The 288,358-nt window shown below is 39.3% G+C and overlaps 2 protein-coding genes across 9 annotated transcripts; one reads left to right on the forward strand and one right to left on the reverse strand.

The window, feature by feature from the left end:
* Positions 1 to 69,335: 69,335 nt before the first annotated feature.
* On the reverse strand, positions 69,336 to 237,208 carry LOC129762457 (runt-related transcription factor 1). 7 transcript variants are annotated; one of them, XM_055760715.1, is made up of 6 exons: positions 236,523 to 237,207; positions 227,428 to 227,827; positions 205,500 to 205,716; positions 128,188 to 128,388; positions 86,747 to 87,142; positions 69,336 to 70,429 (listed from the first exon to the last, which is right to left on the reverse strand). In XM_055760715.1, the coding sequence occupies exons 2-6, from the start codon at positions 227,665 to 227,667 to the stop codon at positions 69,570 to 69,572; spliced, it is 1,914 nt and encodes a 637-aa protein (XP_055616690.1). In that variant the 5' UTR covers positions 227,668 to 227,827; positions 236,523 to 237,207; the 3' UTR covers positions 69,336 to 69,569. The 7 variants fall into 7 exon arrangements, with proteins under 7 accessions (XP_055616690.1, XP_055616689.1, XP_055616688.1 ...); XM_055760714.1 differs by having other exon boundaries at positions 236,457 to 237,207; XM_055760713.1 differs by having other exon boundaries at positions 236,417 to 237,207.
* Positions 237,209 to 273,303: 36,095 nt separating this feature from the next.
* LOC129763422 (DNA polymerase zeta catalytic subunit-like) lies at positions 273,304 to 274,892 on the forward strand. 2 transcript variants are annotated; one of them, XR_008740919.1, is made up of 3 exons: positions 273,304 to 273,389; positions 273,457 to 273,739; positions 274,417 to 274,682. XR_008740919.1 is itself a non-coding variant. In XM_055762481.1 (3 exons), exons 2-3 carry the CDS (start codon positions 273,513 to 273,515, stop codon positions 274,859 to 274,861), a joined length of 246 nt encoding a protein of 81 aa, XP_055618456.1. In that variant the 5' UTR covers positions 273,304 to 273,389; positions 273,457 to 273,512; the 3' UTR covers positions 274,862 to 274,892. The 2 variants fall into 2 exon arrangements, 1 of the variants encoding a protein (XP_055618456.1); XM_055762481.1 differs by lacking the exon at positions 274,417 to 274,682 and adding an exon at positions 274,843 to 274,892.
* Positions 274,893 to 288,358: the final 13,466 nt, after the last annotated feature.

Here is a 288,358-nt window from a genome sequence, read left to right on the forward strand (position 1 = left end):
ATCAGCTCCATTGAAGTTAGCTGGCGTATCGCTGTTTTCCAATTTATGAACGAGACCAAGCTGTTATAAACTAAGCCATGTTGAAAATCACATGCACGTATTTTCTAACAAGGAGACAGCAATAAATATTGATTTTCTATATTTCATTTTTTCTACTTTACGACAAACTTATATTACTTTTTTCAGTTGACGTTTAACTTTTAAGAGATCAAACATGTCAGTTACGTTAATGAAATACACCAAGAAACATCATATAACCTTTCGTTCAAATCATTTAATTTGTTTTTTTATCTGTCACATTCGATTTATTTTAAAGATCGAACTATCGGTTAAGTAATTTCCGAATCCACAAGAATCAGAAAGACAGACAGAAATCCATTTTGATATATACGCTCTGCCCAACTTCTATAAGACCAGGTCTTGCTGCTTTGTGCCATTGTAAACAAACAATGCTTCAACTTATATCTTATCTTTTTCAAGTGTCAAGTTTCTATAAAACTAGTTACATTTTTCCGTTGTTTTAGTTGTTCTAATCAATAAACCTGGAAAATGCCGAAGGGAAAAGTGCTCACAGAGAGATAAGAAAGACAAATGGATGCATTTCACCAAGAAAATGTTGGTATCAGAGAAATTTCTCGTCGGATTGGACGATCCCATCAAATAGTGCTCAATTATTTGACGAATTCTCAAGGATACGGTAAGAAGGAGAGAGCTCCACGTAAATTGAAACTCTCTGACAGGGATAAGCGGGAAATAGCTAGAACAGCTTCGAACACCTCAAAATCTCTTATGCAAATAAAGGGTGTGTTACATCAAATTGCATCACGGAAAAAACGGTGTAGAAATTTAATTTTTAGGAATTATATCTTCAGCTTTCGCTTATAATCAGATAAGAGTGTATAGATCACGTTGGCCATGCTTCACTGTCAATTTTTCGTAAAATTGGAAAAATGTCGTCGAACGAAAAAGAGCGTCGTGAATTAATCCTGTGCATTCATTTCGAGAATCCGGAGTTGTCACATCGGGACATCGGTAAGATGCTGGGAATCGTCAAATCCACGGTCAGCAGAGTACTAAAACGATACTTCGAGAACCTAACCATCGACCGGAAGGTGAAGAACGGCAAAAATGGATGCTCCGTCAGTGAAAAAGATCACAAGCGCGTAGTTAAGCAGTTTAGACGTGATCCGAGAAGTTCGGTCCGGGATGTCGCCAATAAGCTGAATTTGTCAAGTTCATTCGTCCAGCGGACCAAGCAGCGGGAGGGCCTGCGTACATACAAGGTTCAGAAGGCTCCTAACCGCGACGAAAGGCAAAACATGGTGGGGAAGACGCGAGCCCGGAAGCTGTACACCGAAATGCTGACGAAGCCGCATTGCCTGGTAATGGACGACGAAACCTACGTCAAAGCGGACTTTCGTCAGCTGCCGGGCCAGTTGTTCTTCTCCGCAGAGGACAAATTCAGCGTTCCGGAGGAGATTCGCAAGCAGAAACTATCCAAGTTTGCCAAAAAGTACATGGTGTGGCAAGCGATCTGCTCTTGCGGAAAGCGGAGCGCCCCCTTCGTGATGACCGACACGGTAAACGGGCAGGTTTACCTTAAGGAGTGCCTACAGAAGCGCTTACTACCACTATTGAAGCAGCACGAGGGCCCGACCATCTTCTGGCCGGATCTCACTTCGTGCCACTATTCAAAGGACGTGTTGGAGTGGTACGAAGCCAACGGAGTCACCTTCGTGCTAAAGGAAATGAACCCGCCCAACGGAGCTTCGCCCAATAGTGAAATATTGGGCGATTATGAAGCAGGCCCTCCGGAAGAACCCAAAAGTTGTCACATCGGAGGCGGACTTCAAGAGAAAATGGATTTCTGTTCAAAAAGAACTACAACCTGACGTTGTACAGAACCTTATGGACGGGGTAAAGAGGAAGGTGCGAGCATACGGGCTTGGGCTCGAAGTATGAATAAAAAGAAAATGCCAAAAGTTGTTTAATAGTTTTTATTTTACTGTCTAAAATTTTCAAAAGGATCGGTCTACTGGGCGAATTTCTACAGCGTTTTTTCCGTGATGCAATTTGATGTGACACACCCTTTAAAGCAATATTTCAATTTAAATGTTACTTTGGTGACAATTCGCCAAGTTTTGGTAAAAAATCCTCACATAAAGAGGGTTTAAAAGGTGAAAGCTCATCATTTTACACATCGGAAGACGTCTAAGTTTTGCCAAAGCTCACATGGACCGACAGTGGGACATGATATGTTGTGACAAAGAATGTTTCCAAATGAATACAATTTGCTATATATCATAACGCTATATAACGAAAAGTTCTTCAATGAATAGGTTATCGTCACTGACGAAAAAAAAGTCACAGGAAGGTTGTGTCCGAGACACGACCGCATAGTTGACGTAGGATTCCGTTAGGCTATCTGTTGATTTTAGATATGTTTGAAGAATCACATCGTTAAACTCTTTGATAATGATTTGGTTTTAATGTCTCTGTTAGGGAACATATTGCGGTAGGAACAAATGTTCCCCCTACTAGTGATCCCCGATAATTGTTCGATTAATCGATTAATCGAATACTTCCTACAGAAATCGATTGTTAATCGAACGAATACTGCGCAACCAATGATCGAAGCGAAAACTTAATCATTGAAACCGAATAAAAAAAAACTTAAACGACGTAATTTACGTCGATTAATCGATCCAAACCCAGAGAAAAAAAAGGACGGCCGCTGCAGTTTTATCCTGAGCTTCAGTCATTATCTTTGACGCTCCCCTGAGCTCGTCAAGGAAACTCAATGCCTTCAACGCGAATTGAGCTTCGTTTACGAGTTAAGGGGAGCGTAAAAGATAATAATTGATTTTCAGGCGGAATGAACACATTTTTGATTCTAGATGGCTTTCTAGCAAATGAGAAATATTAGTCTAACTAATTATTCCTTTCAGTGTGACGATTAATTGATTAATCGATTATTTGGGGCGATTAATCGTATCGAATAACAAACTGTCGTTTAGCTGATGAACGATTAATTTCAAAAATCGGGGATCACTACCCCCTATTTTCATGTATTTGCAATGTCGATTTCCCCCAGGCTGCTTGGTTTTAATTTCTCTGATAAGGAACACATTTTGGTGGTAACAAAAGCTCCCTCCCCTTACTTTCATGTATTTGCAATGCCGATTTCCCTCAGGTAGCTTGGCTTTGATGTCTCTGTTAGGGACCCGCCGCATGTGTCAATTTCGACCAATCAGAAGTGTGTATTTCCGTTAGGATAGGGGTTGAGATTATTCAATTATTCGATAGTTAGTTCGGTGACAACTATTATTTTATTCAATACAAATAATTGTTATGGAGTGCCGAAATCGATTGACGCAAAAATTTCATCAATCCATCATGAAATGATTGAGCAATAAGTGTTTGTAACTGGACAATTTTTACGATGTGCTCGATTTTCGATTTTCAATTTGTACCCCATGACGTTCCCGAAAGACGTAATCCTACGTCAAAAAGTTCAATTTGAATGGTCCTGATGGTATCAATGGGTACTGGTATGATTTACGAAAGAAGGAACAGTATTTTTCAACCAGGAATTTTGGTGGAGGCTCGTGCATGATTTGAGTGGAATTCTGTGCAAACGGGAAACTTAAGATAGCTTTCGCATCATTCAAGAATTACATACATGTTCTGGAATCCTCTCTCCTATCGACGAATTTCATGCCAACTCGTCTTAGGAGGTGGCAGCACCATCTCAGATAGAAGTGAAACGTTGTTGGTGTAAAGCAGTGGGTCATTTGAGCGGCCCTCAAAATTTCCATCAAGTCATCCATACATCGGAAGATGGGCACTTTTACAGGGAAAAAGTTTTTCGAACAACAACTTTTTCATGTTTTCTTTGAGTAAAAACACAACTTATCCTAATTTTGTTTAAAGTTAAGATAGCGATATAGTGTATTCAACAAAGTTTAAAATCATGTTAAAAAAATAAACTTTTGTCGAAGACATCAACTTTCTATCTTTTAGCAGAGTTAGCAGAGCATTACATTGCGATAATCTATATATATATATATATATATATATATATATATATATATATATATATATATATATATATATATATATATATATATATATATATATATATATATATATATATATATATATATATATATATATATATATATATATATATATATATATATATTATATATATATATATATATATATATATATATATATATATATATATATATATATATATATATATATATATATATATATATATATATATATATATATATATATATATATATATATATATATATTTATATATATATATATATATATATATATATATATATATTTATATATATAACATAACATATATAACATTTTTTCCTAATTTTTTTTTATGTCTCAAATTGTCATATATTAGGGTAAGTGTCCCAATTATGGTATGAATTTGAATTTTTGATTCATTCCCTTAAAGTGAAAAAACACCTTTCTCATATAAAAAAAAAAAATTTTCCAGAATCTTTCAGGAGGTGATAGACGGTTATATTTCACGACAAAAATCCTTCTACGCATATGTTAGAATTTCAACGATGACAGACTTATAGAACTTTTTCTTTGTTTTAGATTCTGTTGGCTCAAACTGACTCTACATTGAAAAGTATGCTACGTAATCCGATTTTGTTGCTTTCATTTGAAAGATGAGAAAATTTAGTACAGGATATAGTAGTGGAACATCTAAATTAGTGGATTAAACATTTTTGAAGTGGAAAATTTAAAAGTTTTTTTTTTATTTGTAATTATTAATTTTATCCTAAAAATTCATACTAAACTTGATTGTTTCTATCAATTAAATTAAAGCTCTCTAACCTCTCTACAATTTGTTCTTTGACGCCCAACTTCTATCTCTCTTAATTTCGCTGCAATATCGATATAAACAATTCCTGATGAAGATTCAATCAAAATCTTCAAAAATCGCGATTTTTAACCCACTGTACTTATTAAAGCCACTTAAATTTCACCTTAATGCCGAAAGGTTAATTTTTTTTCTTGAAATTATTCATATTTGAATTATAAAAAAAAACTTTTTTTTTCAAACTGTATACAATCGAGTCCTAAATTTTACATAATCGAATCATATATAATCGACTTGCATGAGGCACTAGGTTAACAAAGAAAATATTGATTAAGTATGTTACTCAAACTGAATTGTAACGATCACGCAGGAACTGTTCAATCACAAAGAAATGTTCGAATAGTTTCACAGGAACATTTTCAGTTGATTTCAATATTCCGGACTATTCTTCAGGTTTGATTTAACGTTCGAATTAACATCTCAATAGAACTACTATCTTCAGCGTTTTTCTCAGGTTTTTCAACACTTTCCAGTATATCGGGATCTGGCATCAGATCACAGCAAATCACGTTTTGGTCCTTTTTGCACTTATTATTAAAGGACATCAGCAAGCTCACGCCGCATTAATTATGCCAGCGAAATATCACTCCCGTCCATGTTGGTTGTGCTTTGAAGTTAGGAATTCCCAGTTTCTGGACAAATTCTCAAGCCATATCCCGAAGAATAGAAGAGGGGTAAATTATTCTGTCTAGCTTGACAAGACAAAAATTCATTGACCGCTCCAGCTTCTCGATTCTGACCAACCTTATATGCTTTTGGTCTAGATACAATTTTCCATTCCGATTCCATTTTTACTTTAGTTTGAGTAGTGTTGATACCGCACTTTGTGCAATACTGAAATTATTTGCAGCTTCAGACCCCTTCCGTCCATATTTTTCGACCTGCTCGATGATGCTCAAACCTTGCGCAATGGTTAGCGTTTTGATTGTTCGCTTGAAAGGTTTCTCGTGGTTTTCCATACTTGAAAAGAAATTGTTTGATGACACGAACACTCCGTCTTCACTTTCTAGGGCAATTGAAATGTGAGGTAATAACGCACAAAAACATGTACGCGAAAATCAATCGAGTTAGGGAGGTGAAAATCCATGGAAAAATGAATCAAAACACATCGAGTAAGAGAGGCATCGAGTTAGGGAGTGTTGAATATATATATATATATATATATATATATATATATATATATATATATATATATATATATATATATATATATATAAATGGATTTCTGTCTGTATGTCTGTCTGTCTGATTTTTATGGACCCAGAAACTACTAAACCGATCGACATGAAAATTGGTATGTAGGGGTTTTTGGGGCCGGGGAAGGTTTCATGATAGTTTGAGACACCTCCCCCTTTTCTAAGGGGGGGGCTGCCATACAAATGAAACACAAATTTCTGCATAACTCGAGAACTAATCAAGCAAACGGAGCCACATTTGGCATGTGAGGGTTTTTGAGTACAAGAAATGTTTCTATGATGGTATGACACCCCTTCCTCTTCTCAAAAGGAGAGGGGTTCCCTTCAAAATAATGCACATATTCCAACCAAACATGACAATTGAAAATTTTCGGAAAACTCTTCCTTCAGAGTTGGGAAAATCCGAAAAATTCAATTCGCATGTGTTCTACAATCACATATCGGCAAGAGTTGTTAGTCCATTTGATGTTTACGGTAACGTAATTGATCTTCGTTCGAAAGTGGAAATGGATTTTAATGTGATAAAACACATTCCTATATCGTCTTCTATACATATAAATAAAAATGGATCGCCGAATGTGTTGATAAGAGCAAAACTCGAGGAATGAATTGTCCGATTTAGGGCTGTCTTCATTCTGTCATATTTTCTGTATCAAACATTTCTTCCATGTAACGGAGAAACATGATGTTTGCAAGTGGTTGAATAATCTTGAACGAGAATTGTGTCTGAAAATAATTTGTAATTATCATGACGAGTTTGGAAAAATAAATTTAGGGCGGGGTTTTACGGCGCAATAAATGTTTCTATGTTGGATAGATACTCCTCCCACCTCTACAAATGAAACACAAATTTCTGCATAACTCGAAAGCTAATCAAGCAAATGGATTCAAATTTGGCATGATGAGGTTTAAGAGGGCACGAAATGTTTCTATGGTGGTTCACACTCCTCTCCCCTCTCTAAGGGGAAGGCGGCTGCCATACAAATGAAACTCAAACTTCTGCATAACTCGAGAACTAATCAAGCAAAAAGAGCCAAATTTGAGATGTGAGGGTTTTTGGGTACGAGAAATGTTTCTATGATGGTATTACACCCCTCCCTTCTCTGGAATGGAGAGGGGGTCCCGTAAAAATTTTACACATATTTCCACCAAACATGACAATTGAAAATTTTTCGGAAAACTCTGAAGGGAAATGTGAAAATTCGGAAAATTCAGTTTGCATATGTTCTATAATTACATAGTGACAAGCGTTGTTAGTCGATTTGATGTTTGCGCCAACGAAATTGATTTCTTTTTTCGAAAGTCGGAATGGATTTTAATGTGATAAAACGCACTCCTATATCTTCTTCTATCTATATAAATAAAAATGGATCGCCGAATGTGTTTGTAAGAGCAAAACTCGAAGAAGCAATCATGCGATTTAGGACTATCTTCATTCTGTCATACTTTCTGTATCAAACATTTATTCAATGCAACGAAGAAACATGTTATTTGCATATGGATGAAAAATCTTGCACGAGAATTGTGTCTGAAAATAATCTGATGTTATAATGACGAGTTTTGATAGAAGTCCTAGGAAATTTATTTTTTTTTTTCCAAAATATATATTTCTATCAAGGCTCATATGGCGTTAGCCTCACGGGGCCGGGAGTTCAATACTTTGACAATTTTTCTTATTATCTATGTTAGTAATATGTAACCGATTACTCGCGGTTGGCTCGAGGTTAGTATTACAAGTGTTCTCATAATTGGTATGTTGCAGTCTTCGATGCTCTGTACGTGTGCCCGACATGGGATACCTCCTATTGGGATGCAGCTGACCATTAATCAGCAACGCCCCCCTAGTCTGTACCCCATATCTAGCGTGGTGCGTCTTTCTCGACTCGAGGAATCCAGGATAGAATGGTCACTAGCCGGCGCAATCATCAGCTCGTGTGGAGTTGTCATGAGCGGTACAACCTTTGGCTCTTGTTGAATGATCAGTGGACTGCACAACCTTTGGCCCGTGTATCTGTAAAGAGTGTGTGTATGTATTGTCGCGACTACGTAAAAGTTTATCGATCGGATAGGAGGGATAAAAAACGGGGACACAACGAAGGAAACATCATCAAACGTTGACATCGGCGTTTCTGAGGAACAGGTATAGATGAAGCAAAAGATCAGGATCCCGGCTACCTAAGATATCCCGGACGGGGATATCCGATTGTCTGCCTTGTGCTCTTAGTGCTCTAGAGAGCTGAGAGCGAGCAGCATGGAACCGGATACACGACCAGACAACATGCTCGATGTCGTGGTAGCCATCGCCACAATCACAAAGATTGTTTGCTGCGAGCCCAATGCGATAGAGATGCGCGTTTAGGTTGTAGTGATTGGACATAAGCCGAGATATCACGCGAATGAAATCACGACCTACATTCAATCCCTTGAACCATGCACTCGTCGAGACCTTAGGGATAATCGTTTGTAACCAACGACCGAACTCATCCCCACTCCACATGCGCTGCCAGCTTACGAGCGTGTACTGACGAGGAATGTGGAAAAATTAATTATAAGCAATTTGCCTTTCAAAAAGTGTGCCTTTCTTAAGCGCCCACCTTAGCTAGCGAGTCCGCTTTCTCATTCCCCGGAATCGAACAATGAGAGGGAACCCATGCTAAGGTAATCTTGAATAATTTTTCGACCAAAACACTAAATAGTTGTCTTATTCTAGTTAGGAAATAAGATGAGCGTTAATCAACCTTCATTGAGCGGCCTCTATTGAGCTGAGACTGTCTGAAAAAATAAAATAGTGGTCGATGGGCAATGTTTCAATGATCCCCAGTGCGTAGTATATCGCACCCAGTTCAGCAACATACACGGAACAAGGATCTTTGAGTTTGAAAGAGGCACTGGAATTTTCATTGAAGATGCCAAAGCCAGTGGACCCGTTTATGAATGAACCGTCAGTAAATAACATTTTATCAGATCTAACTTTCCCATATTCTGCCGAAAATATCGGCGGAATAGAATCGGAGCGTAGGTGATCTGGGATTCCATGGATTTTTTGTCGCATGGACAGATCAAAAATGACAGAGGAATTGCAAAAGTATGGGAAGCAAACTTGGTTGGAGATGCCTGGTGAAGGGTGCACGTCGTGGGTAAGGTACTCATGGTATAAAGACATAAAACTTGACTGAGGAATCAGTTGTAGTAGATTTTCGAAGTTATCAATCACCAATGGATTCATGATTTTGCAACGGATGAGAAATCTGTAGGATAATTCTGTGAACCGAAGAGTAAGCGGGGGTACTCCTGCCAAAACTTCGAGACTCATCGTATGTGTCGAATGCAAACACCCCATGGCTATACGCATGCAACGATATTGTATTCTCTCCAGCTTGAGAATATGAATCCTGGCAGCTGATCGGAAGCAAAAACTGCCATATTCTAACACTGATAATATCGTTGTTTTGTATAACTGAATGAGGTCTCCTGGATGGGCACCCCACCATGTTTCGGTTATTGTTTGGAGAAAATTGATTCTTTGCTGGCATTTCTGTTTCAAATACGCAATGTGTATTCCCCAGGTACATTTAGAGTCAAAATATACTCCAAGGTATTTGAAAAACATCGAGTGTTGGATCGTTTTGCCGGATAGGTGAAGCTGGAATTGGGCGGGTTCGTGCTTCCTAGAAAAAACGACCGAAATGGTTTTCTCCGTAGAGAATTCGATACCCAGCTTGAGGGCCCACGTGAACAGGTTGTTCAGAGTATCTTGCAAGGATTTTTGCAGAATGGCGGGATTAGTACCCGTGATGGAAATAACTCCATCGTCTGCAAGTTGTCTCAGTGTGCAGTCTCTAGTTAGACAATCATCCATATCATTGACGTAAGAACTGTACAAGAGGGGGCTTAGGCAGGAGCCTTGTGGTAGGCCCATAAAACTGTATCGAGAAGATTTCAAGCTGCCATGATTGAAAAACATGTGCTTTTCTGACAGTAAATTGTACAGGAAATTGTTAAGAATTGGTGAAAGTCCACGATTATGAAGCTTCTCTGAGAGAATTTCCATGGAAACTGAATCAAATGCCCCTTTGATATCGAGAAAAACGGAAGCCATTTGTTCTTTACGAGCAAATGCGATTTGGATTTCAGAAGATAGCAGCGCGAGACAATCGTTCGTCCCTTTACCTCGGCGGAAGCCAAACTGCGTATTTGACAGCAAATTGTTCGCTTCAACCCACTTGTCCAAACGAAGTAGAATCATTTTCTCTAACAATTTGCGAATACAGGATAACATTGCAATCGACCTATACGAGTTGTGATCGCAAGCCGGCTTGTTGGGTTTTCGTATGGCTATCACTCTCACTTGTCTCCAGTCATGCGGGACAATATTCAGCTCCAGAAACTTGTTGAACAAGTTCAGCAAACGCTGTTTCGCCAAGTCGGGAAGATTCTTCAACAAGTTGAATTTAATCTTGTCCGACCCCGGAGCTGAATTGTTACATGAGAGGAGGGCAATTGAGAATTCCACCATCGAAAAATTCTCATAGTCGCATTGGAGCGGAATGTCGCGTACGACGCTTTGTGCAGGAACGGAATCGGGACAAACCTTTCTTGCATATTTGAAAATCCAACGGTCAGAGTATTCCTCACTTTCATTTGTATGGTTCCAGCCACGCATTCTCCTAGCCGTATTCCAAAGAGTGCTCATAGCGGTCTCCCTTGACAAACCATTGACGAACTTTCGCCAATATCCACGCTTTTTTGCTTTAATCAGACCTTTTAGTTTGGCTTCTAGAGCTTGGTACTTTAGAAACCATTCCACTAATCCAGTTTTCCGGATTTTTTTGAAAGCGGATGATTTTTCAAGGTAGACCTATGAACACTCCTTGTCCCTCCAAAGTGATGGAGGACGACGTCGGAAAGTGGTAGCAGGAACACGTTTCTTTTGAGCTTGAAGTGCGCTTTCGTATATCAAACTCGATATAAAAATATACTCTTCGAGTGGAGGAAGTTCATGCATTGAAACAATTGCTTCAGATATTATTTCCGCAAATGTTCTCCAGTCAATATTCTTCGTGAGGTCATACGAAATATTGACTGACTCACGAGAACCTGATTCATTGGCGATCGATAAAATTATTGGCAGGTGGTCACTACCGTGGGGATCTTGGATTACCTTCCACGTGCAATCCAGGGATAACGAAGAAGAGCAAAGTGATATGTCTAGCATACTTGCCCGTGCAGGAGGATTGGCTATTCTAGTTGCTTCCCCAGTATTCAAAACTGTCAATTTGAAGTTGTCGCACAGATCATAAATCAAAGTGGCACGGTTGTCATCGTAGAGTGAACCCCATGCTGTTCCATGGGAGTTGAGGTCACCTAAGATTAGCCGCGGCTCCGGCAGTGCCTCGATGATATCAAAAAACTGATGGCGGCCAACCATAGTTCTTGGAGGAATATATATCGAGGCAATGCAGAGGTCTTTGCCATTGATTTGTGTCTGGCAAGCGACAACTTCAATGCCTGTCATCGATGGGAGAGTGACTCTATAGAAGGAGTGACATTTTTTGATCCCCAATAGTACGCCACCAAACGAGTCATTTCGATCGAGGCGAATAATGTTGAAATCGTGGAAATTCAGTTCGTCGGCTGAAGAAAGCCATGTTTCACAGAGGGAAAATACATCACAGTTAGAACTATGAATTAAAAATTTAAATTGATCTAGTTTAGGGATGATGCTTCTGTAATTCCACTGTATTACAGTGGTCAAATCCTTGACCTCTTGCACTGAATCAGGCATCGAGGGAAATGAACGCTGCTAAAAAACCACATTTTTCTTTCAAAAATGTTCTCACAATCGGGAGCAAACATAATACTATGCTTTTAAGAGGGTCATTTATATTTAAAGCATTTAAAATTTTGTCCACCAGGTCAGAAAGCGCAAGCAAGCCAGATTGTGGCTGTTGCGTCGACCGCGAAAAAGAAACAGACGTGTTGGGCTCTGCTCCGGGAAGTGCTGAGGACCCCTGGTGCGTAGAAGAACCGCTTAAACCAGGAGGTACTTGCTTCGGTCTATTCTCAGCACGTTCGATTCGAGTTTTCATTCCAACTTGGGAAGTTTCGGTTTTCTTTCTGGGGAGTGATGGAAAAGAAGTAATTTTTCTTTTCCTAATGGCACCCTGCGATGTACCGGAACTTCCTTCATTGGGAGCGTCAGCAACAGGTTCGTCGTTCTGCAGAATGGAGTAGGGATTGTCCTGAGTCGTTGAAGCGGAACTCTTAAGCATTTCTGCATAAGTACGCTTGGAACGTTCCTTTAAGGAACGCTTGAGTTTTTCCCCTCGTTGTATGTACACCGGGCATTGAGAAAGATCATGTGGAGCCTCGTCGCAATGAAGACACTTGCGCTCTTTTGCACAAGAAGTCCCATCATGACTCTCTCCACAATCTGCGCAACGTTGTTTATTGCAACAATAGGCGGCCGTGTGACCGAGTTGCATACATTTGTTGCATTGCATTACCCGGGGTACAAACAACCGAACAGGTAAACGAAGTGCACCTATTGCAACGTAGTTTGGAAGAGCGGAACCCTCAAATGTCACACGAAAAGAGTTTGTCCGATTGAGAACTCTTTTGTCATTTTTAAGTGACACAGATTTCAGTCGATCGCATGCAAGAATCTTCACACTTTTATGTGAAGAGTTCTTGAAGCGACCGCCACCATCGAGTATCTCTTTTCGAGTCAAACCCTTTTCGTTTATTACACCGTCTATTTCAACGTTGCAACAGGGTACGTATTCGCGATACTCAATCGCAAAGAGATCACAGCGCGTTATTGCATTCGCCTGGGTCCTGCAAGAGACGACAACTCGTAATTTGTCTGGCCCCATCCGAGTAATTTCAGTAACTTTGGAAAATTTCTGCGTTAGTTCTTTTGAGATGCGAATGACATTAAGAGGTTTTGATTTTCGTCTAAAGTATATAATGAATGGACCTTTGAATCCCTCCGGGTATTCCTTTAGACGAAAATCATGTTTTTCATCAATTTCCTCATCTTCAGAACTTTCTACTTCATACAGGACATTTATATTAAAAGTAAATTGTAAAAGGTCAATTAGAAGATGAATCAATGAACAGTTCTACGATTGGACCCATGACCGTAAGTAAGAAAACGTGAATGTTTGGAGATATTGATCACAGAAAATAAATTTTGTCAGCTAGTAACTTATAAAGCCAAATACACTTGAAATTGTTAATACATGTTGTAAATTTAAGAGAAGACTACGTTGTATAAATATCGACGAGTGAAGCTTTTCACTCGGAGCTGTGCACTAAATCCTAACTCTAAGCTTCACGTTGTCCAAATTAAGCAGCACACGTTATTTAGCTCTCCTAGGTGCGCATAATTTCCACCGCATTGCCGCTACTTCCTGATTAATCTGTTCCCATCAGCATCAGTTTCCCTCCACTCCCCCACCATTACGGTTGGTGGTCTCCCCATCGGTTCCTTGGCCTCCCCCGGAGTCAAGTAAACTAAACCAAATTTCCCATTTTTCTTCCGATCCGCAAACAAGAGCAAACCATGGGAGCGCATACCGAGGAAGGAACAGCAGACAGAAGAAGAAAAAAAAAGCCGGCCAGAAGGAAGAAAATTAATGAACTTTTGATGAGCAGCCAGCGCGAAAAGAAAACAAACGAAGCTAACGAAGAAAATTTTGCATCAAAGTTCCCGTCCTCTCACCCCCATCCAGTTCGCCGCTCAGGGCGAACACAAAAATAACTAAGTGGCGGAAAATGTGCTTCTTTTGGCGAAAAATAAGAAAATGAGCAATCTTCTGCCTGCCATCGCCACCGAAACCACCGCCACCGAAGAAGGGTGGCGGGGTCTGCTGCGGACAAGGCGATCTCCTTCGCAGTTTGTGCGAGTGGTGCGGGTGGCAGTGAATGCGTTCCCCTGGCCGGATCGAACGATAGCGGATAGCGATAGCATCGTCGTGGATCCGGGATGGTGGGGGAGGGGGCGAAAAATAGAGACCATTAAAATAAATTGGAAATAGGATTATAATAAGATGGGGTGGTGAGATGAAAATGGTGGTTTCTTACGGTTTTTTTTTCTCTGTCTCTTTTCTGTGGAGCGCCCCGTTTACCTGTTCAGTTTGTGAGTTTGCGTTTATGTTTGAGATTGTTTGGAGATGAGTAGCTTTAAAGGGCCTTCGAGAGAAAAATTTGAAAAAAATACTGTAAGTCCATCTTACTATGGTGTATCGAGAAATATTATTTTTTTTAAAATCATCAAAAAAAACTAAAAAAAATATTGAAATTTTGATTTTTTTTTTTTGGGATTTATAGTTTCAGTAGGGTAGATCGGGGCTAGTTGGTCATAGGTCAGTGACGATATCTTGGAATCTGAGCGTTCAAAAAATTAGCGATCTATGGATGAAAATTAGCGAATTACTGATACAAAAGAATAAGCAAATTGAAAAAACCTTTTTATTGAGTAGGTTAAAAAATACGAACATAGTTCCGATTTTGCCAAAAATCATTCACGGTTTGCGCATTATAAAATGTGTTCTGAAACTGGTTAATAACCATGAAAAAAATCGGCTCAAACGTAAAAAAAAGGTTTAAGGTGCGTATTAGCTTTAAGTGTTAATGGAAATCGCTTTTAAAATTATTTTTATTGAATTTTCATGAATATTCTTTTCCATCTATAGAGGGGCTGCTCGTTTGAGAGCAATGCATATAAAATTTTCAGGTATGCCGTATTTCATTAAGCAGCCTATAAACCTAAAGCCTAAATATAGGAAGCATATGTTTTACTGCTAAACCCAGTGTATTTGAATCGAGAGAACCACCACACAAACCACTTGCAATATAATTGTCATATTTATATTTTTGCTGTAAAATTCTCATTAAATATAATAAACGCTACCATTGTATATCAGAACTAGCAATAATGCATTGAGTAATGTAGCATACCTGGAGGCTACTTTGGGGTGAACGGTACAAATGTCATCAAAACAAATGCAAGGTAAGCTTCATTATGGTACATAACCTTCTAACGCAAAACTTCATACCACAAAGTTATAACCAAATTTATTCAAAAATAATCAACTAGCCACGCCCTACCCTACTGCTCTAATTCATATTTAAATATGTTCTCACGGCTTTTATGTGTGTGATTTTTTATAGATTTTTTTCACTGTTGGGCGGTACAAAAAATATATTTTTTTTATATTTCCAAAGAGTCTGACTGGGTAAGGGAGTAAAAAGCCCTCCAAACCAAATCGCCAGCTGTATGGAAAATATTGTATAGGGTACTAAATAAAACATTTTGGCAGTACAGGTAAACTTCGATATAACGTACATTTCACTTTCAAAATTGTACGTTGTATCGAATTGTACGTTCTATCGAAGCATAATAAAGTACTCACAAACGTAGTCTGTAATACATTATTGTGTTGCTGTTTTAGTCAAGTTAATGAATAACTTCAATTAGAAGACGAAGCCAGCCTTTCTCATGATGTTTCCCTTCGATTAAAGCTTGATTCATTTAGAAACCGGAATCACAAAACCAGATGTATTTCGAGATTGATTGTAGGTACAAAACTTATTTTAGCATCACAATACAGATAATTCATTGTTCTATCAGAAAAAAAATATTGAAAAAAAATTTCCTTTACACTTTGGAAATGTGTACGTTATATCGAGGTAAAATGTACGTTATATCGAGTGACGTTATATCGAGGGTACGTTATAACGAGGGTACGTTATATCGAAGTTTCCCTGTAGTACCATATATATGAGTCCTTATTTGGTACACCATGGGATCTATGGTGAAAAATGCACCTTTTCGTTTTATTCACGCCAGTCTCAATAGCTTTGAGACAAAAATATTTTTAAAAAAATACTGAAAGTTCATCTTACTAAGATGTATCCGTCAACATTATCAAACAATATTTTCATCAAGAAATCAAATACTAAAAAAAATTAAATTAATTTTTATTTTAATTTTAAATTGAATTCTATTTTTTTTATTTCAAGATTCAGTACTCCTCTAGTTTATTAAAAATATTCAAATTTCTTCCTACGTATACTTTAGGTATATGTGGTTTTTTTTTCAGAATTTTTAGAATGTTTTTCGCGGTTCAAAAAAAATATTTTCAGGCATTTCGAAATTTTGAAAAAAAATATTACTTTGAGACTCAATTTTACTCTAATTCATATTTAAATGCGTTCGAATGTTGTTTTTCTTCTACATGGAGCGTAATTTTTTCTTGATTTTTTAAGAGGAATGCGCGAAAAATATTTTTTTTGGCTTTGGGCATTTTTAATTTATTTTGAATTTAGATATAAGAGATTATCTTTACATTAGATTTAGATGGTTTATCGAATTCATAGGAGTCAGCAGTACAATAGAGCTCTGTGAGAAAAAATAAAGTCCTTGTGGAAAGATCATTCGGAACACTTAAAAAAATCCGATTTTTTTAATTTTTTATTCTAATCTTACAAAAAAACCACGAATAAAACAATCGATTTCAAGAAAACAACTGTTCAGTCAGCTCGCGCAGTCCGAAGCCGCCGGACGCAAAGTTGTTCGTGTCCGTTATTGTGTTGGAACAATACCGTTATCGGTTTCGCTGAAGTGATTGTGTCGCTCTAACGGTGTTTTCTTTATTGCGAGAGTGAAGTGATAAGTAATCACAACCAGCGGGAGGGAGAAGTCCTCCACTGCGGGCGCTGTGAGCGTGTGCCGTTCCTCGTCATCGTATTGTGGTGCGATACACCATTGCTGTTGTCCAAGCGATCATCACGTGGTTCGATTGGAGCACCGTTACAAATCATCCGCACCGTGCGCTTCAAGTATTTTAGTTTATATATATATTAGGTTAAGGATTTAAAAAAAGAAAAAAAGAAAAAGTATAATTGTATATCTGCCATAATGGCAGAGTGCGATCCTCTTGATATGGACATTGAATCTGATGTTTCCTCCTCACTAACTACTGGGAAGTCGCTTAAACGCGTTCCCCCCTCAGACGATGTCTTTTCAGAGGAAGAGTTAATCAACCTCAACAAGCCCCCTTCAAGAAAATTGGCAAACTTTTCCACTTCGCCCCCTCAATCTCCCGCTCCCGCTTCCGATTATCTCCCGAACTTGCCTCCCAGCCCAACTGTTCCCGCTCCCGCTCAACAATCGACCTCGTCCTCCCCCTCAGTTGTCCCCTCTCCGCGTGTCAAGGTCTATCCAGAAGATGCATCTGGATCTGGCCCATGGGTTGTTTTCTTCCGGCCAAAACCCAACGGGAAATCGCTCAACGTCATTCAGATCATGAAAGATCTGACAAAAAATTATTCCTCCGTGGTCGAAATTAGAAAGGTTCGACCGAACAAACTGCGTGTTGTCGTGGCTGATCGGAAGCAAGCTAACGAGATTGTTGTCGACAATAGGTTCGTACTAGAATATCGCGTCTATGTGCCCTGCCATAACGTAGAAATTTCGGGGGTGATCACAGAAACGGGTCTGACGAGCGCATTAATAAAAGAGGGAGATGGCAGATTTAAAAAGCTCCCTTTGACGAAAGTTAAAATTTTGGACTGCCATCAATTAGGAAAAGTGTCCCAGGAAGAGGGAAAAACAAAATTCACGCCGTCCGACTCGTTTCGAGTAACTTTTGCTGGTTCCGCCCTCCCTGACTACGTTATGGTGGACAAATTGAGGCTTCCGCTGCGTCTCTTCGTGCCAAAGCCCATGACTTGCAACAAATGCAAGTCAGTTGGTCACACAGCAGACTACTGCGCCAACAAGGAGCGCTGTGCCACTTGCGGAGAGCAACATGTGGGCAAATCCTGCAGTGCGACTGAGCATAAGTGTCCATATTGCGGGGGGACCCCACATGAGCTCTCAGCTTGTGAAAATTACAAGAGTCGCTGGGAGAAACAGAAGCGCTCTTTAAAGGAACGCTCGAAACGCACTTTTGCGGAAATTTTAAAGGGCGCTTCTCCACAGGCCCAACAACAACAACATCCAATCTCCTCACACAATATCTTTTCCACGTTGCCAGTTGACGAAATGGAAGCGGACACAGCTCACGGGGGTACACCGTTTATTTCCCAAGGGAATCCCCGGCGCAAAAATGTGACCACTCCCAAAATTCAATCACAAGTCCCTCCGGTGATATCCCCTGTTAGCTTGCCTAAAAAAACGAGTGCAGCGGACAAGCAAAATCAGGTTCCTCCTGGCTTCCGTGGGAATAGTTCACCTTCGAACGACCCAGCACTCGAGGGGACATCAAAAACCCCAACTGTCCCTATTTTTCCGTCCAGCTCAACTTCCCAATCGGGATTTATAAAGTTGTCTGACCTTTTGGATCAAATCTTCAAGTGTTTTAACGTTTCCGACTCCATCAGAACCATTGTCATTTCAATGCTTCCAGTATTAAAGACAATTTTGCAACAATTGATGCAAACATGGCCCCTCCTTGCAATGATTATCTCTCTTGATGTCTAATTCAAATAGAGAGGTCGGAGATATCACTGTTTTACAGTGGAATTGTCGTAGTCTTATCCCTAAATTGGATACATTCAAATTTTTAATTCATAAGTTCAATTGTGATGTTTTTGCTCTGTCCGAAACTTGGCTTTCTTCGCGAGATGATCTCTCTTTCCACAATTTTAATATCATACGCTTGGACCGTGATGACAGATACGGAGGGGTGCTATTGGGTATCAATAAGTGCCACTCATTTTTTCGAATTGACCTTCCACCTATTGGAGGGATTGAAGCTGTTGCTTGTCATGCAAACATCAGAGGCAAAGACCTCTGTATTGTCAGCTTGTATTGGCCTCCGAGAGCTGCGGTTAGCCGCAAGCAACTTGTTGACATGTGCTCACTCCTTCCTGAGCCACGATTGATCTTGGGAGACTTCAACTCTCACGGAACTGCCTGGGGGGAACAGTACGACGACAATCGTTCATTGTTGATATATGACCTTTGTAACAGCTTCAATATGACCGTTTTGAACACTGGGGAAACAACACGTGTACCTAAACCTCCTGCTAACCCAAGTGCTCTTGACCTCTCGCTTTGCTCGAATTCACTATCGTTAGATTGCAAGTGGGATGTAATCCAGGACCCCAACGGTAGTGATCACTTGCCAATCAAAATTTCCATCACCATTGGGTCGAATTCTTCTGAATCTATAAACATGGCATATGACCTCACAAGACACATTGACTGGAAAAAATATGCGGACGCGATTACTCTAGCCATCAATTCCAGAGATGGTTTACCTCCATTGGAGGAGTATAACTTCCTTTCTCGTTTGATCTATGACAGCGCAGTTCGCGCTCAAACGAAACCCAATCCAGGTTCCACCATTTTCCGAAGGCCTCCCAATCTATGGTGGGATAGCCAATGTTCCAAGATTTATGTAGAAAAATCGAATGCATTTAAAGCTTTTCGGAAACGTGGTACTCCTGAAAATTTTCAAACGTATTTAGCCCTTGAGAATCAGTTCAAAAATTTGATCAAAGGGAAAAAACGTGCTTATTGGCGAAATTTCGTGGGAGGTTTGTCACGAGAAACGTCAATGAAAAAATTATGGAAAGTGGCTCGAAACATGAGAAATCGCTCTTCATCCAATGAAAGCGAGGAATATTCACATCGATGGATCTTTAATTTTGCACGAAAGGTTTGTCCTGATTCAGCTCCTGTGCAAAAATTTGTTCGAGATATACCACAAGATAGGTGCGATCTTGATTCCGAGTTTTCGATGGTAGAATTCTCTCTTGCTCTCCTTTCATGTAACAATTCTGCTCCGGGATCGGATAGAATTAAGTTCAACTTGCTGAAAAATCTCCCTGATGTGGCGAAACATCGCTTGTTGAACTTATTCAATCGGTTTCTGGAGCATAATATTGTTCCAGATGATTGGAGACAAGTACGAGTTATAGCTATTCAAAAACCCGGAAAACCCGCGTCCGACTTCAATTCGTACCGCCCAATAGCAATGCTGTCTTGTATACGGAAATTGTTGGAGAAAATGATCTTGTTTCGCCTTGATCGATGGGTTGAAACGAATGGCCTACTCTCAGATACACAATATGGGTTCCGCAGGGGCAAGGGGACGAATGATTGTCTTGCGTTGCTTTCTTCAGAAATTCAATTGGCTTACGCCGAAAAAAAACAAATGGCTTCAGTATTCTTGGACATAAAGGGGGCCTTTGATTCTGTTTCAATAGAGGTCCTGTCAGACAAATTACACTCTCGGGGTCTGCCGCCTCTGTTGAATAATATGTTATATAACTTGCTTTGTGAGAAACATTTGAATTTTTCTCACGGGGATTCGACAGTAAGTCGGGTCTCCTACATGGGACTCCCCCAGGGCTCATGTTTAAGCCCCCTTTTGTACAACTTCTATGTAAGCGACATCGACAATTGCCTTACACAAAATTGCAACCTAAGACAACTTGCAGATGATGGAGTGGTGTCTGTCGTAGGATCAAACGAATCCGAACTGCAAGGACCCTTACAAGATACTTTGAACAATTTTTCAACCTGGGCCATTGGGCTAGGGATCGAATTCTCCACGGAGAAAACAGAGATGGTGGTTTTTTCTAGGAAGCATAGACCAGCAAAACCAAAGCTTCAACTTTTGGGTAAACCGATCACTCATGCTATGTCATTCAAGTATCTTGGGGTCTGGTTCGACTCCAAATGTACTTGGGGGGCCCATATTAGGTATCTGAGTAAAAAATGCCAACAAAGAATAAACTTTCTCCGTACAATTACCGGCACCTGGTGGGGAGCCCATCCCGAAGATCTTCTAATGTTGTATCGAACAACTATTCTCTCAGTGATGGAGTATGGCAGTTTCTGTTTTCAATCAGCTGCCAAAACACACCTCATTAAACTCGAGCGAATTCAGTATCTTTGTCTCCGTATTGCGTTGGGATGTATGCCCTCAACGCATACCATGAGTCTCGAGGTTTTGGCAGGCGTACTCCCACTAAAAGATCGCTTCAATTTATTATCTCTTCGGTTCTTCATTCGGTGTAAGGTTATGAACCCATTGGTGATCGGAAATTTTGAGCAGCTGATCGAGCTAAATTTTCATTCTGGATTCATGAGCTCATATCATGAATTCGTCTCCATGCAGGTTGATCCTTCTTCGTATATTCCCAACCGTGTTTGTTTTCCTGACTACATCAATTCCTCTGTGCATTTTGATCTGTCCATGATGCAGGATATCCATGGAATTCCAGATTATCATCGATCGGGGATCGTTCCTACGATTTTCGAAGCAAAGTATGGGCGTGTCAATTGTGATAATATGTACTTTACTGATGGGTCCTCTATGAATGAGTCCACAGGATTTGGAGTGTTCAACAAATTTTTTAGCACCTCACACAGTCTTCAGTATCCTTGCTCAGTGTATATTGCTGAATTGGCAGCAATACACTGGGCGCTGGACAGCGTCGCCTCACGACCTGTTGAACACTATCACATTGTAACGGATAGTCTTAGCTCTGTCGAAGCTATCCGTTCAGTGAGGCCGGAAAAGCACTCGCCGTACTTCCTTGAGAGAATACGAGAAATTTTGAGTGCTTTATCCAGACGCTGTTATGTCATTACCTTTGTCTGGGTCCCTTCACATTGCTCAATTCCGGGTAATGAGAGGGCTGACTCATTAGCAAAGGTAGGTGCAATTGAAGGCGAAATTTATCAGCGTCAAATCGCCTTCAATGAATTTTATTCTTTAGTTCGTAAAAATACCATCGTTAACTGGCAACGCAAATGGAACGAAGATGAATTGGGCCGGTGGCTCCACTCAATTATCCCTAAGGTTAGCCTCAATCCGTGGTTCAAAAGTCTGGAATTGAGTCGGGACTTTATTCGCACCTTCTCCCGACTCATGTCCAATCACTGTTCGTTAGACGCGCTGCTTTTTCGTTTTAATCTTGCCGACAGCAATCTCTGCGGTTGTGGCCATGGTTACCACGATATCGAACACGTTGTTTGGTCGTGCGAGTTGTATCTTGTCGCCAGATCGAATTTAGAAAACTCCCTTCGGGCTGGAGGAAAGCAGTCCAATGTGCCGGTGAGAGATGTGTTGGCTCGGTTAGACCTTGATTACATGTCCCAAATATATGTTTTCCTTAAAGCTATCGATCTTCGAGTGTGATTGTTTATACATCCTTTTCCCCTCCTTTTCGTCCTTCGCGAGCTATCGGTTCCCTTCCTACTAACATTAGAATAAGTTAAATTGTAAATACATATTAGATGTAAGGATAGTTTTAAGAATTGAGTGTGAAGTGTCAGTGTGAATGAGAATGTGAATGTGAATGTGAGTGCGAGTGTAAACACACATCTCCTTACATCCCATCCTTTTCCTAATGAAAATGTGTAAATGTGTCACCCTTCTAAACTCGAGTCGACCGCGAGTAATCGGTTTCCTATTTCATTAACCATAGAATTAAGGAAACAACATGTTGATATATGCTAGTTGAAATATAGTTAAGAGTTTGGCTCCATTAAACTTATGTAACTGAGCCTGTAAAAATAAACGGATTAATAAAAAAAAAAAAAAAAAAAAGAAAACAAAAATAATACTGCAGACGATGAAGAAAACTATTTTTGTGTCCCACAATGATCTTAAAAATTCAGGAAAAATTCCGCCACATGTAGAAAAAAAGACACATACGAACGCACTTAAATAAAAATCGAGCAGAAGTGGGTCTCAAAAATATATTTTTTTTTTATTCAAAATTTCGAAATGCTAGAAAATGTATAAAAATTTTTTACTGTGTCTTTAAATATTTTTTTTATTATTAGATTTTTTTATAACAAAATTGTTTGAAAATATTCATCGATACACCTAGATATTTTTTTTGTACCGCGCAACACTGAAAAAAATCTGAAAAAAATCACACATATCTAGAAAAGCCGCAGTAACACAATAAAATATGAATTAAATTAGTACTGAATCTCTAAATCCAAAAAAAATGTTTCTAAATTTCAATATTTTTTTTAGTACTTAAAATTTTGATGAAATTTTTTTTCGAGAATTTTCTTGAGACACCGTAAGATGCACATTCAGTATTTTTTTCAAATTTTTATCTCGAAGCTTTCGAGGATGGCGTGAAATAAACGAAAAAGTACGTTTTTCACTATAGATCTTATGTTAAACCACATAGGGTTTCAAATAAACCGTCAACATTTCTTATTTAATATCCTATCAATATTTGCCATATAGCTGGTGATTTGGTTTGGGGGCACTTTTTACTCCCTTACCCGGCCAGGCCCTTTATATTATCGTATTCAAAATGTTTCCCTTCTGAATCAATGTACTTTTTCCAACGCAAAATCCATGTTTTATAGCTGTATTAAAGAATTGCCTTAAAATAGTACATTCAATACTCGATATACTTGTTCTTGTTCTTGTTCTTGTTCTTGTTCTTGTTCTTGTTCTTGTTCTTGTTCTTGTTCTTGTTCTTGTTCTTGTTCTTGTTCTTGTTCTTGTTCTTGTTCTTGTTCTTGTTCTTGTTCTTGTTCTTGTTCTTGTTCTTGTTCTTGTTCTTGTTCTTGTTCTTGTTCTTGTTCTTGTTCTTGTTCTTGTTCTTGTTCTTGTTCTTGTTCTTGTTCTTGTTCTTGTTCTTGTTCTTGTTCTTGTTCTTGTTCTTGTTCTTGTTCTTGTTCTTGTTCTTGTTCTTGTTCTTGTTCTTGTTCTTGTTCTTGTTCTTGTTCTTGTTCTTGTTCTTGTTCTTGTTCTTGTTCTTGTTCTTGTTCTTGTTCTTGTTCTTGTTCTTGTTCTTGTTCTTGTTCTTGTTCTTGTTCTTGTTCTTGTTCTTGTTCTTGTTCTTGTTCTTGTTCTTGTTCTTGTTCTTGTTCTTGTTCTTGTTCTTGTTCTTGTTCTTGTTCTTGTTCTTGTTCTTGTTCTTGTTCTTGTTCTTGTTCTTGTTCTTGTTCTTGTTCTTGTTCTTGTTCTTGTTCTTGTTCTTGTTCTTGTTCTTGTTCTTGTTCTTGTTCTTGTTCTTGTTCTTGTTCTTGTTCTTGTTCTTGTTCTTGTTCTTGTTCTTGTTCTTGTTCTTGTTCTTGTTCTTGTTCTTGTTCTTGTTCTTGTTCTTGTTCTTGTTCTTGTTCTTGTTCTTGTTCTTGTTCTTGTTCTTGTTCTTGTTCTTGTTCTTGTTCTTGTTCTTGTTCTTGTTCTTGTTCTTGTTCTTGTTCTTGTTCTTGTTCTTGTTCTTGTTCTTGTTCTTGTTCTTGTTCTTGTTCTTGTTCTTGTTCTTGTTCTTGTTCTTGTTCTTGTTCTTGTTCTTGTTCTTGTTCTTGTTCTTGTTCTTGTTCTTGTTCTTGTTCTTGTTCTTGTTCTTGTTCTTGTTCTTGTTCTTGTTCTTGTTCTTGTTCTTGTTCTTGTTCTTGTTCTTGTTCTTGTTCTTGTTCTTGTTCTTGTTCTTGTTCTTGTTCTTGTTCTTGTTCTTGTTCTTGTTCTTGTTCTTGTTCTTGTTCTTGTTCTTGTTCTTGTTCTTGTTCTTGTTCTTGTTCTTGTTCTTGTTCTTGTTCTTGTTCTTGTTCTTGTTCTTGTTCTTGTTCTTGTTCTTGTTCTTGTTCTTGTTCTTGTTCTTGTTCTTGTTCTTGTTCTTGTTCTTGTTCTTGTTCTTGTTCTTGTTCTTGTTCTTGTTCTTGTTCTTGTTCTTGTTCTTGTTCTTGTTCTTGTTCTTGTTCTTGTTCTTGTTCTTGTTCTTGTTCTTGTTCTTGTTCTTGTTCTTGTTCTTGTTCTTGTTCTTGTTCTTGTTCTTGTTCTTGTTCTTGTTCTTGTTCTTGTTCTTGTGCTTGTTTGTAATTACGTACTAAACTTTACTTAAATTTAGAATACAGTATAATTTTAAAAATTTACTATTACGCGAATTGTGTATTTTAGGTTGTTGTCTGCAAAAACGAAAGTTTTAACTGCTAGCAGCTCTGAATTAAAGCATTCCAAAGGTGAACAAAGAACTATACTCGCAAATTCAATTAGCGAAATCGTTCCACCGGAACGGTTCCCGTCCATCATACCGAAAATATGCTGCGGCTTTTTTAGCTCAGAATTCCACTCATCAAACAAATACTTTTCAGCCGGCGCTGTCCATTCCTCACGCGCGGCGTTAGTTTTGTACTGCCGAATGTGAGCGTGGGTGTGAGTGTGTGTGTGTGTGTGTGTGTGTGTGGGTGTGTGTGTGTATGTTCATGTGAGTGATAAATGCTCATCAAAATCATCGCGGCGCAGTCAAATTTCCATTCCATTCCACGGCACACACGGCCTGGGAAACACACATTTCGCGCAAAAGAAAAGCATTTCAGTGTTGTGGTTTTCCCACCGGGACCGCAATAATTCAGCGATTCGTTCAACCTCGCGCTGTTTGTTGGTTTCTTTCCTGCTGCTGCCCAAAAAGCCACCGCCCCCTCCCCTTCCTCTATTCCTGCGCACTGACCCGGTGTTCGTGTACCGACACATGTTCCAAATTTCCCATTTTCGTGGCGTAAAACCACATTCCTGCAGATACACGTGCGAGAAATTTCTTCGTCCGCTTCCGGGGCGGTGAGAATACACAAAAAATACACACCCCACCGGGAGGGCGCCCCATGTCCAGCGAAAAGGACTGCCGGCAGGCGGAAAATTATCCGGCCCCGAACGTGTTAATATATTGATTTAACCAATAATTTACAGTTTTGCGAAAGTTCATCGTTGCACATCGCAGCATCGGTAATGTTTCCGTTCCGGGACGGCACGTTCGCCTCGTTCCGCAGGCTACATTCGGATGAGGCGATTGCAGATGCTATTTAGTACATCTGCACAACTTGGGAGGAGCATTTCGTGCAGATGATGCATTATCATCACATGGATTTACGGCTCCTCATTATCCGCGATAAAGTCGGGACAATCACCTCGGTGCTGGAATATAGCAACTAATGTGAAACCTTTGGAATCGCCGAAGGCCGTAATATTGATGAAGTATTCAACTGCTGAACGCTCGCTATTTGGCACATTACAAATTCCAAACTGCGTATAAATTCATCACTTCCCAGCCGGCATTACAACGCGTTGCTGGCAAACTGGAAAGCCGGAAGCACCGATAGCTCATAACGGCTACAAAATGAAACACTTCCCGGCAGAAGAGATAACGATCGGATGCATCATAAATCATAACTACATGTGGCTTTCAGTGTTCGGGAGATATTCATCTACAGGGTAACTTCGATATAACGTACATTTTGCTTTCAAAATTGTACGTTGTATCGAAGAACTCAGAAACGTAGATTATATTACTTTATTGTGTTGCTGTTAGAGTAAGGTTAATGAATGAATTCAACTAGAAGACGAAACCAACCTTTCTCATGATGTTTCGCTTCGTACTGTTGATTAAAATTTGATTCATTTAGAATCCGGAATCACGAAACAGTTGTATTTCGGAATTGGCTAAAAGTACAATTCAAGTTTTTGTATCAAAATACCGATAATATATTGTTCTTCCGAAAAAACAATATTCAAAAAATTATTCTTCTGGACTTTGAAAATGTGTACGTTATATCGAGGGTACGTTATATTGAAGTTTCCCTGTACTTCGAAATTGATGAAGCGACAAGTGTAGATATACCTTTTGCGACAGCGTTTGTGATGTGCACGCCAATTTCTGTGGGGAATTCGTTATATGTTCTCACTGCAAGGTCAATTGATGCAGAACGTGAACCTTTGCCGAGCTACAAATGTTTTTTTTACGTGTACTAATGAGATATTACTTTGAGATTGCCAATACTCTGTTGGAGAAGATGCAGTCTCGTCGATACTTTGTCTGAAGTTTAATAACGCAGTCCTGGTGATCCATAGCATTATTACCCTCCAGCAAAACAGAATCGTCATAGAATTATGAAGCATGTAGTCAAAACCATACACAAATATTGCCTGAACTGCCGACACGACCTCACAGCAGAGTGCTCATTTCCGGAATGCTTCTCTGATTCTCGCGGACGAAGCGCTCAAATGGTGAGGGTAAAACGCGATTTCTTTTTCTCCTTTTACTGTAAACGATTTTCTCTCTTTAACTGTAAACGATGTAAACACGAGTTGGATATTCTTTCCTTCAGTAACTTACTGTCTGTTTTAAATTTACATTTACATTTACATTTATTCACAAAACGTCAACAGGTTTTACACGAGTGTCCTTATGATAGAACCTTACTACTAATCTACAAATACTTAAAACTTAAAACTAACTTTTTTGTAAACTAAATCTATGTGAGGACTACACAGTACAGGGCTTTAAGGGACGAACGAGAACGATGACAATCGAAACACACGACACATACTAGAAACGGATTCATTACAACCGTGATTAGTGCGTGATGATGGGAGGAATAATAAATTATTACTACGCAAATAACGTCGGCTAATGTTAAAATTTATCCACCGAAGAAGTTCAGGACAATCAAGGTTTGATGAAATGAAATCTGACGTAAATAGGGCCTTGGCAACATCTCTTCGAGAACGTAATAAGTCCAGCCCAATCAGACCACAACGGTCCTCATAGCTGGGAAGATTTAGAGGATCATTCCACGCAATGCACATCTTTAAACTGCTTTGAAACGCGGAAAATGAAGCCAATCGATTTGGATGCTTTAGGCGTGATGTAGGAAATGTGGGCACGAAATATTAGCCTCGAGTCCAACATGACGCCAAGGTTTTTGAGGGCGTAACACGTTCCAATATTACACCATGCAGCTTATAATCGAATATTATTGAAGAGCGCTTGCGGAAAAACGATATCACAGAACTAGAGATGCCAACCTTCCTGATTTTTCAGGATTTCCCAGACTTTTTAGCATGCTCCCTGATATCCTGACGAACACTGAATTTATCCTGATTTTTCCTAATTTTTGTACTCTACATTTTTCGTAATAAATATACTGGTTTCCATGCCAAAGTTTTCGGTCATGATAGTTCTTCGGTTCGCACTTGTACAGGGTGGCAAAGGTTGCATGTCAGTGTTTTTTATCACAACGTTCCTATTGTGCAGTTTTATTTACCGATATTTGCATGTTTTTAATTGAACGTGTAATCATCCAGTATTTGACGGATGCGATTTGTTTTGGAAGATTGTTTGTTTTGTTTACGCTATAATCATGGACGCAAGCTGGTGGTAAATTTACATTTGAATAAATCTAGACCGTGTGAGATACGAGGAGATACGAGGAGACGGGTACGTATAAAGTCAACCAAAGGCATGGACCTCATCTAAAATGATGGTAAAACGCGTAAAGGAACGAATTCGCCGGAATCCCATACAATCCGGGCGAACGATGGCCAAGGATCAGAATTTTTCCCACACGTCAATCCAGAACATCATCACAGATGATTTAAAACTCAAAGCATATGAAAAACAGCGAGTTCACGGATTAACGGAGAAGCAGAAGGCTTGAGTGATTCGAAGCAAGGAGTTGCTGTAGCGGCACGCTGGTTGTGATATTCTATTTTCTGATGAAAAAAATTAGTGGGTTATATCTATGATATAACCGCAAGGTTCACGTGGAACTACCTTAGCTTAGCAATCATTCGTTTGTATTGATTAAATTCTTGATTGAATGAAACAGTTTCCAAATTCAATTGAGTTCAATATATTTGCTCTGTGAGTGAAAAAAATGAACAAATGCCGTGTAAAGTCAATTCATTTATTGTGATTGATTGTTCTTCGTTACAAGTAAATTTAATGACGGACCTTTTACGTTTGGTATGATGACTAGAACAAAATATATGTACGGAAGAATTATCAAACGTTTGATGAACCAGCCTAAGGCTGAAAATCTTTCCAATAAAGACAAAAAAAAAATATCAAACGAATATGTTATTTTACATTTCCCTCTGAAGTTTACATCCCAAAAGTGTACATACTTCTCGAATCTCGAATTTGCTTGAAACTGGGAAGTTCATTCGCTTCTAGTGGCTGCACGATTTTCCCAGGTTCCTAAGTTTAGAAGATCATGTTAGGACAGACATATTCCACTCTGCACAAAGGCAAGCGAGGACAAAAGTACTCGCAGTTTGCATTTATTTGCAGAGCCGATTTCCCCAGAAACCTCGGTTTTGAAGTCTGTGTTAGGGAAACACATTTCAATCGGAACAAAAATACCCCCGATTTGTATGAATTCGCAATGCCGATTTCCCCACGCTTCATGGATTTGAAGTCTGTGTTAGGGAAACACATTCCAGTCGGAACAAAAATACCCCCGACTTGCATGAATTTGAAATACCGATTTCTCCAGGCACCTTGGTTTAGAAATCTCTATTAGGGAACACATTTCGGTGGGAACAAAAGCTCCCCCTACTTTCGTGTGTTCTTTTTCTTCTTTTTGGCTTTAAGAGGGTTTAAACTTTTCAGTTCACTCGCCTCTAGGCTCTTTCGTGTGCTTGCAATGCCGATTTCGCTGCTTGGTTTTAAAGTCTGTGTTAGGGAACATTTTTCGATGAGAACAAAAGTGGAAACCGTAAATCGGGCCAATCAAAACGATGCAGTTAGGGCGTTTAGATAACGCCCAATATTTTACAGTTATTCAATTGTTTATCTAATGAAAAACAACATTTTGTTAGTTGCGATAGATGCGTAGAAATATTCCCTATCAAGTGATGCAAACATCTCTCCTATCCAGTACGAAATGTTCGAGCTATAAGCATTCGAAATCTTTCATTTTTTCCTGCATGTTCTGTGTTTAGGTTTTCATTTTACCCTCCATATATTCCGGTTAGACGTAGTCCCGCGTCAAAATGTTCCTATTAAATACTCACAATCAACAGAATGATAGATTATATGCAGTGAATCTTGCTGATGTTCCCAAGAATAAATTGGCAGTGCAGCGGTTCCAAAATGTGTCAAGAGTGATGGTATGAGGTGGAATTTCACAAAATATCAAGCTTTCACTACTTTTTATCGAGTCAGGAGTAAAAATCAATACGGATTACTTCATCGATCATGTTATGAAGAACCTTTGTTACGCCATGCTTCGACATTGATTCCAGATGGAAATTACTGTTTTCAACAGGATTCTGCCCCTTCTCATCAATCGAAAACAACACAAGAGCGGTGTCGCCAGAATTTGCCCCATTTCATATCATCACAAAAATGGCCTACGTCATCACCGGATCTTAATCATTTGGATTACTTTGCATGGGGATACATGCTCAGTAAAATAGGAAGCACAAAAGGCTACTCTATTGAATCTTTCAAGAAACTCTTGATCAATATTTGGGACAATATGCCTCAAGAAATGGTGCGTGCCAGTGGCGAAGCGTTCAAGAAACGTCTACGGCTGGTTATTGAAAAAAAAGACGAGTGGGTAATGTCGGGAACATAACCGGAGTGACGTAGGACTATACAAAGAGGACAGCTTTTGCTAAATATATATTTTAAAAATATTGTTCTATTTTCTTCTCCTACGTGAATGCCTACCTATCTAACTGAAAAATGGATTAGTTTACTGTTTACTCTTTATGAACATGTTGGAGGTTCTGAAAAGAACATTTGATGTTGTGTTTTTTTCGTTTTTTTACAAACTTTCTCAATTTTTTCTCACTATCTTATAGTTGCTTCTTGATATTTTTCTGAAGGCTTTGTACTTATTAAGTGTTCAACTCCGGTCATCTTTTGGCGTATGCACATATCGTACAATCAAAATGATGGCTATGATAGGGAATGCACAGTGGTCCTCAGCTCGTTCACTATCATATATTTCACTATTGAGCACATTACCGTACCTTAAACTGTGGTTTCGGAAACGAATGAATTGTAAGATTTGTAGTCTTCGCAAACAATGTAAATAAAAATGAAAAAGAACTGAGGTTTTGGCGACGAACTCTACGATCTGTCGAGAAAAAGACGAGCTATAAGCGTTCTGAAAAACCAACAGTGAATACAGGGACGGATGACCTTCGGATTAAAGTCCTTTAAAATAAGAACAGAACAGCAGGAAATACATACTAGAGGCGAATGAACTGAAAAGTTTAAACCCTCTTAAAGCCAAAAAGAAGAAGAAGAAGAAAGAAATACATAGCTCATCATGTTGCTCCTTAGTTATACAATGCAGATGTAATGTCAGTCAATTTTCAACATCAGTTATCAACCAAAGAAAGCAGTTCTTGCTACCGAGAAAGTTCGAGAATGCCATCCTGCATACAATGTGTTGTAATTTGAAGTCACTTTCAATTCGGGAACCATGCATGGGTTTGTGAAAACTGAATGATCAATTTAAAAGACCCCAACCACCAATAAGTTCAAAAACAAGCATAAACAAAATAAATCAGTTCATATTATATGCCATATTATGTCACTTTAGAATGCATTGGTATTGTGAATAACTTTTAATTTAAAATATTTTTTTTAATAATTTCTTCTTTAAAAGGTTTAATGGCCCTGAAAAGCGCCGTGTTGTACGGTGGCTGGCTTTTTCCTTCTTCTACCTGCTGCCGTTTTGCGATTGTGTTTGCCACTCGCTGAAACTAGTTGTTGCTACCGAACCGAATGTGTTCTGTTCTGTAGGCGGGTTTTCTTATTGTCGTGAGCAGCTTTGCAAGCCAACTCGAGCACTCCGGCGGCCGAAACTCTATAACCGCTGTAGGTATACTGGTGCTCCGGCACCAATCCGTTCGGCCTAGTTACCCTTGCGGAGCAATCAGTGAATGCGACCAACAGGGAACTGCAGAGCAGCACGGTTCGAGTGGGACTTTGCCTTTCCCTTAACTTGCCCTCCTTTGTCACGTCCACACGTCCACGTTGCTGCTTGTGTTGCTTTGTTGATGTGATGCGATGCGATGTGAAACGATGCCAAACAACCACATTGATTTACGGTTTGAAAGAGAATGATGTATTTTTCAGCGGGTCCACGCATTTTGTACTTTAGCGGTACACGCTCACAAGACAGAGACAAATCGACAGACTCAGCCAAAGGGGCGAGTCCAACGGGACGAACGAATGAGCGTTAATAGGCAGCGATGGCAAAAAAAAAATACATTTCCACTCCTCTAATCCCACCCAAATCTTTTCCACTCCTTTTCTTCCTATCCTCCTGAGAAGGGCCGTTTTTTTTTTGGATTTCGGAACACACCATTCGCTTGAAATCTAGGTCACTTGTGCTTCGTTACCGCTTTGGTCCTCGGATCAGTGAATATTTACTTTCCTTTACAACATATATTAAATGAGGGGCTTAGAATGAAAGGGGTGTAAGTGATTTGATCGATTTCTCTACATCGACTCTCTCTTTTGGTCATAACTTCGCAGCAAATACATTCCCAACTGTTTTTCACAATGTGGAAGGTAGGTCAGAACCTCATCTATCGGATTCTATAGCAAACTTAAATTGGAACGTTTTTGCAGTTGAGTTATTTTCTAAATAAAAAGTTGATGAAGAGAAATCGATCAAGTCACTTACACCCCTTGCATTCTAAGCCCCTCAAATATCTTATGAAGCATAGGATTCCTTCCTACCTTCTTCTTGAATCGAAAATCAAGCGGATAGATCTGATGGGTGATTTTTTGTTTTTGGTTTCCCTTTCGCCAGTCCCCTCTGGGCTGGTTTTATTGTGGCTCTTCACTGGGCTAGAGGCGAATGAACTGCAAAGTTTAAAGCCTCTCAAAAACAAAGAAGAAGAAGAAAATACATTCATTACGATTTGTTCGCTCGTTGGATCCACATGCAGGCTAAAAAGGGTCCTGTTCAGGATCACAAAATTATCTTTAATTTAAAGAGTTGATTGTTTTGTTATCACTCGTATCCCCATCTTGTTCGGCTAAAGCTTCCTGTTTAGCATTTGCGGTTGCCACTCGCCACAGCTTTCACAGTTGGAAAATTTCTTCCCATCCTGCTTGTGACATGTTGTACAGTAAATTACATTTAACGCGACGTGCCGAAACACCACTCAGTGTCGCATTGGAGGCGATTTTAACCTGTAATTGAACATTTGCGATGACAGTGTTACAGTGTCGACTTTCAATGTGGGGTCATAATTTGGACCCCGAACTCTATGTTTACAAAAATGTTCAACTAAATATGTCGCATTACTGATCCGTCAAATTAGCTAAATGTCGAGCTAAATGTAAATTACTGTACTTTCAATCTAGAAGCAATTTAAGAATTGGTGAAAATCAATAAGCTCAGAACAACTGCCAAATTCACATACTCATCAGATCCTGGCAAACAAGTTATGAAAAAATCAATTTGTGTTTTATTATTATTTTGGATATTGTTTTAGAAAGCATTGAACTGTACTTCCTAAACTCTTTTTTGGAAGAGTTAGTGGCCCTGAAAAGCGCCTTGTTTTATGGAATGGTTCCAATTTAGAAAACTTAGTACTCGTGGTTATGAAAAAAAACCATTTCGACCGCCCTCGATGCCGCCTTGTCCTGGATTTTCCACCAAAGCAGTTTGAATACAGAGCAAACTTTTTTCTTCTGCTACCTGATGCCGTTTTGCGATTGCGTTTGCCACTCGCCTCTCGCTGCAACTGCCTGTTGTTGTCTTGATGTCCACCGAACCGGATGTGTTCTGTTCTGAATGCGGGTTTTCTTATCGTCGCGAGCAGCTTTGCCAGCCAACTCGATCACTTCGGCGGCCGAAACTATATAACGCCTGCTAGGTGGACTGGTGCACTGGTACTAACGCGTTCGGCCTAGCCCCTTGCGGGGAACTCCAGATCAACACGGTTCGAGCGGGATTTTGCCTTTCCCTTCACTTTTCCTCCTTTACCATGTCCAGACATGGCTGCTTGGGTTGGTTTGTTGATGTGTTGTGATGCGAACCGATGTGGTGTACGGTTTGAATGAGAATGATCGTCACGGGAGGAAGGAAGGTATTGTATTATAGAGACTTTAAACTTTTGCAGTTCATTCGTCTCTAGCCTTGAGAAAGGCCCTTTGAAAACTCTACTCTATTCTACTCCAGCGCTACCACCTCCGCCCTCTTGCCTTGAGAAAGGCACTCTATCCCTCGCCGTCCAGCTCGTCCAGCAACGATGTTGTCCAGACGGTGTCCACACAAAGAATGACCGTTTCGGCAGCGGAGCGGGGATTATTAAGCTGACTGGCTGGCTCGAGAATTATGCATGTGTGAGACTGCGACCAATGTTTCGTTCATTTTTTTTTCTTTTTCCTTTCCAATCGTGCTTCATTCTATTTCGCTGCTGCTCTGGTTGCTCGTTTTGGTCGGTACGATTTGAGGAGCACAAAATGGACCAATCAAAAAGGGACACATAGTGCATTTGGACAATGCTTGATATTTCACAATTATTCAATTATTTATCTCAAGAAAAATGAATTGTTATTCGTTATGATAGATGCGTAGATATATTTCCTATCAATTGATGCAAAAACCTTTGCGATCTATTGAGAAATGATCGAGTTATAAGCGTTCCAAATCTTGCATTTTTTCCTACTTGTTCAGTGCCTAGATTTTCATTTCACCCCCTATATCTTCCGGTTAGACGTAGTCCTACGTCAAAATCATTTGATCAGTATAGTATTCCGGGATATAATGTTGCTGCGTGTTTATCACATCTAGGAACACTGGCGGTGTTGCTATTTATGTCAGAGAATCGGTTCAATTCAATCTTCACCTCAACGAAGTTGTTGATGGTAACTGGTTCTTGGGCATTACAGTTGAACATGGCATGAAGATGGGTAATTTTGGTGTTTTGTATCATAGTCCCAGCTCAAGCGACTTGCGTTTTGTTGAAATTTTAAAAAACTGGCTTGAGATGTTCCTTGACTCTAGCAAATTGAATATATTAGCTGGTGATTTCAATATTAATTGGCGTGATGACTACAATTCGAACCATTTGAAGCGTGTACCCGATTTCTTCAATTTGAAACAAACAGTACATGAATTTACGCGCATTTCCAGGTACAGTAAAACTTCAATTGATCATGTTTATTCCAATTTTGATAATATACCAATTTGAAAATAACCGATCATGAGACTTTAATTATCAAATATTGTAGATAATCTCGTGGTAAACGAAGATGGTGTGAAATTATAGTGCTGGAGGAAATATTCGAAGCATGCTGTTTCGAATCTCGTAGTGAGAAGCCTGGATTTTCCATTCGAGGTAGGTAATTTAGATGAATCAGCGGATGTTCTAACTAATACCTTGAAAACGTGTACAAATCGGCTTGTTACGCAAAAATTTGTTCCTATGAAAAACTCGAACAGCTGGTACAATTTGAATCTTTTACGCTTTAAACGTGAGAGAGATAGATGGTACAACAAATTTTGTAGAACAAATTATGGAAATCATTGGAATATGTACACAAACGCCCGCAATAGATATTCACAATCGATTAAGAAAACTCGTTGTGAATATATTCAGAAGAATATTGATCTGCATCAAAGCAACAGCAAGGAGTTATGGAAAATTTTGGAATCTTTATTAAAACCTAGTAATAGCAAACCGCGGTCCATAACTTTTAATGGCACACTTGAACAGTCTGAACAGGCTATAGCATCTAAGTTTAACGATTATTTCGTCAATAGTGTTTCATTGATCAATCAGTCCATTGAATTGGTTGATGAACCTGATGAAATAAAACAGCCGGTTAATAGTAATTGTAGATTTGAAAGATTTCACCCAATTACATTAAACGAACTTAGAACTATTTGCTTTTCATTAGGAAAACCGACTGGAGTGGATAATGTCAATGCTAGAATTATTCAAGATTGCTTTCATGTCATTGATCACATCTTGCTGGACCTTATTAATAAATCTTCAATACCTGGGCATGTGCCTAAGGTGTGGAAGGAATCTTGAATAGTTCCAATTCAAAAGGTTGCTGGAACGATTAAAGCCGAAGAGTTTCGTCCCATCAATATGTTGCACACGCTAGAGAAAATATTAGAAGTAGTCGTTAAAGGCCAGCTGCTGGAATATTTAAATTGCAATGCTTTGCTAATACCAGAACAATCGGGATATCGGGAAGGTCATTCCTGTGAAACCGCATTGGTATTAGCAAAATGGAAAGAGAAACTAGAGTGCAGAGAGAATATCACTGCTGTTTTTTTGGATCTAAACCCCGCTTTCGAAACAATTTCTAGGCCCTTGTTGTTGAACACGATTAAGCGCTTTGGATTTACGAGTACTGCATATAAATGGTTCGAAAGCTATTTAATTGACAGAACTCAACGGACTATTTTTAATGATACAATTTCGAATCCCCTAGGGAATAATCTTGGAGTACCTCAGGGAAGTGTATTAGGGCCCCTTCTATTTATTATGTATATCAATGACATGCGAAGAGTTTTACGATTTTGTGATATCAATCTTTTTGCAGATAATACTGTGTTATTCATTGCAGCTAATGATTCAGATCAGGTCGTTTTACATTTGAATGGAGATTTACATTCTTTAAGTAGATGGTTGAAGTATAAGCAATTGAAATTGAACATAAGTAAAACTAAATATATGGTAATCTCGCGAAATCGTTTAAATGAAAACGTCTTCATCGTTATTGATAATGAGACTATTGATCGAGTTCGGAACATTAAATATCTTGGCGTGATTATTGATGACAAACTCAAGTTCAACACTCACATTGACAATGTCATCAAGAAAATTGCCAAAAAGCATGGAATCTTATGTCGATTAAAAAACGATTTAACTATTTGCAGCAAAATACAGCTATACAAATCAATCATCTCTCCTCATTTAGACTTTTGCTCTTCCATTTTATTTTTAGCCAATGACACACAAATACCGAGATTACAGCGCTTGCAAAACAAAATAATGCGGTTGATACTAAAATGTAACAGATTCACTTGCTCATCTTTAATGTTGGACGCTCTGCAATGGTTATCCGTGAAGCAAAGAATTGTTTATTTAACTATAGTGTTCATTTTTAAAGTAATTAACGGTTTGCTGCCTCGATATTTGTGTGATCGAGTTGAAAGAGGAAGTGACTTCCATAGTTATAACACTAGAAACGCGGTTTTTTTTTGAACGGATTATATTATGTAGATTATTTAAATTTTTTCAATTAACATTATTTTTAAATTTGTATTGATCTCTATTATGTCTGTCATGATCTTGGTGATGATGGACTATTTTTATTTTTATTTTGTCGTTCTTATAGTAGTATTGGTTTAAAAAAAAAGTAGTCTACAAAAGTTTGAGCGTCGCGCGCGAGACCCAGATATAAAGGATATTAAATTGAAAGTTTTTTTAAGTGCCAGTCTAGAAATTTTTCGTAAAGGAAATCTTCTCGATTTCTCTGAATGAGGGTATTCATAGTCAATCCAAAACAAGGCTGGCGGTTGGACATCTGCTCTGATGGACCACTTGGCTGCAAGGGCCTCGTCGGGACCGTATCGGCTCTGTGGCGGACATGACTGAGTATTGGCTTGTCTTTTGACATTGCAATTCTTTGAACTTATATCTGTAAATAAAATCAGGTCGTTTTCCATGTTTGCTAAATTGTTTCAATGTTGAGAATAAATAAATAAATTATCTTTTAGATAACTCGTCTTGCTCAAACCTCTGTAGGGGAAGGAGGCGGGACCATCATCAAAAAAAAAAAAAATTTGTGTGATGAAAATTTGCGCCTCATTCTATACACACACACAAACATGCACATCAAATTATAGCGCCCGCTTTGTCTTCGCTCGCTGTAAGCAAAGCATAAGAACAACAGCGCGCCTCCATGCGAGCCGTATACTCTTGTATGAAGAAAAATATCTCAACAGAGAGAGCAATCCAGATTCAAGCGCGCAGTATAGAAATACGGCGCAAGCACGGCCCAAAATTCAGCGTAAAACTCAGCGTAAAACTGGGCGCAAAACGGCGCTGACAACAAAACATTTCATCTGTGTTTCGGAGCGTGCTCATTCGCCAGAGCGCATGTGTACACAAGGAGTGGCAGCTCAACTGCGTACAAAAATCATGTTTCACATCAGCACCGGGTTGCATTCTGAAGACTGGTTTTACCAAATATTTATACGCAATAGCTCATATTCAAATTTCTGTTATGTTTGTTCTCGCTAAATATAGTTTCGTAGTCCTATGTTAATATTGCGGTCATGTCTTGGACATCACCCTCCTAGTTTTTCGAATCAAATCTTCGTCGAAATGGCCATCCCGATCTTGTGTGATAATCAATCTTACATTTGCACTGCCAAAAATGGATCGTGCAACCCAAACACGTAGACATACGCTGCTATTAGGTCCACGGAGGATCGGTCGTGATTGATTATGTTATCACAAAAAGTAAAGTTGCTGGTGCGTTCATCAAACCACTTGTTCAAGCCGGAATCATGAGCCAAAAGCGTCATAGAAATCAAATAATACGAGGGATGCTGGCGACCATGTAATCTACGATTAGCACAGCAAACAATGTTTGTTAAAGATCATAATTTTATTTAATTCCACTACCGATATCCAACCCAATAAGACGTATTTTCCCTTCGCTATAACTTGTACACTATTACCCATTTTGACTTTCCCTTTCGTATCTCGAAGTACTTTGTTCAATTGGTTTTCTCGGGCCGGTTAATCACGATCCAATCGACGCTTGAAATCGATAAATACAAACACAAACCCGGGCCACTTGCCATCCTCAGATGCCTGCGAGAAAAAGACAGCACACACAAAACTATCCCATCGAGAAGCACTGAACCCAAAAACTGTCCCAAGCGTAACACTTGAGCTAGTGTCCGAAAGTATCGATATTTCAGGGCAAGTTCTATGGCCATGTCCCACACAAAGTCACGCTGATGATAATACTGATTATCGGATTCGATTCCTCCAAGGCCCCCTCCATCCTTCCTTCGGTCACTTTATTATACGTGTCACCCCCAAAAGTGCGTACGCTTCCGGAAACAATGTGTAATGGTCATGTTTTGCTGCTTCGGCTTGTTCTTCTAGACGTGCAGACCGGCCGGCCCTTTCCGAAATGGTCGAATGCTTTTCTCAATTTTCCTTGGCCCCCTCACCCCCCTTCGGGCGACGAACGACCGAACGTTTATTTTATTTTTATGATCCTTAAGGGGGGCGACCAGTTCAAGCCTCAAGAGGCCGACATCAATGATAGCCAATTGATTTTTATTTATTGGAATTAGGTTTTGTTCTCGGGTAACGATCGCTTCCTCGTTTTGGTCCTTCCTGTGGCTGTGCGTGTGTGTTTGTGTGTGCATGTCGGAAGAACGACAAAAACTCGCAAAAAGGGGGAGCGCAAAAGTTTGGTCACTTGAAAGACGGATGCCCATGGCACACAAATTTTCCCGAACTCTCGTCACGGGGCGCTGCACAGTCAATAAATACAAATTTGTGAAAAATTAATCAAATTAGAATGCTCCCTCAGCTGTGGCGGCAGTCAACCATTCAGCCGGAGCGCGAACCATTTCCCACCGAATCTCTTCCCGGTTCTAGGTCCGGATGTAGATGGGAAGGGGAGAAAAATGTTCGTTTCGGTTCTTTTTGATGAATTCGATTGGCAAGGGTTGCAGCCAGGGGGGTGTAGAATTACTCGCTCCGAAGGTTTTCACCATCCCTTGGTTCAATCCTCGGAAGGTAACCCTGCATAATCGGACTGCTGCAACACATTTCCCACTTTCACGTGCGATTGGAAGATGAATACCGAAGGAATTTATAATCAACTAAGATAAAAGTTTTTAATCAGAGAAACATTTTTCTTCCGCACCATCTCTCGCCCCCGCACCACTCCGATCTCGACCGGTCGGAAACAGAATATTCGCCACTGCCAACTTATCTGTCTTATCCCGGGAAACATTTCGTAAACAACCACCGATTTGTGTCCGCCGTGGAGCGGAGAGCAGACGGAAAAAGTTACGACAATGACGACAAAAAAAAAGAAAGAACCGTAGCAAAAGCAAACGAAATCGCAAGTGGTATCACGGTCCGTTGGAGAATTGCGCCCCCTCTCCAAGCGACCCTCCTCCGGGATCAAATCAAACAAATCAATAAATTACTGGTGCGATTTGCCAAAAACTAGGGCTAAGGCTGAAGGCAAATTTGGGCTGCGGCAAATGGACCGTTCGGTGGGATGACAGTTGTGAGCGAGAGTATTTATGCATGTAATTGAATTTAATTCGAATTGATTGGGCTGGAATGCGCTGTTTGCTATTTTCGGCGGAATGCTATGTTTGGGGTTAGAAAAAGATTCCCGGCATTGTCTAACAAGCGTCAGAGTTTCATATATGGTATACACGCCATCAAAAGTGAGACCAGGGCCCGCGTAAACAAAGGTTGAAGCCCATTAACATTTTAAGGAGCATTTTATGTCACCATTCCTGGCGACGACGTGATGAGAGACGCGAACCGTATATGACGGCCCTGCTGCCGCAGCGGCATTTTATTAGCGAAGCTTCCGCCGCCAAGGATCCCCACCTTTTTTCTGGTGAGATGCGCGTCCCGTTTTCATTACCGCCGGGTGGTGTGTAATGCTTGGTTTCTTTCATTCTCATTAGCGCTAGAAAACAAGGGAATGGATTTTGAAATTTCTTTCATCCGCAGGAACTCCTACGCTGCCTTCTTTCTCGTTCCCAGCATCAACGACAGGGAAGTTTTGAGTGTCAAAAGTGTTTAGAAAACATCGGAAGGGGCGTTCTCAGCCAACTTGCTGCCATTTACGAGGGTGATAAGAGCGAGTGGATTCTGGCGTGGCTCTATAGGATTATAATTATACGCAGGCTGATAATGAACAGTTTTCGGGCGGAAGAGACACACAACGATTTTATTATCTTCGGTGGGATGCCATCGGGTTCAGCTGGGTGTTGTGGATAAACACGATAAGACGACAGACAACGTTTGCTAACGATGTATCTACACTGAGAGGAAAATTTAGTAAATATGACGAATTTTTTGGTACATGTTACCAATTCTCTAGTCATTTTCTACCCTACTAATCATTGGTACATGTTACAAAAAAAGAATGGTAGGCACATATGTCAAACAAACTACAAATTGTTGGTCCAACATTGGTGCAATAACAGTGAAAATTTTGCTTCATATTTGTGAGAGGTAATCATCAGGGATAATGACAAAATTTTTAATAATTATTTTTAATTTAAAAAATTGTATTTGATTGCGTTAAATTCTACATACTTAGAATACATTATACTAATAACTTATTCTATAAACAACATCAATAATTCTCGTTGGAATCAATCTATAAACTGCGTACAAGAGGCAAACTTTAATCGCAGCCTCAACCACCTCAATTTGATGAGCATTTCCAAAGCAAGTTCCCGTTCCTCTTCCTGCTGCATCGCTCTGATTTGCATTAGCTGATTAGCAGAGTGACGGTAGAATTAGCACGTTTCATCCGTATTTTGTTCTCTCGTGTCCCTATGAAGAAAAGAAATACATATGTTAATGATATTAAATATGCAATAAATTATGTATGTTCACCTTAAGTTTTTTACGGTCGATGATGTGTTGAAGAAAGATTCCAATCTTAGCGACAAACTCGCCGTTACCTTCAATCCCATAGCTTGGATGGTTTTTGGTAAACAAGTATTACGAGTCTGGGATCATGCCAGCTGTAAAGACAAGGAAAAAGGTCAATAGTGTTGTAATGTACAGAAAATAACTGATGTTTATCCTTGGCGGGAATATGAAAATAGTTTCCCGACCGAGGTGACTGATGTAATGATGTAAAAAAAACGAATTCTTATCTCCGATTTGTTAATGATGAATGATTGAACTGCATATAATTTTAAGGCCAACTAAAAAAGAAAAAAAAGGGGTATTAGGTCAATTATGTTAATATGGATAAAAATTTCTTGTGATATTTTCCCCGCCGAAAAGATGAAAACAAATTCTCGGGGGAGATGAATACATAATTGAATTCAATAAAAACAAAGTGCTTACCTCCGAATCGCTTCGTCTCCAAAAGACAAAAGACAAAGTGCGCACATCACAGTTGTTAGGTATGACGATAAAAACAAACTTACTAATGGTATGAAGTAAAATATACGAATTCCTGGCAGGAACATTCATTGCGTCTGACATCTTTTTTACGCAATTTTAGTAATATTAACAAAAAATGTGTTTATTTTACCAATGTTTTTGCTACTAAAGATTTGGTAGCTGCTTTTACTAAACTATTTCTCCAGTGTAGTCATTCTTCCAGATGAAGAATAGAAGGTGGGAAGATGTGTTTTGTTGTGTTAAACTTTGATTGTGCTAGTAGCCAGGAATATAGGAAGTTCACATACTAGGCATAACAGTCAGTTACTCAAATGGTACAAAATTGCCGGACCGGAATAAATCGCCGCAGTAAACAACTGCAATAGAAACAATCACTTCGAAAAAGTGGCGCGGGAAAAACATCATGTGTATAAATGTCTCACATTTCTATTATAAATTTATTCTCTCGTTTTCGTTTTTTGAAATTTATTCTGAGGCCAATGTAATGGGGACGAGGTCCCCATTTAGCGAGGATAAGAAATCGAGGCGGCCCAAACCGCTAAGATGACGCGATCCGAGTCCACCGCCAACCCGCCGTCGGATGTAACAAACCAAGATGTGTGGAATAAAAGTGTGACCGTGTCGTAAATAAGTGCGCGAGGGGAAACGGTATAAATATACAGAGGACTGTGGAAAGGGATTTGACTGCAAATAGAGATGTCTAAATTTTTCGTTTATTCAATTGTCGATTAATCGTGGGGTCATTTTTAAATATTCGATTCATTCGAATAATTGTTTATCAGTATCCGATTAACCGAGCGAATATTCATTTCTTGTAATCAAAAAGAACATACATATTTGTAATAATTTGTATGTGTAATTTGTATGATGTCATAATTTTAAAAGTTACATTAAATATAATTTTGAAATAAACATGGTGCAGAATAATTGTTTTTGAATGAAATGGTATTTTAGTATATTGATAAATTTTCCATTTAAATATGTCTCTTCCTCTTCCTCTTCCTCTTCCTCTTCCTCTTTCTCTTCCTGCTGCCATACAAATGAAACATGTGGATGTTTTAGGGTACAATAAATGCTTCTATGGTGGATAGACACTCCTCCTCCCTCTCTTCCTCTTCCTCTTCCTGCTGCCATACAAATGAAACACAAATTTCTGCATAGCTCGGAAACTAATCAAGCAAACGAACCCTAATCTTGCATGTGGAGCTTTTAAGGGTACAATAAATGCTGCTATGGTAGATAGACACTCCTCCTCCCTCTCTAAGGGGTGGGGAATCTGCCATACAAATGAAGCATACATTTCTGCATAACTCATGAACTACTCTAGCAAACGGAACCAAATTTGGCATGTGGAAGATTTAAGGGGCAGTAATTGTTTCTGTGGTAGTTTGACAATCCTCCCCTCTCTCTCTCTGAAGAGAAGAAGGGCTGAATAACTCGAGAACTAATCAAGCCAATGGAATCAAACTTGGCATACAAAGTTTTTAGGGATCAATAAATGTTTCTATGGTGATTCGACACTCCTCTCCCCTCTCTAAGGGGAAGGGGGCTGCCATACAAATGAAACACAAACTTCTGCATAACTCGAGAACTGATCAAGCAATTAGAGCCGAATTTGGGTACGAGAAATGTTTCTATGATGATATGACACTCCTCCCTCCTCTGGAATGGAGAGAGGGTCCCACAAAATATTTTATTTCATATTTCAACAAAACATGACAATTGAAAATTTTCGGAAAACTCTGATGGGGAATGAGAAAAATCGGAAAATTCAATTCCCATATAGTCTATAATTACACAGTGACAAGCGTTGTTAGTCCATTTGATAAGAGCAAAAATCGAAGATGGAATCATCCGATTTAGGACTATCTCCATTCTATCATATTTTCTGTATCAAACATTTATTCGATGATTTATTCGAACGAGAATTGCGTCTGAAAATAATCAGATATTATAATGACGAGTTTTGGTAGAAGTCCCAGGAAATTTATATTAAAATTAAATTGTAGTCATTTAGAAGAAGAGTCATTTAGAAGATAAATCAATGATCAGTTCTACGATTAGACCCATGATCGTAAGAAAGAAAATGTGAATGTTTGGAGGTATTGATAACAAAAAATAAATTTTGGGTCAGCTAGTGGTTAATTAAAGAAAAAGTTGATGAAGAGAAATCGATGAAATCACGTACACCCCTTTCCTTCTGAGTCCCTCATATGACTTTATTATTCAGCACACCAAATATTTCCGTCCGCTCGCTATCGCTTCTGCCATCGAACTCCCTTTCCTCTGTCTACTCTCTCACCTTCTACGTCCTCTCTCTTTCTCATATAGGCTCACATCAATGCGCGTTAAACGTTAACCGGAAGTGTGAACAAGATGAAAATAACAATGAGATGAGTGTGTAACAAAAGAAAGATCGATCCAAGGCAAATACACCAGGGATAGGAATTCGGAGAGAGAAAATGTTTATAGATTGTGAATTTATTTTATATGAGGGGCTTAGAATGAAAGGGGTGTAAGTGATTTGATCGATTTCTCTACATCGACTCTCTCTTTTGGTCATAACTAAGCTGCAAACTCATTTCCAGCTGTATTAGACAATGGGGGAGATAGGTAAAAACATCATCTATCGGATTTTATAGAAAACTCACATTGGAACGTTTTTGCAGTTGAGTTGTTAACTAATGAAAAAGTTGATGAAGATTCATTCTAAGCCCCTCATATAAAATAAATTCACTATCTATAAATATTTTCTCTCATATAAAAAAACTGGATAATATTAATAAAACTGGAAGTTTTATTCAACTGTTTGACTGGTTCAAGAGAAAAAAACTAGAAGAATCCATTTTGATTATATCACCCCTTGGCCAATACGTACACGCAATGGAGTTGACAACAGAGTGACAGGTATACCGACTTGTCACTGAATAAGTAGAGCAGATAAGAGAACAATAAGAGAGGAGAACATATTGGATTCCACTTATTCGGCGTTCTGTGTAAATATTAAATTATCCCATAATTATAGATACTGAACTTAAGACTAGTATTGTGAGTAACTACAAAGTTGATCCTATATCCTACCATTGGATTTGGTAACCTAAGTCTATTTTACATTCTCCTAAACGTTACTACGTTACTTTCACGAATTTTCATAGCGTCTAGTATCAATAAGAGGTTCAAAACTCAGGACCCTCATTGACCATCTTTGTGTTGTTACAGAATAGCTACGTCCACGCAACAATCATCAGCGATGGAGATCGATCCACGGTCGAAATAAGATCGATTCATCCACACAACTGCTCTGCTCTGCAAGACACATCGGGCTGCTGTTCTATAAATAACTCAACAATGATCAATCAACTGTCTCCGCTGTCCGGTGGTCCAACTGGATAATGGAAGAACAGAAAGAATACTCTTACGCCTAAATGGCTATCGCACTTGGCTCTCTTCGCAAAATGATCTCTCTTTCCACGATTTTAATATTATACGCTTGGACCGTGATGACAGATACGGAGGGGTGCTATTGGGGATCAATAAGTGCCACTCATTTTCTCGAATTGACCTTCCACCTATTGGAGGGATCGAAGCTGTTGCTTGTCATGCAAACATCAGAGGCAAAGACCTCTGTATTGTCAGCTTGTATTGGCCTCCGAGAGCTGCGGTTTGCCGCAAGCAACTTGCTGACATGTGCTCACTCCTTCCTGAGCCACGATTGATCTTGGGAGACTTCAACTCTCACGGAACTGCCTGGGAGGAACAGTACGATGATAATCGTTCATTGTTGATATATGACCTTTGTAACAGCTTCAATATGACCGTTTTAAACACTGGGGAAACAATACGTGTACCTAAACCTCCTGCTAAACCAAGTGCTCTTGACCTCTCGCTTTGCTCAAATTCACTATCGTTAGATTGCAAGTGGAATGTAATCCAGGACCCCAACGGTAGTGATCACTTGCCAATCAAAATTTCCATCACCATTGGGTCGAATTCTTCTGAATCTATAAACATGGCATATGACCTCACAAGACACATTGACTGGAAAAAATATGCGGACGCGATTGCTCTAGCCATCAATTCCAGAGATGGTTTGCCTCCATTGGAGGAGTATAACTTCATTTCTCGTTTGATCTATGACAGCGCGGTTCGCGCTCAAACGAAACCCATCCCAGGCTCCACTATTCGTCGAAGGCCTCCCAATCCATGGTGGGATAACCAATGTTCCAAGCTTTATCAGTATAAATCGAACGCATTCAAAGCTTTTCGGAAACGTGGAACCATTGAAAATTTTCAATCGTATTTGGACCTTCAAAATCAATTTAAAAACTTGATCAAAGGGGGGAAAACGTGCTTATTGGCGAAATTTCGTGGGAGGTTTGTCACGAGAAACGTCAATGAAAAAATTATGAAAAGTGGCTCGAAACATGAGAAATCGCTCTTCAATGAATGAAAGCGAAGAATATTCACATCGATGGATTTTCAATTTTGCACGGAAGGTTTGTCCTGATTCCGCTCCTGTGCAAAAAATTGTTCGAGATATACCTCAAGATAGGTGCGATCTTGATTCCGAGTTTTCGATGGTAGAATTCTCCCTTGCTCTCCTTTCTTGTAACAATTCGGTTCCAGGAACGGACAGAAGAAATTTCAACTTGTTGAAAAACCTCCCTGATGTGGCGAAACATCGCTTGTTGAATTTATTCAATCGGTTCATGGAGCATAATATTGTTCCAGATAATTGGAGACAAGTAAGAGTTATAGCTATTCAAAAACCCGGAAAACCCGCGTCCGACTTCAATTCGTACCGCCCAATAGCAATGCTGTCTTGTATACGGAAATTGTTGGAGAAAATGATCTTGTTTCGCCTTGATCGATGGGTTGAAACGAATGGCCTACTCTCAGATACACAATATGGGTTCCGCAGGGGAAAGGGGACGAATGATTGTCTTGCGTTGCTTTCTTCAGAAATTCAAATGGCTTACGCCGAAAAAAAAAAACAAATGGCTTCAGTATTCTTGGACATAAAGGGGGCCTTTGATTCTGTTTCAATAGAGGTTTTGTCAGACAAATTACACTCTCGGGGTCTACCGCCTCTATTGAATAATATGTTATATAACTTGCTTTGTGAGAAACATTTGAACTTTTCTCACGGAGATTCGGCAGTAAGTCGGTTCTCTTAAATGGGCCTCCCTCAGGGCTCATGTTTAAGCCCCCTTTTGTATAACTTCTATGTAAGCGACATTGACAATTGCCTTACACAAAATTGCAGCCTAAGACAACTTGCAGATGATGGAGTGGTGTCTGTCGTAGGATCAAACGAATCCGACCTGCAAGGACCCTTACAAGATACTTTGAACAATTTTTCAACCTGGGCCATTGGGCTAGGGATCGAATTCTCCACGGAGAAAACAGAGATGGTGGTTTTTTCTAGGAAGCATAGACCAGCAAAACCAAAGCTTCAACTTTTGGGTAAACCGATCACTCATGCTATGTCATTCAAGTATCTTGGGGTCTGGTTCGACTCCAAATGTACTTGGGGGGCCCATATTAGGTATCTGAGTAAAAAATGTCAACAAAGAATAAACTTTCTCCGTACAATTACCGGCACCTGGTGGGGAGTATGGCAGTTTCTGTTTTCAATCAGCTGCCAAAACACACCTCATTAAACTCGAGCGAATTCAGTATCTTTGTCTCCGTATTGCGTTGGGATGTATGCCCTCAACGCATACCATGAGTCTCGAGGTTTTGGCAGGCCTACTCCCACTAAAAGATCGCTTCAATTTATTATCTCTTCGGTTCCTCATCCGGTGTAAGGTTATGAACCCATTGGTGATCGGAAATTTTGAGCAGCTGATCGAGCTAAATTTTCAATCTGGGTTCATGAGTCCATATCATGAATTCATCTCCATGCAGGGTGATCCTTCTTCGTATATTCCCAACCGTGTTTGTTGTCCTGACTACATCAATTCCTCTGTACATTTTGATCTGTTCATGAAGGAGAAAATCCATGGAATTCCAGATTATCATCGATCGGGGATCGTTCCTACGATCTTCAATGCAAAGTATGGGCGTATCAATTGTGATAATATGTACTTTACTGATGGGTCCACTATAAACGAATCCACAGGATTTGGAGTGTTCAACGTATTTTTTAGCACCTCCCACAGTCTTCAGAATCCTTGCTCAGTGTATATTGCTGAATTGGCAGCAATACACTGGGCGCTGGACAGCGTCGCCTCACGACCTGTTGAACACTATTACATTGTAACGGATAGTCTTAGCTCTGTCGAAGCTATCCGTTCAGTGAGGCCGGAAAAGCACTCGCCGTACTTCCTTGAGAGAATACGAGAAATTTTGAGTGCTTTATCCAGACGCTGTTATGTCATTACCTTTGTCTGGGTCCCTTCACATTGCTCAATTCCGGGTAACGAGAGGGCTGACTCATTGGCAAAGGTAGGTGCAATTGAAGGCGATATTTATCAGCGTCAAATCGCCTTCAATGAATTTTATTCTTTAGTTCGCAAAAATACCATCGCAAACTGGCAACGTAAGTGGAACGAAGATGAATTGGGCCGGTGGTTTCACTCGATTATCCCTAAGGTTAGCCTCAAACCGTGGTTCAAAAGTCTGGACTTGAGTCGGGACTTTATTCGCACCTTCTCCCGACTCATGTCCAATCATTGTGCGTTAGATGCACTACTCTTTCGTTTCAATCTTGCCAGCAGCAATCTCTGCGTTTGTGGCCAAGGTCGTGCGAGGTGTATTTGGCCGCCAGATCGAATTTAGAAAACTCCCTTCGGGCCCGAGGAAGACAGCCCAATGTGCCGGTGAGAGATGTGTTGGCTCGGTTAGACCTGGATTACATGTCCCATATATATGTTTTCCTTAAAGCTATCGATCTTCGTGTGTGATTGTCCCTATGTCCTTATACCCTCCTTTCCTTCCTTTGCGGGTAATTCGTCCCCTTGCTATAAATAGTAGAATAAGTTGAAATGTAAAAACACTATAGATATACGAACAGATTTAAGAATTGAGTGTTCATCAACATTGTTACAGTTTCCTTATACCCCATCCTTCTCCTAAAAATATGTCACCCTTCTAAACTCGAGTACACCGCGAGTAATCGGTTTTCCACCTTACTAACCAGAGATGTAAGAAAATTGTTTATATATATGGTTTTAAAATTATATTTAAGAATTCGGCGCCTTTAAACTTAAGTTACTGAGCCTGCAAAAATAAACGAATTAATAAAACAAAACAAAAATGGCTACCGTGTGAATGTGCCATATGTAATGGTATAGAAGGAATACTGGCGAATGGCAACTGTATAATGTGCTAATTATAGATATATGATACCATGTGACATGTACACGATTAAAATTCGGCTCTGTTACAGCTAAAATGCTAATGAGCCTTAAATAAATAAATGGGATAAAAAAAATAAGAGGTTCAACGAAAAAAAAATATTTAAACCTATACTTACAACTGTCTAGAATAGGGTAAAGTGCAGGACTTACAACTATCTAGACTAGAATTAGGACTTACCGACGAAAACACCATAAATTACAAAACAGCCATTCCATGCCAAACCGATATAGCGGTTCTCAGATTTTCGTCAAAAGTTGTAGTTTTGTTCTTTATCGCAAATTATTAGACCTGTATTTTTTTTTATTTTTTTGTTAGGGTGACTATTCCCATTTTAGGGTGGTCCGTAAAATCCATTTTTTCGCATTTTTGCCAAAAATGTATATTTTTTAAAATTCATAACTTTCGAACCATTTTACCAACTCAGGCATTCAACATATTATATTAAAGTCAATTAGCTGGTCATTTTTGAAAAAATACTACAGTTGCAGAAAATTTGAATTATGTTTTCGTTATTATTGATTGTATTTTATAGCTTTCATGGTCTCGGGATCAAATGCGCTATATTTTTTTTATATTTTTTCTGGAAAGCTGAGGATTTTCCACATAATATATCTCGAAACCAGGGAGGCGTTTTTTTTCGTTTTTGAGTGTTATGTGAAAAATCCTCAGCTTTCCATAAAACATATAAAAAAAATAGCACCCTTGGTCCCGAGCGCATGAAAACTATAAAAAACTAATACAATCAATAAGGACAAAACCAAAAATCTGAAATTTTTGCAAGCCTAGTATTTTTCCAAGAATGACTAATAGGCTAATTAGCTTTAATTTGATATATCGGCCGTCTAAATCGGTTAAGTAGTTCACAGGTTATGAATTTTTGGAAAATGTCATTTATGGAAAAAGGGGAAAAAGTTGTCAAACCACCCTAAAATAAAAACGGGCACCCTAACAAAACAAATACGGGTCTAATAGTTTGCGATAAAGAACGAAACTGCCACTTTTTACGAAAATCTTAGAACTACTCTATCGGTTTGACATGGAATGGCTGAAAACAGGAAACTAAACGTAAGTTATAAACGTATTGATTACCAATATTGAGCAAAATTTTATTAACAGGAAATCATATTCTCGCTATAACCGGACTGAACGACTTTTATTCGCTTCCTTCGCTTCCAATTGAAATTAATTTAGAACACCGAATAAAAAGAAAAAGTCACAGGAGGGTTGTGTCCGAGACACGACCGCATAGTTGACGTAGGATTCCGTTAGGCTTTCTGTTGATTTTGGATATGTTTGAAGAATTACATCGTTAAACTCTTTGATAATGATTTGGTGGCCCTGAAAAGGGCCGTTTTGTTTGGTTGTTGGGTATTGTTTGTTCACTTCACCAGTGTTTACCGAATGATGATGACAGAAGGATAGTAAAAAGCCGTTGGATGGTGCGTATCAGATAAAAGATACCGAAGTGGAACGAAATATGATGAAAACCGCCCTCTGTGATCCTAGACGAGATGCCTCCTGTGATATGTATGGATGAAATAAAAAAAAATTCACCAATGTAATATACCGAACCGAACAATTTATCCGAACACATTTATCATTTTTTCTCATCATTAAAAACATGTTACTTCAATATAGAGAAAACATATTTGAAATGGAAAAGGTAAGCTTCTTTTATAATTTTTACTTTCTGAGTGTTTATTCAACCCAATGCGAGTTTTAATTGGACCAACAACAATGTAGAGCAAATGGGAAATCACTTTTTCTAATATTTCTTCACTTTTCCAATTTTTCTCGCCGTATGAACTTTCCTTGGGTGAAAATGAACACAACAAAACAGACAGCTTAAACCAAACGACCCGTTCTCGAGCGGGAACATACCTTGATTTTTATTAATGAAAATTGAAATAAATCGTTTCATATATCAAATCATTTTTAACACAACTGCTACTATATACAATTTTACACTTACACTTGTGCTAAATTTTACACTTTACACGATCGGTCATTGATATGAAATTTCACGAAGCAACCAACATTAAAGTTCCAAATTTAAATTTTTATTTTCTAGAATTAATCGTATCTCCTTACTTGCAATACAAAAATGTCCCCGACTTGCATATAATTGCAATGCCGATTTCCTCCAGGCAGCTTGGCTTTGATGTCACTGTTAGGGAACACATTTCGGTAGGAACAAAAGCTCCCCCTACTTTCATGTATTTGCAATGTCGATTTCCCCCAGGCAGGTTTTGATGTCTCTGTTAGGGACCCGCCGCATGTGTCGTCAATTTCGACCAATCAAAAGTGGGTATTTCCGTTAGGATAGGAGTTGAGATTTTTCAATTGTTCGATAGTTATTTTCATGACATATATTATTTTCTTCAATATAAAAAAAAAGGTTATATAGTGCCGAAATCGATTGACGCAAAAATTTCATCAATTCATCATGAAATGACTAAGCAATAAGCGTTTGAAATTGGACAATTTTCACAATGTAATCGATTTTCGATTATCAATTTGTACCCCAATATATTCCAGAAAGACGTAATCCTACGTCAAAACTCGATTCTCCGATCTGAATAGTCTAGCGATGCAATAATCAACTCAGAGAAACCAAGAGAACATAATTTTGCAAGAAAGTGAGAGGATTCATCGTTGAATGATAGGCTTCGATGATTATATGAAGATTTTGGGACATATTGAATGCATACTCTTGTGTATCCAGTATTCGGAACATGTAACTCTAGATGTATGTACGCCAAACAGCAAACAAGTGATGGACTCTAGCTGATTGTTGAAAATTGAATAATAATAGCAGTGCGAATATTAGAAACTTGTCATATTATCTACTTAATTAAAGCGATATGATAAGCGCCATTAAATGATTGGAGAGATCGCCGAACTATGATTACAATATACAAACTAATGCTTTTAAAACCTTTCAAACAGCAGCATTGTTCCCCATCATTGCGAAATACTCGCTAATCACCGCCAACCCATCGCTGCAAGTAATTTTCTCGCAAATCCAATTGCCGAGTTGTACTAGTTGGTAATTAGTTAAAGAGCGTTTTATCGTTCCCGGATTAGAACCACTATATATAATTCACATCCTGCCTGTGTTTTGCGAACCCTTGCCCAGAAAATACACCCCCAAAATCGGAAACAGCATCATCTCGTCAGCGTGAAGCGCGTTCGTATGTGAATCTGCTGATTTTGCTGGCCGCTGCTGGTAGTGCGAGAAAATTATCTCGCTCCACCAGGCAAAGGACACAACTAAAACAATTGAAATGTAACTCCGCATCCGGATGGACCATTTTCGGCTGATTGCACAATGATGCCTTAGTGGAGACTCTCTGTCCCTGGTCCGAACTGGTCCTTTCAATCAATCCATCCCACCGTAGATTCGTCCGTAGATGATTGAACGAGGCGCGCAAATTTCGTCATTCTAGCAAGCCGATCGCCGTTGATTTGGGAACAAAAGCGCGCTTCTGGTGCACGGAATTATCGGCATCAGCAGTTACATGACCACATCTTGCCATCCTTCACCCAGCGTGACCGGCAGTTGTCATCGGGCAGTGTTGCCAAAACTTGTTTGTTTTGAAAATCCATGAATTTCTATTCCAGTATTGACCGGAGATTTTCCGACGATAAAAGTTTTTCAAATGAAAAATTCTGGGAACCTATCACCGCGGACGAACAAACTGAACACATCATTCACAAGCGAGAACCAACCAAACTCATCGCAATCGGACGACCCCAGATCAATCGAATTTGCATCGGCAAGTTCGTCTGATGAACTGACTGACTAGAACACGACCCGGACCCATGGCTCCCCTGGTCGACTTCGATGGTCCCGATGGTCCCGATAGTCCTGTGGCATTGATACAGTTCAATCCAATTTTCGTGGAAACGATGAGCTAGTAGTGGCCCAGGTCCCTCCCGCACCGCAACGAAGAGAACAATAATTGCAATCACGAAATATTTTCCATTGGCTGAGTTCACTCCGCCGGCTGCCGGAAGTTTCCGATTGCTAAAATTTCGATTACCAAAGTGTAAATAATTATTCGCCATTTGACGCGTTTTGTAATTGGAAATTTAATTGAAACAGTTTCGACGCCCGCTGGGGAACAGCCATGATGGCTGTTCCAGGATGTTCTTGTAGGGAACATTGTTTAAAATCATTTAAAAATCTTCTCATTCATTTTGTTTTTAGAACACTGGTCACCACTGAATGAAATCCAACGAACTCTGGCGTAAGAAGAACTTTTATTTTCCCACAACAAACTGTCAATCTCCGGAAGGGCACAAAACCCTTCGCTCCAAAACCAATCACCTATGTGTGTACATCGAAACTGACCCCAAAACGTGCGTGTGCCATCCATCCGTCCCATCGATACCTGACGCCGCTGAATGCTGTGCACCTGGCCACCGGTTAGGGGAGGGAACCACTTTTGCAAAAACCGTGAATCCAACCATCGCGCGGCCGAAAGCGCTGCGTCATACGCATATTGGAATTGGCAGGAAAGCAGGATGTCCCCGGGTAAGGCGGGAATGGATTGCCGACCTCATGTGCCATCAATAACGCATTTCGATAGTTGCCTGTGGTTGGGCTCTTTGGCGTGGTTCAATTCGGCGGTTAAGTTCTGCATTCGGCCGAACAACGGATCATTTAGAGTGGCGTTCGTTTTTTTATTCATCCCGATTCGGGTGGCGGGGTGGCTTCACCCGCCCGTGTTCCCGGGTGTGTGGGTGTGTTTGTATCGAAATTGCATACATCACTCACTAAAAATTAGAATACCTCGGACCCGGGAGTGCCCACGTCCGATGACTGAGCCCACTGGAGGGCCTTTTTTCGGGGCTGCATCATCCAACGGGTTGTCAGATAATTTTTGTTGTGATTAATTTTGAAGGGATTTTCATGTCAACCTTTTTTATAGTTGATTTCCTCCAAGTTTCTTCTCAATCATCTCTTTGCAAAAAATAGGAACGATTACGCATGACACTGTCTGATAGATATATGTGTACCACTGCAGAGTACCGCTACAAAGATCGTACTGAATGACTGTTCAGTCTTCCACAATTATCTTTGTTAATCGATAGACTATATAGCAAATCTTTTACGAATTGCTTATCCAGCCTACATGCTTAACAATATTCTAGTTATACATGCTTAGTCTGTTCCGATAGATTTCGCGAGGAATCTATGGACCAGCCGACGAACGAAAACAACATCTAACGACGCAACAAAACAAAGACGTTCACCATTCACTAGTCTCGTAGGTTGTAGTCTTGGTTCGCTCTAACCACAAACCTCTTTCCGTCTAGCAGCGCCACCTTCATTGCTGGTCGACTAAAGGGTGTGTCACATCAAATTGCATCACGGAAAAATCGCTGTAAAAATTAAATTTTTAGGAATTATATCTTCAGCTTTCGCTTATAATCAGATAAAAGTGTATAGATCACGTTGGTCATGCTTCACTGTCAATTTTTCGTAAATTTGGAAAAATGTCGTCGAACGAAAAAGAGCGTCGTGAATTAATCCTGTGCACTCATTTCGAGAATCCGGAGTTGTCACATCGGGACATCGGCAAGATGCTGGGAATCGGCCAATCCACGGTCAGCAGAGTACTAAAACGATACTTCGAGAACCTAATCATCGACCGGAAGGTGAAGAACGGCAAAAATGTAGCTCCGTCAGTGAAAAAGATCACAAGCGCGTAGTTAAGCAGTTTAGACATGATCCGAGAAGTTCGGTCCGGGAGGTCGCCAATAAGCTGAATTTGTCAAGTTCATTCGTCCAGCGGACCAAGCAGCGGGAGGGCCTGCGTACATACAAGGTTCAGAAGGCTCCTAACCGCGACGAAAGGCAAAACATGGTGGGGAAGACGCGAGCCCGGAAGCTGTACACCGAAATGCTGACGAAGCCGCATTGCCTGATAATGGACGACGAAACCTACGTCAAAGCGGACTTTCGTCAGCTGCCGGGCCTGTTGTTCTTCTCCGCAGAGGACAAATTCAGCGTTCCGGAGGAGATTCGCAAGCAGAAACTATCCAAGTTTGCCAAAAAGTACATGGTGTGGCAAGCGATCTGCTCTTGCGGAAAGCGGAGCGCCCCCTTCGTGATGACCGGCACGGTAAACGGGCAGGTTTACCTTAAGGAGTGCCTACAGAAGCGCTTACTACCACTATTGAAGCAGCACGAGGGCCCGACCATCTTCTGGCCGGATCTCGCTTCGTGCCACTATTCAAAGGACGTGTTGGAGTGGTACGAAGCCAACGGGGTCACCTTCGTGCCAAAGGAAATGAACCCGCCGAACGCGCCGGAGCTTCGCCCAATAGAGAAATATTCGGCGGTTATGAAGCAGGCCCTCCGGTAGAACCCAAAAGTTGTCAAATCGGAGGCGGACTTCAAGAGAAAATGGATTTCTGTTCAAAAAAAACTACAACCTGACGTTGTACAGAACCTTATGGACGGGGTAAAGAGGAAGGTGCGAGCAAACGGGCTTGGGCTCGAAGTATGAATAAAAAGAAAATGCCAAAAGTTGTTTAATAGTTTTTATTTTACTGTCTAAAATTATTAAAAGGATCGGTCTACTGGGCGAATTTCTACAGCGTTTTTTCCGTGATGCAATTTGATGTGACACACCCTTTAATCATTCCCTTGGAAGTTTCCACCACAGCCCGCTTTGACCATTCCTCTCTACCTCGTAGCCATCAAATCACTTGCCTTCATCTACCATTCACATTTCCGGTTTTGAGTACCATAAATAAATAAGATTGAAAATAAATAAATAAAGTATCGTTCTAGCCGGAACCTTTCGGTGCGTCTGGCTTGCAAAGGCAGTTATTTATGTATCCAATGTCTCCGGAATGTATTCCTAGATACTGGATAGGCTACCGGCTGTCTTGTCTCGCAGTGTAGTGTAATCCACTATATCTAGGGCAGGTTCATTGAATTGTTGCGTGCTCTAGAACGTGAAGTGGTTCATCGTAAGAGTCTTCTGCATGGTGTAATTGATGATGATGGTCCCGCCTCCTTCCCCTACAGAGGTTTGAGCAAGACGAGTTATCTGAAAGATATTTTTTTTTCTCAACATTGAAATCAGTTTAGAAGAAAAAAACGAACTGATTTTATTTACAGATATAAGTTCAAAAAATTGCCTTATTAATAAATCTTTATTAACTGGGCATGTGCCTCAAGTGTGGAAGGAATCTTTAATAGTTCCATAGTCCATCAATATGTTGCACACATTCGAGAAAATATTGGAATCTTTCACCGGGTCTTTCAGATTAAACGCTCACGCAAAAATATCGAATAACTCCTTATGTTATCTTATCTTTTTTGTTTTTAAGAGGCTTTAAACTTTGCAGTTCATTCTTCTCTAATAACTTCTTATAAAAATTTTTTTTCGCTCCGCCGATGGTAACACTGCATTCCCCACTTCGGGACGATAATATTCGGCTACTCGTTCAGTTTTTAGTGTTTTTGACGTAGGACTACGTCTTTCATTTCTATACCGGGGTGTAAAACCAAAGTTTCGAGAACGAAAGCGTTACGCTGGAGACCGAGATTTTGAGCGTTAATAGCTCTTAAACAACTGAACGAAATGGTATGATAAACACTTCATTTGAAAGATAAAATGTCTACGCGTCATATACTTGTTACTTTTTCATCCAAAAACTTGTTTCAATAGTCTTAAAATTGCTTTCAAAACAGGCTATTGAAATCACCAATCGGTATATAAGCGAGCGCCGCTCGTAAACCCACTCAGTTATGATTGAACAGCGATTGGAGCATGTTGTCGCTATTGTTGTGAAGCTAATTTCGTTTATCATGAAAACGCTGATGAACGGTGTCACCAAGAGCCTGTTTGTGTACCTAAGGTCAAAAGGGAATCCATCAGGAGGAGAGTGATGCCACGGTTCCGCTTGAAACATCGGAGCAGCCGCCACACACACACACATACACGCGCGGAATTCTCGTTGCTATCATCGTTGCTGAAAAATAATCTGCCAGTTCCCCTGGGAATTGAAAAATACATTCATGCGAAAGAGTTTATTTTAATGGTTTCTATCCATATAACACTGCAACCAAATACATTTGGTTTTGTTATTTTTCAATCAATCGCAATTAACAGGAAAGCTTCTGAATATTTTTTTTCCCATCAGTGGAAATTTTCGTATCCAATATTGGATGCATAACATGAAAAACGGAAAATGTTTCACATCGCGAAAATCAAGTCATTTTCGAGCGATTATTTGCTTTCTACTCATATAATGCTGCGACCAAATACATTTCGTTTTGGATTTTTTCAATCAAGTGCGATCAACGTAAGACCACGTCTTTCGGCAATTTATTAGAGGTACAATGAATCTTTAGGAATTCCCGCTCTACGCGCACTGGCAAACAATGTTTACTCAACAATTTCTCAAACGAGAAATGGGTGTTGTGAGAAAGGATTAGCGAACGCGAAAACGACAAACGGGAGAAAGATACGTTTGGAGGTTGAAGGAAATTGGCAGAAAACTTCTTCATTCTATCATTCAAATAATGTGATTCATACCACATTGTTTTGCCAGAAAAAGATTATTAATGTTCAAAGGAGGAATCGAGTCCTCCGAGGAAATTACCCAGCGCGAATTAGAGTCGACTATCGATTGCGGCATTCGTACACAAATAATTTTATAATGCAGTTTCACCAAAGTGATTTCTTCGGATATATTCACTACATCATGTCAGGTATTTCATATTCTTCATTAAGAAATCCATATACATGGCACCTATCGGTAACGAATTATTATCGAAACCACGATTTTCGCTAAATGCTCCTTTCAGTTCGACATGTAAAAAAAATTTCTGTACTCTAATCCATCAAATTTGGAGCCCTGAAAAGGGCCGTTCATTATATGCTAAACTAATATAGCACGCTCTCCTCGGTACGTACGATGGGCCAGCTGGATGTCCTTGGGCATGATGTGACGCGTTTTGCATGGATAGCACACAAATTGGTATCTTCGAATAAGCCTCCTGCAGCGTCATAGCCGCGGAACTTTGGAAGCGCAAGTTGGTTTTGAAGTCCTGAGCAATTCCACGATCCAAATGCTGCAAAGGTAGCTGCGGATGAATTTCACGCAAAGTTCCCGGTCGATAGCGATGTGGCTTCTCCATCTATCCTGCTACTGGTGCGCTTATCCGAGCTGACTTCGTGTGCCTTACCACCGAATGACTAACGAGCTGTCTGCGAAAGACTAACGAGCTCGAGTCCTCACGGTGCGAGAGTAGAGTAAGAAATGAACGAAAGCAAAGGAAGCGTCATTTTACAAACCATAAAAGTATAGAATCTAAATCCCACCCTTATTATATTCGTGAGTATACAGTAAGCTTATACAATAAAGAGGGTGGGGTTTACATTCGATTCTTTTATGTTTTATAAAATGACACTTCCCTTGCTTTCGTTCATCCTATTCCCCCAAAAGGAGTGATTACAGTAGAACAGCTTTGCTCAGCGATGAAGAGCAGTAAAAATATGAAAGCTCCTGGGTTTGACGGCATTTTTAACATCATTTTAAAAAATTTGACCATGAAAGCATATACAACTCTATGTCATATTTTTAATAAATGCCTGGAGCTTTACTATTTTCCTTTTTCATGGAAACTAGCAAAAGTTATTCCAATACTCAAACCCGGGAAAGATCCCACGTTTCCATCTAGTTATAGACCAATAAGTTTGCTCTCATCGCTGAGTAAGCTGTTCGAAAAAATAATTAACCAAAGGCTGCTGATGCACATTGAAACCAATAACATCATTCCTTCACAACAGTTTGGGTTTAGAAGCGGACACTCAACATCGCATCAGGTGCTACGGATGACAAACAACATCAACAAAAATCGAGCGGTGTCCAAGTCTACTGCCATAGCATTGTTAGATGTCGAGAAGGCATTTGACAATGTTTGGCATGATGGACTTGTCCACAAGCTCATTCAGTACAATTTTCCAATATATTTGGTCAAAATCATCCGTAGTTACCTGCAACAGAGATCGTTTAAGGTATCGCTGCATGGAATTGTATCTAGAACTATCCCTATACCAGCAGGTGTGCCGCAAGGTAGTCTGCTCGGTCCTGTTTTATATAATTTATACACATCGGATGTCCCTCATTTTCCTGACTGGTGCATGTTGTCTCTCTATGCAGATGACACTGCTCTCAGTGTGAAAGGTCGGACTACACGTGAACTCACCAGCAAACTTCAGCGATGCCTAAACATATTTGTTGAATATGCTTCTTCGTGGAAGATCAAAATCAACGCTTCTAAAACCCAAGCAATTATTTTTAAACATCGACAAACGTATAAGTTGAACCCATCACCAGATTGCCGAGTTTCGGTGGGAGGGTCTCCGATTCATTGGTCTTCCGAAATAAAATATCTTGGGATCACACTTGATTCGAAGTTGACTTTTCGATCCCACACAGAAAATATCATTGTTAGATGCTCCATTTTAGTGAGATATCTTTATCCACTAATTTGCCGCAAATCCAGATTATCTCGGACTAACAAAATTGCCGTCTATAATCAAATAATTGCACCAGTAATTTTCTATGCTACACCTGTGTGGGGGTCCTGTGCAGAAACACATAAGATTAGATTACAAAGAACTCAGAACAGGACACTCCGGATGCTGCTAGATATGTCAAGATATACTCGGACCATAGAATTGCATGAGATGACCAGATGCCAAACAGTAAAAACTAAAATTTTAGCTCTGAATGAGAAATTCCAGCAGAAATGCTCTCAATCTAGATATGATCTGATAAGCTCATTGTATATAGTAGATTAGTGTAAATAGTAGGATAAGTAGGTTTATCTTGTAAATAGTAGGTTAAACAATCTCTTAGTTTTAGTTTAAAATCACCAAAAATCAATCCCACTATGGATAAATACATTCCTATTAATATAGTATCACTTCAATGTATTAAAATAGATATGAAACTAAAGATGTAAAGAAAAAAAAATAATTCTGAATCACTTATGTATGTATATACAATGTTAATCAACTGAAAATGTAAATAAAATCAATGTTTGACTTGACTTGACTTGCTTTCGTTCATTTCTTACTCTACTCTCGCACCGTGAGGACTCGTTTCATCGGGACTGTACAGACAGCTCGTTAGTCCTTCGGTGGTAAGGCACCACGAAAGCAGCTCGAATAAGCGCACCAGCCGCAGGAAGCGTGAAGAAGCCACATCGCTATCGACTGGGAACTTCGCATGAAATTCGTCGCTATCAGAAGTCGACCGAATTGCTGATCCGCAAGCTACCTTTGCAGCATTTGGTTCGTGGAATTGCTCAGGACTTCAAAACCGACTTGAGCCTTCAAAGTTTCGCGGTTATGACGCTGCAGGAGGCTTATTCGAAGATACCAATTTGTGTGCTATCCATGCAAAACGCGTCACATCATGCCCAAGGACATCCAGCTGGAACATCGTATCCGTGGAGAGCGTGCTATATTAGCTTAGCATATAATCAACGGCTCTTTTCAGGGCTCCAAATTTGATGGATAAGAGTTCTGAAAAGTTTTTTGCAGGTCGAACTGAAATGAGCATTTAGCGAAAATCGTGGTGTCAATGATAATTCGATACCGATAGGAGCCATGAATATGGATTTCCTTATGAAGAATATGAAATACATGACATGATGTAGTGAATATATCCCCATATCGAAGAAATCCCTTTGATGAAACTGTTTACCGTTTGTCGTTTTTAAGTGTTGGGAAAGGGCATTATTTTTGCTGAGTAAATTCCAAGAAAAAATCCATTCCTTCTTTAAGCGTGATCCATTCTGCTTCGGAACAACGGAACAGTGATAATCATTTCATACAAAAGATAAAATGTCCAAGAGTTATATGATTGTTATTTATTGAGTCGGAAAATTGTTTCAATAGCTTAATGATAGCTTCGAAAACAGGTTATAAAATGACGCTTCCTTTGCTTTCGTTCATTTCTTACTCTACTCTCGCACCGTGACGACTCGTTTGTTTGGGACCAAGCAGATAGCAGGTTAGTCTTTCAGTGGTAAGGCACACGAAAGCAGCTCGGATAAGCGCACCAGCCGCAGGATAGGTGAAGAAGCCACATCGCTATCGACCGGGAACTTTGCGTGAAATTCATCGCTATCGGAAGTCGACCGAATTGCTGATCCGCAAGCTACCTTTGCAGCTTTTGGATCGTGGAATTGCTCAGGACTTCAAAACCGACTTGCGCTTCCAAAGTTCCGCGGTTATGACGCTGCAGGAGGCTTATTCGAAGATACAAATTTGTGTGCTATCCACGTAAAACGCGTCACATCATGACATTCAGCTGGCCCGTCGAATCCAAGGAGAGGGTGCTATATTAGCTTAGCATATAATCATCGGCCCTTTTCAGGGCTCCAAATTTGATGGATTAGAGTTCAGACAAGTTTTTTGCAGGCCAAACTGAAACGAGAATTTTCGTTTGGATACCATACAGCATCGAGAAAATTCCGGAAAGATCTAATCGTTGCTGAAAAATAATCTGCCAGTTCCCTGGGAATTGAAGAATACATCCATGCGAAAGAGTTTATTTTAATGTTTTCTAATTATATGGCGAACACAGCGACCAAATACATTTGATTTCGTAATTTTTCAATCAAGTGTAATTAGCTGGCAAGCTTCTGAAGATTATTCTTTCCCATCAGTAGGATATTTTCGTATCCAATAATGGATGCATAACATGAAAAACGGAAAATGTTTCGTATCGCCAAAATTATATAATTTTCAATCGATTATTGCTCAGTCGCCGAAATTTTCATACTCAGAGAGTTCATTCTCCTCTAGTTTGCCTTCCAAATTGCCATCGTAAACCACACCTTCTCTCGATTCAATCACGCACGAAAAGCATACTGAAATGATATTCTGGTGGTGAAACCGATTCATTTTTCGTGAGGCGTCGTGCACAAATTACGTAACGCGATAAGGGGGGAGGGGTTAGATGTTGCGTTACTTTCTGTTTATTAGAGATAGGAAATTGCGTTACGAAAGGGGGGGGAGGTTCAAAATCCGGATTTTTGCGTTACGTAATTTGTGCACGACGCCTGAGGACATCGACAAGACAACATCGTTACTGAACGATCTGAACGGCGAGGGATCGAGGTACTCATTACCTGGCTTGACCTGACCTGAGATGCAATCAGTTTGTTTTAACTGTGAGGGAGCGCAGAAAAGCCGATCGATCAGTAGGAGAAGAGAAGGTGACCAAGAGAGTATAAGCATCGAAATACGGTTCCTCGGGAAGACATAGAAGCAGCCGCCACACACGCACACATACACGCGCGCAACTCTTTTCGTTTGCTGGTTATCGAGAGGAAACCTGGAAAGAAATGATCGTTGCTGAAAAATAATCTGCCAGTTCCTCTTGGAATTGAAAATTACATTCAAGCGAGTTTATTTTAATGTTTTCTATCCATATAATACTGCGACCACATACATTTGGTTTTGTGATTTGTCAATCAAGTGCAGTTAACAGGAAAGCTTCTGAAGATTATTCATCAGAACAAGGTTTTTTGTATTCAATATTGGATGCATAAAACCTTGAGTCTTCAAAGTAACACTCTCGTTTTTGAAGTCACCCAAATATTTATTTATTCATTCATTCAGGATGGATTTAGATTCAACTTCAAACAAATGATCTCTAAATCAACGATAGTCCTACGTCACCCTTGCGGTTATACCATAGATATAACCCACTTCCTGTTTTTTTTTTTGGTTTTTAGTGTCAAGATGTACAATTTACAAGAACGTGTATTTTTAGTGAAATCGTATTACACGAGCAACCGAAGCCTTAATGAAACTTTGTCCTCTTATGGTAAGAATTTCAACATTTCTCGTCGTCGATTACTTCCTCCGGGGGTACGCGAAGGACCGTTGCTATGTTAGAAAGCCACAAAATTTGGAGGAACTTAAAGAAGAAATAACTCGGATTTTAAACAGCATCCAAGTCGTAATGTTAGGATTGTGCATTAAGAATTTTGTTCACCGTTTTTAACGCGTTATCTAAAAACGGAGTGTCACATCGGAAAATGTCCTAAAATAAGCTTTATTATCGTTTTTAAAAAATAAAAATCGGTTCACTCCTGTAGAAGTTATTAAAATTTGTTGCATGAGCGTTTACTCTGAAAGACCTTGTATTACAAAAGCAGTACATAAGCACAAATAAGTACAGGATAACACTGTAAATAAACTGAAAAAGTGTAATAAAACAGATAAAGACAAACATGATAAAGTAGAAAATGCAAAACTAAAAAAAATATTTAGGGAATTAGAAATAGAAATCTAAAAAACAGCTATAAAAACAAAAAAAGAACATCTCAATGGGCTACAATGCAAAATATAGAGACAATCTGTCAAAAACGACAATGTGGAAAGCAGGTGAATTGGAAAGTGGAAGCTTTAAAAAAAAAAATTAAGGGGTTGTATTTAGACACGACCGCAGTTTCAACGTAGAACTACGGAATTATTCTTCTACTGTAGGAGTATGTAGCACTGCGACCATTAGTTTGATCTATTGTAGTCCACTCCAGTTTGCTATGTATGCAGTGTCAGTTCGTTCTATCACTCAGGGAATAAGTGATAGTCGCACCAGGACTTTGCATATCTCCCCTCCATACCTTGTATGACTTCCTTTATGAAGTTCATTACCTGTTTTGGTTCAGCAGACCAAATCTCGTTAGGCATAAGAATGCCCTTTCCAAAAATCCACAGTCTTCGCTGAATTAGTGTACTGCATTGACACAGTAAATGTTCCGAAGTTTCAGCTTCGAAATTGCAAAAACGACAGTTATCATCTGTCAGTTTTCCGATTTTTTTCATGGTGGTACCTGCTCGGACAGCGTCCGGTCAATAGACCGGTTAGTGTACTCAAAACTGTCTTATTCAAGCTGAGTAGGTTGCGCGTTATTCTGTTACAATGTGTAATGAATAATTTGGATTGTCTTGGTGTTGATAGAGCATTCCAGTTGGTTGAAACATTGATATTTCCCAGGTTTTGAGCCCAGATTTCATGCATGATGTAGATAATCCACTAAATGGCTCAGTCCCGACAAATTTAGTTGAAGATACCAATCTCCTTTAGTTGAAGATCCTTTTAATCCTTTCATTACCTTCTATACCACAGTGACCGGGCACCCAGTATAGGTTAGCTTCGTTATCAGCAGCTAGTTGTTCTAAGGATACAATACATTCCCAAACTAGTTTTGACTGACATGTGTATGCTTTTACTGCATTACGAGCTGCTTGACTATCTGAGAAGATACAGGTATTGGCATACCTGTATTTTCTAGCCAAACAAATATGTGTACATGTTAGAACAGCTTGTATTTCTGCTTGAAAAACTGTAGGCCACTGTCCCATTGGAATTGGCATGTCGATTCCTGGCCCGGTAATCCCAGCTCCACTACGGAATTATATTATTCAATCCGCTTGTGAATCACTGCGGATATTATTTTAGAATGCATTGAAACTTTTGAAATAACTTTTTAGTTATTTGATTTGAGTGTTTTGGATCTCCGAAACTCCTCCGATTGGGCTTTGGAAAATCTCGAAGAAAATGATGATTTTCATCACAAAATCATCCTCAGCGATTAACGACCTTCATGTCAATGAAGAGCGCTATCGCGACATGTTAGAAGACTTTTTTTTTTGACCATAATTGAAAGATCTTAGCATCAATGACATGTGGTTTCAACAAGACGATGCCACTTGCCATACAGCGCACGTTACAATTAATTTATTGAAAAGTAAGTTCGATGGACGCGCTATTTCGAGAAATGACCTGTCGATTGGCCGCCTCGTTCATGCGGTTTGACCGTATTATAGAAATCGAGGCGATAAGAATTTTGCTCGTTAGCTCTATTTTACTATTATAGAAATTGAGCAATTCGATAGCACCGAGCGAGTGATAGCTATCGATGCAAGTGTCTGAACTTTTCGAGTTGTTTGGTTCACTTGTTGCATATCTTCAGAGAATTGTTTTGTTTTGGTTTGCGTCCCTGATATTTTCCTTTGGGAAATATTTCAGAAACGCTTAAATATATGCAATTTTCAACACATGTTCGTTTGTTTTGATCAGTATTTGTTTTACGGTGCTGCCAGAATAGTCTATACGAGGTATGTGTTCAATCCAACATTATTTATATTAATCATGTTATAATTTACAATGCAGAACTTACTTCCAGCGCATATTTCTTACTTCCAGCGCATATGAACATTGCTCGAGGTATTTGTGGAGGCAGTTCAAATAGAATCCCGGTTAAGGAAAAGTGGAAGGAATTCATTAACGTTAATAACTATTTTTGCCGCGAACGGATTTTGGCGATTTACCTACCAAACGAATCGGAAATTTCCAAAGATTGGTTCAATATGCTATATATTACAATCCCATAGTCTATATATGGAAAATTGGAAGCATTCCCATTTACTCATACATTTGTTCTGTCCATTTCTGTGCTTTCCCGAACAGAGCTGTCAATAACGAGCAACTTATCGACGAGCAACGAAGGGGAAATCGCAGGATATAAAGTCTTCGTGAACAAAGGAAAAGAAGAAGAACGAAGGGGAATATTTGCCTAGACTATAAACAGTGGATCTCGCTGAGGCAAACTTTCATTCTTCGTGAGGAAATTGACTGAACAACATCGTTGCTGGACGAGCAGGACAGCGAGGGATCAAATGCCTTTCTCAAGGCAATGGGGGTGGAGGAGTAATATTATGGATAAAGTGAAATTTTCCAAGGGCCTTTTTGAAGGTTAGAGACGAATGAACTGAAGAAGTTTAAAGTCTCAAGCAAGGAAGGAAGGCAAACTTTCGGTATCGTTCTGTATTCAGAGAAATGAATATCGCTTGTTCTTCCTTGTTTTGCGTCATCACATGTCTTCGTCTCGGATTTAGCTATGGACGCGACCAATTATTCACTCGCTCATTTCTCTGGAATTGCAGTTATTTCATCAACCTTACGCTAGGGTATTGGTAATGAATCTCTGCTGAGGCAAATATTCAGCGTTCTTCCAAGCAGTTAACATTGTTTCTTTTCTGTCATCAATGCATTGAACTGACGCTATGGCGAAGCAGGCGTTAAGGTTGTGCACCGACAAATTATTTGGGGAATACCAAGTTATTCAATAAGTTATATTAAGTTATTAATGCTGCTTTCAACTAGGATTGCATTTGCGCGAATCTTGATCATAATGAAGCAGCGCTACTCTTTTCGAGGTTGTTGAGATTAACAGATAGAGTTTATTTCGTTTATTTAGTCACCAAGAAAGTAAATTTTCGTAGCATTATAAAATAATATCCGCAGTTATAAACGAGCGACTTGAATTAAACTACAGCGTAGTTCTTTTCGAGTTGCACTAGCACACAACAAACGAGAATTCAGGGCCACAGGTGGTCGCCCAATACAATGAAGCTATTGACGCCGCTGCAACAAGAAATCGACGCTAAAAGAGAATTAGTTGTTGTGAAAATACATGAAAAGATTCATTTTCTAATAATTATATTTTTTGTAAAGCAAATTGTTCCATGATATTGTATTCATTACACATCCATGCATACAATACGCCTATTGAGCTTCATTCGTTGAGGGAATATCAGTTCTCCAAAATATAACCATATTAACACTTTTGGAAATATAGATATATTTATAATTTTCATAGCAGATGTCTCAAAAAAAAAAGATTTGGCATCCTTTCTATAGTGCTTTGTGAAACATTTCAAACTCGTTTCAAAATATTTCAGCACCGCCACTGACATTCGAGCAGAGTAACGAATCGAGCTGTTTTCCTCGATTTCTATAATTTCAGATTTTACTCGGTGTGATAGTGATTGTATCCTCGTATCCTCGATTCGATTTCTATAATAGGGCCCTAAATTTGAACTCAATATCTCAAAAAACAGGAAGTGGGTTATATCTATGGTTTAACCGCAAGGGTGACGTAGGACTATCGTTGATTTAGTGATCATTTGTTTGAAGTTGAATCTGAATCCATTCTGAATGAATGAATAAATGAATATTTGGGGGACTTCAAAAACAAGAGCATTACGTTGGAGGCACAAGGTTTTATGCATCCAATATTGGATAGGAAAATATTCTATTGATGGGTAAAAATAATCTTCAAAAGCTTTCCTGCTAACTGCACTTGATTGACAAATAACAAAACCAATAGTATTTGGTCACAGTATTATATGGATAGAAAACATTAAAATAAACTCTTTCGCTTGAATGAAATTTCCAATTCCAAGGGGAACTGGCGAATTATTTTGCAGCAATGATCACATCTTTCTGGATTCTGCTCGATAACCAGCAAACGGAAAAAGTTGCGCGCGTGTATTTGTGTGGCGGCTGCTCCGATGCCTCAACCGAAACCAATTTTCGATGCTGTTACTCTCTTGGTCGCCATCTTCACAAAACAAACTGTATTCGGTCACAGTGTTATATGAATAGAAAACATTAAAATAAACTCTTTCGCTTGAATGAATTTTTCAATTCCAAGGGGAACTGGCAGATTATTTTCAGCAACGATAACTTCTTTCCGGATTCTTCTCGATAACCAGCAAACTAAGGGTTGCGCGCGTGTATTTGTGTAGCGGCTGCTCCGATGCCTCAAGCGGAACCAATTTTCGATGCTGGTTCTTTCTTGGTCGCCATTTCAGTGGCATAACTCTCCTCCTGATGGATTCCCTTGTGGCCAAAGCTGCTCAAACAGGTTCCTGGTGACACCGTTCATCAGCGCTTTCATGATGAACGAAGTAAGCTTCACCACAACAGCGACAACACGCTCCAGTCGCTGTTCAATTATAACTGAGTGGATTTCCGAGCGGCGCTCGCTTATAAACCGATTAGTGATTTCAATAGTCTGTTTTGAAAGCAATTTTAAGGCTATTTAAACAAGGTTTTGAATCAAAAAGTAACAAGTATATAACGCGTAGACATTTTATCTTTAGAAAGAAGAGTTTATCATACCATTTCGTTCAGTTGTTTAAGAGCTATTAACGCTCAAAATCTCGGTCTCCGGCGTAACGCTTTCGCTTTCGAAACTTTGATTTTACACCCCGGTATAGAAATGAAAGACGTAGTCCTACGTCAAAAACCTGTGTTCTATTTTAAAAAACAGTTGATAAATCCTTAACCCGTTACATTAAAGCAGTTCCAGTCCAAGCTGTCAGTGCAAACGCCCCCTGAACAGATTCGATGCAAGCCGAAAAGGTCCGCCAGTGCATCGTCACCACTTCAGAGGCGCTCGGCGGCGGTATCGGCACGGAACCGGAACGGGGCCGGTGCGGGAGCGGTAGCTGGTGGAGACAGTTGAGTGTGCAAACATTTCGGTAAGTTTAGATTTTAGTTGCGGCGGTTTGATATAGGATGTGTAGGTGGATACGGTCAGAGGCCGATGTGTACAGCCAGCACGCCACGCGGCCGATGCGTTTGACTGCACGCCGAACGCCATCCGGGGGGGAGGGGTGATGCGGCGAAGGCTGGGACGAGGATGCGGCCAAACTGGACCACTCTTTGATGGAAGACGCGAGTGAGCGCGCGTTTCTGCATAAAATGCTGGTTGGCTGCACACATAAAAGCTCATTAAAATGTTATAGTGGGTAAACTGATTTATTATTGCATATTGTGGAATTGTGCACGTTGTTGCGTATTAGAGCATCTGCACTCAGCGCGCGAAGGGAGCAGTAATCTTCCGGTGCCACCGGTGAAAATCGCGGACTGCAGGTGATTGTGAACGAGGCGTGTGCAATGAACCGATGGAGCGTGGCGAAAGCCGCACTTTTTGCCAGCGGCAATGAAACTAGAAATTAATGAAGTTAGATTTTATTCTTTTTGATTATTTGGGACCGCTAATAGCTTTATTTTATACAATGTTCCTGTATCGAGTAATGGGTATTATCTACGAATCTCTTTCTTTTTTTTCTATACAAACATTTAGGCCAACTACTATACAAAAACTGCGGTAGAAGATATGTGCTTTTCGATTTTTTTTTACATTATTCAGGGTAATTGCTGCACTGTTTCGCGTTTGCCCGAAACCTCCCCCACGCTATAACCAATATCCAACAAACTACTCTACTTCTAATACGGACGCCACACATCACTCTGCTTGCAGTGCTGCTGTCGGGAGGCTTTGTCGCACTTCCTGGATTTCGTCCCGGAGCGTTCCAGCACTGTTAGGCTGGAAACACTGTCAGTGTAGGGAGAGGACGGCGACGTTGCGATCTCGGGACTGGGCGACCTTTTCGTGGACGTGACCGAGGGTGAGTTCTTCCGGCGATCCTCGTCCTCGTCATCGATAACGATCATCTTGCGCGGCGGAATCTCCTCGTCCTCTTCCCCATTGCTGGACACCACCGTGATGGACCGTTTATTCCCAGCAGCGTCGCTACTCTTGGGTGAGTCCAAACTGTCCTTGCTGTCGGTGTTCGGTGCGTTATTGTTGTTAGCGAAGAGCGACTGTCGGAACCACGGGAGCTCCTGATAGTTTCCGTACAACTGATTGTACAGCCAATGGTTCGGTTGAGGTATCAATGGGTTCTGGAAGAACAGCTGTGCCGCCAGGGCGTGATTCAGCGGGTGGGGTTGTTGCACCTGGTGCGGATAGGCAGGATTTCCCGAAAAGGCTCCGTTCTGGAACAGCTCCAGTCCACTTTTCATCTTGGCGTGGTTCTTCTGTATGAGTGAGGTGAAGGCTCCGCCTATCAGGGGACTTCGGCGGTCGGTTTCCGCGTGGCCACTGCTACCCAGATCGGAGCCGGTCACACTGATCTGATCGTTGTCATCGTCCAGATCGTCCCGATCGTAGTCCCCATCCGCGGACGGCCGGGCGTCGTCCGTGTTGGAGGTTACCGCTTGGTGCGCATCGCTGGAGGGATTCGGTGAGCTCTTCGGGCTGGTTGTACTATGTGGGTTGCAGTTAGCGAGAGGGTTGTGGATGTCTGAAAGATGGAGAAATGTAAATTAGTACAACCGGTAGATATGATGCGGTATATATTTAGAACTGTAGTTTTGTTTAATTAAAAATACTTTTTTTTTTCATAATAAAAATGAATCTGTTATTTTCAAATTCACATTAATTACATTCGATGTGAGCGCAATAGCGTGGTTCCAATGAACCACAATCTTAAGGGAACCATCCTGCGTATTGGGGACACCGACTCTCTTGTCATATAATATATCAAATATGTACCGAGAATTTGTGTTTGTGTGTTTAGAAATTGCTTTCAGTTCACGCAACGAATTCGTTTTTATGTCTTCAATGCGGTCAAAGCGGGTCCCACGATGCGGGGAATTTGAGTTTCGGAATTAGGGAAAAGCCACACGGGGCCATATCTGGAAAGTATTCAGTGCTAGATCAATCACATGTAATTCCCTGAGGTGGATATTTGTAAGACAACGCATCCACTAAGAAGAGCGCTGGCTACTATTGGCGTAATTTTTTGGAGGGGACTTGGAGCTTCTATATTACTGTCGGCAGCAGTGATGTCATTTTCACTGCAATGACACACCCGCGTGCGAGTTTCATGCCTGAACTGAGGGTAGAGTCATCACTCACCAAAGAGAAACTATGCACTTTTCCCTTTCACCGGCGAATATATAAAGAGCCAGTGTGAGCTAGTCGAGAGAAGTGCGAGTGAATCACACTCTCTTACACTCTCTTGACTCTCGGGTGTGCGAAAACCTGTGTCCAGCACTGAAGCGTGCTGATCTGCACTCTGCCACACTGAGGAGTTCACTGAAGAGTACACTGAAGGATAAACTGAAGAGTGCAATCTTATTCGATATGTAATCGAGCGAACCACAACACTAAGTTAATTGAAAGCCCTTTTCTGTTCTTTTATCTGTGCGCATCCGCCAGAGTGCACAGGTAAAAGGTTATCAGAGTGTACCCTCCAGTGGATTTATCCGCTACACTGTAGAGAGTTTGTGCGCTCTCTTTCCACACTCTAGCACGATCGATGGTTGAGTGGAAAAAAAAACTGATCTTCCAATATCTTGCGTTCGCACATATCTAGAACTATGGAGGATGACCGACTAGGTGGGTGAATTTAAGTTTCTCTTCGCTACACAGAGAATATGGACATCACTGGTCGGCAGTGCATCGTAGCGAAGAAAACTCGGCAATTCTAGTAGGATGCAATCCAAGAAGCTGATCGATCCGTGTAGAAGCACAATGGCTTAAGGTTCGAACGGAGTGAAGAAGTTTGAAGACCCTGCATCCAAACTCGACCGTAAGACCAGGACGTCTAAGGTTAGCGTAGGCTTCAATTATCTCGACTGTGTCGTGGGGATTTAGGGCTTCCATGTTGCTATAGGTAGTGGTTTCTGGTTATGAGGAACCAGAAGTGTTGTTGTTTTTCTCTTCAGTTCTCTTCAGGAACAACACCACCGAGTTGAGCCAGGTTCACTTCTTCCACTACTCACCTGGTTGATCGCCACAACTTTGTTCTGGTTTTTTGAGCGGTCAACAACGATTCGTGGGAAAAAGCCTTGTTCTTCAACTTGGGACCAGTTTCATAAATTTTGCCTCTGAATTAGGTTCCAGTTCGAGGCATTCACGTACCATTAAGCAGAGAGGTATATCCAGAACGAATTGTCGTTCTGTTGTATGATTTTGAACTGTTGATTCATGGGCCTAGTTCCACAAACCCTAGCCGGCTTCGATGGAGTGTTTAGAAGGCTACCACTATCTTCGCGTCTACGTTTCGATGCGTTTGTTGTAACAGTCGGCGTAACAGGAACAATCTGAGAGGTGAGGTGAAGTGAGAGGTGTTGGCCGTGAAAAGTATTTCATCTCAAAGATGAATATGAAAAAAAAGACTACAGTTTGCTAAGGCATATGGTCGGTGTTAAGTCAGAGCGAACCAAGTCGCAAAATTGAAAATTTTGAGTTATTGATTACATTAGGGTAAGTATTTTGTAAGCTACATTCCACATTAATCAAATCTGGAAAATCACGCGTACAGCAGGAATAATTTATTAAAATTGTTTTGAACCATTGAGCGAAACCCCTTATAGCACCGTTTTTCTCGAAATCATAATAATGTCACATGGTCCGGTCTGACTCAACACCGACCGTATGTAAACAGTCCTAAGGAGTTCTGGAGCGATTAGTGGAGGCGATCTGGCGTAGTGGTAACATCCATACCTCTCACGCAGAGATCACGAGTTCAATTCTCATTCCCGACATTCTTCCAAAAATGGAAGTAAAAGTGACGAACCAGCCGAAATGTGTTGAAAATCACTATAATAGAGAAAAAAAAGTTCTGGGACAGGGCCTTTTATACGGATGAGCCGAAAGCCAATCTTTTTGAATCGAATGGAAGGCAGATGGTGTGGAGAAAACCAGGATCAGTGCTTCAGATTCAGCATTTGGTTACCACAGTAGAGCACAGCGGCGGTAGTCAGTTGCTGTATGGTACATTGGCGGCTTCTGGATCTGGAACCGTGGAGTTTATCGATTCGGTGATGGACAAGATGGCTTCATTGATCTTCCTGAAACATAACCTATAGTCTCCCGTTCAGAAATTGGGTATCCCTCGTGATTACTACTTTCAACAGAATAATGACCCGAAGCAACCTGACTTCGTGGTGCGGATAGCCACTGTCTATTATGTCCCAATCAACTCAAAACACCTCCGCAATCACCGGCCTTGAACTCTGTTGAGTATCTATGGTGGGAAATCCAGAACCATCTGAAGAATAAAAATCCAGGGAACGGAGCGAAACTCAAAACGATGATTACGATAGATATGGGAGGCACATCCGTCTATAGCGACCAGAAATTTTGCCTCAGTGCTTGCAGGAAGTGCTGGGTGGTTATCTGTTAACATTTCCGATTTAAATTTTCTTTAAAGAAAAACTTGAACTGTAAACTCACGTCTTAAATGTAGATTTTTTGTTTGTATTTTAAATATGAAGTAAAAATGTGAAATTTTAATAATGAATATAAGTAGCATTTAATTATTTACATTTTAACCCCGAAAAATTCAAAAATAATAAAACAGCACGAGGTGTATACTCAATTTCGAGATTGACTGTAAGTCTTAGACATTTTATCTTTTGAATGAAATGATTACAATCCACTTCGTTTAGCTGGAAAAGAATGAAAAAGAATTATTACCGCTCATAGAGGAATCGATTTCTCCTCGAAAATACCCAGCTCAAGTAATACCCCCCTCCCCGTCAATTGGAAACATCGATCGATTGTGGCATTCGTCAACAAATGATATTCAGCTTTCATCAAACAATATGGTTTCTTTGATATGGTGGAATACTCTTTATACCTTATCAAACATTTCATTTTTTCCGCTATCAAATCCATAGCCAAAGTCACCATTTGTAAACAATCTGTATCGAATTGTCATCCTCACTTCATTTTTCGCTAAACGCTCCGTTCGATCCGGCTACAGAAAAGAAATGGAATTGGGGGAGAAGAGCATAGTGTTTGAGCGAGCGAAACTATCTTCCCGTCACTTTCCAATCACTATTAAATGGATTTCCGAGCGGACGCCCGCTTTTTTACAGATTTGTGTGATTTCAATAGCCTGTTTTCAAAGCAATTTCTAAGCTACTGGATCAAATTTCCGAGTCAATAAGTAACAATCATTTAACTCATAGGCATTTTATCTTTGAACGAAGTGTTTTTCATACCACTTCATTCAACGTTCAACATATCGGAAGGCCGATGACGTGCAAAAGAGGGAGCGGATCGGCGGAATTATGTCGTCAAATTGCTGTGATCGTGTGGCCTCTGAACTTCACCTGCTGAGAGTTCACCAGTTGACGGAAAAACTCGACACACTAGTACATCAATTGAGCGTCCTATCAAAGCGGCTGGAACGTTATTCTGACTCAAAAAAGCGCCAAATACAAAATCGGTCGTTCGGAGATAAAGAGAAGCGTTCTACGACCACATAAGCGACGAGAAACCCGACTAAAGCGAATGTTTGCCAGATACTAGCAATGTGACGAACTTCTGGGCTGATATTTGGAAGACCCCAATACAACATCGCGACAGGAAATTGTGGTTAAGACGCGTGGAGGAGAACAGTCTACAAGGTCAACGCTGTTTCACGTCAGCGTTCAGGTGTAGCTATCCGGGTTGTCGAAAAAATAAGCAAGGACAAGGTGTTCGGCCTCGAAGAATGTCGCTGTGTCCGTCCCTGGAAGGACAATTCACCGAATCCGAAGGTGTTGAACGGTGAGTTCATAGAAGACATGGTTCGTGACGAATATTATGAAAATCTCGGATTCCGGCACCTCATCAGGTTTCGCCATTCCGACATCAAGACGGAGCTGAGAGTCATGTTCTTGAGTGGAGTGAACTGTGGCCTAAAGACATTCCAGAACTCGGGGAACAAGTGATTAACACTTTCGCGGCTTCCCTACTGACCTTCAATTTCGGAGTAGTCTAATGGAACAAAACTGACCTAGAAAACCTTGAGAGGAGGATGAGGAAAGCACACAAAGAGGCTGGAATGCATCATCCTCAATCGGCACTGGAAAGATTGATACTACCACGCAATAAATAGGGACTTGGAATCATCAACATTTCGCACTGTATGTTACCCAAGTACGACAACTGGCCCAGGCTGTCACGTTTTGAGCAACGCAGCCTACACCGAGCGCCACAGCAACGTGGCGCGCATTGTACATCATAAACTGGCGCTCCAATGTGGTCATCTGGAAACTACCGGTACCTGTCTGCAACTGTCCTTGAAAACACCCATTTTATACATTACTGGGATCGCACTGTTCTAACCGACATCTCGATCCCCCACAAGCTTCCAGATGTTATAGTATACGAAGTCACCATCATCGATGTCGCTATTCTATTGAACCAAAATCTGGAGGATACCCACGGTCGCAAAATATGAAAGTACCGAACATTGGCCGTGCAACTCAAGGAACTGTGGGGTGGGCTAATGGAAGTCCCAATAACTACAAGTGGTAGTCACTTGGTGCAAGGTAGGGACTATACGGCGGATGCAAAAGAAGCTCCCATCCGAGCTCCCGGAGCTTCTGGCGCGTCACCAAAGAAGTGTGTGGCCTGGCGTTGTCCTGATGGAAGACAATGCGGCCTCTGTTTATCAAAGATGGCCTCTTCTTCATGAGTGCTACCTTCAAGCGGTCCAGTTGTTGGCAGTACAGGTCCGAATTGAGCGTTTGGCCATAGGGAAGCAGCTCATAATAGATTATTCCTTGACAATCCCACCAAACACACAGCAGAACCTTCCTGCCCGTTAATGAGGGCTTGGCCACCGTCTGAGCCGCTTCAGCGGGCTTCGACCACGACTGTTTGCGCTTCACGTTGTCGTAAGTGACCCACTTTTCATCGCCAGTCACCATCCGCTTCAGAAACGGGTCGATTTTGTTGCGATTCAGCAGCGATTCACATGCGTCGATACGGTCAAAGATGTTTTTTGCGTCAACGTGTGTGGCACCCATACATCGAGCTTCTTTGTGAATCCAAGCTTCTTCAAATGGTTAATAACGGTTTGATGGCTTATCCCCAGCTCTAGCAGCCGTAGCATCGGCCAAGAGCTGGGGATAAGCCATCAAATGCCGGTCTTTCTCGGCTAATTCAGCTGTCAAGGACTATATTATAGCGTGCAAAAATACATTTCCAACAAGCTATAGTATGACTCGATACAATGAATACCACTAGAACTACGCGCTTACAAATACACCTCGCGGAAATACCGCAGGACTTTTTTGACAGCCTAAATATGAGCCACTGCAAGAGGAGCAAATTTATACTCGTTTTCGCTGATAAATTTGCTAGGAAGTTCTTGATTTGGAGAGGGATTTGCAGTTATGGACAGAAAACTAAGTTTAAAATAAGACAAAAACAAGACAATGGGCCCGAAAATGTATAGGGTGCCTGCGGAAACATCTCCTTCCCTTTATAAGGTCACGTTTTTATGAAATAAAGTGACCGTTAATAACTATTTTTGCCGCAAACGGATTTTGGTGATTTACATACTAAACGAATCGGAAATTCTCTAAGATTTGTTTAATATGCTATACATTACAATCCCCTAGTTTGTAAATGGTATAAATTCATGAAAACTTCAAGCGTTCCCATTTCCCCGTACATTTGTTCTGTCCATTTATGTGCTTTCCCGAACAGAGCTGTCAATAACGAGCAACTTATCGACGACCAACGAAGGAGAAATCTTAGGATTTAAAGTCTCTGTGAACAAAGGAAAAGTAGAAGAATGAAGGGGAATACTTGCCTAGAGTACAAACAGTGGTTCTCGCTGAGGCAAACTTTAGAGGCGAATGAACTTCAAAGTTTAAAGCCTCTTAAAAACAAAGAAAGAAAGAAGGCAAACTTTCATTCGGCATCGGACTGTTGAGCAATCCAGTTCACTTTGCTTTCGCTGCGCTTCGATCTAAGATTGGACCCCACCATATTAAGGTAATATTATATTATCAGGCACATAGCGTAACCGGCACGGCACGTTTGATGCAAGACCAATATTATTGCGTGTGTTTCAAATGTATATGCGTATATATAGCGGAACGGCTCCGAACATACACAGCACGTTTCAGACAAATGCATGAAGGATTTCTCGAAAAGAATATTTTGCCGGTGCCGGGCACGACTACACGGGCGAGTAGCACCATACATACAAATCAAACGTCGAAGTTCGTGGTATGGGTGCGTTCGTCGCTCTTCGGTACGACATCGGTTCAATCACCAGTAGCATTTCTCCGCTTCGTCCGCGTTGCCGGTCCGTACAGAGAAGTTGCTATGTCTGATGATATGAATACATCATGTATTTGTCTGCCGGTGTCGGTACGTGACGTTCACGCTACGTGCTGGATAATATAAAACGGCCTTTATTCTATAATTCAAACTTGGATATCGTCGTTTGGTTTTTCTATTCGTTTTTCGCGTTATTCGTATCGTGTGTTTTTCTTTCCGCGTCATAAATTGGAAGCTTCACGTAGTGTGTGATGCAAGAGGAAGAGGAAGGTAAAAAACGAACGCATTGCCAGGGGCAATAAAAATTCGAGGCAAGCGTCATCTAATGATGCACTCGATGTTGATGCAGTGAAAAGCTCTCGCACTGAACCGAGCTTTCGCAAGTGTGACACCGCATCGAACAACAGCGCAGTAGGCGATTTCGGCGCATCGGTCGAAAATGTAAACGCCGTTACTCAGTCTTTTTCCAAGCAGTTAACATTGTTTGTTTTCCGTCATCCTAAGGGCTTCGTTGGTGCCTTTGAGAATACATCAATGCATTAAACTGGCGTTATGGCAAAGCAGGCGTGAAGGTTGTGCGCCAAAAAATTATTTGGGGAAAACCAAACATCTTGAATGTCTTACTGGAACGTTATAAGTTATTTAGGTTCGCGTGCCAGTCGCAAAACTGCCTTCAACTAGGATTTCATTTGCGCTAATATTATTAGCAATGCAATGCATTGACATGAAATAAATTGCGACATACGATCAGCTAGTGTATTGTTTTGCAAGGGCAAGAATGAATCATCAATCAATTATCGTCAACTGATTCAACAATGAAAAAAACATTTCAGAGATTATTCTGCTAAGCAGTTGTTTCTAAAATTTCACAGTATTATAGAATAATATCCGAAGGTATAAACAAGCGACTTATAAAAAATAACAGCGTAGTTCTACGTCAACAATGCGGTCGTATGTTGGACACAACCTCCTATATTTTTTTTCAAAACATTATCCAGTCATTTGTATCACGTAGACCATACACGTAGAAGAAAGATGTCAATTTCAAGCAGTCACCATAAAATTAATGGAATGAGATCTTGAAATATGTCAAAAAAAAGAAAAAAAAAGCAGATAATGCGTTGGAAGGTAATAATAGTATTATAACACAGCGAGATTCTAGAGCCTTTACGAGAAACAAGGTCACACGAATACCTTTTATCTGGATAGAAAATTCATCCGAATTGTAAATAATCCCGAATGAGAAAGAAAGAAATATTTAGAAAAGGGTGAATATTTTGATTATTATTTTGATAACAAATTAAAACCAGTTGAACACAACCCGACAATGAAGCTTCTTTATTAATGTTTGCATTGAATATGAATGATATATTTCAAAGCAAAAATTAACCGTGCAAACGTAATACATCAGGCAAAGGTATGACTCTACCAAAGGATCCTCTCATATGTTTCAAATTAACCGGGCAATCGATGGAATACAGGTTTGCTTGCGAGAGGCCCTCGCTTCCAACGGCGAGTCGGCGGCCGACTTGGTTTGCATCCCCTCGGCGGCTTGGGGCCGCCTCGGTTCCTTGTCCTCTTTAGATGCAGACTTGGTCCCCATCACATTGATCTCAGAATAAATTCGGGTGAATGTCATTCGAATATTTGTTACATTCGGATAAATGTGCTTCGGGTAAACGTGTTTCCGGTGAGTGGTATTCGGGTAAATGTTACACAACCGTCGATTACATTGTGGAAGACCTCAATCCTCCCAATTGCCCCTAATTCTACCTAAACGAAAAATATTGGAAAAATGTCAAGTGGAAATTGAAAAAGGGTGCCAAAGCGACTCGAGGCGCTCCAAACATAAATAATGAAATGGTCGCTGAGGTCGACCAACAGAGAGTCCGAACTGTGATGGAGGGTATCCGAAAAAAAATACGAAAATCCATGAAAAAAATTTCCGTTAATTATTAGGTTCGGGAAAAATGATTCCATTATTTTTGGGTGAAATTCAAAACCTTTTTTAATATGTTGCGAATTGACCGATTTGTGTCAAATCAAGTTTTTTTGTGATGGTTCGCATGATTCGCATGGTCTGTTGTGAACGATATTTCTATACACTGGAGTCGCTTTTTACGCGGGGGATACGTGCCGCGTAAAAGAAAACCGCGTAAATTCCAAAAACCGCGTAAATTCCGAAATCCGCGTAAATATAAACCCGGTAAATTTGAAAATCCGTATAAAAATCTAACAAACAGTGAATTATTAATTAAAATTGCAACCCACATTCTAACAATTGATTAGCTGATTTTTTTTTGTATGCGTAAATCATGAAATCTGTATCTCCTTTTATTTCTCTGCTACTAATCAGTGATACAATTCAAAGATATTTCGTGAAAAGTCACACCAATTAGCACATTCAATTTGTACGCGGTTGATACGTGCTGCGAAAACAAACCGCGTAAATTTCGAAATCCGCGTAAATCCGAAATCCGCGTAAATTCCAAAAACCGCGTAAAAGAGCCGCGTAAAATAAAACCGCGTAAAAAGCGACTTCAGTGTATTTTACACATTTTTCATCACCCGTGATGATTTGCTTCTGGAACGGATCGATTTCGTTGCGTCTTAGTAGTGCTTCGCTGAAGGTCATTCGGTTAATCAAATTCCTCTGCGTTAATTCATGTGACACACAAACATCGAGTTCCTCTGCGAAACCGTTCTTTCTCAAATGATTACAAACCGTCACATGGTTGATTTTTACTATATTGACTATCTCCAGGACAGCTTGCTTGTCATTCTTGCAGGAATTCCATCGAAATTTCACATAAAAACCTTGTTTACAATAATGTTACCCTAAATGTCACCTTTCAGGCGCGCGTTTCTTAGATAAAATTGGTCGGCGTGAAGTCAGACCGGATCATGTGACATTTTTATGATTTCGAGAAAAATGAGCTTGAAATTGGGTGCTATGACGGTATTCGTTTAGCATTCAAAACAATTTCGATGCATTATTCTGGCTGCACGCGTCTTTTTTTTCCAAATCTGATAAATGTGAATCAATAACTCGAAATTTTCAATTTTGCGATTTGGTCCCCTCTGACCTAACGCCGACCAATTAGAACAACACAAATGAATACAAAATTGGTAAAAATAATATTATGTACAAAATATTTATTAAATATTTTTTAAGACAACGAAAAGCTCAGTGTACACCCAAAATTGATTTTGAGCTCATGTTTTGTCATCCCGATTTATGACATTAAATGAGACATAACATAACAGAAAATGTCATGACTCACAAATACAGGGGTTTCCAACTTTAAATTCCGAAAGTAAATTGAAAGAAACACACTTAGAATTCGAATTTCGATGAAACTTTTATTTCAAATTAAAGTTTGGTTTATGCCATTATGTGTGAAATACAACATCATTCAAATGTCCACCTAGGGCTTCCTCGCATACCTTGATCCGGAACAAGTAATTTTCAATGACTTTTCGGCACATATGGGGCGGTATCTCGGTCATAACTTCACGAATGTTGTCTTTCAAATTTTCAAGAGTTTGCGGAGAGTTGGCATAGACACGGTCTTTCGCATAACCCCACAAAAAAAAGTCTAGCGGGTTCAAATCGCATGATCTGGACGGCCAATTGGCATCACCAAAACGCGAAATTATGCGTCCCTCAAATTTCGTTCGCAATATGGCCATGTTCGGTCGTGTTGTGTGGCACGTGGCGCCGTCCTGCTGAAACCACATGTCACCCGTATCCATATCTTCAATTTGTGGCAAAAAAAAATCGGTTAACATGCGGCCATAGTGCTCACCATTCACAGTTACCGTCTCGCCGTCCTCATTTTCAAAAAAATACGGCCCGATGACCTCACCAGACCATAATGCGCACCAAACAGTGAATCTTGGCGGATGCAATGGCCTCTCAAAAATCACGTGTGGATTTTCTGAGCCCCATACGACCAAAATCCGTTCGTAATGCTCGAAAAACATTTGCCGGTTTTTCATCATTTTTATAGTATAATTTAACAAAATTAACACGTTGTGCGATGCTAAAACGATCCATATTGTAAAATGGCAGACATTCAACTAACGATATGACGCTTTGGTTGACAGCTTTGTCAAACGGTTGTCAGCGTAGGGCTGTATACTTTCGGGAGCCCGAAATTGAAAACACTGTACTGGTAAGCATTTGTATAATATACATGGTACAGCAATATAAGAATAATACGAGCGAGCGAAACAAAACACAGATAAGTTTTCCGCATACTTTGCCACATACACGGCCCAGACCGAGATTGATATTGTTCTCCTTCATGCGCTCCTTTTTTACTCTTAGGAAACACTTCCCAACTTCATTTTATAATCAGGTGCAATATTATCACGTATTTGCTGAACAACTGCTGAAGCATCATTAGCCATGTGGATAGCGTGGTCGTGTAAATTAGCTTCGAACCCAGCCGGCCTAGGTTCGATCCCATTGACATGTCGTATGGACTTTTTTTTGACACAATCCCAAATGAAATGAAAAAAGAAAACAGAAAGAGATGTCTGCACGCATACATACAAACCATTTTTAAGCTTTTAAAAGAGCTCATTATTTGCGCATTTGACTTTCCAGCACACTAAAGAGGTAGCTCGTGAGCCGTCAGCGAGTGCAGACGCAATTTTCGATCGCTCCGTGTGTGTTTTTATTTCGTTATAGGTTGTGAATATGTTATTGAAAAAATAATGTTCTTCTGTGAAGTTACGTGAAGTGAACGTCTTGTGATCATTTTAACTAGTTTTGTAGGTGCGAGAGGCCATGTTTCTCGTATGTTTGACGAAATGGTTTACGAACAATAGTTCGCCGTCCGTCATTTTAGAAGCTTCGCCCGTTTTTTTCTTCAGTTTGAAAAATCATTGCTCCGAGATTTGCGGATGTTTTTCCGTTCCGATCGTTGAAATTTGCATGAGTATCCGCGATGTTTAATTCATTCCGAGTGTTCCGAGTGTTCCGTCGCGTTTCACCTTAAATTGTTAGTGCAAAAGTGGAAAGTAGCCATTAATGGGAGTTTCTGCAGTCTCTGTCGAGAGCAGACATGTTTTCTGTTGCTCCGCCTTTATTCATTAACGGTCGCTTGCTGTGTTTTTTTTGAAGATGTGGCATCATATGTATATTTTATGTGTGTTTTACGTGCTAGGCGAATTCGAATAAAAGTTTTGATGCCTTTATACGCAAAAATAAATCGAAATAGCAGTGAAAAGAAAATTATTGCCAAGTGCGCGAAGAAAAATATATTGTGAATTTAATGTTATTTCCGTTGATGGCTCTACGCTTGTAACAGAAATCTCTCGAGAGGAAATGACTCAAACGGACTGAGCGCAGCTGAGTATCATGTTTTCTCTCTTCTCATTGCTCTCAGTTTGGGAGACTCTTATTTCGTAACGCTGTTATTTTATATTAGTGTTTTATTTTATAGTTGTTCTGGGAGGATGTTTTTCGTCCAGAGTTTTGATCTCCGTACTCTCAAGATAACTTTGATAGTTCTTTTTTTTATTCGCCGTTTTCAGGACGTGGATAACGCACAACAGGGAGTGTGTGTGATATCACCCTGAGTTTGATGTATGTTCGGTGTGAAGTCAGAGGGGACCAAGTTGCATGATTGGGAATTTCGATTTATTGATTGCATTAGTTTAAGCATTTTGTAGAGTACATACCACATTTATCAGATTTGGAAATTCAATTCAAGCGCACAGCAGGAATAACGGATCGAATTTGCTTTGAATGATCAACGAAAACCCGTCATAGCACAACACTTCAAGTTCGTTTTTCTCGAATCATAATATATATATATAAAAGATTTCGTCAAGTAAGCATTTAGAACATAGTTGTTTACTATTAGATAATATGTCTTTTTACACAGCTATAAAGGTGACAACAATTTTAGGACCGAGTGCATTTTTAATGTTCCATATTTGTTTTTCTCAAAATGTTACTCTACATTTATTATTGATCTTCAAATTAATATTATTACTTAGACCTTAGAAATGTTAGATTAATCGCTTTTTTTTTCAAATCAAATTTTAATAAATCAATTCGTTTTATATAGCTTCTAATGTGACAATGTTCGAAAGGACGGAATTTATTTGTAATATTCTACTGTTTAGTATTGGTAATTTCAATATTAATTTTACTAACCAATTCCTTCAATGAATGGCTTAAAGTTCCGGATCTGTATTTATGTTTCCTAATGATTATTAGTTTAACATTTTGTAATAACATTGTAGTTTGTAGAATATTTCTTTTTACACAACAATAATTGGAAGCCAGAGTGCATTTGTAATGTTCTATATAATTTAACTAATCAATTATTCTATTCGTATTCTCAATTTAATTTTCTTTTTATGCAGCTAGTAATGTGACCGCGAACGGAAGGCCGGAGTGGATTTAGAAGGTATAACAACGATCATAGTTATAGTTATAGTTATAGTTATAGTTATAGTTATAGTTATAGTTGTAGTTGTAGTTGTAGTTGTAGTTGTAGTTGTAGTTGTAGTTGTAGTTGTAGTTGTAGTTGTAGTTGTAGTTGTAGTTGTAGTTGTAGTTGTAGTTGTAGTTGTAGTTGTAGTTGTAGTTGTAGTTGTAGTTGTAGTTGTAGTTGTAGTTGTAGTTGTAGTTGTAGTTGTAGTTGTAGTTGTAGTTGTAGTTGTAGTTGTAGTTGTAGTTGTAGTTGTAGTTGTAGTTGTAGTTGTAGTTGTAGTTGTAGTTGTAGTTGTAGTTGTAGTTGTAGTTGTAGTTGTAGTTGTAGTTGTAGTTGTAGTTGTAGTTGTAGTTGTAGTTGTAGTTGTAGTTGTAGTTGTAGTTGTAGTTGTAGTTGTAGTTGTAGTTGTAGTTGTAGTTGTAGTTGTAGTTGTAGTTGTAGTTGTAGTTGTAGTTGTAGTTGTAGTTGTAGTTGTAGTTGTAGTTGTAGTTGTAGTTGTAGTTGTAGTTGTAGTTGTAGTTGTAGTTGTAGTTGTAGTTGTAGTTGTAGTTGTAGTTGTAGTTGTAGTTGTAGTTGTAGTTGTAGTTGTAGTTGTAGTTGTAGTTGTAGTTGTAGTTGTAGTTGTAGTTGTAGTTGTAGTTGTAGTTGTAGTTGTAGTTGTAGTTGTAGTTGTAGTTGTAGTTGTAGTTGTAGTTGTAGTTGTAGTTGTAGTTGTAGTTGTAGTTGTAGTTGTAGTTGTAGTTGTAGTTGTAGTTGTAGTTGTAGTTGTAGTTGTAGTTGTAGTTGTAGTTGTAGTTGTAGTTGTAGTTGTAGTTGTAGTTGTAGTTGTAGTTGTAGTTGTAGTTGTAGTTGTAGTTGTAGTTGTAGTTGTAGTTGTAGTTGTAGTTGTAGTTGTAGTTGTAGTTGTAGTTGTAGTTGTAGTTGTAGTTGTAGTTGTAGTTGTAGTTGTAGTTGTAGTTGTAGTTGTAGTTGTAGTTGTAGTTGTAGTTGTAGTTGTAGTTGTAGTTGTAGTTGTAGTTGTAGTTGTAGTTGTAGTTGTAGTTGTAGTTGTAGTTGTAGTTGTAGTTGTAGTTGTAGTTGTAGTTGTAGTTGTAGTTGTAGTTGTAGTTGTAGTTGTAGTTGTAGTTGTAGTTGTAGTTGTAGTTGTAGTTGTAGTTGTAGTTGTAGTTGTAGTTGTAGTTGTAGTTGTAGTTGTAGTTGTAGTTGTAGTTGTAGTTGTAGTTGTAGTTGTAGTTGTAGTTGTAGTTGTAGTTGTAGTTGTAGTTGTAGTTGTAGTTGTAGTTGTAGTTGTAGTTGTAGTTGTAGTTGTAGTTGTAGTTGTAGTTGTAGTTGTAGTTGTAGTTGTAGTTGTAGTTGTAGTTGTAGTTGTAGTTGTAGTTGTAGTTGTAGTTGTAGTTGTAGTTGTAGTTGTAGTTGTAGTTGTAGTTGTAGTTGTAGTTGTAGTTGTAGTTGTAGTTGTAGTTGTAGTTGTAGTTGTAGTTGTAGTTGTAGTTGTAGTTGTAGTTGTAGTTGTAGTTGTAGTTGTAGTTGTAGTTGTAGTTGTAGTTGTAGTTGTAGTTGTAGTTGTAGTTGTAGTTGTAGTTGTAGTTGTAGTTGTAGTTGTAGTTGTAGTTGTAGTTGTAGTTGTAGTTGTAGTTGTAGTTGTAGTTGTAGTTGTAGTTGTAGTTGTAGTTGTAGTTGTAGTTGTAGTTGTAGTTGTAGTTGTAGTTGTAGTTGTAGTTGTAGTTGTAGTTGTAGTTGTAGTTGTAGTTGTAGTTGTAGTTGTAGTTGTAGTTGTAGTTGTAGTTGTAGTTGTAGTTGTAGTTGTAGTTGTAGTTGTAGTTGTAGTTGTAGTTGTAGTTGTAGTTGTAGTTGTAGTTGTAGTTGTAGTTGTAGTTGTAGTTGTAGTTGTAGTTGTAGTTGTAGTTGTAGTTGTAGTTGTAGTTGTAGTTGTAGTTGTAGTTGTAGTTGTAGTTGTAGTTGTAGTTGTAGTTGTAGTTGTAGTTGTAGTTGTAGTTGTAGTTGTAGTTGTAGTTGTAGTTGTAGTTGTAGTTGTAGTTGTAGTTGTAGTTGTAGTTGTAGTTGTAGTTGTAGTTGTAGTTGTAGTTGTAGTTGTAGTTGTAGTTGTAGTTGTAGTTGTAGTTGTAGTTGTAGTTGTAGTTGTAGTTGTAGTTGTAGTTGTAGTTGTAGTTGTAGTTGTAGTTATAGTTATAGTTGTAGTTGTAGTTGTAGTTGTAGTTGTAGTTGTAGTTGTAGTTGTAGTTGTAGTTATAGTTATAGTTGTAGTTGTAGTTGTAGTTGTAGTTATAGTTGTAGTTATAGTTATAGTTATAGTTATAGTTATAGTTTTAGTTATAGTTATAATCACTTGTGCCAGTAACACCGGCTGAGTGTATCCTTTGGCTTACCTTCCCTACTAACACTTCCTAAATTCCCGAGATATTTATGAGAGGTCGTAGAGTTCTCTGCGTCTCTCTTAAGTAAATATCGGAATAACATTCCTTCCCTTTCCTCAGCAGTTGCAAGGACGTGGCCAGGACAATTCTTGACTGTTGGAGAAAACTTGCCTTCATTTAAGAGATACTACTAATCATCAGCAACGGGTGGAGGCAAGCTTTTAACTGAACAGTTCTGAATTCGTACCACCTACGATATTGTGCAACTTGCTCAATGCTAATGCTAATGCTAATGCTAATTTGACTTTCCAGCACACTAAATGGCATCATTTCTGCCAAAGATGACATGTTTTCTGCCAACGCTAGTTTGGGTGTATCAACAACGAAAAATCAATGACCTACTTTTCGCCCACGAAGTACGACTTTGACCCCATTACTCTAGCAAGAGCCCCTACCGAAAGCCCGAATACCCCAAATGCGGAGGCACATAAAATGTTTACAACCATCCGTAAAAGTGGGGCAAAAATTATAATCCAACGGCACTCGTCCCCATTGGTGTTGGCCCCATTTTCTGGGAAGGAGGCAGCACTTCCCACGAAGCCATTTTTAGTTGCTGGTTCACCAAAAATGAACTCGGCTGAGGTAGGTGAAAAACCGAACCAAAAGCAACGAAAAAAAAAACACAACGCATACCAAAATACCCACCATTAGAATCGCTAATCCTGGGTGAGTTTATTGTGGAGCCTTCGCCATTGTTGGTGTTATTGGTGCTGCCTGGGTCGCCTCCGCCGCCGGCTCCGTTGAAGACGACGCCTACGGTACTTGCCGAGGTGGATGCCGCCGCGGCCACGGCCGAAAGCATTCCCATCGTAGTGACCGCCGCCGGGTGCTGACGGTGGTGGTGTTGTTGGTGCTGCTGCTGCTGCTCGATTCGATCGATGGCGGCCAGCATGTGCGGTGCAAAGTGGGCCGGATTGGTGGCCGCATGGTGGTGGAAAAAATGCGAACTTGGAAATCCAGCCGCAGTCCGACCGTTGAGCTGCCGCCAATCGTTGGCCATATGTAAATGGCCCGCCATGCCGCCTAATTGATGTGGGAAGCCTGATCGAGTGTGGGACCAAAAAAAAAAGCATGCAAAAATCCAGGACCCATCCGCAGAACCGCAGGTAATCCGGTGGGCAGGGAGAAAAATAGAAGAAGAGAAAAACAATTAAATTCACAAATGTTTGTGCGGGTGCATTGTTAGTGATCATTTGGAAACCTCCAAGAATGGAACCTGAAAGATTTTATGTACAGTTCTTCACGTTCTCCAGCGAACGAAGCTTCGGATGCCAGAGGAACACACAAAGAACTTTAAACCCATTTTCCATATTCTGGACGCTTCCATTATGCATGCAGCATCCCTAAATTACGTTTTCCATTACAGTAATGCATCGAGCGGTGGAAGAAGCTGATGGCGTTCGTTCTTCTTGTCTGCATTCGGGTGGCTTGTTGGGAAAAAAAACTCAAACAACAAGGAAGTTTCCAGGAACGCGCAGAACCCTTTTTCCTTCGGGGCTACACAAAAAGTGAAATGAATTTTTAACTAATAGCAGCATCTTTTGTTTTGGCACACCGAGCTCTCAATCTGCCAGGAGAGGATCGGTCTTCTTGTGCTGTCGGAAAACGAGAAAAAAAATCGTACACAAAGTGCCGGCTTATGTATTATACCGAAAGCACTCAGCTTCATCGCATGGTGGAATGGTGGATATATAGTCCCACAGTTCTCTTCTTCTACAACGGAGCAGTAGAGAAGACTTCGTCTCGCTGAAACTCGCCCAACAGATGAGAGCAAGCTTCCGAGCAGCCATCGCTACTAGGAGTAGAAATCAAACCAGAAAAACCCGTCTCCACACTATAAAAAACCCAAGTGTGTGGTGATGTTAAGGAAAACCTTTGTGCGATAAAGGGTTTGCCACTGCTGGGCGAATCCGGACCGTTCCGGACCTCCTCGTCCCCAACTCTCCACCAAAGCTCCAAGGAATCGTCTTTCGTCCTTTTCTTACAAGCAAGCGAACTTTGGCGAAAACTAGCACACTTATACTCTCGTGTATATCCTCGCAAGCACGAACACGGCACCAACACTCGGGTCACGGAAAATATCTCCATCATCATCATCAGCATCTGTCTCTCCGCATATCCGCAAGCCGAGCGCGGCAAACGCCTGCCCAAGCATTCGAACGCCATCATAGTGGGGAGTAACCTGGTCTCATTGGTGCGCCACAAAAGCACCAGCCCCGGAGACGCTCGCGCCCGCCTCCCCCCATCCTTGCCCTTTTTGCTTGGCAGCGAAAGCACGGGAACGGATTGAATCACCACCGTCGGGGAGCCGGGTGACGGGGGTTCCAGCACTCGTGACCTCTATCCCGACGCGTTTGACGCAGTTCGGTTGGAAGCGCCGCAGAAATATAAAAATGCGTCGACAAAAAAAAATGTAGACCTCAGCTTCACATAAGACCAAACATACACACACACACGCGCGCGCGCCCTCTGGTGGAGAGAATACCGTTTGGTGTCATTTATAAGAGTTTGCTGCAACTTGACAACCGAGGAAAAAAACCTCATGGCGGGTGTGCTTGATAAGTAGAAGCTTTTTTACGGCAAATATTCGTCTTTTTGGCTCATACTGAAACGATATGTGGCTCTAAGAATGAAGGTGATCGATGCCACGAATATCAGAATTTCAAAAATGTAAACATATACTCGAATGACATATTTCCGGAAGCAACTTTTGGTTGATCCGACGTGTTATAACGTGTTATAGATAAGTTCAGTTGAAGATAGTCTAGTTAGCGAATGTCTTCTGTATACATCTTAAGTGAGTGTCTTTCGGGCTGCGGCAACATGGGCAATTGTATAGCGAAAAATGATATCAATACTAGAAGGATGGCAGCGATTATCATTTGAGGACTTATTGAGATTGGCATTACTTCGCATTAAAAAATGAAACGATATGAAATATTAATAATCTTCATGACTCATATTCATAATCCTTAATAATTCGATTTCTTCTGTGATAGATTAAGCAGTAGAACCAATACGACTTGATTGTGATAGTCTGTAAATGAACATTATTTCACCGAAAATGCCTTGCTGATGCTATAGATTCTAAGGCTTAGAACAAAACTAATAATAATAATAAGACAATGGAAAGAAATCACAATACCATAGATATCCATTAAAAATAAAGCAACTTCATGATTTCATGTGTATTTGACCTCAAAATATCACGAAATCGTAAATATTTTCAACATGTATTTTTGTTTCTTCCCCATAAACTTCAAATTCAATGTAATCAATGACAATATAATTTTGTTATAATTTTCACCCTGTTATATGTCACACTGATATTCGTTAATAATTTTCAGTTAGACAGTTGAACTTCCTGCCAAAAGCTAGGGATACTATTTAGAGTTTCAAAAGAGTTGAACTAATTGATTTCTGTACAATAAAAAGAATTACATTAAAATAAAACAACTGTTCTGAACAATCACAGTCCTACGTCAAATTTCCGTCCGTGCCCCTAGGCTCAGACCCTCCTACTTTTTTTTCTCTATCTTTCTTTCTTTCTGTTAGAGTGACTCTCAACACTTTTGGCTGGTTCGGCACTTTACCTCCATTTCGGAAGAATATCGAAGGTGGGAATCGAATTCGTGACCTCAAGCGTGAGAGGTCGCCTCCGATGATTCAGAGTAAGTGTCTCAGATTTTCAAAACTGTCTTGTTTAAAATGGGTAAATTTGATGCACATTCGAAGCGAAACTTGAAGGGGGTGTATTCAAATGTCAATATGACGCGTTATTTTGACGTAGAACTACGTCTTTCAGGAAGGGTACCAAATCAGAAAACAGATCACGTTTTTATGGAATAAAGTTAACGTTAATAACTATTTTCACTGTGAACGAATTCTCATGATTTGCATACCAATCGAATCGGGAATTTTCAAAGATTTGTTTGATATGCTACACATTACAATTTGCTAATATCTTAATGGTTGAAATTCAGGAAAACTGGAACACTTCCTTTTTTCCCATATATTTGTTCTGCCGATTTGTGTGCTAACCCTACCCGTATTTCGAATGATTATAACTCGAACATTTCTTAACAGATCGGAAAGATGTTTGCATCAATAGGAAATATTGGTACGCGTCTATCACAATTAATAAAATGTTATTTTTCATGAGATGAACAATCGAATAATCGTAAAATGTCAAGCGTTATTTAAACGCCCGAACTGCCAAGTTTAGTTTGGCCCGATATTTTCAGAGGGAAATGTAAAATACAATGATCGTTTGAAAATTCTTCCGTTCACATATTTTGGCATCATATCAAACGTAGAAGGACGTTCATCAAATTTATTTGTAACGAAGAACATAATCTATTACAAAAAGACGGGTGGGTAATGTCGGGGACATAACCGGAGTGACGTAGGACTATACAAAGGGGACAGCTTTTGTTAAATATATATTTTAAATATATTGTTTTATTTTCTTCTCCTACGTGAATACCTACCTATCTACCTGAATAATGGATTAGTTTACTGTTTACTCTTTATGAACATGTTGATGGTTCTGAAAAGAACCTTTGGTGTTGTGTTTTTGTTATCACTCGATATTCCCATCTTGTTCGGTTAAACCTTCCTGTTTAGCTATTGCGTTTGCCACTCGCCACAGCTTTCACAGTTGGAAAATTTCTTCCCATCCAGCTTGTGACATGTTGTTCAGTAAATTACATTTAATGCGACGTGCCGGAGAAACACTTTGCCACTCACTGAAACTAATTGTTGCCTTGATGAGCGCCGAACCGAAGCTGCTTTGTTTTTGATGCGGGTTTTCTGATTGTCGTGAGCAGCTTTGCAAGCCAACTCGAGCACTCCGACGGCCTCTATATACTCTATAATTGCTGTTAGGTATACTGGTGCTCCGGCACCAATCCGTTCGGCCTAGTTACCCTTGCGGAGCAATCAGTGAATGCGACCAACAGGGAACTGGAGACCTGCACGGTTCGAGTGAGACTTTACCTTTCCCTTAACTTGTCCTCCTTTGTTACGTCCAGGATGCCGATGCCGTACAACCACACGGGTTTACGGTTTGAAAGAAAATAAGATATTTTTTTGGGGTCCGCGTGTTTTATACTCTAGCGGTACACACTCACAGGATAGAGACAAATCGGCAGACTCAGCCAGAGGGGCGAGTCCAACGAGACGAACGAATGAGCGTTAAAAGAGAGCGATGGCAAAAAAATACATTCATTACGATTTGTTCGCTCGTTGGATTCACATGCAGGCTAAAAAGGGTCCTTTTCAGGATCACAAAATTATCTTCAATCTAAAGAGTTTATTGTTTTGTTATCACTCGATATCCCCATCTTGTTCGGCTAAACCTTTATGTTTAGCGATTGCATTTGCCAATCGCCACAGCTTTCACACCTGTAATTGAACATTTGCGATGACAGTGGTACAGTGTCGACTTTCAATGTGGGGTCATAATTTGGACCCCGAACTCTATGTTAACAAAAATGTCCAACTAAATATGTCGCATTACAGGTCCGTCCAATTAGCTAAATGTCGAGATAAGTGTAAATTACTGTAATTTCAATCTAGAAGCAATTTTAGAATTGGTGAAAATCAATAAGCTCAGAACAACTGCCAAATTTACATACTCATCATATCCTGGTAAACAAATTATAAAAAAATCAATTTGTGTTTTATTATTATTTTGGATATTGTTTTAGAAAGCATTGAACTGTATTTCCTAAACTCTTTTTTGGATGGTTTAATGGCCCTGAAAAGCGCCTTGTTTTATGGAATGGTTCCAATTTAGAAAACTTAGTACTCGTGGTTTTGAAAAAAACCATTTCGAACGCCCTCGATGCCGCCTTGTTCTGGATTTGCCACCAAAGCAGTTTGTATAAAAAACAAACTTTTTTCTTCTGCTACCTGATGCCGTTTTGCGATTGCGTTTGCCACTCGCCACTCGCTGCAACTGCCTGTTGTTGTCTTGATGTCCACCGAACCGAATGTGTTCTGTTCCGAATGCGGGTTTTCTTATCGTCGCGAGCAGCTTTGCCAGCTAACTCGATCACTTCGGCGGCCGAAACTATATAACGCCGGCTAGGTGGACTGGTGCACTGGTACTAACGCGCTCGGCCTAGCTACCCTTGCGCGGAACTCCAGATCAACACGCTTTCCCTTCACTTTTCCTCCTTTACCATGTCCAGACATGGCTGCTTGTGTTGGTTTGTTAATGTGATGTGATACGAAACGATGTGGTGTACGGTTTGAATGAGAATGATCGTTACGGCAGCGGAGCGGGGATTTTTAAGCTGACTGGCTGGCTCGAGAGTTACGCATGTGTGAGACTGCGACCAATGTTTCGTTAATTTTTTCTTTTTCCTTTCCAATCGTGCTTCATTCTATTTCGCTGCTGCTCTGGTTGCCCGTTTTGGTCGGTACGATTTGAGGAGCACAAAATGGACCAATCAAAAATGGGCACATAGTGCATTTTGACAATGCTTGATATTTCACAATTATTCAATTATTTATCTCAAGAAAAATGAAATGTTATTCGTTATGATAGATGCGTAGATATATTTCCTATCAATTGATGCAAAAACCTTTCCGATCTATTGAAAAATGCGCGAGTTATAAGCGTTCCAAATCTTGCATTTTTTCCTACTTGTTCAGTGCCTAGATTTCCATTTCACCCCCTATATCTTCCGGTTAGACGTAGTCCTACGTCAAAATTTCGATGCATTCTACAATAATATTCGAAGTGGTAAACAAGTGGATTGCATAATATAGTTGCGTAGTTCTAAGTCGAAAATGTGCGGTCTTGTCCTAGATACAACCCATTACAATTTTTTATTGGAGGTTCATTCGTTCGTGGCCATGTAAGATGGCCAAAAAGCTAGGATTGTTTCATTCGTTCATGCAATGCATTTTAAAGAAAGCCGTTGGGCTTAAGGCTTACTGAAAGCAACGAGTTCACGATCTCTCTGACAAACAGGAGGCAGCAAGAGGTGGGAAGAGCAGCCTAACGTAATCCTACACAAGCGGTATGCGAGTGACGAGATCCTTTCTTCGGATGAAAGAATGTTCAACAATTCTGCTTGCAACAAGACTCTGCACATTCACACCAGTTTCTTCTTTCTTCTTTCTTCTTTCTTCTTTCTTCTTTCTTCTTTCTTCTTTCTTCTTTCTTCTTTCTTCTTTCTTCTTTCTTCTTTCTTCTTTCTTCTTTCTTCTTTCTTCTTTCTTCTTTCTTCTTTCTTCTTTCTTCTTTCTTCTTTCTTCTTTCTTCTTTCTTCTTTCTTCTTTCTTCTTTCTTCTTTCTTCTTTCTTCTTTCTTCTTTCTTCTTTCTTCTTTCTTCTTTCTTCTTTCTTCTTTCTTCTTTCTTCTTTCTTCTTTCTTCTTTCTTCTTTCTTCTTTCTTCTTTCTTCTTTCTTCTTTCTTCTTTCTTCTTTCTTCTTTCTTCTTTCTTCTTTCTTCTTTCTTCTTTCTTCTTTCTTCTTTCTTCTTTCTTCTTTCTTCTTTCTTCTTTCTTCTTTCTTCTTACATACTTTGTTACTTTCGAACAAAATCCAGAGACCATACCACTTCGTTTGTAACTTGCTGTTTGTTACTCGTGATTGTCTAGCTCAAACCGCACGACGTTCTCGCCACAAGGTCGTTCACCCAGCACTCACCGGCAGCATTAAGCTGTCAATCGGGAGCACGTTTGCACTCCGACAGAGAAAATGGCAGCATGGTTGGTGGAAGAAATGAAGAAGTACCCGTTAACCCACGGTAAAAGCGTGAAAAATTCTATAGATCTTCGACAAACTTCGAAATGCGGCGAGGCGAAATACTTGTTTCGTTTGACGTCACTGCACCTACCGAAAGCCGACCTCCACGGACCGGTGTATAACATCCGACTCTAACCATTTCGGCGCACAAAAACAAGCTGCCCTTCATTCAATGTCACATCGTCTTTTCAACATTCCGCTGGAAAACCGTGAATTTGAAGCAGAAAGGAAGAAAATCCAAAAAGAGGAGATTTAGAGAATCAGCCTTCCATTCTACCCGAAAGTGACAAATACCATTCAAGGAGTGCCTTCTGTGTTCTCTCAAGGATAGGATCCCGCCGGACGAAAAGTCCGATATTTACAAAATTCCGTGTAAATCTTGCCCGGCGGTGTGCCAAACCCGTCGTAGCCTAAAGGTACGTTTGAGGGAGCATAGAAACGCCGTGGAAAATAAGCGACCCAACGAATCGAGTGTAGCAGCACACTATACGGGGCTCAATCATGAAATTGACTGGGACAACGCAAGACTCAAAAAGTGGATCAGGAAGGCCTCCCATCTAATTGCATGGGAATCCATGTACATTCATACTGCTGAGCCGCCGCTTATGAATGAGTTTGAAGCTCCGATTACATCGAATTTATTCAATTTGACCAAACTAAACATCCAGTGACTTCATCTTTCTTGACGTGTACTATACCAGTACAAAGCTGTTTCTTTGTGTTGTAATCAGTCGGACATCGTCCCGTAGATGGGCATCATCGAGCCCGAAACCGGTCGACTAAAAAGGTATATTTACCAACCTTTTTTAATTTTGTAAGAACCATAAGTGTTGTGTCCTGTCGCGTTCCACGTGTGTTTTCCAACGTCTCACAAAGGCTCACGATGGCGGACGAGGCCTGGAAACACCAAACAACAATAACAAAATGTGTACAATAGGATTGGACGATCTTTATAAAAAGATCGATTTTCCAAACGGTGTAAGGATCGATCTCCTGATTAAATCGGCACCAAAGAATCGATCTTTGAAAAATCGAAACTTTCCCAATTTACCTGCTTATTCTATAAATGTCGTCTTTTCTTTAAACAGGGAATACAAATTTCATATTTATAATGTAACATCAAAAGCATTTTGTTCCTCAGCATGCAGGCCACAAAAAAAATTTAAGTCCAGAAAAAAAATTCCAGGGCATTCATCTTGTGCCGTCAAGGAGTCATTAAGGAGACCATTAATTAAAAAAGCATCAATAGAAATTCAACAAATAGTATCTGCCCAGAACACAGCTGGCAACGATACCACAAAGGCCAATCGCATAAAAGTCAAAGCTTCTTGATTTTGGCGCCAACATTTCGCCTGGAATTGATGTCAACATCTAGTTCAATGATCCTATGAGCCACTGGTTACAGTACATCCCCTCAGTAACTGCCGCTAGTTCTGTCTCTGTCAGCATTTGTACGGAAGTAAATCGACGAAGATGCGATCCAAATATTGACATTATGTTTGAAAATATTGTTAGATGGTTTTTGGTGTGATTGAAATCGATGTATACTGAAAAACAAATCTACCAAAAGATCGAATCCTCCAGTAAAAAAGATCGATTCAAAAAATCGGAATGGAAAAGATCGATCTTCTGAAAATCGATCCGAGATCGCCCAATCCTAGTGTACAAACGTAAATTTATATAAACAAAACTTTTTATATTAATTGCATGTGTATTACACTCGTATTAATGTTCTGTAATAATTCTAATTGTATAATCTATCTACGATTTCAATGAATTCCTATACATATATCTTTTATTAATTGTTTTGGTGACGTCGCAGTTAATGTTTTCTTTTTATACTTGCGCATTTATGTTATTGAGCAATGTGATGTGGTCCTTGTTCTACTGTTTTCTGTTGTTCCTCTGTCTCCTTGCTTGATACTGCCTTTCAATGTTATAGTCTAGAAGTGACCCTTCTATGTCTTTTGTCTTTTGTAATCGGTTGAGAGAATTTTGGTTCGGTAGCACGCAACTCTTGTGGCTCACCAGAATGCGTTGGTGGTTCTCTTCCGTTTCTGCCTACAAAGTTGTTGTCGATGCCTATTTAAGAGAATACATAAAAAAGGGCCACTGTGCGGACCTGCACAGTTGAGGTTAGAGTCGAGTAGAACCTCACCACCATCACCTCTTTCTCAGCACATTGTATTTTATGTAACTTTTTTTTTTTGGTTGCAGTTTTTTCCTCGCTTTACAGATTTCTTGACACAGGTAAGTATACAAAATTGTTTTTTTAGGTTCTTATCATTACAAAAAAAAATGTTTTTACTATAAATATACATTCGTAGTTCTAGGCAGAAAGAATGGCCATCGCCTTTAGCCGAGTATACGCTCATTGTTGGAGAGAAGCGGAAAAAACCCAACTCCGACAATGGGTTTGTACCTTCGCTATCCGGCTGAGAACCCTGCCCATTGAGCGGTATGTAGAACACTTCAAATGCTCTGACAGCTCAAACCGATGAAACCATTTGCTATCGATGTACAGGGGGGTAACACGCTGCAGTATTCACATTGTGCGTAGTTTTTGTGACGGTAGATTGTTATTTTGTGATGGGGACGTGTTCAAAAGTGTCGAAGACACATATGTGATGGAACCCACCGGTTACACGTTCAATAGGGAAAAGAATTATTAACACTTAAAGGAAGAATCGATGCATCCTCGGAAATACTCAGCGCAAATAATACTCCCTCTTTCCCCCGCCAATTGGAATCATCGGAAGTTAGCGGCATTCGTGAGCATCTTATAATACAGGGTGGGCCATTTAAAGTGGAATCATCTGGCAACCCGATAACTTTTGACAGAGATGTCAGATTAACAAATGTCATACCGCGTTGGAAGCGTCATTTCAGTACAATTTTAACCATGGAACAATACACACCTAAACAACGCGCTGAAATTGTTCAGCCGTACATTCAAAATAACTTCTCAATTGTGTTAACTAAACGTGGAAAAATGCGTGGAAAAATAAAAATAAAGTTAAAACATCGCCTGGAGACAACACTATACGTCGATTATATGCCAAATTTATATCGTCTGGTAGTGTTGGTAATGTCAGTCATCTGTCCAGACAACGACCAAGACGTTTCGACGAGAATATTGATGCCGTTCGAGCCAGTGTTGCAGAGACTCCATCGACATCAGGTCGCCATCGTTCGCAAGAGTTAGGCATCGCTCGAACCACTCTCCGACGCATAATTCGTGTTGATTTGAAAATGTTTCCGTATAAAATTCAAATGGCTCAACAACTTAACCCATCTGACTTACCACGTCGACTTGATTTTGCGAAATGGACCATCGAAATGGCCAAAAATGAACGTGGCTTTTGGCAAAAAATCATAATGTCTGATGAGGCGCATTTCAACTTGAATGGAGGAGTGAATAAACAAAATTGTGGGTTTTATGCTACTGAAAACCCTCAATTCATCGAAACGCAACCTCTTTACGACCAAAAAGTTACTGTGTGGTGTGGCATTTATGCCGATAAAGTCATCGGCCCGTACTTCTTTGAAAACGAAAATGGAGCAACGGTAACCGTGAATGGGGAGCGTTATCGGACAATGATAACCGATTTTTTATTGCCATTTGTTCGTGAAAATGAATTGGACAATTACTGGTTCCAACAGGACGGCGCTACATGCCATACAGCGGCTGCCACGACCAAATTATTGCGCGAAATGTTCCCCGGAAGATTAATATCGAAAAACGGCGATTATGACTGGCCACCGAGATCACCTGATTTGACGCCTCCTGACTTTTTTTTATGGGAATATTTAAAATCCAAGGTATACACTGGTGAACCAAGGACCCTGGCTGCGCTGAAAGACAATATCCGACAAGAAATTGCTGCCATATCGGCCGAAACATTGGGCAAAGTGATGGAAAATGCCGAAAAAAGGGCACATTTTGCGATCAAGGCCAGAGGCGGCCATTTACGTGATATCATAATCAAAAAGTAGTTAGAACAAATCTCCTTGGACCAAAATAAATGAATTTCAAAATTTTTTTTTTTAAATTCCACTTCTTTACTTTGCTATTGCAAAAACAAATCCTTCCACTTTAAATGGACCACCTTGTAGAACTGCTGCTTTTACCAAAAATGCGGTTCCGTTCGGTCCGACGGCAGAAAAGTAATGGGATTAGGAGAGAAGAGTATAGTGCTTGGCGAGCTAGCGAGACCATTCTCATGTCACTTCGCAATCACAACTAAATGTCTTCTTGTTGAAGTATAGAGCACTTAAACGTTTACAGTTCATTTGAAAAGGGCCCTTGTGACAAATACAAAACTCTACTTCAAACTCCTTCCTGACCTGTCTTGAAAAAGATACCTCATTCTCGTTCGACGCTCATCAGCAAATCGTGTCTGCTTTCGAGATCACCAAACGAAACTCTGTTGAAATGTTTGTTTCTTCTAGTTCTATTTTTCGAGTCAATAATTCACAACCAAAGAACGAGGTATTAAAGCTCAAACCTTTGCACTCGAAGCGTCACGCTGTCGTTTTCGAAACTTTGAACTTACTCCCCAGTACAGAAATGAAAGGCGTAGTCCTACGTCAAAACCATAAAAGTGAATCGCACATTCCGGAGAATAAGTCACTATAACATCAATTTTTTCATTATAACATCAAATAAATCACACGTTACATTGTTAGAGTGGATGGGCAACATAAAAATATACATCGGCTATGAACGCAATCAGTGAGTCAATGAATTTTAGCTGTTCAAAACAAGCATGAAGATGTTAGGTTAGGTTACAGTTGCAGAAAAAAGGGTTATATAGTGAGCTAAATAACAACCATGACTTGGTCATTCAGCTAAAACATTTCGAAGCGTGCCATCAGAAATTTGGGTTAAATTGATTCTAGTTTAGGAAATATTAACCCAAGTATTGATAATATTGAAGAGTGGACCTCTATGAAGGAAACATGGAACTACTCTACGGCACCTGCAGTTTGATCCCCAGCTTGTGTATTAAAGCCACCGTTTAAAGTCAGCTAGGAACAAATATAAAAAATGATTCTCAAAAGTGACACTGCGCCACAATTCCGGCTTGCGACCTGCAAAAACGTTCCGCTTTAGCGTCTTTCTAGGGAAATCGAACATCATATTTTTCCTGCTGACGGCGAGTTCAACACCACCGTAATTATGATGACCGAAAAGCTGCACCCAACAGCAAGTGCAGCCGCTGCAGGACAGTTCCCTCCATCGCAGTCATCGCCCGTCATTTGTCTTGGTGTGAATTTTCTCCAAAGCAAGAGAAAATCTCCTCCCCGGGAGAGACCCTCGTCATTATCGTCGGAGGACACAGCTTCTCAAGATGCTTTCTCGTCTCTTTACATAAAGCAACACGAACGCTACATATGTCTCACTTGGAGCTTATACTCAGAGCGCGCGACAGCAAAGAGCATATTACGAACAGATTTGAGAAAATAAAAGAAGAAGCACAACAATGGAAAAAAGGCTGAATAAAAAGTCTCGCTCAGAAGGATATTACCAGCTGTGGCGCTATCTCACTCTCGTTTGTGCAGAAAACGGTTGGTTGGTCCTCTTTGTCAGTGGCTCGGAAAATGAGCAGAATTTCCCGCGACAGAAACGTTTTCAGTTGCATATGTTCAACGTCTTTATTGGTAGCAGCTGAGCTGACTGACGGATTTCGACTGCGAGTGGAACAAGATTTAGTGAATTGAAACTGGCTTCTAAATAAGAGTTGTGGTAGATTTTTGTACATTCAGAGGGAACGGATGTGTATCAGTTCAATATGGGAATTTAGGTTCAAATTTTTTGAGCATTTGCCTAAGTTTTCCATTGAAAGGTGTGGTTGTATCTTTCAACAATTTTCGTTTATACGTGGAATAATATTCCGGGAATGATTAACGATTGATTTTTCATGTGTTCCGATCCGATTCTATTCAACATCAGCACAACGTCTACGAGTGAATTTGATACACATTTACTAGTAAAATTGGAAAATATTGTTTCATCTTGATCCAGCTTGTGACAGTTTGGAAATTTCAACGATGGAAAATCCTATTCACATTACTGGAGATGAATAAATTTTTATTTGAACGCCTTTCCACTATTTCGTAGATGAAATTGGATTTATCCATTCAAAGTGTTTTGAAATTAATAAAGTTTTGACCAAAAAAAAAAAAAGACGGGTGGGTAATGTCGGGGACATAACCGGAGTGACGTAGGACTATACAAAGGGGGCAGCTTTTGCTAAATATATATTTCGAATATATTTTTTTATTTTCTTCTCCTACGTGAATACCTACCTATCTACCTCAAAATGGATTAGTTTACTGTTTACTCTTTATGAACATGTTGGGGTTCTGAAAAGAACCTTTGGTGTTGTGTTTTTGCGTTCTTTTTACAAACTTGATTCTTGTTTTTTTTTCTGAAGGCTTTGTACTTATTAAATGTTCAACGCCGGGCATCTTTCGGCATATGCACATATCGTACAATCAAAATGATGGCTGTGATAGGGAATGCATAGGTGGTTATCAGCTCATTCACTGTCATATATTTCACTATTGAGCATATTACCGTACCTTAAACTGTGGTTTCGGAGACGAATGAATTGTAAGATTTGTAGTCTCCGCAAACAAAGTAAATAAAAATGAAACAGAACTGAGTTTTTGGAGACGAACTCTACGATCTGTCGAGAAATAAACGAGCTATAAGCGTTCTGAAAAACCAACAGTAAATACAGGGACGGATGATCTTCGGAATCAAGTCCTTTAAAATAAGAACAGAGCAGCAGGAAATACATAGCTCATCATGTTGCTCCATTGTTAATTTTCTATACAATGCAGATGTAACGTCAGTCAATTTTCAACATCAGTTATCAACCAAAGAAAGCAATTTTTTGCTACTGAGAAATTTCGTTAATGCCATCCTGCATACAATGTGTTGTAATTTGAAGCCACTTTTAATTCGGCCACCAAAGCAGTCTGTATAAACAAACTTTTCCCATCTTCTACCTGCTGCCGTTTTGCGAATGCGTTTGCCACTCGCTGAAACTGGTTGTTGCCTCCGAACCGAATGTGCATTGTTCTGTAGGCGGGTTTTCTTATTGTCGTGAGCAGCTTTGCAAGCCAACTCGAGCACTCCGGCGGCCGAAATTCTATAACCGCTATTAGGTATACTGGTGCTCCGGCACCAATCCGTTGATGCGATGTGATTTGAATCGATGCCATACAACCACACTGATTTACGGTTTGAAAGAGAGTGATATATTTTTCAGCGGATCCGCGCATTTTGTACTTTAGCGGTACACGCTCACAGGATAGAGACAAATTGGCAGACTCAGCCAAAGGGGCGAGTCCAACGAGACGAAATACATTCATTACGATTTGTTCGCTCGTTGAATTCACATGCAGGCTAAAAAGGGTCCTTTTCTGGATCACAAAATTATCTTCAATCTAAAGAGTTTATTGTTTTGTTATCACTCGATATCCCCATCTTGTTCGGCTTAACCTTTCTATTCAGCGATTGCGTTTGCCACTCGCCACAGCTTTCACAGTTGGAAAATTTCTTCCCATCCAGTTTGTGACATATTGTACAGTAAATTACATTCAATGGCACGTCGCATTACCACCACTCAGTGTCGCATTGGAGGCGATTTTAACCTGTAATTGAACATTTGCGATGACAGTGGTACAGTGTCGACTTTCAATGTGGGGTCATAATTTGGATCTCTATGTTTACAAAAATGTCCAACTAAATATGTCGCATTACAGGTTCGTCCAATTAGCTAAATGTCGAACTAATAGTAAATTACTGTACTTTCAATCTGGAAACAATTTAAGAATTGGTGAAAATTGAATAATCAGGAAAGTCCCCAACTATCAATAAACTCAGAACAATTGCCAAATTCATATACTCATCAGATCCTGGCAAACAAATTATGAAAAAATCAATTTGTGTTTTATTATTATTTTGGATATTATTTTAGAAAGCATTGAACTATATTTCGTAAACTCTTTTTTGAAAGGTTTAATGGCCCTGATAAGCGCCGTGTTTTATGAAATGGTTCCAATTTAGAAAATTTTGTACTCGTGGTTTTGAAAAAAAAAAACATTTCGAACGCCCTCGATGCCGCCTTGTTTTGGATTTGCCACCAAAGCAGATTGTAAAAAGAACAAACATTTTTCTTCTGCTACCAGCTGCCGTTTTGCGATTGCGTTTGCCACTCGCCACTCGTTGCAACTGCCTTGTCTTGATGTCCACCGAACCGAATGTGTTCTGTTCCGAATGCGGGTTTTCTTATCGTCACGAGCAGCTTTGCCAGCTAACTCGATCACTTCGGCGGCCGAAACTATAGAACGCCGGCTAGGTGGACTGGTGCACTGGTACTAACGCGCTCGGCCTAGCTACCCTTGCGGAGCAATTGGCGGATACACCTACGGGGAACGGCAAACCAACACGGTTCGAGCGGGATTTTGCCTTTCCGTTCACTTTTCCTCCTTTGCCATGTCCAGACATGGCTGCTTGGGTTGGTTTGTTGATGTGTTGTGATGCGAACTGATGTGGTGTACGGTTTGAATGAGAATGATCGTTACAGAAGGAAGGAAGGTCTTGTATTATAGAGACTTTAAACTTTTGTAGTTCATTCGTCTCTAGCCTTGAGAAAGGCCCTTTGAAAACTCTACTCTACTTTACTCCAGCGCTACCACCTCCACCCTCTTGCCTTGAGAAAGGCACTCGATCCGTCGCCGTCCAGCCCGTCCAGCAACGATGTTGTCCAGTCGGTGTCCACACAAAGAATGATCGTTACGGCAGCGGAGCAGGGATTTTTAAGCTGACTGGCTGGCTTGAGAATTACGCATGTGTGAGACTGCGACCAATGTTTCGTTATTTTTTTTTCTTTTTCCTTTCCAATCGTGCTTCATTCTATTTCGCTGCTGCTCTGGTTGACCGTTTTGGTCGGTACGATTTGAGGAGCACAAATTGGACCAATCAAAAATGGGCACATAGTGCATTTGGACAATGCTTGGTATTTCACAATTATTCAATTATTTATCTCAAGAAAAATGATATGTTATTCGTTATGATAGATGCGTAGATATATTTCCTATCAATTGATGCAAAAACCTTTGCGATCTATTGAGAAATGCTCGAGTTATAAGCGTTCCAAATCTTGCATTTTTTCCTACTTGTTCAGTGCCTAGATTTCCATTTCACCCCCTATATCTTCCGGTTAGACGTAGTCCTACGTCAAAAGTCGGGTGGGTAATGTCGGGGACATAACCGGAGTGACGTAGGACTATACAAAGGGGACAGCTTTTGTTAAATATATATTTTAAATATATTGTTTTATTTCCTTCTCCTACGTGAATACCTACCTATCTACCTGAAAAATGGATTAGTTTACTGTTTACTCTTTATGAATATGTTGATGGTTCTGAAAAGAACCTTTGGTGTTGTGTTTTTGTTATCACTCGATATTCCCATCTTGTTCGGTCAAACCTTCCTGTTTAGCTATTGCGTTTGCCACTCGCCACAGCTTTCTCAGATGGAAAATTTATTCCCATCCAGCTTGTGACATATTGTTCAGTAAATTACATTTAATGCGACGTGCCGGAAAAACACTTTGCCACTCACTGAAACTAATTGTTGCCTTGATGAGCGCCGAACCGAAGCTGCTCTGTTCTTGATGCGGGTTTTCTGATTGTCGTGAGCAGCTTTGCAAGCCAACTCGAGCACTCCGACGGCCGGAACTCTATAATCGCTGTTAGGTATACTGGTGCTCCGGCACCAATCCGTTCGGCCTAGTTACCCTTGCGGAGCAATCAGTGAATGCGACCAACAGGGAACTGGAGACCTGCACGGTTCGAGTGAGACTTTGCCTTTCCTTAACTTGTCCTCCTTTGTTACGTCCACGATGCCGATGCCGTACAACCACACGGGTTTACGGTTTGAAAGAAAATAAGATATTTTTTTGGGGTCCGCGTGTTTTATACTCTAGCGGTACACACTCACAGGATAGAGACAAATCGACAGACTCAGCCAGAGGGGCGAGTCCAACGAGACGAACGAATGAGCGTTAAAAGGGAGCGATTGCAAAAAAAAAAATTATTACGATTTGTTCGCTCGTTGGATTCACATGCAGGCTAAAAAGGGTCCTTTTCAGGATCACAAAATTATCTTCAATCTAAAGAGTTTATTGTTTTGTTATCACTCGATATCCCCATCTTGTTTGGCTAAACCTTCCTGTTAAGCGATTTGTTGCCACTCGCCACAGCTTTCACAGTTGGAAAATTTCTTCCCATCCAGCTTTGTGACATGTTGTACAGTAAATTACATTCAATGCGACGTGCCGAAGCGCCACTCAGTGTCGCATTGGAGGCGATTTTAACCTGTAATGGAACATTTGCGATGACAGTGGACAGTGTCGACTTTCAATGTGGGGTCATAATTTGGATCTCTATGTACACAAATGTCCAACTAAATATGTCGCATTACAGGTCCGTCCAATTAGCTAAATGTCGAACTAATTGTAAATTACTGTACTTTCAATCTGGAAACAATTTAAGAATTGGTGAAAATTGAATAATCAGGAAAGTCCCCAACTATCAATAAGCTCAGAACAACTGCCAAATTCACATACTCGTCAGATCCTGGCAAACAAATTAAGAAAAAATCAATTTGTGTTTTATTATTATTTTGGATAATGTTTTAGAAAGCATTGAACTGTATTTCCTAAACTCTTTTTTGGAAGGTTTAATGGCCCTGAAAAGCGCCTTGTTTTATGGAATGGTTCCAATTTAGAAAACTTTGTACTCGTGGTTTTGAAAAAAAACCATTTCGAACGCCCTCGATGCCGCCTTGTTCTGGATTTGCCACCAAAGCAGTTTGTATAAAGGACAAACTTTTTTCTTCTGCTACCTGATGCCGTTTTGCGATTGCGTTTGCCACTCGCCACTCGCTGCAACTGTCTGTTGTTTTGATGTCCACCGAACCGAATGTGTTCTGTTCCGAATGCGGGTTTTCTTATCGTCGTGAGCAGCTCTGCCAGCTAACTCGATCACTTCGGCGGCCGAAACTATATATCGCCAGCTAGGTGGACTGGTGCACTGGTACTAACGCGCTCGGCCTAGCTACCCTTGCGGGGAACTCCAGATCAACACGGTTCGAGCGGGATTTTGCCTTTCCCTTCACTTTTCCTCCTTTACCATGTCCAGACATGGCTGCTTGGGTTGGTTTGTTGATGTGTTGTGATGCGAACCGATGTGGTGTACGGTTTGAATGAGAATGATCGTTGCGGCAGCGGAGCGGGGATTTTTAAGCTGACTGGCTGGCTCGAGAATTACGCATGTGTGAGACTGCGACCAATGTTTCGTTCATTTTTTTCTTTTTCCTTTCCAATCGTGCTTCATTCTATTTCGCTGCTGCTCTGGTTGCCCGTTTTGGTCGGTACGATTTGAGGAGCACAAAATGGACCAAACAAAAATGGGCACATAGTGCATTTTGACAATGCTTGATATTTCACAATTATTTAATTATTTATCTCAAGAAAAATTAAATGTTATTCGTTATGATAGATGCGTAGATATATTTCCTATCAATTGATGCAAAAACCTTTGCGATCTATTGAGAAATGCTCGAGTAATAAGCGTTCCAAATCTTGCATTTTTTCCTACTTGTTCAGTGCCTAGATTTCCATTTCACCCCCTATATCTTCCGGTTAGACGTAGTCCTACGTCAAAAAACGAAATTCGATAAAAAATTTTAACCAATTTGTTAATTGCACAAGTAAGGCTTCTGTAGCGAGTTCCATGTTCATCAGGTCATCAGGATTGATAAAATAGAAGTACCGGTAGGGACTATGTCTTTGATTTCTATATAGGGGGGTCACTCTACGAAAAATGTAACGATTTATTAAGAGTTTTCAAACGCATATTACTCAAAATGGTTATTTCGACATATGTTGTGTTATATACCATTAGACAGGAAATTTATCTACAATTTTTTTTGCTTGAAACATGAACAGTGGATATAGTAAAAAAAAAGTTAACAATTTGACGATTTAATTGGGTATGTTTTCTTTCGAATGCATTATTCACTCGCTTCCTCCACGACGCAATGAGCAATCTTTTTGCCTAAATTCGAGCGTTGTGAGTTGACGCGTAAAATTAATTATTCTCCATTTACCGATAATAGGTATTAATTTAATATTATACTAGCTGACCCGACGAACTTCGTCCCGCCCAAAATAGATTTTTTGATTTGAATACCTTCAAAAATCCACGTTTTCTTACTAAGTGAACGTTAGTGAGTCCAATCACTGAACTCTTCATTGATTGATTACCCTTTGACCATTTACAATTTCCTTTGACTATAATTTGCCTAGTACTTCTACAAAAATTCGTCCTTATAATATAAAATTATTTTCAGACACAATTCTCGTTCAAGATTCTTCAAGCATATGGAAATAACATGTTTCTCCGTTGCATGGAATACATGTTTGATACAGAGAATATTACAAAATAAGACAGCTCAAATCGGACCATTCCTTCCTAGGGTCTAGGGCACACCAACACATTTGGCCTTCCATTTTTGTTTATATAGATAGAAGATATAGGAATGCGTTATTCCGTCTGAAAATCGTTTTCCACTTACGAACAAAGATCAATTTCGTTAGCGTCAACATCAAATGGACTAACAACGCTTAGCAATTTGTAGAACATATGGGAATTAAATTTTCCGAATTTTCCGATTTTTCTCTCCGCTATATTAATCTACGGAAAGAGACGAATACAACGAAATATAGATGACTCAAATTGAATCATTCCTTCCTCGGATTTTGCGCTTACCAACATATTTGGCCTACCATTTTTATTTAAAGATACAGTGCGAGAAATTCCTATATTCCTATAATTCCTAAGATTAACTAGATATATATTTCCAAAATATTTTCATGGGATTTAAATGACCTTCGAAAATCAAGTTTATCTTGCCAAGAAAAGTCCCAATCCCATTCTCAACAGTTAAAGGGTGTGTCACATCAAATTGCATCACGGAAGAAACGCTGTAGAAATTCGCCCAGTAGACCGATCCTTTTGAAAATTTTAGACAGTAAAATAAAAACTATGAAACAACTTTTGGCATTTTCTTTTTATTCATACTTCGAGCCCAAGCCCGTATGCTCGCACCTTCCTCTTTACCCCGTCCATAAGGGTTCTGTACAACGTCAGGTTGTAGTTTTTTTTGAACAGAAATCCATTTTCTCTTGAAGTCCGCCTCCGATTTGACAACTTTTGGGTTCTTCCGGAGGGCCTGCTTCATAATCGCCCAATATTTCTCTATTGGACGAATCTCCGGCGCGTTGGGCGGGTTCATTTCCTTTGGCACGAATGTGACCCCGTTGGCTTCGTACCACTCCAACACGTCCTTTGAATAGTGGCACGAAGCGAGATCCGGCCAGAAGATGGTCGGGCCCTCGTGCTGCTTCAATAGTGGTAGTAAGCGCTTCTGTAGGCACTCCTTAAGGTAAACCTACCCGTTTACCGTGCCGGTCATCACGAAGGGGGCGCTCCGCTTTCCGCAAGAGCAGATCGCTTGCCACACCATGTACTTTTTGGCAAACTTGGATAGTTTCTGCTTGCGAATCTCCTCCGGAACGCTGAATTTGTCCTCTGCGGAGAAGAACAACAGGCCCGGCAGCTGACGAAAGTCCGCTTTGACGTAGGTTTCGTCGTCCATTACCAGGCAATGCGGCTTCGTCAGCATTTCGGTGTACAGCTTCCGGGCTCGCGTCTTCCCCACCATGTTTTGCCTTTCGTCGCGGTTAGGAGCCTTCTGAACCTTGTATGTACGCAGGTCCTCCCGCTGCTTGGTCCGCTGGACGAATGAACTTGACAAATTCAGCTTATTAGCGACATCCCGGACCGAACTTCTCGGATCACGTCTAAACTGCTTAACTACGCGCTTGTGATCTTTTTCACTGACAGAGCATCCATTTTTGCCGTTCTTCATCTTCCGGTCGATGGTTAGGTTCTCGAAGTATCGTTTTAGTACTCTGCTGACCGTGGATTGGACGATTCCCAGCATCTTACCGATGTCCCGATGTGACAACTCCGGATTCTTGAAATGAGTGCACAGGATTATTTCACGACGCTCTTTTTCGTTCGACGACACTTTTCCAAATTTACGAAAAATTGACAGTGAAGCATGGCCAACGTGATCTATACACTTTTATCTGATTATAAGCGAAAGCTGAAGATATAATTCCTAAAAATTAAATTTCTACAGCGTTTTTTCCGTGATGCAATTTGATGTGACACACCCTTTATTCAGAATGAGAAAAACGTGTTTTCAAGGTAGAAATTCTTTTAAGCGCACATCAGACTTTATTCTCAAAGATTTAGAAAGACAAAGATCAATTTATACATGAAAATGACGGCATTCAATACTTGGTTGGTTTGCCATTTTTCAGAATAGTTTCATAGACACGGTTTGGCATTGACTCAATCAGATTATCCAAAATTTCATGTGGAATTTTATTCCACTCGTCCCTTACACATCTCTCCAACTCACGAACTGTTGCAAATTGCCGTCCACAGTGACTCGCGTTGCCAGGATTCCCCAGAGATTCTCGATGGGATTGAGATCCGGGCTACGAGCTGGCCAGTCCATAACCTGAATGTTTCTGTCGGAAAACCATGACAATGATTTCTTGCTTACGTGAATGGCAGCATTATTCTGCTGGAAGATGAAGTTGTCGTCCATAATGTCATCTGTAAATGGCACCAAAACACTGTCCAGTAGCTCTACATAGTTGTCGGAGTTCATCCTTGTCGAAATAGTGGCGATAGGAGTCTTCTCTTTTCTTGAAAACGCAGCCCACACCATGAGACTTCCACCACCAAAATTCCTGCTCAATTTCATATCGGGATTTTTTCGTAGATCATGCCAATAATACACGCAGCAGTCGGGACCATCAAGATTGAACTTTTTCTCGTCGGAAAAGATCACTTCATCCCACTCTGCCTTCCAATCCATGTGCTCTTTAGCGAAATCCAATCTTGCTTTAATGTGCCTTGGGGTTTGGTTTCTTTGCCTTCTTCGTGTAAACCAGATGTCCAGATTCTCGCAAAATTTGGGAAACACGTCGTTTGGATATGGGAAGGTCCAGTTCTTGCTTTATTTCCGAAGCATTAAATTTTCCAGTCTCCCCAAGCTGAATGATGCGGTTCCGGTCGCGGTTTGAAATTTTGCAGTTACCTTTATTCTTCCTTCTGATGCCATATTTTGGACCCTTTTGACGTAGGACTACGTCTAACCGGAAGATACAGGGGGTGAAATGGAAATCTAGGCACTGAACAAGTAGGAAAAAATGCAAGATTTGGAACGCTTATAACTCGGGCATTTCTCAATAGCTCGCAAAGGTGTTTGCATCAATTGATAGGAAATATATCTACGCATCTATCATAACAAATAACATTTCATTTTTCTTGAGATAAACAATTGAATAATTGTGAAATATCAATCATTGTCCAAATACACTATGTGCCCATTTTTGATTGGTCCATTTTGTGCTCCTCAAATCATACCTACCAAAACGGGCAACCAGAGCAGCAGCGGAATACAACGCAGCACGATTGGAAAGGAAAAAGAAAAAATGAACGAAACATTGGTCGCAGTCTCACACATGCGTAATTCTCGAGTCAACCAGTCAGCTTAAAAATCCCCGCTCCGCTGCCGTAACGAGCATTCTCATCCAAACCGTACACCACATCGTTTCGCATCACATCACATCAACAAACCAACACAAGCAGCCATGTCTGGACATGGCAAAGGAGCAAAGGAGGATCGCGACGATAAGAAAACCCGCATTCAGAACAGACCACAATCGGTTCCGTGGACACCAAGAAAACAACAGGCAGTTGCAGCTAGTGGCGAGTGGCAAACGCAATCGCAAAACGGCAGCAGGTAGCAGAAGAAAAAAGTTTGTTCTTTATACAAACTGCTTTGGTGGCAAATCCAGAACAAGGCGGCATGAAGTGCGTTCGAAATGGTTTTTCTTCAAAACCATGAGTACTGAGTTTTCCAAATTGGTACCATTCCTTAAAACATGGCGCTTATCAGGGCCATTAAACCTTTCAAAGAAGAGTTTACGAAATACAGTTCAATGCATTCTAAAATAATATCCAAAATAATAATAAAACACAAATTGATTTTTTCATAATTTGTTTGCCAGGATATGATGAGTATGTGAATTTGTCAGTTGTTCTGAGCTTATTGATGGTTGTGGACTTTCGCAATTATTCAATTTTCACCAATTCATATATTGCTTCCAGATTTAAAGTGCAGTAATTTACATTTATTTCGACATTTAGCTAATTGGACGGACATGTAATGAAACATATTTAGTTGGACATTTTTGTAAACATAGAAATCGGGGTCCAAATTATGACCCCACATTGAAGGTCGACACTGTATCACAAATTTTCCAACTGTGAAAGCTGTGGCGAGTGGCAAACGCAATCGCCAAACAGGAAGGTTTAGCCGAACAAGATGGAGATATCGAGTGATAACAAAACAATAAACTCTTTAGATTAAAGACTTGGATTTAGATTAAAGGCTCTTTACTTGGAGCTGGTATACTTCGTCACCGCTTTGGTACCTTCGGAAACCGTTCGTCTCGTTGGACTCGCCCCTTTGGCTGAGTCTGCCGATTTGTCTCTATCCTGTGAGTGTGTACCGCTAGAGTACCCGCCTACAGAACAGAGCACATTCGGTTCGGTGGCAACAACTAGTCTCAGCGAGTGGCAAACGCAATCGCCAAACGGCAGCAGGTAGAAGAAGGAAAAAGTTTGTATATGCAGACTGCTTTGGTGGCAAAACCAGCCACCGTAAAACACGGCGCTTTTCAGGGCCATTAAACCTTTCAAAGAAGAGTTATTAAAAGTTTTTCACAATACCAATGCATACTAAAGTGACATAATATGACATATAATATAAACTGATTTATTTTGCTTGTTCTTGAACTTATTGGTGGTTGGGGTCTTTTAAATTGATCATTCAGTTTTCACAAAACCATGCATGGTTTCCGAATTAAAAGTGGCTTCAAATTACAACACATTGTATACAGGATGGCATTAACGAATTTTCTTGGTAGCAAGAACTGCTTTCTTTGGTTGATAACTTTTGTTGAAAACTGACTGACGTTACATCTGCATTGTATAGGAAAATAACTAAGGAGCAACATGATGAGCTATGTATTTCCTGCTGCTCTGCTTCTTATTTTAAAGGACTTTAATCCGAAGGTCATCCGTCGTTATTTTTCAACAGATCGTCTCCAAAACCTCAGTTCTTTTTTATTTTTTATTTACTTTGTTTACGGATACTACAAATCTTACAATTCATTCGTCTCCGAAGCCACAGTTTAAGGTACGGTAATGTGCTCAATAATGAAATATATGATAGTGAATGAGCTGATGACAACCTATGCATTCCCTATCACAGCCATCATTTTGATTGTACGATATATGCATACGCCGAAAGATGCCCGGCGTTGAGCATTTAATAAGTACAAAGCCTTTAGAAAAAAATCAAGAATCAAGTTTGGAAATAAAACGCAAAAACACAACACCAAAGGTTCTTTTCAGAACCCCCAACATGTTCATAAAGAGTAAACAGTAAAGTAATCCATTTTTCAGGTAGATAGGTAGGTAGTCACGTAGGAGAAGAAAATAAAACGATATAATTAAAATATATATTTAGCAAAAGCTGTCCCCTTTGTATAGTCCTACGTCACTCCGGTTATGTCCCCGACATTACCCACCCGTCTTTTTTTGAAAAAAATCCGGACCACTGTTTCTCCTCCATCGATCCTCTTTGCTATCTCCCGGTTGCTTAAACCAATATCCTTCAATTCGGTTATTAATCTCCGCTCAGTTTCGTCCAAGAACTTTCCTTTCGGCATCGTGCTTCAAATTCAATTGCAGTACTTCACTGCTTAGCTGATTGTGGTTAACTCGTTTTCGCGTTACAACCTTACCAGGATGTGTTGAAAAATGGCCAAGATGTTTACATATTGGTGGGAAAATATTTAAAATGCCAGTTGCGCTTATGAGAATTTCGCACCATAATTTTAAAAATGTTTTAGTAAAAAAATATGTTTGCACCAATGATGACTTAAACAACAAAGTTAGTACACATTTAGTCATTAGGAAATCACTACGTAAAAAAGGAATAGTGTTATCTACTATACATCTAGAATTTTCAGAAAACCCAGGTGCGCTTATAGGATTTTCCCCCACTGTATAAGATATGGAAATGCGTTATTTCGCCTGAAAATCCATTTCCACTTACGAACAAAGGTCAATTTCGATAGCGCAAATATCGAATCGACTAACAACGCTTCTTATGATGTAATTTTCGAACATGTGGGAATTCAATTTTCCGAATTTTTCCATCTTCCTTCAGGATTTTCCGATTTTTTTCTCCACTATATTGATTTAGGGGAAGAGACGCATACAACAAAATACAGGAGGCTAAAATCGGACCATCTCTTCTTCGGGTTTTCCACTTACCAACAGATTTTGCCTTACATTTTCATTTATATAGATAGATGGATATAAGATATGGAAATGCGTTATTTCGCCTGAAAATCCATTTCCACTTACGAACAAAGGTCAATTTCGATAGCGCAAACATCCTTGCATTTTGAAGTGACTTCCCCCAAAACGAATTCGTTCCTCTCTTTCTCTCTCCCATGTACATGTGCACGCATCGATGTTTGAGTTCAACGTGGTTTGACATACGCTACAGATGAGCTAAATTCTTTTGGATCATACACGAAAATTACTTACACGTATGAAATAACGTGCTGTGTGTGTGCGCTATTTTGCACGCCTAATACTAACTAATACTAACGCGAGGACCTTTATAGCATACTTGATAAATGTCTAAGTTCGTTGGTTTGAGTTCACGATGGGTAGACAACAAACCGTCCATTGATGGGGTAATTTCTTTTTTGCATCAGAAATCATGTTTTCGTTCCTCTTCATATGGACTTAAAAATAATATTGCGTACGCGGGTATGAATTAGTGTCAGGGGGAAATGGAAGTGTGGATTGGAGTCAGTTGAATGAAGAGGCAGATTTGCATTCATTAGTCGAGTCAGTTAAAATAACCTGGACTAGTTCACCAGTCATCCTCGCTAGTCAACGCTAGTCAATTCATTTTCTAGTCAAGTCACTTTCTGTTGGCGGCGACTGCCGAAGCAGTTCTAGTCGCTGAGAGTAGAGTCGGTCCTCATTTTTCACCTTCGAAGATTTCGGGCCCTGATGTTGAGTATAATCGATCCGCACGACAACAGAGCATCAATTGACGAATTACCGCAGCAAAGGCACTAATTATTGCATGCGTTGCTTTCTTGTTTTTCTGCTCGGGTATGCTGATGTATGGTGCATGACTTGAATAGCAAAGTAAAGCACAAAACAAATGCATCAATCAAGTTTAACTAATTACGGACTGGGGAATCGTGATGTATAGAAAAAATCGGAGCTTAACGTGTCAATTAAATTGTTTTTTTAATTCGACATGTTTTGAGATAAAGATAAAGGATAAAAAATAAACATTCTCACTGCTCTCCGCGATTACAATTATATAATTGATTTCGTCACGTCAATCTTCAAGAATGTTCCTTTGTTATGAGATTAGTTTTGATTGGTACCGCTCCAAAAGTACCTATCATTATACTGCTCAGGATGACAGTTGATTCTGATCGAGCAGTTGAATAAGAAACGGTTCGGTGTTGAAAAGCTTCATTAATCTATATATATATACAGCCATTCCATGCCAAACCGATATAGTGGCTCTCAGATTTTCGTTAAAAATGGTAATTTTGTTCTTTATCGCAAAACATTAGACCCGTATTTTTTATTCATTTTTTCATTAGGGTGCCATTTATATTTTAGGGCGGTCCAAAAAATCTATTTTTTCCACTTTTTCCCAAAAATGACTTTTTTCAAAAATTCATAACTTTTGAACCACTTCCAATGAGCTAGCCTTTTCTAAAAACATGTTGAACTTGCCAAAAAGGTTTTTTCTTTTCGTTATTATTAATTGTATTCGCTTTTTTTTTGTTTTCATGGACTTGGACTAGAGGGCACTACATTTTTTTAAAACTTTTATGGAAAGCTGAGGATTTTTTAACATAACATATCTTCATATCAGAGATGCTATTTTTTTCGTGTTTCAGATATGATTTTTCAAAGTTAACCGGTGTTTCGAAGAATCATTTTTCTTCTTTTATCCAAAAATGACTTTTTGCAAAAAACATAACATTTGAACCACTGAACCGATTTATAGATGATCGACGTATTAAAATGAAACCAATAAGCTAACCTATTTTAGGAAAATATCACACTTGCGATAAAATTGGATTCTAGTCGCATAAGTCTAGTCAAGTCACATAACAATATTGAACGAGGACATAAAACATGTTAAATTTACGAAATAATAACTCAAAAACGAAAAAATAGCATCTCTGATATCGTGATATGTTAAATATATGAATATCCGCCCTCTATCTTTAACCGAGAAAACTATGAAAAACTAACTCAATCAATAATTACAAAGAAATTATAGGAGGTTGTGTCCAAGACACGACCGCATTGTTGACGTAGAACTATGCTGTAGTTTAATTCAAGTCGCTTGTTTGTAACTGCGGACATTTTTATATAATGCTACGAAAAGTTTGAAATAACCATTCTCTACCAGTTTGGTCTCCCTGAAATGTTTTTTTTTTATTGTAGAATCATTTGACGATAATTGTTTGATGATTCATTCTTGTGCTCGCCGAACAATACATGCTCGAGATAAGTGCAGCTGTCATCCTTAGTGGAGAAAGTTTTGTTACTGGCAAGCAAAACCAAATCACATACAAAATTCCAGAACGACATTTACCTTCTTGGTGACTAAATAAACGAAATAAACTCCATCTGTTAATCTCAACAACCTCGTAGCACTGATTCATTATGATAAATATTAGCGCGAATACAATCCTAGTTGGAAGCAGTTTTGCGACTGGCACGCGAGCCCAAATAAATTAATAACTCAATATAACTTATTGAATAACTTGGTATTCCCCAGATAATATTTTAGTGTACAACTTTAACACCTGCTTCACCATAGCGTCAGTTCAATGCATTGATGACAGAAAACAAACAATGTTAACTGCTTGGAAAAATGCTGAATATTTGGAATATCCTTATCAATACCCTAGCGTAAATATTTCCCTCCCGCTATCTCCCCTTCTTGTTTATATTTATCATTACGACTGCATAATATGCAACACCAAACAATCATCAATCATAGTATAGAAATAGGCGATTGTTGCATCGTTACAGGGCCAATGCACACAGGAGCAGATACAAATGGGGTTTCAGCGTAGGGAAGATGCACTATTTTTACGCACAGCTTATGAAGCAAGCACGTACGCACACAAATATCCATATGCGATGGCTTGAAGCAACTAAATATACACACACTTATCTCCGTTTTGCGCTCTTCTCAACAGAAGCACTTTCTGTTAATATTGCCAGTCTAGATCAGCTTAGCTATCATCCTTTGTGGAGAGAGTTTTCCTACCGTCATGCGAAACCAAATCACTGATAAAATTCCAGAACATTTATTTTCTTGGTGAGCTGACGATAGCCTAGCTTGATGATTCCCCACACAATTGTGTAACTCAAAACATTAATGCAATGGCGTCAGTTTGATGCAATGATTGCAATGCCAGAGACATCAGCGAGTAAGTAATTTGGTCGTGTCCACAGCTCGATCCGAAACGAAGACATGTGAGGACTCAAAACAAGGAAGAACAAGCGATATTCATTGCTTTGAATACAGAACGATACTGAAAGTTTGCCTTCCTTCCTTGCTTGATACTTTAAACTTCTTCAGTTCATTCGTCTGTGACCTTCAAAAAGGCCCTTGGAAAACCTTACTTTATCCATAATATTACTCCTCCACTCCCATTGCCTTGAGAAGGGCATCCGATCCCTCGCCGTCCATCTAACCCAGCAACGATGTTGTTCAGTCGATTCCCTCACGAAAAATGAAAATTTGCCTCAGCGAGATCCACGGTTTATACTCTAGGCAAATATTCCCCTTCGTTCTTCTTCTTTTCCTTTGTTAACGGAGACTTTACATCTTACGATTTCCCCTTCGTTGCTCGTTGATGAGTTGCTCGTTATTGACAGCTCTGTTCGGGAAGGCACACCAATGGACAGAACAAATGTATGAGGATATGGGAATGCTTCCAATTTTCATTAATTTAAACCATGTACAGACTATGGGATTATAATGTATAGCATATCAAACAAATCTTAGGTAATTTCCGATTCGTTTGGTATGTAAATCGCTAAAATCCATTCGCGGCAAAAATAGTTATTAACGTTAACTTTATTTCATAAAAACGTGACCGGTTTTCTGATTTGGCACCCTTAATGAAAGACGTAGTTCTACGTCAAAAGAAAATCCAAATTTTTCGCAAAAGTAAAAATTTATCAAAGAATACTAACAAGCTTCAATTTGATATGTCGATCATATGAATCGGTCCAGTAGTTCAAAAGTTATGAATTTTTGTAGTGGAAGGTTTTTTCGAACCATCTATTTTGTTAATTTTGAATAATCATAACTCAAAAACAAAACAAAAGTAGCAGCTCTGATATCAAGATATGTTACGTAAAAAAAACCTCAGCTTTCAAGAAAAAAATATAAAAAATAGAGCGCCCTCTAATCCAAGGCCATGAAAACAATAAAAAACGACTACAATTAATAATTACGAAAATAAAACCCATTTTTTGGCAAGTTCAACATCTCTATATATATATATAAATGTTCTGTTCGTTTGTGTACGCGTAAAAAACTCGAAAAGTACGGAACCGATTGAGCTCAAAGTTGTACACAATATACAATTCACTTCGAGACGTGTTGTTACAGCATACAAAAAATTGGAAAATTGGAAGAAAAAATATTTTATATATGACCGGAGTGCGTTTCTGAAATTGAGCTTCTAATGAAAATTGACTATTCAGTAATTAGTATGTGTTCTATGTGAAGGAAACATCTTTTTTCCACGTGTTTGTCAATATCATGAACTGAAATTGTGTTTCGAAGTGATTTAAAATTTATTGATTTCCCTCATATATATATATATATATATATATATATATATATATATATATATATATATATAAAAGTTCTGTTCGTTTGTGTACGCGTTAAAAACTCGAAAAGTACGGAACCGATTGAGCTCAAACTATGATACAATATACCAAATAACAATATAACCAAAACAACCAAACACAACTAGGATTGTTGTTACAACATAAAAAAATAAAAAATTCAACTCAGCCATGCAACCACAATGTGCCACAGCAAAGCGTGGCAGGGTACAGCTAGTATTTTTATAAAAGGCCAGCTGGCTTCAATTTGATTCATCGATCATCAAAATCGGTTCAGTGATTCAAAAGTTATACATTTTCAAAAAAAAATATTTTTGGAAAAAAATGGAAAAACAAATTTTTTTTTGACCACCCTAAAACAGAAATGAGCACCCTTATGAAAAAATGAAAAAATACGGGTCTAATGTTTTGCGATATAGAACAGAATTACCACTTTTGACGAAAATCTGAGAACCACTATATCGGTTTGGCATGGGATGGCTGTATATAAAAATGGGATGATGCAAAAAAAATGTACACGAATAAATTACGCTCTGTTACAGCAGAAGTGCTAATGAGCCTAATTTAAAAAAAAAATTGGATGAAAAAAAAAGAACAGATATTAGGTCTCCAGTTAATTTACGTTTGCTGAACATATAATTTAGAGCAGATATCAAAAACATATAATAAAACTAAAACAAATTGTTCCTTCCCTCATTCAATTGAATGAGGCACGGTTGATTGGCATTTCGAGGGTTTCACTTGTTGACACACGTGTGTCATACAAACTGGATACCAATTGAAACTGTACCGCCCCTTCTCGCAACGGCACCTTCCTTGAGAACGCAACCCAGGTTCTCATGCACAAACAATTCCCCAATTGGAACATAATGGAATTCAAATTGTAAATTATAATACACACACCTCGGGCTTGTTCAGCCCCTAATTCCGATTTGCTTGCTCGAACCTTGTGTCAATACCAGTTCCGGTACGTGCAGTCTACCGGGCGGAAAAACGTGTTCCACCAAACATTCACACGTCTCGCACCCCCGCTCGCCAAACCAGTGATCCGGAATCTCACACGCACTCGACTAGCGGAAGCGGAATTAACCTTTAGCTTCCTACGCGTGGGAGACGTGGGAGCACCGTGCGTAAACTGTGTCGTAACATGTGTGCACAAAAACGCGAAACACGAAGAAGGGTACCAGCCACCGATGTTCAGACACACGTTATTTTTTTGTGTGTACCAATTTCATATTCATAATAGATTGTAAATTGATTTGAAATATGTGATCAAAGCGAGGGGATACGTGTCCTTGCGTCGCATGCGAAGGAAGCGCGGTGGGGGAGGAATTTCGTAGCGCTTGGTTAAGAAGAAACACTTCGTATTCTCCTCCCGTTCATCCCTTGTGACATCGAATCCAGTGTTAGCACGGGGATACATACTGGAACGAAGGGGATGGAATTTCAAAATTTTTGATTAAGTGCTTGTATTGACACGAACTCGGAGACAAGATTGAATTTAAGCTGTTTGCTCGGTACACATATGGCTCCCAAGGGAGTCAAATGACGGAGGGGGGGATATTACACCTAAAATTCGAGAATTTAAAATGAACTGAGCTATTTTGGTGGCGTTCAATTGGAGCTGTAAATAGCGCTGAGGAATGTAGATCACACTCTGCGTCTGAAAATCATTCTATTCCCCCACCCTGCTCCAGCAGAATCTTGTCTCCCTAATTGTTAGCCAACCCTCATCACATCTGTCATCGAACTAAAAGCGGCATTCCGGGGCCCGGGCGTAAGACATATGTTCTCACATAATTATCACTCTTTCGCAGGCATTTTCCGCCACTCGTCATCACTTATCATATATGAGTAATTATAATTGAATAAATTATCATCACCCTCAGTAGCGAAACGGTAGCGGCGCACTCCTGCTGCATATCCTGCCGGTAAAGTATCCAGCATCCCAGCCACGCAAGGGTTGAGTCTGATGAAAAGCGACCTTCAAGATGCTCTCCAGAATAGGAGTCGCCTCTCCGCCTCCGTCAGTCGAAAGATGAATGATAATGAGCGATAATGTATTTCAAAGTATAGGAAATGAGCAATTTATTCACGCGTCAGGAAGTGCCATCTAATGACACATTTATCAACAGCTAGCAGCAGCAGCAGCAGCAGTATTTCGTATGCGCGCGTGTGTTTGTGTGTATGTGGTGTTTATGAATGGGCGTGGAGACGACGTGTTTTCGGCGGAAAACGCTTAGCTAAATTATTCAAGTGTCACACATTAAGGAAGACATTAAATTGCCATCGTCGATGGCTGGAAGTTTGATTGCGAGTGGATTGTCTCGTGTCTTGCGCTCAATTTCCTCCGCGAGAATTGTCGACTGTTAGAAATTGACGCCAGATACATAAAGCTAATAGTGTACAAAATGAAAACGGTGGATGGTAAAAATCTATGTAGTCAGGAAAATTAGAAGGAGCGATGTTGCAGAGCGAAAAAACTATAAGGGTGGTGTTCATGACACGACCACATTGACTACGAAATTATTGTCAGCGAACAAAAACATCGTGGAAATTGAAGAATAAAATATTTTAGTACAAATATTTGGTTGAACAGACTAGGGCCGATGAATGAACGCTTCCACTGAGTGTGTGGAGTAAACGATTCGCTAAGCAATGAAAATCTAATTTGAGAAGATTGCCAAACTAACTCTCAGCATGACAATGTACTGTTGGCTGCTTGCTGTCTAGAGCGACACTAAAACACTGAACTTATTGAATATTGAAGTATCGCTTAGCAACAATACTTCTCCGACGCACCCAAAAACACGGCGGCAACGGCGCCAATACAACCGGTGTGGAACGAGAAAAAACATTAACAGCAATTTACTTTTTATTACCTAGAATAATGTTTTGAAACACATCGAAATTCAAAAACAAAAAGTTGATGGGTCTGAGCCTAGGGGCACGGACGGGATCTTGACATAGGACTGTGATTGTGTGTAGTGATTGCATTTGAATTGAGATTTTTCATTGTTCAAAATCTGTATTTTTTTCTTTTTTGACACATCAAATGAAAAAACCGTTTCCTGTATGAACTTGTATCCTTCAACGGGTTAGATGAGATAACGTGGTAGAATCCCGAATCACATTCGGTACAAAAATGAACACACAAATACCATTAAAGCTATTCCTACTCTTTTCTTCTGTTTATTCAATTATACAGAAGAAAACAAAGAGTCATCATGTATCATTTTTAAACACGAGTCTAAATAGTTAAGATCTACATTAATATAAGCCTGAGTCAAATAAATATATGACTATATAGATATATAGAAATATATAGAAATATATAATATATAGAAATATAATATGGATAAAAATAGCATTTTCTCCTTCGTCGCCACGTTGTCAGGGATATTGTTTGTAATAACTTTATAGTCCGGTGATGCACATTGAGTATTCTATGGCCATGAGTGCTCTCTTGTGAAGTTCGTGTAGCTGCTGTAGTGGACTGATCTCATTGGGTGCTAAGTTCTGCTTATGTATAGGAAATGGAAAGGAGAATGGGCAAGTGCATTCGAGGAAGTGAAGCGGGCTTCTAAGGAAGACGTATTTTGGGAACATAATATTAAAATCACGACTAATCAAGCTATCATAATCTGATACGCGTGAGTCTACCCTTCGATCTCCTAAATCAGCAGCCAGTTAAATTGATTAATTGCATTTTTTTACATAACCAAACAACAAGCTGGATATTACGACATCCTGGACCACAATTACATAAGTTGTTGGTAGCAAGACCTACACGATAAAAACGTGAATTGAGCGCGAATTGATTGGGCAACATACAATACCATAACTGATAAATACCTATTATCGGTAAATAAATAATAATTCATTATACCCATCAACTCACATTGTGAGCTAACGCCCGAATTTAGACAGAGAGATTCCTCGTTGCGTCGGGGAGGAAAGCGAATGGTAGTGCAATCGACAAAATTAGTGGGTTATATCTATGATATAACCGCAAGGTTCACGTGGAACTACCTTAGCTGAGCAATCATTCGTTTGTATTGATTAAATTCTTGATTGAATGAAACAGTTTCCAAATTCAATTGAGTTCAATATATTTGCTCTGTGAGTGAAAAAAATGAACAAATGCCGTGTAAAGTCAATTCATTTATTGTGATTGATTGTTCTTCGTTACAAGTAAATTTAATGACGGACCTTTTACGTTTGGTATGATGACTAGAACAAAATATATGTACGGAAGAATTATCAAACGTTTGATGAACCAGCCTAAGGCTGAAAATCTTTCCAATAAAGACAAAAAAAAATTATCAAACGATTATTTTATTTTACATTTCCCTCTGAAGTTTACATCACAAAAGTGTACATACTTCTCGAATCTCGAATTTGCTTGAAACTGGGAAGTTCATTCGCTTCTAGTGTCTGCACGATTTTCCCAGGTTCCTAAGTTTAGAAGATCATGTTAGGACAGACATATTCCACTCTGCACAAAGGCAAGCGAGGACAAAAGTACTCGCAGTTTGCATTTATTTGCAGAGCCGATTTCCCCAGAAACCTCGGTTTTGAAGTCTGTGTTAGGGAAACACATTTCAATCGGAACAAAAATACCTCCGATTTGTATGAATTCGCAATGCCGATTTCCCCACGCTTCATGGATTTGAAGTCTGTGTTAGGGAAACACATTCCAGTCGGAACAAAAATACCCCCGACTTGCATGAATTTGAAATACCGATTTCTCCAGGCACCTTGGTTTAGAAATCTCTATTAGGGAACACATTTCGGTGGGAACAAAAGCTCCCCCTACTTTCGTGTGTTCTTTTTCTTCTTTTTGGCTTTAAGAGGGTTTAAACTTTTCAGTTCACTCGCCTCTAGGCTCTTTCGTGTGCTTGCAATGCCGATTTCGCTGCTTGGTTTTAAAGTCTGTGTTAGGGAACATTTTTCGATGAGAACAAAAGTCCCCCTACTTTCATGTATTTGCAATGCCGATTTCCCCAAGGCTGCTTGGTTTTGATGGCTGTGTTAGGGAAACCGTAAATCGGGCCAATCAAAACGATGCAGTTAGGGCGTTTAGATAACGCCTAATATTTTACAGTTATTCAATTGTTTATCTAATGAAAAACAACATTTTGTTAGTTGCGATAGATGCGTAGAAATATTCCCTATCAAGTGATGCAAACATCTCTCCTATCCAGTACGAAATGTTCGAGCTATAAGCATTCGAAATCTTTCATTTTTTCCTGCATGTTCTGTGTTTAGGTTTTCATTTTACCCTCCATATATTCCGGTTAGACGTAGTCCCACGTCAAAAAAACACACCCATTTTAATCGTCAAATTGTTAACTTTTTGTACTATATTCACTGTTCATGTTTTGAGCAAACGAAATGTTGGATAAATTTCCTGTCTAATGGTATATAACACAACATATGTCGAAATAACTATTTTGAGTAATGAAGCTGAAGATGTTTGAATACTCTTACGTCGAACAATGGTACCTGTGTAATGTGCTATTTATAGATATGATAAACATGTGACATGTACACGATTCAAATTCGGCTCTGTTACAGCTAAAATGCTAATGAGCCTAAAATAAACAAATGGGGAAAAAAAGGTCTCTATAACCAAACAAGAAGAACAACGCAAACTACTTAGTTGTTATTGCAATATGAGATAAAGAAGGTGACGCTCGCACGGCTATGCATTCTGGTTTTCTCTCCCAATTCCATTTCTTTTTTGTAGCCGGACCGAACGGAGCGTTTAGCGAACGAAGTGTGGATGCCAATTTGACACAAATTGTTTACAAATGGTGACTTTGGCCATGGATTTGATAGCGGAGAAATTGAAATGTATGATATGGTGTAGAGAATATTCCACCATATCAAAGAAACCTTATTGTTTGATGAAAGCAGGAGTTTTAATGTCATTTATTGACGAATTGTGGGTATGTTGGAGAAGAAATCGATTTCGCTTTGAGTGTTAGTAATTCAGCTAAAAGAAGTGAATTGGCCAGAAGCCGTTTCTACACCCACAACATATCCCAGACGACTCAGGCCCTTCTCAGGGCTAGAGACGAATGAACTCGAAAGTTCTCTATAATTCAAGTAGAAGAAGAAGAAGAACTGGAGGAAATCCATTTAGTTGTGATTGCGAAGCGACATAAGAATGGTCTCACTAGCTCGCCAAGCACTATGCTCTTCTCTCCTAATCCCATTTCTTTTCTGCCACCGGACCGAACGGAATCGCAGTTTTTGGTAAAAGCAGCAGTTCTATTATCGAATGATCCAAGGGTCTTTTCAAGGCTAGGGACGAGTGTACTGAAAAACTTTGAAATCTCTTTAATACACTAACCTAACCTAGCCATTGAATGCTCACTATCGCCCGATAATTTCAATTGTTGAGGGTTGGAGAGGGAGTATTATTTACGCTGGGTATTCCCGAGGAGGAATCGATTCCTCCTTTGAGCGTTAATAATTCTTCTCCGACTGAAAGAAGTGGTATGATAATCACTATACGCCCTCAGAGCTACATGATCGCTGCGTTTGTGTTGACTAGACGTGCGGTTTGTTTTCGTTTCGAGTATTCATGTTTTTCTGTTGTTTCGGTGATAAAAATCATATCCATTCAATGAGAAAGTGTGCATTATGGACCGAGAAACCTCAATGCGAAGGATATTGTTCTGATAAAGCTAATTGTAATGTCCGGTGATAGTTTCTTCAGTGACATTTTGGTACAGTTCGTTCGGTTGATTTCAATATTCCCGCATTCGTTAACCGCTCGCTTTCGTGTGGGGATGTGTTTTCATCGTTGTGTGTGTAGGGGGGAAAGAAATAAAGCCTAGCACACATCATCAGTGTTATGAGAAAAAGCATATCAGATTGATTGTTTTCATGCGCATAGTTGCTCAGTATGATAAGTTCACCATTATTGAAATATGTTAATGTGCAAAATGTGTGTGAGTGCCAATAGCGCATCGTGTGATTTAAGTTGTGTTACTATCACCACAGCAGTATGTGCTGCTAATCGAGTGTGTAGGTTACTGTCTTTCGTATCTCGAGCGTGAGTGCGACGCTGGTGTGCGTGCATATTTGCGTTGCGCGAAACTGGTGTATATTAGTAGTAACCAAAGTGGTGTAGAATTCACCATAGGTGTGCTAGATTTTTTGCATCAAACAACAATTTTGCGAATTGAATTATTTTCATTGGATAAATTAGACAAGAAGTTCCTGCTACGAAGAAACCGTGCGTGCCCGTTAATTCTTTAATTTATTTCTTTATTTTTTTTTTAATTCTATAAAGAGTACGCACGATGATTAACAGAATATATCGCCGAATTAATTGGTTTTAGAGGAGTTCTCTCGGTTACCTTCTGAAGATTCCCACAGTTAACACACCTCCATCACGATTGGATTTATATAAAAATACGTGCTATAAATAATAGAATATTCAGATGCCGCAATAAATTTTACAGGTTTTCCTTTTCAGGATACCTAAAGATAATCTACGCAGTAGTGACACATGAGATATTCGGATTTTCGTTTCGTCGAGTGTTCAATAATTCGTGTTTAGGAAATCACATCACTTACCTCAGTGAATCCTGATTTTTACCCTCCCTATTAACAATTGTCCCTCCCATGATAAACGCTAGGGAACCACGCTATAGAGGCGACCCTTCTGGCCTTCGGGCGGCGAATATCATACTAACATTCCTTCCCTTCCCCTGGTGACTGTAAGGACGTGGCCGGCGTCGTTATTGACCATTTAAAGCTCGAATCACCGAAAATTGCACAACGAGAATGATTTGCTAGTCCCAAGCGTCATTCTGTGTGTTCTTTGTGCAATTTGGTTGGTTCAGGTCAATCACGGAGAGCAACTACGAATTGTACAGTCTACCCAAGCTCAAGCTTAAGCTCAAGCATGTTCTGTGTTTAGGTTTTCATTTTACCCCCAATATATTCCGGTTAGACGTAGTCCCGGTGTCAAAACCATAACTAAAGGTTTAAAAAGGTGAGCTTACAAGGCAGCGGCAAACAGTGTTTTTGAGGTTAACGAGCAGTGCCACCAATTTTAAAACTATTTCAATAGTTTATTTTTTATCAAAGATAAAAATGTGTTCTTCCTCATGTAAGGATAATGTTGTCTGAAGTTTGAGCCGATTCCGTGCCTAGTTCCCATGGCGTTAGAAAGGGTTAAGCAATAACGACAATCATTTTTAGGATGTAGCAATTAAAACATAGTGGAAGGATGAGCTTAGGAAGTGCACTCCTGAAAATCTATTCATCATTATCAAATAAATTCAATAATTTCATTACCCAGATTGGCGCATTACGTATGAGTAACAACCTATTATGATTATGTATATCTGCGACTAAATTGAAGTACAGGTCGGACTCGATTAACAAGAGACTCGATTATCCGGAGCATTTTATTTTTGATTTTCGGAAATTTTGAATAATTTGTATATTAATTCCATATTGAATAGCTAATATGCGTATCAGATGAAAGGGCTAGACTAGTAGAATACAGTTATTGAGAAAAATGCAAATCCAAGATGGCGGCCACTACAAAAAGGCGGGTTTCATAATTTCTCAGAACCCCATCAATATGGGTATCAAATGAAAGGGCTTGACTAGTAGAACACAGTTATTTATGAAAAATAAAATCCAAAATAGCCGCCACTACAAGATGGCGCCATATACATTTTTTTTCACAACCCCATCAATATGGGTATCAAATGAAAGAGCATGACTAGTAGAATACGGTTATTTATGAAAAATACAAACCCAAGATGGCTGCCACTACAAAATGGCGGACTGTATGTTTTCTCAAAACTTCATTAATATGGGTATCAAATGAAAGGGCTTGACTAGAAGGTCACAGCAGATCATGCAAAAACCAAATCCAAGATGGTCGCAATCACAAAATAGCAAATTACTTCATGAAGCGGTTTTATTTAGCTTGAACTGTTTGTATGTATGTTTGTATGTCTGTATGGTTGTCCCATATTAATAGAAATTTGACCAATGGGAAACTGACTAAATTTATAAAACACCTTTTTCTCTTCTGTCATTTTAAAACTGTTTATCTTGAAAAATCCAATTTGGCCGCCTCTATAAAATAGCTGATTCCATATCATCTCAAAAGGTGTAATTGTGAGAGATATGTCTATCAATCGAACGAACTTGACTTGGAGAACACACTATGTATTTTCTGCAATTCACTCAATATCGGTAGCAAATGAAATAATTTGACTGATAGAATACAGTACAATGGTTTTATTGTAGAGAAATTATTCTAATGAAACAGATAATGTACTAAAAATTATAAAAGAAAATGAGTAAAAAACCTTTTTAAGTTAAACGGTTTATTTGCGATTAAACATAATAATGTACTAAAAGCTAGAAAATAATTAGACAAGTAGCAGTTAACAGTTATTACACCTTCTCCTTCATTAGTCTAGGGCATTATCCGCAATTAGCGACTTCATGATATGTCCCTCGATTTTATTTTAGTCTTATAAATGCCCTAGACTAATGAAGGAGAGGTGTGATAACTGCTAACTGCTACTTGCTTAATTATTTTCTAGCTTTTAGTACATTATTATGTTTAATCACAATTAAACCGTTTAATTTAAAAAGGTTTTTTTACTTATTTTATTTTATGACTCGATTATCCGGAGTGAAAAAAAAAATCAATACGCCGGATAATCGAGTCCAACCTGTAATACTCGTACGTTGCAAAAAATATCCAAAATAATGTTCAATCTTCAAAGAACCTAAATGCATGGCATGTGTTAAATTTGTTTGTTGTATCCCCTGTTATCAATAGGCCTGATTCAAAAGCTGAGTTCAGAATCCACTGCATTTAGGCATCGCACTTACTGCGTGAATCATCGAACTTGAACAACTGTTGTCAGTGCCTCATTCACGGAAATGGATTCTTAATGTTTCGCTTTTCTCTCTGCTCCGTTCAATGCACTATTCAAGTCGAAACAATTTAACCCCCACAATGCCGTGAAGACCCACTTCGTATCGCGCACCCGAACCCGTTTCATTTAACGAGTGATACACATCCCGTCTAGAAACGCTCTCTTCCTTCCGGTGGTGTCGCGTCATTTAGCAGCCCGTTTTTTCCCGCCGAAAGACAATGAAGTGTTTTAATTTCGCTCCTTGTGTAGATTCCTCGGATGCCAAGCCGGCGCCCGCACTCTGCATACCCCCTCGGGGCGCCCTGGCATTGGTTTTGTCTTTCACCCTTCAACTCGCGCGAAAAATAATTATTATTCCCCGATGCTCTCCCGGCCGGTGCTAAGGCAGGAGGCAGGAAAAACTCCCCTGTGCCGCGTAATATAACATCTAAAGTATAATCGATATCACCGCGTGTGCCATTCCCCGCGGGGAACTTGCTGTTCTTGTCCCTGTTGTTATTGTTGGGCCGACTTTAACAACAATTCGCATACAGAGAAAACTCAAAACTGGCTTTTTCTTAAAGTCGTTCGCTTGTTTTCTCCCAACCCTTCAGCAGCACCAATTCGGAAGGTGGTCGGGGGATGCTGCGTGTTGCTTGGTGACGGCTCGTTAGCACCGCAAGCCGTGAAAATCCCGCGCTCCCTTCGGTGGAGGATGAGGAGGAAGAGGAGGGGTGGCACCCGAAAAATGTAACATTAATCACAATCCTTTAGGACAGAGTGAAAATTGAAATAAATGACGGTGTTTATTTCTTGAAATATGTTCGCAGCATTAGCTCCTCGCTAAGCCCCTGAATCTTTCCCTCGGCGCAAAAAGACAGGGAAGCCGGAAACCCAAGAAGAGCCGGTCTCCGTCTGTTCCTCCAGAAATCCCGTCAAAACGTTTTACAATTTGGTGCCTCAATTTGTACAAACTCTTCAAGAGTCGGTGAGCGAGTTCGCGAAGGGGGAAAAACTTTTTCGTTTAGCTGCTATTAGTGTTGCTCTGGTGTATTCTGGGGAGCGGCGCATAATCCCAGATAATCTTTCACATTTGCTGCGATGTCTTTATCGACACCGACACCGGGTTGGTTGTGGGGAGGGGTTGTAGGAGTTCGTTACCTGGCAACTTGAAGGGCAGCGTTCCCATTAGCGGATCCGGTCCGAACCGCTGTGGCCCGAAAGCGAACGGATGGAAGCCCTGGTGCCGGATTTTGGAGCGTGGTTCCCGCGGTCCATCCACCGTCACTTTGATCGCCTTCGTGTATGTCGCTATCTGGATCGGAACCGTCGATATCATTATCGTCAGCGTGAAGCTCTTGCCTGGAACGAAGAAAACACGAAAAATCTCATTAGAAGACAATGGTGTCAGTCATAAAAAACCGTAAAACAAACTTCTTCCGCGTTCCCCCCCCACCCGGCTCCAGTATTGGCCCTATTTTCTCTCGCTAGCGAATCGATTAAAATTCCTCCGCGAGAGCTCCCTCCTCGGAGCGCGAGGTTTATCACTTTTTATGACGCTGCCTGCTGCCACCCTCGCCTCGCTTCCCGCTTTTATTTTTAATTTTCAACAAGCAGTGAACATTCGCGCTAACAAGATTACTCCCGCATACGATGCCATTGATCCCAATTTCCAGTGATTTTCGATGCTGTTAAACCAATATCGTCCCCCGCGGCGGTGGCGGCTGCTGCGGCATATCGGGAAAATTGTCGAACGGAGCGAGCGAAACATTTTTTTTTTCTCTCATATAAAACAGCTCACGAAAACAATGGGAAAGGAGTGATTGGAAAACACACCATAAGAAGCGCAAGGAGGCAATTCCGGTGACGACAGCACACAGGATACCCGGGAAGAGCGAACCAACAACAACAAGAGAAAAAAAACAAACCAAATTGAATTAGTATAAGCTTAACTTATTGACGATGCCGAAGCTGAACGGAATAATAAACGCAATAAATAAATGAAGACTAGGGAGCGGGGCAGGGGACGAATAAAACGTCAACAACAACATGAACAAGGAAACGCGAGCGCGTGGTGACCTCCTGCGAGGCGGGAGCGTGGAAGCGAAGCCGGAAGCCAACGGTGCGGTGGTGGTGAAAATCGACCGGAAGATCGGCTCACAATAGTGGCAGCGAGAAAAAAAATCATCGCGGCATCGCTCCAAGGCATCAATTTTAATACGATTCGTTACGCTTTCCGCCTAACTGGCCCCGATGACTAGACAACACAATCGGTCCGCTTCTTTCCGTCGTGTTTTTTGGTCCCCCACCAGGCAGAGGCACGTTGTCAGCGCCAGGACATTCCGAAGGATGTTGGGTGATGTGACAATGGGAGATACTTGGCTGGTTCGTTCGGCGGAGAGAAGAATGGATTACCGAGTGGGAATTGCGATAAGGAGATTTGATGATTTTTTTTTTTGTGTTGTGATCTGCAGTGCAGTGCAGTTAGATAGAAACTTGGAGCAGTGACCTGATGGGATCTTGGATGCTCCTATTTGTCGAAGGGCAGTACGATTTATAAAATAAATATTAATTGTTGCATCGCTATTCCAAAATGAACTAAGAAGTTAGAGAGGAGACGGTTCAAAGACCTACCTTAATAGAGAGCTCTTATTACTCATAAATAGACAATCCGCCCTATATATAATCGCGCATGTATGAAAAAAAAGAGAATTCTTCGTCCCATTCGCTTTTTTCGAAGTATAAAAATTCAACTGTATTTAACAAAACCATATAATTTTAATTATGGTTATGAATTTCCTAAAGTATAAACACACTTTCAAAGTAAATATTTTTTTGGATTTTTTTTTTTTGGAAAATCATAGCTTTTGAACAACTGAACCGATTCAGATGAAAGACATATCAAATTAAAGCCAATGATCTAGTTACATTTGCGGAAAATTTGGATTTTTGTTTCGGTAATTATTGATTGTGTTAGTCTTTCATAGTTTTCTCGGTTAAATATAGTTTTTTTAAATATTTTTTCTTGAAAGCTTTTTACATAACATATCCAAAAATCAAAGATGTATCTTTTTTCGTTGTTGAGTTATGATTTTTCAAATTTAACTCGTTTTCAGTCTTCGTTCAATACTCCTATGCTACTAGAATCCCTTTTTTCCCATTGACTCATTGTCTTCAATTTTATATGTCGATTACCTGATTCGGTCCAGCAGTTCAAAAGTTATGAATTTTTGAAAAAGTCATTTTTTGGAAGTAAAGGCAAAAAATTATTGTTCGGACCATCGGTTGACTTTGAAAAATAATAACTTAAGGGCGAAAAAATCACATCTCTGATTTTTGGATATGCAGGTCGGACTCGATTATATACAAACTCGATTATAAACAGATTCGATTCGATTATATACAATTTTGGACTCGATTATATACAGTTTGGAAAAAAATATTTTTTTTTAATCTTTCAAATATGGCTTATTTCATGAAGAAATATAACCTAACCTTCATGAAGAAATGTAACGTTTAGGTGAAGTTTAAGTGGCTATTACATGTAGAGTGGGGTAAAAATCGTGATTTTTGAAGATTTTGCTTAAATTTTCACCAGGAATTCTTTATATCGATATTGCAGCCAAATTAAGAAAGATAGAAGTTGTGCGTCAAAGAACAAATTGAAAAGCGGTTGAAAAACTTCAATTTAATTGATAGAAACAATCTATTTTAGTATAAGTTTTTAGGATTAAATTAATAATAATACATTGAAAATTATTAACTTTTAAGTGTTTCACTTCCAAAATGTTATCAAAATTCACTAATTTAGTTGTTCCACTACTATATCCTGTACTAAATTTTCTCACCTTTCAAATGAAAGAATCAGAATCGTCTACGGTAGCGTACTTTTTAATGTAGAGCCAGTTTGAGGCAACAGAGTCCGGAACAAAAAAAAAGTTCTATAACTCTGTCATTGTTGAAATTCGAACATATGCGTAGAAGGATTTTTTCATCAAATATGAACATCTATCACTTCCTGGGAGAATTTGTATAAATTATTTTTTTCATGTGAGAAAGGTGTTTTCTGACTTTAATGGGATGAATCAAAAATCAAATTCTTCTTTTATTTTCAAAAAACAAAAAATACATGCAAAACAAACAAATAAAAAAAATATTTTTGACTCGATTATATACAGTGAAAAGAAATCAAAACTGTATATAATCGAGTCCGCGCTGTATTATGTAAAAAAAAATTTCAGCTCTCGAGAAAAAATATTTCAAAAAAATAGCACCCTCCTGTCCAAAGCCATGAAAACAACAAAAACACAATACAATCAATATTTACGAAAACAAAATCAAAATTTTTAGCAAGTGTAATATTTTTCCAAAAAGTACTATCTAATTGCCTTTAAAATAATATGTCGATCATCTGAATCGGTTCATTATTTCAAGAATGATGAATTTTTGAAAAAGGTGGAAATGGGCACCCTAACGAAGTTTGTGTTTCATTTCCACATTAAAGGGTGTGTCACATCAAATTGCATCACGAAAAAACGCTGTAGAAATTTAATTATTAGGAATTATATCTTCAGCTTTCGCTTCTAATCAGATAAGAGTGTATAGATCACGTTGGCCATGCTTCACTGTCAATTTTTCGTAAATTTGGAAAAATGTCGTCGAACAAAAAAGAGCGTCGTGAATTAATCCTGTGCACTCATTTCAAGAATCCGGAGTTGTCACATCGGGACATCGGTAAGAAGCTGGGAATCGTCCAATCAACGGTCAGCAGAGTACTAAAATGATACTTCGAGAACCTAACCATCGACCGGAAGGTGAAGAACGGCAAAAATGAATGCTCCGTCAGTGAAAAAGATCACAAGCGTGTAGTTAAGCAGTTTAGACGTGATCCGAGAAGTTCGGTCCGGGATGTCGCCAATAAACTGAATTTGCCAAGTTCATTCGTCCAGCGGACCAAGCAGCGGGAGGCCCTGCGTACATACAAGGTTCAGAAGGCTCCTAACCGCGACGAAAGGCAAAACATGGTGGGGAAGACGCGAGCCCGGAAGCTGTACACCGAAATGCTGACGAAGCCGCATTGCCTGGTAATGGACGACGAAAACTACGTCAAAGCGGACTTTCGTCAGCTGCCGGGCCTGTTGTTCTTCTCCGCAGAGGACAAATTCAGCGTTCCGGAGGAGATTCCCAAGCAGAAACTATCCAAGTTTGCCAAAAAGTACATGGTGTGGCAAGCGATCTGCTCTTGCGGAAAGCGGAGCGCCCCCTTCGTGATGACCGACACGGTAAACGGGCAGGTTTACCTTAAGGAGTGCCTACAGAAGCGCTTACTACCACTATTGAAGCAGCACGAGGGCCCGACCATCTTCTGGCCGGATCTCGCTTCGTGTCACTATTCAAAGGACGTGTTGGAGTGGTACGAAGCCAACGGGGTCACCTTCGTGCCAAAGGAAATGAACCCGCCCAACGCGCCGGAGCTTCGCCCAATAGAGAAATATTGTGCGATTAAGAAGCAGGCCCTCCGGAAGAACCCAAAAGTTGTCAAATCGGAGGCGGACTTCAAGAGAAAATGGATTTGTGTTCAAAAAAAACTACAACCTGACGTTGTACAGAACCTTATGGACGGGGTAAAGAGGAAGGTGCGAGCATACGGGCTTGGGCTCGAAGTATGAAAAAAAGAAAATGCCAAAAGTTGTTTAATAGTTTTTATGTTACTGTCTAAAATTTTCAAAAGGATCGGTCTACTGGGCGAATTTCTACAGCGTTCCCTGCAGACCCTGAATTCTTCTTCCCAGTCTCCTCCACCTCCAGGGAATTATTTTTATGCTTCAACCGTAAATGATTTAGCATATCCGATGAATTTCGACGAAACACCATGATAGAAAACATCAACACTACGACATTGCGATTCTCTCTAGCTTCGTCATTCGTTGTTCGTCATCGTTTAGCGTATCGTATAAGTTGGTACGAAGGGGACGTATATCACTTTTTCACCACCTTCGGTCTGAGACACCGACGCGCGTAAAGGAGTAACTTTTTTGGACAAGTGACTTTTTTCCTATTTTAGAATATTGTTCAATGAAATGTATAAATTAATGTCAGTGGAGTGGAATATTTATTAAATATAATGCATAATATCATTTTCGGACTATTCTTATTTGATTTGAGTCCTTTTGTCACCGGATTGAACGGATTCATATATTATTCGTCGTTAGATTCATACGTGCAAAAGTAAAGTACAAATGTTTGACACTCGTATAGTTGTTCACTAAATATAATGGTCACGCATACACACACTTGTGAAATAATTGCACTTGCGGAAGAATTGTAAACTGTAGATTATAAATTAATCGGTGGGTTATGGTTATTTTTACCGTTACAGCTTCGAGTTTTTTTTTCTATAATATATGAGCTGACCAAGAAATTCCTAGAAATCCTTTTATATCATCTTTTTATGCCACATCAAAAACAGGCATTAAGTTTTTGTTAACCAAGAACACAGAAACAAAGAATATTAGATATAGGAAAACTTGAAATTCCAGAAAACTTACAATCGAACAATTAACCGACGTCTCTAATTGCTAAACGCGGGAAAAATACCTCCATCACCGACCGACATCGAAAGTCGATTTATTCTCTTGAGCTGAAACATATAATAAGATAGAGTATATTACAAACCTAACTTTAACCGTAAAAGACTTACCTTTCAACTTTTCAATGCCCTTATTCCCACCAAAACAATTCCACACACAAAGAGCGAAAAAAAGATATTGCAAAATATTGCAGATTGTTTACATACAAAATCCAAGATGGCTGAAAGGCCTTTCTCATAAGTCGCGCTACCGTATTGTATCTATCGTGGGTGGGACTAGATTCGCCCGAATTTTTTAGTAATAAATGAATCAACTGCGCCAATTAAACGTCTGCTGTTCATTTAGCGGGAGACGAGAGCAAAGTAGAAACGACACGAAACAACGTTATAGCAAGAGAGTGGATCAGCCACTCACTTCGGTCATTACAATGGAAAATTGAAAATCCCATGACGAGTGTCATAATATCTCAGTTGCGAGAGAGTCAGAACAACTTCTAATCATCAGCTGTACGTAGCTTGCATTCACGATGAACCTTGCCTAGCAGAAGCATTGCTTCGAGAGTGCATGGAGCAGGGATTTCTCTTTCATATTGCTTTCATGAGATCTTGGCAGCTTACCGTTCCAAGAATTCTCTCTGTGTACATACGAAGAATAAATGAGTGTCGTCTGCTGACCGATTCCGATTATAGGGATAAAGCTATTCCACGCCAAATCGGCCAAAAAATACAAAAAACAGCACCGAACAGCCCGACCCTTTCCGATTTATTTTTGAACTCGGTACTTATGATGAAAGCTAACCATAATCACAATTTTCATTATAATATGATCAATTTAAATTACGATGTAGAAAAATCAATTAGTCATTTATGAAAAATAACATTTAGAATACTGTAATACACTGTTAAAAAATCTTTCTTAATTTTTATATTAAAAACTGTTATATCTCAAAACACTTCCCCTTCGATATTTTTTGTATATTTCGATTGGAATGCCCTACTAATTTAACAAAGTTTGATGGACAGTGGTGCCGGACCGTGCCGTGAAATGTTTGAAAATGATTTTAATTAGTTTAAATTGGTTATATCTCGAGAACGGTTGAATCGTATGTAGATTCTTTTATTTATATTTATTTTCTTAAATGGTGACGATTTCACAAAGTATTGAAATTTCATAGATTTTAAAAAATTTATATCTCTATTTTCAGAAGTCTAATACGACACCACTATGCGTCAAATTTTGTTAAATTAGAAGAACTTTCCAATCAAAATATACAAAAAAAAAATAGAAGGAGGGGGGAGGCGTCGATTTTTAATAGTTTTTAATATAAAATTCAATTTCTGACAATTTTTTTTTTTTTATTATAGACGCTTCAACCCAACGGGTCATTCGCGTCTAAACCAATTTCTGACTATGACTTTTTAACAGTGTATTCCACCCCTTCGTGTCCACCGGATATAGCCGATCCGGCATTTACAACATCTACTCACTTTTGGAGAAAGGCGAGAGTGTCGAGAGCGTCGTGTGTTCAAATTGACATTTTTACACAGAAGCATCAGTTGAAGCCGACCGTGTCTGAGCAGCAGGCAATAACCCAGAGAAAGCGGCTGAATATGTTGGTGAAAAACGTCTTTCCGGAAAAGCACAACATCATGGTCGGAATGGTTGACGAGACCCACTTGATGCTGAACGGTAATGAATGACAGGGGGCTACGTACTTAATATCCCTCATCAAGGAGGTTAGCGATGTCAAATACATCTCCACGCCAAGTTCTCGAAAAAGGTTCTCTTTTTTGACAAACGATCAGCCAGAAGGGAATGTCCAAGCCGCTGTTCTTTTCTTCGGGGCAAGTTCTGCCTTCATCGATAAGTATCGCGCGAAGGAAGATGTGGTCTTTCGACCGTATCTAGCCTCGGGCCATTATGTCAAGAGATCATTGAAGGAAATGGACTGATAAGTAGCGGAGCTGAATGAAAACAAGTTTGGTAAGAAAGCATTTTTTAAATCCAATTCTCTATTACATTTTCACCAGCGTTTGAGGTGTGAAACAATTGGACCGATAGTGGATAGTGACTAGGACTGTATGACCCAACACGACTCGATTGGCCGCGCCTGAGGTACGTTAGAAGGATTGTTTTCCTCACGTACAAACGGTATGTTATAGGCGGCTAACCAATCCAGAGTGGCCGTTGCCGGCCAGAACACAATATCTTCATCCATATGGAGCATTTCTATAAAAGCAACCATTTTTGACAAAAAGTTCTTCGTGTAGACACATCCGATTTGGAATGCGGTCCAAGCATCCGAAAGATGCGCTCTCGTAGAAAACTCTGTTCCGTGAACTTCATCGTAAACAAACGAAAACACACTTATCACGAACAACGCCCACAAAGAGGAAAACAGAACCACACACAACTATTTGTCTCTCACGCGCTCACACGGAGGAACTGCGCCCATCATACGCTATCGCTATTGCTATCGTACTTAGCTTCCACCACTCGATGACCTCTTCGCATGCACCCATCATGCGTTCGCTCGTAAGGAATCACCAAAACACATATGGGCAAAAACTTTTGCACCTTTTGTGGCCGAGCCCACGAAAGAGTTGAAAACCAAGCTGTACGGAGCGTAGAAGCATTTTGGAGAAGGCTTAATAAACGTAGGATCGAGGGTAATTTGTTCCATTGAATTATCTTTTGTAGTTTTGTTTTCATCGCCATCCGTCGCCATAATCCATTTTTAAAGGGTGTGTCACATCAAATTGCATCACGGAAAAAACGCTGTAGAAATTCGCCCAGTAGACCGATCCTTTTGAAAATTTTAGACAGTAAAATAAAAACTATTAAACAACTTTTGGCATTTTCTTTTTAATCATACTTCGAGCCCAAGCCCGTATGCTCGCACCTTCCTCTTTACCCCGTCCATAAGGTTCTGTACAACGTCAGGTTGTAGTTTTTTTTTTTACAGAAATCCATTTTCTCTTGAAGTCCGCCTCCGATTGAACAACTTTTGGGTTCTTCCGGAGGGCCTGCTTCATAATCGCCCAATATCCGGCGCGTTGGGCGGGTTCATTTCCTTTGGCACGAAGGTGACCCCGTTGGCTTCGTACCACTCCAACACGTCCTTTGAATAGTGGCACGAAGTGAGATCCGGCTAGAAGATGGTTGGGCCCTCGTGCTGCTTCAATAGTGGTAGTAAGCGCTTCTGTAGGCACTCCTTAAGGTAAACCTGCCCGTTTACTGTGCCGGTCATCACGAAGGGGGCGCTCCGCTTTCCGCAAGAGCAGATCGCTTGCCACACCATGTACTTTTTGGCAAACTTGGATAGTTTCTGCTTGCGAATCTCCTCCGGAACGCTGAATTTGTCCTCTGCGGAGAAGAACAACAGGCCCGGCAGCTGACGAAAGTCCGCTTTGACGTAGGTTTCGTCGTCCATTACCAGGCAATGCGGCTTCGTCAGCATTTCGGTGTACAGCTTCCGGGCTCGCGTCTTCCCCACCATGTTTTGCCTTTCGTCGCGGTTAGGAGCCTTCTGAACATTGTATGTACGCAGGCCCTCCCGCTGCTTGGTCCGCTGGACGAATGAACTTGACAAATTCAGCTTATTGGCGACATCCCGGACCGAACTTCTTGGATCACGTCTAAACTGCTTAACTACGCGCTTGTGATCTTTTTCACTGACGGAGCATCCATTTTTGCCGTTCTTCACCTTTCGGTCGATGGTTAGGTTCTCGAAGTATCGTTTTAGTACTCTGCTGACCGTGGATTGGACGATTCCCAGCATCTTACCGATGTCCCGATGTGACAACTCCGGATTCTCGAAATGAGTGTACAAGATTAATTCACGACGCTCTTTTTCGTTCGACGACATTTTTCCAAATTTACGAAAAATTGACAGTGAAGCATGGCCAACGTGATCTATACACTCTTATCTGATTATAAAACCAAAGCTGAAGATATAATTCCTAAAAATTAATTTTCTACAGCGTTTTTTCCGTGATGCAATTTGATGTGACACACCCTTTAATACACACATTCATTAGGGCATATTTTCGTGACCGGCCTTTGTGTTTCACATTCGTCTTCTTCGGGGAGTTTTACGGTATGTAGATGATGTCAGTTCTTCACACTAAACCTTTGTTGGCATTTTAGCATGAAGATATGTTCCCTTCAACTTGGCCTCAAGAAATTGAATTTCGAGAGTTCATAGATAACAACACGCGAGCTCAGAATTTTTGGTAATCGTTGCAGAACGTAGTTGCAAAACCTGCGAGCCCGTGTAGAGCTACCTGAAACTTCATCATCCATCCAAGACGTTCGGGGCTTCCGGACTAAAGCAAACACTCTTTTCGGTCTCTGCTGCGCACCAGTTCACCTCGACGAGAAGGCGGTGTTTTCTGAACTGTGAATGAAATCTGAACTGAATTTTAGAGCCATACATTTTGAAGCAAGCGAGAATCTAGAGCTTCCCTGCCCAGCAAACATTAAATCGTTTAACTTGCATATTATTAGTCGTATATAAAGTGGGACTGAATCCCAATCGTATACAATGTCGGTTAAAGTACATTTATATCGCGTATATATGTATATCTCAAATGGAGAACAATAACGACGAGCTATATTATGGCTCTAAAATTTCAGATTGTAGTTTTGTTGCTTTTCGCAAAATATTAGATCCATATCACAGCAGTGGAACTCCATACAATTCACTAACTAAAAAGTGTCCACATTTTCATCGCTTGTTTACGTGAAGAATATAATTTTTTCAGGCACAGTGTGTATGGATTTCTAGCTGTCTTGACGCAAGCTCTTTAATGAAGAATTATTAGATGGGAAGGTTGATATAAACATGTTTATAATTGAATAAGTTTATTCAAATATTAATATTGCAATAAATATTAATAGTGCAATTTTGTCGAAATTTGATAGAGAAATTAAAAAAGGAATGTTTTTTTCAAAATTTTTCTGAGATGGTTATTAAAATGATTCATTATTTACCCACCTAACGCTCCCCCCCCCCTAAATTTGTTATTTTTTCCTGCTTTTCGTGCTTTGACCTATCATTTTGACAATATGTTTTTGAGGTTTAAAATTGCGACAAGATATAAATCTGGTGTGAAAGAGCGAATTGTGGAAAATTAAGTGGCAAATTTTCTAAACTTTATTAAAGTTTTTCTGTAGTATTTAATTTCTGAGTTTGTTTAAATGACCGTTGATCCATAGAAGAATAAGATTTCATTTGATATGTAGATTTTTGAAATCGACTCAATGGTTGAAAAGTTATGACGTTTTGGAAGAAATCTTACTTACTTAATCATAAATAGACCCCAGTGGCATGTGCTGTACACAAAGTTCGTCTCCATTCACATGAATTTTATATTTTTTTTCCAATTCTCAACTTTCAAACTTTTTTTAAGGATCAACATATCATATCTTTCTATTAATCCGCAAACATGCCTAGTAGTTACTTAAAAAACCCAAACTCATAAACGACAAAAAGAGTCTTCGATTGTATATTTTTTATATATTTTTTACAATTTTTCAGTACAAATTCACTTATTGGCGCTTTTTTAGTTGGAGTGCTTTTTAATTGGCGGTTCTTTGCTAGTCTTAGAGTGGTAAACTCAAAAAATGAAAGCACAGTATAAAAGTTTTTAGTTTTGCAGTTTGTTTGAAAAATATTTTAGAAATATATATACAAATATAAAGTGAATTATATCACATCCACTATTCAAGAAAGTTGATAATACTTTTATTTTCTAGCATCAATCCAAATGCAGTAAACCTAATTATTATTATGGCCGCACTAAAAGACATGAAAAACAACAAGGAAAACGCCAACTTTGAAATTTGTGAACTATTGCAGTATTACTTCAGCCATTCCATGCCAAACTGATATAGTGGTTTTCATATTTTCGTGAAAATTGGTAGCTTGTTTTCGTTATGGTAAAACATTGAACCTGTATTTTTTTTTTTTTTTGGTGATTCGATTTTTTTCACTTTTATCCAAAAATGACTTTTATCAAAAAGTCATAACATTCGAACCACTAAGCCGATTCAGATGATCGACACATCAAATTGAAGTTAATTAGCTAGTCTTTTATCAAACTTGCAAGAAATTTGAATTTTGTTTTCGTAATTATTACGTGTATCCATTTTTTATAGTTCACATGGTTTTTTTTGAAAACTGAGGATTTTTCACACATTTACATTTTTTACTCAGAATCAGATGTGTTCTTTTTTTCTTTTATAACTCAAGTTATATTTTTAACCGAGATGATCGATTTATCAAATTAAAGCCAATGAGTTAGAATTTTTAGGAAAAATAATGCACTTGCGAAAAAAATTAATTCTGTTTTCGTGATTAATAATTGTATTTGTTTTTTTTTTTATAGTTTACATGGTTTCGAGACCAAGGGTGCTATATTTTTTATATTTTTTTCCTGAGACCTTCACTTAACACAGTAAAAAATCAGAGGTGTGTTCTTTTTCGTTTTTGAGTTATGATTTTTCAAAGTTAACATGTTTTTAAGCTTCGTTCGATCATCCTATGCGATAATACTATTTATATGCGTATAGAATTCCCCTTTTTGCAAGTGTGAAATTATTGACTTTATTTAACTATGTCGATTATCTGAATCGGTTCAGTAGATCAGTTTTATGAGTCATGAATTTTTAAAAAACGAAATTTTTGGAAAAAAGGACAAAAATGATTTATTTTGGTTAAATTTGAAAAATCATAATTTAAAAACGAAGAAGAACACATTTTGGATGTTATATAAAAAATCCTCAGCTTTCGAGAAAAAATATAAAAAAATATTGCGCCCTTGGACAATGAAAACTATAAAAAAACAAGTACGATCAATAATTAAGGAAACAAAATTATTTTTTCTTGCAAGTATAGTATTTTTTTTAAAAAAAGACTAGCTAACTGGCCAATTTGATATGTTGATCATCTGAATCGGTTTAGTAGTTCAGAAGATATGAGTTTTTGAAGAAAGTTATTTTTGAAAAAAGGGGAAAAACTAGATTTTTCGATCCACCCTAAAATGGAATGGGATCTAACATTTTGCGATAAGGAACAAAACTACTAATTTACACGAAAATCTGAGAATGGAATATATATAACACTAAAAAAATATAGTTTGGTGTTAATTTCCCCGGCAACTAAAAAGCTGATTATTAGAAACTAATTGATGTTAACTTTTCATTACCTTGTAAATTCTAGATACAATACCAACAAAGGGTATTGAAAAAAAAAATTAATTCATTCAGAAATCATATTTTTATGTTGTTTTTTAGGCGTACATACTTTACCTAGTCGTATAATTACTGTATCATTCAATTTATTTCGATGAGAATGCTTTAAAATATTTCAACTGATGCTCTTGCCACATTTTATTTTTTTTTTTATTCAATGTTCAGTTTCTATGGCGAAGCTTCATTCGTAAATTACACATTTGGTGGAATACGACCATAAAGGTTGTTATGAATAGCACAGCAAGTTATGATTACAATACATATGGGTTTATTTTGTTAATGCAAATATTTACGACATTATACATAAACCGATAAAAATGCATTATAATATTTGTCCACAGCACTTTCAGCGTCTATATATATATTTTATTCAATTTTCAGTTCGCAAATTTCTATCCCATTCGACGTGTTTATCATGATGATGTTAACATTAATAACATTATATACGAACCTCCCACCTTATATATGACGTCTACCACCGTTTTAGAAACATCTTAACATTATGTTCAATTTTTAGAGCGTAAACCATCTGTCAATTTTTTCACTGTTTACATTTTCTTGCCACAAATCGTTGCCTCTTTTGACGTAGGACTACGTCTAACCGGAAGATATAGGGGGTGAAATGGAAATCTAGGCACTGAACAAGTAGGAAAAAATGCAAGATTTGGAACGCTTATAACTCGAGCATTTCTCAATAGATCGCAAAGGTTTTTGCATCAATTGATAGGAAATATATCTACGCATCTATCATAACGAATAACATTTCATTTTTCTTGAGATAAATAATTGAATAATTGTGAAATATCAAGCATTGTCAAAATGCACTATGTGCCCATTTTTGATTGGTCCATTTTGTGCTCCTCAAATCGTACCGACCAAAACGGGCAACCAGAGCAGCAGCGAAATAGAATGAAGCACGATTGGAAAGGAAAAAGAAAAAACTGAACGAAACATTGGTCGCAGTCTCACACATGCGTAATTCTCGAGCCAGCCAGTCAGCTTAAAAATCCCCGCTCCGCTGCCGTAACGATCATTCTCATTCAAACCGTACACCACATCAGTTCGCATCACAACACATCAACAAACCAACCCAAGCAGCCATGTCTGGACATGGTAAAGGAGGAAAAGTGAAGGGAAAGGCAAAATCCCGCTCGAACCGTGTTGATCTGGAGTTCCCCGCAAGGGTAGCTAGGCCGAGCGCGTTAGTACCAGTGCACCAGTCCACCTAGCCGGCGTTATATAGTTTCGGCCGCCGAAGTGATCGAGTTAGCTGGTAAAGCTGCTCGCGACGATAAGAAAACCCGCATTCAGAACAGAACACATTCGATTCTGTGGACATCAAGACAACAGGCAGTTGCAGCGAGTGGCGAGTGGCAAACGCAATCGCAAAACGGCATCAGGTAGCAGAAGAAAAAAGTTTGTCCTTTATACACACTGCTTTGGTGGCAAATCTAGAACAAGGCGTCATCGAGGGCGTTCGAAATGGTTTTTTTCAAAACCACGAGTACTAAGTTTTCTAAATTGGAACCATTCCATAAAACAAGGCGCTTTTCAGGGCCATTAAACCTTTCAAAAAAGAGTTTAGGAAATACAGTTCAATGCTTTCTAAAACATTATCCAAAATAATAATAAAACACAAATTGATTTTTTCATAATTTGTTTGCCAGGATCTGATGAGTATGTGAATTTGGTAGTTGTTCTGAGCTTATTGATAGTTGGGGACTTTCCTGATTATTCAATTTTCACCAATTCTTAAATTGTTTCCAGATTGAAAGTACAGTAATTTACAATTAGTTCGACATTAAGCTAATTGGACGGACATGTAATGCGACTTATTTAGTTGGACATTTTTGTACACATAGAGATCCAAATTATGACCCCACATTGAAAGTCGACACTGTACCACTGTCATCACAAATGTTCAATTACAGGTTAAAATCGCCTCCAATGCGACACTGAGTGGCGCGTCAGCACGTCGCATTGAATGTAATTTACTGTACAACATGTCACAAAGCTGTATGGGAAGAAATTTTCCAATTTTGAAAGCTATGGCGAGTGGCAACAAATCGCTAAACAGGAAGGTTTAGCCGAACAAGATGGGGATATCGAGTGACAACAAAACAATAAACTCTTTGATTGAAGATAATTTTGTGATCCTGAAAAGGACCCTTTTTAGCCTGCATGTGAATCCAACGAGCGAACAAATCGTAATGAATGTATTTTTTTGCCATCGCTCCCTTTTAACGCTCATTCGTTCGTCTCGTTGGACTCGCCCCTCTGGCTGAGTCTGCCGATTTGTCTCTATCCTGTGAGTGTGTACCGCTAGAGTATAAAACACGCGGACCCCAAAAAAATATCTTATTTTCTTTCAAACCGTAAACCCGTGTGGTTGTACGGCATCGGCATCGTGGACGTAACAAAGGAGGACAAGTTAAGGGAAAGGCAAAGTCTCACTCGAACCGTGCAGGTCTCCAGTTCCCTGTTGGTCGCATTCACTGATTGCTCCGCAAGGGTAACTAGACCGAACGGATTGGTGCCGGAGCACCAGTATACTTAACAGCGATTATAGAGTTTCGGCCGTCGGAGTGCTCGAGTTGGCTTGCAAAGCTGCTCACGACAATCAGAAAACCCGCATCAAGAACAGAGCAACTTCGGTTCGGCGCTCATCAAGGCAACAATTAGTTTCAGTGAGTGGCAAAGTGTTTCTCCGGCACGTCGCATTAAATGTAATTTACTGAACAATATGTCACAAGCTGGATGGGAAGAAATTTTCCAACTGTGAAAGCTGTGGCGAGTGGCAAACGCAATAGCTAAACAGGAAGGTTTAACCGAACAAGATGGGAATATCGAGTGATAACAAAAAAACAACACCAAAGGTTCTTTTCAGAACCATCAACATATTCATAAAGAGTAAACAGTAAACTAATCCATTTTTCAGGTAGATAGGTAGGTATTCACGTAGGAGAAGAAAATAAAACAATATATTTAAAATATATATTTAACAAAAGCTGTCCCCTTTGTATAGTCCTACGTCACTCCGGTTATGTCCCCGACATTACCCATCCGTCTTTTTTTCTCTCATGTTCCACTTCTCTGCTCTGCCCATATTCTCTTATTCTTTCATTGTCCTGGCCCATTTTTTAGGGTGGTCCGAAAAAATTAATTTTATCCTCTTTTTCCAAAAAAAACTTTTGAACTTGAAAGCTGAGGTTTTTCGTATAATATATTCAAAATCAGAAATGCAATTGTTTCGTTTTTATGTTATAATTTTTCAAAGTTGTTTTGGTTGCGCAGGTAGCTTCATGGATAATATAACAGATGAACTAATTCTATCCCGAAACTGCCATGTGCATAGTTACAAACCATGTGATTATTTTATCAAAATATTGAATCTAATCAATATTAATATCGTTATGAAGTTCCTTATAGTCCGAGAAAGATGTATTACCTAAAATCAATCTAGTTAATTTATGGGAATTTATGGGACCGCCGGTTTTGATGGTATGTCGGCGGCGGACTCGGATGGCGTCGCCTTGATTCCTTGTCCTCGTTAAATGGGGACTTCACCGCACACGAACGCACACGAAAAAACAGGAAGTGGGTTATATCTATGGTATAACCGCAAGGGTGACGTAGGACTATCGTTGATTTAGAGATCATTTGTATGAAGTTGAATCTGAATTCATTCTGAATGAATGAATATTTGGAGAACTTCGAAAACGAGAGCGTTACGTTGGAGGCACAAGGTTTTATGCATCCAATATTGGATACGGAAATATCCTACTGATGGGGAAGAATAATCTTCAGAAGCTATCCTGTTGATTGCGATTGATTGAATATATTTTGAAAATTCCCAAAGGAACTGGCAGATTATTTTCAGTAACGATTAGATATTTCCACATTTTCCTCGATACTGGAAGCCCACCAGTGGTTAATGCTAATTCGATAACCACCTGTTAATAGCACTTGATTGAAACATATTTGGTCACAGTGTTACATGGATAGAAAACATTCAATTAAACTCTTTCACATGAATATATTTTGAAAATTCCCAGAGGAACTGGCAGATTATTTTCAGTAACGATTAGTTATTTCCACATTTTCCTCGATACTGGAAGCCCACCAGTGGTTAATGCCAACTCGATAACCACCTGTTAATAGCACTTGATTAAAACATATTTGGTCACAGTGTTACATGGATAGAAAACATTCAATTAAATTCATTCACATGAATATATTTTGAAAATTCCCAAAGGAACTGGCAGATTATTTTCAGTAACGATTAGATATTTCCACATTTTCCTCGATACTGGAAGCCCACCAGTGGTTAATGCCAACTCGATAACCACCTGTTAATAGCACTTGGTTGAAACATATTTGGTCACAGTGTAACATGGATAGAAAACATTCAATTAAACTCTTTCACATGAATATATTTTGAAAATTCCCAAAGGAACTGGCAGATTATTTTCCAGCAATGATTAGATCTTTCCGGAACTTTCTCGATGCTGAATGGCATCCTAACGGAAAGAGTTCTGCGCGTGTATGTGTCGATCCTTCGCCGTCCACCTCCTCCAGCACGTTAGGCAACGATGTTGTCTTGTCGATGTCCTCACGAAAAATGAATGTGTCTCACCACCAGAATATCGCTTAAGTATGCTTTTTGTGTGTGATTGAATCGAGAGAAGGTGTGGTTTACGATGGCAATTTGGAAGGCAAACTAGAGGGGAAAGAACTCTCTGAGCTCGGAACTTTCGGCGACTGAGCAATAATCGATTGCGGGCGCATACAATATTGGATAAGGAAATATCCTACTGATGGGGAAGAATAATCTTCTGAAGCTATCCTGTTAATTGCGATTGATTGAAAAACCACAAAACCAAATGTATTTGGTCACAGTGTTATAGAAAACAGTGGATAGAAAACATTCAATTAATCTCTTTCACATGAATATATTTTGACAATTCCCAAAGGAACTGGCAGATTATTTTCAGTAACGATTAGATATTTCCACATTTTCCTCAATACTGGAAGCCCACCAGTGGTTAATGCCAACTCGATAACCACCTGTTAATAGCACTTGATTGAAACATATTTGGTCACAGTGTAACATGGATAGAAAACATTCAATTAAACTCTTTCACATGAATATATTTTGAAAATTCCCAAAGGAACTGGCAGATTATTTTAAGTAACGATTAGATATTTCCACATTTTCCTCGATACTGGAAGCCCACCAGTGGTTAATGCCAACTCGATAACCACCTGTTAATAGCACTTGATTGAAACATATTTGGTCACAGTGTTACATGGATAGAAAACATTCAATTAAACTCTTTCACATGAATATATTTTGAAAATTCCCAAAGGAACTGGCAGATTATTTTCCAGCAATGATTAGATCTTTCCGGAACTTTCTCGATGCTGAATGGCATCCTAACGGAAAGAGTTCTGCGCGTGTATGTGTCGATCCTTCGCCGTCCACCTCCTCCAGCACGTTAGGCAACGATGTTGTCTTGTCGATGTCCTCACGAAAAATGAATGTATCTCACCACCAGAATATCGCTTAAGTATGCTTTTTGTGTGTGATTGAACCGAGAGAAGGTGTGGTTTACGATGGCAATTTGGAAGGCAAACTAGAGGGGAATGAACTCTCTGAGCTCGGAACTTTCGGCGACTGAGCAATAATCGATTGCGGGCGCATACAATATTGGATACGGAAATATCCTACTGATGGGGAAGAATAATCTTCTGAAGCTATCCTGTTAATTGCGATTGATTGAAAAACCACAAAACCAAATGTATTTGGTCACAGTGTTACATGGATAGAAAACATTCAATTAAACTCTTTCACATGAATATATTTTGAAAATTCCCAAAGGAACTGGCAGATTATTTTCAGTAACGATTAGATATTTCCACATTTTCCTCGATACTGGAAGCCCACCATTGGTTAATGCCAACTCGAAAACCACCTGTTAATAGCACTTGATTGAAACATATTTGGTCACAGTGTAACATGGATAGAAAACATTCAATTAAACTCTTTCACATGAATATATTTGGAAAATTCCCAGAGGAACTGGCAGATTATTCTCAGTAACGATTAGATATTTCCACATTTTCCTCGATACTGGAAGCCCACCAGTGGTTAATGCCACCTCGATAACCACCTGTTAATAGCCGCGCGTGTATGTGTGTGTAGCGATGTCTTCCCAGGGAACCGTTTGTGGCATCACTCTCCTCCTGATAGGTTCCCTTCTGGCATAGGATGCACAAACAGGCTCTTGGTGACACCGTTCATCCGCGCTTTCATGATAAATAAAGAGCTTCACCGCAACAGCGACAACATGCTCCAATCGCTGTTCAATTAGAACTGAGTGGATTTCCGAGCGCCGCTCGCTTATATACCGATTGGTGATTTCAATAGCCTGTTTTGAAAGCAATTTTAAGACTATTGAAACAAGTTTTTGGATCAAAAAGTAACAAGTATATAACGCGTAGACATTTTATCTTTCGAATGAATTGTTTATCATACCATTTCGTTCAATTGTTTAGGAGCTATTAACGCTCAAAATCTCGGTCTCCGGCGTAACGCTTTCGTTTTCGAAACTTTGATTTTACACCCCGGTATAGAAATGAAAGACGTAGTCCTACGTCAAAATAAATTTATAATAAAAGTTAGGTTTTTTCTCTGCGGTTATTTATGATGTTCTTTTTCGTTGGTGATTTTTTCCGATCACGCTTAACATGTTAAGCTATGAATTGTTCTTGCTGCGCTTTCCATTCAGCCAAGAGCGTTTGCACAATATCAGTGTCGGTCCTAGCTCCCAAAAATACTTATTGTATAAATAGAAAATAGTCAGTAATCCGACTAGAAAGTAGTAACACAACCGAAAACAGACCATAGATATTATTATTTTTTTATTTTTAACTGTCAGTCCCAGTCAGTCAGCGCTTTCCTACCAAAGAGCTCAATGTCGGCCCCTAGGGACCGACACAGGGCTCAACGTGTTAAAAAGATGAACAATGCGTTTCAATGCATTTCGGAAGCTGATATTCTTTTCCCAACGATCACCACCCCCTTCGGCATTGCATTGGAAATACACGAATAACACGCTGTTTTACAGCAACATCTACATCCATCCATACCATCAATCTTCTCAAGCATTCAAAGAAGACCCCTCGAGCATTGCAGGTACAAAAGCCTCTTCATTATCGGATGTATGGAGAATGCGTAATTAAGATGCCTGTAATTTCCACCTAGGTATGGAACGCATCTGCTGGACCAAATGCCCCCTTCCTACGTTTCGTTCGAACCGAAATCGTTTGGAGTCTGCTGCCTGGGTGTTCATCAGCAAGTCATCCGGAAGGTTCATTGATTTCAGCAAGCATTCCAAACGGATGCCGATCTCTCGGGGTTTGGATTTGGATTCCCTACCGCCACCGCTGCGGCGTTTTGGGTGTGTCAGCCCAATACGGAAGTGGAAGAAAAATGGGATATAAGTTTCCCCCGGAAAAAAAAGAAAACAAGAGAAAAATATTTCTACATATTTCATAACTTTATGACTTTTCAATCTCGGGGAAGACATCGAAACAAAGCACCAGCAGCAGCAGCAGTGGGAACATGTGTGTGCGCGGATCCTCCACCATGCAGGGTGGGAGGGTGATTACGTCTGGATGGTTCCGAGAGGTGATCCGAGGAAGCAAGTGTTTAATATTTGCCCTCGTTTTTTCACCCCTTTTGGGTGTGTGCTACAAATCGCTTGGTGCCTCTGCTGCTGCTGCTTCTTGGAAATGACGGCTGTGCCACGACTGACACACAGCATTGTTTGTCGACTTGTATGGTACGTAGAGAGTTCTCCGCTAAATTGTACCCCGAGGCGTTAATATCTTGCTGCTGCTGCTGCTTCGTCGGAACGACGGAGTCGGTTGGTGGCGATGGAAGGCGGCAGCAGTAGCAATAGGTCGTCGTTATTGTTCTCCATTTGTCGGTTCGCTTTGTCTCAACAGTGTCCCGGTGTGTTCCGAGGGTAGAAGGTCGCCGTCGGTACCTCGATTTCCGCTTGCCGCGTGCGCCTGCTTGTGTTTGCTTGTTTGTTGGAGGTAAACATACAAACATACATAACGGCAGAAAGTGCTTGAGATTAGCACGGATGTGGGAGAGAGTATGGTGGCGAAGCAGAGATGTTACGAGGTATGGTTTGGCTCGAACACCGTTCAAGAAAGACTCCAATAATGTGTCGTCTTCATAGTGTTCGATTCTTGGTGTAAGTGGTTTGTTTTGACGTAGGACTACGTCTAACCGGAAAATATGGGAGGTAAAATGAAAATCTAGGCACTGAACATGAATATGAACTTCCGGTTAGACGTAGTCCTACGTCATAAAACTGAAACGGAACGGAAAGAATCATTCTACGACAGGGAATTAGACAAATAAAGAAGCAAAACATTGCATCGCAAGCCCCACCCAGCAATGAGTCTCCAGCAAGTCAGTACGCACTTAATGCGCTGCCGCGTTGCGAGCCGATAACACTTCTCGTTTGGTGGGTAATACGTCATCCCATTGACAGTACGGACACAAATTTTTACATACTGCCAACTTGTCGCGTGAACAAGAATGAATCATGAATTAACTATCATCAGCTGCTTCCGTAAAACCATGGGCTTTTTTAGGGCTAGCAACACCTTCGCTAGAGAGTTTTTTTTTAAAAAAGGAGCAAATTAATTTTTATAATTTGTTTGTCGGGGGAAAGTTTGTGTGAATTTGAAAGTATTTTTGGCTTTTCGGTGTTTCTTTTCCGATCGATCGCTCAACTGTCACGAATTCGTGCATTGTTTCCAAATTAAAAGTAGCGTCAAAGTGCAACACATTTTGAATCTCCTACAAGGAAGCTAAATCCATTTGTGAAAACAATAATGGTTCTTCCTTCGCTAGTAAATTGAAAGAGCGGCTCGACAATATCCAAAACACAGGATGCCAACAATGCAAGTGCAACTGTACACAAACAAAGTCAGCTCCTATTAAATCGAATAAGACTGTTTCTATTCAGGCCAATAATTGTCAAAATTGATCATTGTTCGAAAGTGGAAATGGATTTTCAGGGTAAAAAACGTTCTTCTATATCTATGAAATTTTTTAAACTGTATTAATAAAAACGGATCGCCAAATGTGTTGGTAAACGTGAAACTCGAGGAAAGAATCGTCCGAATTGTGATGTCTTCATTTTATTATATTTTCTGTATCAAACAAGTATTCCATGTAACGGAGAAACATGTTATTTGCAAGTGATTGAAAAACCGAACGAAAATTGTGTCTGAAAAAAATTTGATATTATAAAGACGAGTTTTGGTAGGAGTACTACGAAACTTATAGTAAAAGGAAATCTTAAAAGGCCATCAACCAATGAACAATTCTGCGATTGCACCCATGAACGTTCGCTTAGTAAGAAAACGTGAATGTTTGAAGGTATAGATAACAAAAAATCCATTTTGGGCGGGACTAAGTTTGCCGAGTCAGTTAGTATGAAAAATAAAACAACGAAGCTAACAGATGCACAAGCGACTTGTTGTCTGCTATCTTTTTCTTTCCTAGAGCTACTAGCTACATACAAAGGTTTTTCTCAATACAATGAACGCATGAAGAGCAGTGAAACATTGCATCGTAGGCCCCACCCGTTTTTGATTCTCCCGTCAGTGAAATCGAATGAATTTCACAGTTGCTTTCCTAAACGATAATTAATTTTCTGAGTGCGAAGCAGAGTCGAAGCGAGATGGAAAATGAATGGTGGGAAGATTTTTAAACCTGTGACGTCACAGATTTTGTTTATGCGTGTTGCTTTTCTTATAATAGTCCACAACATAGAAAAAGTGTTGTTCTTAAAAGTAAAAATAAGTAGATGAAATTTACGAACTAGTTTTTATTCTTAAATCAATGCTAGCGTTCAAAATTATAAGGGTCCAACTGAAATTTTAGCGGAAACTAAAATTCCAGTATTATTGAGGTGTTCTAAACTCAATTCCAATTAATTTTTACTTCTCGTTACGTCGACCAAACACGTAAATTAACAAAGTCGGTGTCACACAATCTTTTGTTCCTTTGACGGAGAAACATTTGACAGTGCATGGGAAAAAAAGGCTGCTAGTTTTTTTTCATGTAAAATACACTTGAAAAATAAATTTAATTGACCCCATAAGACCTAGATTGAGACGAAAAGTTTTCCGCTTGTGTCTGAGTTTTAGACGAATGAAGTGTTCAGCACTGATTGTAAAAAAGGTAATTACAATTGCCAACAAGACATAAAACTTCATGAAGTTGCTCTAAAATCCAAAAATAGTAGACATCAAAATACTGTTTCTGATAAAAGAAGAAATCAAAGAAAAAAATAAACGTTTCAGTTCGTAACATGTTCTCTTTTTTATAATGCTAAAAATATTGTGTGGAAATATGTAATTAGTTTCTGTATATCCTCTTTCAACGTTATTCGTACATTCAATTTTGTACCAATTGATAACTGACTGGTATGCCTGGTATGTAAACTTCCGATCTTCCTGGCTACTAATACAATCAAAGTTTAACACAACCAAAACCGCACTAGGCAGACAATCGAATATCCCCGTCCGGGATATCTTAGGTAGTCGTGATCCTGATCTTCTGCTTCATCTATACCTGTTCCTCAGAAATGCCCATGTCAACGTTTAATGATGTTTCCTCCGTTGTATCCCTGTATCATATCCCTCCTACCCAATCGACAAACTTTTACTTAGTCGCGGCAATACATAGACATACTCTTTACAGATACACAGGTCGAAGGTTGTGCAGGCCACTGATCATTCAACAAGAGCCAAAGGTTGTACCGCTCATGACAACTCTACACGAGCTGAAGATTGTACTGCCCAGTGACCATTCTACCCTGGAATCCTCCCAATTATGAGAATTTTTGTAATACTAACCTCGAGCCAACCGCGAGTAATCGGTTACATACTACTAACATAGTTGTAAGACAAAAAAAGTCAAAATATTGGACTCCCGGCCCCGTCAGGCTAACGCCACATGTGCCTTAATAAAATATATATTTTGGAGAAAGAAAAAACAACCGAAACCCGTGAATCTTCCCACCTTCTATTCTTCATCTCGGAGCCGAAGCATACACTAAGACCTCCGTTCCAGCAGGACCACCAATATCATTGTCTGTAGCGTATAGTGGTAGCAGCAGCCAAACGAGTTTCAATTCTCCTGCCATCCAGCGGGCAACCGCCACCCATCGTTTTCGTGTAATCAATAAGAATTTCGCAGTTGCGCTTTTCAAGGCCACCAAACCTTTCACTAAAGAGTTATTAGATTCATTCAATGGATTCTAAAGTAGGTCTCCGTAGTAGAGGTGTGCAATCCAGCTCATCATGATGAACAGCTCAGATCAGCTCAGCTCATCTAGAAGAGCTGTTCTTTATGAACAGCTCTTCAGCTCAGTTGTCAGTGTCGACATCTGGTGGCGACTTTCAATTTGGGTCCCAAACTCGATAGTGTAATCTTTATCAGATTAGAAGACGAAGCCAGTTTAAAATGTTAAAATTTAAATGAATTTTTGTCTATACATTTCCGATATTTTTACTGAGACTTTTCATTATAATATAAAATTGTCTTCAAGAAGAATTTTTTGAGATTTTTTCACCGCCTACAAACAAAGTGTTTTAGACTAATTTAATACACAGATTTTAATTTTCATTCATAATTTTAATTTTAAAAACGTGTTCATTCTGCCTGAAAGACAATTATTATTTTTGGCGCCCCCTAAAACAAAGCCCAATTCCGTCAACCCGAATATAACAGTTGAAAAGACAAGGAACAAATGAAACTGAACTGATGTCATAACACGGAGAGCGAGAGACGGTCAGTTCATTTGAATCTTACAGCTCACACACTCTCTTCAATTCTACAGCTCTTTTCTCTCCTTCATCATCATCAAAGTGAGCTGAAGAGCTGTTTGATTTTTTTTGCGAGCTGTTCCGCGTCAACTCACTTCAAAGAGTCGATTCTTCGGAACAGCTCATGAGCGGATGGCACATCTCTACTCCGTAGGGCAATCGTCAAGAGCGGACGTGTTTTCTGTTGCTCCGCTTGAATTTTACCATCACACGGGCAATCTTGATTCCATTAGCGTCATCGTTTTCAATTGCAGTTTTTAACCTCGCGTATAGTGTGAATAGAATATATCGCTATGAAGTGTGGTGCGGAGAAATTTGCATAAGTTTCCAAAAGCATTTTGCATTCTACAAAAGCATTACTAAGATGTGTGGATCAATTGCGCATATTCAAGATGTGATATAAATGCTCGTTTTCATGTGTGTGTGTGTGCGAGTGTCTTACCTGCTAAGGAAGCTCAAGGAACAAGAAAATAGTGATTTGTTCATCGTTATCTGCAAATACTGATTGCAATAGGAGTAGTAGTTGAAAGAAATATGGCCAAATGCTAGAAGAAAAACATATCGCGTATTCATCGTTAATTTTGTTGATGGCATTTCGTTCGAAATCGATATCCCTTTGTTTTTATATTGATTATCGTGTGTATGAGCGAGATTAAATGACAAAGTGAGAGTATAGTGAAGTTATTTCTTTCGTGAGCGAACGAATGTATTGAGCTAAGTATAATTTTCTTTTTGTTTCTCCTCATTGCTCTCAGCTGGAGAGGCTCTTTCATTTTAGCGCTGTTATTTTCTGCTTTGTTTAAAGATGTGTTGGGAAAATGGTTCTCGTGTTTTGTGACTGGGTAGTTCCACTCTCAGAATAACGCTGAGAGTGCTCTTTTTATACAGCTTTTTCTATTCTCTCTACTTATTCTATGATACAAAGATCACGCATGCCGCGTACAGCGTTGCCAATGTTGCAGTTTAAACTGAATTCATCCAGTTTTTTTTCTCCATCCAGTTATCTAGCAGAGTCCTAAAATTTTCCAGTTTTTTTATTTTATCCACGAAATGGTCTGAGTCATTGGTGTTCACCGATTCTAGAAGACGAATGCGTTAGAAGTTAACTTGAGTGACATTTGGGACATTTTACAATAATCGATTCATTTGATTAATCGAACTTTCAAGATTCGATTAATCGAACGAATATTTGTTTTGACGTAGGACTACGTCTAACCGGAAGATATAGGGGGTTAAATGGAAATCTAGGCACTGAACAAGTAGGAAAAAATGCAAAATTTGGAACGCTTATAACTCGAGCATTTCTCAATAGATCGCAAAGGTTTTTTCATCAATTGATAGGAAATATATCTACGCATCTATCATAACGAATAACATTTCATTTTTCTTGAGATAAATAATTGAATAATTGTGAAATATCAAGCATTGTCAAAATGCACTATGTGCCCATTTTTGATTGGTCCATTTTGTGCTCCTCAAATCGTGCCGGACAAAATGGGCAACGAGAGCAGCAGCGAAATAGAATGAAGCACGATTGGAAAGGAAAAAGAAAAAAAAAGACGGGTGGGTAATGTCGGGGACATAACCGGAGTGACGTAGGACTATACAAAGGGGACAGCTTTTGTTAAATATATATTTTAAATATATTTTTTTATGTTCTTCTCCTACGTGAACCTGAAAATCTACCTGAAAAATGGATTAGTTTACTGTTTACTCTTTATGAATATGTTGATGGTTTTGAAAAGAACCTTTGGTGTTGTGTTTTTGTTATCACTCGATATTCCCATCTTGTTCGGTTAAACCTTCCTGTTTAGCTATTGCGTTTGCCACTCGCCACAGCTTTCACAGTTGGAAAATTTCTTCCCATCCAGCTTGTGACATGTTGTTCAGTAAATTACATTTAATGCGACGTGCCGGAGAAACACTTTGCCACTCACTGCAACTAATTGTTGCCTTGATGAGCGCCGAACCGAAGCTGCTCTGTTCTTGATGCGGGTTTTCTGATTGTCGTGAGCAGCTTTGCAAGCCAACTCGAGCACTCCGACGGCCGAAACTCTATAATCGCTGTTAGGTATACTGGTGCTCCGGCACCAATCCGTTCGGCCTAGTTACCCTTGCGGAGCAATCAGTGAATGCGACCAACATGGAACTGGAGACCTGCACGGTTCGAGTGAGACTTTGCCTTTCCCTTAACTTGTCCTTCCTTGTTACGTCCACGATGCCGATGCCGTACAACCACACGGGTTTACGGTTTGAAAGAAAATAAGATATTTTTTTGGGGTCCGCGTGTTTTATACTCTAGCGGTACACACTCACAGGATAGAGACAAATCGACAGACTCAGCCAGAGGGGCGAGTCCAACGAGACGAACGAATGAGCGTTAAAAGGGAGCGATGGCAAAAAAATACATTCATTACGATTTGTTCGCTCGTTGGATTCACATGCAGGCTAAAAACGGTCCTTTTCAGGATCACAAAATTATCTTCAATCTAAAGAGTTTATTGTTTTGTTATCACCCGATATCCCCATCTTGTTTGGCTAAACCTTCCTGTTTAGCGATTTGTTGCCACTCGCCACAGCTTTCACAGTTAGAAAATTTCTTCCCATCCAGCTCTGTGACATGTTGTACAGTAAATTACATTCAATGCGACGTGCCGAAGCGCCACTCAGTGTCGCATTGGAGGCGATTTTAACCTGTAATTAAACATTTGCGATGACAGTGGTACAGTGTCGACTTTCAATGTGGGGTCATAATTTGGATCTCTATGTTTACAAAAATGTCCAACTAAATATGTCGCATTACATGTCCGTCCAATTAGCTAAATGTCGAACTAATTGTAAATTACTGTACTTTCAATCTGGAAACAATTTAAGAATTGGTGAAAATAGAATAATCAGGAAAGTCCCCAACTATCAATAAGCTCAGAACAACTGCCAAATTCACATACTCATCAGATCCTGGCAAACAAATGATGAAAAAATCTATTTGTGTTTTATTATTATTTTGGATAATGTTTTAGAAAGCATTGAACTCTATTTCCTAAACTCTTTTTTGGAAGGTTTAATGGCCCTGAAAAGCGCCTTGTTTTATGGAATGGTTCCAATTTAGAAAACTTAGTACTCGTGGTTTTGAAAAAAACAATTTCGAACGCCCTCGATGCCGCCTTGTTCTGGATTTGCTACCATAGCAGTTTGTATAAAGAACAAACTTTTTTCTTCTGCTACCTGATGCCATTCTGCGATTGCGTTTGCCACTCGCCACTCGCTGCAACTGCCTGTTGTCATGATGTCCACCGAACCGAATGTGTTCTGTTCCGAATGCGGGTTTTCTTATCGTTATTCTTATCGTCGCGAGCAGCTTTGCCAGCTAACTCGATCACTTCGGCGGCCGAAACTATATAACGCCGGCTAGGTGGACTGGTGCACTGGTACTAACGCGCTCGGCCTAGCTACCCTTGCGGGGAACTCCAGATCAACACGGTTCGAGCGGGATTTTGCCTTTCCCTTCACTTTTCCTCCTTTACCATGTCCAGACATGGCTGCTTGGGTTGGTTTGTTGATGTGTTGTGATGCGAACCGATGTGGTGTACGGTTTGAATGAGAATGATCGTTACGGCAGCGGAGCGGGGATTTTTAAGCTGACTGGCTGGCTCGAGAATTACGTATGTGTGAGACTGCGACCAATGTTTCGTTCATTTCCTTTCCAATCGTGCTTCATTCTATTTCGCTGCTGCTCTGGTTGCCCGTTTTGGTCGGTACGATTTGAGGAGCACAAAATGGACCAATCAAAAATGGGCACATAGTGCATTTTGACAATGCTTGATATTTCACAATTATTCAATTGTTTATCTCAAGAAAAATGAAATGTTATTCGTTATGATAGATGCGTAGATATATTTCCTATCAATTGATGCAAAAACCTTTGCGATCTATTGAGAAATGCTCGAGTTATAAGCGTTCCAAATCTTGCATTTTTTCCTACTTGTTCAGTGCCTAGATTTCCATTTCACCCCCTATATCTTCCGGTTAGACGTAGTCCTACGTCAAAATGAACGAAACATTGGTCGCAGTCTCACACATGCGTAATTCGCTACCAGCCAGTCAGCTTAAAAATCCCCACTCCGCTGCCGTAACGATCATTCTCATTCAAGCCGTACACCACATCGTTTCGCATCACAACACATCAACAAACCAACCCAAGCAGCCATGTCTGGACATGGTAAAGGAGGAAAATGGAGGGAAAGGCAAAATCCCGCTCGAACCGTGTTGATCTGGAGTTCCCCGCAAGGGTAGCTAGGCCGAGTGCGTTAGTACCAGTGCACCAGACCACCTAGCTGGCGTTATATAGTTTCGGCCGCCGAAGTGATCGAGTTAGCTGGCAAAGCTGCACGCGACGATAAGAAAACCCGCATTCGGAACAGAACACATTCGGTTCGGTGGACATCAAGACAACAGGCAGTTGCAGCGAGTGGCGAGTGGCAAACGCAATCGCAAAACGGCAGGTGGTAGCAGAAGAAAAAGGTTTGTTCTTTATACAAACTGCTTTGGTGGCAAATCCAGAACAAGGCGGCATCGAGGGCGTTCGAAATGGTTTATATACATATATATATATATATATATATATATATATATATATATATATATATATATATATATATATATATATATATATATATATATATATATATATATATATATATATATATATATATATATATATATATATATATATATATATATATATATATATATATATATATATATATATATATATATATATATATATGTATATATATATATATATATATATATATATATATATATATATATATATTAGGTCCGGACTATACGGCGGATGCAAAAGAACCTCCCATCCGAGCTCCCGGAGCTTCTGGCGCGTCACCAAAGAAGTGTGTGGCCTGGCGTTGTCCTGATGGAAGACAATGCGGCCTCTGTTTATCAAAGATGGCCTCTTCTTCATGAGTGCTACCTTCAAGCAGTCCAGTTGTTGGCAGTACAGGTCCGAATTGAGCGTTTGGCCATAGGGAAGCAGCTCACAATAGATTATTCCTTGACAATCCCACCAAACACACAACAGAACCTTCCTGGCCGTTAATGAGGGCTTGGCCACCGTCTGAGCCACTTCAGCGGGCTTCGACCAAGACCGTTTGCGCTTCACGTTGTCGTAAGTGACCCACTTTTCATCGCCAGTCACCATCCGCTTCAGAAACGGGTCGATTTTGTTGCGATTCAGCAGCGATTCACATGCGTCGTTTAGTTAACACAATTGAGAAGTTATTTTGAATGTACAGCTGAACAATTTCAGCGCGTTGTTTAGGTGTGTATTGTTCCATGGTTAAAATTGTACTGAAATGACGCTTCCAACGCGGTATGACATTTGTTAATCTGACATCTCTGTCAAAAGTTATGGGGTTGCCAGATGCTTCCACTTTAAATGACCCACCCTGTATATATATGAAAGTTTCAGGAATGCAATAAATGGTTCTATGGAGGTTAGACTCTCAACCCCCCTTCCCTTTCTAAGGGGGGGCTGCCATACAAATGAAACACAAATTTCTGCATTAATCTAGAATTATTCAAGCAAATGAAACCAAATTTAGCATATATATATATATATATATATATATATATATATATATATATATATATATATATATATATATATATATATATATATATATATATATATATATATATATATATATATATATATATATATATATATATATATATATATATATATATATATATATATATATATATAGGTCGGACTCGATTATATATAGTCGACCAATTTTTTTTTGAATAATTCTAGATTAAATCTAGAAGCAAATGAAACCAAATTACGCATATTGAGGTTTTAGGGTGCAATAAATGTTTCGATGGTGGTTATTCTCTTCACCTCCTTCTCTAACTGCCATATAAATATATAAATTTCGGCATAATTCAAGAGCTAATCCAGCAAACTAAACCAAATTTGGTGTGGAGGTTTTAGGGGCCAGAAATATTTCAAATGTGGTTCCTCCCACCTTTCTGAGGGGTGTGGGGCGGTGGTAGGGGTGCTGCCATAGAAATGAAACACAAATTTCTGCATAACTCGAGAACTAATCAAGCACAATTTGGGATGTGAGGGTTTTTGGGTATGAGAAATGTGTCTATGACGGTTTGACACCCCTCCAAACATGACAATTGAAAATTTTCGGAAAACTCTGAAGGAAAAAGGGAAAATTCTTAAAATTGAATTCCCATATGTTCAACAATTACATAGTAATAAGTGTTGTTAGTCCATTTGATGTTTGCGCTATCGAAATTGATCTTTGTTCGAAACTGGAAATGGATTCTAATGTGATGAAACGCACTCCTATATCTTCTTCTATCTATACCAGAAAAAGGATCACCGGATGTGTTGATAAGAGCAGAACTCGAGGAAGGAATTGTCCGATTTAGGGCTGTTTTTATTCTATCATATTTTCTGTATAAAACATTTATTCCATGTAACGGAGGAACATGTTATTTGCAAGTGGTTGAAAATTCTTGAACGAGAATTGTGTCTGAAAATAATCTAATATTATAATGAAGAGTTTTGTTACAAATACTAGGAATTTTACAGTAAAAGGTAAATTCAACGGGGTCCATTAAACGATCAATCAATGAACAGTTCTGCAATTGGACCTATGAAATTGCTCATAGTAAGAAAATGTGAATGTTTGAAGGTATTGATAACAAAAAAAAACAAATTTTGGGCGGGTCGATGTTTGCCGGGTCAGCTAGTATTCGATAAAATAACAATAAAAAGCAAATGATTTTTTTTGTAATTTGTTTTCTGGGGAAGAGCTTGTGTGAATTTGGGAGTGTATATGGGTTTACTGCTGTCAAAGTACAACACATGGCAAGCCGGATGGAAAGGATGAATGTTTCAGCAATGAGAACTGTATTCTTAGATGTTCTTCGATGACTGAAGTTGAAAATTCATTCCAGTGCGATTGCACAATCGATTTCGGATTTTATGCGAAAAATGCTAAACAGTATAATTTGTGGATTATTTGTTTGGGAGCGTTGGAGATAAAATTTTGCTAATAGGTACAGGGAAACTTCTTGGATAGTCGATAAGTTATTCAAATTGACATCCCTTGATGTAGACCTATGTCTCTCCGGTTATGTCCCTGACATTACCAACCCGTCTTTCTTCTCCCGTTCCTTTCCACGATTTAACAACCTCAAATCTCGACTTCATCAGGAACATATTTCAAACACCGTTAAACGACCAAATATTTCATCCCACATAATCCTCTGTTCGCTCCCTTCTTTTTTTACGGCGGCCAGAATTCTCCAGCAGAGATATCAATTTTTTGACACGCACGAATTTATCATATTTCCAGTCATGACAACGGTCTGAGATTCCCTCCTCGCATCGCCCCCGTCCCTTCGGCTACGATACCTAAGCCGTTCTGGTTCCGGGAAGTGTATCAAAATTTAAAAAAGAACACCGAAGAAGCGGATCGCTTTGACTTCCTGGCCCTGTGGCTGCCGGGAATGAAGAACACTGAGACCGACGTAACGCAGAGATCTCCGTTCCGTTGCCCTTTTGAACTCGACTGTCGAGCTGATGGGAGATGATTTTCCCTTATTTTTCAACTTCTGTTTTTCATGGAAGGGGGAGAAGATATTGATTTATACGCGTTCGTCCCATCTTCGGGCTACATTCCCTCGGTTTCGAGGGCTCAATTCCGGAATAAATATGCCATAATACTCAATCTGTTAAATTTTGTGTTGTCGTCTTCGAATAAGTGGGATCGCAATTTGCTGTTCCGCTCGATATTCCTGCGGCGGGGGGGCGGCGGAAATTGGGGAATTGACATGGAAGGAGACAGACGGGAATAGAGCAAAAAAAAACAACAGGAAGCCTCTGATGAGCTTGCAGGATTGCGAACGGAGGCGAGAATAATAACGCAATCAAGGATTGCTTTCTTCGGGTGGGAGAGGCAAATATTGTGCTACCAGCCGATATGTGGCGTTTATACTTGCTTTAATCTTTGAAAAATCCAGACACTGTCTCATTGTGGGGGTAATGATCCCAAGCTGCCGCCTTGAGAGACCGAGAAATGGCTTGCCATTTCAAGTGGGAGATGTTATTCTTGGTTATTCTTGATTATAAATATTTGAACAGAATGGGCCCTGTCGAGGGTATTCAGGAACGATTTTCATCAGCGAAGCCACCGTTTCGAGAAAGCCCACACAGAAAAAAAAACCCTCGGTAATGAATGATGAATTTAAATTGAAATGTTTGCTCATTAATTATTCAATGGAACGGTATCCCACACGAAAACAAGGAAAACGAAAAAAAGAAACATCTGCTGAAGGGCATCAAATCTTCTAAGGGAAAGACGAATTAGAAGAAACGTTTCTTCACTGCATGAAACTAGAACTGGTTCACTCCACCCAAACATTGTTTTTCCACAAAAGCTCCACCAACGACCAGCTCCAGTCACCAAGTGGGAGGCAATAATTTTTGCTCCAATCAACAAATGATTTACGGGACATCCCCCTTCGGTTTTTCGATCGGGTACGTGTTTGAAAAGCAAAACTCCTCGAAGAGCGCCGCCATAAATATCATTTGATTTAGTGAATTAATTAAGGGTTAGAGCTTCTACAAGGGCAGGAGATTCCCCGCAGCCTTTTGGGCGGTTCGACTCGCACCACCCAATCACACTTTGGACACAGAAAATAGTTAGAATTTTTCCGCTTCCGAAGATACCGTTCATCCGAAGAGACACGGGCTGGAATCTTCTTCTGCTGCTGCTGCTACTGCTAACAACCCAACCGATTCCCAAGGAAACCGATCCCTTTTTACCGCGCCGTTGCCACCGCTGATGCTGCTGCTCAGACTAATTATATTAAAAGGACTCTTGTGTCTGGGGCTTTCCGCTGCCTTAGTTGTAATGAAACAACAAAAAAAAAAGGTACAAACGATTCCACAGCGCGAAGTCAGTCTCGAATCGATGGAGGGTTAAAGTCTTCCAGCTGTTTGTTCGCAGTTAATTATGATTCATAATTGTAATCTTGCCGACTTTACGTCCAAATTTATCTAATGAAAATCATTGTCTTCGGACAAAGTTTGCTGGGACCTTTCGAGGGGAATCATGATGACTAAGAGTGTTAGGCTGGTTAACTTAAAGTTGATCTAGAATTACTGTATTTAATGTTTCAAATTCTAAGGGTTTTGAAACGTTTTTGCCGTTATTTATATTTTTTTGATTTTGTTCTTTTTCTGATAATAATTTATAATTTCTTATAACTTTTAATTTTCGATACCGCGAACACTTCGGAAAATGTTGAAGGAAAATAGGGAAACTCGAAATTAAGCTTCATGTTCCGTTGGTGTGAAGCGGAAATAGATTTTCGAGTGGAAACACAAACTTTGAAAAAAAAATTATGAATGGAAGTTAACTTTTTCATATCAAATATGTATTTCAAGTAATGGCGTAACATGCTTTTTTTGCAAGTGATGAAAGAATATTAATCGAGATTTGGGTCTGATAATGATTTTGTATTGTAATGATTAGTTTTGGAGGGAGTATTATGTAATTTATAGCAAACGGGTTCAGTGAGGGTCAATATTATGTGTTCAAAGCATTTAAATTATATCAAACTAGCTGACCCGGCAAACTTCGTCCCGCCCAACATTTGTTTTTTTGTTATCAATACCTTCAAACATTCACGTTTTCTTACTCTCGTTCAAGAATTTTCAACCACTTGCAAATAACATGTTCCTCCGTTACATGGAATCAATGTTTTATACAGAAAATAAGATAGAATAAAAACAGCCCTAAATCGGACAATTCCTTCCTCGAGTTCTGCTCTTATCAACACATTCGGCGATATTCTTTTATTGGTATAGATAGAATAAGATATAGGAGTGCGTTTCATCACATTGAAATCCATTACCAACTTCGAACAAAGATCAATTTCGCTACCGCAAACATCAAATGGACTAACAACACTTATTACTATGTAATTGTACAACATATGGGAATTTAATTTTCCGAATTTTACCTTTTTCCTTCAGAGTTTCGGAAAATAGTTTCGGTATATTTTTGGTTGAAATGTGTGTAATATTCTCATACCCAAAAACCCTCACATCCCAAATTGTGCCTTATTAGTTTTTGAGTTACGCAGAAGTTTGCGTTTGTGTGCCCCCTGTCATTTGTGTTTCATTTGTATGGCAGCTCCGCCTGAAAGAGGGGGGTGGATTGTCCAACCTCCATAGAAAAAATTATTGCCCCCTAAAATCTCCACATGCCTAATGTGGTTTCATTTGCTTGATTAATTCTCGATTAATTCAAAAATTTGTGTTTCATTTGTATGGCAGCTCCCCCTTAGAGAGTGGGGAGGAGTATCTTACCACTGTATAAACATTTATTGCACCCTAAAACCTCCACATGCCAAATGTGGTTTCATTTGCTTGATTAATTCTCGAGTAATGTAAAAATTTGGGTTTCATTTGTATGGCAGCCTAGAGTGACATTGTAGACACTCAACTTATTGGATATCCAAGTAGTTTCTGTTAGCCAAATTACATCTTCAACGCTCCCAAAAACAACACCCCAAAGAACACGCAGAACGGTAACAGCAAATCCGAACCGAACCGGTTGGGTTGTGGTGGTAGTGGCGACACCAACCGCTGCGGAACAAATTTTCACATTCTGTTCTCTACCGAAGAATACAGCTCTCAGCACTGAAAAATATCCTATTCACATTCGGCTTGAAATTCGCTGCAATGTGACGCCACTTCCAACCTGGAAACAATGCTTGAACTCAAGAAAACTCAATTGTCGATAGGATCAAAGTCACCAATGAGTCATTCACAATTTGTCAGACATCCAGGAAGCGGCAACGAGGCTTTCCAAAAGGTCTTCCACAAAGACAGGGCTCCGTTAAGTTTTCCAAATCGGCCCTTTCAAAGCTAGAAGTGAATGAACTGAGAAATTTTAAAGCCTTCACAATTCAAAACATTATGATCATCATCACCAATAAATCCGAAACTATTCCTAAATTCACACAACTCTCTTACAGCTATAAAATAATAAACATCAATTCGCTTTTGTTTTTAGGGATATTAAAGGGTGTGTCACATCAAATTGCATCACGGAAAAAAACGCTGTAGAAATTTAATTTTTAGGAATTATATCTTCAGCTTTCGCTTATAATCAGATAAGAGTGTATAGATCACGTTGGCCATGCTTCACTGTTAATTTTTCGTAAATTTGGAAAAATGTCGTCGAACTAAAAAGAGCGTCGTGAATTAATCCTGTGCACTCATTTCGAGAATCCGGAGTTGTCACATCGGGACATCGGTAAGATGCTGGGAATCGTCCAATCCACGGTCAGCAGAGTACTAAAACGATACTTCGAGAACCTAATCATCGACCGGAAGGTGAAGAACGGCAAAAATGGATGCTCCGTCAGTGAAAAAGATCACAAGCGCGTAGTTAAGCAGTTTAGACGTGATCCGAGAAGTTCGGTCCGGGATGTCGCCAATAAGCTGAATTTGTCAAGTTCATTCGTCCAGCGGACCAAGCAGCGGGAGGGCCTGCGTACATACAAGGTTCAGAAGGCTCCTAACCGCGACGAAAGGCAAAACATGGTGGAGAAGACGCGAGCCCGGAAGCTGTACACCGAAATGCTGACGAAGTCGCATTGCCTGGTAATGGACGACGAAACCTACGTCAATGCGGACTTTCGTCAGCTGCCGGGCCTATTGTTCTTCTCCGCAGAGGACAATTTCAGTGTTCCGGAGGAGATTCGCAAGCAGAAACTATCCAAGTTTGCCAAAAAGTACATGGTGTGGCAAGCGATCTGCTCTTGCGGAAAGCGGAGCGCCCTCTTCGTGATGATCGGCACGGTAAACGGACAGGTTTACCTTAAGGAGTGCCTACAGAAGCGCTTACTAGCACTATTGAAGCAGCACGAGGACCCGACCATCTTCTGGCCGGATCTCGCTTCGTGCCACTATTCAAAGGACGTGTTGGAGTGGTACGAAGCCAACGGGGTCACCTTCGTGCCAAAGGAAATGAACCCGCCCAACGCGCCGGAGCTTCGCCCAATAGAGAAATATTGGGCGGTTATGAAGCAGGCCCTCCGGAAGAACCCAAAAGTTGTCAAATCGGAGGCGGACTTCAAGAGAAAATGGATTTCTGTTCAAAAAAAAATTACAACCTGACGTTGTACAGAACCTTATGGACGGGGTAAAGAGGAAGGTGCGAGCATACGGGCTTGGGCTCGAAGTATGAATAAAAAGAAAATGCCAAAAGTTGTTTAATAGTTTTTATTTTACTGTCTAAAATTTTCAAAAGGATCGGTCTACTGGGCGAATTTCTACAGCGTTTTTTCCGTGATGAAATTTGATGTGACACACCCTTTATTCAAAAAATTATTAGACTACTTTTTGAATATGGCCAAAACACTTTTACAAAAAAAAAATCTAACTGAAATACCTACAGAATTCTGGTCGAAAAATTAAATTTTGGAAATTATTTACATTTTTATAAAAAGAAATACCAAAAAATTATTGAAAAAAAAATTCGCTGAAAAAAAAATCTTCTGCAATTAAAATTTTGTTTTTTTTTTAAACGTATTAAAATTCTAAAAAAAATTCTATAAATAGCTCTAACAATTTCCAACAAGTCGTCCACATATCAGAAGATGGGCACTTTTACATGGAAATTTTTTCTAAGAAATTTTACATATTTTCATTGAAAAAAAAAAATACAACTTATCCTAATTTTGTTTAAAGTTAAGATCGCGACATAGTGTATTCGACAAAGTTTTAGATCTTATTGAAATATGAACTTTCGTCGATGACATCAACTTTCTATCTTTTTTCTGGAATATAAGGCATTTTTTTATATAGAGACCCCTGAAAAAAACAATGTTTTACTCGTTACATTTTTGTGTGTAAATTCTCGCGTTTGACATGTTCTTGACATGTTTCTTAATTGAAAAAAAAAACACAGAGCATGCAACTCGGGATAATTTATACATAAAAATGTTACGAATCCAACATTAATAGTAATTTTTCAAAGAGAACATGAAAAAGTGCCCATCTTTCGATGTATGGACAACTTGTTGAAAATTGTATGGGTCACTAACCGGAATTTGATCATGCGGTCCTGAAGCGAGCATTTTCGAAGATGAGTATGTTCGGCAATATTGGAATTTTCTGCCCGAATGTTGGTCTTGAAATCCTGAAATGTGTTTCAAAAATATCTACATTGGCGCCCGTTATTTGTAGAGATTCTCGGCATTCAAACATTCTGGCCAAGCATTCAGCACAATTCCAAAGTCATTCCAGTCATTAAGCAATGCGTGAAAGTGAAATTCGAAGTAACAGTCAAATCGGTGTAAGCGAGTGTTGTTGAGCTTCTCGGTAGTCACCCAATACACTTTTACCCAATATTCCAGTTGTCACACAAACAGAAAAAAAAAACAAATAAGAGTGTGTAACCCTTTTCCACCCTCTTAACTCACGGTTCGCGAAATGAATCCAGCGGTTGCAACGGTTGATTTGAGTCCTTCCATTATTTCCTCCTGTGCGCCATAACTTCCGGACGACGTGAAAGAATTTTGGATTGTCCACGTTGTTTTTTTTTTTTGCGCCATTATTCCATTTGCTTTCTTTTTTTCAACAAACGTAACAAAGAAAAAAAAACAGTGTCGAACTGTCCGCCATCGGTTCTACTTGGCTGCCACTCACGGATCGCATCGCTTTTTTGGAAATGAACAAAAATGTAATTAAGACTAGATTGTTAGTACAAGCAATGGATTTAATTCGCACCACCCGCGACAGCGATAAAAATTCGGGGAAACAAAAAAAAAAGAGTTTCTGCAATGTCGGGGAGAGTCGGGGAAAATTTAAATCCCCGAATTCAATCTGTTTCGCTCGAAAGGGTTAGGTTTTTTTCTGGTGTGTCTTTACATCGTTCGCCTTCATTCGCGATGCTTAATGGGCTGTGAAAAGAAAGTGCTAAATGTCCTTCATCTGGGGGAGGAATGGGTTGAGATTTTCTTTTTCTGCGTGATGTTTATTTTAGTTCTCGTTCCCCCTCCACAGACACACCGAAGATGGGGTTTTCCGGCGGAAGGCCGTATCTCGAGAACACAAGCTCTCAATGCGTGAGTGTGGAAATGAAGCTGAATTAAGCACAAATCCTTTTCTCGGCGAAAGCTAACTAATTAATTAAAGAACAGCAAGCTGAAATCCATCACTCCGGGTCCCCGGCCCGGTAAGACGTATTGGAGGTATTGGGAAGAAAAATGTCTTCGGCTAGAGCGAAGTCAGTCCTCGACCCGTTTGAAGAGGATCGCGTGTGTGTCGGACTAGAGAAAACGTCATTATCTCATCATATTAATGTTTAATCATATCAAATTAATCTTGCCTTCCTCACTTGGTTGGGATGGGTTCTTTTTCGCTGGCTGGTGGATCAAAGCCGAACGGAGCAAGGATTACGGGAAAAGGCGCTTTGTGAAGACAGATTCCCGCTGTAGCAAGAAAGCCTTCTTTCACGTTTTCGGCACATACGTGAGGATGTATGAAATTAATTCGGTTGGATGGATCGTGTTCCCAAAGCCGGGTTACATGCGTAATAAATTTTATCCCGGTTGACTGGCAGCACTGCTTGGCCTTGGGTAATAAAAATGGTGTCAGACGCAAAGCAGCCTGCGGATAGGAACTTTGACTCATGTCAAAGCAAATGACGCCGTTTCCATATAACTTTTACCCCCACTCCTGTCCTCGCCTCTGTTTACCCCATAGGAAGACAGGTGAAGTGGAAGGTCTCATTTGATGCTGTTCGAGAGATTACAGCTCACCTATTTCTCCTGTACGGGAATCATGATAAACGCATCCCAATCCCGTTGGGTAAGTCGTGTGAATAATTCAGATCGGGATTAGTTTCCCTCTACTCGGAAGCATTTCCTACGCCGCTCTCTCCGCAGCCAGAAGAGGAGGGTTGAATTTCTTTTGAAGGTTGATTTTAATATATGTAATTTGTATAACATTATCAGAAGACGAATGTTCTTTTCCCGGCGCAAAAAGGGTTGAAAACTTGCTCTCTGTTTGAGCACTTATGGGTGTCTTTTTCATCACGGCACGGTTCAAGGGAAAACTTCAAAGGGGGGAAAACTTCGCTCTGGAGCTCTACAGCTCTAGATCAGCTACTTGAGGGGGGAACCAGCGAAACCTGCGTCTATCCAAACGGATGGCACCAGTGGTACCGCATTTCTAGCAAAGCATTCAATTAAAAATTACACAACCGCCAGCTTATCAGCATGCTTGAACCGTGGACCCACTGCCAACCAGCAAACCTCCAAACTTTAAAGAGCCTAATAATTTCCGAGAGGATATTAATTATGTTTATTTGCGGATAAAAACCTCCGCTGGGTCGGAGTGCTCAAATTAAGAGGCGCTAGCGAACCCGCATACTTTCTACCGGCGAGCTCGGGACGCCGTAAATCCATCCCTTGTTCTGAGTCGCAGGTAAAAATACACTCTCGGGAAAGATCATCCCCGGGTAGCAAAGGTGAACTTGCTCGCTGCTGCTGCGGTAGCAACTTTGTATACCTACCACCCTACCATCCACCCCTTGGTTGGCCTGGTTAGAGGAAGATAAATTAGAAGATGTTTTATGAATTTTAATGAAAATTATGTGCTGCTATACGGAAGGAGTCCGGAATCCTATCTCGAGTCGAGCCGAGTCCCTTCCCACACGCCTGTCTGCTTGCCCATTAGAGCGTCTGGCAGATGATTCCAGGGCTCATTCCACATGCAGGAGGCCAATGGAAGCCGGAGGATGAGCAAATTTTCACTTGGCGTGGATGGATTCTGTTTATCAGCCAGCTGGATTGAGATATTTCATCCGGCGTTACGGAAGAAGCCATGAACGAGTATTTGAACGTTTTTCCAAAATCGTCGAATGACCACAGTTGATACAAATACACTCAATTCACAACTCAAACGGAAAAGCATTCTCGAAGTGTAATGACTAATTTTAGAAAATTTCACAGAGCTTATTGAAAATAAAATTCGATAATCAAGCCTGTATGTCATGGAATTTGGCTATCTTACGGTACATTTTGTACATAACCACGTGTTGCTTTCGTGCAAAATAGGGAAATTACAGTTTAGCCATAACATTCACATCACACATGATCTTCGTTTTCTTCTCTTAACGAATTCAATTTGTTTGAGAAAAGTAGTGTTCTCATGTCGGTACATGAAGCAAATGTCAACCTAAGGCAAAACCTGATAGAAGATAGACCGATATTCGGCCAAATTCGTACCATCTCTTGTTTGTCTGGTTCCATCAGTTATCAACGAAGGCAGCTATCAATATTGTCAATGAGGCCATATTTACCACTTGACTCACTGACAGCACATCTGAAAAGTACATTGTTCTTTTAGAATTTTTAGCTATTGAACGTCGAACGATGCCATGTAAAAGGAGACGGGGTAAGACGGAGCACTTCTAGTTTGATACGAAATCCTCAGTATTTTGGCAAATATGCTACGGAAGAAGCATTAATAGCATATTTTTGTCATTTCGAACCACTTTGCAACACTTGAGCTCACGAAATATCAAAATTGTCAACAAAACTAAATTTTTGTCCATTGCAGTTGCAAGCGATCTAATTTTCAAGGTACCGTAAAAACGGCTAACTTTGATAGTGCGGGTAACATTGATAGCGCATGATAACCTGCAAATAACTACCTATCACATTATTCTCGTTATATTTACTATAGCACATATGTTACCATTTCGTAAATGAGGTGATATTCTATGTATACAGCTATGATTTGGTGCTGTTTGCGTCGTTCATTTATCAAGAAAGTAAATAAACATTTTTACTGATTTTTGAGCTATCTTATAAGCCATTAAAACAATCACATATTTCTCATATAACTAACCCAGGGAGCTATAATCCAATATAGATTTTTTAATGTTAGTATACTGCTCTCAATATTTTCTCAAATATTCATTCATATAAATGTCAATATGTGGGTTAAATTTGCATTTTTCTAAGAAACATCCAATATTTCAAAAATCAGATCATGGTTTGTTCATTCAGGTTGCTCCACTCCAGACTACCTTCGACAGAATAGGCAAACTACCATACCGCATTGTTTGTAAACAAACTAACGAGTTCCTCCTACGGTGCATATTCGTGATTTTTTAACAAAGTTATTATTCATTTTCTGATAACTATAGTGCCGTCTAAACCGTCTAAAATGTCGCGAGAGAATGAGAAAAGAACCTATACAGACTACACACCCGAAAAGTTACAGGCAGCTGTAGCTGAAGTGCAGAAAAAAGGAGCATCTATATACGCGGCTTCATGGAGCTTCGGCATACCGTACGGTACGTTGTACCATAAGGTGCACGGACTACATGACAAGGTTCCAGGTTCCCCTAACGTTCTAACCGATGCACAAGAAAAGGATCTTGCTGATACCGTTCGAGTGGCCGGAATCTGGGGATTCCCTCTGACTGCGGATTGCATTAAGAAGCTCGTCAAGCAATTCCTGGATCACAACAAGATGAACACCAAACTGAAGAACAATTCTCCCGGAAAAGATTGGGTTAACTCATTCCTAAAACGGCACAACTTAGTATCGCACTTGTCCCAGAACATCAAACGAAGTCGTGCCAAAGTTGATCCACGAACGATCAATGAACACTTTGACAATCTGGCGACATCCGTGGATGATGTTCCGTCAGAAAACATGATAAATTACGACGAAACCAACTTTAGCGATGATCCGGGATCGACAAAAGTCGTAGTGCAAAGAGGACAAAAACACGTCGACAGGGTTATGGACCATTCCAAATCTTCATTTTCTGTGATGTTTGCGGGAGCAGGCAATGGAAAAGTGCTGCCACCATACGTTGTTTATGCAGCTCTCCACCCGTATCCAACGTGGACCGAGGGAGGACCAAAAGGTTGTAGATACAACCGCACAAAATCTGGTAATATGTGTAGAATTGGTAGAAATTCCTTTTTTCTAATTTTAATTGATTTCTAGGCTGGTTCGACTCTGTTGTGTTCGAGGACTGGTTCTTCTACCATACTTCAAGGGACTTCGCAACGACAAAAAACGTATCTTCATCGGCGACAATGTTGCTTCACACCTGAGCTTCCGGGTTCTACAAAGTTGCATTGCCAACAACATCAGCTTCGTTCTGCTGCCGCCTAACTCTACACACCTTGGCCAGCCCCTTGATGTAGTCTATTTTGGACCGTTGAAAAAGGCATGGAGAGATACATTGAGCGACTGGAAGAAAAAGAACAAAGGATGTGTTCCTAAACACATCTTTCTCCAACTTTTGAAGAAGGCTTTGGAGAAAATTCAGGCAAACAGCGCAAAGAATATGAAAGCTGGGTTTAAAGCATCTGGAATTCATCCATTGAACAAAAATGCTGTCCTCAAGAATCTTCCTAGCAGCGGAGATGAGTCTAATACTGGAGAAACTGCAGCTAACTCATCCTTCTCAGAACAGCTAGTGATTATGCTGAAAGAAGAGCGGTTCGGAAAAGCTGAGGAGCGAACCATTCCTCGCAAGCGTCGATTGATTGATGTTCAGCCAGGTTCCAGTATCAGCGGAGAGCAAGTTCAGCAGTTGGTGGCCAAGAAACTGAAAGTTGAAACTGCGCCCGAAGTCGAAGATGATGCCCATGCTAATGAAGTGCGCCACCCGAATGCTAAAGGCAAAGCAAAGACCAAATCTACCAGCAAAAGGCCGAAGCCTGCAACTCGTAACCGTCGTCCGTTGAAAGATCTAACGAACAGGAAGGAATAAGGAACCGTCTCTCTGCAACCTTGAACGGATTGAAAATCAAATAAATGTTTCATAGCCGAATCAGGCTGCCAAAGATATCAAGAAGCGTCGTGACAAATTAACAGGATCACGCAAAACCTGAATATGTTTGATTTAATTACTATACCTACCATAAATTCTTCAAGAAATACTCTTTTAAACTAAACGTTGAATTTGCTTTTTGTAAACTTCTTTTTGTTTTTAATTTGTTGAATAAAAATTAGAGCAATGCTCGTTTCCTTATATTTGGTGTTTTACTTGAACCATTTCCACCTCATCCTGAACTGCCCACGTGGAATGTAGACGTCTCCTTAGGAAAAGCCTGCCGCCTACTTCTATAGAAATTGTCGGTTTATGAGAGAGAAGGAAATTGGCAAATGTCTGTCAAAGAGTGGAGAAAACCTAAAATCACAAATAAAAGCAAGTCCGCGTGGATTACGGATGACCCCTTGGACTGTCAGAAATATTTGGGACTGTTCATACTTTACGTAAAGGACCACATTCCACGTGGCCAGTCAAGTGGGAAAGAGGAGTTTGCAAATGTCCACAATTCATAAAAAGTGTTTTATGATATAACTAGAAGACTGTCGAAAAAAGGGAGAGGAATTCAAAGTCTTCTAACCACGTGGAATGTGGATGACCACCTTGGGATCACCCACGAAAAATATGTCCACATGGTTTATGAACAGCCCTTTTATGAAAATTTACCTCAATATAATCTATCGTAATAAAAATAGTGATTTTTTCTAATATTTTCCTTTATTATTTCAGCTTATCAAAGTTACCCGAAAACGGAAAACTGACCATTGATTACAAAACAAAATCAATAACAAACTTGAAACAATACAATGGGTTTTGTTGTTGTACATGCATTCTATAATATCCAGTACTTGTTTTAAAAATTTAAAAAGTGGGGAAAACCCGTTCAAGAGATGTACATTTAGATAATGATTAAGAAAGCTATCAAAGATAGCCGCTTTTACGGTAACAAAAATAAGTTTTTCCCCGGCGAAAACTCAATATTCCGCTAGTTGCCAGTATCCCAGTCCTTCAGTAGATTGTTCCGGTTCTGCCTGCATGAAAAGTTATGTAAAATATAATATAAAATGCGTGTAAAGTGCAAATTAATGCAAAAGGTGCTCTAGGGGGAAGAGGGACCATTTTCGACTGGGTAAAAGCGCCACACGCTGTGATATTGAACAATTCTCATATCAAATAAAATACCACCGTTTTGCTCATCTCTTTACACACAAATGCCCCGAAAGTAAATAAGGATGATTTATGGAAGGAGGAACATTTTTCCGAAACTCAGAAAATAGATGTGGTCAATACTGGTCAGCTCGTTTCCCGGACTGGAGTCAAAGTGGAAACCTTTTGTGGGGGGCGTAGTTCGAAGTTTGATTCACTCTGACTTTGACTACGATTTCGGAGGCAATGGAGAGTATCGAGAAATCTTTACTGATAAATTCTGTAAACAGTGAGCCCAACCGATTGTTTGAAGTAAATAATATCATTACATGCGTTACATGCATTACTATCGAAGATTGGTCTGTTGGCCTGATGGAAATCGAACAGAATAGACGTTGGCAATCAGAGATGCTACATTTCGGGCGAACATGTTGAAATTGAGCAGGTAATTTCTTCGGTTCAAAGTATCTCCCCCACTACTATTTACTTATTTTGACGTAGGACTACGTCTAACCGGAAGATATAGGGGGTGAAATGGAAATCTAGGCACTGAACAAGTAGGAAAAAATGCAAGATTTGGAACGCTTATAACTCGAGCATTTCTCAATAGATCGCAAAGGTTTTTGCATCAATTGATAGGAAATATATCTACGCATCTATCATAACGAATAACATTTCCTTTTTCTTGAGATAAATAATTGAATAATTGTGAAATATCAAGCATTGTCCAAATACACTATGTGCCCATTTTTGATTGGTCCATTTTGTGCTTCTCAAATCGTACCTACCAAAACGGGCAACCAGAGCAGCAGCGAAATAGAATGAAGCACGATTGGGAAGGAAAAAGAAAAAAATGAGGGAAACATTGGTCGCAGTCTCACACATGCGTAATTCTCGAGCCAGCCAGTCAGCTTAAAAATCCCCTCTCCGCTGCCGTAACGATCATTCTCATCCGAACCGTACACCACATCGTTTCGCATCACCTCACATCAACAAACCAACACAAGCAGCCATGGTTGGATATGGCAAAGGAGGAAAAGTGAAGGGAAAGGCAAAATCCCGCTCGAACCGTGGTGGTCTGCAATTTCCCGTAGGTGTATCCGCCAATTGCACCGGAAAAGGTAGCTAGGTCGAGCGCGTTAGTACCTGTGTACCAGTCCACCTAGCCGGCGTTATATAGTTTCGGCCGCCGGAGTGATCGAGTTGGCTGGCAAAGCTGCTCGCGACGATAAGAAAACCTGCATTCGGAACATAACACATTCGGTTCGGCGGACATCAAGACAACAGGCAGTTGCAGCGAATGGCGAGTGGCAAACGCAATCGCAAAACGGCATCAGGTAGCAGAAGAAAAAAGTTTGTTCTTTATACAAACTGCTTTGGTGGCAAATCCAGAACAAGGCGGCATCGAGGGCGTTCGAAATGGTTTTTTTCAAAACCACGAGTACTAAGTTTTCTAAATTGGAACCATTCCATAAAACAAGGCGCTTTTCAGGGCCATTAAACCTTCCAAAAAAGAGTTTAGGAAATAAAGTTCAATGCTTTCTAAAACATTATCCAAAATAATAATAAAACACAAATTGATGTTTCATAATTTGTTTGCCAGGATTTGATGAGTATGTGAATTTGGCAGTTGTTCTGAGCTTATTGATAGTTGGGGACTTTCCTGATTATTCAATTTTCACCAATTCTTAAATTGTTTCCAGATTGAAAGTACAGTAATCTACAATTAGTTCGACATTTAGCTAATTGGACGGACATGTAATGTGACTTATTTAGTTGGACATTTTTGTAAACATAGAGATCCAAATTATGATCCCACATTGAAAGTCGACACTGTACCACTGTCATCGCAAATGTTCAATTACAGGTTAAAATTACCTCCAATCCGGCACTGAGTGGTGGTAATGCGACGTGCCATTGAATGTAATTTACTGTAAAATATGTCACAAGCTGGATGGGAAGAAATTTTCCAACTGTGAAAGCTGTGGCGAGTGACAACAAATCGCTAAACAGGAAGGATAGCCGAACAAGATGGGGATATCGAGTGATAACAAAACAATAAACTCTTTAGACTTTTTGTGATCCTGAAAAGGACCCTTTTTAGTCTGTATGTGAATCCAACGAGCGAACAAATCGTAATGAATGTATTTTTTTGCCATCGCTCCCTTTTAACGCTCATTCGTTCGTCTCGTTGGACCCGCCCCTTTGGCTGAGTCTGCCGATTTGTCTCTATCCTGTGAGTGTGTACCGCTAGAGTATAAAACACGCGGACCCCAAAAAAATATCTTATTTTCTTTCAAACCGTAAACCCGTGTGGTTGTACGGCATCGGCATCGTGTACTCAACAAAGGAGGAAAAGAGAAGGGAAAGGCAAAATCTCGCTCGAACCGTGGTGGTCTGCAATTTCCCGTAGGTGTATCCGCCAATTGCACCGGAAAAGGTAGCTAGGTCGAGCGCGTTAGTACCTGTGTACCAATCCACCTAGCCGGCGTTATATAGTTTCGGCCGCCGGAGTGATCGAATTGGCTGGCAAAGCTGCTCGCGACGATAAGAAAACCTGCATTCGGAACATAACACATTCGGTTCGGCGGACATCAAGACAACAGGCAGTTGCAGCGAATGGCGAGTGGCAAACGCAATCGCAAAACGGCATCTGGTAGCAGAAGAAAAAAGTTTGTTCTTTATACAAACTGCTTTGGTGGCAAATCCAGAACAAGGCGGCATCGAGGGCGTTCGAAATGGTTTTTTTCAAAACCACGAGTACTAAGTTTTCTAAATTGGAACCATTCCATAAAACAAGGCGCTTTTCAGGGCCATTAAACCTTCCAAAAAAGAGTTTAGGAAATAAAGTTCAATGCTTTCTAAAACATTATCCAAAATAATAATAAAACACAAATTGATGTTTTCATAATTTGTTTGCCAGGATTTGATGAGTATGTGAATTTGGCAGTTGTTCTGAGCTTATTGATAGTTGGGGACTTTCCTGATTATTCAATTTTCACCAATTCTTAAATTGTTTCCAGATTGAAAGTACAGTAATCTACAATTAGTTCGACATTTAGCTAATTGGACGGACATGTAATGTGACTTATTTAGTTGGACATTTTTGTAAACATAGAGATCCAAATTATGATCCCACATTGAAAGTCGACACTGTACCACTGTCATCGCAAATGTTCAATTACAGGTTAAAATTACCTCCAATCCGGCACTGAGTGGTGGTAATGCGACGTGCCATTGAATGTAATCTACTGTAAAATATGTCACAAGCTGGATGGGAAGAAATTTTCCAACTGTGAAAGCTGTGGCGAGTGACAACAAATCGCTAAACAGGAAGGTTTAGCCGAACAAGATGGGATTATCGATTGATAACAAAAACACAACACCAAAGGTTCTTTTCAGAACCATTAACATATTCATAAAGAGTAAACAGTAAACTAATCCATTTTTCAGGTAGATAGGTAGGTATTCACGTAGGTGAAGAAAATAAAACAATATATTTAAAATATATATTTAACAAAAGCTGTCCCCTTTGCATAGTCCTACGTCACTCCGGTTATGTCCCCGACATTACCCACCCGTCTTTTTTATCTCTGTGCCTATGAAATGTTGGTAGCCCTTCACCACGTTTGTTTTTATTTGACCTACAGTTCATCGATAGAAATATCAGTTCATTCCTGATGTCATTGAATGTTGAAGCCGCCAATATCGTTTTTCATTGCGTTCTGGTGACTGAACTGAACATAAGCATGTAGAGTACACCGAAGAACACTTGGATAGTATTTTAGCTGTGAAAAATTAAAGTGTGTAGTAATCTCAGACTTACAAATCAAATAATTTTATAAATTATTCTTGTATTATCTTCCATGAGTGGTCAAAAGACCACTCATGGAAGATAATACAAGTGCACATGTGATGTTCAGGAAAAATAAAGAATAGAGAGAAATAGAGATGGAAAAAGTCGAGCGGTAAGTGGAAAAATATGAAAAATGGAATTTATTAATTTTGATTGAAGTTGAAATGCGGTCATTTTATCACTCTGGTAGGTGCAGGTATGTTAGGAACACTTTGTAGCTCATCAGTCAAAAACACATCTTCCCGTTTATGTTCTAATAAAATCATCAATATTACCAGCAACTTCAGTGGCAAATACATTGCCTCTTTTAACAAGGCCAATAAATGTTCGAAAGGTTACTATCTGATCTCGGATAAATAGTAATAACAATTTGAGAGGGTTTTCAAATGAATCGTACATTGCAACAGGACATTTTTCTTGTGATAGGAAATAGGAGTTGTTGTGTGTAACCACGCTCGAACAATTTAGCATAATGTCCACCGACGAAATCACAAAATATCTTCACTTGTTCTACATGCAACCAAGCATGGAAAAGTTCATTCGCTCATTTCTCCACACCTAAAGTCTGCTTCATTTAATATTGGAACACAAACAATTGCGTGTAGTTCAGTCATTTATTAACGAATTCATAATTTGTTTTTCATACAAATGTAGCATTTTCTTTACTCTTTCATAAAAAAAATTAAAAAAATTATTCATTGCTGTTTCGAAGAAATTCTCGTACTTTTCCCGTAATACAGCACATTAGGCGGCGCACACCCTTTTCGTCCACCGTTTTGACGATTTAATTCCACCAGTTCTTCATTTGAGTCATGTTCCTAACAAGTTTTCCCTTTGCCTTAAGCCTCCGCTTCGTGATTGCCCAGTATTTCTCTATCGGCCGGAACTGGGGGCAGTTTGGGGGGTTGAGGTCCTTCGGTATTACGCTGACCCCGTTCGTTGCGTACCATTCCATAACCGTTTTGCTGTAATGGCAGCTTGCGAGGTCCGGCCAAAACATTACTGGACGGTCGTGGGCACGAATAAACGGCAGAATCCGTTTCTGTAGGCACTCTTTTTTGTAGACTTCTGATGTCATTGTCTTGTCAGTGAGAAAGACTTTGGTTTTCTGTCCACAACTGCATATCCCCTGCCAAATCATGTACTTGCGGGCGAATTTATCCGCAAACACGAACTTAAATTTTGCAGGTACATCCCCCCGAGCCGTCGCCAAATAAAATGTTTGACCTGGGATTTGCCCAAAGTCCGCCTTCACGTAGGTCTCATCGTCCATCAGAATACATCCGTCGAACTTGGTCAGCACTTGGTCGTACAGCTTTCGAGCACGGATTCTGGCCACATTGTTCTGCTTCAGCGTCCGATTTGGCTGTTTGCTGGCTCTGAATGACCTTATTCCTTCCCGGAGACGAATTCGTCGCACCGTACTGTGAGCGGCCTGGAACTTATTGGCCAAATCGCGGTCTGAAAGATTGGGATTCCTCTTGACGGCCTTGATGACTTTCCCACGCAGTTTCCGGTCGACAGTTCCACTCCGACGCTTCGAATGCGGCTTCCGAGCCGTCGTCAATGTTTCCTTGTACTGCTTGATAACACGCCATACGGTATTTCTGGGCATTTTAAGCTGTTTAGCTTAGATGCCGACAACAATGGATTTTCAAGAAAACTGTGCACAATTTTATCTCTCCGTTCGGCTTCCATGGCGGTTGTTTACAAAATGCTATCGTTTGGTGTTATGACATAAATACATGGTGAAAGGTAATGAATTTCCCGACACGTGGGTGAAAAAAGTTTCCAAATCCGTCCACTAGGAGCGCCACAATGAGCAAAAGAATTTGTTCCAATATTAAATGAAGCAGACTTTAGTTGTAAATCTGTTTTGTATCTGCTTGGAATAATCATGGCGAAAAGAATGCAGCAAGCAATCGTGAGATTGCACGATGAATCATTTCTAACTCTCCGAACTTCTTCATTCGGGAGTGAACCTAACATAACAAAGAGTGGACAACAACATTCAATCCATGAATACTCCTTTGAAAGAATCGTGCGAAACAAAATAACGAATGAGTCATTCAAGCCAAGCAATGCGCTCCAATTTGCCCTCCCGCTCACCAATAACTTGCTTTAATTTGGTCTTTTGCGTTGGTTTAGATGTTTTCAAACTATAAAAAAATAAGTTATTGCAATAGTGAACAGGAAACAACTCAATTTCGACTACTTCCCTGTTTTTTACTGCTGCAATCGAGGCTTCAATGATTCTAGCAACTGAGTGAAAAACGAATGATTTTACTTGTATAAGAATTCCACCAGAACTGTATCACAGAGACACTCATTGGCTCGAGTAGAAGATTCCAATCTGATTCTCTCACCATCTAACGTCGTTCCGAGAGACAAAAGAGAGAATGCAAAATTCTCTGAGAATAGATGAAAGGAATGGAGACAATATTTTAGCGATAAATTCGTGAATGAACTTTGCGAAGATGATAGGTGATTGTTTTCTGTCTCAACTATAGTGAGACATAATCGAAGAATAGATGGATGAGTTTTATCTGTGAATGAGTGTTGTCGAACGAATTTCGATACGATTTTCCCATGCCTGCATGCAACGTGTAGATATGAAAATAGTTATAAACTTACACAGCAACACTCTGAATATCGAAACACTCAATTATATGCTGAAAATGATCATTCGAAAACAACTTATTGAAAATAATGAAAAGGGATATTTTTTTGTACTGAAAATACGATACAAATTGATAAAAAAAGAACGGGAAAATAAAAAATAATCGAAAAAACGGTACTTTCCCGATCCGGTACGTTTGGTCAGCCTAGTTACGGGTATTACAAGTGTTCATACTCAGTGAGTCAGTTCACGAAATAATGTGGAAAATAATACAAAAGTTAAAAAAAAACATGAGGGAGTGTCGGTTATATGAACCTTCAGTCAGTCAATATGCACAGAGGAACATTGGTGATTGAATATGTCAGTAAAAAAGATTATGAGATTTGGACATATTGTTGTCAATATTCAATAATTAATGTTAAATTCCGAAGCGCTGAATAAACAGATAAGCAGACTCTTGACTTCTTGATCACATATTTTGACGTGGGACTACGTCTAACCGGAATATATGGAGGGTAAAATGAAAACCTAAACACAGAACATGCAGGAAAAAATGAAAGATTTCGAATGCTTATAGCTCGAACATTTCGTACTGGATAGGAGAGATGTTTGCATCACTTGATAGGGAATATTTCTACGCATCTATCGCAACTAACAAAATGTTGTTTTTCATTAGATAAACAATTGAATAACTGTAAAATATTAGGCGTTATCTAAACGCCCTAACTGCATCGTTTTGATTGGCCCGATTTACGGTTTCCCTAACACAGCCATCAAAACCAAACAGCCTTGGGGAAATCGGCATTGCAAATACATGAAAGTAGGGGGACTTTTGTTCTCATCGAAAAATGTTCCCTAACACAGACTTTAAAACCAAGCAGCGAAATCGGCATTGCAAACACACGAAAGAGCCTAGAGGCGAGTGAACTGAAAAGTTTAAACCCTCTTAAAGCCAAAAAGAAGAAAAAGAACACACGAAAGTAGGGGGAGCTTTTGTTCCCACCGAAATGTGTTCCCTAATAGAGATTTCTAAACCAAGGTGCCTGGAGAAATCGGTATTTCAAATTCATGCAAGTCGGGGGTATTTTTGTTCCGACTTCCCTAACACAGACTTCAAATCCATGAAGCGTGGGGAAATCGGCATTGCGAATTCATACAAATCGGGGGTATTTTTGTTCCGATTGAAATGTGTTTCCCTAACACAGACTTCAAAACCGAGGTTTCTGGGGAAATCGGCTCTGCAAATAAATGCAAACTGCGAGTACTTTTGTCCTCGCTTGCCTTTGTGCAGAGTGGAATATGTCTGTCCTAACATGATCTTCTAAACTTAGGAACCTGGGAAAATCGTGCAGCCACTAGAAGCGAATGAACTTCCCAGTTTCAAGCAAATTCGAGATTCGAGAAGTATGTACACTTTTGGGATGTAAACTTCAGAGGGAAATGTAAAATAAAATAATCGTTTGATAATTTTTTTTTGTCTTTATTGGAAAGATTTTCAGCCTTAGGCTGGTTCATCAAACGTTTGATAATTCTTCCGTACATATATTTTGTTCTAGTCATCATACCAAACGTAAAAGGTCCGTCATTAAATTTACTTGTAACGAAGAACAATCAATCACAATAAATGAATTGACTTTACACGGCATTTGTTCATTTTTTTCACTCACAGAGCAAATATATTGAACTCAATTGAATTTGGAAACTGTTTCATTCAATCAAGAATTTAATCAATACAAACGAGTGATTGCTAAGCTAAGGTAGTTCCACGTGAACCTTGCGGTTATATCATAGATATAACCCACTCATTTTTTACTATTTGAAACTATCCGGTCACTTTTCCAAAGGAAATTTTTGTATACCATATACAGGTAAACTTCGATATAACGTACATTTCACTTTCAAAATTGTACGTTGTATCGAATTGTACGTTATATCGAAGCATAATAAAGTACTCACAAACGTAGTCTATATTTCATTATTGTGTTGCTGTTTTAGTAAAGTTAATAAATAACTTCAATCAGAAGACGAAGCCAGTCTTTCTCATGATGTTTCCCTTCGTAGTGTTGATTAAAGCTTGATTCATTTAGAATCCAGAATCACAAAACCTGCTGTATTTCGGAATTGATTGAAGGTACAAAACATGTTTTAGCATCACAATAAAGATAATTCATTGTTCTATCAGAAAAAAATATTGAAAAAAAATTTCCTTTACACTTTGGAAATGTGTACGTTATATCGAGGTAAAATGTTCGTTATATCGAGTGACGTTATAACGAGGGTACGTTATATCGAAGTTTCCCTGTAGTATTGTTTCAAATTGCCAGAGATAAATTCAGTTACACTCGCAGTCTCACTCCCCTTAATAAGCCGGTGTGGTGCGTTCTAAGTGAAACGTCGCCAGCAAAAAACCCCACACGGTAAATCACCTCAATCAACATCCAATCCCAAATAAACCGTATCACGACCGTGGCAAAAACCGGCGAGAGGATGTGAGGGTGTGACTTGCAGCACGAGTTTGCAATTCCTTTCACGCAACAAAGTATGAAGTAAGAAATATGTTCATCAACCGATGCGATGCGTACGGATTGGAATTCCACTGTTGGCTGTCTGGAAAGCTTCGGCCAGCCAAACTGCAAGAGATGAAGAGACAGCTCACTCAATGAAGGACTACTACTCGTATCCTAGAGATACCCACCAAATGTGTCAAGGGATATATCCGCCCCCTACACCCTCGTTTCCCTTCGGTTCAAAATCGACCGAGCTACCCGAGTGCGTAGAGGCAGACTCCCATGGAGATTACTGACCATGTGCCCATGAAGCCCCTGAAGCGGGCATTTTGTGCATTGCAATCGGCTACGATTGCAGTCGGGCAGCACATACGGCTCGGCCACAAATAACTTGTGCACACTTGGGCTCTTCTGTTTCCCGGGCTGGAGAGGGGTGGTAGATTTGCCCAGTGGATATAGGTTTCACTGGTTTCCCAAGGACGGATCCCCACGCCACGCTTGGGTACGATAATGAAGAGACCGTTTGTGTGGGGAGGAGGGGCGAAGGGGAGTCGGGAATCCAATGCAACGCTTCGGCAAGCATAAGTCGAGAAAATCATGACTGAGATATCAGTTTAATGCGAATAATTTTACCATGTAATTAAATTAGATTGATTTTGATTAATGTGTAATTAATTCCTGGAATCCCAAAGCTCAGCAGCAGTAAATTGAATGGGGTGGCGTTTTAGTGAAGAAAGAGGGAGGTGTGCCAGGGAGGAGTGAAGTGTGAGCACCGGAAGGATTATCAATCTCGTTATTGTCTGCTCAAGCTGGGATTGGGGGAGGGGACGGTCGTTATCGATGCACTTGCATTCCCTCGATATTCCCAGCAGACAAGTGCTAATGAGATTCCTGTTCGGTACGCTTCGGTGATCGCACACAAGCCCTAATTGATTCCTGATGCTGTTGCATGGTTAGCTGGATGGAGGAATTCGAACGAGTTGAGTGTATGCAATGAGCATACATATTTTTTCTTTCTTTCGGCAACCTAAATTTTAAAGCTATGCTCAATTTATCTCCGGCTAACGTGGTGTCATTGCTCGACATCCTTTGTGCTCGTTATCACAATCCTCAACTTCTTCTCAGCTGTCGACATTTTCCGGGTTTCAAATGAATAACAATACATACAGCACACCACCCCCGCAAGGACGAAAAATAACTCACCAAGGCACCAAACAAGCGAACCGAGTCGAAAGCGAAAAATTGTTCGTCATTCACGACTCTTTAAATCAGAAGCCAAGCCAACGGGAGCTCCGAAATCTCGCTAAATAATTTCGTCATCCTTCTTTTCTTTTTTTTTGGTCCGAAAAAACGCCAACAAAAAAACAAGCAAATCAGGAAACATCTGACACGACAGTACCCGAAACCAGAGAGCACAGAAAAAAAAATCTTAGAAGACGTCAGTCAATCAACTGTAGGGCGAGAAAATGAGGGACATGATTACAACCGACAGCAGGATTCGTGAAATGAAAAATGCTCCACTTCTTGATTTTTCTTTTTCAAGACGGGAGAAAGAGGGTGTGTGTGTGTGGGGGGGGGGGCAGTGAAACTTCGTTGCCTGGCAATTACGGAATCTTATCAATTTTGTCTCCTCCATCGAAACATCGGTTGGGTTTCGGTTTTTCGGGCAAGGGCGCAAGTGTTCGAGTGAAAAATGATTTTTCCGGTTCGACCTCTCTCTCTCGCAATGGAAGGGAGCCGACTTCTCGGGGCGCAGAAAAGGTGATGAACCTGATCATTAGAAGCCAACTTCAAACAGAGCTGTTCTTTTCGCTTCCTGCTGATTCATTGCTTTATTGATTTGTTAGAGCAGTGTTCGGAACATGGCCTTCGGAGGGGGGAGAGAAGGTATCAGGTTGGGGAGTTTCATTAGTATTTAACATAAGGGATCCGTCGCGACGCGCCCTCCTTCTTCGATCAACTAAGCAGCCAAATTTATTACGCCCCGAAGAAACCGAGCCGAAAGACGTCAAATTAAATTTGATAAACAAGTTCGGGAATTAATTTAAAGCTGAGAAGGGATTACCACTTTTCTCCATCATCGACAGCAGCCACTCAGCCCCGACGGAATTCCTGACGGTGGCAGAAATTTTAATTAACTTCCACAACTGTGTGCTCCCAATCTCTAGTGCTCCTACTCCGAAAAATCTGCTCCAGACGTCGTGGGCGCGAATAAATGATTCGTGCGCTCGTTGTTTCACTCCTTGCAACAGCAAAAGGAATCACTTTCTCCGCTTACAGCGGAAAAGTGACGCACAAGTTGACGCACCGAAGGACGAATCATCAGCGTCAACGGAGCGGATTCCGATTACCCGATGACGATGGAGCACGTAAATCATTGCGCCTACGATACGAGACACGAGCCATTGTGACATGCCGGAATGTGCGCTCCCGTTCGAGGATAAATTAGAAACGAATGCTCGGATCAATCCGGCTCATTTTAGCGAAAAGAAAAGCGCAAGTGGTTCGAAGTGGGTGTCGAAGAAATCAAGTTCGACTTCAGTTATCTGAAATGTCTGAAACAAAGTCCTAGATCCTTTCACGTTCACTTTCACGTAAAAATTCAAGAATGAAACTCCTTAGTACAATTATTTGGTGGCACTAACAAATGCTAAAGAATGAATGTTTGATTGAGTGAGGGGCGCGAATGATTCGCAAAACAATAATAAATTTGAACAAATAGACAAATTAACTCTCAACATTAACATATACTGTTGGTTGCTCGCTGTCTAGAGCGACGCTTAAAACTGAACTTTTGAAAGCAGTTTTTCAATATCTCTCAGCCAAACTACATTTCCCATGGTCCGTAAAAACATCTTTCCTCGAACAATTAATCCAATAATCCACAAAGTCTACCCTACAGCACGTTTTACAGAACGGCAACAAAAAACCGAAGTTTCCCGCCGAAGAACATAGCTCTTACCGCTGGGAGATACATTCATCACATCCGACTTTAAATAAGTTGCACTTTGAGTTTTGACCCGGAATCGATGCTCGAATTCACTAAAATTGATCGATCGATCGATTGGTAACTTGAGTCATCAATAAGACATAAACGATTCATCAGTCATTCAACTAGCAAGCAGAAAACGATGATTACGTATGATTGAATCATACACAAACGCTCTCCACCTGACGGACTGAAAACCGATGCGGTACGTCCTATTTAATAGTTCTCTTCTGATTTACTTTTGCGCATCAGTGCTAGTTTTGCTCTATGCTTACTTCGTGCATAGTCTGAGATGAAATATTTTGCTGAGTCTCGCGCGAGCAGCCATCGAGTATAGACGTGTTTTTCCGTTTTTCTCTTACTTAGTTTTATGTCGTGTTCTTTTCCCGTAATGATGGCAGTAAAGCTTCGGTGTAGTGAAGAAAAAGTGAAATTTCTAAAACATTCCGAATTGATGTTTCGGCAGTATTTTGCAATGAAGTCAGTTATAAACGTTTTCATGTTAGTTCTAGGAATTAGGAATGTGTAAAGGCGAAACACCCGGTTTTGTGCACTGGTTCGGGTATAATAGGCATGTACGAACGAGTATTGTACTGTTTTCTCTCACCCGTTTCATACGTGTGCATAAGAGAAAAGCGCACTGAGAGCCTAATTTGTTGGTGTGTTGCTATCCCGGAGGAGGCGACAGCATATTCCATGCATTGGTGATGTTATTTTGTATCATTGACAAGTGTCGGAGAGAAAGTGTTCTGCAAGATAAGTGGTTTATGTGTTTGTATTTGTGTTTTCTTTGTGCTGAGCGCATGCGTGCGCTAGAAAGTAGAGTCTTGCTTTTTTCTCATCCATTATATGGTATTTGTGTGCGTTTTTCTACTCCGTCATCTACTGTTAGAGTCCCCGCAGACTGCAAACTGACTTGTCGACCGGCTTCTTAATCAGTACGGAGTGGTATGCATGTGCGCACATTACACCGATTCAGTTGGGTCGGTTTTTGCACCAGTAGGCCAATCCGACCAAACTGTCGGTTGAAGAAAAGTATGTAGTCTGCGGGGGCTCTTATTGTATGATGAAGTGAAGGATTCTTTTTAACACTTTCCTTTCAAAATTTATTAGTTTGAGTCAGAAGACTCTAATTTCAGTTTTCATTTGGAGTGAGTTAATTAGTTGAAAGCATTTATATATTTATAATAGTTTTTTGATTCCTGGTTTTCCAGTTCCAGGCACTAGACTGAGTTTATAAATTCAGATTAGAGGTTCTTCATCCGTTGTAGAATAATAAAATAAAATGAAAATATGTACGGTTTGTTTTCGAATGTTTTGCGAAATGTGACTACTTTCTAGTCGAATTGCTCAGTATTTCTTTTTTATACAATGAATATCTTTGGGGGCTGGGACCGGCACTTATATTGTGCGGACGCTCTTGATGCGCAGTGAATGGAGGGCGCGGCGGGAGAAAGTCGGGGCCTAACGTGTTGAAATCTAAATACTAAAAATTCAGAAAAAAATAAAAATAATTAAAATTAAAATTAAAATCTAAGAAACAAAAAATTAAAATCTGAAAATCTAAAAATTTCAAAATTAAAAATATTTAAAAATTCTAAAAATTAGAAATTTAAAAACTTTAAAATAAAAAAAATTAAAAAATCAAAAGTGAAAAATTTAAATATTAAAACAAATCAAATTTAAAATTTTAGAATCACATCACTTACCGCAGTGAATCCTGATTTTCTTAACCATTCCCACTAACAACTATCCCTCCCATGATAAACGCTAGGGAACCACGCTATAGAGGCGACCCTTCTGGCCTTCGGGCGGCGAATATCATACTAACATTCCTTCCCTTCCCCTGGTGACTGTTAGGACGTGGCCAGCGTCGTTATTGACCATTTAAAGCTCGAATCACCGAAAATTGCACAACGAGAATGATTTGCGTCATTCCCCTGGAAAATTCGTGTTGAAATAATATTTACCAAATACTGCTGAGCGATTTTCTCGATATTGTTTCCATGTTTCCGAAATTGCGACCTTAAGCTCTTCAATTGCTTTGTACCGCTTTCCCTCAGTGTAGATTCTGCGTACAAGGATCCCCCGAGATTTTCTACAGGATTCAAGTTTGGAGAGCAAGCCAGCCAGCCCAAAAAATTAAGTTTTTGGTCCTTAATCCATTGCTTAGTTTCCTTGCTGATATGAATATGATATGAGATGTGAGTTTTTTGTGACGATATCCACGCAAACCATGCACGAGCCTCCACCAAAATTCCGGGTTGAAAAATACTGTTTCTCTTTCCGTAAATTACGCTAGTTCCCGTTGAAACCGTCAGGACCATTCTAATTGAACTTGTTTTCGTCAGTGAAGATAACCTATATTTTGAAGAACTTTTCGTTATGGTATATAGCAAAATGTATTCTTTTGGAAACATTCTTTGTCACAACATACCATGTCGCAATGTCGGTTCGTGCGAGCTTTGGCTAAACTCAGACGTCTTCCGATGTGAGATGGTGTAAGATGAGGAGCTTTAACCTTTTAAGTCCTCTTTATGTGAGGATTTTTTACCAAAACTTGACGAATTGTCACCCGAGTAACATTTAAATTGAAATATTGCTTCATTTGCACAAGCGATTTTGAGGTATTCGAAGCTGATCTTACTTTTTCCCGCTTATTCCGGCCAGAGAGCTTCGATTTACGTGGAACTCTCTCTTTCTTACCGTATCCTTGAGGATTCGTCAAATAATTGAGCACTACTTGATGAAATCGTTCAATCCGACGAGAAATTTCAATGATATCAACATTTTCTTGGTGAAATGCATCGATTTGTCTTTCTTTTCTCTCCGTGAGCACTTTTTCCTTTGACATTTTCCAAATTTATTGATCAAAACAACTAAAACAACGGAATAATGTAACTGGTCTAATAGAAACTTGACACTTGAAAAATACAAAAGCTTTGGTTTACGCTCAACGCCTGCACACACACATATGAAAATCATGCAGTGTATGGTAGTCACCAATACCGATACACTAGAAAATTAGTTGAAGCATTGTTTGTTTACAATGGCACGAAGCAGCCAGATCTAGTGATCCCCGATTTTTGAAATTAATCGTTCATCAGCTAATCGAATACTTTTCAGCAGTTTGTTATTCGATACGATTAATCGCTCCAAATAATCGATTAATCGATTAATCGTCACACTGAGAGAAATAATTAGTTAGACTAATATTTATCATTTGCTAGAATACCCACCTGGAATCAAAACGGGGTTCATTCCGCCTGAAAATCAATCATTATCTTTGACACTCCCCTAATCTCGTAAACGAAGCTCAATTCGCGTTGACGGCATTGAGCTTCTTTTACGAGTTTATGGGAGCGTCAAAGATAATGATTGAATTTCAGGATAAAACTGCAGCGGCCGTAGAATTTTTTTTCTCTGGGTTTGGATCGATTAATCGTTGTAAATTATTCGTTCTCTTCGATTATTGGTTGTGTAGTAATCGATTTCTGTAGGAAGTATTCGATTAATCGATTAATCGAACGATTATCGGGGATCACTAGCCAGATCATCATCTGGTCTTATAGAAGTTGGACAGAGTGTAATCCGTTTCAAAAAGATACGACCATTTGGTTCGCTTATTCCATTATATATAATTATATCACTATTATCATTCAGTTCGCACTATTTTGCTAATATGGGTAAGCATAAAAAAATAAGTGGGTAATAACAAGGACAAATTTTGGCCTTCCGGAAGACATGACTATGGATCAGGAGAATTGCATGAAAAATAGAGCGTAGTCACTGCGTTGTGTCAAAATTCCCTAAATCCCCGCAACTTTCTTTAATCGAATTTATTGCCCATTAAAGTTTTGCAAATTGAATGAAATCGATGATAAGTGGTAGCTAATAAGTTAAGATATCTTTTTGTGCAAAAACATTTCCAAAACATTGCTTTCCAAAGACATGAAAAATTATCAAAGTTGCTGTTCGATTTTTCGAACGCTTGGCCTAAAATGGGTTAGTTTGTCAATTTGCTCAAATTGACTTTTTTTTTGCTTTGAAAATAGTTCACGCATTTCAGTGCAAGCATTAATTAATCGACCTTTGTCGGTGTTGCCAAATAGCTGTACTAGAAAATTAATTCCTAAATTGCTATGTTTATATTTGCTGACAACAATATTGTGGCCATTCGTCGACAATGCGGTCGTGCCTCAAACACTTCTATTTTGTTTGCCGGAAAAGAGCTCAATTCACAGAACAGCGTTCGGACTTAGTGATTTTTTCGATTGATCATTCAATTTCCGAGTTAAAAAAAAGGACAAGATGTAAAAAAACAGATGATGCGTTGGAAAGAGATAAAAGAACAGTATTATAACACAGCGAGATTCTAGACCATTTACGAGAAACAAGGTCACTCGAATATCATTTATCTGAATAAAATGCTTACCTGAATAGTGAACTATCCCGAATGAGATAGAAAGAAATATTGAAGAAAAGATTAAGTTTTTTTGAATAATCCTGATAATAAATTAAAATCAGTTAAATACCACGTAATAGAGAAGCTCACTCTGTCACACTCACTAACGCTCGGTCGGACCTAACGAAAGAATTGTCTCCTATGTTTCAAACTAACCGGGGCAATCGGTGGAACACAGGTTTGCTTGCGAGAGGCCGCCACTTCCGACGGCGGGTCGGCGGCCGACTCGGATTGCGTCACCTCGGTGGCTTGGGACCGCCTCGGTTGGATAGGGACTTTGCCCCCATTACATTGACCACAGAATAATTTTAATTACAAAAAAAAATAAATTGTAATAAAAATTGCCCAGCGGTGGCGTTAATACGCAAATACCTTTTTTTTCTTGCAAATTATTTTCACATTTTTAAGATATTTATTGTTTATATGTTTCATGTTAAAATTACCTGTTTCATTTTCAAAAAAAATTTCAAAGCTCGTGTTCATTCCTAAATGATTTCTTAGCCTCAAAGAGCAATAAGGAAAAAGAGAAAGACGGCATTTTGTCAATTGTTAATTGTGCGATACATTTTTTTTTTCATTTTACTGTGTATTTTCGAGTATTTGTCGCATTAGGGTAAATGTTGCATTCGGGTATTTATTACGTTCGGGTAAACGAGTTTCGGGTGAATGTTACACAATCGTTTATTGTATTTTTTTATGCGTTATTTTTTCGGCCCTTTTTATGTGATTATTTTGTCTCATTTTTATTTGTGAATTTGACGGCTCATTTCTGATGGTAATTATGTTGGCTCATTTAATGACGTTGATTTAGGAGTGCTTCTGGTGTGTTTATTTTTGCACATTTTTATGTTAATGCTAGCTGACCCGGCAAACTTCGTCCCGTCCAAAATTTGTTTTATGTTATCAATACCTTCAAACATTCACATTCACAAACATTCACTTACTAAGCGCAAGTTCATGAGTCCAATCACAGAACATGTGCATGTTTCATGCAAATAACATGTTTCTCCGTTATATGGAATAAATGTTTGACACAGAAAATATGACAGAATAAAGACCCCTCCCCTCGTTTCCCCTTAGAGAGGGGGTGGAGTGTCGATTCACCATAGAAACAATTCGTGCCTCCTAAAATCTTCACATGCCAAATTTGGCTCCATTTGCTTGGCTAGTTTTCGAGTTATGCAGAAATTTGTTTTTCATTTGTATGACAGCACCAATCCCCCCCCCCTTCTAAGAGAGTTTCTAACCCCTCTTAGAGATGGGGGAGGAGTGTCGAACCACCATAGAAACATTTATTACACTCTAAAACCTACACATGCCAAATTTCGTTACATTTGCTTGATTAATTCTCGAACAATGTAGAAATTTGTGTTTCATTTGTATGGCAGTCCCCCTTAGAGAGGGGGGAGAGGTCTCAAACTATCATGAAAATCGTCCCCGGCCCCAAAAACCCCTACATACCAATTTTTATGTCGATCGGTTCAGTAGTTTCCGAGTACATAAGAATCTGTCAGACAGACAGACAGAAATCCATTTCTATATATATATAAATAGATTTTTGATGCGTGATTCTGGCCTATTGTGACCCATATTTGTGTTTATTTTGGTTCATTTTTGGCTAAATTTTAATCAGACCCGTTCTTTTTGGAGCGCAGTTATATCCATTTTATATTTAGTCCCAGTTTTGGCGCGCGCGTGTGTGTGTGTTTTTTGGCTGGCGTTTTTGCGTTAGCACAATTTTTGCATGTGTTTATTGTGACACATTTTTGCGTAATATTATTCAGGTCCATTTTTGGCGTGTGTTTATTTTGGAGCATTTTTCAAAACCATCTTAGGCGTGTGTATATTTCTGTCGTCTATTTTTACCGTGTTGTTGCAAGTTGTGGAAAAATTTAATTCAGCCAAAGTGTTTTGGTGCATATTTTTGTGTCATTATTTTTACCCATTTCTTGGTTTTATTTAGGGGGGCCCCGGTCTGGAAAATCGAAAAAATTCTATGTGTTTTTAGATCTACAGTGAAATCCGTTAATAATGACATTGAAAAGAGGTCATAATAAGCAATCGACGTACAAAGCGTTTTGTGAAAAAAAAAGTTTTTATGTGAATATGTACTTATGCATGTAAAGAAGTCTTTATATCCGACTTTCTTACAATAAATTTTATATGAAAACCAAACATTGTTGTCATAAGCGGAGTCATAATAAACGAATTCTACTGTAGTTTGTATTTCGATAATTTGACCTAATTTCAAAATATAATTTAATTTTACCTAACCTTTTCATCTGGTCATTTTTATGTAATTACTTTGGCCTAATTTTTTGTGTGTAGATCTTGGTCTGTATTTAAATTTTTAAATCACTTCGGCATGTCTTGGTGCTTTAAGTTTGGCGTATTTTTACATGCTTTTACTAAAACATATTATAATATGACATGAATTCTCTATGATTTAGTCTAATTTTGTAATTATTTTGCCTTTTTTAATTTTTATTTTTTTTTTGTCCTCAATATGTGAATATTTTGGCATTTAATGCATCTAGATTTTGGTTTGTCCAATTCTCTCATTTCGATTTTTTCCACTGATTTTTCATTTATTCTCTGTTTTTATTTAGGTCCATTTTCATGCGATTATTTTTTACCATTTTTTGTATTATAATTTGGGCTTATGACCACTTTTTTATGATTATTTCGACCCATTTTAGGGAGCAATTTCAGTTTTTTTTTGTGTTTTAGGCTCTCATTTCGATTTTTTTCCACTGATTTTTCATTTATTCTCTGTTTTTATTCAGGTCCATTTTCATGCAATTATTTTTTACCATTTTTTGTATTATAATTTGGCTTATGACCGCTTTTTTATGAATATTTCGACCCATTTTAGGGAGCAATTTCAGTTTTTTTTTGTGTTTTAGGCTCAATTTTGAATGTTTATATTTTGACCTATTTTTGATGAGATTTTTTACCTTTCTTTTATCTTATGCAATTTTTTGTGTTTTTTGTGTTTTTAGGCATATTTATTTTGGTTCATTTTCTCTGTTTTTGTTTCGGCCTTTTTTATATAATTATTTCGGTTTATTCATTATGTTTATGTGTTATTTTGCGTGAATATTTCGACCCACCTTCTGTAATTATTTTCACCGACTTTTTTGAAACATTTTTACCTAGTACATATTTGGTTTGGTTTATTCGGCCCATTTGCAACAAATTTTTCAGTGTGTATTGGTCCTTTTTGACTGTGGGTCGCTATATACTCCCTTTTTGTACTCACTTTTTGCGTAATCTATTCATTGTCGTATTCTCTTCACTTTTCCTTTTTGTGATGCTATTTAGCTTATCATAGTTTGCTCTTTTTTGGATTTTTCCTCCTGCGCTAGTTTTGGCTTAAAAGTATGCCAAACAACTGAAATAATCGTGTTTCGTACAAACAATCGGTAAATGGATAAATTCCAAATTATTGGTGCAATTTATTATTCACATTTAAAAGGCTTCTCACCAACTGATATTAAAGGTGATGTGAATCAAAATTTGGGTGAGGCTGCAAGATCGTATAAAACTGTTCGTTTGAGGCCCGGTGAATGTAAACGTGTTCACATGGGTGTTTCCAATGAGTAGAAAAAATCCATGAAATTGAGTTGAAAAGTGAAAGTGAAGTCAGGTATATATTCAAACCTGAAAAATTTAAATTAATATTGCAATGAATCAATCTTTACATCGGAAAAAATTGTCTCGAATTTGTATATACATGGATAAAGAAGAATTAGTTTTAGTCAATGAAATTTTACTATTAAACATGTCTGATGATTGATTCAAGAACATTACTAGGTACTTTCGGAGAAACCCATGCTATCGAACGAACATAAAAATAACAAATCGCAGCTTCAATAGGCTATAAATACTGCGGAAACCTTAGCGATAACTCTCCCAAACACAAACCACCTCCAAAATGCGACAACTATGATTGAACGAAACGCCCAAACAATTTAACACTCTGCAGGTACCAAAAATCCTGCAAACAACAGGAGGAAATAATTTGATCTTCGGATGTCAACTAGTCACCTTGCGCCGCTACGTGACTTCACAAGCTAGCCGAACCCAAACGACACCCCCGCTTCCCGACACCCATTGTCAGTGTATCACAAGCTCGACAAATCTAATTTCGCTCCCGCACCTCCACCGCTCCTTCGCCCCACCCACCCATCCAGCAGCTGTAATGACTTTTGCCCTCAATTTCCTCCTTTTTAAACGAAGCAAAGCGCAGAACAGACGGCTACTCGGTGTTGTGCAAACAAAGCAGTCAAACCCAACGTCGTCGTAAGTCGTTTCCACTTTGCCCGAGGATTTACACCTTCTTGGCTTCCGCTCACCGAAGCTCGCGCCCACATCAACCTTCACCACCCAAGGCTCTCACCTGTCATACGCATCCCCAGCTGTGGGGCGGGGGAAAATCCTGACACAACCCTTCTTCCAGCTCCCAGCTCCCGGGGGCGCCTAGCGATAAATAATGCTGCAAATATTTATTCTGTTAAAATCAATCATTTGCTGATATTTATTTAAGATAAATATTTGATCTCGTGTACAACACAAGGAGCGCTATGGCCGAGTCCCGGGAGTGACTCCTCCAGCCCGGCATTCCTGGCGCCTGAGATTGGAAGCGAATCTCGCTCTCTGCAAACGCAAACAAACGGATCCATTCCCCGGCACGAACGGAGATCCTGGTCGGTCTACATGCCAGCGCTAAACGGAAAAGGATTTGCTAGACTAATCCTACCTTTAGGCGATAAGTAGCTAAACAATATGTCTGTATATGCGTGTATGTGTGTTTGCGCGTTTGCGCTCGTATTGTCATTCCGGCCGATCCTGTTGGAATCACCCGGGCGTATAATCGCCGATTGTGTGTACCCCTCTAGTCTATCGATGGGACTTCCTGCACACGCACATCCCCGATTCCTCCGGAAGGCATTGACCGAATATCTTCAGATCGAGACGGTGAGGTGTGATTGATTAGCATGACGCACGGAAAACACCAAACCATCGGCAGCTGCCTGTTCGGTGTTTCTCATATAATGCGTATAATGTCAAAATATCTGCTTCGGAGGGTGTCAAAATAATGTACACCATATTGGCAGTCTAAGTAGCTGACACTCTTCTGACACGTAATTACGACGATGTCTGGAGATGACATTTGCACACGCCCCCCCATAACTGTTTCATACCATCCACGGCCGCCCCCTCTATGTTTGCTGCCATGTTCGATGGTTTTGTCCCCACCGAATTGGCAGCGATGACTTTATCACACCTTGTTGCGTCTTGGATATTAGGAAGGAGGTTTGGGGTAGGATTAAAATCTTAGTCGTACATCTATTTTCACCAAATTTAATATACTATGTTATGTTTATGAAAAAAATGTCGAAAAACTAAATATGCTGGAGAAACTAGTATAAATAAACATGGATCAGTTTAAAGTAAATTTTGTTTCTGCTCTACTGTATACACTCTGTCCCTGTGTTCTATAAGACCAGGTGATGATCTTGCTGTTTTGTGCCATTGTAAACAAACAATGCATCAACTTATATTTTAGTGTATTGGTGTTGGTGACTACCATACACATTTTCATGTGTGTGTGTGTGGAAGCGCTGAGCGTAAACCAAAGGTTTTGTATTTTTAATTTGTCATGTTTTTATAAGCCCAGTTACATTTTTCCGTTGTTTTAGTTGTTTCGATTCATAAATCTGGAAAATGCCGAAGGGAAAAGTGCTCACGGAGAGAAAAGAAAGACAAATCGATGCATTTCACCAAGAAAATGTTGGTATCAGAGAAATTTCTCGTCGAATTGGACGATCCCATCAAGTGGTGCTCAAGAAGGAGAGAGCTCCACGTAAATCGAAGCTCTCTGACCGGGATAAGCGGGAAATAGCTAGAACAGCTTCGAATACCTCAAAGTCGCTTATGCAAGTAAAGCAATATGTCTGCGAGTAAACAACAACAAACCCAACAGTACATCCCTGGCTCTTACTTTGCTATAAAGCGCTGAGTTCCCAGTTGTGAAACAATAACGCGAGAGAAGTACTTGTGAGAGTCAGTTAGAATTTTTTTTGTTTTTGCTTTGTTTTTTTTGTCATGTCTGTAAATAGAGAGAGAGGAGAATAAAAAAAAACATTGTTGTTCAGTTTTTGTGCAGTACAAGTAATTGTTAAGACATGTTTCTGAATGTAAAATAAAAAATGTAGTTTGATATTTGTAAGAATAAATGTATTTTGTGCTGTGAAATCTGTGAAGTTTATTCAACCACCAAGTGGAAGCAATCAGGGAACCCCAGAGGAATAGTTGGAATTGCTGTACAATTGCCACCATCAGTGTTGTACCACCCACCACCCGCTGGAATACGGGTTTATAAGGAGGATATTGGTTGGAATACAACACAATATTTCAATTTGAATGTTACTCGGGTGACAATTCGTCAAGTAAAAAATCCTCACATAGATCGTGCTTAAAAGGTTAAAGCTCTCTAATCTTACACCATCTCACATCGGAAGACGTCTGAGTTTTACCAAAGCTCACATGAACCGAGAGTGGGACATGGTATGTTGTGACAAAGAATGTTTCCAAAAGAATACATTTTGCTATATACCATAACGAAAAGTTCTTCAATGTATAGGTTATCTTCACTGACAAAAAAAAAGTTCAATTAGGATGGTCCTGACGGGTTCAACGGATACTGGCGAGATTTACGGAAGAAGAAACAGTTTTTTTTCAACCAGGAACTTTTTTTGGAGGCTCGTGCATGGTTTGGGCGGGATTCTGTGCAACCGGAAAGCTTAAGACAGCTTTCACGTCATTCAAGGATTACATACATGTTCTGGAATGTTCTCTCCTATCGTCACAAAAAATTCACATTCCAGCAAAACAATGCTACTGTTCATATCAGCAAGCAAACGATGCAATGGATTAAGGACCAAAAACTTAATGTTTTGGACTGGTCGGCTCGCTCTCCTGACTTGAGTTCTGTTGAAAATCTTAGGGATCCTTGTACACAGAATCTACACTGAGGGAAAACGGTACACCACGATTGAAGAGCTCAAGGTCGCAATTTCAAAAGCATGGAAAAATATCGAGAAATTCGCTCAGCAGCATTTGGTAAATAGTATTCCAACACGAATTTTCCAGGTTATTAGCCGAAATGGCAAGGTTTCCAATTACTGACATGTAAATCAGCCAATCGTTTTGAATTTTTCATTGATAATACTTATGAATTTTGAAATGGTCTTATAAAAACTGGACAGTTGAAATTATCATATTTAAGCACAATAAATAAACAAACAACTTCTTTGAATGAAATTGACGTTGAATATACTTTATTTTAAGCATTAAACAATGTATGAATGTATCTTGTTGAAAATCTAACTGTTTGTGTCGCAACGAAATAGAATCAGAGTGGTCTTATAAAAGTTGGACAGAGTGTGTATAACACGTCGTACCGACTGAAAAAAACGAAAGATCTCAACTAAATTCATATGTAATAATGATACTAGGCAAAGTTTTTTTTTATCCCATTTGTTTATTTATTCAGGCTGATAAGTATTTTAGCTGTAACAGAGCCAGGTTCTAGTCGTGTACATGTTACATGTTTTTATGAAGTCTATAAATTGTACATTACACAGTAGTAGCCATTTAGGCGGAAGGGTATTCTTTCTGTTGTTCCATTGTTCAGCATACCGGACAACGGAGACAGTTGATATTGATCATTGTTGTGTTATTAATAGAACATCAATTCGATGTTTCTTGCAGAGCAGAGCAGTTCTATGGATGAATCGATCTTCATTCGACCGTGGATCGATCTCCATCGATGATGTGATTTTTGTGTGGACGTAGTTATTCTATCACAACACAAAGATGGTCAATTGGGGGCCCTGAGTTTTGAACTCACGATCGATCGTTTAGTAAGCGAACGCGCAACCAATGTGGCTACGAGAACCCCTAGGAAAATTTTTGGACAGATTTAATTCGAACTTGTCGCTCATTTTGTTGAACGGTAGAAGACATGCGTCGAACGGACATAAGTGACCCTGCGATGAGGAAGTGTCAAAAAAGATTTCAAAAGTTCAGTGCGGTTAATATTACTCCGTAGTATGTTCGAGACGGATGAGCGTTGCTTTTTGACCCGTCTACTGGACATGGTTCCCAAGTGCTGATAAAGGTGTGTTAAGTACAGTTTTACCTCGATAAAAGGTAACTTTATTTTTTTCTCGTTACGTAATATCGAAGCACAAAAACATTTTTTTTTATTGAGGTATAACTGTTCATGATCAAAAATGCGCAAAAACAAATTTTCTATCACCCAGCACTATTCATAAACCTTTCTTATGCCGATTTGAGTTCATTTTATAGTTTCTATGTTTGCAGGAGTGTGTGACTGTACTTACAGATCGAGAGGTTCTAGCATGCATGGCTTAATAGCATGTGTGTTGTACTGAGACTTGACACTAAAATTTGGACCAAATAAAATCATTGTAGCCAACTCTGAGAAAGTATGCGGTGTTCGGGAACAGCAATGAATTGTGAGTTTCTAAGCTGATAGAATTGTTGTGCATCCTGCAAGAGTTGGGACAACAAATATTGTCATGAAGTATATCTGTTCCGCTAATTTCCCGTTAGCCGATTAGCGGAATTATACCCACCACAATCAGTCAATCAGTTGCAATTCAACTTTGCTAGTCTTACTTCATCTCCAAATGAAAATTCCTCTAAAATTTTGCTCTTGAAATATGTTCAAAGTTTATGCTAAAATGCCATAATGATACCAAGTGGAAAACACACCCAAAAATATCAGGTTGAAGGCATTTCATAAAGAAAATTGTTGTGAACTGTAATAAAGGGTGCTCCACATCAAATTGCATCACGGAAAAAAACGCTGTAGAAAATCACCCACATTTGGGTTGAAGTAGTTCAAAGTGTATTGTTTACACTGTATTTTCATCGCTGTCAGTTTTTCGAAAATTGGAAAAAATGGTGTCACCCAAAACGTAACGTCACGAATTGATTGTGCGCAAGCACCTGTAAAATCCTCAACTCTCTCATCGGGACATCGGAAAGCAACTCGGAATCGTGCAGTCAACGGTGAGCCGTGGGATTAAATTTTACTACGAAACTCTAAACATCGAACGGAAGGAGGAATACGGTCAGAATGCATGTTCTATTAGTGATCAGGATCACAAGCATATCGTGAAAGCGTTTAGGCGTGATCCCAACGATTCTGTCAGGGATGTGGCCAAAAAGTTGAAGCAGAATGCTCCAAACATGACGAACGGCAAAATACAGTGGGAAAGTCACGTGCCCGGAAACTGTACACCCAGATGCTGACGAAGCGTCATCATGGACGATGATCTTACGCCAAGGGGGACTTCCGACAGCTTCCGGGGCTACTGTTCTTCACCGTCCAGCACAATTTTGATGTTCCAGAGGAAGTAAGGAAGCAAAGACTATAAAAGTTTGCCAAGAAATATATGATTTGGCAAGCGATTTGCTCATGCGACAAACGGAGCGCGCCGTTCGTGACCACTGGGACTATAAACGGGCAGATCTACCTCAATGAGTGTCTACAGAAGCGTCTTCTTCCTCTGTTGAAGCAACACGAGGACTCTACGATCTTCTGGTGGAATCTAGCTTCGTGCCACTATTCAAATGATGTCCTGGAGTGATATGAAGTCAACGATGTCACTTTCGTACCCAAGGACATGATTATCATTACAGGCAGTTTCAAAGTGCCGTTCATGTTGCTACATGGCATGAACGCGACCCTTTCTTTAATGACTTTATGACCAAGGGCTGATCTGGCATCCTTATTCACGAATGATTTCACACGAGTTCTTTTAAAAAACAACCCACTTTCGTCCGCATTAAAAATCTGACATGGGGACAAATGTCTATAGCGAATTTCGGCAGCGAAGTCAGCTGTGTACTTATCATTGATGGCCACATTGCTAGAAAACTTTTCACCACTGAGTTTCAGCAATTCCAATGTACCCACGGCTACCGAAATAACCTTCTCTGGCGATTTGATTGAAAAATGTCTTTGTCTGTATTTGTAGAATCTTTTGACTTACTAGGATGTGCATCTGCCGTTTCTGTAAAAAATTGGTACAGGGTAACCATTTGTAATCTGGGTACTGGAAATATTGTAGAATATTGACAGTACTCAACTGATCGACTTCATTGTTTACGTTTGTGAAATGTCCATTCAGTACAAATTCAACCATGTATCGATATGCGTCGGAAGTATCTACTAAATAAAATCAGAACTAAATACAATCAACTTTATTGAATAATTTCGTCATCCAGATTGAGATCCAAAATGAAAGCTGAACGTGAAACATTTGTTAAAATAAGTTTAAAATTTTAAGAAAATTTGGCCTTTACTTTTTTCCGCTCCAACAGTACAGGCAGTACTTGTTTTGAGAATATGAAACATTATATTCTTGGGCTTAGATAGGACCAATTCACAAAACATTGAGAAAAAGAACAATGCTACCCCATTTTACGGTACTTGTTTGTTTGAAAACTTACTAGAAACATTTATTCGAAATAATTTATGCTCCAAAAACAATTTCTGTATTGTTTGTTTTGATTTCTAAGACAACTTAAAACGGTGAAATATGTCAAAATGTCAAAATGAAAAATAGTCCACACTGTGTGTGTTTCATTTAACGAGACGGGGTGTTAATTGGACACATTAGGTTAGTTGTAGTAGACAGGTGTTTCAAAAAACCATGCTGGCTATCGTAGATAATCGTAACAGTAATAAACCTAACTAGTGACAGAAATACATTTTCCAGGTTTATGGATCGCAGAGTTTTATTTAATTTTTTATCACACAAAATAAGGAAGATAAAGGAAACAATAAAACAAGAAATTTATAGTTAGGGTATAACAAATTACAAGAAGTAACAGAATGTTTAATCGTGCGAGATGTTTTTTTTTTTTGGTTTTTATTTACGGAGACTTTAAATCCAACGATTCATTCGTCTCCACCTGATCATGCGAGATTTTCTTTTTGGAAATGAGTCAATTATTGACATAGGATTACGTCTTTCGGGAAAATATTGGTGTACAAATTGAAAATCGAACATCGAGTACATCGTGAAAATTGTCCAATTTCAAACGCTTATTGCTCAGTCATTTCATGATGGATTGATTTTACGTCAATCGATTTCGGCACTCCATAACCATTTTTTATATTGAAGAAAATAATATATGTCATGAAACTAACTACCGAACAATTGAAAAATCTCAACCCCTATCCTAACGGAAATACCCACTTCTGAATGGTCGAAATTGACGACACATGCGGCGGGTCCCTAACAGAGACATCAAATCCAAGCTGCCTGGGGGAAACCGGCGTAGCAAATATATGCAAGTCGGGGGCATTTTTGTATTGCAAGTAAGGTGAGTGATACGATTAATTCTAGCAGATAAAATTTATATCTGGAACTTTAATGTTGGTTGCTTCGTGAAATTTCATATCAATGACCGATCGTGTATGGTGAAAAATTTAGCACAAGTGTATGTGTAAAATTGTATATGGTAGCAGTTGTGTTAAAAATTACTTGATATATGAAACGATTTATTTCAATTTTCGTAAATAAGCACACCAAGGTGTGTTCCCGCTCGAGAACGGGTCGCTCGGTTTAAGCTGTTTATTTTGTTGTGTTCATATTCACCCAAGTAAAGTTTATACGGCGAGAAAAATTGAAAAAGTGAAGAAATATTAGAAAAAGTGAAATTCGCATTAGGTCGAATAAACACTCCGAAAGCAAAAATTATAAAAGAGAATTACCTTTTTCATTTCAAATAAGTTTTCTCTATATTAAAGTAATGTGTTTTTACTGATGAGAAAAATTGATAATTGTGTTAGGTATTGGTAATTATCTTATATTACATTGGTGAGTTTTTGACGTAGGACTAGGTCTTACATTAAGGGTGCCAAATCAGAAAACAGGTCACGTTTTTATGAAATAAAGTTAAAGTTAATAGCTATTTTTGCTGCGAACGGATTTTAACGATTTGCCATACCAATCGAATAGGAAATTTTATAAGATTTGTTTGATAAGCTATACATTACAATCCCATAGTCTGTATATGTCCTACGTCCTAAGCGGTTGTGTTTCGCATACAACCCTTTGAATTTTTTTTTCTTCATTTCATCCATACATATCACAGAAGATGCCTCCTGTGATGCCTCGTCTAGGATCATAGAAGGAGATTTTCATCATATTTCGTTCCACTTCGGAACCACTGTTTACCATCCTTCTGTCATCATCACTTGGTAAACACTGGTGGAGTGAACAAACAATACCCAACAACCAAACAAAACGACCCTTTTCAGGGCCACCAAATCATTATCAAAGAGTTTAACGATGTAATCCGTCAAACATGTCCAAAATCAACAGATAGCCTAACGCAATCCTACGTCAACTATGCGGTCGTGTCTCGGATACAACCCTCCTGTGACTTTTTTTTATTTGAAACCGTTGAGTCCAAGCGCAATTTGAGTACTACACGAATTCGAAAAATATATATCATCCACCATCCACAAACTGTACGATTCACTGTCCAGTTGGCTTACCGTAATCAAACAGGGTTGTCAACTAAGCAGAAAAAAAATATTGGGGGTTGTGTCCAAGACACGAGGGCATTTTTAACGCTGAACTACACCATTATTTCGTTCAATTTCCTCGTTTATAACTTCGAGTATTATTTTAGAAATTACTGTTTAGTAGAATGATAAGGTCACCCTGAGAAGGTTTTTTTTTCTTTCAAAATCAGTTAACGATAATTGATTGATGATTAATTCCTGCTCCCGCATACAATACATTCGCCCCTCACATACAAGATACGAGAACGACATTTATTATATTTGTGAGCCGACGATAGCATAGCCTAATGACAAAAAATAAGAAGTGAGTATAGAAAGAGACTGGTAATTTGTCTCAGCTTAGATCCAATAGCGCAACTTTACCCTTCTCGTTATCTCCCCACCTTTTTCATGTTATTCATGTTATTCATGTGACCAAAATTGTTGATGAAATAAAAAATATAACTTTCTTATCTTTATGGATAGAGGTAAACATAGTTCGACGATACAGTCCCAGTTATTTGAATCATCTTTGTAGAACAAAGTTTTTTCTATCTCTTGAAATAACCGATATAGCGCCTTCTTTCTAAGTTGCGTTAAGGTCACCATGAAAAAGAACTGTTTTTTGCTCTAACTTTTACATTTCAAATGCAAACTATCTTAGAAAGACTTCAAGAGCATACTAAGACAAACATTTTGCGATGCAGAACTTGTTTACACTCTGTCCAATTTCTATAAGACCACTTTGATTCGATATCGTTGCAACACAAACAGTCATAATTTCAACAAGATACATTCAAACATTATTGAATGCTTAGAATAAAGTATATTTAACGTCAATTTCGTTCAAAAGAGTTGTTTGTTTATTTATTGTGCTTAAATATGATAATTGCAGCTGTCCAGTTTCTATGAGACCACTTCAAAATTCATAAGTATTATCAATGAAAAATTCAAAACGATCGGCTGATTTACATGTCAGTAATTGGTAACCTTGCCATTTCGACTGCTAACCTTGGAAATTCGTGTTGAAAAACTATTTACCAAATTCTGCTGAACGGATTTCTCGATATTTTTCCATTTTTCCGGAATTGCGACCATGAGCTCTCCAATCGTGGTGTAAAGTTTTCCCTCAGTGTAGATTCTGCGTACAAGGATCCCCCTTAAGATTTTCAACAGGATTCAAATCTGGAGAGCTGGTCAGTCAAAACGATATTCACGCAAAAACGGTAGGAGAAAGAATTCCAGAACATATATCCCTGAATGATATGGAAGCTATTTTGAGCCTTCCGGTTGCACAGAATCCCACCCCAAACCATGCACACGTCTCCATCAAAACTCCTGGTTGAAAAATACTGTTTCTTTTTCCGTAAATCACGCCAGTACCCGTTGAAACCATCAGGACTCCGTGAGGACTTTTCCCCTCGGCATATCCCAGATTTAATTGTTTAAAACAACTAAAACAACGCAAAATGTAGCTGGTCTTATAGAAACTTGACAGTTGAAAATACGAAAACATTCGTTTACGCTCAGTGCTTGCACACACACATATGAAAATCATGCAGTGTACGGTAGTCACCAATACCTACACACTAGAATATAAATTGGAGCAGTGTTTGTTCACAATGAAACAAAGCAGCATCAGCAGGAACAGTCTCAATGCAATTTAAATGTATGAAATTGTTTAGGTTTTTATCACGACTTTTGGTGTGATGAGTTTCAACCCTGTTGAGAACTGTTTTTGAAGGTCGAATAGTAAAGTTTAATCCAAACTATTCAAGATAAGTGTGTAGTTATAGTTTGCATCTAATGTTCAGTCACTGCTCGTTTTTGGAATGAAAGTACCGAAAAGTGTAACCACAAAATCTTTCTAACCATGATAGTGTCAATACCGATACACCTATCAATTCAACATCTTTGTTGAAACTTATTGCTTATCATATTATTCCCCCATCTCGGACGTATCAACCTAAATGTATAGAAATACTTTTAAGAAAAATCGATGGTTTTCGTCCCAAATCCACTTCACAAACACGGCGTGCGCGAAAGCTCATTAGCCCTGCCGTAAATTGAGCCCAGCTTGCCATGACAACCGAGCCGAAAGTATGCTGATAGAACGAAGGGTATTAATCAACAAGACAAGGTGTGCTTATTCACAGCCTCCCCTAAGAGGAGCGTTCGGAAGAAGCCACCCTCCTCTCATATTTACACACTTGCTCGCGTTTACCCCCTCCTTTGGTATAACTCTTTCGCTTTGTGCGAGGACACGCCGAGTGTTGAGCAGAAATTCTCCGTCAATTTATAATTTCGCGACACAAAGAAGAAGGTCCCCGCATAAGCGGGTCTGGGCGCCGACTACCGTCGGCATCTGCAAACAACTCGCAGCAAGACAACCCAAGAGCTTCGGATGAGGAATTACGATGTGAGGGAAAGACTTAATCCTTTACACCGAATCTCTAAGATTTTCCAGCGCGCCCAGCGCTCGACGGAAATGGATATACGGAACGTTATCCACGTACCAACCCACCACCACCCACTCTTCACTACTCATTAGAGAAGAATTATTAAATTCCTTGGTGCTCCATCGGGCGTGAGAGACCACGTTGTTTGCTGATACAGAAGCAGAAGGATACAAATTGATCCGGTGTTTGCGCTCATTCATCAGGCAACGCCCGGTCGGATTCGGCTAATCCGACAGCGCCGGGGAAAACTTGTCTTGGTTCAAAAGGGATGTTTCAATCAAAAATTTCACTCCACATCGTTTGTTGCCCCCACAAAAAAAAACGAAACTCCGGTGAAGTGTAACGGAAAAAATATATAATTAAAATTGAAATTATCTCAGCTCGTTCCCCACGCGATCAGGGCCAACCGGGGCAGCTATGTGCGAATCGGTCACTTCTCTCCCCGGGGCGCAACCAGCTACTTATTACTCATTGTCTAATTGCCGCGAAGAAGTTGCTCATTTCCCCTCTGGACTTTCCAGGGGTTTTTCTCTGCCTCTGTTTCATTATTATTTCTGGCCTAGAGTTATCTTAGAATCTTCACGGAGAAAAAGGGAGAAGATGTTTCTTAGCGTTTTTTTTACCTTATCCGCCCACCAGGCGTAAGGTCCGCGCGGCGGTGGACTTTCGCGTAGCGGCGACAAAAAAAAGTTTTAATTCCCGGAAATTAAAATTAAGAACGCTCCAGGAGGTGGGCAGCAGAAAAAAAAGAAGCTACTGTTTACAATTTATAATCCCTTGTTTTACGGCCGGGGAAAGTCAGTATGATTTTAATACGGGACAAGTTGAGAAAAAAAAAACCCGGTAGGCAAATAGAAAAGGGGCGAATTTAAAGTGGAACGGTTTTATGGGAGGAATAATGGAAGTGATAATCTCTGTTGGAATCTAGAAAACCGTATATTTCGATGGAGGATTTTTTTTCGCCTTCAAGTAGAGCGACACTAAATCTTGTCGATGGTAACCCTTTCAGAACCGTGAATAATTTAAACGTTTACAATTAACCCGGATTATGTGTTCGGGTTTGAAGGGAGAGAGAAAAAAAAAGCAATCGACCATTACTTACCCCTTCCGCTGCGGCCGACAAAACGCAGATCGTTGAACTTTGCCACCTGGTTCTTCATGATCGCCGTATGGTTCCGCAGTTCGCCGCAAAAGTTTTCATCGTTTCCCGCCATGACGGTGACCATCGTGCCGTCGCCAACGTCCCCGAGTGCCACCACCTTGAAGGCGACCGGAAGGGTTTTGTTCGAGCGCCAGTGATTCGGCAGCACTGTGCAAACCTGGAAGAGATGAATGAAAATATTGAATAAAGGGCCTGGCCGAGTATGGAAGTAAAAAGTGCCCCCAAACAAAATCACCCGCTCTATGAAAAATATTGTATAAGGTACTAAATAAGAAATTTTGAATATTTGTTTCAACCCCTATAAGGTTCAACAAAGGATCTATGGTAAAAAACGTACTTGTCAAAAATGTCCAAATGCACGCCATTCTCGATAGCCTCGAGATAAAAATTTGAAAAAAAATAATACTGGAAGTGCATCTTTTAATGGTGTATCGCGAAATATTATCAAAAAAACAAGTTTCATCAAAAATGTGAGCACTAAATATTTTTTTTAAATATTGAAATTTTTTTTTTGTGATTCAAAAATTCACTAGACCTCTATTTCGTATTTGAATGTGTTTCTACGCCTTTTCTTGATAAGTGTGATTTTTTCAGAATTTAACAGTGTTGCGCGGTACAAAAATATGGTTCAATTTCTAATGAAATCATTTGTGATATTTGATACAGTGATGCTTCTGAATCCGGACGCTTTTTTATCCGGACACTTTTTCATTACATTCAATATCATGCCTAAACCATGACATTTTTTGCATGTTGAATTAATGTGACTGATAGATACTATTGTGTCAATTTAGTTTAGTGTCAAACATAGTACCTAGCTGTTGACAAAAAAATGTAAAAAAACAAAAATCAATGTTAATTTCACAAACCCATGTCCGGAATAAAAAGCACATTAAGAATCTATATATATATATATATATATATATATATATATATATATATATATATATATATATATATATATATATATATATATATATATATATATATATATAAATGGAGTGATGTCTGTCTGTCTGTCTGATTCTTATAGACTCGGAAACTACTGAACCAATCGACATGAAAATTGGTATGTAGGGGTTTTTGGGGCCGGGGAAGGTTTTCGTGATATTTTGAGACCCCTCCCCCTCTCTAAGGGGGGGCTGCCATACAAATGAAACACAAATTTCTGCATTACTCGGAAATTAACCAAGCAAACGAAACCAAAGTTGGCATGTGAAAGTTTTAAGGTGCAATAAATGTTTCTATGATGATTAGACAGTCCTTCCCCCACTCAAAGGGGGGGCTGCCATACAAATGATACATAAATTTCTGCATTACTCGAGAATTAATCAAGCAAATGAAACCAAATTTGGCATGTGGAGGTTTTAGGATGCAATAAATGTTTCTATGGTGATAAGATACTCCTTCCCCCTCTCTTAGAGGGGGCTGCCATACAAATGAAACACAATTTTTTGCATTACTCGGAAATTAATCAATCAAACGAAACCAAAGTTGGCATGTGAAAGTTTTAGGGTGCAATAAATGTTTCTATGATGGTTAGACAGTCCTTCCCCCACTCAAAGGGGGGGCTGCCATACAAATGAAACACAAATTTCTGCATTACTCGAGAATTAATCAAGCAAATGAAACCAAATTTGGCATGTGGAGGTTTTAGGATGCAATAAATGTTTCTATGGTGTTAAGATACTCCTTCCCCCTCTCTTAGAGGGGGCTGCCGTACAAATGAAACACAAATTTTTGCATTACTCGAGAATTAATCAAGTAAATGGGCGGGACGAAGTTTGCCGGGTTAGCTAGTATGCTTTTAAATCCAGACGGTCAAAAGTTGACGATTATATTGCTCATTGAAGGAGTTACATAAGGGTATGTTAGAAGACTTAGTATGGAGTATGGGAATGGAGCAAAGATTTTCGACCCGGGAAACCCCAAAACTCTGCGGTATACAGCACGGGATCGATTATATGACCCGTTTGTATGTACGTGGGTAACTTTGTAACTTTGTCTGTAGCGCTGTCCCACATTAATAAATATTTAACCCCCTTCCTATTGACCGATTGATCTGAAATTTGGAACACATCTTTATCTTTGCAGTCATTATAAAAGTTCGTATTTCATGATCTGGAAAATCCAAAATGGCGGCCGCTACAAAATGGCGGATTTCATATTTTCTCTAAACCCCATCAATATGGGTATCAAACGAAAGGTCTTGACTAGTAGAACACAGTTATTTATGAAAAATTCAAATCCAAAATGGCCGTCAGCACAAAATGGCGCCATATACATTTTTTTTCTAAACCTTATCAATATATCAAATGAAAGAGCTTGATTAGTAGAATACAATTATTGATGAAAAAGATCCAAGATGGCGATCGCTACAAAATGGTGGATTACATATTTTCTCAGAACCCCATCAATATGAGTACAAATTGTATCAATGAAACCGTTGAACTTAAAAAGAATTTTCTACTTATTTATTTTTTTAGTTCTTAGTACTTAGTACATTATCTATCATTAGTACATTTCTCTACAATAAAACCGTTTAACAATTTCTTTAAAATTTTGGATTTGCATTTTTCATAAATAACCGTGTTCTACTAGTCGATCTCTTTCGTTTGATACCCATATTTTTGGGGTTTTTAGGGAGTATGTAATCCGCCATTTTGTAACGGCCGCCATCTTGGATTTACATTTTTCATCAATAATTGTATTCTACTTATCAAGCCCTTTCATTTGATACCCATATTGATGGGGTTCTAAGGGAATATGTAATCCGCAATTTTGTAGCGGCCGCCATCTTGAATTTATATTTTTCATAAATTTTTGTATTCTACTAATCAAGCCCTTTGATACCCATATTGATAGGATTTAAAAAATATATATATATATATATGGCGCCATCTTGTAGTGGTCATCTTGTAAAAACACAATAAAAAATTGAATTAATAAAAAAATTGTACCAAACGTGTTTCCATTTAGTCCCGCTACTTATGACGCACCCGTCAATAAGTTCTACAAGAATCAATAAATGATTTCTCTCAAAAAATTGCAAAGAAAACAGGTGTCCGGATTTCAAAGCATGATGAAAAAAGTGTCCGGATTTAAAATCACGACACGATGAAAGAAATTTCAAATTTTGAACAAATATAACATGATTTTGTGGAATTCTGTGATTCATAACTTAGATGAAGGCCTTCTGATTCTATAGGAATACTAATTTTTCATGCTATGATATGTACATTTTTTTTGTAGTTGAAGTTTTATTCGTAAGCGCTTAAGCGTCCAGATTTCGAAACATTACTATACTTGTGATTTTTTTCAGATTATTTCGAGAACTACGCGGTATATCCAATAATTCAAAAAAATATATTTTGTTCATTTTCTAATATTTTGTTATTTTCCTAAAATCTATATCTTTTTTGTATTCGTATGTTCGTGGAAAGTGCCCCCAAATCTTATCACCAGCGCTATGGAAAATTTTGTAAAAGTATTTAAGTAAGTAATTAAGTAATTATAAGTAAATAATTAAGTAATTATAAGTAAAATTAAGTAATTGTTATGAATCCCTAATGGTTCACTATACATCCAAATGCAAGGACATTATGTTCTATACGAATTGAAAGCGAGAGATGTCGAACGGCGATTTTGCGTGTCCGAATTGTTGCTCGAACAGCACAAAAGGGAGTCTTTTTGCATCGGATCGTTACCGGGGACGAAAAATGGATTCACTATATAAAACCCGATCAATCAGGAAAATCAACGCCGAAGCCGAATATCTAGGGTTTTCTTTTTTTTCTATTAGAGCAACTTTCAACACATTTCAGCTGGTTTGTCACTTTTACTTCCATTTTTGGAAGAATGTCGGGAGTGAGAATTGAACTCGTGATCTCTGCGTGGGAGGTATGGATGTTACCGCTACGCCAAATCGCCTCCACGATATAATATCTACGGTGCCAAAGTAATGCTCTGTGTTTGGTGGGATCAAAAGGGTGTGATCCACTATGAGTTGCTAAAACTCAGTCAAACGAATGATGGAGGCTTCTACTACTATTTGGAGACTACTATTTGTTTCGATCGATGCAGAACGTTTTGAATTGAATACGTTTTACTCCACTACAACAATTATCTGGATTCATTTATGGCCTTGTTACGCAACGGAATCTGTAAATTGCCAGAAAGATGGGAAAAAGTAATGCCTAGCGATGACCGATACATTGAACAAAAAATCAATTCCTTTTATTACTAGCATAAAGGTGTTTTCTAACCAAAAAAAACGGAACGAATTAAGTTGCACACCCAATACATGAAAGTACCTAAGGACGAATGACCTCAGGGTAAAGTCACTTAAACAATAAGAACAGAACAAATAATAAAATATGTAAAAAAAACTTTCTAAGTTGATCGGTTTCTTTGTGATTTAACATAACAATAATACAGATAATGTACTAAAAGCCAGAAAATAATTAGGGAAGTAGCAGTTAGCAGTTATCGTACCCCCTCATTAATCAAGGGCATTAATGAGACTAAAATAAATTCACGGGGTATATGATGAAATAATTAAATGCGAATAAAAGCAATCCAACGTGCCCCACGATTTTATTTTAGTCTCATCAATGTCCTTGATTAATGGAGGAAGGGGTATGATAACTGCTAACTGCTACTTGCCTAATTATTTTCTGGTACATTATCTGTAGTATTATTATGTTTAAAAACAAAGAAACCATTTAGCTTAAAAAGTTTTTTTTACTTATTTTATTTTCTAGTTTTTAGTACATTATTTGTATCATTAGCATATTTCTCCAATAAAAACATTCAACTTTTTTGATTATTTTATTTATTACCTAATTTTCCTCAGAATATTTTTTTATGAGGTACTCTGTTGTATTAGTGTAATAATTCAATGTAATACCGACATGCATGGTACCTATCCCACAGACATTCAAATATACATACGAACAGGTCAAGCTAAATGACACCATTCAAAAAAGTAATTGATTTTTTGGGGACTGCGGCCATCGTGGATTTGAATTTTTCATGATCTACTACGTTCTAATAGCACTTCCATGTAATACTCATATTGATGAGCTATTGAAGAAAAAATATTCTCCTTTTTACCGTTTTGTAGTGGCAGTCATTTTGGATTTAAATTTGTAATGAATAATTATGTTCTACTAGTCAAACCTTTTCATTTGATACTCATATTGATGAGGCATTTTTTAATAAATAAATGTGATGTACTAATCAAGCCCTTTTATTTGATACCCATATTGATGGGGTTCTGAGAAAATATGTAATCCGCCATTTTGGATTTGCATTTTCACAAATAACTGTATTCTAATCAAGCTCTTTCATTTGATACCCATATTGATATGATTTTGAAAAAAATATATATGGCGCCATTTTGTGGTGGCGGCTATTTTGGAGTTGCATTTTTCATGAATAAATGTGTTCTACTAATCAAGCCCTTTCATTTGATTCTCCATATTGATGGAGTTCTGAGAAAAAATGTGATCCGACATTTTGTAGCGGCCGCCATCTTGGATTTAAATTTTTCACAAATAACTGTGTTCTGCTAGGCCTTTCATTTAATATCCATATTGATGGAGTTTTGCATAAAATATATATATGGCGCCATCTTGTGGGGACGGACATTTTGGATTTTCATTTTTTATAAATAACTGTATTCTACTAGTCAAGCCCATTCGTTTGCCCATGATGGGGTTTTGGATAAACCCATATTGATGAGGTTTTGATAAAATATGTGATCCGCCACTTTGTAACGGCCGCCATCTTGGATTGTCAAGATCATGAAATACGCAGTTTTATAGTGACTGCAGAGATAAAAGTTTGTTCCAAATTTTAGATCAAACGGTCAACAGGAAGAGGGTCAAATTTATATTTATGTGGGACAGCGCTACAGACAAACATGTTACAAACATGTTACAGGGCAAGCTAAATAAAACCGTTTAATAATAAAAATAGCTGCTCTGCAGCGAATGCGATGAAACTTTTTTTCAACCATGCATTTGCTCTTGTCGCGGCGTGTTGTTTCTGCCGTTTCAACAAATTGTAAATGAGGTGGTTCTTTTCAGAACTAGTTCCCAAAGGAGTTTCCACTGTGGAATTTCGAGTTCACGCGTCCAGGGGCACAAGAACGCGCGAAACAGAGCCTCTGCACTCATGCTACACACGCACTGTATATAATATAATATTCCACACGCACATTTTTATTGTTCTATGAGTTGCCAAATATGATTCGAAATGGTTACCATTAAGCGGTTCTAATGTTTTGTTTATTATAAATGTACAATAATGGCCAAAATTCTGTACTAATGAATTATTCCAAAAATTCCGATTCATTCTACAATAGCATTCAAAGTGATAAGCGAGTGAATTGGATGAAATATTTTCGTAGTTCTGCGTCAACAAAACAGCCACAGACAGGTCAGACGTTATGAATGATGGGAAGAATTCAGTTGATTCTCTGAAAGGAAACCGTCCGTTATTGTTCGTAACATGTACCCCGCTCCTAAGAGAATGGGCGTTTAGCGATTTCGATATTTTTTTTTTCGTTACGTGATTAATCAAATGAGTACAGATTTGAAGTGGTTACCACGAAATAACCACCACTGCGGAAAAGAGTTGATTGTGATTTTATAGTTGATCATTTGAAGGATATCGAGGGAGTAAAAGTATAGCTGAACATCATCAGCAAATATTTGAATCATACAATATTTGAGAATAGTGGCACATCATTAATGAATAGTGAGAAAAGTAATGGCCCAATCACTGACCCCTGTGGTACACCTGACATTATGTAGCCCGAATTTGATACAATTCCTTGAGATTCAATGCCAGAGGGGAATGAAAATTTAAGTTTAAAGCCTGTATAACTCCAAAAAGAAGTAGGACATTCGTGATTCATGAACAGAGCAATTCATGCATTGGCAATAAGGACACGAATATCAACACATGGCCTGCTCGTGTATTGTTCTCGATAGCGCCACAATGAATCCGAAGCGATAGACAAGACAATTGAATAAAATTCTTCATTGGGCCTACGTGAACAATACGGTCATACTCTGCTACCCTACGCATCCTACTATATTTTTGCCTTTTTGAATTGGCCATTGTCAATCCTAAAAGAACGCTTTCATCATTACGTTCGTCCCAGTTCCACTTTTGCAAGTGTATTGGAGACAATATTTATTATGTCAATTGATAAATTATCACAACAATTTGTATATCCATATGCATATACTTCACTTAACTGTTGTACAATATAATAATATAATATTTTCTACCCATTTGTTGGGAAAAAAAACCTCAATCCTTTAAGGTATGTTTAATGAAAAGCAATGTAACACAAAAAATCTGAATAAAAATTGTATGATTCCACGAAAGTTGTTCAAAAATTTTTTTTTTTATATATTGCTGGAGACATATTTTTCGTACCAAGGGGGTCTCCCCCCCCCCCCCCCTGGAGATTTAGAGTCCCCGCACACTGCAGACTTTTGTCGGCCGATAGATAGGTCGGACGACTTAATCAGTATGGAGCGATATGCATATGCGCACACTACACCGATTCAGTTTGGGCCGATAAAAAAGTTTGATAGGCTTCCCGATTGCCTTTAAACTATTCTGCCGACCAGCTATCGGCCGCCCGTTTAATCAGTACTGGCTAGCATCGACCTACGCACACACGACGATTGTTTATCGGTCGATAGTTCAATTCGCTCTCAATTTGCTCTCAATTTTGGCATCAGACATACGCGCAGTGCGAATCACTGAGAGTGGAATGCACCCAATGCTATCTGAATCTCTTTTTGATTTTCCTTCGTCGTTCTCTTCTCCGTTGTCAAACACAAATTAAATACAGTCTTTCGAGAATATTCGACCGACAGTTGGCTAGTGTTCACACTAGCAAACCAATCCGACCAAACTATCGACTGAAAAAAAGTCTGCAGTGTGCGAGGGCCCTTAGAGGTATCAAGAGGAGAAATTTGCTGTGGACAGAAAAATGAAGGAGGTGATGGAACGGAAGCAGACAATCTCGTTTCGAACTGTAGTTTAACAAAAAAGTTTTGGATTGAAATCATATAAAGTCAAAAAAAAGCTCATGACCACAACGATAATCAAAACTCGATTGAGAAATCCCGTGCTCGAAAACTGTATTGCGATTATTAGCCAAAGTTTTCATGTGTTGTTTCTTGTGTCACAACTAATGCTGAAAATTATCAACTCGTTTTTTGAATCCGAACGAACAATTACCGTCAGTCACGTTGACAATACCAATATCACTAGCTCATAAGAATGGGCATGTTTCGTTCATACGAATCTCTTCCACTGAATCCTTTCAATTCTTTTCCAGCCGCTCATCGAGCTGATATTTGAGATTTACTTTTGTCCCTATCAATTGAAGTAGTGGCCAAGACTCATTTGACATCCAAAGAATTATCGTGATATTTTGGTTTGTTCTCAGAGAGAAACAGTTACAGGAGATTTGAGAGAAACAGCAAATTTGATGATAGTGATTTTTGTTTATTTCATTCTTACACGCAGCGTTGTCAATATTCCAGTTTAAACTGGATTCTTCCAGTTTTTTTTTCTCGATCCAGTCGAACCTTGAAATCTTTCGGATTTTTTTCAATATTGTCTAGTTTTATCCAGTTTTTTATGTTAAAACTGGAGCTTACCTATTTAATGTAAAATAAATTTACAATGATAAATATTATCCCTCCTTCCACCTTCCTATCTCTTGACCGATTTTATTTTTTGACGTTTATCGTTCGATCGATACAAGGTTACTTTGGATCCATCTATCTTTTTCTTACACACTCGGATCATTGGGTCGATCTACCTTTTTTTACACACTCAACTCAGTGTTATCTTTCTCCTGCTTACACTTCCGAAATCAATACGAGAATCAATTTCGCGTAGTACGTGTGTCGCAAATATACTGTTTTTCAACTGTGTATCATCTATCTCATGAACTTGTGCGACAGGCGAAACTGTTATTTGGTTCGTCCCATTTCATTCAATTCGTCGGTGTTTTGTCGAAAATGCCAAAACGAAGAGCTTCTCCGAATGATGGAAACTTATTAAACTACTTATTGAACAGCCTATACAAGCAGCAAATTATAAAAAAATATATAAAAACCAAGTAAACTTGCTTCAGTTTACATTAACCCATTAATGACCAAGCTGTAAACATTATTTTTTTAACGGAAGCCATTGGTGTAATTTTGATTATTGGCGTTACAGAAACCCAAATCTTTAAAAATTATGTTTTTATTTTTTTAAAGATTGGGGCTGTTTTCAATGTTTTTTTTTCGTACATCACAATGTGTGTTCTTTTACCAAAGTAATATATTTCTGCCTTTTATCAGATTTTTTTTATACTATGCTTATTTTGCTCGAGCAGAAGGAAACAGTTAAGGATACTTCATTTTTATCTTGATTTTTTTTAAGGTTAGGCACCGTGTATTGTTTTTGTTTTTCCAAAATATATATTTTATTGAGGCACATATGGCGTTAGCCTGACGGGGCAGAGAATTCTATATTTTGACAATTTTTGTCTTACAACTATGTTAGTAATATACAATACCGTGTATTGGTTAATTGACATCTGTTGTTCTACATTCTTCGTGAGTGTGAAACTAAACACTACAAAAATGTCCAAAATCGTGTTAACCCTAAAAAGGACAGATTGAAATTGAGTTCGATGCAGTGGTCTATAACCAGAAAACGAGCAATGTTCGAGTGGTGGGCAATGTCATTTTGATCTGCTCGAATAATATGATTAATTAATGGTTTATTTCGCCATTTTAGGAACAACATAAAAAGACTGCACTGCAAATTCTATTTCTTAAGCATTGGAATGGGTAAAACATCATTTTAGATGAATCATAGCCGATCTTCTTAAAGTAAAACGGTTTTATAGAATCCAGTTTTTTCAAGAGCAATATTTCAGTTGTTCTTAAAAATATCATTGGCAACCCTGCTTACACGTCTCGCATTATTGTGAGAATGCGACGTTAGAAAATGCTCTCCCATCGCTTGCTCCATTCATGCCTTGCCTATTTGACAGTAGGGGAGATGGAGATAAGACGGACATGTTAAAGAAAACTTCAATTGTACCTTTGGAAACTCATGTTTGCAAAAATTTAAAAGCAGTTTCATACAGTTCAATATGCTAGTTTATGAAAAACCTGGCCAAATGTTTTGTAAAAATGTGTTTTTCCATGTTCTTTTACTGAAATTTAAACAAGCCGAAAAGTAGAACATTTTTATCGGTGCGGGTATAATGGACATGTAGTGGGGGGGAATATAGACAGGTTCATTAAGGTGGCAGCGAAAATGGTCATGTCAAATTTCAAAAACCGACCACGCACATTTTGATTATTGGCCCGAAAAATTGACCTGTGCAAAATTTCAGCTCAATCGGACATGATTTAGGGGTACCTCAACGTGCTCAAAGTTTTGATTTTTTCATCCTCGAAAATCTTCCAAGGGGGGAGTAAAGGAAATTTGGAAAATCAAAATTTTTTTTTCGATGCCAAATGACTTAAAAATGCATGAAACGTCGAGATCTGTTATCATCCCGAGAAAAAAAATGGGTGGGTTATATGTATGATATAACCGCAAGGTTGACGTGGGACTACCTTAGCTTAGTAATCATTTGTATGTATTGATTGAATTTTTTATTGAATGAAACAATTTCCGAATTCAATTGAATTCAATATATTTGCGTTGTGAGTAAAAAGTTTGAACAAATGCCATGTCTGTAGTGTCTGCACGATCTTACCAGATACCTAAGTTTAGGAGACCGTGTTAGGGAAACGCATTCTAGTCTGCACAAAGGCAAGCGAGTATAAAAGTGCATGTATTTGCAATGCCGATTTCCCCAGACACCTTGGTTTAGAAGTCTTTATAGGTAATCAGATTTCAGTCGGAACAAAATTACTCCCGACCTGCATGAATTTGCAATCTCAATTTCCCTAGACACCTTGTTTCTGAAGCCTGTGTTGCGGAAACATATTTTAGTCGGAACAAATTGCCCTCGACTTGCATGTATTAGCAATGCCAATTTTCCCTCGCTCCATGGATTTGAAGTCTGTGGTAGGGAAACACATTTTAGTCGGAACAAAAATGCCCCCGAATTGCTTGTATTTGCAATGCCAACTTCCCCACGCTCCTTGGACTTGAAGTCTGTGTTAGAGAAACGCATTTCGGTGGGAACAAAAGCTGCCCCTACTTTCATGTATTTGCAATGTCGGTTTCGCCAATGCTGCTTGGTTTTGAAGTCTGTGTTAGGGAACATATTTCGGAGAGAACAAAAGTCCCCCTACTTTCATGTATTTTCAATTCCGATTTCCCCAACGCTGATTGGTTTTGAAGTCTGTGTTGGGGAAACCGTAAATCGGGCCAATCAAAACGAGGCAGTTAGGGCGTTTAGATAACGCTTAACATTTTACAGTTATTCAATTATTTATCTAATAAAAAATGACATTTTATTAATTGCGATAGATGCGTAGAAATATTCGCTATCAATTGATGCAAACATCTTTCCGATCCAGTAGAAAATGTTCGAGTTATAAGCATTCGAAATCTTGCATTTTTTCCTGCATGTTCAGTATTTATGTTTCATTTTACCCCCCATATATTCCGGTTAGACGTAGTCCCACGTCAAAATTTGGCGGAAATTCGACATTTCGAAACTTTGAGTGCTTTGAAGCACCCCTAAATCTGTCCGATTGAGCTGAAATTTGGCACAGGTAATTTTTTTGGGCCAATACACAAAATGTACATGGTCGGTTTTTGAAATTCGATGATTATTTTTTTTCCGTACATCCATTGCCACCCTAAGGTTCATAATATACGAAGCGTAGAGGTTTAACGCTCGCGAGAGGAATAATTTCACTCTCTCAATATTCTTCCCTTCACTTTCAATCATGCATTGGATGTGATTATGGATGTGACTGTCCATTTCACCCCCCTAGTGCAATTATTTCAATAATTTAAATTCATCACTTACGAATAAATTTACTTTTCCGTACATACCTAATATTGCTTCTCTGTTAACTCACAAACCGAAATATAACCATCTGCGAATTCAGTTTTGCAATTAAACCACTCAAAATGCTAAATATCGAAGCCGCAAAAGTTACATCCACACGCGGAATCATGTTCGATTTTCGGTTTTTGTTTCTCTATTCCACTTTTAATCAGTATTCATTGTCATAGGATGGTTTAAATATTATAGAATAGCATGCGGAAGGGTTTCCCATCAACAGAAATCTGAAATTCATAATGCAACTATACAAATCAACCACCTGTCCATTATACCCCCACTGTCCGTCTTGCCCGCGGCTCTTCTAAATAAAACAAAATCGCATTTACTTGTCTTCGTTCGACTATTGAATGGAACATTCATCACATTCAAATGAGAAGCAATAGCAATAGTTTGATAATGAAACCTTATTTCAATTGATAATGTTAACCAATTTCAAACGATCGAGCAATGCTTTCTTCAATGACGAATGATGTTCTCTGTAATTTTTGTCGATTTCATTCGATTAAGTTTGAATTTTCACCGTACTGGTTACCACAAACACAGTTAACAATGAAATTTACTAGGAATAGTGTCTGCAAAAACGATTGCTGTTTTTCATCAAAAGTCTGAAAAGAGGATCCATTGTTTTGGCCCGATCTGGCATCATGTCGCACCGTTAAAACCGTGATGGTGTGGTATGAGCTTGAGCTTGAGTTTGGGTAGACTGTACAATTCGTAGTTGCTCTCCATGATTGACCTGAACCAACCAAATTGCACAAAGAACGCACAGAATGTCGCTTGGAACTAGCAAATCATTCTCGTTGTGCAATTTTCGGTGATTCAAGCTTTGAATGGCCAATAACGACGCCGGACACGTCCTTACAGTCACCAGGGGAAGGGAAGAAATGTTAGTATGATATTCGCCGCACGAAGGCCAGAAGGGTCGCCTCTATAGCGTGGTTCCCTAGCGTTTATCATGGAAGGGATAGTTGTTAGTGGGGGAAGGTAAACATCAGGATTCACTGTGGTAGGTGATGTGATTTTGTGAACGCGTTTCTCAATAATATTTCTACGATATATTTTTACTTTATTGTGATGGATTTTTTGTCGAATAATTTCCCACACTCGAGCACCAGATGGAGGAGGATATCCGTAGGCAACTTAAGAAGGTTACCAGAAACATAATTTTAGTACAAAATTCGTACTAACAATAAACTAAAAAACATTCCCCTCTATTCTGCGCGGCGAATGACGTGAGATGGCTCAAGTCACATTATGGCGTGACTATAGTTTCTCACTGGATGTGATTTGGAATCGTTTACTAATATGTTATCTACTAGGATATCAAATTGAAGCTAAAAAATAAGGTGGATTCCAGAATAAAATGAGTAACTTTGTCATCCATGCCACTCGTGGTGCAGAACAAATCCTTTTTCTTGCATTGTATAGGTACACAGTCAGAATGCGCATTGTGCACACAAGCACATTACAAACACGTAATGAAATACCCACTCTATTTCCCTCATGGCTAGCTCTCTTCTATCATACGCTTGTTTGAGGGTAACATTTGTATTCCGAATACGATACAAACACACACCTATCACCAATGCATATCCTGATGCTACATAAATAGAATACCGTTCCGAATCCCATCCCGGACAGACCCACACCTCGGACACTCCTTACAAATAACCTGAAAAGCCTAATGCCCTGATGATATAACCAAGGCGCCTAGAAGTATATCCCAAGGTGAGGCCGTTTCGTCGCTAAGTTGGTTAGGGGAGCGGTATATAAAAACAGTACGGAAGAAAGCAGAAGAGGATTTATTTGCCTGTAGCGTGAAAGAGACAGACTGATCACGAGCGAGCTTGGACACAAGCGTATTGTGTTTTATTTACAAACAAAACACAGTAGACTTCCAAGATGGCTGAAGAGTGGTTTTAGCAAGTTGGCCCACCTTAGGATATACTTCTACGCGCCTTGGATATAATTATGAAATTAATATCACAATAGATTCTTTAAAGTAACCTTTTAGTTATTTCATCAGGGCATCAAGCATTCCATGTTATTATCACAGAATGTCCGAAATATGACTTAGAACAGTACTATTTACTTCTATCATGATGTCCTTTCTCTTGTGATAGTATCACTACACTTTAAAATCGACGCTAATCGAAAATACACCGCGCGATTTGATGGTACACTCCCTACAAAAACAGGAGGTGGGTTATATCTATGGTATAACCGCAAGGGTGACGTAGGACTATCGTTGATTTAGAGATCATTTGTTTGAAGTTGAATCTAAATCCATCCTGAATGAATGAATAAATAAATATTTGGGTGACTTCAAAAACGAGAGTGTTACGTTGGAGACTCAAGGTTTTATGCATCCAATATTGGATTCCAAAAAACCTTGTTCTGAAGAATAATCTTCAGAAGCTTTCCTGCTAACTGCACTTGATTGACAAATCACAAAACCAAATGTATGTGGTCGCAGTATTATATGGATAGAAAACATTAAAATAAACTCGCTTGAATGTAATTTTCAATTCCAAGGGGAACTGGCAGATTATTTTTCAGCAACGATCATTTCTTTCCAGGTTTCCTCTCGTTAACCAGCAAATGAAAAGAGTTGCGCGCGTGTATGTGTGTGGGTGTGGCGGCTGCTTCTATGTCTTCCCGAGGAACCGTATTTCGATGCTGATACTCTCTTGGTCACGAGAGTATCAGCATCGGCTTTTCTGCGCTCCCTCACAGTTAAAACAAACTGATTGCATTTCAGGTCAGGTCAGGCCAGGTAATGAATCCCTCGATCCCTCGCCGTTCAGCTCGTTCAGTAACGATGTTGAATATCATTTCAGTATGCTTTTCGTGCGTGATTGAATCGAGAGAAGGTGTGGTTTACGATGGCAATTTGGAAGGCAAACTAGAGGAGAATGAACTCTCTGAGTATGAAAATTTCGGCGACTGAGCAATAATCGATTGAAAATTATATAATTTTCGCGATACGAAACATTTTCCGTTTTTCATGTTATGCATCCAATATTGGATACGAAAATATCCTACTGATGGGGAAGAATAATCTTCAGAAGCTTTCCAGCTGATTACACTTGATTGAAAAATTACGAAATCAAATGTATTTGGTCGCTGTGTTCGCCATATAATTTGAAAACATTAAAATAAACTCTTTCGCATGGATGTATTCTTCAATTCCCAGGGAACTGGCAGATTGTTTTTCAGCAACGATTAGATCTTTCCGGAATTTTCTCGATGCTGTATGGCATCCAAACGAAAATTCTCGTTTTAGTTTGGCGTGTAAAAAACTTTTCTAAACTCTAATCCATCAAATTTGGAGCCCTGAAAAGGGCCGTTGATTATATGCTAAGCTAATATAGCACCCTTTCCTTGGATTCGATGGGCCAGCTGAATGTCCATGATGTGACGCGTTTTGCGTGGATAGCACACAAATTTGTATCTTCGAATAAGCCTCCTGCAGCGTCATAACCGCGGAACTTTGGAAGCGCAAGTCTGTTTTGAAGTCCTGAGCAATTCCACGGTCCAAAAGTTGCAAAGGTAGCTTGCGGATCAGCAATTCGGCCGACTTCCGATAGCGATGAATTTCACGCAAAGTTCCCGGTCGATAGCGATGTGGCTTCTTCACCTATCCTGCGGCTGGTGCGCTTATCCGAGCTGCTTTCGTGTGCCTTACCACTGAAAGACTAACTATCTATCTGCTTGGTCCCAAACAAACGAGTCGTCACGGTGCGAGAGTAGAGTAAGAAATGAACGAAAGCGAAGGAAGCGTCATTTTATAAACCATAAAAGTATAGAATCTAAACCCCACCCTTATTATATTCGTTGCTTACCCTGAGAGAGAAACGAATAACATCGAAGTAAGTATACAGTAATGTATTTGAATCCGGACACTTTGCGTTACATTTAATACCATACCGCAGCCACAACATTGTCTGCATGTTTAATTAATGCGATTGATTAGTAACTATCAAGAAACTATCAGTAACTATATTAGCAACTATTAATCGCATAAATTCAACATGAAAAAAATGTTATGGCTGTGGTATGATATTGAATGTAATGCAAAGTGTCCGGATTCAAAAGCATTACTGTAAAAAAGAGTTAACTCGACTGAAATTTTTTCGGTTCGGCCTGCAAAAACGAAATTAAGAGCCCTCGCCGACTGCAGACTGACTTGTCGACCGATAGTTCGGTCGGCTTCTTAATCAGTACGGAGAAAAAAAGTCTGTAGTGTACAGCATAATGCATAGACGTAAGTATGAGCTTCCCCATCTCACATTCCAATAAGATTAATGGGTTTCCAAGTGGGCGCGCTACATACGGATACGAATGATTTCAATAACCTGTTTTCGAAGCTATCATTAAGCTATTGAAACAATTTTTCGACTCAATAAATAGCAATCATATAACTCTTGGACATTTTATCTTTTGTATGAAATGATTATCATACTGTTCCGTTGATCTGAAGCAGAATGAATCACGCTTAAAGAAGGAATGGATTTTTTCTTGGAATTTAGTCAGCAGAAATAATGCCCTTTCCCAACAATTAAAAACGACAAACGGTAAACAGTTTCATCAAAGTGATTTCTTCGATATGGGGATATATTCACTACATCATGTCATATATTTCATATTTTTCATTATGAAATCCATATCCAAGACACCTATCGGTATCAAATTATCATCGACACCACGATTTTCGCTAAATGCTCCTTTCAGTTCGGCCTGTAAAAAACTTTTCTGAACTCTAATCCATCAAATTTGGAGCCCTGAAAAGGGCTGTTGATTATATGCTAAGCTAATATAGCACGCTCTCCTCGGATACGATGGGCCAGCTGGATGTCCTTGGGCATGATGTGACGCGTTTTGCATGGATAGCACACAAATTGGTATCTTCGAATAAGCCTCCTGCAGCGTCATAACCGCGGAACTTTGGAAGCGCAAGTCGGTTTTGAAGTCCTGAGCAATTCCACGAACTAGAGATGTGCCATCCGCTCATGAGCTGTTCCGAAGAATCGACTCTTTGAAGTGAGTTGACGCGGAACAGCTCGCAAAAAAATCAAATAGCTCTTCAGCTTACTTTGATGATGATGAAGGAGAGAAAAGAGCTGTAGAATTGAAGAGAGTGTGTGAGCTGTAAGATTCAAATGAACTGACCGTCTCTCGCTCTTCGTGTTTCATTTGTCCCTCGTCTTTTCAACTGTTATATTCGCGTTGACGGCATTGAGCTTTGTTTACCAGTTTAGGGGGCGCCAAAAATAATAATTGGCTCTCAGGCAGAATGAACACGTTTTTAAAATTCAAATTATTAATGAAAATTAACTTCTGTGTATTAAATGAGTATTCTATTTCAATGAAAAACACTTTGTTTGCAGGCGGTGCAAAAATCTCATAAGATTTTTTTTTTTTTTTTTGAAGAAAACTTTCTATTGTAATGTAAAGCCTCAGTAAAAATGTCGGAAATGTTGTACTCGCCGAGTCTGTTGTAAATAATAGTCTGGAATACGTGTTTCAAGTAATTAATAATATGGTGTGAAAAATTTCATTTGAATTTTAACATTTTCAAACTGGCTTCGTGGCTATCGAGTTTGGGACCCAAATTGAAAGTCGGCATTGACAACTGAGCTGAAGAGCTGGTCATAAAGAACAGCTCATTTAGATGAGCTGATATGATCAGAGCTGTTCATCATGATGAGCTGATTTGCACACCGCTACCACGAACCAAATGCTGCAAAGGTAGCTTGCGGATCAGCAATTCGGTCGACTTCTGATAGCGACGAATTTCATGCGAAGTTCCCGGTCGATAGCGATGTGGCTTCTTCATGCTTCCTGCGGCTGATTCGCTTATCCGAGCTGCTTTCGTGGTGCCTTACCACCGAAAGACTAACGAGCTGTCTGCTTAGTCCCGATGAAACGAGTCCTCACGGTGCGAGAGTAGAGTAAGAAATGAACGAAAACAAGGGAAGTGTCGTTTTATAAAACATAAAAGAATCGAATGTAAACCCCACCCTCTTTATTGTATAAGCTTACTGTATACTCACGAATATAATAAGGGTGGGATTTAGATTCTATACTTTTATGGTTTATAAAATGACGCTTCCTTTGCTTTCGTTCATTTCTTACTCTACTCTCGCACCGTGAGGACTCGAGCTCGTTAGTCTTTCGCAGACAGCTCGTTAGTCATTCGGTGGTAAGGCACACGAAGTCAGCTCGGATAAGCGCACCAGTAGCAGGATAGGTGGAGAAGCCACATCGCTATCGACCGGGAACTTTGCGTGAAATTCATCGCTATCGGAAGTCGACCGAATTGCTGATCCGCAAGCTACCTTTGCAGCATTTGGTTCGTGGAATTGCTCAGGACTTCAAAACCGACTTGCGCTTCCAAAGTTCCGCGGCTATGACGCTGCAGGAGGCTTATTCGAAGATACCAATTTGTGTGCTATCCATGCAAAACGCGTCACATCATGCCCAAGGACATCTAGCTGGCCCATCGTATCCGAGGAGAGCTTGCTATATTCGCTTAGCATATAATCAACGGCCCTTTTCAGGGCTCCAAATTTGATGGATTAGAGTTTAGAAAAGTTTTTTACAGGCCGAACTGAAAGGAGCATTTAGCGAAAATCGTGGTTTCGATAATAATTCGTTACCGATAGGTGCCATGGATTTGGATTTCCTTATGAAAAATATGAAATACATGACATGATGTAGTGAATATATCCGAAGAAATCACTTTGGTGAAACTGCATTATAAAATTATTTGTGTACGAATGCCGCAATCGATAGTCGACTCTAATTTGCGCTGGGTAATTTCCTCGGAGGACTCGATTCCTCCTTTGAGCATTAATAATCTCTTTCTGGCAAAACGATGTGGTATGAATCACATTATTTGAATGATAGAATGAAGAAGTTTTCTGCCAATTTCCTTCAACCTGCACACGTATCTTTCTCCCGTTTGTCGTTTTCGCGTTCGCTAATCCTTTTTCACAACACCCATTTCTAGTTTGAGAAATTGTTGAGTAAACATTGTTTGCCAGTGCGCGTAGAGCGGGAATTCCTAAATATTCATTGCACCTCTAATAAATTGCCGAAAGACGTGGTCTTACGTTGATCGCACTTGATTGAAAAAATCCAAAACGAAATGTATTTGGTCGCAGCATTATATGAGTAGAAAGCAAATAATCGCTCGAAAATGACTTGATTTTCACGATGTAAAACATTTTCCGTTTTTCATGTTATGCATCCAACATTGGATACGAAAATTTCCACTGATGGGGAAAAAAATATTCAGAAGCTTTCCTGTTAATTGCGATTGATTGAAAAATAACAAAACCAAATGTATTTGGTTGCAGTGTTATATGGATAGAAAACATTAAAATAAACTATTTCGCATGAATGTATTTTTCAATTCCCAGGGGAACTGGCAGATTATTTTTCAGCAACGATGATAGCAACGAGAATTCCGCGCGTGTATGTGTGTGTGTGTGTGTGGCGGCTGCTCCGATGTTTCAAGCGGAACCGTGGCATCACTCTCCTCCTGATGGATTCCCTTTTGGCCTTAGGTGCACAAACAGGCTCTTGGTGACACCGTTCATCAGCGCTTTCATGATAAACGAAATTAGCTTCACAACAACAGCGACAACATGCTCCAATCGCTGTTCAATCATAACTGAGTGGGTTTACGAGCGGCGCTCGCTTATATACCGATTGGTGATTTCAATAGCCTGTTTTGAAAGCAATTTTAAGACTATTGAAACAAGTTTTTGGATGAAAAAGTAACAAGTATATGACGCGTAGACATTTTATCTTTCAAATGAAGTGTTTATCATACCATTTCGTTCAGTTGTTTAAGAGCTATTAACGCTCAAAATCTCGGTCTCCGGCGTAACGCTTTCGTTCTCGAAACTTTGGTTTTACACCCCGGTATAGAAATGAAAGACTTAGTCCTACGTCAAAACTAGAACCGATCAACCATGTCAAAGACATCGTATTTGTGCTGAATCTAGAGCACATACTAATACACACTCAAACACAATGAAATCCAATTGGAATTTCACCTCGATATCCACTACATGATTCTATTGACACACACATATACGAACTATCGAAATGCAACGAACTCGGCCGCCCGTATGTGAGAACACAGTTTATTCATCGAACAAAACACTGCAATCTACATTTTCGAAAACTATCCGAAGAATCTAAATAAATTCCACTAGATTCCAGAGTCCCGAGTCTGGGAACACATTTACGTTCACTTCACCGTCGAATTAAATTAAACACAATAAATATCGCAACCGAGGAAAGAAGACAGAGCGCAAGCAGCACGTCTAGTCTGCACCGATGCTAAGCCCGAACTCCTCAATACCGTGATGGTGTGGTATGAGGCCAAAAGTTTCACGAAAAGTTTACCTATCCTCCCAATAGTTCTGAGTTACGTCCAATCGAACGATATTGTATTTCGATTGAGCGGGCATTTTCGTGAAGAAGTAGGAGGATAAAAATGTCAAGCAAAAAATATGGTCCAGAGTTGCCAGTAACGTCACTGAGGAGCATATACAAAGCCGTATGGCTGAATAAAGCGTAAAGTTCGAGATTTTTGTGTGAATGCAGAATGTGAATTTGTGAACTATACCCCATACTTACGAAATATATATTCATATTGAAAGTTGGAAGCTTTAATGCTGTTTTATTACAGATGAGTGTTCAGATTATTGTTACAGATTGGATTGGATACAGATCTTAATGGCTTATGAGAAATTTTACGCCTTATTTGCCAAAAACAATCAATTTTGACCCGACCCTCTCCGTTCATTCAAAACTTGTACAAAAATTATAATCAATATTGTAATTCTTTGTAGTAGCAGTTTTTTCTCTGGCACTTTTCAAAGCTTCTGACTTCCAACTTCCAAAACTTCCTAACCAAGAATAAAACTATGGTTTCTCTACCTAGGAGTTCCAATTTCCTACACATATTGCCCCAAACACGAGTAATACCGCAATACTGGTATTAAACACCGATACTAAAAATAGTAATTCGAATGAACCTTGTCTATTCATCATTCTTTTGCACCACAATCACAGAACCAGACGGTAGGCTCGTTTAAGTTTTTAATTATTTCGACTTACGAGCCCACTTCCACCGCCCGCAAACGAGACCCAAACTCTGGGTTAGATTTCATGGTCAAACTCTCCCTCTCCCGCAGCCGCACTAAAATAAACGCAAAAGCCAAAGGAAATACGCACACCCACACACCTAGTCCACCCTCCTCCCGAGGTTCCCGAGGTGCGCCACCTCATGGCAGACCAACAAACTGCGCTGTAAAATGTTATATTTCCACAAGATGTGCTAGTCGGCTGAGTCGGCGTTTTCTGCTACCGTGGAGCGAAGCGATAATGGCGGCGACAAAAAGGAGGACACCCAACGATGAAATATTTTATTGATTTCTTTCATCCCTGCGCCCTCCCCAGTGGTACAGCAAGAAGCAGATTTTAGCACAAATATGGGCAAACATCCGACTTCAACCCATTCACCGATGTTCATACAATTTCCGATGGTGAACACACAGAAGTCACAGAACCGAGAACGCTTTTGGTTGAATATACCGCAACCGAAAATTGATTGTAAAGGATAACCGGGAGCACCCTTTCTTAGGGACCAGCCCCAATGGCTCGGTCCGTACACGTGTCCCATTCACCACGACAACACACTCGTGTCATAAAAATCGATTCCATACCCAGAAAACGAAACATATTAGGCATCTCAGGAAACTATCTTACCACGTGTGGTGATCCGGTACGCACAAGTTCTCCCGGGTGATCCGCCAGCAGACCTTCGATGGTGCGTTCCGCCAAACTTTCCGCGGTGAGCTGTTGGGTTTTGCTGGTGCCCCCACTCACGTCTGTGGACGCATTACCGCTGCCAGTGTCACCACTGCTCACTTTGCCACCACTACTACTCAGCTCAGCCATCGAGGTGGGATTCGTTGTGGAGGTCACCTCCGAAGCGGCCAAATGCATCTTTTTTCCTCTGCCACGTCGATTTAAAACACTTTTAATCACAGTTTTGTTTTCTCACTCTCTGTCTTCACTTGAGGTGTTCACAAGCACCGAATTTCATGGAGCACAACCTCGCACATGCTCGGTCTCGTGGGGGTGTTTGATAGTTCAACTCATAAAGCTAGTAAAGTTAAATATGATAATTAATGTTTCGCCTTTTTGACAAATTCACGTCTCTTTTCCTTTGTGAGGATCAATAGAAAAACCACCTTCTCTATGAATCAGATTCAGATTGTTTAAAATTAGGAAATAGAAAAATCAAAATTATCTTCCAACTATTGTGCTGGTAGTCCAATTTTAGAACACAATCGACTTTGTAATAAACACGAACCACTGTGAATTTCAAATTTTGTTCGCACTATGCAAATCCTCCCCAAAACATAATCCACCTACAAAAGCCAGCGAAAAATACGCCAGCAACCACGTTATCTGCATACATCAGCAGCATTAAAGAAAAGCCAAATATTGGCACGCAACAAAATTAATGAACTTCCGCGGTCAGTGAGCGCAAATTTGGAAGGACAGCAATTTAAAAATCACTCTCGGGGCGGCATATTTATGCAGCGGATTTTGCACGAGCATATACATAACCGGCGGTCGGTTTCCGCAGTGACCGAAAATCTATTGTTTTTACATGATTTCGCATCTAATCCTATTTTTGCGCTATTTGTCCCGGGCAAAGTCAAACCGATTCCATTTTTCGTCGCCCCCGAAGCGTGTGGCATGGCGACGAACCACACACACACACACACATACACACACACACACACACACACACACCCACGCATACAACAAAATTGTGTACACCTTGCATGCATTTAAAATAAATTAATTTTGTAATAACCGGTACCGCACATTTGCGCTAAATTCTCGTCCCCTTCTGCCGGGGCCTCTTACCCCCCGGGTCGGACCGGTATTCCTGTCATTGTGAAATGAAATAGATTGATATGGTGGTGAAAACCACTTACTATGGGCTAATTAATTGGCGGCAGTGTCCCGCCCCCAAAAAACAAAGTAATTTTTGGGCGCTTTCGTCAAACTAAAATGTCTAATGTTTCACTGGAATCGCGAGTGAAAGGGCGAATTCGGAAAACATACAATAATTCGTAGAGATGAACCAGCCGTTGGCTGAAAATCTCTTTAATTAAGAAAGTAAAAAAAAATACAATAATTCAAAATTATCAAAAATACTGGAATTAATTAATTAGTTCCTTGCAACTAGGTTTTTCGAGACTGCAAGTTGCAAGCATGTAGAATTTTTTGGGTTCTTTGGAGGCAACATGTTCGATTAGTTGCAAATGGTATACGAAAATTACATTTTCATTCTGTGAATTAAGGATTTTAATTACTAGCTGACCCGGCAAACTTCGTCTCGCCCAAAATTTATTTTCCGTTATCACATCCACGTTTTCTTTCCACTTCTAAACGAAGATCAATTTGCTTCATTATTTCTCGAGTTATGCAGAAGTTTGTGTTTTATTTGAATGGCAGTCATTCCTTAGAGATCGGGCAGGAGTGTCTATTCACCATAGAAACATTTCGTGCCCCCTAAAACCTTCACAAAATTTGGCTCCATTTACTTGACTAGTTCTCGAGTTATACAGAAATTTGTGTTTCATTGGTATAGCAGCCCCCCCCCTTAGAGAGGGGGAGGAGTGTCTAACTACCATAGAAACATTCATTGCACCCTAAAACCTTCACGTGCCAACTTTCGTTTCGTTTGCTTGACAAATTTCCGAGTAGTGCAGAAATTTGTGTTTCATTTGTATGGCAGCCCCCCCTTGAAGAGGGGGGAGGAGTGTCTATCTACCACAGAAACATTTTATGTACCCTAAAACCTTCACATGCTAACTGATCAATTCTTGAGTTATGCAGATATTCATGCTTCATTAGTTTGGCAGCCCCCCTTTGAGAGGGGGGAAAAGTGTCTAACCACCATAGCAACATTTTATGCACCCTTAAACCTTCACATGCCAACTTTGGTTTCGTTTGCTTGGTTAATTCCCGAGTAATGCTGAAATTTGTGTTTCATTTGTATGGCAGCCCCCTCTTAGAGAAGGGGGAGGAGTATCTAACTACCATAGAAACATTTATTGCACCCTAAAATCTCCACATGCCAACATTAGTTTCGTTTGCTTGACGAATTTCCGAGTAATGCAGAAATTTATGTTTCATTTGTATGGTCCCCCTTAGAGAGGGGGAGAAGCCTTGAACTATCATAAGAACCTTCCCCGACCCAAAAACCCCTGCATACCAATTTTCATGTCGATCGGTTCAGTAGTTTCCAAGTCCATAAGAATCAGACAGACAAAAAGACAGAAAGACGAAATAAGGTACTCCAAGGTACACAAACCACGTACCTTTCCGATGTTTCCCTATAATTAAAAAAAATGTGAACGACTTAGTATCTGATTTTCACAAAGATTTCGTCCATCCGATTCAAATCGCGTGTGTCAATCGTACACTTGCTTTTTGAAACATTCTGTGCATCGTTATTGTGATAGATTGAACAATATAAATTGTAGTTCTTCTCATCTCCCGATTGCAGTAGATAATATACTAACAAAGTTGTACTAACTGCCCATCTCCTCTTCACATTTTTTCAGGTTGTGGTTATACAAAAACTCAACTTTATTCAAAATATAGCGGACAAAAATGGTTCAAAAATACATTTTATTAAAATCAATCAGAAATTACTCTTCGGGTCTTGATTGAAACAATTTTTTTCACCCGTATTCCCGAATCCGACCAGGTTTAAAATTAAAACTGATTTCACAATTCGATCGAGATCGATTTTTGTACTCAGAAAATCCGATCGACTCAAACCCAATCGACATATTCAAATGTGGCAACCTTGGCTTAGTTTTAAATTGTTAAAATTTGAATGAAAATGATTACTTAATTTTCACGAAATACTTTGAAACCGTAGTCATGACACTTACTGAACTATTTGTGTTTGTATTTTCCTAGCAATTCCACTGAAACTCAATCATTAATTTAAAATCGATTTTCAAACACATGCAGAAAATATGTTACTCTTACACGTAGAACACATATTTGTTCGAAAATGTAAATTTTAATTCATAATTTTTATTTCAAATCTTCGTTTATTCTACCCCAAAAACCCACTACCATTTTCGTTTTTGTAAAACAAAACACGAAGTTCGATGCCGCCAACGTCGAATGGCGTGGCAATGTTGTCTCGTTCGCAAAACCCGTTAAAACACGAGATCTCACTCAAATTGAGTAGGATTTTGGAAGGAATTTGATAGAATAGGCACCTAAATGTAACTATAGGATATGAAGAAAAATAATTAAATCATAACCATAATATTATACTGTTTATACTATACTTTTTATTAATTTATAGTACGGATGGTTTGTACTGCAGTTTTTTGCAAAGCCCCTATAATATGACTTTGGCATGTGTTATTGTCTTCAATTGAAAACAAACATTGCTAGATCATGTATAAGTTATCTATAAACTAAGTTTGATCTTCATTTAATAATTTAATCGCAAGTTGGGCTCTGCAAGAAGCTTACTACCTTTTACCCTTTCAATGAAAAATAACCAGAGAATCAATTATTTTACATTTTTCTTTTATTTAACGTCTTTATATTTCAGAATAAATTGACCAACTAAACCCACACACGGGGTAAGTTGGTCAATAATAGGCATGTTTTTTTTGAGCAAATAATAAACGTTTTGCCATTAGAAGTTTCCTTCTTTATAAATTAATTAATTAAATCAAAACAAAAACAGTTAACTAATTTCATGTAGCATGTAAAAAAACAAACTAATAAAAATGTCAAATTATCATCGTTGTTGAAAATAAGTCAGGCAATCTTTTCCAGAAGAAATTTAATTCTGTGCAATTTTATTTATAACATGTTATTTTGTTACCTCTGAAAATTGCATAAATCTTGACAATGGTTGAATCAAAGAAGCAAATTCGAGAGCACAATCAAAAACAAGTAGAATAATGCATGGTCCCTGCATGTGAGAACTACCTTGGAAAGTCCGGAAGTAAAATATACGTGATGTATTTTTGAGTTTTAGGTTACCTTATCATCATTTTCCTAGTTCAAAAACAAAATCCAGATGCCTCACCGATCGTTTACGTTTTGCGTTAGATCGCCAATTATGGTGAAGACATTTTCTCGTACAATTTCAAGACTTTTGAAAAAAAAAATCACCTGGCATCCCTGCGACGCACAACCGCTTGCATTCTTGCTTGCATTTGTTTTGATGACATTTGTACCGTTCGCCCCAAAGTATATAGAAATAGCCTCCAGGTATGCTACATTACTCAATGCATTATTGTGAGTTCTGATATTCAATGTAAGCGTTTATTATATTTAATGAAAATTTTACAGCAAAAAATAGAAATATGATAATTATATTACATGTGGTTTGTGTGGTGGTTGTCTCGTTTCAAATACACTGGGTTTAGCAGTGTATCTATATATGAAAAAGAATATTGTATCAGCAATTCGCTATTTTTCATCCATAGATCGCTAATTTTTTGAACTCTCAGATTCCAAGATATCGTCACTGACCAACTTACCCCTATGACCAACTAGCCCCGCCCTACCCTACTACTGTCAGTGGTCTTAATGTCATTTTTGAGCGCTATCTGTCGTTTAGTTTGTTTACAGCGTCAGTAAGAGCAAGTTGGTTTTTTTTTTGCTCGGCGATTTTTGATATGGAATAATTCCATGCCAAATCAGCCAGCCGTGGATCCGCTCCTCTTCGATTTTTGTTTTTTTTTTTTTTTTTTGATGTTTTGCACATATGGTGGCAGTTAGAAAGGAACTTCTTTTCAAAAACTCCAAACGTAACTCCAAATTAAGATGTCTGACTTAAAAATAACGTACGAAAAATTTATTGAAAAATTATTGAACTATTTAGAAAAAACAATATTTAAAATTTACTGATAAAAAATAATGCACAAAAAAGTGTTTAATATTTAAAAATTTTATATTTCAAAAGACACACCCTTCGATAATTTTGAATATACTTTTATTATAAAATTAATTTTTATTAATAAAAATTGAGATATAGTGATACCGAACTCTCTAAAATGGAGATATGAATTTTTAAAAATTTATTAAATTTCAATAGAAATCGCAACAACTTAAGAAACGTAATATGAAAAATTTAATCTACATGTTATTCTACACAAATATTTTAATATATCATTTAATCCTAGGACAAACCATTCTCGAGATATGATCAATTTCATATAATCAAAATAATGTTTGTTAAATTTCTATAATGTCGGAATCTCAGTCTTAATATCCAACGGCAGTACCGTTCTGAATCATATTTCGGACACTTTGTTCTAGTATTTTGAAATGCTTAATGCACTGATGATATAACTATAAAACTAATATCACAATTGCTTCTTTAGAGTAATCCCTTGGTTTCACTACCATTTCATATAAGAACTACATTTGAATTTCTTATATGAAATGGTAGTGCAAAAATCTGACAACACTACCCATTATCGTTTGTGTTTGACGTTTCCTTAGCGTGAGCACGTAGAATTTACCCGTTCATCAATATTTGAATTTCCCCCGTGTTTCATCAGTTCTCATCATCGTTAACAGTTTACTGTGATTGCTTGGTAAGTGTCTCGCAGTTGACTATAAAATATAATCAAGTGTAATGTAATTTTCGTTTAAAAAAAATTACAAAATAAAGTGTCCAAAAGTTGAATTCAATCTGTCCGAAATTTGATTTTTTTTTCTATAAATAGTGTCCGAAGTTTGATTCTTATTCGTTTCATTTGAAAAACATTTTATTCGATTTTTTTTTATGTTTTCAATCAAATAGGTACCAAAGTAGAAAGCTTGAAAGCATATTGAACTAATTTGTTAAAAATATCAACCAAATAATACTTGTGCATAATGTTTAGATCTGTTTTCTGTATCATATGCCTTAAGCGTCCGAAATATGATTCAGAACGGTATGTATTTTCTAGTATTTCATGAACATGACTTCCATTATATAACATTGATCATATCTCGAGAACCGTTAGTATAGTATAGTTTTCCATATTGAATCACATGTGAATTCCATTTTTCGTATTACTTTTCTCAAATCAGTACAATTTCTCAAAGTATTTTTTTTATAAGTATTTATATCTCCATTTCAGAGAGACCGACACCGCACCACTATATGACAAAATTTGTTGAACTGAAATAATTTTATAATAAAAATGTATTCAAAAATATCGAAGGTTGAGTCTCTTAACATACAAAAAAATTCAACATTAATTCAATTATTGAGTAATGGATTTTAATAGTGTATTATAAATATTATTATTCCCAAAACATTTCAATGATTTTCCAATAACTTTACTATTCAGACATCTTGATTTCAAGTTACGATTTTTTTAAAAGAAAGTTCCTTTTTTTATATTCGGCCGTTTTTCGGGTGATTTTGCGTGGAATTGCTCTATGGATAATTCTATTGGTCAAAGATATAGTGTGAAACTTCGCGTTGCGAACAAAATTTCAAAACGTTGAAAATATTACAGAATACAGTGGTGACTCAACTATGCCGAAAACACGGGTGTATGAATTGTGGAAGACATTCAACGACGGCCAAGAAGAGATTAACTATTTGCCACGCCAAGAACGGTCATCCACTTCTTCATCTTATGATAACATAGACTAAATAAAAGCAATGGTGCTAGGATATCGTAATTTAGGTTAGAGAGAGCTAGTCCGTGAATTAAATATCTCTCACGATCTCGTTCGTCATATTTTGGTAGATATGTGGGCATGAGAGCACGACTCGAAAGAGTTCTATCCCACGTTGATCCAACGCTTGGTTACTGGCGACGAGATATGGATGTACGAGTATGACATGCAAACGAGTAAACAATCATCAGCATGGACCGCCGAAAACGAGTCGAAACCGAAAAAACCACGTCGAACAATAGTGAAGATGATACTGACTGTTTCCATCGATATTCGTGGTGTTGTCCATTCGGAATCACTTCCAGAGCGCTAAACGGTCAATAAAGTGTTCATGAGGCGTTTGAGCAAGAAATTTCGTCGCATATGGCAAGATTTGGTCCGAGATCAGAAGACCCAGATTTTCATCATTACTGCCAATCATTCCAACTTTTCCGACCTTACACGGTCTTTGTGAATGTCATTCTGTTGAACTAATGTCAGCACGAATGATCGTATGTGGATCGTCAATCCACATTATCATTATTCTTCAACCCTACTCAATCATTTCCACTGTCATTATTGTTCTACAGTATATGTCGGTCTCTAATTTAACAGGTATGCTTGAGTTTTCATATCTTATACCAAAATTACTCACACAAACAAAAATAGTTTGCAGAACTACGATACTTTTGCACAAAATGTTTTGCTGCTTATTTACTAATACTAATGTGGGGATCTTTGTAGCATACCTGGGTAACTGTCTATGTGCAATAATTGACGACAAAGAAATCGATTTTGATAACTTGCAGGAGTGCAACGTGGTTTGACATATATTACAGGTGGGCTAGATTTTCTGTACCGTACGCAAAAATTACATTACGACTGTAATGTACACTACACTGTTTTACACTATCACGCTATCCACATAACCTCTGGCGCTGTTGCAAAAATGCATGAGAATATTACACCACATTATAAAATGAAGTTAGATCTTGAAATTATACATTAAAAATGTTTTCTAAGAGTAAAAAGAAGAGCATAAGCGCGAACCTGTAACCTTTTCGCTACGGGGGCTTTCGAGCGGTCGCATCCTGTAGCCTACTCGGCTGACAATTCATGCGAGGTAACATTCAAATCGTCTTATAGAATAAAGCTCATGTTTCAACACACGCTTCCTGAATACTAATTACTACGAAGAATACAGCACAATTCAACAGACCGTTGACATTAATCCGTTCATTAACTTTGTATTGAAATGAATGCAGTTTTGCTATGACTGTTATATTTGACACTTGATTACACAAGAGTTCCCATCTGAAAATTTCGTAAATTGTTACATATTTTCTAACAATACCCCGGAACCAAGTGGCATTTGAATGACGTGAAACAGAAGTTCTTCGATGTAGAGATCTTATAGAAACCGAACACCGACTTTCTCAGGATGATCTGCAGATGACCTCCAACACTCGGTCGATGTGTTTTTTACCTTGCAAATCTCTCAAGTAGACTGTTTTCAGTTGAACAATGACTTTCATCAATTTAATGAGACTTTGTTCTCATTGAAAAACGAAACCCTTTTATTTTGACACGCACCTCTCATGTCACAGCCACGAGTTTTCATCGCTAAGGAATCATTGCTCATTTTGCTGGGACTTCCAAATGCATTACTTTTCATTAACACGATATGTTTTTTAGTACCAAAATACCACACTAAAAGATTTTTTTTGGGATTTTTTGGCAACTAAAATGATGTTACCGATCGAGCAGTTCGGTATTTATGGCATGAAATTGATAACCCTGAATAAATAAATAAACTGTTATGACTACTAACTGCTACTTGATCTCTTTTGTTGTCACATTCTTAAACAATTTTCGAAAAAGAATTTCCTCAAAAACAAGATATAGTCCTCCGGATATTTCCGAGTTGTTCCAATGAGACTTTATAATCCAAACTACTGATTGAGTGAAAACGCTATCGCCTGAACTGTAACTCGGGTCATGTACACATTAGTTCACCAACCGTAGATATTTCACAGATTCACTGAATTCTCTCGACATACCGAGCAGATAACACCACGAATATAATCCTTCGATATTCACTACAGCTCAGGACATCCGAAACTCACTTCACTTAGATAGATTCAAGCACCAAAGCCCAGGTCTCAGACAGTTAACAATACTCCATTAATGAACTTTTTCACTTCACGGTTAAAAAATAAAAACGCGAATCAACGACCACCCACAACTTGTGCTAGCAATCCACAGAGGTGGTCAAAAACAGCGACGGCGGATCATCACAACGCTCGGTTAACTCTCGAACTGCTCGAAGACTGCGCCGTGGCGTGTCCTGTCGTTGCGGTGTACGATCGCGGTAACTCTGTGCGCCCCGCCGATGATGATGATGATGAGTGAGATGCCGAAACACGCAACCAAAGCCTTGTGGCCTCTGCTCCTGTGCTTTCGCAAAATATCGAGATGTGGCGGTCTGATGTGTGGTTGTATCGTGGTGTAGTCCTTGCTGGGATGGGGGGCGGCAAAAAAAACAGTGCGGCAGAAAAACCTCGAGAAGAAACCGCGGCGAGCGTGAATGTGTGTGCGCACGAAAGAGTGAGAGAGTGCGAAGAAATGGAAGAAGCGGGGAAAAAAAAAGAACGAAAACAACCAACAACCAACGTGGTCCACACCCCTCCACCCGACCACCGTCCCGAGGAACGCACGCAGCACGTGTTCCGACGCGGCCGAGTTGCAGCATCCTGCTGCCTCTCCATCGAACACTCAAACCGAAGAGCTGTGGTTCTGCGATTGCGAATATCGTCGACCACCAGTAGCGCAGAGCCTTGGCCCCACGACAAGTGTACGAGTGCGAGTGCAAGGGTTAGCCCACCACAAGTAGAAGGAAAATCACCGAGAGACCGAGGACGAGGACAAGTCGCAGAAAATAAAAATCTTGCAAGAAAACTCCTGCCAAACTGCCAACTCTCGCGCTCCTGTTTTGGGCTGCTGCGGTAGTGGTGGTAATTCACTCGCTCACTCTTGTACATAAAAATATGCCTTTTTTCTTCGCAGCGCAGTTTTTATGTTTCCCTTCTCTGTGAGCGACCTCGTTTCCTATCGCCACACCAATTTCCACCCACACACACCCAACCAACCAAACGAGCGGGCGAAAGGAAAAGCTCCCGATGCTCAAGTAACTCGTTTCCCTTCTCTTCACACAGGCCGTGTTTTATGTAAAACGATCATTCAGTTCTACCAAAGTCAGACACGAGAGGTACATAAGATTCTTCTGTAGCAACAACAGCAACAAAAAAAGACACATACCAACAAAAGCAACGGAAATCCTTCGCAGAAGAAGAAAGCGACATAAAAAAATAATAATGAAAATAATGAATAAAACATAAAAAGCCTGAGTTGGCGAAGAGTCGGTGAGTGGGATCGGGCGCGCGGAGGCTGCAAAAAACACACAAATGTGGCGAATGATACTCGAAGCAATTTCTGAGTGGCATTCCGCTGCCTCTTAATGGTTGGCCGAGATAAAAATGTTCTGAATTATTAGCGGGGACGCGAGTGATGGGCTTCGCCATGGATTTGGCGATGCAAATTGGGGAACCGCGCAAGCTGCGGGGGTGCCACGACGGCAAACCGAACTCGGGAATACGATGGTTTGCGTTTCTTGAACGGAGAAAATATTGCATATCTAAGACGTAAGAAGGCTTTAATATGGATGTTAAAAACATGATAACGAAACACAGAACCCACGGTATTCGTGTCGAATCCAAATTTTGCCGTTACATTGTAGCCACTGTTAACCTAACATCTCACAAGATCTTAATACACCAATATTGATGAGGTTTTGAAAAAAAATATATGGCGCTATCTTGTGGTGGCGGCCATTTTGGGTTTACATTTTTCATGAATAACTGTGTTCTACTAGTCAATCCCTTTCATTTGATACCCATATTGATGGGGTTCTGAGGAAATGTGTAATCCGCCATTTTGTAGTGGCCGCCATCTTAGATTTGCATTTTTCATAAATAACTGTATTCTACTAGACAAGCCTTTTCATTTGATACCCATATTGATCGGGGTGTAAAAAATATATATGGCGCCATCTTGTGGTGGCGGCCATTTTGGATTTGCATTTTTCATAAATAACTGTGTTCTACTAGTCAAGCCCTTTCATTTGATACCAATATTGATGGAGTTCTGAGAAAATATGAAATCCACCATTTTGGAGTGGCCGTCATATTGGATTTGCATTTTTCATAAATACACCCAGGTTTTTTACGCGGTTTTTTTTGCGCGGTTTTTTACGGGGTTTTTTTTTTTGCGCGGGTTTTCCAATTAACGCGTTTTTTTTACGCAGATTTTCCAATTAACGTGGTTTTTTACGCGGATTTTCCAAAAAAAAGACCAGTGCAAATATCACATCTACCCCAAGGCGCCTAGAAGTTTATCCTAAGGTGGGCCAACTTACAAAAACCACTCTTCAGCCATCTTGGAAGTCTACGGCCTCACCTATTACCATAGACCCGTCTTGATCTACCCCTCAGCTCACATTTTTCTCTCATGTTCCCTCAGAACATATTACGGTTATTAGTGCTTGTAATGGAGCTTAGCGCTTAGTGCAGCGTCTTATCACGATTCTTACGTGAATTTTAGGTGTTGGGTAACGAGGAGCTCACCGGGCGGTACAACGGGACGGGTTTTTTTACGGGCAGCGATTCGTGAATGTTTTACCCTGTCTTCTTAGCTCTGGACGGTCCAACAGTGGTACTGCACGTGCATCGGTAGAAGAGTGTACAAATTACTAGGGAATCTTCTAGCAACAGCAGATGACCTCATTCTTGAGGAAAACCGAACTATAGCTACCAGTAACCAACGAAATTGCAGGAAAAAACTACGGGGTTTCGGAAGCGAGCAACACTTAACTTTTTACTTCTGTTCTACGTAAAGATAGTCCCATTTGATATCTATCATTATGTGACATGGTTTTTTTTACGCGAATTTTCCGATTAACGCGGTTTTTCCAATTAACGCGGTTAAGCCCTTTAAGCCCTTTCATTTGATACCTATGTTGATGGGGTTTTGAGAAAATTTTAATCCGCCGTTTTGAAGTGGCCGCCATCTTGGATTTGCAACTTCATAAATAACTGTCTACTAGTCAAGCCCTTACATTTGATACCCATATTAGCTATTCAATATGGAATTATTATACAAATTATTCAAAATTTCCGAAAATCATAAATAAAATACTCCGGATAATCGAGTCTAAAATTCCGGATAATCGAATCCCGGATAATAGAATCTCCGGATAATCGAGTCCGACCTGTACTCTTTTTCGAAATCAAGGGTAATGTCGTTGAAACATATTTTTTTAGAAAATCAAGAATTGCACGTTTTCAGGTACATACTAATCGATTATTTCCGGTAATTAAAATACAGTTTCAAGCCCTAAAACTGGTTTGCTTTATTGTATAGGTTCAATGAAGGAAATACTACAGTGTAAAATCCACTTTGGCTGCGTACTAACAAAATTATATGATTTCATAATCAAATTCTTCAGTTAGCACGGACCAAGTACACATAGCTATTCAGTAAAACCCTCTTGATTGACCATAAAGAGTTTTTTCGTAATAATATAATTACACTACTTTGTTAAGAGTTGTATAAAACCAATTATGGAGAATGATTGAAAGCTACTAAAACTACGCAGCTTCAAATTTTGAGTTCGTTTTACTCGGAATCATAATTATGTTACTTAGTCCGGTCTGACTAAACCCCGACCATATATGGGTAACATAATGTTAAAAGTGCGACTATTTAAGCTATCATGATATTACATGTGTGAGTATACCCTTTCAAACCTCTAAATCAGCAAGTTAAATTCTTTAATTACATTTGTTTACATTACCAAAAAACATGCTCGAGTTCATGATATCCTGGACCACAATTACCTAAATTGTTAGTAGCAAGACCTACACGAACATGAATTTAATAAAATCTCTATCAACGTTTATCCTTTAGAGCCAGCCTCTCGTCAAATCTTTGGAGGGAATAAAGTAAAACCATCCAAAGTAATTCCAAGATCATCCCTCCATTTATTCTGTCAACTGATGAATACCAATTATCGGCAAATAGAGAATAATTAACGATGCGCATCGACTCACATTGTGAGCTAACGCTCGTATGTAGGCAACAAGATTGTTCGTTGCGTTGTGAGGGACAACGAGTGGCGAAATAACATACCCATTTTAATTGTCAAATTGTTTACTTTTTTACTATATTCACTGTTCTAGTTTTAAGCAAAAAAATAAATGCTGGATAAATTTCCTGTCTAATAGTATACAACATAACATAAATCACAGAAACGATTTTGCGTATTATGCGTTTGAAATCTCTTAATGAATCGATACACGCCTCGTCTTCAATTTCGTATAGTCAATAATGTAGTTGTTACGTCAAAAACAAAAGACGGAAAACATTTACGTAAAATGTTTACCCTAAAAAAATCGCAACTTTTATTGTTTGTATAAATAGGAATTATTCAATTGACTTTTAGTGGGAGGCAGATATAACTGTTTAGAATGAGTGGTAATGTTCTATCAATTTTTGTTTGAATTTCAAAACGAGCCTAGCTTCAGTTTTGTTGACAACTTGTGTTCATCTAATTGAAGCATGGTGATAATTCATATATGAATAGAACATTCCCGCTTTTCCGCAGCTCATTAAATACCGTATGTAGAAATCTGTCCGTCAGCGGCGTAGTGAGGGTAGACAGCGCCCCCAGTAAACTATGAAAATGGCGCCATAAAAAATACCACTTTTTTCGATTTTTTCACTTGTTTTGAAATTGAGATATTTTGGTTTATTTTGGACAGTTTATTCGTGTTTAGAAGGCTAGAAATAGCTTCGCATATTCTCCAGTCAAATCTTTGCCTTTCGTGCTTTAGCTGAAGCAAAATTATCCACAATTGCATCCAAACCAGGGTCTGCTAGCGATACTTTCTCGATCGACAGAATTGCCAAGCCATTGAGTCGGTCTTGGTTCATTTAAGAACGCAGATAATTTTTAATCAATTTAGGTACATGAAATTTGGAAAATCGACTGACTTAAAAATGCATAAAACGTTGAGATCTGGTGTCATCTCGAAAAAAAAATTTTGTCCGAAAATCGTCCTTCTGGGACTGAGTGGCAATGAAGGTATGGAAAAACAATAATCATCGAATTCAAAGAACCGGCCATGTTTAAGCTCAATCGGACATGATTTAGGGGTGCCTCAAAATGCTCAATGTTTTGATTTTTTGACCCTCGAAAATCTCCCAAGGGGGGCTCATGAAATCGGGGTTTTAAAAAAAAATATGTTGATGCTAAATGTCTTCAAATTGTATAAAACGTCGAGATCTGATATTATCTCGAAAAAAAAATTAGCCGAAAATCGACCTTTTGGGCCAGAGTGGCCAAAAAATCAAAACTTTTAGTGCTTTGACAGTTTCGCATTTCAACAAAATGTTCCGCGCCAGATTAGGTCCCGCGAAACGTCCCGCGTTTGGCAAAAGGAACGAAAATGCCCCGCGATATTAATATATTTCAATATTACGATTTGATCTTGTTGATTTTCTTAAACGGATGAACCTCAGAATAAAACTTTTATTTGGCAGACTGTTCAAGACGCCTTTTGAGTGCACCCAAAGATTGATACGTTGAGCTGGTTTCATCGCACCGACAGTGAACTTTAGAGAGTTTAGAGAGTGTCAATTGGAAACGACAGCAACAAAATTGGAAAATCATTTTTATTAAATCCCTCTATTGATCCGCAGGGACCAACGTGAGTCAGACGAAAGGTACATCTTTGGTCCCTTTTGGTCAGAACTTAACGAGTTAAATAAGCCGGAAGAACTAGTGTATACTCGACAGGAAGAGGCAGGGTTGTTTGATGAAGTATCGCAAATGAAGCGCCGGGCGGCCTTACGGAAGTTGGCCGGAACCTCAATCATGGCCGACGAAAAGATATATGTCGACATTTTCTTTTACCTTTCCGTGGCTTTGGTAGTCAGCTATCTCTCCATTTCAACCATTCGCCCAAAAGTTTTCTATCGGTCGCAGCTGAGGGATGTTGGGAAGGTTGGAGATCTTCATGACAATGTTCATCTCCAGCCGATCCATTACCCATTCTCCAGTGAACTTTTGGCATAATGGGCCGATCCCAGGTTCGGCAGAAAGACCACATCACCTTGGCAACTTTCGGGAAGCACTTCGTACTCGATCCCCGTTTACCATATGACTCAAAAGAAGAGCGACTTGGACATTCCCTTCTCGTCTGTCAGAGAAGTTCTCGAAGAAGAACTTGATGTGGATGATATATTCGACGTCATTGCTTACCTGCGGAACGTACCCGGTCCCCTGCCATTCGTTGAATTCTAGCATGAAGTACGTCTCGTCTTTTCATTATTTCGCCAGTGAAAAAGAAGGTTTTCACTTCTTTCGCCGGAGAGAAGTTTTTCACCAGCACCTGAAGCTACTCTTTCTGGGTGATTGCCTGCTGCTCAGATACGGCCGGTCTCGTCTGATGCTTCCGCAGAAAAATGTCCATTTTGGCCCGATTCTCCAGCACCATTAGGCCGGTTGCTTCGATCTCCCGGCTTAAGGAGCCACAGGGAGAGGATGTTGTAAATACCAGATCGGATATATCTGCCGGACACAAAGTGCCTCAGGACGTCCAACTCCTTTGCTGTGGGGTGGAGCTGGTAGTATTAAAATCAAGTTGCTAGACAGTGCTGCTGTTGCGAATCAACAGCCTTGAATCATTTTTGTTGTAGGCCTCATAAACGTAATATTTAAGGAAAATTTGCTCAATCAAATTATGTCGATAACACTCAAATTGATGAAAAATGGATTGGAATTTTCGAGAAAATTGTAGAATTTGAATCTTGCTTGCCAGGCCTAAATGTTCAGTCTGAGCGAGTGATTTTCAGGCATCAACAAAATCTAAACCACCAAAAAATCACAACCGAGTGACGATACTTAGAAGAAAAAAAAATACAAATCAGGTTTCATTGCAAGGACACATGTTAAGAGTTTCATGAATAAATGAGACTCGCTAAACTATGGTTTATTTTTACATAACGTATATTTTTCTAACGTTTTGTTTTTTGTGTCCCGCGTTAGGCCTCTGACCATCTGGTCACTTCAGCTCTGAGGCACCCCTAAATCATGTCCGATTGAGCTGAAATTTTGCACAGGTTATTTTTTTGGGCCAATAAACAAAATGTACATGGCCGGTTTTTCACTCTAATGTATATGCTAGTTTCGCTCATCATGTACCACCCAAAATATGGGGTATATGATGCTGTATATACGCTAGTTATACAATTTAATATTTGCTGGGTCGCTCTGTCCACTTGCTGAAGGGACAACTTCCATGGATCGTGGATACTTTCATAAGAGAAGGACTTTACCCATTACTTTTACTGTTTCACAATTCCTTTGTCAAGAAGATATGAAAAAGTTGTGCCTGGTAATATTTCAAATAATTTCCATTTGTGACAACTTTTTCACAATAAAGTAGCGTTCTTGAAAATCCATCCGGTGTTTACTTTAGAAGAAGATAAAGTGAATACGGAGATGAACATTCTACCAACCAACCAACAAACTGAACCAACAATCTTCCTTGCTTTATGGAACATTTCGAAACTTCTGCCATTTTCGCAGCGATTCTTGATGACCATCACATTCAAGTAAGTTTTTAGCTCAGCTGCTTTGATGGTCAGAATGATTTTTCCATCAGTTGTTCCGATGTTGCCATAATGTAAACAAATGAATTTATTCTGACAACAAATGTCAACTGTGATTGTGACTGACTCTTAACGTTTTTGAGTGAAGTTTCGGAAATTTTCATCAAATAAAGAAATAACAGCATTTTTCGTGATCCCGGATTATTTAATGTCCTTTATATAGGCAACTAAAGCATGTCAGAAAAAAAACTTACAGAGCGGAATATTATCTGAATAAAACTAAACTAAATCAGCCGCATCCAATACCTCATTGTGAATAGCTTCGGTGAGAAACTGCTGCCAAATGTAGAAAGAGCTAGTAAAATGTCATTAAAAATGCGCCAGATGGTGTCGAACATGAACACAAAGCACTGAAGACCCGCACCACCATTATCATCATCAATAGTGAAAATTCTCGAGGAGGATTCCTGCTGCACATATGGTTGAATATGCGAACATCAAAAGCCATTTACTACCATACCGCCCGCACCGTCTCGGAAATACATAAAACAGTCACTCCGTCGAACCACCCAAAGGCAAGCCTCAAATAAAAGAGTGTCTTGTGGGAAAATTCTGCGGCGTGGGCGTTCTAGAAAAATTTAACCCCAGAGTTGGCTTTTCTGCGTCCCTCTCTATCTCACGCCGAACGTCTTCTCGCTCATGCCTTCAACAGTCAGCCATCGCAGCACAGCTAGCTAGTAACTAACGTGAGCGAGAAATAAATTTTTCACAAATCTCCGCCAACGCGCTAGATTTTACTCGCGCCCATAACCCCACACTGTCGTGGCGGTGAACAAAGCAGGTAACCCTTTCCCGTGTGCCCTCCGCTTTCCTCGCTCTGCACGGCAAAAGCCTCAGGAAAAAATAAACGTAAAAAATTTAAGGGCGGAGTCTTTAACAACAACCACTAAAGAAGTACATTTTTCCAGCCACATCGTCGTCGTCAGCGGTTTCTGCTCTGGTATACCACACTCCAGCTTACCCTTCCGACCGAAGCCATCAGCCTCCACCACCCCTCGGCCACCCGGTTCTCTCAAAGCTCACCAGCCACCGAAAGCCCGCAACTCCCCGAACCACCGAAGAAAACCAGCAGAAAAGAAAAAGTCTACCTAATGTGACCCAAACCATGGCGGGTCGCCCCAAAAAAGCCACCCACCCGATCCCAATGAAAGCGCTCTTACAAGAAACCGCTTACTCTCTCTCACTCACTCACTCACAACCTCACAACCACCAACAAGTATGCTAACAATCCTTCGTCCCCCCCAATCCCGCAAGAAAAAAAAATCACCCGCGAGAGGGAGCGAGTGTCGTAAGTGTCGCCACAAGCAGAACGAACCGAAAGGGTAAGACTCTCTTGCTTCCGAGAAAGTGAGCTTTCTTAAGTTCAACCAAGTTTTGCGGACACACACATACACACATATGTACGAAATGGGGTAGAGAAAAACCTCAAAAGAAAAATGCGGGGAAAATATTGTCTCTTGCTGTCGCGCTCTCGCAATATGTGTGAGAAAAAAAAATCTCTTGATGAACTGGATTGCTGGAAGTTGGAAGACGCCACACGTAACCACTACAAAGATTGCTTTCGGAAGACCATTCGAAGATCATAAAAGCAGCGAGTGCCCGAGTGAGAGAGAGAGAGAGTATGTATTTCGTGGGAGGAAAAAATATGAACACGGGAGAAAAAAGAGGTCGCGTTGTGGCGAAGTCCACGTGCGGATGGTGGCGCTTTTAACCTCAACGACGGTTTGCTGCTGTGCCTCTGACTTGTCCCAGTTTAGAGCTGATTCCACTCTCCCCGCCGATGGTGCACTGTGTGAGATTGTCGAGGAGTAAATCTGGGCGATGTCAAACTGACGATATCGGACAGATAAGAAATGAGCTCTTATTCTGGTTGTGTTGAACTTTTCATGAAAAATAGTGATGTGCCTAAAGTTTGAACACCATAGTAAACGCAGCTGATCGTTTCAAATCGTACTCCAAGCGGTATTCTCCGTATTCGGACTCGACTTGTAACATCGCGGACACAAATAATTGTAATGGATGTATATATCTCTGCCAGTTTTTGCTGAATTACAACATATGCGCTCAATCAAAAATTTTTAAGCTTCTTGAGAATTATTCGTGTCGTACGGGGTATGTCAATCTGAAGGAACTATATCTGGTGAATATCTGTCTGAATATTGTCTGGCGTTATACCATAGTAGCTATTCTGTTGGTTTTTTTTCAAATTACCTTCAAATGGTATTATATATTGGGTGTTGGGCTATGTGAAATCTCTGGTCTACGCATATAAATCGCAGATGATTGACAAGTTGGAAGACAATATTTTCATATAATCATTGATTTATTGCCTCCATTGCTGCAGAAAGTGATCGAAAATTAAGCTTCTTCCAAGTCAGCAGAGTTGACAATTTGCCGAAAATCATATTCTAATCAAATGGTAATGATTTATCTGTCCAACAAAAGTCAAACTAAAGCAAATCTATTCAGATACTATTATTGACGATGGTTACCGATGGTGTTCAGTCTGCTCAAAGATCTTCTCAGTTCGGAACCATTTGATTGAGCGGGTGGAGCTCTCGTTGGTTGTTCGTGTTCGGGTGCGGGTTGATTCGTTTGTAGAGCCTTGACAAAGGCTGCTTCTTTTTCTGCTGCCGCTTTCCTCCTAATGTTGTCGTCGCGGTGGACGGTAAAACGGTGATGATTTTGGAACGAACGAACGTGATGAATTATAGAGGCTTTGAACTGTTCAGTTCATTCGCCTCTTAATGATTTTCGGACAGCGCACCTTGCTTTCATGGCGAGCGCGATTGTTGTTATTTGTTGCTTTGATAGGGGTTTCAGAGGGGCGTGGCATACGATATTAATTTTTCTTCCTTGGGAACGGAACAGATGGTCAGTATTGCATTTGAAGGTGGGACCTGAAAAAGAATACAACAAACGTAAGCATACCAAACTATACGACTTGACAACGTCAAACCACATACTGTAAATGTCGTTAATTATATGCAATTTTTTATTTAAACAAAATATGATTCAAAAGACTTCCACGACTTTTTTGCATTGTTACTAGTAGGGGCCGACGATGAGCTTTTTGATGGGAAAGCGTTGACTGACTGGGACTGACAGTTACATAATAAGAAAATAGAAATATATACTATTTGATTTCGGATGTTTTTCAAAATGTGACTACTTTCTAGTCGAACTTCTGACTATTTTGTATTCATACAATCAGTATCTTTGGGAGCGGGGACCGACACTGATATAGTGCAAACGCTCTTGATGCGGGCTGAATGGAAGGGGCAACAAAATAAATCGGGGCTCAACGTGTTAAAAGAGTGCAAATATGTTTGTATCAATTGATTGAAAATATTTCTACGCATCTATATGAGCAAATAAAATGACTTTTTCGTAGATAAACAATTGAGAAATTGTAATGAATTTCAAACATTATCTAAAAGCGCTAAATTCCACGTTTTGATTGGTTCAATTTGTGCTCCTCAAATTGTACCGACCAATACAAGTAACTAGGGTAACAGCGGAATACAATTTGAATACACCAATACTACTACGAAAAGGTAAACGTAATTGTTTTGTTACGGTTTAAAAATATAAACCGGAACTAACCAGAACTTTTCAAATTTACAAACAAAACACAGTAGACTTCCAAGATGGCTACAAAGTGGTTTTGACATAGTGACCCACCCTAGGATATACTTCTACGCGCCTTGGCTGTGACTATGTTGCCACGAAATTATACATCCTACTACGATTGGAAAGTTTAACTGTTGTAAGTTGTTGTAGGTTTTCAGTTATTTCTTTATCAGAAAAAAAAAATAATGATCTGGAATCCGAACGCTTTTTAATCCGAACACTTTTGACGTAGGATTACGTCTTTCGGGAACATATTGGGGTACAAAATCGAAAATCGAGCACATCTTGAAAATTGTCCAATTTCAAACGATTATTGCTCAGTCATTTCATGATGGATTGAATTTTTGCGTCAATCGATTTCAGCACTCCATAACAATTTTTTATATTGAATAAAATAATATATGTCATGAAGCTAACTATCGAACAATTGAAAAATCTCAACCCCTATCCTAACGGAAATACCCACTTTTGATTGGTCGAAATTGACGACACATGCGGCGGTTCCCTAACAGAGACATCAAAATCAAGCTGCCTGGGGGAAATCAGCATTGGAAATACATGAAAGTAGGGGTAGCTTTTGTTGTCACCGAAATGTGTTCTCTAGCAGAGACATCAAAACCAAGGTACCCGGGAGAAATCGGCATTGCAAATATATGCAAGTTGGGGGCATTTTTTATATTGCAAGTGAGGTGAGTGACACGATTAATTCTAGCAAATGAAATTTGAATTTGAAACTTTAATGTTGGTTGCTTCGTAAAATTTAATATCAATGACCGATCGTGTTTTGTGTAAGTGTAAAATTGTATATGGTAGCATTTGTGTTAAAAATGACTTGATATATGAAACGATTTACTTCAATTTACATAAATAGAAACCAAGGTGTGTTCCCGCTCGAGAACTTGTCGTTCGGTTTAAGCTGTTTAAGCTGTTTAAAAAAGTAAGTTGGAAAAGTAAAGAAATATTCGAAAAAGTGATTTCCAATGTGCTTTACATATAGTATTAGGTGTTGTTAGTCCAATTTAAATTCGCATTGGGTTGAATAAACACTCAGAAAGTAAAAATTATAAAAGAAAATTACCTTTCCCATTCCAAATATGTTTTCTCTATATTGATGTAACATGTTTTTACTGATGAGAAAAATTGATGATTGTGTTCGGTATTGATAATTATCTTATATTACTTTTTTTTCTTTATTTTATCCATACATAACACAGGATGCATCTCGTCTAGAGTCACAGAGGGTGGTTTTCATCATATCTCATTCCACTTCGGCATCTTCTATCTGATACGCACCATCTAACGACTAATTATCATCCTTCTGTCATACACAACAACCAAACAAAACGGCCCTTTTTAGGACCACCAAATCATTATCGAAGAGTTTAATTCTTCAAACATATCCAAAATGAACAGATAGCGTAAAGGAATCCTACGTCTATGCGGTCGTGTCTCAGACACAACCCTCCTGTGACTTTTTCTTTCTATTCAATATCATACCAAAACCATAACATCTTTTGCATGTTGAATTGATGTCACTGATAGTTACTATTGCATCAATTTGGTGGCGTGTCACGCATTGTACCTAGCTGTTGACAAAAAAATGGCAACAATCATGACAAATATTTGTGTTTCACAAACCCATGTCCAGAATAAGGAGCACATGCAGAAGATGATTCTAAATCCGGACGGGGGATCGAAGTGAACGATGAAAATTCTGCATAAGAGTATCCGGAATTCAAATAATGAATAAAAAAAAATGTCCGGATTTAAAATCAAACTTTTTTCGGACTAGGTTGCATCGAAAACCTGTATCTTCCAAACGAATATAGAAATGACAGATCCAGACAACCAGTGAATATGAGCAAACGAACTTTTGTTCATCAATATGTTTTGAGTTTTATTTTTCCACCCAGTGTAATTTCCGTCTTGCTAAACTTTGAGTCTGAGGCTGCTATTTGCGGTTGGTTTTTATTTACTTCGGACTTTTATTGTACTGCTTCTTAGGTCCTTCTCAATCAACGCATGCAAAAGGAAGATTATGATATGTAATCCATTTGAACATCGAGTCTACGGGCAATTGTTTATCAATTCCAATACAGCGTTTAGGGATCGTACGCGGTTTTTTGCTTGTCATTCTCTAAATGTTTTATGAGCCCGTGCTTCTTTGCAGCTGCCGGATGCCGTGTTCGAAAATGCCTTATGGAATTCCCGATGCCGCAAATCACTTATCGGTAGCTATAACCATCCGTTGTATCCATTTTGACCAGTGCCGAAAATATTCACGTTCGCGACATTCAATTACGGCGAATTTCAGCTTGCCTTGTATTGATAACCTACTGCCCAAGCGAGAATCGATAAATATGAAACAACACTATCAATGAACACCAGTGGAATGAACATCAACAGCAGCTTGCCATGAAGTTCATTTTTCATTTGCATCTACATTTTCGTCATGATATTCGTAACGTCGAAATTGAAGATCATTACGTGTTAGTGAAAGTCAAAGCATAAAATTCAACGTCAACCAATTGAGAGTAAAATCAATTAAAGGTAAAGATTGGCCGTTCATCACACAAAACTGTTGTTTTTGGCGACATCGGCAATGGAATAACTCTTGCTCTGTTTTATGAATCTACTCCCGATTGGCCGGAAACGGCATACACCCCCAATTATGTGGACAATGGTTGACAATAACAGACGAGCGGAAAACGAACATAATCTTGTTATGATTTCCGGTTTAATGATACTGGCTCAAAGTGACCAGCAATGGTATAAAAACCCCTCGATATTGGATTAAGGTGCTTCAACAGCCGAAGTCGAATATCGTATTCCAATGCGTGTTAAGGGGGTATTCTAGTGTAGAGACACGAATTTCGGACGTTTTTTCGAATTTCGGACGTTTTCCATTATATCATTATTCGTTTATCTATCTTTCAACAATAAAACAAAAATAGGACGGAAAAAAAATATTCATTTTTAGAATAGTTACATGCTGGTGAAGTGAGGGTGTTCAAAAAAAAGTTGTGCCATGGCGTACACGATTCCAGTCCTTCTGGTTATCTGAAACAAAAAAATCGAACAGATTCTGAATCAGTAAAGATGTCGCTATGGCATGAACCTCGGACAAGTCAAAAACATGGGTTTTAACAAAATGGCGGCCGTTTGAAAACAAAAATGCTGTTTAAAACGTTTTTTTTGCGTTTACCGATTTTTTAAAAATAGTAAAATTAAAAAGTTATAATTTTTTATTGGTTCATGCGATAGAGAGATGTATGCAGATTATTGTCATATAAATTTGACATAAATTGGTTCAGTAGAACTTGAGATATCGTGTACGCCAGTTAGAAAAAAACTAGTTCCGAGAGAAACGCGTTTGAAGTTCATTGTGATGGCCGTAACAGGTTAGATACCACATCACTAAGATGGCTCTAACTAGGTAAATAATAGGATTTTCGATAAGTCCTTTCTAGAGTATATTCTTGAATGCCTAAACTACAGAAATATGGTAAAAAAAAAAATTTCGATTTTTTCAGATTTCTAGACTAGAATACCCCCTTAAAGCGAAATGGCGATATTAAAAGAGCATAGAAAGCGAAAACGAAAATGGACACGGACCGTACCTCTCACGCTAAAGGTCACGAGTTCAATTCTCACTCCCGTCAATTTTCCAAAAACCGAAGTGACGAACCAACCAAAAAGTGTTGAAAGTCACTATTATACAATATTTAAAAAAAGAAAAAGAAACGGAAATGGAACGCTTAACGCCGTTCAACGCTAAACGATGCTCGACCACTCAACACCGCACAACGGTCAACGCTCAACGAAAACTTATGTTGCCTTTTCCAGATTCCTGGTTCTCTTTTTTTTTTTTCTAAATATGGAAATCAAACACGTTTTCAATGAAAATTCGCTTGCAGTGAAGATCAACTTAAAATTATTGACAGTAATGAAAGTGCCTGAATGCAGGCTTTTTGAAAATCGTTCATGCTGTTTTCGTTCAATATACAAGACAAAATTCACGCGTCTCGACTCTTGTGTCATACTCATTATGACAGATATGGTGTTGAGCTTCAATAGAGAAGAATTCGTCCGACACTGTGAAAAGGCTAATTTCTCCATTCGTGAATAAATTTTGATAATTTGTGGCACTGATTTTGACTCAAATTCACTGCCAGAACGAATATCGTTTCGAATGTGGTGAATATCAATTGGTTGCTTTCGATATTCAAAGTATGAATAACAGCGAAGTTATGAACCCCACTCAATGCCGCATTCATTCGTTACAGCAAATTTGTTCATGCACCAGCGATATGAACAAAATGAACTCGTTTGTTATTGTCATCAATATAATGAGGTCAGTGCAGCCGTATGGCACGATTTTCGCTATCTCACTCTACCTACCGTCACCGCCCATCTCACTATCTCTCAGCTGAAAAAGTACATCATCGACATCACGATATGTCAGATGGTGGTAAATTCAGGGGTTAAACATCAATTGAATATAGGCTACCCAAAATCAAAATCAATATGGCGTCATTCGTTTACCAACATATCATTTGCGAGGATTGAAATCGAAAAATGCGCTGCTTTATTTCTAACTGCCTGAGCGATTTTCATATTTCGGTTTCACATGGAGGTGTTCGCATTTAGCATGGAGTTTAAAGTTAGCCACTACTCGATTATATAACCGGACCGAGTTGTAAACAACAGCAATTGACAGAACCAAAATGTCAGTGAACCGCAACAATATTAGGTACACTGACAATATGAGGGATTTGACGTTTTAGTCGTACCCCTGGGTAAATTGGTAATTCGCGATGACAGTGACAAGGTGTCGACGTCTGTTGGCGACTTCAAATTAGGGCCATCATTTGGGACCCAAACTCGTTAGTGTAATCTCTATCGGATTAGAAGACACGAAGCCGGTTTTAAAATTTTGAAATTTGAATGAAAATTTTCACATCATGTTATTTAATTACATGAAACACGTATTTCTAACTTCCATTCAACCATATGGCTATACAATTCCAACATTGTTACTGATTTTTTTCATTATAAAATAAAGTTGTCTTCATAAACAATTTTCGCACGAGACTTTTTACCCACCTGCAAACAAAAATGTTTTTAATTTAAATAGAATACTAATTTGATATAGACAAGCTAATTTTCAGTCATAATTTTATATTTTGAAAACGTTCATTCCAACTGAAAATCAGCTATTCTTTGACGCTCCCCTAAACTCCCCTAGTAAACGAAGCTCAATGCCGTCAACACGGATCGCTGTTTTGAAGAAAACAAATACTTTTGACGTTTGAGATGTTGGCACCAAAAACATGGCGGATGCCATACAGCTGGGTCAGTGTGTTTCGAGCTGAAAAAAGTAATTTACACTGAAATAAATTCATATTCGTTACTCGTGAATATTTGTTGATATTCTAAGACACTGATTCTGTGCGTCATAATTTACATGAAAGCCTTCTTATTCTGTAAGGACGGTATTTTTTAATGCTATGATATGACAATTTTTTCAAGTAGTTAAAGTGATCATCGCACAGTGCTTAAGTGTCCGGATTTCGATGCTATTCGATAAATACGCTTACGCTAACTTTAAAAAGAGTATTATACCTGAAAGAAAGAAAAATCCTCCAGAAATTGCAGTTGGGGACAGTAAGATAATATCTGCGTTAATATCATAAGAAATACCGATGAAGGCAAATTTTTCGATCGACAATGAAAATGCATATCTTGAAGTTCCCCTATAGCTTGCGAGTTTCATGATTTAAACGACATAACAATCATGTTCTTATTTGTACTCGAATTGCTCTGGAGCTCACGTTTGCATAAAGCAATCAAATGCATCGTACTATTAGAAATCAACCCCTTGCAATTACCATATATCCACCGGAGGGAATGAGAACACATTCTCAACCACGTTGTGCCATTTTCTTGCAGGGTAATTACCACAGGGGGAATACGGCTTCCCATATGCGAATTGTTTCCCTCTCCGCCGTTTATTTGTGCGCTGAAGGGCAATTTCCGTACGACTATCGCAGTTTAAAATGTCACAACATTTCAAATTTACTCCCATTCAGCACACGGAGTGAGGCCAGTTTGCCGCCATTGTATGGAATATGGTTTAGGATGGAAAATAAAAATCTGTTCCATATCGCTCCCAAGAGTCGTTTCCTGCCCGCTTGTACTGTCGGTTTGGAAATTTTTATTTTATTTTATTGCATTTCATACGTTCGCTTCAAATCTCGAACCCTGCAAAAAAAAATATCACTCCCCCCGCCAAAGATTTATCCCGAAGGCAACATCATAAAAAGGATCACTGCTGTTTGTTCCTTCCGGCAGATCATTTGAATGTGTAAAATATTCATAACATTTTTCCAAAACCAACATTCCGCCCCTTCCCCAACCAAGTCAGCCTCGCCGGAAAAGGCCAATATAGCGGCAGCAGGGCAGCAGTGGGAGTGCATTTTGTCGATTTCCTTGCCGTGTTCACAAGCTCATTTACATAATCCACAGGAAATCCTTCCGGAACGATCTGAAGTGAGCCGAGAGTGAAAATCTCCCATCATGTATAATTCATGCCTAGGTCTCAACGCGAATGGGGGGGGGCGGGAGAACATTGTACTGGTTCCCCATAGGTCCAATCGTCCAGTCCACAGTTCGGTTGCCCGATAAGACAAAGTAAACTACATGTGTAAGGCATCACATCAGCAGCATCGTCCATCTGGAGTCTGTAGAGAAAAGCAAACATTGGATTGACTCGTTGCGGAAGTGTAACGATTGGTTTGGTGTTGCGTTCCGAACATCAGCGTTTCTGACCAGAAGACAATGACGACAACGACGACTACGACAGTAGTGTGCAAAACAACTTAAAGAGCTCATGGAGGACATACTCCCAGGGATGCAGTCTAAACCGCGTGAAGAGTTGTCCATTTCCGCCGCTAGAAATCACCATCGAACAAGCCCCCGATGCCATGTCAGACATATTGTTAAATGCTTCACATAATACGCACACATGATGACTAATTTGCAAATTGCTGAGCTCCCCTTCCACCGCCGGCTTCCATCTTGTCAACAGACGGGAAGTGTTGTGATGTAGATTGTCCCAACACAGGAGATCCAGAATCCACACTGCCGAAGGTGCCAGCTATCGAACGTGTCTTAATAGTTTGTAGTGCAAAATTTATGACATCAGGAAAAGGGAGTGCAACGCGGACAACGGCAGAGGGAGCCAAAATGGACTGAATGATAGATGTGTGAAAGTATCGCGCGTGCAATTGTCTTGTCATTTGTCACCCAGAACCCTCTGTGGCAACAGTTGGGGGGAGGTCCTTTTTCCAACAGATTATCGATGCAAAGCGGTAGAATCCGATTCAGATTTAGATTGTCCATCGGTGGTAGGCCGGTGATTGATGATGGTCGTTTTTATGTACACTTTGAAGGCTTTTTTTTTTGAACTTGTGCGAATCTAGTAATAAATATTCGAGGTCAAAATTTTGAGATCTAGTTGAGATATCGGAGTGACGTAAGATGACATGAGTCTTGTTGCAAGCAGAGCTTCCCCAATAACAGAGAGTGAATTATGTTGGTTTGTCCAGTCGAAAGTATGATCATGGTTTTCCCATTTTTATTGAATGCTCAGCGCACATGTGTTAAATCAGGTATTCAAATGCTATCAAACATACAGGGTTTTCCAACTTTAAATTCCGAAAGTAAATTGAAATAAAACACACTTAGAATTCGAATTTCGATGAAACTTTTATTTCAAATTAAAGTTTGGTTTATGCCATTATGTGTGAAATACAACATCATTCAAATGTCCACCTAGGGCTACCTCGCATACCTTGATCCGGAACAAGTAATTTTCGATGACTTTTCGGCACATATGGGGCGGTATCTCGGTCATAACTTCACGAATGTTGTCTTTCAAATGTTCAAGACGTGGCGCCGTCCTGCTGAAACCACATGTCATCCGTATCCATATCTTCGGTTAACCCATATCCATATAAAAAAAATCGGTTAACATGCGGCCATAGCGCTCACCATTCACAGTTACCGTCTCGCCGTCCTCATTTTCAAAGAAATACGGCCCGATGACTCCACCAGACCATAATGCGCACCAAACAGTGACTTTTGGCGGATGCAATGGCCTCTCAACAATCACGTGTGGATTTTCTGAGCCCCATATACGGAAATTTTGGTGTTCACATAGCCACCGAGCTCGAAGTGTGCCTCATCGCTGAAGAAAATTTGATGCGAAAATTCAGCATTAGTGCTGCTGTTGTTCGTTCACCCAATCGACGTATGCCCGACGCATTCCATGGTCACCACGCTCTAATTTTTGCACCAGTTGGACTTTATATGGATGTAGGTGCAAGTCCAAATGCAAAATTCGCCACAATGATGTGTTTGACAAGCCCAATTGCTGAACACGCCGTGGAATCGAAACATTCGGGTCATCCTCCACACTGGCAGCAACAGCAGCAATATTTTCGGAGGAACGCACATTATGATGATGCACAGGTTTCACAATATCCGCTACGGATCCAGTTTGTTCGAATTTACGCACTACATTAGCGATTGTGCAGGTGCTCCCGTGGCCGAGTGGTCAGCGTCCCACACTATCATGCCGGGGGTTCGGGTTCGATTCCCTGTTCTGTTCTGAAAAATGTCGATGACATTTTTCGTCAAAGAAAATTTTTCCGGCTCGCACTGTGGTCACGCGTATTCTAGAGCTTGACACTCCAGAGTACATTTAAGGCGTGTTATTCGGCATAGAAATCTCAAACAAGTATTACTAATAAAAATGACGCAAGTAATGCTACGTTGAGAAGGCAAAAGTTCCACTGGAACGTTAGAGCCATCCAAGAAGAATTAGCGATTGTGCGCTCTGTAGGCCGTCCATGACGACCAAAATCCGTTCGTAATGCTCGAAAAACATTTGCCGGTTTTTCATCATTTTTATAGTATAATTTAACAAAATTAACACGTTGTGCGATGCTAAAACGATCCATATTGTAAAATGGCAGACATTCAACTAACGATATGACGCTTTGGTTGACAGCTATGTCAAACGGTTGTCAACGTAGGGCTGTATACTTTCGGAAGCCCGAAATGGAAAACCCTGTATAAATAAAATAATCTTTTTCATGATTTACAGTAGTTTCATAGAATATTTTACGGATTCACATGTTTTAAAAGTTTAGAAAGTCTACCTTCTATTGGTGTCAAAGCGCCCCTCATTTGAGCTAACTTTTAGTCAACCATATGATTATTTGGTACGAATTCAGACCATTTCTGTATTATGACACTCACAAACATTGTAAACATCATGTTTGCGCACTATTTGGATCAGATTCATACATCTAAATCATATAATTGATGCATCAAGACGACCTCCATCCTGATCGTGGTTTGTCCAATGTGCTGATGTTGGTTTGTCCACATTGTTACTCTGGCAGCCGCTTGACGCGCTGCAATTTGTTTATGTTGTCCTTCGTGCGTAGCAGAAATAAAGTTTCGCTGGGTTGAGTGATGTTCACCTTTAAAATGCCCAAGAAAAAACCTTATTCTGAGGAAAGCCTAAATTATGAATGGATCAATATGATGACAGTAAACTTAAGCAATGAGAAACAGTGCCGAAAATATTCACTTTCACGACATTCAAATACGGCGAATTTCAGTCTACCTTGTATTGATATCCTACTGCTCAAGCGAGAGTCGATAAATATCTAAGATAAGATCAGACAATAGGGGGTCTTTACGGACCAAATTTCTGTCAGTCGTTCTGATTTCTGATTGGCTGAATTTGATAAATTTTGTAAACAAAGCCGATTTTTTCAGTGTTGCCAATAAAAATAAATAGCGTTGTATTTATATTCAATTTAGAAATGGTGAATTTCATGAATATTACGATATTTAGTTTAAAGGAAATGAGAAAGAATTATATGCAAGTTTATGTATGTCATTTGTCGATTTAGCTTTGTTAGGTCCCTAATGCGATTTCATATTTCGGATTATAATTTCCATTGCTAAGAAGAAATGGAAAGTCTCATCATTCACTATGCATATGGGAGAGTTGTTAGCTCTAGCTCGTAAATATGAAAAAAGAGATGGTTGATTCCATCCAAGTTGTGTTTTACTGACTACCAATTGTTACACTGCTGACATATTCTTTCCCGCTGACTTATTTTCATGATGTAAAGAGCTATATGGAACAACGAATTTTGTTCTGTTCTGTCGAGGAAAGTTTTCACTTTATCGACGGTGTACTCATAGTCGAATTCAATATTCATGTCATCCACATTATCACTAAAATAGAAGCTGAAATTCGATATGATTCGATATGTTACGTTGTTTCACGAATTAACGAAAAAAGATTCTCCGACAATCTTGGACGGGTTGTTATGGACATCATGATCATATTATAGATATTATATTAGGCTGTCAAAAAAGTCCTGCGGTATATTTTTTGAATTTTCATTTGTTCATAAAATTAGTTACAATCATCTGTTTTAAGTCAAATATGCGCCGTTTTGTTCGATGACTTGTTCCCAAAGAGATGCCAAACTTCATAATACCCCTGTTATAGAAGCTCGCTTCCTTATTGGCAAAAAACTCGGATAGCCAATTTTCACAGGCCTCTTTTGTGGCTAACTTCTGACTACCTAACTCGTTCGCCATGGACAAAAACAGGTGGTAGTCACTTGGTGTAAGGTCCGGACTATACGGCGAATGCAAAAAAACCTCCCATCCGAGCTCCCGGAGCTTCTGGCGCGTCACCAAAGAGGTGGGTGGCCTGGCGTTGTCCTGATGGAAGACAATGCGGCCTCTGTTTATCAAAGATGGCATCTTCTTCATGAGTGTTACCTTCAAGCGGTCCAGTTGTTGGCAGTACAGGTCCGAATTGAGCGTTTGGCCATAGGGAAGCAGCTCATAATAGATTATTCCTTGACAATCCCACCAAACACACAACAGAACCTTCCTGGCCGTTAATGAGGGCTTGGCCACCGTCTGAGCCGCTTCAGCGGGCTTCGACCACGACCGTTCGCGCTTCACGTTGTCGTAAGTGACCCACTTTTCATCGCCAGTCACCATCCGCTTCAGAAACGGGTCGATTTTGTTGCGATTACGGTCAAATATGTTTTTTGCGTCAACGTGTGTGGCACCCATACATCGAGCTTCTTTGTGAATCCAAGCTTCTTCAAATGGTTAATAACGGTTTGATGACTTATCCCCAGCTCTTTGCCGATGCTACGGCTGCTACTATGTCGGTCTTTCTCGGCTAATTCAGCGATTTTGTCGCAATTTTCGACGACAGGCCTTCCGGAGCGTGGCGCATCTTCGACGACCTCTACACCAGAACGAAAACGTTGAAACCATCGTTGTGCGGTGGAAATGGAAACTGTATCGGGTCCATAAACTGCACAAATTTTATTGGCAGCTTGAGATGCATTTTTGCCTTTGTCATAGTAGTACTGTAAAATATGACGGATTTTCTCTTTATTTTGCTCCATATTTGCGACACTATAACTCACGAACGACTTAACCCAACAAAACACTGTCAAGGACTATATTATAGCGCGCAAAAATACCTATCCAACAAGCTATAGTATGACTCGATACAATGAATACAACTAGAACTACGCGCTTACAACGACACCTCGCGGAAATACCGCAGGACTTTTTTGATAGCCTAATATATTATAGACTTATTTTATCCTTTAAAACATATTTTTGAGATTGCCTTATTGAAAATATGAAAAAAAAAATCATTAAATTCGCACCAACCGAATGTTACGATTCATAAAAACAGAAATTAAAAAAAACCGGAATTTTGTAATTTTTGGCAACTCTGGCATCTTCATGTCATAGCTTCGTTTTTGTACGACGAAAAAGAGTAAGAAGCCAGTTGTCTCATCTTGTCTTAGATAAATATGAAACATCACTATCAATGAACACGAGTGGGATGAACATCAACATCAACATGCCATGAAATTCATTTTTCATTTGCATCTTCATTTCCGTTTATTCGAAACGTCGAAATTGAAGATCACTGCGTGTTAGTGAAAATCAAGGTATAAAATTCAACGTCAACCAATTGAGAGTGAAATCGATTAATGGTAAGGGAAGGCCATTCATCACATAAAATTCTTGTTTTTGGTGACTTATGCATTGAAGATTTGATATAAATCTTTATGTTTTATGTTTTATGAATCTACTCCCGACTTTCCAGAAACGACATACACCCCAATCATATGGGCAATAGGTGAAAATAATACACGAACGGGAAATTAACTTAATCTGGTTTTGATATCCGGCAAGCGATGAAGATCCATTTGGCTTTCGTGATAATCATCTGATATTATTGACAGTAAGGAAAGTGCCTGAATGTAGGCTTTTCGAAATTCATTCAGTCGTCTTGGCTCTTGTGTTATACTCATTATGACAGATATGACGTTGAGTTTCAACAGAAGAGAATTCATCCGACACTGGGAAAAAGTTAATTTCTCCATTCGTGAATAAATTTCGATAGTTTCTGGCACTGATGAGAAATGCAACATCTACTTGAAAATTCGACTTGATGCAATCAAATACATAGTTATTTCTAAAACCGAACAAACCATGATCATAATTTTGCTTCGAAGAAAATCGTTAAAAAACATAAAAAATCGGATAATTTGAACGCCTTATCTCAAACTCGTCTTGATTATATGTGAGGGGCTTAGAATGAAAGGGGTGTAAGTGATTTCATCGATTTCTCTACATCAACTCTCTCTTTTGGTTATAACTTAGCTGCAAATACATTCCCAGCTGTATTTGACAATGCGGAAGACAGGTCAGAGCCTCATCTATCGGATTCTATAGCAAACTCAAATTGGAACGTTTTTGCAGTTGAGTTATTAACTGAAGAAAAAGTTGATGAAGAGAAATCGATCAAGTCACTTACACCCCTTGCATTCTGAGCCCCTCATGTGGTATCATTAACACTAGAACTACCGAAACCGTAAATTTGACGGATTTCAAATTTCATGGTCAAAAATTTTATATAATTTCTATGTATTGTTCTAGAATTTTGCGATGACTTTTCAAGAGATGTAAGGATAGTTTATTATTCATATGCAATTTCTGTTTACCGGCTTTAACTTCCATAATCAGTACCATCTACACATATTTCTACCGAGACCCGTCAAATTGACGGATCTGGCAATTTCAAAGTTTATGACAGTTTATAACAAACATCAATAAGTATTTGCATTGAATTAGACATGCAATTTCGTGCAGTTTACGCACAATAGTTGTCCGATATGATCAGAGTTTGGAGTAGTTACGAAATTTAGATTGTAGAAATAGAAATACCTGAAATTGTATCGTTTCACAATAAAATCAAGTTTTGAGTAGATGTTGTTGACCAGATGGCACGCAAATATAGCGTAAAAGCAGGGTCTCCTAGATGACCATTGCAAGTGTTCTACTATATTTTGGACTTGGCAGCAATCAATTCGTGGATTTTATACAAAGAGACTTGTGATGAGAACATAACCAGAAAACAATTCTTGTTTCGATTGGCAGAAGAACTTTCCAATGAACATAAGTGCTGCAGAAAACAAGCTTCCTCCAAAAAAGAACCAAACAAAGCAATGGATTGTGCTACAGAAAACTTAACTAAAAGACCTCAAGAACGAAAATCTTGTCATATACAATTATGCAACAAAACAGAGCCATGTATACTTGCAATACATGCAACAAACACATTTGTGGCAAGTGTTCAGCCAGAATAACATGTTCTTGTAAGATATGTGCCTCATAGTCATAGACCTATAAATGTAAATATAAACCTTTTTGTTTATTTGTTTAATTAAAAACATTTGAAGTGCTATATTAAATGTTGTTTTTGCCAAATCACATTCTTTCATTAACATAAACTAAGTAAAAAATACAACAAACGCGCTAATAAGAAATCCGTCAATTTGGCGGGTGCGGTAGAACTAGGTATATATTAAACGTCGGTAGTTCTAGGGTTAAGAAAAATAGATTTGCATTCACTAGTTGCGTGAAAACACCCTAGATCGGACACACCAAAATCATTTACCCAAGTTATAGCTATAACACCACGAAGATGGTCAATTGAGGGCCCTGAGTATTGAACTAACGATCGATCGCTTAGTAAGCGAACGCGCAACCAATGTGGCTACGAAAATCCTCGCAAAAATTTTACACATTATCTTTGCTACCATTCTACGCATAGTTGTCCCATGTTCCAAAATCAGCAACTGAGAAAAACCCAATCAAAGTTTTCCACCATATTTGTCTACCAGAAGTATTGAGCATTTCAGTTTAGCAATACACTGGGTTTTTATAAGCAGAACTATTGTTTAATGAAATGTGGACAGATCCCTTCACTTGAACCAATCATCCTTGGTTATGGGCATAAAAATTCATGGTGGGATCTAGAATATCAACATGGGACAATAGAGCTTGATGTTGTTTTTTTTTTAAATCTGGGAATAAACTATAACTTCTTTGTGTTTTTCCGGAAGATTAAGCATAAAAACATCGTTTCATGAAGAAACGTGAAAATTGTCAAAAAGTAACATGGAACAACTATGCGTAGAACGGCAGTTTGGCCAATAGAAATATTCATATCAAAAATCGTGACCCGAATAAATCGCCCCTGAAAACAACTCCAACAGAAACAATCGCTCAGAAAAAGTGAAAGAAATATTGTGACGCGGAAAAAAACATCATGGGTATGAAGCCTAACACAAAAAATTGTAATGGGTTGTATCTAGGACAGGACCGCAGTTTTCGACGTAGAACTGCGGAATTATTTTATTCAATCCACTTGTTTAACAGTTCGGATATTATTTTAGAATGCATCGAAATTTTTGTAATAACTTTTTAGCTATTTAAGTTTTTATTACTTCAGTAGTTGAAAGCTATCAGTACTTCTCGTTTATTTGGTTCAACTCGCATCACACTTTCTCCTTCCTACTCAGATATCGATCACAAACTATGAACCCTTTTGATCCTATATTCCGCACTAGCACAACTAATTCTCGTGTGCTGCTCTTCTTTGTCGTAGCACACCTCGATACAGGGGGCTTCCTCTCCTTGTATCGTGCTGTGTGTATGTGTGTGAAATCAGTATTAGGCATGAATGATATCCGCTCGTTATGTTATGTGATGCTCCCGCTTGACGCTCTGCGGCAACCGTGTTGCTTCGATGATCACCAATCGAGAAGTGGTGTGATTTCAAATCGCGGATGACTTATTTAAACCAAATATGTTGAAAACGGGCAGAAACGAATGTATCAGTTGCTCGTTATTGACAGCTCTGTTCGGGAATGCACACAAATCTGCAGAACAAATGTATGGGCAAATAAGAATGCTTCCAGTTTTCATTAATTTAAACTGTGTAGGTATTAGTGGATTGTACTGTATAGTATATCAAACAAATCTTAGAGAATTTCCGATTCCATTGGTGTGCAAAGTATCAGAATTTGTTCGCTGTGGAAATAGTTAGTGTTCCCGTGGCCGAGTGGTTAGCGTCAAAACCTAACATGCCGGGGGTTCGGGTTCGATTCCCGTTCTGGTCGGGGGAATTTTTCGTAAAAGAATTTTCCTCCGACTTGCACTGCACTTGCACTTGCACACGAGCTTGCCACTCAGAATGCATTCAAGGCGTGTTATTTGGCATAGAAATCTCAACTAAGTACTAGTAAAAATGACGCAAGTAATATTACGTTGAGACGGTGAAGTTCCTCTAGGAACGTTGGTGCCATTTAAGAAGAAGAAGGAAATAGTTACTTTATTTCACAAAAACGTGACCAGTTTTCTGATTTGGCACCCTTCCTGAAAGACGTAGTTCTACGTCAAAAAGCGTAATAAATATTTCTAATTTATTGTGGGATCAATGTTATGGAGGCGAAGTCCCCATTGACCAGGATAAGGAATCGATCCAAGCCGCCAATACGACGCGATTCGAGTCGACCGCCGCACAGTGAGGGCATTCTGAATAAAGATGTTCAAAAATCTTTACTCCCCCCTTGGGTGATTTTTCGGTTTTCAAAAACTCAAACTTTGACCGCTGTGCGACACAATCGGACTTCATTTAATTGAGCTGATATTTTGCATGGGGTAGTTTTTCGTGGGAATCAACATTTTTAATCAAATACGCTTTGAAAATTCTAGAAGGCCATTTTCATTGTTTTTCATTTGTATGAAACCCAACCTTAGAGAGGGGGGAGGAGTGTCGAACCACCATAAAAACGTTGATTGCACCCAAAAACCTAAACATGCCAAATTTGGTTTCGTTTGCTTGATTAGTTCTCGAGTTATGCAGAAATTTGGGTTTCAATTGTAGGGCAGCAACCCCCTTAGAGAGGGAGTGGAGTGTCTAACCACCGTGAAAACATTTATTGCGCCCTAAAACCTCCATATACCTAATTTGGTTTCGTTTGCTTGATTGATTCTCGAGTAATGCAGAAATTTGTGTTTCATTTGTATGGCAGCTCCCCTTAGAGAGGGGGGAGAGGTCTCAAACTATCATGAAAACCTTCCTCGGCCCCAAAAACCCCTACATACCAATTTTCATGTCGATCTGTTCAGTAATTTCCGAGTACATAAGAATCAGACAGACAGACAGAAATCAATTTATATATATATACTAGCAGACCCGGCAAACTTCGTCTCGCCCACAATTTATGTTTCGTTATCACATCCACGGTTTCTTACTAAGCGCACATTCATGTGTCCAGCAGCCCCCATGCCCTTAGAGAGGAGGTAGGTGTGTCGAACCATCATAGAAACGTTTCGTGCCCCCTAAAACCTCCACGTGCCAAATATGGCTCAATTTGCTTGATTAGTACTCGAGTTATGCAGAAATTTGTGTTTCATTTGTATGAGAGCCCCCCTTAAGAGAGGGGGGAGGAGTGTCGAACCACCATAGAAGCATTTGTTGCACCCAAAAACCTCCATATGCCTAATTTGGATTTATTTGCTTGATTATTTCTCGAGTAATGCAGTAATTAGAGTTTTTTTTTGTATGGTAGCCCACCCTTAGAGAGGGAGGTGGAGTGTCTAACCACCATAGAAACATTTGTTGCACCCTGAAACCTTCACATGCCAAATTTGGTTTCATTTGCTTGATTAATTCTCGAATAATGCAATTTTATTTGTATGGGGATTTGTATGGAGAGGGGGGGTGGAGTGTCTAACAACCATAGAAACATTTATTGTACCCTAAAACCTCCATACGCCTTACTTGGTTTCATTTGCTTGCTTAAATCATGAAAACCTTCCCTGGTCCCAAAAACCCCTACATACCAATTTTCAACTTGATCGGTTCAGTAGTTTCCAAGTTCATAAGAATCAAACAGACAGACAGAAATCCATTATATATATATATATATATATATATATATATATATATATATATATATATATATATATATATATATATATATATATATATATATATATATATATATATATATATATATATATATATATATATATATATATATATATATATATATATATATGCTCTTTAGTTTTTTAAAAAAAAATTTGTGTTTTTCAAATTCGGCTTCTAAAAGGGTGACACCTTGGGCGGAACGCCCCCCCCTTCCCCCCACCTTTTCCCCCCGCTTTCCTCCCCTACACTACGCCACTGCCACTCAAATAAAGAACAAAAAATCATGCATGACTCAGACGCATCAACTGAATTTGATACTGATCGGGAGTGATGATAATACACTATGTCGAGCTAGTCCTACCAAATACAATATCTTGGATACAAGAACTTAGTATTTTTTGTTCGATTTAGCCAACGAAGTGGAATAATTCCCGGAAACTCGTCTTTGTTGGACGTTGCAATATTTTCCCAGCAAAGAGGACAAGCATACCACTAAGATTCTAACAGTCCAAGCATTGACCTAAGATTCCCTCTACCGTGTTAGATACATTGTACAAAATTTAAATTGCACTTCACTCTAAATGATAAGGAATAGGTAATCTAAACGCACGCCTGTTTGCCCGCAAACATACTGAAAAATCCATCTAACAAAAGTAGAAACAACATATTGAGATTTTTTAGGCTGAACCAAATGGGATCGTTTCGTTCTGAGTGCCTGTCTACATTTGTCGATTCACATTCCGTTCAATCAAATTAGGTTCAATTGACACGATAATGTTTATTTCGGGGTAGTTTTAATCTGTATTCCAGCCACTTGCTTATCCGCATCCGAACGAAGCCCCTCCCTTCTTCAACTGAAAGAAATAATCCAAGACCTATTTCGACCAAACTACCCCTAGTGAGCAAGATCGACCCTTTTACCGCTCAAGTGTTCGGAATGACTTTTTATGATACCCTTGTACCCAATTTATGTAAAACAAAATGATAAAAGGTTTTTTATCTCTCCGTCCGTCTCACGGCCCATCCGAAGCTCGCCGATTTTATTTATGCCTTCCGTAAATACATTTAGGACACCCAACCAGGGAGGACATTTGTACGGGAGGATTCGAAGTAAACGCCAACATCCGGCCAGCCGGAAGAAAACGAGAGAAAAAAAACACGGGAGCAGATTTTCCTCCACCACCGTATCAATATCCCTTTATCAGCATCATAAATGGTAATGCGAAGGATTTTCGGACCCGAGTCCCGGCCCCGAGCAGTGGACATCATCAGATTTTTCCACATCCGCTCGGTTCTGTTTTTTAATGTTTTTTTTTTTGCTGCTGTCTTTGCAATCGCCGCGGAGAAACGAAAAAAGCCCAAACATGTAAGTCCACGTCCACGGTGTGTCCTTCCATAACATATTCTAAACACGACAAGCACATTTCCTCACCCATCACGCCATATCTCCATGCCATCGATCCCTTGGAATTTCGACGCCCACTTCCCCCACACACCCTCTATTTTAGTATTTCTGTCGCATTACTTTTGGCAAACTTTGTTCCGTGCCTTGTTCGGATCATCGTTTCCTATAGCTGGGAACTATCTGCAGTTCTGTTTTGTCGTCAACACCAAAAGATGTTTTCGATACGGCGTTAGGCTACGTTTCGGATCGGGAAAAGTGCTGTAATTTGACCTCGTCCCATGTGTGGGACCGACTGACAAATTGTCCTTCTGTAGAGTGACATTCTCCTGAAATTAGTTTTAATTATTTTATGTGTTTTTTTTTCGGATGCTGGATGGTTACGTAAGGAAAATTCCAACCCAACTTTCAATCTCACTTCGAGTGGACCAAGCTTGAAGCTCCCAGCATCCAGCTGGCATATGACACAGCGCCCTTGGACACGATAACCACTTGCCCGGAGGCGTCATCACCGCCGCATCGTTTCGTCCTGCCTCGCCAGCGCTAAACAACGTAAAACAACGGGGAACGAGAACGAGAACCCAACCCAAATATTTTTTTGGATGTACTGCGAAAAAGTGAGTTTTGTAAATTGCTATCACTTACAAAACGGGAACGGCGTCAAGAGGGCAGTATCGCCGCTTCGGTGGGAATGGGAGCGTAAGCTGACCCCGGCTGCCGAATACCAGTGGCCAACCTGAGCCACTCCGGTCGTTTGGCGTGATATTTTTCGGTCGTGTGGAAAACCATCAGCAACACATACACACGCACACACACACACACGCGATGGTCGGGGGGAAAACTCTGCTCGGTATGTTTTTTACTGCTTTCCAGACTGGGCGAAGAAAACGATACCCTGGAGGTGAATATATATTTTAGACGAATGGTCAAATTACAATCGATGTCCTCTTCGAGCAATGGACAATAGCCTTTTAGGCGTTCAATAAAAAAAAAAAGTTGTAATGATCACGCTGAATAAAAAAGCAAAGGGGATGAGGCTTATTAGATCTGGCCTTTATTGGATTTGGTTTAATTTATATCGGCTAGGACTTGCCGCTGTCCCACACAAGATTGGGGTAAAAGGTTACCGAGTCTGGCTACCGATGCAATGCTCCACCCTCCAAACGGGCGGAATAGTGCGGACTAGTGGAATGGAAGTGGCGGACAACAGCTGCCAACGGTCCCAGGGGTATTTTTCAATAAACCGAATTTGTCCCCTTTTCTAGCTGATGCCATTTACATATGCAATTGACCCGTCGTTTGCAAATGTGATGCGAAAAGTTTTGCCGAACTTCACAGAAGAATAGGTTGTCCGCAAAGGAGATGCTATGTTTCGAAGTAATGGATGTTGAATTGCGAGAAGAGTGAGGGGAGTGTTCTAGACAGTGAAAAAATAAAATGTTACATTTTGTTGTTACGCCTTCAACTACTTCTCATAGTAAAATAATCACAATACCTTGCATTTGAAGTAAATCCAAGATAGTATTATTTTATCTTCGCGGTCGGGTACACCGAAGCGGAGAGATTTCTAACACAGCAATGACAAAATATTATGGTCCCTTTTGCCTCTTGATTCAAATGTGCAATGTTTTTCAAATCAACTCTCCAAAAATATTGAAATCGATAAGTACATCAAACACGCTATTAATAGCATCATAAAGGCACCGCGTTGTTGACGATTGTTTCGCGAAATATCATGTCAGACAAATTGAAACGATTGATGGGATGGGTATTGTTCATCTGGAGAATGGGGAAGGATGTTACATTGCAAGTTTCAACGACTTGAACAACATGTGACCAAGTGTTATTTTTTTTTTTTATTAAATCGTTTATTTTTACAGGCTCAGTTACATAAGTTTAAAGGAGCCAAACTCCTGACTGTATTGTTACACGTATATAAACATTTTTCCTTAATTCTAATGTTAATGGTGTAGAAAACCGATTACTCGCGGTCTACTCGAGTTTAGAAGGGTGACATATTTTCTTCAGGAAAAGGAAGGGATAAAAGGATATGTTGACAATGTTAACTCTCACATTCATTACACTCAATTCTTAAGCCTATCTTATATCTAATATATATTTACATTTCACCTTATTCTATTGTTAATAAGAAGGGATTTGATTTCTCGCGAAGGAAAAGGAAAAGGAGAATATAAGGATATAAGGACAATCAGACACGAAGATCGATAACTTTTAGGAAGACATATATTTGGGACATGTAATCAAGGTCTGAACCAGCCAACACATCTCTCACCGGCACATTGGGCTGCCTTCCTCTAGCCCGAAGAGAGTTTTCTAAATTCGATCTGGCAACAAGATACTCCTTGCAAAACCAAACAACGTGTTCGATGTCGTGGTTACCTTGGCCACAGGCACAGATATTGCTGTCGGCAAGATCAAAACGAAAGAGTAGCGCGTTTAACGAACAGTGATTGGACATGAGTCGGGAGAAGGTGCGAATAAAGTCCCGACTCAAGTCCAGACTTTTGAACCATGGTTTAAGGCTAACCTTAGGGATAATTGAGTGGAGCCACCGGCCCAATTCATCTTCGTTCCATTTGCGTTGCCAGTTAACGATGGTATTTTTACGAACTAAAGAATAAAATTCATTGATAGCGATTTGACGCTGATAAATTTCGCCTTCAATTGCACCTACCTTTGCTAATGAGTCAGCCCTCTCATTACCCGGAATGGAGCAATGTGAAGGGACCCAGATAAAGGTAATGACATAACAGCGTCTGGATAAAGCACTCAAAATTTCTCGTATTCTCTCAAGGAAGTACGGCGAGTGCTTTTCCGGCCTCACTGAACGGATAGCTTCGACAGAGCTAAGACTATCCGTTACAATGTAATAGTGTTCAACAGGTCGTGAGGCGACGCTGTCCAGCGCCCGGTGTATTGCTGCCAATTCAGCAATATACACTGAGCAAGGATTCTGAAGACTGTGGGAGGTGCTAAAAAGTTCGTTGAACACTCCAAATCCTGTGGACTCGTTTATAGTGGACCCATCAGTAAAGTACATATTATCACAATTGTTACGCCCATACTTTGCATTGAAGATCGTAGGAACGATCCCCGATAGAAGGTAATCTGGAATATCATGGATTTTCTCCTTCATGAACAGATCAAAATGTACAGAGGAATTAATGTAGTCAGGGAAACAAACACGGTTGGGAATATACGAAGAAGGATCAACCTGCATGGAGATGAATTCATGATATGAGCCCATAAATCCAGAATGAAAATTTAGCTCGCTCAGTTGCTCAAAATTTCCGATCACCAATGGGTTCATAACCTTACACCGGATGAGGAACCGAAGAGATAATAAGTTGAAGCGATCTTTTAGTGGAAGTACGCCTGCCAAAACCTCGAGGCTCATGGTATGCGTTGAGGGCATACATCCCAACGCAATACGGAGACAAAGATACTGAATTCGCTCGAGTTTAATGAGATGTGTTTTGGCAGCTGATTGAAAACAGAAACTGCCATACTCCATCACTGAGAGAATAGTTGTTCGATACAACATTATAAGATCTTCGGGATGGGCTCCCCACCAGGTGCCGGTAATTGTACGGAGAAAGTTTATTCTTTGTTGACATTTTTTACTCAGATACCTAATATGGGCCCCCCAAGTACATTTGGAGTCGAACCAGACCCCAAGATACTTGAATGACATAGCATGAGTGATCGGTTTACCCAAAAGTTGAAGCTTTGGTTTTGCTGGTCTATGCTTCCTAGAAAAAACCACCATCTCTGTTTTCTCCGTGGAGAATTCGATCCCTAGCCCAATGGCCCAGGTTGAAAAATTGTTCAAAGTATCTTGTAAGGGTCCTTGCAGGTCGGATTCGTTTGATCCTACGACAGACACCACTCCATCATCTGCAAGTTGTCTTAGGCTGAAATTTTGTGTAAGGCAATTGTCGATGTCGCTTACATAGAAGTTGTACAAAAGGGGGCTTAAACATGAGCCCTGGGGGAGTCCCATGTAAGAGACCCGACTTACTGCCGAATCTCCGTGAGAAAAGTTCAAATGTTTCTCACAAATCAAGTTATATAACATATTATTCAATAGAGGCGGCAGACCCCGAGAGTGTAATTTGTCTGACAAAACCTCTATTGAAACAGAATCAAAGGCCCCCTTTATGTTCAAGAATACTGAAGCCATTTGTTTTTTTTCGGCGTAAGCCATTTGAATTTCTGAAGAAAGCAACGCAAGACAATCATTCGTCCCCTTGCCCCTGCGGAACCCATATTGTGTATCTGAGAGTAGGCCATTCGTTTCAACCCATCGATCAAGGCGAAACAAGATAATTTTCTCCAACAATTTCCGTATACAAGACAGCATTGCTATTGGGCGGTACGAATTGAAGTCGGACGCGGGCCTTCCGGGTTTTTGAATAGCTATAACTCTTACTTGTCTCCAATTATCTGGAACAATATTATGCTCCATGAACCGATTGAATAAATTCAACAAGCGATGTTTCGCCACATCAGGGAGGTTTTTCAACAAGTTGAACTTTATTCTATCCGTTCCTGGAGCCGAATTGTTACAAGAAAGGAGAGCAAGGGAGAATTCTACCATCGAAAACTCGGAATCAAGATCGCACCTATCTTGTGGTATATCTCGAACAATTTTTTGCACAGGAGCGGAATCAGGAAAAACCTTCCGTGCAAAATTGAAAATCCATCGATGTGAATATTCTTCGCTTTCATTCGATGAAGAGCGATTTCTCATGTTTCGAGCCACTTTCCATAATTTTTTCATTGACGTTTCTCGTGACAAACCACGAAATTTCGCCAATAAGCACATTTTTTCCCTTTAATCAAATTTTTGAACTGATTTTCAAGGTGCAAATACGTTTGAAAATTCTCAATGGTTCCACGTTTCCGAAAAGCTTTAAATGCGTTCGGTTTATCCTGATAAAGCTTGGAACATTGGCTATCCCACCATGGATTATGAGGCCTTTGACGAAACGTGGAGCCTGGGATGGGTTTCGTTTGAGCGCGAACCGCGCTGTCATATATCAAACGAGAAAGGAAGTTATACTCCTCCAATGGAGGCAAACCATCTCTGGAATTGATGGCTAGAGCAATTGCGTCCGCGTATTTTTTCCAGTCAATGTGTCTTGTGAGGTCATATGCCATGTTTATAGATTCAGAAGAATTCGACCCAATGGTGATGGAAATTTTGATTGGCAAGTGATCACTACCGTTGGGGTCCTGGATTACATTCCACTTGCAATCTAACGATAGTGAATTCGAGCAAAGCGGGAGGTCAAGAGCACTTAGGTTAGCAGGAGGTTTAGGTACACGTGTTGTTTCCCCAGTGTTCAAAAGTGTCATATTGAAGCTGTTACAAAGATCATATATCAACAGTGAACGATTGTCGTCGTACTGTTCCCCCCAGGCAGTTCCGTGAGAGTTGAAGTCTCCCAAGATCAATCGTGGCTCAGGAAGAACTGAGCACATGTCAACAAGTTGCTTGCGGCTAACCGCAGCTCTCGGAGGCCAATACAAGCTGACAATACAGAGGTCTTTTCCTCTGATGTTTGCATGACAAGCAACAGCTTCAATCCCTCCAATAGGTGGAAGGTCAATTCGAAAAAATGAGTGGCACTTATTGATCCCCAATAGCACCCCTCCGTATCTGTCATCACGGTCCAAGCGTATAATATTGAAATCATGGAAAGAGAGATCATGACCAAGTGTTGTCATGCAGCAAAATCGCCTTATTGTTTCTATTGCGGCCGTTTCTGTCCAATGCTTGGCTCAACCGCATAGGTTGTGTTCAGTATCGTGATCCTGTGTTGGATTCAAAAGTCCTTAAGACGAGGTATGTTCACAAAATATCGCGACCTTCGAATTTACGCGAGTTACGTATACTCGACCCTACACCCAGGAAAGCAACCGCGAAGTGTCAACGATAGCAACAACGTGAAGGTAAATGATTTTGAATCATTTTCAAACATGTATTAATGGAAGATTTATTACAGGAATCCTACGAACATTCATTTGGTTACAATCACATATTGCTAGTAGTCAACGATTTGCAGCAGTTTGGGCGGCTGATGAGGATCATATGCAAGCATTGATTAAAATGTCGCTGCCGGTAGCTGGAATCAACTATTGTGGTGCTGATGTTGGAAGTTTCTTCGGCAATCCTGACTCAGAACCTTTCTACCGCTGGTATCAGAAAGCAGCCTTTCGACCGTTCCTCCGATCCCAAAGTTAATGTTTATTTCCGAACAAATTAAAACGGTGAATCATGCTACTGACATGATTCAAGCCAGCGCTACACGATGCTACGAACACCCTCGAATGCTGGACGCTCGATGATTCGACGCATCGTGTAGCCGACTGACGAGCTACGAACCCCCAATGTCGAGTGTCGAATATTCGCGTTGGAAGGTAATCCGTTCGTTATGGATTACCTTCCAACGCGAGTGGCACGAGTCGAAGGATTTTTGTCATTCGCTCGATTCGACACTCGATGACATTCAATACACTGCTACACAATTCGTCCGAGTGTATTCCTGACAGATATGTTTGTTTACAAGTTGTAGGTGTAAGAGCTATGGAATTAATTCGTAAAATTCAAAATATGCGGTGCCGAAAGTGCTCTTGTTGATTGATTGGTTTGTTGTATAAAAAACGCTATTATTTGTGTTTCAATAAAATGTTTTTAATCAGTGGAAGGTTGGTGTGTTACTCTTCCGACGATTTTGTGTCCGCGCGGCATGAAACAGTTTTTTTCCGCTTCTAGGTTATGCTTGTGTTGGGTCAAAAAATAAACGAACGCTTAAGTCGTGATAAGCCAGGATGGCGCAAACCGATAGTGTCACGTCGATCCGGACTGAGAGTGTTGGCCATTGTATGCACAAACCGAAGCCCCAGTTCGACGCTTGCTTCTCCGAGTTTAGAGATTCGGCCGTGGGCGTGTTGATGTATCAAATCACGACCAGCCTGGACAAAGTTATCAACATATCGCTAGGCAAAGCAAATTCCTCCGAAAGTCAAGTCTTTCGGATAGCGCTAGTCAAGGGAGTGTACGTTAAAATATTTTATCGTATATCACCTGTTTACACAAGCTTGCTTTTGTCAGACCTGTCTATAGATATCAATGAAAGTAGTATCGATTTTTCAAAATTTGCCTCTGCAATCCATATTTCACCAGGAAACCGACAATTTATTTAACAAATTTACTGATGAACGGCGTCATCGTTTTTCAAATATTCCAGACGCACGTTCCCTATATACTGCAATTTGTTATAGATTACAATTTGTATGGAATGAGCTTTCTCCGGGTTTCAGAACATCTGATTCACGAGCGAGCCATTTTTTCCGATGAATACGGGAAATTCACCAGGAAGTGCCTCGCCAGCTGTTTTTACTACCTCAGGCGGATTGGTTAGAATTGTTGAGCTACAGCGCGTGTAGAAAAAACGAAAACATTCAAAGGCGAGATTATCATTAACTGCTGCATTTAAACGATTGATGGAATCCGCGCGTACTGAAAAAAAGTAAGGCGATTGAAGAAACTTTATCTGAAAGTTGGGCAACAGGCAGAGATAAAAGACATCGTAGATGGCGTTAAAACTTCTCAGAAAACCGACCTAAGCAAACTATCTGAAAGTCCTAACGTTACAGCATCCAATCAAAAAACGATATAATCGCACACATTCTTTTTGTTATGAGAATAATATCATTCGTGTATATCTCACAGATTCCTCACAGCGTGCAAGTGGCATCTATGAAAGAGCGACTTCTTGCCGATAGTTACCCGCAGCTGAACAATACGGGAAACATTTCTGCTACTACACCCAACAATAATACCAACGGCTTTATGGTTAACTTCAAAAATCTCCAGAAGGCCAAAGCGACGTGCGAAGTGTAACTTGTGCAGCATCCAACTAGCGCTAGAACTTTGAAATGTTATTCAAACCAAGTGTTTACTCGAATGTTGATTCAGAATGAACTGTGTAATTTGAGTAAGGAGTAACTTTTTGTTATAAAACAGCATCTAATATTTTAGAGTTAATAAATAATGACAAAATACACTATACTTTTCTTTACTATATGTTTTTTGATTGTAACAATAGATATTTATAAAATTATATTGTATTTTATTTTTCTGCATTTCATCTTTCAGTCCTCCAGTAGGTGCCTGACAAACCACAAGGACGATTTTGCTTATAGACTGGTGAGATATTTTATATAGATACCCAAGGATGTTAAAAGTATCACCAACTGCTAAGAACCGTAAAGCAACCGCTAGATTGACTTTTATTGGAATACCAAGTCTCATATTGGTGTCTTGTCTTGTTATTTCCTGTCCAATTTAGTTCAGCAAATATTTAAAATCTCAACTGACATTCCGTAGAAGTTATAAAATTTTCCTGACCATCAACCATAAATCCATCTATATATCCGATCCGTCGTACCTAAAAGTTTATATATATCTCATTACGGTTTTGAACAAAAATTTTCTTTCAACTCACTTTTCTCTACTTTTATTTAAAGAATAACATCCACCAGCTCGTAGCACGTATTTTGCGTTTATTTCTTTCAAGCATTTTTAATTCACATGCCGATATTGCTACGGCAGCAATTGGTAAATAAAAACAATAAACATTCGATCCAAATACTCGCCGATTGTTTGGACCGATTGCATTGAATCGAACATTCACTTCACCGTGTAGCAGCACATTCGTCACAACATTTGTCGATTCATCGAGTCAAATGCTTGAGTCCAACATTCGAGTGAAACGTTGGACGATTCGTGTAGCGCCCGCATCAGATGACAATATCAAACTTTTTTTTCACAGAAGAAACAACGGAACTGCATGTTTATGCCATCCATAGCCAACCATAATCAGCAGAATGAGCGCAATATGCGAACAGCAAAGCGAAGCCTGAGAATCGACAATATGCAACATCAGCAACCGGACGGCATTATTTAATTTAATTTGATTTAGCTAGGGTACATAACTTTTTATTGAGGCCTCTGTAATTGGAACAAATAAATATTTTAAAGTATCTTTTGGCTCTTCAAGCTAACTACAAGTGTTTTAAAAAGCCACCCCGAAGTCCCACAACTGTAACTTATGTTAAACCAACGTTGAACCGACGGCTTATATTGGGTTATACTGACTGCTTTGACACTTGTTTACCATCAATAACCGCGTAATATGTACAAATAATTCCTTTTTTTCACTAATCATTAGTAATATTTACCAAAAAATTCGTCGTATATGCCAATGTTTCCTAAGAGTGTAGATTTTTCGACGTAGAACTACGTCTTTCAGGAAGGGTGTAAAATTAGAAAACAGGCCACGTTTTTATGAAATAAAGTTAACGTTAATAAACGTTAACGGAAATCCTCTAATATTTATTTGATATGCTATACATTCTTCTTCTCTTTCTTCTTCTTCTTCTTCTTCTTCTTCTTCTTCTTCTTCCCTGTGGAACTTTTGCCGTCTCAACGTATGCATTAACTAGCGTCATTTATTAATACTTAGTTGAGATTTTTTTTTCCGAGGGGCAAGCTCTTGAATACGCGTGACCACAGTGCAAGTCGAAGGAAATTTCTTTGACGAAAAATCCTCCGGTCAGAACGGGAATCGAACCCGAACACCCGGCATGATAATGTGAGACGCTAACCACTCGGCCACGGGTGCACTAGCTATACATGCTATACATTACAATTCCCTAATCCCTAAACGGTTTAAATTAATGAAAACTGGAAGCATTTCAATTTTCCCATACATTTGTTCTGCCGATTTATGTGCTAACCCTACCTGACCATCAACAACGAGCAACTAATACATTCGTTTCTGCCCGATTTCAACTTATTTGGTATAAATAAGCCATTCACGATTTGAACGCACACCACTTTTCGTTTGGTTGCCATCGGAGCAACATCGTTGCTGGTGAACATCAAGCGAGAATGGATTTTTCCCTGTCGGGAAAGGGGTATGAAGAAGAGTTTTTTATTCCAATGATGGAGTGTTGTTGCAAGCGAGTAATGTTGATTTCATATACATAGACACACACATCACGATACAAGAATGGAAGATATTGTGAAACGGCATGCAATTTCATTCGCATTCACTACACACCCTTAAATAAGAGGAAGCCCTCCGTATCAAAGTGTGCTTCGTCAAAGAAGATGTCAGTAGCGTTCAGGAATTTTTTGTGCTAGTACGGATATGGATGAGTATCCAAAATTTTGAAATACATTGCATTTATACAAATACAACGTTTTTTTCCATGGAAGTATGCTTACAAAACCCCAGAAGGAAACCTGACTGTTGCATGCTCTGGGGCTCAATCTCACCTCAAGCGGAATATAAATAGAAGCAATAGTGTTTGTAGTTTGTGATCGATGTCTGAGTGGGAGGAAGAAAATCTGGTGCGAGCTGACAGCGCAGTTCAATCGTAAAGTGAGGACGGAACCAAATAACCGAAAAGCGCTGAATGCTTTCGAAGATTCTCTTCATTGTTCAAATTTCAAATGAAAAGTTTCACTAACGGAATTAACAATAAAGTTATATAGAGAATTCCGATGCATTCTAAAATAATATTGAAAGTGAAAACAAGTGGATTAAACAATATAATCCCGTGGTTCTACGTCGAAAATGCGGTCGTGTCCTAGACACAATCCCTTACAATTTTTTGTGTGGCATTATGTTGGTACTCAAATTTTGTGCGCGAACACATTCCGAATGTTGATTGTGACATCTAGTGAACCTATCTTGGAACAAAACAACATTTATCGGAGTTCGAAAAAATGTTCTCGGAGGGTCGAAAAGATGTAAACGACGCAAAGCGTGCCGTAAGCCCGAGCACGTCAACAACTGAAATCGAATATAAGTAATCCGTGGGTATACAAAAATCGTAACACTTTTAGAACAGCTCTGGTAGATAGAGTGGTCCACTCTATCCCATCCCATTAAGCCATAGTCGATTTTGCTTCAGCACTAAGAAGGGATTTCTCTAGAGATAGGCAATAGGCAAAACTCGAAGATGAACCAAAACACGTGTAAGAAAAGCAGTTGTCAAATATTAAATGAACATTCAGAATAGCCGTACTTGTCAGCCTAAGTGAGATACATGAGTACCAACATAATGCCACCAAAAAAAATCTAGAATCGAATATACGTAACCCGCGTAAATTCGAAAGTCGCGATACTTTTTGAACAGACCTCGTATACAAGGGCTAGTTAATTCCACCAAACAGGGTAGGGCGGGGCGAGTTGGTCATTTTTGAATAAATTTGGTTATAACTTTGTAGTACGAACTTTTGCGTTAGAATGTTATGTATCACATTGAAGCTTACCTTTTACCCTTTCAATGAAAAACAACCAGAGAATCATTTATTTGACTTTTTTTCTTTTATTTAACGTCTTTATATATGTATAAATAAATCTGTTCGTAAGCGAAAAACCCGAAGAATGGATGGTAATATTTTAGCCTTCTTTATTTTGTTGATCAATATAGTGGAAAGAAAAATCAGAAAATTTTCGGAAAACTCTGAAGGAAGTTCGGAAAATTCGGAAAATTGAATTCTCATATGTTGGAAAATTACATCATGACAAGCGTTGTTAGTCCATTCGATGTTTGCACTATGCGCTATTATATCTTCTATCTATATAAATAAAATTGAAAGGCTAGCTGTGTTGCTTAAAAAAACCCATATGTTCCACAATGACGTTGACATGTTTGCTCAATTGTATTTTGCGTTTGCGGAATTAAGCTTCGTGTTCCGTTAGTATGAAGCCGAAATGATCCTCAGGTGGAAAATAAAAATTATGAGTGAAAATTATCTTTTCAGAACATAAATTTATATTATAGTGGTGAGTTTTGGTAGAAGTAATAGGAAATAGTAATAGGAAGAAGCAAAATGGAAATTGTAAAGATCAATCAATGGAGAGTTTTGCGATTGAACCCATGAACGTACGCTCGGTAAGAAAATGTGAATGTTCGAATGAATTCATATCAAAGAAATAATTTTGGGCGGGACGAAGTTCGCCGGGTCAGCTAGTTTCAGAATAAGTTGACCAACTAACCCCACACACGGGGTATGTTGGTCAATATATATAATATCATATAATATATCATGTTCTTTTTGATCAAATAATAAGCGTTTTTCCATTTGAAATTTCCTTCATTATTAATTCATTAATTAAATCAAAACAAAAACAGTAAACAAATATCATGTTGTCAGGTAAAAAAAAAACAAATAAAGAAAATTTCTTATTCTCTTTTTTTTTTTTTAATTGAAAACTACATAGAAGTCTTCAAAAGTCTGACTCAGCTTAGAATAGTAACATCCGGATTTTTAATCGATAGCATGGAATTCCGTCTCTCCCATGTAGCTATTGAGATTATTAGCAAAATCATCAGAATCCGAAACATTGCGATGCACAACCGATTTCTTGCTTGCATTTGTTTTGACATTTGTACCGTTCGCCCCAAAGTATATTGAAATAACCTCCAGGTATGCTACATTACTCGATGCATTATACTTATGACAGACATACAGCTGAACTACCGCTGTACTTCGAAAATTGTATGTCTGTCACCATGTACAACGCTAGAACCAAGGCGGTATAATAAGGTGGAACGTTATGTCAGAACTGCTGTTCAGCCATTACTTGAGTTCGAATTGACAGCGGCCAAACGAACGGCTAGAGTTTTCCGAGAAAGAGGATAACAAATGGCATGCAAGGAGTGCATGCCGCTATGTGTTTGCTGCGCATAAATGTTGATTTTGTTTACGCTGTTGGCATCATTGTAGTGTTTCGGTGACTGCTGCAAGTTATTGTCTGCATTGCTGTTCTACGGGACGTGAGGGTTGTTGCCGTTGCTGCTGGGATTGGAAACTCAGCGATTGTGGGAGCTTTGCTAGTGGGTATATAAAAGAGGTGGCTCTTAATAACCGGTGGGCTTGTGCCGTACTGCTTTAGCTGAAGACTCGTCTGATCGTTCGGGTTGTGAGACACAACAGCTAGTTCGATTGAAACCAGCCCAGCGTAGGTATATGTTGGTGGGGACCGCTATGTAGCATAAAGATTTGATCTACTTTGTTTATAAACAAAAAAGCCGCTGTCATTTTTCATCCCCTCTCGCATCATCCATGCCTTATCCTCATACTGTCGAAAACGAACCACCTGTCAATTCCAGCTCCTTGGCTAGAACCATGCAAGCAACTCGGTACAATCGCTGTATCTGTACCGACCTATTTCACCGTTGTACATGGTTACAGCTTGTCAATATCAACTGCTCGCAGCGCCATAGACGGGTAGTGGTGGCACCATGAACAAGTTTTGTCAACACCGAATCAAAACACCGCAGTGTTAAATATTCAGTTAGAGACGAATGAACTCCCAGAGTTTAAAGTCTCTTAAATCCAACACCAATTCCAATTCCTATTCAGTTCGTGAGGAAAAAAACTATAAACTATATATACCTGTGGCCAAGAGTAGTTGAACAACGGTAATGGAGCTAGCAAAGAAAAGGAAGGCTACGATGCTCGACAAATCGGGGATGCTGGTCGTCATTGAAGTGTGGAAGGACAATATTCTGTCCCTTCGGAGCACTTCCAAGAACTCCCACATCTACAAGCAAATGTGTGAGGAGCTGAAAGGCCACGGCGTTATACTTACGGCGGTCGAATTGAAAAACCGGATCAATAATCTCTCTCGGAAGTACAGGTAGATACTTTTTGAAAAGAATATAAAATCAAGTCAAAATAATGGCATATTTGGTCCCTACGTGGGGAAATGTGCCCTTTGTCAAAATAATCACAAGTTCCCCTGATTTTCATAAATTCCTGATCCACTGAAAAAAATCATTAAATTAATGCCAGAGATAAGATATTTTTTGTGGCATTTGTGATTATTTTGACAACTGAGCTACTAAAAAGACATATTTACAAAGCATACGGACCAAATATGCTTTTATTTTGGCTCGAATTAACCTGCTTTTCGGCTGTTAAAACGTTTGAGTCAGCACTCTACGGGCAATTTTTTGAGATAGTGTACTTTTTCCGATCCGAAAGAAACGCCATGGGGCCCTCGGGAGGATCACCTTCTTCTTGGGATTATTTTGATATCCTACACAGCTTTCTCCATACTTATAAACAAAACAGCACTCGCGATTTGATGGATGAGTTGATTGGTTCCGGTAAGTTAAAAGTAATTTTGACAGTAAATTTTCGGAGACTGCAAGGAGACTGGAGACTGCATGGATCGACTTTCTCTTGTGTTAAACATCATCTAGAAAGCTTTCCTTACCATTTTTAATTTATTAAATGTGAGATAAGAACTTCCCTTTCAATTTGAGTCGTACAAATATAGTATCAAATCTCATGCAATGGGTGACTTTAGCGGTGGGCCAAATGACCTGTTTGGTATAATTATTCTGAAAAGAATCAAACTGAGACCTTGCAGAATCATGCGCGGAACGTGAATGTATGTAAATAACCACTCAGTCTTAGCATTCAAATTCATTTTCATTGAAGCAGCTTTGGATGTATGAGTAATTTGAGTTGGGTTCTGATTCAAGATAGAATAGATAGTTCATCCGGCATCTTCTGGTAAGTATTCCAGCCAAATTTTATAGTTTTTCACTCAACTTGAAAACAGTTTTTTGATCTATATCAGGCATTAACGAAGCAACTAACAATATCTTTTATTTAGTTCCAGATGATGACTACTGCGATGCTGAGTATTTAGATGAAGCGTACAACACGGAGAACGACACATTCGCTCAATCTATGTTTATGTCACCTTCTGCGCCGACATCATCAGTATCATCGCCATCACCAACACTGCCATCATCAAGCCGCAGGCATTCCGCTCCTAAAAAGAGAAAACAAAACGTGCAGGAAAAATTGTTGGAATTGGCTATAAAAGAAAACGAAAATATGATTACTTTTATGGAGCATTCCAAGACTACAGATCTTCAAATAATCGAGCTCATGAAAGAAAATAACGCGTTGATGAGCAAGCTGGTCGATAAAATTTGAATTGTGTACTTGGAAATTTGAACCAAATAAAACATGTTCAAAAAATCAAATGAATACAGAAATTGATAAAAAGTTTGCGGTGAATATAGAGGGAGATAATGGGACAGTTTCCCTGTGATATTTACCGAAATGTACCATCAGTGCGTTTCTAATCCTGGATGCTGATGCGTTTTCGTTTCTTACTATCAATCCTCTTTGTGGTTGTTGCTTCGAATTTAAGGTTTGAAGCTGGATCATCCATTTTTTGTTAATATGGTCATTGTGGTTGTTACATAGGTTATGTAGAATGCAGCAAGTTTTGATATTTGTATTGACATTATTTAGGTCGACCTCCAAACCTTTCCCGATTTATCTGAAACGGGCCTTCAGATGGCCGAAAGCATTCTCTACAACCCGTCGGCATGCTGAGAGATGATAATTAAATAACTTTTCATGCTCCGGCTGATCTACAGAAACTAGAAACGGCTTCATCACCTGGTTTGACAGTCTGAAAGCCGAATCGCCGATCAACAGCATCGGTACTACAACCCCTTCGATTAGTTTCGAATGCGCTTTAAATGTCTCGTTCGTGCAGTGTACTTTTTTGAGTTTGGAGTTCTCAAAAATAGTTGAATCATTTGAACGGCCAGGAACTCCTACGTTGATATATGTGAACCGGTAACGATGATCCACCGCAGCAAACAGAATAACCGAATGCCATCCTTTGAAGTTATAGTAGTCGGTTGCCTCATTTTTTGGTACTTTGACTTCTATATGGCATCCATCAATGGCACCGTAGCATTGTGGAAAACCCAGTTTCTCGAAGCCACCGACTATTTCTGATATCTTCTCCGAGGTTGGTGGGTATGCGTCAAACACTTCGTGTTGCACAACATCTACAACCGCATTGCAGATTTCAATGACCAGTTCACCCAGAGTTGTTCTTCCTACACCGAATAGACTTCCAATAGTTCTATATTCCGCTGACGATCCGAAAGCATACAGGGCAATAGCGATGCGTTTCTCAAACCGAATAGCAGACCGCCAAAGAGTATCTTCTCTTTGCAGGCGATGTAATTTTTTGACCAACAAATTAAACGTACATCTGTCAACCCGAAACGTGTTCTTGAACTTTTTATCACTAAACTTTGGTACTTCATCTTCCCAAAATCTAGAATTTTCTACCTGAAAGACCGACATAGTTAGAAAAATTAAAGTTGATATTCAAATGCATCTTACAGTTGACCACACCCTACGTTTTCGGGAATTAACCGGACTAGAGAGTAACGAAACGTATTTCCTGTAGAGCTTCCTAGATATCGAAGCTAACATCCTATATTTTCTGCTCTGCTTCAACAGCATTTGAATTTTTCTGTCATTTTGAATCATTTTCGTTCTGATTACGTTCAGCATCCTGAAGAAATAAAGATACAAAAAATAAACAAGCAAGAACGTTGACGGCATTGAGCTTCGTATTACGAAACGGGGGAGTAGGCATGACAATATGGGTTTGCAGAAGAAATGAACCCACTTTCAAAATAAAAACTATGAATAATAATTATTTTTCCCAAATCAAATTAGTACTCCATGTAAATGAAAATCACTTTTGCATGCAAGTAGTGAAAAAATATCATACAAAAATTATGTCTAAATATAATTTTATATTATAATGGTAAGTTTTGGTGAGAATATTTGGAAATTTATAGAAAATAGTTTAAATTAGGGTCAGAACAACGTACTTCTAGTAGGCAAACAATGCCAAGAAAAAAATTTCATACAAATTTTAGTAATTGAAAACTGCCTTAGCGTCGACTAATCTGATAGAGAAGAGTTGGCCTCACACAAACTAATGTCGTATCCAGATGTCGACACCATTCCGTCGTCAACCCGAATGCAATAGATTTAAATTCCTGATTGTCAGTTTGACATGCGGTACAATGTACAACCAAAGTATGTCTGTCATGGTACGATAGTACCTGCACAACGCTGTACTCTTACAACGCAAGTACAGCTGTATGTCTGTCCCTGGTATTATTGTGAGTTCTGATATTCTATGTTAGTGTTCATTATATTTAATGAAAATTTTACAACAAAAAACAGGAAGTGGGTTATATCTATGGTATAACCGCAAGGGTGACGTAGGACTATCGTTGATTTAGAGATCATTTGTATGAAGTTGAATCTGAATTCATTCTGAATGAATGAATATTTGGAGAACTTCGAAAACGAGAGCGTTACGTTGGAGGCACAAGGTTTTATGCATCCAATATTGGATACGGAAATATCCTACTGATGGGGAAGAATAATCTTCAGAAGCTATTCTGTTGATTGCGATTGATTGAAAAACCACAAAACCTAATGTATTTGGTCACAGTGTAAGATGGATAGAAAACATTCAATTAAACTCTTTCACATGAATATATTTTAAAAATTCCCAAAGGAACTGGCAGATTATTTTCAGTAACGATTAGATATTTCCACATTTTCCTCGATACTGGAAGCCCACCAGTGGTTAATGCCAACTCGATAACCACCTGTTAATAGCCGCGCGTGTATGTGTGTGTAGCGATGTCTTCCCTGGGAACCGTTTGTGGCATCGCTCTCCTCCTGATAGATTCCCTTCTGGCCTAGGGTGCACAAACAGGCTCTTGGTGACACCGTTCATCCGCGCTTTCATGATAAATAAAGAGCTTCACCGCAACAGCGACAACATGCTCCAATCGCTGTTCAATTAGAACTGAGTGGATTTCCGAGCGCCGCTCGCTTATATACCGATTGGTGATTTCAATAGCCTGTTTTGAAAGCAATTTTAAGACTATTGAAACAAGTTTTTGGATCAAAAAGTAACAAGTATATAACGCGTAGACATTTTATCTTTCGAATGAAGTGTTTATCATACCATTTCGTTCAGTTGTTTAGGAGCTATTAACGCTCAAAATCTCGGTCTCCGGCGTAACGCTTTCGTTTTCGAAACTTTGATTTTACACCCCAGTATAGAAATGAAAGACGTAGTCCTACGTCAAAACATATATATGACAATTCAATTGCAAGTGGTTTGTTCGGTGGTTGGTATCAGGTTGTCTTGTTTCAAAAACACTGGTTTTAGCAGTAAAACATATGCTTTTCACATTTATGTATTGCTTGCGTAATGGAACGCGGCATACCAGAAAAGTTTATATGCGTTGCTCTCAAACGAGCAATTTCTACAATGGTGCTATTTGTATGCCCAACTAGCCCCGAGGCCGAGTGGTTAGCGTCACACCTAACATGCCGGGGGTTCGGGTTCGATTCCCGGGGGAGTTTTTCATCAAAGAAATTTCCTCCGGCTTGCACTGTGGTCACGCGTTTTCTAGAATTTGCCACTCAGAATGCATTCAAGGCGTGATATTTGACATAAAAATCTCAACTAAATACTAATAAAAATGACGCAAGTAATACTACGTTGCGAAGTTCCTCTTGGAACGTTAGTGTCATAAAAGAACAGTACAAAAAAATCATATTCGCTAGTTTGTTCAGGGAGACCATGTTGTTGTTGCCATAAAATTGTGCAAAAACCTCGTCGTTTTCATTCACTTGACTTAGACCATGAAGGTGCGCTCATAGTTCGTGTTGGCAGTGCGTAACCTTGGACGATAGTAAGGTTGTGCACCCGTTTCTTGAATCTGACATCGATCAACCTCTTGTCTACAGGCTCCTATTTCAACAATGCAGCGTGAGTTTGCACGCTGAGTAGGAAGCTCGCTCCGGAGTATAATATCTGTCCTTAAAGTTGTCTTTGCTCACCAGAGCTCAGCAAACGAACCTCCCAGATCTCCGTAATTGTCGTTTTGAGTTTCGCTTCGTTCCCTGGATTTTGATGGATGGATGGTTCTTCATTTCCCACCATATATATTCAATAGTGTTCGAGTTCGGTGATTTCGGAGGTGTTTTGGGTTGTGTGGGACATAATAGAGCAGGCATTCCAGCACCACGAAGTCAGTTTGCTTCGGGTCATTATTCTGTTGAAAGTAGTTATCACGAGGGAGACCGAAATTCTGAACGGGAGACTGCAGGTTACGTTTCAGGAAGATCAATTAAGTCATCTTGTCCATCGTCGAACCGATAAACACCATGGTTCCAATTCCAGAAGCCGCCAATTTACCGTGCATCATCTGAATACCACCGCTGTGTTTCATTGTGACAACCAAATGCGGAATCTGAAGCACCGATCCTGGTTTCCTCCACGCCATCTGTCTTCCATATGGGGGTCTCCGTAGCCACATTGGTTGCGCGTTCGCTTAGTAAGCGATCGATCGTGAGTTCAAAACTCAGGACCCTCATTGACCATCATTGTGTTGTTACAGAATAGCTACGTCCACGCAACAATCATCAGCGATGGAGATTGATCCACGGTCGAAATAAGATCGATTCATCCACACAACTGCTCTGCTCTGCAAGACACATCGGGCTGCTGTTCTATAAATAACTCAACAATGATCAATCAACTGTCTCCGCTGTCCGGTGGTCCAACTGGATAATGGAGGAACAGAAAGAATACTCTTACGCCTAAACGGCTACTGTGTAAATGTACCATATGTAATGGTATAGAAGGAATACTGGCGAACGGCAACTGTGTAATGTGCTAATTATAGATATGATAACCATGTGACATGTACACGATTAAAATTCGGCTCTGTTACAGCTAAAATGCTAATGAGCCTTAAATAAATAAATGGGATAAAAAAAAATCTGTCTTCCATTCGATTCAAAGATATTGGCTCTACCGGAAGATTTTCCATGGTTCCTTCGTATTACCACTTGTTTATGATTTAATTTACTGTAGAGTGGGTTCTTCCGACAGCAGTTGCTATTTCCTGCAATGTCTTTCCACGACAATTCATACTTATTACGTGTAACAATATCTATTTCTTTCCTCTAACTTGCCATTTTGATAAAAAAAAATCAAACATCAATAAAAAACAAAAACCAACACTGCCCTAGCAATGGTTAAGTGTTGACACCAGTCACTGATGAAAAAAATACGCTGATTCGCAAAGAAACTTATAGCGAATTAGTTTTTGTTCAGTTTCAACCCCAGTGCCGCACTAACTGCTGTCAAAACGTTTTTTTATTCACTCAGTTTCAACCTAGTGTAGTACTAGGTTCGCCACGAAAGCTATTAGTTTCGCACTGAAATGTTCCACAGGTTGGCACTCGAGTTCACTAATATAACTATACTGAACTGTCAAGTTCCGAGTAGTGTTTTGGAAAATCTAAAAATAAAGACTATGAAAATGGAAAAGCTGCTGCTTTTTGCTTTTGTATTGCCCTAGCAATGGTTAAGTGTTGACACCAATCACTGATGCCGCACTACTCAATCCGGAAATTTCCCCAAAGCATGGAAAGAATCATTTGTCTTCCCTGTATATGATAAAGGCTGTAAAAGAAATGTCAAAAATTATTGCGTAATTGCTTTTTTATGTGCTATGTCCAAGCTATTTGAGTTGATTGTGCTCGATTTCATGCACTATGCCTACATAGCTACATAACCGAAGAGCAACATGGATTCGTATCAAAACGTTCCACGTCTACGAATTTGCTGCTTTATTCATCCTTCATTTCAAACGCACTGTAATTCAGATACCAAGTCGACGCTATCTACACGAACTTCTGGGCTACTTTTGACAGGATCAATCATCAAATTGCAATTGCTAAACTGCATCGCATCGGCTTCAATGGACTACTACTACTTGGGCTGAAATCGTATCTGACTGGTCGAAGGATGAGCGTGAAGATAGGTGATTTTATGTCATCCCCTTTCGACGTCACATCAGGTGTTCCACAAGGAAGTCATCTTGGACCCTTGATATTCGTGTTGTACGATGTTAATTCAATACTTGAATGTATGAAGCTCTCATATGCCGACGACTTTAAACTCTCCGTGTGTGTAAAAAAGCATAGTGATGCAACATTTCTACAACGGCAATTAGGATTTTTTGCCAGCTGGTGTGGAGCAAATTATATGTCACTGAACCCATCAAAATGCTCAGTCATCTCTTTTTCTCGCAAACACACTACGACATACTCCAATTACGAGCTTTTCGAATCGACACTCAAAAGAGTCACAAGCATAAAAAACTTAGGTATCCTTTTGGACTCTAAGCTCACCTTCAGCGAACATGTAGAATAGTAAGTTTTAGTGAACATGCAGCATACACAGTTTCAAAAGCTTCTAAAGCTCTTGGATTCCTATTTCGCACAACCAAATACTTCACCGACATACATTGCCTTAAAGTGCTACACTGTGCCCTTGTTGGCACGATTCTGGAGTATTCTTCGGTTGTATGTGCTCCATATTACCAGAACAGCATACTGAGAGTTGCATCCGTCCAACGTAAATTTGTCCGCTATGCATTACGTCGTCTCCCTTGGAATGACCCTCTAAACCTCCCAAGGTATGAAGATCGATGTAAGTTTCTGGTGTTGGATCGAATTGGTGAACGACGTGATACGGCTAGAGCTATGTTCGTATACGATCTCATCCAACATCAAGCCAACATCCACTGTTCTGAACTGCTGAGTTATGTTAACTTCAACGTTAGAAGGAGAAATTTGCGAAATCACGCCTTTCTCCGACTACTCCGGTCGTCTTGAGCAATGTCAATCCCAATTAGAT

This window comes from Toxorhynchites rutilus, chromosome 1 (genome assembly GCF_029784135.1).
Source record: "Toxorhynchites rutilus septentrionalis strain SRP chromosome 1, ASM2978413v1, whole genome shotgun sequence".
Lineage (NCBI taxonomy): Eukaryota > Metazoa > Arthropoda > Insecta > Diptera > Culicidae > Toxorhynchites > Toxorhynchites rutilus.

Coding starts and splice junctions, on each gene's coding strand:
- LOC129762457 (XM_055760715.1), bottom strand. CDS start 227,667: ATGCATTTGGCCGCTTCGGAGGTGACCTCCACAACGAATCCCACCTCG. Junction 205,717..227,427: donor GTACCGGATCACCACACGTG/GTAAGATAGTTT, acceptor CATCTCTTCCAG/GTTTGCACAGTGCTGCCGAA. Junction 87,143..128,187: donor GCTGCCCTTCAAGTTGCCAG/GTAACGAACTCC, acceptor ACACTCGATCAG/GCTTCCCACATCAATTAGGC.
- LOC129763422 (XM_055762481.1), top strand. CDS start 273,513: ATGGCGCAAACCGATAGTGTCACGTCGATCCGGACTGAGAGTGTTGGC.